The sequence below is a fragment of the Melozone crissalis genome, unplaced genomic scaffold, assembly GCF_028551555.1.
Source record: "Melozone crissalis strain CALT ecotype California unplaced genomic scaffold, PUWL_Pcris_2 ptg000027l_1, whole genome shotgun sequence".
Taxonomy (NCBI): Eukaryota; Metazoa; Chordata; class Aves; order Passeriformes; family Passerellidae; genus Melozone; species Melozone crissalis.
Window position 1 is genome coordinate 37,571,420 of NW_026535805.1, and position 288,358 is coordinate 37,859,777.

General features: G+C 37.9%; 3 protein-coding genes across 6 annotated transcripts; all 3 read left to right on the forward strand.

The window, feature by feature from the left end:
• The first annotated feature begins 134,411 nt into the window (after positions 1 to 134,411).
• RGS17 (regulator of G protein signaling 17) lies at positions 134,412 to 204,855 on the forward strand. 4 transcript variants are annotated; one of them, XM_054279417.1, is made up of 5 exons: positions 134,412 to 134,551; positions 175,584 to 175,727; positions 197,105 to 197,194; positions 199,077 to 199,311; positions 202,374 to 204,855. In XM_054279417.1, the coding sequence occupies exons 2-5, from the start codon at positions 175,609 to 175,611 to the stop codon at positions 202,560 to 202,562; spliced, it is 633 nt and encodes a 210-aa protein (XP_054135392.1). In that variant the 5' UTR covers positions 134,412 to 134,551; positions 175,584 to 175,608; the 3' UTR covers positions 202,563 to 204,855. The 4 variants fall into 4 exon arrangements, with proteins under 4 accessions (XP_054135392.1, XP_054135394.1, XP_054135391.1 ...); XM_054279419.1 differs by having other exon boundaries at positions 134,485 to 134,555; XM_054279416.1 differs by having other exon boundaries at positions 134,499 to 134,555; positions 197,117 to 197,194.
• Positions 204,856 to 208,940: 4,085 nt separating this feature from the next.
• Positions 208,941 to 220,182, forward strand: MTRF1L (mitochondrial translation release factor 1 like). The gene is made up of 7 exons (XM_054279816.1): positions 208,941 to 209,373; positions 210,803 to 210,882; positions 211,996 to 212,179; positions 215,630 to 215,793; positions 216,710 to 216,827; positions 218,625 to 218,761; positions 219,361 to 220,182. The coding sequence occupies exons 1-7, from the start codon at positions 209,091 to 209,093 to the stop codon at positions 219,574 to 219,576; spliced, it is 1,182 nt and encodes a 393-aa protein (XP_054135791.1). The 5' UTR covers positions 208,941 to 209,090; the 3' UTR covers positions 219,577 to 220,182.
• A 3,925-nt stretch (positions 220,183 to 224,107) lies between these two features.
• FBXO5 (F-box protein 5) lies at positions 224,108 to 227,972 on the forward strand. The gene is made up of 4 exons (XM_054280454.1): positions 224,108 to 224,823; positions 225,125 to 225,215; positions 226,393 to 226,554; positions 227,721 to 227,972. Exons 1-4 carry the CDS (start codon positions 224,108 to 224,110, stop codon positions 227,970 to 227,972), a joined length of 1,221 nt encoding a protein of 406 aa, XP_054136429.1.
• Positions 227,973 to 288,358: the final 60,386 nt, after the last annotated feature.

The window sequence follows — 288,358 nt, forward strand, 5'->3', positions numbered from 1 at the left end:
GGGTGGTAACTGGGGGTGAACCAATCTGGGGAGGTCAGGGGAAGGGTTTAACACAACAGACTGGTGAAAAGAACCAATGGATACAGTGTAAAGGAGGGGCCCCGGGACCTCAGCCAATCACTACTCCCATTGTAGGGAACCTTCTAGAAGACAGGGAGTGGTGGGGAGTGATTGACTGGGTCCAGGGAGGAGAGAAAATGATACATATTTGGGAATATGGGGCGGGGGAAGTTACATGACAGGGGGCAACCATGGTAACGAAATAATAGACAGAAACTAGGGAGGGGAAAACTGGGAGGACAGAACCATCATAACAAATGGGGGAGAAACGGAACAAACCAACACACCACAACAGTAGTTTAAGGGAAGTTATTAGTCTATTCCATTCAGTATCTGTACAATTTCATCTGGAGCCTTGTGCTCAGTTTTGGCCCTCCTTATACAAGAGCAAGTCTAAAGAAAGGCCACCAAGATGGGATGCATATGATGTACAAGGAGACCCAGAGACCACTCTGGTTTACACTCTAAAGAGAAATCTAAGAGGGGATCTTCTTATCATTTGGTATTGGGCTACAGACAAGTTCCAGAGAAATCTTTTTTACACTAATGGTGAAAGTATGAGAGGCATTGAACAAAACCTGGAAGAATAGGAAATCAGTAGATATTTTTTCATACCTTGAAGATAGCCCTGGCCTTGCAATTGGTCCTTCATTGGATCAAATTGTTCCCAGACCTACAAACTATTCTATTCTACCTATATTTCTCCCAAATTTAACCCATCATTTTCTTCTGTTAAAAAGAAGTATTTTATGTTTTGGATGGTATTCCTGGTGCTACAAAAAACCCACTTTTTTTTTTTAATATTTTTATCCTTCATGATACATAGGTGCTGTATCATAGAAGAGCTGTATCTTTATTGAGTTCAAATAAGCTCTGATTAATGACATTGAAAAGTTTCAAAACACAGAAAAACAAAAGACATTTGCCCAAAGCACATGGCTAGAAACATTTATTTTAGGAAGTTGGCACATGGGAGAGCGAATATTTCCTGGAATAGGTAGCAACTGATTTTTTTTTCCCCTGAAAACTAGAATAAAAGTTCCCAAAAATGGAATTACCAAATGGCTTCTTGGAAAATATTATCAGAATATGACTGGGTAATTTTTAGAGTACACAGTCAGAGCTAGTTCAGAGTGAAAATAGTGTATAGAATGCTGTACCTTTTTGAAGCAAACATTTCAGCCAATTCTGGAACTCTAAATGGGTGCCTCAAAACACCTTTTCTCGGAGGTAAAAGACTTACAACCTAAGTTTTAGGTTCTGTTCAGGAAATAGTAGATCAGGACTTAACACCAGAGCCTTGGCATTCCCTAAGAGTCATGTGAATGCAAAACACAGATAATACTCAAAATAGGAGTAATATCTCTTGATTATCTTTACTTGTGTGAAATTCAGACTGGCCAATAACTGCTTTCAGTCTTTTTTCACAGGTAATAAATTAACAGCATGAAAATACCTATCATTTCTACTCCTCTTTCCCCCTCTAAGCCCTAGAATCATTTAAGACAAAGAATAAACCACCAATGAAGTTGCATTCACCAGCAAGATGCACATTGAAAATTATCCACCTGAATTCTTGCCACCTGACAGATTTGTGTTTGAGCTAGAAAGGGATGAAAAATGGATTATTCACAGGAGGATATTTTGGGCTGTCTGAATGGGCTCAAGAGTTAATAAACATGCCTGAATGAAAAATTCACTATGGTTGATACTTCCAATGTCCAGACCTCGGTCTTTCTGTACAAAATCATCAGAATTGTTACATACACAGCCTGAAGAAAGCAACATATTGGCATCAAGAAACTCTGAAATACTGTGAAACATTAGCCAATCCCTGCACCAGGATAAAGCAATTAAATTCTAGTGATAGGAGTGTAAAAGGAAGGGTTGTAACACATTTTGCTATAAGTATTCTAAGTAATTTTTCCTAAATATAATGGCAAGACAGAGGGAGGGGTGTGTGGGCGGGTGAAGATTTAACTCCCTCCTCCCAAGAGAGATACAGTTAATAAAAGGAATACTTTTCTTCAGCACTGTTCACAGAAGTTTTATGTCTATCATGCTATGCATAAAAAAGTCAGGGTTTTTTCTTCATATGTTCAAGTCACTTTTAAATAAATAGTAAAAAATATGTCCTCTGGCCAAGGTACATTTCAGCAACTTTTACAAATGTTATGCAGTTGGAAAATCCCTTCATGGCAAAAGGGATCTTCCTTTTTATCATATGTAGGATTTAAAGCAGGAATTTTTATAGAAGGAAGCATGTTCCACTGTTCTGAGCATTTTTAGATTAACTACTCTGCACATTTTATTCCCCAATGCATGAGTATTAGTACTTTGATTCTATAAAATCAAACTTTTGGACAGAAGCGAAAAAAATTATGTTAATATATAACAAATATATAATGAATAAAGGACTGTATTCTCACAGTATTCAGAAACCCAGGACATGCATTCTGTTTTCTGCTTTTTTTTGACCTCTACATTGGTGGGATCAAGCCTTATGCTCTTCACACAGGCAAACTCCCACCCCAGCTCTTGAGAACCTTCCAAAATGTGAGACACAAACAGATGTGGCAGAGATGTCCTTTGCAAGTTTTTTATTTCATAAACCATTCTCCTGTGAAACCACCTGAACCAGTTCTCAGCTCTGTCCAGCCACCACTCTGGGCTCAGTGAGGGTGCTGGACAGTCCTAAAAGGAAGGCAGCAAGTCAGATCAGCAGGAAACATCTCAGCAGGAAACACCTGTGGCTACCACCCCATGCTCCTTCTCCCGAGCTCACGATCCAGCCAGCTGTGTCTGAGGTGGTGTTAGTACAAACTCTGCCTACGTGCCTTCTGCTGCTGCTGGGCTTTATTTCAGCATCCTGGGGACTGAAGCAATGCCTGTCTGGCCCTGCTAATGGCAAAAGTTTTCCCCCTATCTATCCTATCCTCAAGCCAAGTGCCTATCAACCCACACTGTGCTGATTATCACTCCTGAATCACAAATTGCCTGGAACCCATTGTACCATTAACTCTGTGCACTACTGGGCTCATTTCAGACCTTCTGGCTGCTCGGTATACTGGGAGTTGGTGGCAAAGATGCCAATGTAGTAAGACAATTCAAAAGGATTTGAATTTTATTGTCTCAGAGCAAGCACATTGCTGAGAGGAATTAACTGGAATTGACTTGTCAGAATAGTGGCTTCCCCTCTCTTTGTACAACCCAGTCCATATGTGAACCTGTGCATACTGAGTTTAAATCAACAGCTGGAGCATGTGCCTAAAATATGAGAGGTGCTGCATCTATTTATTCTGTCTCCCTTTGTGCTCTCTGGACTTTATTGATTTGAAAGAATTGTAGTATCAGTTCTCATTCTTGTATTCCTCATTCTCATTCCTGTTGACTTTGAAATGAAGCAAATCGATTAAGGTTTTAGTTCCCTTACATCCCACCAGGACCAGGATTTACCATGAAGTTGTAAAAGTGTGAATGACTAGATCAAATTTTCATGGCTTTGCAGCAATAAGATTTCATATAATCCCAAATAATCTTCTTAGAATGAAAGCTGGGATTTCTTACGAAATTTGGAAAAAGTACTAATTTTGTGTTTAAATCCATTAACATCCCCCTCCTTGTCAAAGTCATAAACATTCAGGTCAACCAAAATATTTCAAGATATTTCAGAATATTTCATTCAGACAGGTTTTTTGTATTTTTCTGCTGGTTTCTGAATACTTTTATTAAAATCTCCATTTTAATTACTTGTTTACTGTAATACTAAAGTTCTTACTCAAGTAAAAACTATACAGAATTTTTTCCAAAAGAGAATTAGAAAATAACACTATTTCAAGAAAAAAAAATCAGTTTGAAAAGTTCCTATGCAGCCTTTGTTTTCAATATCTCATTTTTATTTCCCTACTTGTTTAGTGTGGTAAAAATAAGCCATTTTCTTCCAAGTACAGATAAATCCTCTGATATAAGCTTAAAAATGACAATCTGATCTAATTTTTGTTCTCAAAGTACTGACATAATAAACATTTTAATGACATAAGACATTCTGCTATTTATACAATTATCATATATTTACAGAATTATTGATTGCTAAATTTATTTTTAATCAACTATTTTAACATGTAATTTATGAGAAGCACATAGAGGGAAAAATACAACTTTTAAAGAAACATATATTTCCAGCTTTTCTTCCTCACCTTGGTGTCTACAGCTGATAATCTGTTAAGTCTCTACATTATTGTAGCAAAATTAGAGGCACTTTTATTTTTTAGGAAAAGTGACTGAAAAATTAACAGAATTAACAAAGTAAGAGAACATTTGAGGAGAAGGTGCTTCTTTGAAGACAAAGATGTCTGGTTAAATTACTTTTGTAGACATTTTCAAATATTCAGTTATCTTTATTTAAAAGTTTTCTGACCAATTTTTCTTTCTTCTCTTTTGGTTTTTTTGGTCAGAAAGTAAGGCTGGTTGCCTCCATTCATGTTCTCAGACCTGAAGGGTCTCTGCAGTGAGGTTGTTCCAAGCCCATCAGTCTGCCCCTCTGGATGAGCCTGGCTTACAGATACACACCATGACTGTACTGGGTCCTTTAATAGGGATCTCTGCCATAAGCTGGTGCCTCTAGTGTCAAAGACATTCAATTATTGTGACAATAATTTCATAAAGTGGCATTTTGAGATCCCCAAAGAGGTGACTCACAGTAAATACAATATACTGGCAAACATAAAATTAATTACTGCCACACAATAAAATGGGGAATGTAATACAAGAGATTGCTGACTTTTGTTCGTCCAATTCAGAGCACTGAGGTTTTGTAAACATTAGTTTTTGTACCCTTATTCTGAGTAGAAACTGCCTCATTATTTTATTCTGATAGTGTGGTAAACTGTGCATTACAGAGGTAAGATAACATCATTTTGTGAGGATAGGTGTGACCGTGGTCACACGGGTTTTCAGGTGAAGGAAGAGACATGAATTTTGACTCCATGTTCGATATATATATATTACATTATAACTATACTAAAAAGAAAAAGAAGGAAAGATTTCCTCAGAAGCTAGCTAAGCTAAGAATAGAAAAGAATGACAACAAAAGGCAGATCTCTTGGACTCTGCCCAAGATAGCTCCGTCTTGATTGGCCATTAATTATAAACATTCAAGATGGTCCAATCAAAAATCCACCTGTTGCATTCCACAGCAGCAGATAACTATTGTTTACATTCTTTTTCTGGGGCCTCAGCTTTCCAGAAGAGAAAATTCTAAAGAAGGGATTTTTAGTGAAAAAGATGTCTGCGACACATAGGAGCCACTGAAATATTTTCAGAAAAACTTTTGGGTCACACAGCCAAGACATAAGTAGACATTTATAAATTGACACTGATAAACCAAGTAACAATTTCCAAAGGAATCACCAATTCCATTTCAGATTGCCATTAGCAGAATATTAACAGATATGACATATAGATATTTTATATATATATGTATATATAAATTTTGGTGTATAGTCTGACATGTCATGTTTTTTAAAGGTACCCTTCACCTTTAGCAATTTCTTCATATCAAACTTAAAAAAGCCCAGAGAAATCTACCATAAATGGAAGCAAAAGATTTTAAGCAGCTATGTTATAGCACAAAACTACTGTTAAACCTAATGAACACCTGTAAGTCCCCAGAAACAACTGAGGTCACTTGGTCTGTTCAGCTTGATGAAGAGGAGGCTGAGGAGAGACCTCAGAGCTGCTTACAATTTCCTTCTGAGGTGAAGGGGAGGGGCAGGCACTGTTCTCCTCTCTGGTACCAATGGCAGGAGCCGAGGGAATGGCCTGAAGTTGTGTCACGGAGGTTTAGACTGGTACTACAAACAGGTTCTTCACCCAAAAGATGGTTGAGCACAGGAATAGTCTCCCCAGGGACGTGATTGCAGCACCAGCCTGATGGAGCTCAAGGAGTGTTTGAACAATGTTTTCAGGCACATGGTGTGACTCCTGGGGATGCTGCTGTGCAGGGCCAGGAGCTGGACTTGGAGATGCTGATGGGTCCCTTTCAGCTCAGGATATTCTACAATTTTATGATTCTATGAACATTTGAGAGGCAGGAAGGGAATTTCCTAAGATATATTTCCACATGGCAAAACTTAGAGTGTATTTAAAAAGTCCAGTTAGAAAAAGCCCAAACAGAATAGACTTATTTAAAATAAGAAAGCACAGCATTTCTTTGTAATTTTGCAAATGATTAAATTCAGGGACTGATTATGTTACTTCTTTGCAATTCCAGCTGCATCCCTCATTAATGTCTGGATTATGTCTAACTATTAATTGAACAGGAATGAGATGAAAGACCTCTAGACGTCCCTTTTGCTAATTCAGGCAGACATAGTTGTGTTGTTTCTCCCTGTGAAGTGCCTGTGCTTCGCAGAAATTGGAGATTGTCTGTTTCTCAATGAGCTCTTGCAACCTTGAAGAGCTAACAAACTGTAGCTCCAAATTGTCCAGACTCTTAGTTTTCTCTCAGTTTGTTAAAAGTCAAGGAGCAACAAACTGTACCCCAGTAAAAGGCAGCAGTGTCATCAGTGCCATACTGACAAACTTCAGCACTCAGAACTAAAAACCTGGCCCATCACTGAGATCGTGGGACTCATACATACAGCTGAGCTGGGATTGTTTCCTTTGCTAACTCATAGCTCAGTCTCCCTGATTCACATACGTGTAACTTAGTGAAAAAATTAATGTTTTATAGTTATCCTGATGGGTGCTCTGTAGGATACAAGTTATCACAGAATCACAGAATTGTATGTGATGGAAAAGAAATTTAAATTTTCTTCTTGTTCCATATTCTTTGTCATGGTCGGGGCACCTTTCACTAGACCAATGGGGATTGTTAAAATCTCCATTCAGCTGGCACTTGAATGCTAATGTATTCCCTGCTTTTTCCTCCCTGTTTTTCTTTATCTCACTCTACACTGGGAGGGGGCAGGAGCAAATAATGGCTTGTGCATACTTCTTACTTTATAAAATCTTTGATCTTTTGGGAAAGGAGGAACACTTCTGAAAGTTCTTGAGAGCTAGGGAAAAAGCACAGTCTGTCACATTGGTATGAACTTTCAGGAGTTTCACACTTTTTAAAACATACTAGTGTCCCCTGATTTGCCAGTGGCACATTCCACTAGTCTCCTTAGAAAATGTCATTTCTACTTGAAAAAAGAATTATTATGCTGAAACTATTCCCATTTATAGATTTTATATTTCTCATTTAAAAGCAACTACACAAATCCTTTATATTCTCCATATCATCTGTTTGGCAACTAGGAGACCAGATATCACAGTATTTATTAAGTACAAAAAGACTTCCAGAATGATTAGTAAATTACAGGATTGCTAAAATTTAAAAGCACAGAGAGAAGCTGCTATAATTCTGGCTTCTTTTGTGCATCGCTACAATACAAGATAAAGCTTTCTGCCTTTATTTCAGTGTCTACTCTTCTGACTAGGAATTATTCTAGATACTCATGCCATAATTAATAAGCTATATGCACTTTTTCCCCAAGCAAACGTTCTAAAAGAAGTTGGTGAGAAGAAAAATATTTCACTGAACCCTAAGAATCATGAAAAAAATCACATGCCTTTCAGTAATCACTCTAGAAGATTGTATTGGGGAATTGGTTAGGAAGAACCCTGCCTGGGATTTAACATAACCTGGCTCCTCAGTACAGGCATCCTCACCCCTAGTAAGGAGCAGACCCAAACCCACATCTTCAGCATCCACCTGTGTAAATGATATGAGGCTGACTCCTCTCAACACTGAATTTCCCAACCTGTTCCAGTATCCCTGACAGGAAAGATATGAGGAAAGGGTCAGAAGACAGAGTACAAGCAAATACACATGGGCCCTGGGTTTGCATGTCAACTACCACGGAAACCAGGAAAGAAAATGTCTAAATAATAGGAAAATTAAACACAGGAGCATTTAACAAAGTATGTGAGTTTGTCTATTTCATTCTTTATTTTATAAATAGAGATTCAGTGCCTTGCAAACCTGATTCTACTGCAAGCCTTATTCATTACTTTCAACTGCTGATTTATATTTCATTTGCTCAGTATTAAGTTACAAGAGTATCCCCTTCTTTTTCAAAGAAAGCAAAGGTTTATGTATATTTAACAATTTATTAAATTTGTGTTTATTTTCATTTCAATTAATGTCAGTGTCACTGATGATAAACTAGTTTATAACAGAGAAAATCTGAATTAATTCCAAACTATTTCACCAGTTTTTCTTGCCCACGTCTTAAAATCAGTAAATGCAGTACCTCAGCATATGTTGGCCATGGAAAGAAGCCAGACTTACTGTTCTTCAACAGTGAATACATAGGATCATACCTTTTTCCCTCTTATCTTGTGTAGAATCCTATTAGAATAAGAGTAGCAACAGATAAAACAGTGGAAAATATTATGTGGGAGGCATGCAGCACATGATCATGCTTATCAAGATCAATTTTGATCAATAAGTCCTTGTAAAGCTTAGCAATATAAACAGGGCTGGCAAAAATAGTAATATATAGCAATACATATTCCTAATAGAGATTTTTTAGAATCTGACTTAGAACTAAATTTATACTGGTAGGAATAATACCAAGCAAAATGGATGTAAATATTAGATTTGTTTATCAAATACGGAAAAGCTGTCCTCTGTTGTGGAATGTCTAACAGGATTGATAATCTAAATTTTCTAAAATAAATTAAAATTAATTGAAAGAAAGTATAAGTAAAATTGCAGATTATGTGGCTTGATGGAACATCTAAGACAGCTAAAATGTCCATAAATATATGATAAGTATTAATAATAATATAAATCTAACTTGAAAGAGTCAAATGCAAGCCATGAATGCAAAGAATGAAAACATATAGCTTGTGCATCTTATGTAGGAAACCATCCTTGAATGGAAGAACAGAATCTACTTCCTGTTCATCTGAGATGGTGAGAATTAACTGTGGTGAAAATAATTTTGACAACCCTGATTTTTTCCAGACTAAATTGTAGAGGGTAAGTGCTGATTAAGCTTCACTGCAACACAGAACACAGTGAATTTATACTCTCAGAGTCACAGTCTTTTGTTCCTGAGATACAGATGAAAAGAAGAAAGTGTACTTTGAGGCTTCCGCACAAACACAAGTATCTGCTAAGCCTTCCTGTTTAATTATGATGTTTATTTTAGTACTCAGACATATTTTTGTCTTTCCTGCCATCAAAAACAACATGGGCATGTCTTAAGTGAGAAGTAAACCTGAGCAGAAGAAGAAATCTGTCTACAATAGCAAATCAATACTAATTTAGTCTCATTTTGCAGCCGTGCACTCTTCCTTCCAGAGATTTAATTTTATTAGTAAATTTCTGTATAGATTCCAGCATGGTGGCTATCTCTATATTGTAGTGCAGTGATCAGCATAACCACACTAAGAAGAAAATGCAAAATGCAAAAGCAATGGTTACTCTTTTAACTAGGATCCCATTTCATGCTCATGTTTCAGGGTGAATGTAATGGTTTTAGAAATCTCACTATCAGTAGCCTGTGCAGACCATCGTCTTTCATTATTCTGAAACAGAGCTCCTGGTTTATCAAAAAGTCACCAAGTATCTGAAAACAATTGGATGGGATATGTTTTGAAGATATGTAGACTTAAGTAAGCATAAAGTCATACAATTATTTTTTATCTCATTAAACAGTAACAGCTGGGACCATTGAATCCTGTTCATTCAGGAATCTCCTAAAACTCCCAAGTCTTAAAGAATAATAAAAGCATAGTCCTGTGACTGTGGTGCCCAAAGAAATTGGCCCGTTTGGAATATGCTGACCTTTAATCTTGGTTTTGAAGACAAGCTACCTAGACCTGTACTTAGTAACTTATACAGATAGAAAAGCAGCAAAAAGGGACATATGGATACTTCTTTGACCTCAGAAATGCTTTTCAATGCATCCAACACTGCTGAGGCTTGATATTTCATAGTGATAAACAGAGCAAAAGAAAACAGACCTAGTTTTTAATATGGGATCTGGGATGAAAATTCACAGAATGATTTATAAGAGAATAAGTGTTCTACATTAAAATAAAATTTCATATCTAATATATGATTAGATGGAAATGCTGAGAGGCACAGAATTTTATCTGCATCACAGAGGGTAAATGAAATCCTTATAACAGTTTGTGTCAAATTTCAGTATATCACTGTTCAGAGTATGTCTTGACCAGGATATGCAGAAGTGATATTGAATGAGCAAAAAATTAAAGTTTCTGTAATTCACTTTGTTTTCATAAAAATATTCAATATTGAGCTCCAGACAAAAGGAGAACAAAAATAACAAAATAAATATTTATTTCCTTTTGAGACTATTTTTTAATAAAAGCACATTGACTTTTCATTTTGAAATTACTTTGCTTATATATTTCATTTTGGTTTATTTCTTGGAAAACAATTGGAATCAAAGGAACATATGATTTATGATCAAGGAAAACATTTTATTTTGTTAGAGCTCTCATATAGAAAGCTACCCTTAGGATGACATAGCTGGATCTATTTTCAGTAGTTTCAGGTAAGGAGCCTTAGCTGAATAAATAGATTTCCTTCCTCTTATATTTTCTTTCTTATTTTTAATTTTTCTGTCTTATATTTTTAATTCCTTGTCCTGCCTGAACAGAAGTATAGTACAACCATCATGAGAATAATCAATGACTGACAAGCAATGGATGAAACAAAAATAAATGTCTATCATTTACTCTATCAAATGCTTTGAAAAGGGAATATTTAGTTCTTCACTTGCTCAAAATATTAAGAGTTAAAAATGTGTGTGGATTAACTACCTTGATCTCCAGATGCTAAATACCTGTCATAAATTAGAAATCAGACTTATTTTATCTGTCTCTAATTCTATGATATTATCAAGATTAGGTCTGCAAGGCTTTATCTTGAATGCTGCCATTGCTCAGGTAGAGCAGAGAATTGCTGGAGTGCAACTTCTTCTATGATCTTGCCTCTGGCAGTGTTCAGCACTGACAAATTTAGGGCTGGTATTTCAGCTCTGCAAGCTATAAGCTGATTTCCCAATAGCTAGACAATTCTCTGCTGCATATCTCCAGTCTATTTCAGTTCTTTTTTTGTAATTCAGTTTTATCTGATGAATTGGTGACTACAATTTATAACTTCACATATTCCATTGTAATATCTGCAGAGCAGTTTTCACATATTCCATTGTAATATCTGCAGAGCAATTTTTTTGGGTTGGGGATGGACCAGGATTTTTTTCTCATAGTTATCTTAGATTAATAATGTCCTTTGTATTGCAGAGCTTGACTGTTTTCAATACTGCTCTTTCTCAAATATATAAATAAGAATCAACTAATTAATGTTTATTGAGAAGGGAAGGTGTAAGCCCTGTGGCACAGACCACATGATGATGAATGCAGCAGGTTTTTTCCTGATCTACAAGACTTTTGCTTCCTTTAGAAGAAGTAAAGACACTGTTATCTTCCAGCCCCTCTAAAAGTGAACTGAAAAAATTCTCTGGGCTACCATCTTTTAAGTTCTAACATGTCCTTTGATAAGATCAACAATTTCCGTGCTTCCAGGAGAATAGCTGGTGAATTGTCACATTCTCTGGTAAGATATTATCATTTTAATTATATTTTGTGAGAATAACTAAAGGAATCCAAGGTTTCCTCCTGACAGAGAGAAAAATGGGCCACAATCTCTAATGCATCAACAAATGCTTGAAATGGGACCTGCAAACTGCATAGGATCACTTTAAAAAGTGACCCTAAACAGGGATTAATCTCTGACAAAATTCAAGGCAAGTAAGGTCATGTCTTTTGCAAACACATTATCTGTAACCAGCTGCTAATTACCTGGGCAATTACCTGGATCAATGCATTAATTGTGCACTTTGACTTATTTTCAGAGGCCACTTCTACCTAGGAAGTTTGCATAGAGGTTATATCATGCCAGTGTCATGGTTTTCTCAACAGAATTCATGCTGCCAACCTACTAAAGAAATTGTAATTCCCAGTCACCAAGAACCATCAAGAAGCTGTTGAGCTAAACACACAAAAATCCCAGTACTGCTGTAACTGCAGTGCCACTCCATGGATATGAAATTGTTTTCTTGTATTGGGGCCAGTCACTGCTTGGTCCTGTAGCATGGACCAGACTGGACAAAGAGTCCACCAGTCATTTTGCCACCCAGAGAACTGTGCGTCACTAGAGAATACTGCAGAATTCTCTAAGCCCTATGACACCTTTATGTTGTTGGTATCTGAATTGTCTAATTAATTGTCTATTTAATTGTCTATTAAATAAATGTAGACCATCCTGCAGTGGACATTCTTATCCAATTACAGACCTTTCTTAGACCTTTCTCATTCTAGAAAAGGCATAATCTAGGTCTATCCTAGATTTTTTTTTTTCTCTATTCTTTCCAGTGAGAGAGGTAAGTTTTTAATTTTGACATAAAGAGACCACTCAGTGGTGATAAACAGAAAAACCAAAATTAGCTCATTGGATCAGTATTTCCTGTTGAAGAACTAAAGGATCTTTCCAGATCAAAGCCAGTTCTCATTCAGAATGAGTCCAAAGTACCAGATCAAACATAGGTGTCATTAGGAAATGCTTTAGAACACACTGGCAAAGAGAACAACAACAAACTGCCAAGACCAAATCATATTTGCCTAAAAATTACAATAAAATCTAATCCAAAGTTATCATCCTATGACTTGTGCTATGCAACCTCTTTGTCATGTGTATATATATCAGCATGTGAGCAATAGAAGTCACAAAATGTAATGTCATATTCTGTAAAGGACCCCATAAGAAACTGGTCTTGGGTAAGTTTGATTTATAGACCACTCAGACTTTTTTAAACTATGGGAAAGAAGATAATGAATGAATGAAACCATGAAAAGAGCAGAGGGAGATGGTTCTCTTATTCTCATTTGTGTCTCTATTATAAAATTATTTGAAATTTGCAGACATGTAGGAAACTATGGTCCATTCAACACCATAGACTTCCAAAATCCTTTTCCAAAACATTTTAAGGAAACAAGGTTGGTAAGGGATAAGAGAAGCTATTTAAATTAAGTAAAAGCAATAGATTTCTGATGGGGTTTTTCTCTTCTCTCTTTCTCTTTAAAGAAGATTTTTTAAAATTAGGAAAGGCACCAAATAATGAACAAAACATAACTTGGTATCTACAAAAAAAGAGGTCTGTAGAGCTCTCTGGAAAAGCAACAACTGTGAGATATGGTAGCTCTGTATGAAGTCCTGAATGGATGGAAAGTGAGTAATGTGTATTAAGTGAAAGCATTTGACAAGTTTAAACAAGCTGAGTATTTCTTTGCATAATCCATTAACAGAGGTTATTAGGAATAGCAGATGTCAAAATGATAGATGGGATTAAAAAGGAACTAGTAAATTAATGAAAGAAAAGAGATTTTTAATACTGTAAATTCTGGCTTCTAGTCAATGGATTGTCAGACACTAGCTAGGAAAACAGATAAAAAATATCTTAATCCCTTCAGCATCTCCTAGAAGCATGCAAGCACCAAAGACAGGATGTTATGCAAGACAGATATGTGGTCACATACAGTGGACATATTTTGATATCTAGTTCTACAATGAACTCAGAAAACAGGGCAAGAAAATGCATAGTCTTCTGTGGGACAGGTTATTTTGAGAGTTCTTTCTGTAGACAAAGTAATCTTGGTACTCATTACTCATACTATCAGGGTAACAGCTTCTCTATTCTTCATAATTTCCTATTTTCACACAAGAAAAGCAACTGGTAGCAAATATTGCTAGAACTGGGAGAATCATGAAAAACTCATCTCTGAAGTTACTCAGGGAACAAGACTTTCAATTATTTAGTGTCTCCATTTACAGATCTGTGAACCTTCAGATAAGTACTTTTCAGAAAACAGTTTTGAAGTAACATTTTATTCAGAGCAAATATGGGCAGCTGCATTCAAAATACTATAGAATTACTAAAACATTCAGAAAGCCACACAAGATATTTGGCAATGAATCTGACATATTACAGTCATGTAATAAAAATTACTAATATATTTAACAACCACCAATCCCTGTTGGTGTCAGCTGAGGGAAATGTAGCTATACTTAGTTATGATAGCTATGATGTTCTGGATATATATTAAATACAGGAAAATAATTGTCAGGATCTTCAAGTGGTCTGTTGACTTTTGTGTTCCTGTGCTTTCTGAGTGTTTCCTTGCAGTGTCTCTAAAGGGATCCAATTTCAAGAAGAAGCTGAACCCAGTTCTAGGCTTTGGCTTTGAGTCCTGGCTCTAAACTCAGCAGCTTTTGAAAAGTTATGCTTCTCAATTTTACTGTAAAAGATGGGAAATGAGATAAGATTTCCTCTGCTTGTTAACAAAATTTATGCTGTAATTCTAAAAATTTCCACATTTCTCCAACTTAAGCAAATGCTATTCTGCTGGAACTGCTTGTAATTTTACCAAAACACACACCTATTGAGCAGACTACACATTAAAAAGACTAAAAAATAAATCCTGAACACCAAAGACAAGGAACTCTTTCTAATTAATTGTATGAAATTAATTCATAAACACATTTCTCTTAGAAATTAATGAACAAAGAATATTCAGGAGGACTGTAGTCAATAGATCTACATTTTGAATATGATTTTATTTCATTAGAAGTCCTCTTGAGGGCAGTTTGAGGACTAAGACATGACTAATACTAGTTATAGTATCAGTGCAGTCATGTTTCATGAGTAGATGAATAGAATATGATTGAAACAACATGAACAATTTACAGATCACATACATTACTTGCTCCCAGCCAGGTTGCAAAATACCCAAGTAACAGTATTCAGTTACAGAATGGCTGTTATAAAAAGGGCTAATCAGTAAGGGCTGCTGACCTTCCTTTAGATATTTCTTAGCTTTTTGTTTTAAAAAAGAGGCCCCCAAACCAGAAATTCTGTGTCTAGCCTGTTCTGGATTTGTTTAAGTATAATTCAGGTAATATTTAGACAGCAGGAACTTTCCACAAGCAATGCTGTGGTCAAAACCAATTTCCTAAGAAGTAGTGTGATGTAATCCTTTAATTGGCCAGACCTATAGAACTTTCCCTAGAAGGTCTCAGGCAAAATTAGATTCCCAAATGTCATACGGAGTAGGAACATCAGTGTCCATTTCCCACTTCGCAAAACAGTCAAAACAAAATTCTCCGGAAAAGGAACTCAGAGCCTCTGGTATAACAGATCTGCCAAGGATGTCTGCCAAAAAACCAGATGCCCTGGCTGGGAAACAGATATAATTAACAGTAGTTGCCAGTATTTTATGCTTTATTTTCTTTCCACCTAAGGGCGAAGAGTGAGATTTTAAATATTTGCTTGTGTTAGAACAGAAACTTTTCAAATGGTTATAAAAATATTTAGAACATAATGTTTTTTTAAGAGAAAAATATTAGCAGAAATTTATTTTAAAATTCATGTAAGTGGAAAAACACTCAGATGAAAATATTTTGCTAGCAACACCACACATTTCCAGCTAAGTAGCTTTCCTGCACTGTTAAAACTGTGGATAATGGTGTCAAGGACACCTTATTAACAATTAGCAAATCCTTTTTTATTTATATGGACAGCTGCCATAAGGACAAAGATGTTTGTGTTTTCAAAAGAGTGACCTTCTGACCAAACCTCTTGCAAAACTTCAAAAACTACATTTATTTGACTTTCATCCACTAAAACTGACTTGCAAAGCATGGTGATTAAATGTACCACAGGGTCTGTTATGCTTTAATTTTCCTCATTCAAAATTTTCTCTGAGACAAGTCCTGCATGGATATATATTACGTACATTTCTACCCAGGGGAGAATTTTGTTTTACAGGAAAACATGTCTGCATAAAGAATACAGAAACCATTAATATCCACAATGTGTATATTTCCTTTGATACCAGTTTCTTGCATTGCAAATCAAATGCTATTCAAATTAAGAGCCAAAATAATTATGGTAGGCATGGAAATAGAAATTACTCAGTATGTCCAATGTGATAAATTCATACCACTGCTCTAGCAGGAAATACAATTTTGTTGGCAACCCAGTTAATGTTACCATAACAACACAATAGAATAACTTGTGCTATAAAATCAAATGTAATGAATTCGAAAAAAATCCTTCAAGTTTTTGGAAGTCCTGTATAGACTGTGTTTGGTGTACTTTCTCCCCACATGCAGTCAAAACACTTTGACATTTTCCCTGTTAAACCCAGTAAAGATATTTCTCCTTAAAGAAAGACAGTGCAATTTCTAACCCAGGAAAAATGCCAGAAATTGTTTTGTCCCTAGTATATTTCTTAACATTGTCAATAAATAAATAAATGATTCATACTCAGTGGAAAAAAAAAACCTATCTCTCACAAATTGCTTCGTCTCTTCAGAAAAGTAAAAGCTCTTTCTTGTTTTAGAAAGCCTGAGAAACAGGAGTGGTTAATTAAGGAGAATTAAAACCAGTTCCAGTGAAACTGCCAAGAACACAATAATCTTTTAGTCCCAAGTTTGTGTAGGCCATATTTTCTTAAGCCAATCATGTATATTACTGGAAAATTTCTGATAGCCTGTGTGTGTAAGCTTGCTGGGTAAATTGAAATTCTCCCTTAAAATCCCACATCCACCATAAACCTTCTATGGAAGGGGAGAGTGCAGCTGGAGTGGGGGTGTCTCATCACCTTGCTGTCTACAAGGAAGCCCAGCCCCTGGCTTCCTCAAAATCACTGTGCAGCACAAAACTATATGGTGTTATACTTCTGCCTTTAATCGAGTTCATTTCTTTTTTGCAAACAAGCAGCATCTATTGCAGGAGCCTTCAGCACCAAGGGCGTTCACCCCACATAGACTTTCAAGATTTTCCTCCAGGTTGAAGCCAGCAGGCTCAACACCCAGAGCCCGTTTTTGTCTTGCTGGGCAGCAGGACCCCTGGCAGGTGGTTTCCAGTCCCTACAGAGTGGTGGCACAGGTGCACCTCACCAATCTGTGTGTAAGGCTTTTGGGGAAGCCTCTCTCACATGTGCCTGAGGGCTTAAGGTACATGGCAGCCTCTGTGCACATTCTGCTTGTGCCTGAGTAGTGACAAGTGCCTTCACTGATTTCTTTACCAGCACCCCTTCATCCTTACACAAAGCACGAACGCCTTACACTGCTCTTCTGCCATGCAAAAACAGTGCTAAAGACCACAGCAGCAATGGTCTTCAAGGGATGATTAAAGCACTGGCCAGGGAAGAAAAGGAGAAAGAGTTTGCAACAAAATAGTTGACAACAATACCTAAATGATGAAAAATTTTGCACTTAATTGGAGACTCAGCTTGAAAAATATCCTTCAGGTATCCTTTCAAGAACAGCAGTTACCAAGATGTAACCTCTTCCAAGTATTTTTATCTTGTTTTTTTTTAAATTTCAGTAATTATACAAATTTTTCTTAGTCACAAATTGATTACAAAATTATTAAACTCTTTGAAGAAAACACAGTGTTATGAGCAATAGTACAACTGAGCATTTAGGAAGAGCTGGTCTTCTGAAAGTAAAGCAATATGATAATCAGTAAAAACATCTGTTACCACTCAGCCATGCAGGAATTCTGAATTTATTTGAGAATGGGTATATTCTTTGAAACTGAAAGACATCCACACAAGGTACAGACTGTACACAAAAGCAAACGAACCAGGAATTTAATAAGAAAGTCTTACTGTTAAATGCTGCAAAGGAATAAAGAATATTCTTTTGCCCAAGTTTCTAAGCAAAGCACTGTAGGATAACTGTTATTGCTGAGAGAAAAACAACCCCATGGCAAGGAGATTACACTAGAAAAGCTACATTTAAACAGGAAAACAAAAAAATGAATAAGGCTAAAAATCTAATTTGCAGTTGTGATTTCAGCAGTTCTCAAAAGCATTATTGTATCATAACTGAAGAAACATCATAACACTCTGCTTATTTATAGTTTATATCTTTTTTTTTTACTAGAGAGCTACCTAGCAGAAATTTTCCAACTGTTATTCCAAAATGTTATTCTCTCAGTTCATGTTTCAAGCACTGAAAAATGTACCGCCCATTTTAAAGACAGAAAAGACTTCAAAAATATCTCAGATTACAGCCTCAAATACTCTCTCTGATTTCTAAGGTAAATTTTGGCAGTAGTCCTTAAGGAATTGTCTGTTAGAGGTGTCCCTAAATGCCCAGCAATGTCACTCTTTGCCACTGAGGTCAAAGCATGTACCTAGTTCCTGTGACTTAATCTAAGACCTTCAAAGCACCTTGACTTGAGGAAATTCTACTTTTAGATGGGCCTCATGTAGTTGTAATTTCAATAGAAAAGGCCTAGTTGAAATAAATCAAAGTTATAGCATGGACCATTATAGCAATTTTACCTTACAAGATATTGACTTCCTGACTGGAAGAGTTTTCTTAGCATGGTTGGTTTTCAGTCTTTGACCCACAGCTTAACTTTCCTATCTCCTCTGTTTCTTTTAAATTGGACTAAGTGAAGCAGTTTGGTAGGGCAAGTCATTGTGTTTAAACAGCTTTAAATTCTCTCTTAATAGTCATACTTACTTTGAGGAGGTTCTCTGATTTATACAGAGAGAAGGTCATAGCTTTTAGCAGCTAGCTGTTTCTACCAACATTTCCTCATCCTTTGTTGGTCACTAATAGAATAGTGTGGAAATCCTTTAATCTGTGTACTGCATGTTTTGTGCTTTACAACCTGCTGCCTGACAAAGACACTATCTCTTTTGCAAGCTGGAATGAGCAGATAAAATACAATCACGATTTTGATATATTTTAGGGGTAATCTGCTCACTAAGAGTGTTGGCAGGCTTCAGAACAGTCACTGCATTCAGCCCCTTTGCCATGAACAGTTTCATCCTCCAGCACAGTGCACCCCCAACAGGTTCTGGACTCTGAGGAGAGAATGCAAAACCTCAAATATTTCAAGTGCCCTGATATACTCAAGGTATCCACATTCCTCTCCTATTCTATGTGAATGCTATTCAGGGAAAGATCAAAGGTAAAATTTGAACTGCTAAACCAAAATTTCTTCTGGAAGAAACCTTAATGTCCACTGAAGAAGAAACTGCCATTTAGTTTCAGTGTCGAGTTTGAAATCAAGATTTTTTTACTGGGTCAATAAACTCCACATTTTCATTTTGCTAGTTTTACACTACTTGATTTTTTCCCCTCAGTGTCACAAAGTTTACGCATGTTGCTTCAAGAGAAAACTAACTCTATCAAAAAGCATTAATGCCTACATACAAAACAGTACTAGTTTCCTTCTTTTGTCTTCCTTTTTAAGTTTATAGAATCATAAAATCATTTATGTTGGAACAGACCTATGAGATCTTTGAGTCCAACCACTAACCCAGCAGATCTGCATTCCTCACTTAATTCCTGGGGCTCAGCAAGGGAACTGGGCACTGTACAGGGTTCAGCAGGCAGAGAGGCCCATCAGAAAATGAGATAAACACACTGTATAGGAATATCTTTTACATACTTAATGAGATATTGCTGAGAGATTTTTAATAGAACAGCTTTTAACATTGGTACGTATTTAGGTTCTTCATAACTTTCCTCATCAAAAATAGGATAAATTATAAGAATCAATTAAATCCCAATAATTTATTTCAAGTGTGTACTTGCTTTCAAATGTATGCTGGATGAACTGATGAATTTTTGATCAAATAAATTCCACTGTCAAAATTATTTTCAGCATAATTTTTTACTGGAAGGTTCCCTTTGAGTATAAGAACTTTCTGTTAATTGTCTTCATTAGCGGAATGTAATTTTAACTCCAAAACTTTTACTTCTCACCCATAGCTTTAAACAGCTGCTTGCAATTCCAGTGGAACTGGGGTAATTAATCATGTCTAATAATCAATATTTCATATCAGCAGAAATAAAGAACATAACCTATGTATTTAATGATGTGTCAATAATGTAAAAAAATTATTAATGGCTATATGTATTAAATTTTACTAACAACTCAAGTATTCCTCAAAATGTTTTATTGATTTGATTACAGCATCAGTGTAAACATTAAAAACCAAAGGGTTTTTTGAGTACAGCATGGTGTTAAGGGTTGTCTAGACATTTTTGTTGTTCATCTTCCTGTAAAAATATTGCTGTCATAAGGACCAGGATTCAATAATACCAGCTGCTAATATGGCAAAGATCAGGGTAAAAAGTCAATCTCATGCTGTTTGTGACTGCAAAACTTCTTTGGCAAAAGAAATATCTGCTGTTTTCCAGCTGGTGGAATCCAACAGACATTGCTTTGCCCTGGACTGTTGATTTATGAGACAATAATTGAATGACATAGCAGCCTTATATTCTGCACCAGCACTGCCTGCTGTTTTACTTCGTTCTGTGCAGAATGGAAGTTAAAGAGCTGTAATGAACCAAGTTTCAGGATTAGAGGCTATATTTTATTTTCTACCAGGAAAAACAAGTGTAGTTTTCATTATTCCTGACAGCAGCACAGTGGTTTTACTGCTATACACTATGAATAATACCCTCAGTGAATATTTGAAATATATCTACTGCTTAGGGATTTGAAAACTAACCCATATGTGATTCTGAGATTCAGCTGCTGTATTTGGTGCCTTGCATGTCTCTTACATTCATTTGGTGAACATATATAGGGCGTTTAAATAAGTTGAGGCCTGATCCTTCAAAGGTACAACCATGCACTTGTCTTTGAAGGTCTCAAACACATGAGAATATCTATTCTATGCTTAAAGCGTGTCTGTACACACCTTTTAGGCAAAAATTTTTGTACACATTTTAAAGTCATGATATTTTACTCATCATACATTAAGAAGAGCCCATGCGAGTGACGTAACTAGGTTAGCCTAGAGAAAAATATTTTGCCTTGCAACTACTATCCCTAGAAAAAGCCACTTTGATGAAAGCCAGGAATATGTAAATATAAAACTTTGATTGTAAAGGGTTTTTTCTTTTCAAGCAGAAAAGTATCTGAATAGTAGTCATCAACAGCTGAAGAATCTTTCAGAAGATTCCAGTGTGTTAATGCTCACAGTTTGTTCACCTACACCTTATCTTGGTATTTTTCAAACTGCATACAGCACTTCCATGGAACTATTGTTTATATTAGAAATCTTATTTAAAAAAACTTTAAAAAAATCAGTTTATATAAAGAGCTTGTTACTTTTCTCCTAAGTGCTAGTTTGGATCTGTAGAGAGACATTTTGACACAGTCTACTTTTGAGAACTCATTGTAGAGGGCTTTGTTTAATTCTAGGGCAGAATGATAATAGCATATTGCATGGTGTCAGGAAATGAGCTATTCAACCTCTAGTCAAGCTCGTGTCTTTCCACTTTGACTTGTTTAATTCAAATTAAATTATTTTAAATACATATTTACAGGAGAGAAGAAAAATATAACAAATACATCACAAAGTATGGTGTCTTGAACAGCATCATTATGCTGTATTCTGCTTCCTCTATTCATTGCTAATCAAATGTGTTTTACTTCTTTGTGGTATGACCTAAACTAAAATACAATATTAGACCTAAATATCACATTACATCTGGTGACAGCATCTAAGATCTGATCTACCCAAATATTTTCTCAAAGCATGGAAAAGGGTCATTTACTTGTGCATCACAATGCTGAGATCTTAATGTGACCTAATTACAGAAGTTCACATGTACCAGCCAACATGTACTATTATTTCATTATGTTTATTTTCATTTCCTTGATGCTTTAAACGTTTGTCCATGGTCTAGCTCTAACAGCCATCCATATGATTCTCCTAAAATCCTTCCTTGCCTCCAACATCTTTCACTACTTTGTCCTGCTACTTGCCCAGTAACGTCTTTGTTTCAGTCTTAAGAACTAAAACATCTACTTAAGGTAGTTAAAACCTATATTACTTATAAGGAGTATAGGCTTCCACATTTTTTGACACCGCATAAATAATGTCACTGTCTTAGTAAAATAGCCCCAGGAGGGAGTTTTTCCTGAGACTTTGGAAGTATCATACATGTCCCTAACACCTATAAGCACCTGTAAAATAACCCTATCATGTTAAAAACCTAATTTAACATTCAAAAGTATGAGTTTTATCCGTGCTGTGCTGCTCTTTTTAGCTTTACTTATTTTCTTGATTTTTTGTCTTCTGAAGATGCATGACAGTCTTATCTTTAGTTGTGTGTTGGAATAAAAACTTGCAACATCAGAAAATCTGGTGGAATCCTTTTAAAATTTTATATGCTGATGAGTAGTTTAGCTACATAAATCAGATTTGGTTTCAATAGGCTTCTAATATGTGTTAGTTCTAGTTCATTACAGTTTTGAGCATGAAATTTCATTTCCTTCTAATACACATTCTTTTTTTTCTTTAACTACCTGCAATAAGTTTTCCAGAGACATTGAGGTAGATATGATGTTTTCTCACATTTTTCTTGATTATAAGAGCCTGCAGAAAGAAATAATTTAGGAAAAAAATTTTGTAGGTTTTTATGGTTACTGATGGTTTGGCTCCAGTAGGTATTTCCCTTGGTTGTTTACACTTAGAGGCTTTTTCTAAGGTTCTGGTGTGGATAATGCTTTTCAGAACTGGTCTCTCTTCTGTAATTCGCATGCTAAGGGGGTTTTATTTTAAGCACAATAAAACAAGAGTTGACAGGCATGTGTGAAATTATTATTATTAGAATTATCATTCTTAGAAAACTACATTTTAGGATGTCCTCCTAGTGCTGGATAGTGTGATTACTGTCATATTTTGAAGACTGTTGGGTGAGATTTATTCTTTATATTATGGGTACGCAATATTCAACAGTTTAATGAAGCTTAAGTGATTTCTTATGTTAGCATCATTCCCTGAGCAGGGAAGGAATCAGTTATACTTAATACAGGAAACTGTATTTGAATAAACCAAACAAGTTATAAACTCACTAAATTCATTAGTTACTCAAAGTCAATACTAAAAAAAATAGTATTTTTTTAATTTAGGAAAATATTAATAGTGGAAATTATATAATGTTATTTTTGGGAACAGCTTTGAAAAGTCATCTCACTAATATGCATATTCATTACTAATTACATATATACAGTAAATCAAATACATGACTCCCAGTAAACTCAACCTACTCTAGCCCCTTGCTTGCTCTAACTTCATTAATATAGAAGAATTGAATCCTGTGTACTTCACCTTAATGCCAGTGTGTCTTTCTCTGAACTTGAACTTCACTACATCTCATCTATGAAAACATACATCATTTGACTTGCAGCCTACACCCCACAACCTTTGTTTTCTATGATTTCTTACCTTACTTCTTAGTTAAAAGAGGTAATTCACCTTTCCTATTTATTCCTCATAAAAGATATATTTTTGTTTTCCTGATTAAACAACAGTTTGTCATCGCCTCCATTTTCATCAAATCTTCTAAAGAACGGCAAGCAAATGACTCCTTCACAAACAATACTTTATCTCAGAGCTCAATTTGTAGTGACATACACACGCTGCATCACCCTGAGTGACAACTACAATAAAAAAAACTAAAGGTTCCTGAAGAAGGAATGTTGACATTTTGTCTTTCCATATGCCAATACGTGCTCTTTTCATCATAGAATAAGTTTAAACACATTTACTTTGTTACACCATCGTTGTATTGAATTCTAAGTGAAGATGCTCATATTTTCAAAGGAATTTACATCATTAGAGTCACACATTTCAGTAGGGAAAATGTTCTCATCTACTTTAAAAATGACATTTGGGTGACATTTAAAGTTACTGAGTCAATGGTACAGACTTTTTTCTTTTCCTGAGAATGGAACTTCAAAATGAGCCATCTGCAAAAAAAAAAAAAAAAAAAAAACAAAAAAACAAACCAAAAAAACCCCAAAAACAATGAAAGAGAAAAGAAAAAGAAGAATAGGCTTTGTCCAGTCCAGTTGTAAAAATTATGCTAATTTTACTATGGAAAAGGCTTAAGCTTCTTCTGTCTTTATAAAAATTTAGCAGATAATATTTCTGTCAGAATTCCAACCTGACATAATAGGGTAGTACTGTCACACTATCACCAACAAATTTGAATGGTAACACGCCAATGCAATTTTAGTTTGATCTTCTCAGTTTATCTGACATAATACCCAACACATTTTTTAATGAGACTGAGAGAGGAACTGTTTGCTAACTGGTAGTGGGACATAAGTGGCACAAAACTTATTCACCATTCTAAAAGGTCAGGTTTTAACATTTGTGATCACCTGTTGAATTAAATCCTAGCCAGCTGCCTTCTGGGTGCTCAGGTTCATACTTCCAAAAGCTTCCACTTAACATTCCAAGCACTTAACCTGTTAAATTATTTGAACAATAGCAGCTTTTTGCACATACTCAAGGCTCCAACACTTCAAGCACTAGGTTGGCTCTGCTCAGCAGGGAAGAGCCACCCACTGCCTTCTTTCTGGGATGGTAATCCCACTGGGAATCTTCCTGCACACCAGGCTAGGTGAAATCTCAGGGAGCAGGGCTCTTCCTTCTGCCCTACTCTCCATCAGACCTATGGCACTGGAGGACCACCTCATCCCCTCTCCTGGGAAGGACAAAAAGCTGTAGTTTTCAGCCTTTTCAGGAGAGCTTCAACCACAGGGTGTCCTGGCATAGTTTTGCACCTTTTCTTTTAGCCAAATTATTTGAACCTGTTCTTGAAGTACAAATCTTCAGCCCATTGGTCATGGCATACTTTGAAGAGTAAAAGCCTTGTCTTCTTCAAGCCTAGTCTTCTTCAAGAAGAAATAGCAAAGGAAACATGTACAGAGCACTAAATTGGGATCTCTATGCACACAGAATGAACACAGGTATTTTTAAACAGAAAAGAAACTGTAAGGTCCACCAGGTGACAGGATTATAAAGTATATGTTTTCACTTCAAAACATTTTAAGTTTTGTATTATTTGGTATTTGTAAAAGGCCAAAAAGTAAAAAAAAGTAAAAACAACCTACTTACAATTCTACCATATTTTCAAGCTGCAAACAAGCAATTAGGGACAAAGAGCTGTAGACTATGGGCAGGACTGAATGACTTACTCATTGACAAGCAATGTTCTCATTTAAAGACAGATAAAGAAATCAAAATTATATTTAAAAATTATTATGTCCTTTTTTTTATTTTTCTTCCCCCAGAGGAGGGTAAAAATCAATGACAGAGAAGAGGAAGAATGTGGCAGGCCTGGAGAGATTGAAAGAGCAGCTAAAATCTTTGTTGTATTGTGGCCTAAGTGAGAAAAAGAAGAGCAAGATAAGAACCAAATCTGATTCTAACTCCAATCAAGAGCCTTGCTGGATAATTCATCTTTCACAGAATCTCTGAATTGGTAATCACAGAATTTTTGGGGCTGGAAAGGAGCTCTGGGGATCATCCAGTCCAATCCCCTGTCAAGGCAGGGTCACCTACAGCAGGTGACCTAGGAATGTATCCAGGTTTTGAATGTCTCCAAAGAGGAAGACTCCTCTACCTTCCTGGGCAGCCTCTTCCAGTGGTTTGCCACCCTAAATATAATGAAATTTTTCCTTATATTTAGGCAAAACTTGTAGTTTAGTTTATGGCCATTGCTTCTTGTCCTGTCAGTGGGCGTCATTGAAAACAGTCTGGAGCTACACTCTTGGCTCCCGCTTTTGGGATATTTGTATGCATTAACTTTCCAAACTCCATCAAAAGAGCAATACATTTTGCCACCAAGGATCATCATTGATAGATGAGGATGCCAGATGGTGCATTAAACAAACAAAAAAAAGTTTTTAATGTCATTGTTACTATAAATTGGTAAAAATAAAAACTTCATCTGGCAACACCATTGGTCTTGCATAAATAGTGGGCAAGGGAAATTGATCTTTTTTTAGGGCATTTGGGAACAGCTACAGATCTCTTCAACTATATCCCCTTAGATATGTCTAAGCCCATTGCAGGGTTAGTTTCTTCCCACATAACTGATTTCTGATGAACAAAAACCTCTGTACAGAAGACTAAGTTATAGTCCCAATTAAATGAATATTTATCTTTCCTGAGTTTTCCATAAAGATATTGCAGTGGAAAAGAAGGCAGCTTTGTTGGGTTGAGTAATGACAAATTAATGTACTTCCATGTGAGATAAAAGCAGAACAGAGCCCCAGAAATTTACTAAATAATCTCTACCTCAAAGTATTAATCAAAAATTTTAATAGCTTCTAGAAAGAGGGCATAGGAGTAGATGACCACAATAATCCAAAGATAACCTTTAATCATTGCTTATAGCTAGTTACTTAGAAAGACTCCTACTCTCAAATCTAAATGTTTTATTTTTGCAAAGCCTTTTACAATCCTCTCATTGTTACGTATAATACCCTCTGTTGTCTCTGTAACAAAATTTTGGATATTTAGAATTTTTAGAAAAATATGTTTCCTTTCCTGGACTAATTTCTTTGAATTTTCTTCTTATGTCACATATTTTAAAATTTGTGGTTTAGTTTTATCTACAAATATCTTCTTTAGGCAGGTTATGGAATTTACTACTGTGATTTCTAGTGAGCAATGAGGGACAATGAAAGAAATAAAAGTACTGAAGGAGCAGGAAACTCTAAACACAGAAAAAGATGATTAAGGGTTGAGCAGAAGTCCCTGGACATCATCCAAAACAAAAAGTCATTTTTAAGTCTATCACGAAACACACAGATTGATGACCTAAATCTGAAGCATCTTTATAAATTACAGGAAAAATACCAGAACAAAACCAAAAGCCAAAAAAACAACTGAGTGGGGCTACTACCTGGAGGTGTCATTTTGTCTAGAAAAAGGAATTTGAGGCAAAGCTAACACTGAGGAATTCTATCTGATCTTGTAAGGGTTAGCTAACTTGCAGCTAGAGGAAAAAATTATACAAAATGTAATAGTACAAAGTATAGGATCACGGCTATAAGAATAACAATGTCAGTTCTGGTCTTGCTTGCTGGAATTAGATGAATATGAAGTCCTGGGTGACTCGAACAGCCATCAAAAAGAAATGTGATCCTGGGATGTCTCATTGAAATATTTTTAGAAGCAACTGGTAAAATATTAATGCCATTGTATAAAGATATGGTAACGCTGCAGCTGCCTGGGTTTATACAGCACAGCAGCACAGTCCCTGTGGGTGGGCAGCTCCTCAGGTATATCAGTCAAGTGCAGAACTGATCATTCCTACTGCAGTACCCTTTAGTTCCCCCATATGTCTTATGCACGAATGTTAAGTAGTCTCCTAACTCCCTGAGCACATTCCCCTTTTTAAATACTGGTTTTTTACTGCTAAGGGGCAGATATTTTAATTTGTTTCTCCAGCTGCCACAAGAACTCTCCTTCCCAACAGCAGGGGAACAGATGTCAAGGATGAACAAATACATTTGCATATTGGAAATATCATCTTCATTCGAAATTCAAAATATAGGAGAATATTCTGTGACTGCAAGTGTTGGGAAGGTATGCTCAGGTGTAGGATTGTCTCCTTATCCTGAACAACCAAATTATATCCTGTATTTATTCCTGAGGAGATGTAGAAAAGGTAATCTGTATGTAAATTTTAATATGTCTATTAACCTCCTTACTATAAAGGTAAATAGCATCCTTTGTTTCCTGTGTCACTTGATTTGAAATGAGAAAAGTATTAGATATGTGATCTGCAAATACAGTCTTTTTCATAAAATATAGGTTTGTTTTATGCAGTAATGATAAAGTAATTAAGAAATATGGAAAAAAACTTGGTCACAAACTCAGTTTCTTTAAGTCAGATTTAAAAAAAATAATGCAACAACTAGATGTGTTTGGGCCTTGCAGGGTAAACATTCTGCAAAAATAATTGCTCCCTTTCAAGTGGAGCTAAAAACAAGGCAACCAGTAATGTCCATAGTAATTATCAGTGGGTTAGTCATCTGCAAACACCTCTGGCAATCAGAGCTGAAGTTCCTAAGAAACCATTTGAAGCTCCCTTGGCTCCCTCCTTTGAGCAGGGAAAGCAGCTGCTCCAATTGCTCAAACTTGGGAGATGCACTGATAAGTGAATAGGGGCTACTGAAGTTTCCAATACTAGAAAAATTATAGGGACAACTTTATTTTCCCCAAGGATGAACCCAGCAGCTTTGTTTATTCACTCCCAGTCACTACTTGGGAGCAATTCAGCACAGAGCCCCTTCCTGTCTCCACCTGGCTCACCCAGGGCCATTCCCAGCCATGGCCCTGCCTGCCTCCCAAAGGACATATCCTTAGCCCTTAGTTTGAGTTCAGTGACCCTCTAAACCAAGCCCCTTAAAGTTCCTTCTCTGGAATATTGTGTATTCTTGTCTCGAGTTGAAAGTGATTCTTTGTGACAGATTAATAAAACATTTATACTAAGTTGATTACACTCATCTCAGTGCCAAATCCCTACCTCTTACAGCAGCCAAAATTATTCACATATAAAGTACATTCCAGCTACAGCTGCAGAATACCAGAAGAATTGGTATACAAAACAAAGGATGAGAAGACTCATAAATCACAGGAAAATAAACCTCTGGGAAATCATTACTATTTAACCATATGTCACCTTCTTTCTTTTTTATTCTTTTTTTTTTCTGCTAGCAAAGATAAATCCTATACACACAAAAAAGAATCATTTAAATCCTTAAACTGATCTTTCATTTAATGCCATGATGAGGAATAAAGCTTAAACAGCTGATAGAACAGATCAAATCTTTACTTACAGGTTTTACAGTAGAATCAAAACTTACAACAGGGACTGATCCTTTCAAAGTGCTTAATAGGTAAAAATAAAATAAAAATAAACACTTCTTTTAAAAAAAAATTCTTGTGTTACATGCTCACTTAAATATATTCTATTTAAGTATAAAGTGACACATTCTGAAAGATCCATTATGAAGTTTTTTTCAGAAAAGCTATTCCACAGGAAACTTTAGGTACTCTCTCTGTTTTGTAAATGGCTCACAAAATGAAACTTTCACAAGCTCCTCAACTACCACTGGTTCTACCTGCAAGAAACAACAATCACAGCACTTTTCAAACTACTGGTTAACCATTTATGGAAGTAATGGTTTGAAATGTTCAATAAATGCTTTTACCACAATTCATGTGTTTCATAATCTCTGTAAAACATCTTCATTCAGCTGAAGAGTGTTGTAGAAGACAGCGGCACTGACCCCTTGTGATAAGACTATTTTCTGGAAACCTTGACACTGCAGATTCTCAGACTACTGCATCACCCCTTGAGTGGCAGACCAACTGATTCCTCTGTTAGACCTGAACACCTGAGTCCACCTTTGCAAAGGATGTTTTCAAATCCATGGTACATCACTGGAACTTTTGTTCTGAGTATCAAAATGTAAATATCTAATACCTGCTTGTGTTATAATCAGAATTTGAGGTTTTTAAGTTCACCATAAGTCACTGGATCTTCCTTTAAACATCTACATTTTACAGTGGAAAATTAGAATGATAGGAGTAAATAACAGACCTTCTCAAGGGGCCTTCATCTCCACTGTTCCTGGAAAGTCTTCCTGCTCACATCCTAACTCTCCCACAGTTCTCCAAGCCTAACCATTGTTTTTTGCTTTGAGACTGAAAATAACATTTATCTGAAACTGGAATAATCAGTTGTCTTTTGAAAACATTAGATGATTTTTAGCTAAAAATATTTGCCAGATTTCTTAACATGTATAGCTTTATAAAGATATTTGCTTGCTTAGGGGCAGAGAAGGTAGCCCTCATTTTATACAGAAAAATTATTTTTCCTACAATGTTCAAAAAAGATATATGGTCTGAGTTTCATGATAAAGCACAGCTCAGCAAAAAACAATACCAAAACAAAAAAACCTAAAAAAACCAAAAAATCCCACCAAAAAAACCCCATGAAAACAAACAAAAAAACCCAATCGACCAAAAAACCCTCCAAATAAACAAATTAACACCCCCCCCCCCCAAAAAAAAACCAAATCTCAAACACTTAAAAAGATTTTAAATCCACAATATGGGGAAAAAACAAGCAAAAAAATAATCCCTATAGAACTATAGCGGCTTTCTCTGAGATGAATACAACAAAAGAAAGAGGTTACCTTTGTACTTTCCTGCAAGGTACAGAAAACTCATCTTTGTCAGTACTGTGCTCAGGAACAAGGTCAGTGTGGTCAGAAAAACCTGACTCCTGGTGTCTCCTGAGTGGGTGTGGCCTTCTGTGCATGAGTGCCACCAGGATGTGCCAGCTGCAGATATCCTGAGAGCTCACTGCACCCAGCAATAATCATTATCCATCCTATTACTGAGATACTAATTTAGACTCCAGTCCTGGAAAGTGGTTCAAATTACAGTCCTGATGACCACTGGAGCAGCTCTTAAGTTTTCAAGAACGCAAAGTATTTGAAGTACTAAACCTGGATCTTAATGTGAGTTTAATTACATTATGCATCAAAAGTTCATGCAGTTAATTTTCATATATTTTTTCACAGCATGTAGAGAGCGCTAAGACTGCAGGAAATTTCCATCTGTTTTCTCCAAACAGTTTTCCCTCCAACTGTTAATGTTTCCATAGACAAAATATGTTAATCTCTTCTCTGTCATTCACATGAAAACAAGCATTTTCATGAAATCATAGAATCATAAAATAGCCTGTGTTGGAAAGGGCCTTAGGCACCGTCCTATTACGCTTAATCCCATGCCTGCCTGTCATGGGCAGGAGCACTGTCCACTAGACAACGGAATATCCAGACCACATAGCTCACAGCTCCACCCAGCCTGAGCGGGAACACTTCCAGGGATGGGACACTTTGGGCAACATGGTCCCATGCCTTACTACCCTCAGAGTGGAGAATTTCTTCTTACTGTTTTATCCAAATTACTCTCTTTCAGTTTGAAGCCTTGTCCTGTTATTGCATGCCCTTTTAAAACATCCTTCTCCTGATCTCCTGTTGCTTCCTTCCACATACTGGAAAGGTGCAATTTGGTCATTCCGAAGCCTTTATTTCTCCAGGCTGATCAATTTCAATCTTTTCAACATTTCCTCATCCATCCAAACATCTTGGTGACCCTTCTCTGGACTTGCTCCAACAGGTTGAGATCCTCCCTGTGCTGAGGACCTCAGAGCCGAGAGGTGGATGCAGCACTCCAGGTGGAGTCTTTTTTTTCCCAAATGCAAATTTCTTTTTTTTTATTTAGAGCTCCTTTGTAAAATGATTTTTAAAGGTGAAAAAACACGTGATTGAATTATTTTCAGCAGTATATTCAACTCCCTAGCCCAGCAGTGAGCAGCTGTTAGTGAAGCTTAAAATAACCTAAGAAGTTTCTTTTATATACAAAATTATTAAGCATATATATTTCATATCTACAGAAAAAGTAGGTTATGTCTGTCTCCTTCTTTTGAAGATAATTAATATCAAAACAATGCAGGGTTTTTTTTTATTCCCAGCTATTTTTAAAAAGGACAGAAATTCTTATGCAATTTTAAGCAAACCAATGATCTCAAACTAATTACTAGCTCTGGTTCTGGCATTAAATAGCTGAGACAAATTTTGAGTAAAATACTCCTAAGTTATATTAAAAAATAAAGGTTTTTTAATTTAAATCTATGAGGATTTTTTGTTATTTCTTTTAATTCATCTTTTCTGAGTAAAAACACACTTTATTTTCTTTGTTCGGGAATGAAGTGTAGGCCACAGCAAAATGTTTCACAGTTTTAGCCCATGTAGCTCATGTATGGTCTATCTCTATATTTATAGCAAAACACAACAGAATTAATGGATTTCTCATACCTGTTAACTATGTAAACCAGAATTCTTAAATCCTTTCCTTGCCTCTCCTGAAAAAGCTCTTCCTTCAGGAAAGTAGTGCTCTCCTATGCTATCTAACTCAATATTAGAGTCTCCTATTACATTGTTCGTTTTACAAACATATTCTGACACTATACAAATACTTGAGAATAAATGTTCAAATTCTCAAAGTTCCCTCCTGTCTTCTATTGTCAAAAGAGGCTGTCAAAAATTATAATGGGCATAGCAATTCCTTTTTATTTTGTGCTCATGAGATTTTCTTAAGATTCTGAAATTATTATGACTAGTTCTTTATTACCATGTGAGCACTCACCACATGCTAGTGTGTAAGACTAATTTGAATGCCCTGTGTTTTTTGCTGACTTGGTGCATGTATCTCTCAGACAGTATTGATGTTATTGATGTTATTGATGTTATTGATGCTATTGATGTAGAATGTTCTCGTACACACTGTGATAAATCAAATAAACCACAATCAGACCCCAGAGTACTCATCAGTTCAGATTCTATGTAACTTTTTTCAATATGTGCAAGAATTCATACATGAACCAGGGCATAAAACTCCCTGAAATAAACCAAGAATTATATCTAGTAAAATCTGATGGTCTGCTGCTGCTGCTGCAATAACAGTACAATATCATTGAAGTGGCTGTATTACAGTCTCTGTATTTTAACTGGTTTTATTAATAACATTCTTATGTGTGTTACTGATTGCCAGAGGAAAAATAACTTTATAAGCAATTCAATATATTTTGAAACCAAAATGAAAATATTACACTGAATTTTGTTTGGTGGTTGCTGTCACTGGACATCCATCTGTATGCTGTTGTATGAGAAAACAGCATTTGACTTTCTTTCTCTTAAATGCCAGGGACTGAAGAAGAAAGATGTTCATGTAGCATTGTGTGCTGCCTCCCTAGGGCTGCCCTCTGAAATCAGCTCTTTTGAAAATCAGTTGCTAGTTAAGGTTTTTCTGCCTATTGACACAACTCTAACCGGCACTATCAAAATGCACAATAGAAATGCTGAGGGGCTTAGAGCTCCATGGTGCAGCAGATTTTAACTTGCAATTGCTTCTTTTATGTTACCACAGCACCCTGCTCTCATTGCTATGGAAGTTGCCACAAAGCAGACACAGCTATTATACTTGAAACCAATGCCTCAATATGCACATGGAAAGAGGATAATTAGGTTCCATTGTGTAATAGGTGAAGTAAGGCTAGGATATAGCACACATACTGGACCATGTAATTTATTTTCTGAGTCAAAACAGCATGGCATTTCAAAAGCAGATGAAAGTTAATCAAACATCTGTCTTACAGGGCCTAGACAAGAGGCAAATCCTCACCAGCCTGCCATGACTCTCATATTCTAATCTCTCCCAGTTAAACTCTGTTATTGTAATGAGGTTTCCTTTATCAGCGTCAATGTAACTAACAAGAATCCTATTTGCACCATAATTTTACAAATCTAAATTCTTTCCAGAAATGGCCTTCCAACAGAAGGGATGCAGGTGTTGCCTTATTTGAGATGAAGACACATAACACTAGGCAACTGTAATTACAAAAAAATCCCACCCAACACCCCAATATTCCTGCTCTGGAAAGATTCCAAAGGAGATTATAATTTAGACTGACTCCTTGAAATGGGTACAATTTTTTAGAAATCACAGTAAAACAAATACATCCTTGTCCTTTTTCAGTATCACACTCATTCTTCATTGGGTCCTGCTCTGCAATAGGGCAAGTGCCCACTGGTGTGTTTGGGACTCCACCATCACCACCCTGAAACGTGGCTCAAAGACACAGTTCACTCTCTCACATATTAAAAGTGACATCTGTCCCATTTACCCTTTACAAAACTTCCACAATCTCTACTTTAACGAGGGGATCGTTTTTCTATCCCGTAATGTCATGATCCTTGTACCAGGAAGCTGAATCTGCCACTGATCAGCTTCTGTGCTTGTAAAACATTAACTTAATTTGCCTTATTATTTTTCCTAAGACAGAATGCATCACCCTCAGGCGGTGGTCTTCTGGGAGCTGAATAAACAATTACTTTAGTCTAGAACACCCCTCTAAGATTTGTTCTTGAAGAATAGGAGCAAAAAAAACCTTAGTAGGTTGGTCATGTTATTTGAGTTTGGATACTTTAAAACTCTTAAGTAAAATTGACAAAACTAACTCCCTAGTTTTGAGCTTAGTAAATGACAGTAAAGTGATTGGGTTGTTGGTCAAGGAGTGCTAGTGGATTTTTTCTGGCTATCTCCAAATGGAGGTGGAGGCCAGCACTGATTGAATAAACGCCCTGCATAAACACCATGGAAAGAAGTTCTGTTAGAGAAAGGGTGTTTGATCAGGAAAATATAGAGTTACAGAGCTACGCTATTTGTTGAGGAATTGGATACCAAGGAGTTTTTAGTGAACAAAAGTGGAAAAAAACATATGTGGAATATTAAGAAGGGGTAAAGGAAGCTGCTGACTAGTCACTTGTCTCAATGGGTTGAGAAGTACATTTTGTGAAAATCCAAGCAGCACACATCGCTGTGTTCAATGTATTAAAAAATCCATGCTGAAAAAATGGGAGAAAACATACCTGTGTTACATGTGCCTGAGAAATAAATGAGTTGTGGAAGATCCTAACTCTGTTTGCGATCATTGTGCTAAGCTTTGTGCCTGTGAGACATATTAGCACAAAATTTATAAGCTGAAGTAGCTAATGGAGGACAGCTCCGAAAAATAAAATAGAAGACAAAGGGACCCATAATCTACTCATGCACTCTCCACCTTTGCGTAACATTTGTGTGAAGGCTTGTTTACCCAATCTTATTCTTAACTCACATAGTTAGGTAATTTAAAGTTTGAAATAATTTTTCTTTTCTACAATCTGAAGCATGAAAGCAATCTGCCTACAAAAGTTCTTAGATAAAACCTATTACAATGTAATAAATGGCACGTCACTGTATATGGCAGAGTTATCTATGTTTGTAGACAAAACATAATGAAAAAATTGTTGCTAGGTGATTTGTGGTGCTATACAATAAAACACAATGATGGAGGGTAGGGAAGACAGCAATCTACTCATCTACATTGCAAGCCTCTCAGATTTGTGTAGACACAAATGAAAGAGGAATTGGTCCTTGATTACCTGGGCTCAAGAGGTAGGACTTAGAGAAGTGTCATGTGCGAAGGGCAATTACCTAAAGCTACCGAGTTCTAAACATTTTGTAATTTGAGTAGCTCTTCAAGAAACTAGAAAAGCCTGTCTCAACTGCACTTCATGCACACATATCTTTCATCCAGCTGTCACAGCTATCTGTCTAATAAAAGGTCCACCTGGAGCTCTATTGCATTTTTTAATCATACTACTAAAGCAAAAATTCTACACTAAATGGAATATTTCTTTATTACAGTGTCCAAATTACTATCCCAGTCAATCATGTTTCAAACATGTGCCTCCACATTTTTCTCTATCCAGTGCTTGCAGCACTTTCCTGTAACTTGCTGTCATAAAAAATAGCACTCATTCCTTTATATAAGCCATCATTAGGCATTATGTAGTTTAGCTAAATTGAATACATTGTTTCTTATTAACTCCAAGTGTATCTTAAATCAGTATCATCAAGCTAAAAATCTCTTTCTGAATATTACCATACATACCACTGAACTGAAAAATGGCAAAAAGTAGAGATTCTGAGACAGGCCACTCTGACAGCTTAGTGATCAGAGTGAGTAACTAGGGAACACCTCTCCCCATCCCCAAGGTCTTAGCCAGTTGCACAGCCCATAATGTGTTTCAGTCACAGATTTGCTTGTGAATTATTTTAGCATTTTTGAATCACAGTTTTAAAAAAAAATATGAGGAAAAAATATTCTAAGTTGAAACCCAATGCTTCTGTAGCCCTGTGAAAGATGTGGGTTCCTCACTGAAGAACTTTTTCCTTTTTTCTGCATGTGTGTGCAAGTGTCTACATGTGTACACCTCACCCAGGCCTTAGAAGTCTTTAAGCCTTTCGCATTGCTTTGAAGAAGTGGTTTTGCTATTCTTGAAAAAATTCATTAGTAAGCTCTCTTTTATCATGGTGTATAGTCCTCACTTAATAGCCTATATGATTTCAATTTCTCACAAATGATCCTTTTTTATAAGTAAATAAACCTTTTATTAACCATACAATTATCCAAACAATAATTTTCTCAGCTAATTCTTCCCCCATTGATTGAAATTCTGAATTTTCTTTCAGCCAGAATGTCCATTATAACTTAAAACCATTAATTATGACTTATTGTGTTACACTTTTCTTGTGTAAAACTGTATTTTTTGTAGTTTTTTAGAATGTCACCATAATGGAATAAATTAATGAAATTATCATTTAAAAATTAGATTCTAAATTATATGCGAACACATGCAAACACATACACTCAAAAAGGAATAAGAACTCTGTACTGTAAAAATAATACATGCCAGTACTCAGCATTGACAAGTTTGAAAGTGGAGCACTGTAAAACACTCTTTGAAAAATGCACCAAATCCCTGCATTATTCTGCTGTTTTTCAAAAGGTTATTCTGAAAGAAATAAATGGGACAATACTATAGCTTTAGTCCTATTACCTTAAATTTTTCTAGTGCTATCAATGTCAACATTTTTAAAGTTTAGTTAAAGAATGTGTTCTGTGAGTTATTTCCTTTTCTTTCTTTATCCATAAAATAGGTTAGAGATTTTTAAAAATATCCTTTTTATGTCTCAGTTGAGTAAACATTTTTTGCTTGCTGAATTAGAAAAATGTCCCTTTTTTCCTCCTTCCAGAACCACTGGAAGGTAGCATGCTTTGTTTTGAATTCATTATTTTTTGGCAAAGAGTTGTCCTTATTCAGCAAAATGTGGTATATATGGATGCTATAAAATAGCAAAAATTGACACATAATGATGATTTTTCTCTGTTTTTGGTTTCATTGCTATTAATTCCATATGAACTGACTTTTGCACACAAGTAAAATTCCAAGTAAATAGCACTATTTGACTAATCTTAATTAAATGAATCACATTAGATGGTCTGTGCAGTCTCCTGAACAAAGAACTTTTACAAAAACAGAGACATCAGCATTTTGCTTGAAAACACAACTCTAGTTCTGGTAAAGAGAGATGTATGTACCTTACCAGGCTCAGCTCATAACATGCAGAAACACAGTATAATTGTAATTCCCCTTTAAATGGAGTGGCTAGAGTTGGATTCCCAATATCATCTTCTAACCTGAAATTAAACACTTCAAATCAGCAGTTCAGTCAGGATAAAAATGGGAATATCAGGCTTTACTTTGCAATGCCTCTTTCCTTTAAGTTAAGGGATCCTGAGAGAAAGGATTTGCAGTCAGCCCCACTTAAGCAACACTAAGACAGAGTATATGTCGTATCATACCATAAGTCTGCTGAAAACCTTGAAATACAAAGCAGAGCTCCTGAGATCTGCTTTGGCTTTGGCAGCGCTATTAAACAGTAAGAAACATTTCACAAGTGCCAGGTGGAAAACTGGGCCCATTTTGTCATCAAGAGTGTTCCTGGGAATTGTGGATTTGTGTCAGTTATTGGGGTTTAACTATTCTTAACATGTTTGTTTCACAAAGGATTTTCTTCATATTTTTGAATAACCTGACATGTTTTCAAGGAGCAGGTATAGTTTGCTTAGCCATGGCTTTACTTATCCTTAATTCTGTTTTCTGCAGACATTCCCTTGGCAATCGCTTTGTGGTGCTTTAATGACTTATAATTGTCTTCTGTGAACTAATCAGCTGTTCATTCTGTGTTCTTGAACTCCTTCCCAAGTATATTTTTGGCAATCAACTACAGTAGTACTTTCAGATGCCCACCCTCTCAGTTTCTTTTTGCCAAGTCAGTCCAGTCTAGTCACTTGGCCTTATCATTTTTTTTCTTCAGAAACCAGTTAGGGTCATATGTAATCCCCTTCTAAATTAAGCAGCTTGGTTTTCTCACAAAGCTGGCAGACCATAAATTTCTGTTCCTGTTCTTCTGGAGAGTGAAATTCAGTTCCTTGTTTTCTGTAGCTGTCCTTCAGTTTTCCTCCTTCTATGGTTGTATGACTCCTTTAATACAATAGTTGTTTGGTCTGGAATAGAACTAATACTTGATAGATCTGGAATGGAAGTAGTACTCAATAGAATCCATTTCAGCTAAATACCAAGGATATTTTCAAATGATAAAAATAGATGAATAGCTAGTGATTCTCACCAATTTTTTGGAAGCCAGATCTTGCTGTCTAAGAAACGCCTTGAACAGCTGCACTGGATGCCTCAAGATTCTACATGAAAATCATGTTTTTAACTTACTTTTATATGAGTTTCATCAGAAAAATACCTTACAAGAGTTTTAAACAGTTCAGCTAAACATCACTGAAACAAAGGCACGTGTCTGATAGAATCCTGATTTCATAGAATCATAGAATCACTTGGATGGAAAGGGACCTTAAAGATCATCTAGTTCCAATGCCCCTGCCACAGGCAGGGACACCTTCCACTAGAGCAGGTTGTTCAAAGCCCCATCCTACTCCAGGGGGTCTCACCAGAGCAGAGCAGAGGGGCAGAATCCCCTCCCTCGCCCTGCTGGCCGCACTGGTTTTGATGCTAAAGGTTGCCTCTCTGGGCTGCAAGTGCACATTGCTGAGTCTTGCTGAGTTTCTCCTCCTCAAACACCCCCAAGTCCTTCTCAGGGCTGCTCTCAATCCATTCTCTGCCCAGTCTGTATCTGTTGGGATTGCCCTGACCCAGGTGCTGACCTTCTACTCGGCCTTGCTGAGCTTCATGAGGCTCCCACAGTCCCACCTCTGAAGCCTGCCCAGGTCCCTCTGGATGCCATCCCCTCCCTCTGTGTGTCAGCTGCCCCGCACAGCTTTGTGCCATCAGCAAACTTGCTGGGGGTGCCCTCAATCAAAGTGTCAGTGACCCTTTGTCATCGACAAAATACCAATCCTTGCTAAATTCTGGAGACCCTGGGATTTTTATGGCTGTGATTTTGTTGTATTTCTTTCTCATTTCAAGCCTTACTATGGCTTCAGGCATGAAAACATGCTAGATCTCCATTTTGATACTTCCTTATTTTGTGACTTCACATAAAACTGGTTTGATGGAGTATTTTAAATGGAACACATAAATACACATCATAACATTAACATTTTCAGCTGATCACGATTCTAGGCTCAGCTAGCTCTTTAGTTCAGGTCTTTTATAATATATCAATTTATGCCTTATGTAGAGAAAAAGTGAGTCTGTGTTGATGAGAGTTTTTCCAATTTATAGTCAGTGTAGGAAAATTTACATCCTGATTTCCTCATTCAGATCTGCAGTCTCATTGTGGAGGCAAACTGGAATATTCTGGCACAAAAAGTAGGAATCAGTATGCCCTGCCTCAGATCAGATTGCTGAAAGAGAATATTTTTCTACATAGCAATATTTGGGCAGAATATTGTATAGCTGACTAGTGAAGGCATTTTTTTACCTTTTTTTTTTGTCTAAACTGCATCACCTTATACTGAACCACAGATGTTTTATGCTCTACCACGTATTGGTTTATCATAAACAGGATCTGCAACCTCAAATGCCAAAAACATGTTTCTAAGTCTGCTTGTCTCCTGCTGCCACAACTGAACATCATCCTCAGGCTCCCCTGCAGAGCTGTCCAGAGCTACATTCTGACAAAATCTTCAACCCCAAAACAACTCCTTTTCACTCTGATTTCAGCTAAAAACACCCTTTGCAATACACCTTATCCACTCCTCACTTGGAGTGCTGGCATGGGAATGCTTTTTTGTAATTACCTCTTCCAGGACTTTTACAATTAGTGAAGTGTTTGTAGCTGTGTATGGCTGGCAGTGTGAAACTGCATAAAATGAGTGGTTACTCTGAACCAGTGTGGCAAGGTTTATGTTTCTACTGCACTTAGGCCTGTCACATTTCAGCAAATGAGTGGACGTGCAACATGATACATACGTGTTAGGCAAGAATTGCACAGTGCTGAGCTGCTCATAACTGACCAGATTTTCATGGAATGAAGGAAAAAACACAAATCACTTCCAGCAACATGGCAAAGTTGTTTCTAGAGGGATAAGTGAAATTACCATTAATTTTCAAGGTCAGTTCTACACCGATGTGCTTCACAGTAATAGAACACAGGTAATAGCAATAGCATATTTCTATTACTACATTTCTAGTAACAGTAATAGAATATTTCCTTCAAGATAATCCTTAATTCCTTGCTGAATGCATTTAGCTCAATTCTGATATCAAGTACAATGCATTAAAAAAACTTCAATTTAAGGAAGTTATTTCTAATTTCTGCTGTGATACAGAAATTTTGACTCAGAGCTCAGGAAAATTACCAGTTTGCAAATGCACTGTGCCTAATGAAACAATAGCCCACAACTGTTCTCAACACCCTGCTAGAGACAGCCCTTCTCACCAGCTGCCCATTCACATGGCATTAAATAAAATTTTATTAATCTGCTCCATATAAATTGGTTGCATGCCTGGCTGTTCACTGCTGATCTTGTGGGTCATTTTGATGCATCTTAGGGAGTGCCTCCAATGAGTAGCTGGTCTGAGATGAGAGCACACACCTTTAGCAAGCGCAGCTATTACCAAGCTAGGAGACAGAATTACAATTTTAGCATAGTTGCTTCTTTAAATGTTTATGATGCTGATAATAAGTCTGTGGCAGACTCAAAGCACTTGAATTTTTCACTCAACATGTCTAAATATTAATCCATTTCCAGTTGCTAAACAACATCCATGCACCTGATGGGATAGCATGGCATCTTTCCAACTGCACACAGAAGTGCAGTGGGAGAGTAATGAAAAAAATACATGTAGTGCCTCATTTCTGCAAGTTGAACAGAAATGAGGATTCAATTAACCCTGTATCAGATAACCAATAATTAAAAAAAACTGAATTGAAAATCCATTTGTTAGAGATACATATAAAATGAAGAGTAGAGCAGAAAGTCTGGGTGAGTTTCACACAAACCAATATAATACAGGGAGGTTGAATAAAAGGAGCAAAGCCTTGAGATAAAATCAGTACTAATACCGACTCCAAGAAATCAACTTTGTTTTTAACCTCACTATGGAACTTTTCAAAGGGTATGTTTCCTGCCTTTGGTCAAGAGTTGCACTTGTGCAGGCTTTGCACAGCATTTATGTCACACAGCAGATATATATATATATTTCAGAACAATAAGAGAGTTTCATAAGCTCAGAGTCCCTTTAGAGACAGCCAATTTAGTTCCAGTTGCTCACAGAAAGCTCAGAAACACTAAGTCACACGTTCCTTCAGACCTTCTTTTGTTTTCTTAACTTTGCAGCCTCCTGGTGGCATTTCCAAAAGCAAATAAGGTCTCTGGATGTTATATTTGACAGCTGTCAAAAAATCTCACAGGACATCTACTTTAGGTCTTGCTTACCTAAAGCTGTGTTGCGGCTGAGATCTGTGCACAGATGTGGGTTGATCCCTTAGCACCTGATCCTTCCTGTGCTCCTGAGGCTTTCTTACTAGAGATAATGAGCTAGGAAATGTAAAACTTGTCTATGTGAGAACAAATTGCAGTTATTTGACTGCTTTGAGTTTAGACTAAATGGAAGGCTTCAGTTTTGAGGCTGATGTGGGCCTGGAGTTCCTTTATGAAAAATTTCCAAGTTTGCTTTTCTGCTTAGGGTTCCAGTGTCTGTCTTTGCATAATTTTGTAGAACAGATTTGGGCAAAATTCTCATTCTTTGCTTATATTCCCAACCAAAATAATAAAAAGGCAATATATCATGTGAATTTGAAGAATAGTAGAAAAGATGACCACAAAGAATTCATTACATGGAAAGTAAAATATTTGCCCCGATTGCATATGACATTACCTGGGTAAACACAGACGCACATATCTCTGGATTCTCCTTCCTAGTGATACTTTTAAGAATCTTTTTGTTTTGATTATTGAAATAGATTATGCTTTAAGATATCAAATTTTTAACTCTCTAAATTCCACAATCTGGAACACAAATCTGGTAACACAAGAAGAATTTTTAGGACAGTTTTTCTCCTCATGTGACCACTGCACAGGTGAAATCTACAACTTATAGGCAGCGCTGTTGTTATCCTGTAGCCAGTGTTAGTGTTATGGAGCAACTGCACTGTCAGTCTGAGTGCAAGAAATAACAGGGAATGCTTCTGAAATCTTGGCTCCCACCCATGGAGTAATACCTGCTATCCTATCTGGATGAAAGATATGGACATGGACATTACTGCTTACAGTGCACCTGGTATCTAGAGAGTATTCACTGAGAAATATTGAAAGCAAAAGGGAGACTGTGAATGGCATAGCCTGAGAGGAGGGTGTGGGATTGGTTTTCTGGAGTTTGTTTTTTTGGGAGAAACGTTAAGGTTTTGTTGTTTGGGGTTTTTCTTTTTTTTTTTTTCCTTTGGTGATTGTTTTTAATCCTTTTCCCCTTTGCACCACATTCTTGAAAATATTGTGCACTGGTTTTGTTTTTAATAAGAAAAAAAGGTGTCTTGCCTTTTTGTAAGGAAGCAGAAATACAATCCAAAGACAGAAAAGTAATTTTCCATAATCACTATCTCTCATGTCTGAGTATTATGATCTGCATTCCTCAAGAGAAAATATGCTTCATTACAAATTTGCAACCGACCTACCTACACATAAACTGAATGTATATCTGAGATGCATCATGTACTAGCACAACACAGCTGTTAATCCAATGCTGACTGCAACACTGGAAGGCAAAAAATTACAATAAACACAAAATGATAAATCAGACTAAGAGCTGGAGAGAATAGAAGGGGGAGGGGTATATTGTTCCATGCTTAGTTCCTGTGGAAAAAATAATCTCCTCAGTCAGAATGTGATCTGTTTGCTGCAGTGCTGTGTGCTATGCTTGTGCCTTGAGTCACTGAAGATGACCCATTTGTAAGACAATAATACTGACTTTTTAACTTCCTAATATAGCAGTGAATCTACAGTTTTAGAAGCACAGAGCTTAGGTACCGAAGAATGACATCTCTTCATCAAGTCTCTGCATTTCTGGAAGACAGTGGTAAGTCCCTTGCTGATTCCAGTTTTAATCATCAACTACAGAAAAAGTAGCAACTAGAAACACCTGGCTTCTATATCCCTCTAGTAGGGTTCCTTGCCCATATGCTGTTAAAAAAACCCCCTAAAATTTAGAAATATGTTCTTAAGATAAATCGGTCTAAGAACACAGGCTGTGTTTTGGCAAACTAACTCAGTCTGCAAAATGTGCCTGGACTCACTGCTCAAAATAGAAGCTGGACCTGCCTTGGGACAGAGAGCTCTTTGGAAAGCTGATTATGCTGCTTCCAGGCAAGGTTTTGAACAACATTAGCTTTGAATCGCTCTGTTGATGCAGTTGCCTGCTGAAGTAGTTTTCTCTAAGTCTACAAACAGATTGTGCCTCTGACAGAAAATAAAATATTCGAATCTTTGGTTTTTCAGACAATACATGACTGTCAGCTTAAATGCTATGCTTACCCTTAGGCTCAATTCAAATGCCATAAAATTAATTATGTGAGTTGGATGTAGTTACTTTTCAATATACAAATAAGATTTTTCAATTCTAGTTCTGATCTCAGTTGTTGCCATAAAACAACATCCTGTGAGACATGCTTTGGTCTGTAAAAAATGGCAGCTACTATGAGACTATGGCGAGTATTTTGTTATGGAGCTGGAGCTGTCTATATTTTTTATGTGTGAGAAATTGGTTTCAATCTCGTTAAAACCAATGTGAATATTAGGAGAGCCCTGCAGTAGTGAGCTTAGGTCAGAAGTTTCAGTAAAGTGACATTTGATTAAGCCAGAAATGTCAAGCTATCAATGCTTGGAAGAAACAGGGTTAAAGAGGTGAAAGAGAGTACCAGTCCAGTCCTGTGTGGGGCAGGCTATGCATCCATGAGTTTGGATTAAAACTTGGAATTCTGTATGTATTAGAGCTAACAGTGGAAAGTCAGGTGCAGGAACCAGTTAAGATGTGACAAAATTCAAGGTGATGGTCTGTGCTTAGATTTTAGAATATGCATGTTTCTGTTCTGACTTTGATAACTAGATTGACATTATGGCAGTCTAAAACTTTGAGATAAGTGTAAGAGATACCATGTTGGAAAGAGCATTAATAGGCCGTGATGCAGTATGACATAAAAGCTTTGAGAAGTGGGTATTTTTTTTTACTTTTACTCATCAGCACAATTTTGGCTTTTTACAGTTGATTTGTCCTTTTCATAATGTGACATATTTTGAAAAATTGTGCAGGATAGTCTGCAAGTGACAGAAATGGTGATGGGATAGGACAGGATTACTAAAAAGGATACCAATGTCATATTACAAATATGCTGCTCTTCACATATAAATTGAATTTTAAAATACTATTTGAGCAGATAAAATAGATAGACAGTTTCTTATGAGAGTTGTATGTTAGTTTGTGAGGAGTTTTGTTGTTAGAGAAAACAATTAAACAATGATTTTTAGCTAATAGCATTTCTTTAGTCTTGTATCACTGCACATGCAAGATGCTGAAAATAAAAAGCTTAATAAGGCAATGAACTGTAGTGAAGTATATCCCTTATAGGAACAAGGGAGAAAGGGTAAGGAAGTCAAATCTCTCAACATCAGAGGAAAGAAGCAATGTAGGAAACCTACAGAGCTATCATATCTGCTCTTAAGTCAGGACAAGAGTCTGCAATCCATTGCCTCCAGTATAGCATCAAACATGAAGAACCCGGAGTCCTGGGAAGGCAGGATTTCTGGGCACCAGCCAAGACACATCCTCAGTTCTGAGTCCCCCAAGGGGAGGGGGACCAGACTGGCTACAATGGGTCACCAGGCTCTTCCTGTAGTGCTGCTGTCTGGAAAGCAGCTCCCATGGAAATCTTCACACCTAGAGACAATCTGCATCAATGGACAAGGCCTCTATTGGTTTTATGCATGGTATTGTTGCTGATCTCTATTTAGACTGGGCTTTGATACATTAGATCATATTCATCTTGTAATATCTAACTTCCAGAAGCATTGCTTTAAGAGAATGTGATTTACAGGAGCCATTCTGTTTGTTCTGCAAACAGCCAACTCCTGCCCTGGACAGAGAGACGTGAGTTGAATATATGCCAATTTAATGCAAACCAGAAAATTTTCTGCACTTAAAATGCATCTTTCTGGCAAGCTGTGCCAGAGAAGAGAATTATTGTTTGACTCCCCAAATCTTTCTGTCACACACATACTGTTAGAGGAACATTCTACTGAAAGTAACCTGAATCCACACAAACAACTGAAATATAAATATATGTTTCTGATCTACACAGGCTAGGAAGGTACATCTTCCCTTGAAAATTAAGCTCTAAAATTTTGGTTAGAATAATGATTATAATCTGAAGGTTCATGCTTCCTTAATCCAAAATAACAACAATAATTTTGTTATACATTATTTATATAAATACAAGGAAATATAAGAATGATCATTTTAAAATAAGGAGTGAACTGCATGCCTAAAACTATCCTGAGTTCAGTGCTTGAGGCTACATAATTTCTGGCAGAAAAGAATAACTACAGTTTATGCCTTAGATATTCCCTTGGTGTCTTCTGCATTCCAGAACGACAATTTTGGGCATTACTACTTCATTACTTATGCATATTCAGGCCATATACTCCAATTATACCTCCAGATACACTATTTCTGCATATTCCTTAATCATACATTTTGGATAACAGCATTCATTTTCCCTCAGGCATGGCATTTCACCTTGTCTTTTATCCACTGAGTACTACAGGTTGCAGGGTGATTCACCACTTTCTTAAACTCAAGCTGAATTATGAACTCAGGGTCACCCAGGAATGCAATTAACTAGTCAAAATACCAATTATGGTCTTGCTCAGGATCCCATTTGAAATGTAAAAACAAAAAAAAAATCTCAGACCACTGTTTGATTAATAACTTTTTCAAACGGCACTACCTTTATGATGATTTCATGTAGATTGTTTTTCCTTACGTCTCTGAAAACAGTGAGAGCAGTTTCTATAGGCTCTGAAATTTTCCCTTCCATGCACTAGGACAGCTATCCCACCAAAGGAAGATCTTAGTAATTCTGATGTGATTTACTCTGACAACTCCACACTGATTCCTTCTTATCACTTCGCAATCTCTACGGTTTACACCAATTCCTTTATCCATTTTTTTTTCATTATCTGTCTAATGTAATGTCCTCACTTAAGACAAGATCTTTATTTCCCTCCTGCCTGGGGACCTGCCATGTCTTCTTAAATTTCTAAAATTAGCTCCTGAAAAATTGCCTTGGCCAGTGTTTGGTTAAGCAAGGGCGCACCACCATGATCACACCTCCTCTCAAACTCTGTGTTCATGGCCACTGTGGTCACCCAGAAACCAAAACAGGATATCCAACATTTTCATCATGTTCACTTTGCCAGCACAGTGGGTAACAGGATGTTTAAGTCCCAAAGCGAATAAAGCCACATAGATTGATTTTGGCTGAAACTAAGGAGGTAACCCTGGAAACAGGAGAAGAGAAGCACAAATTATTGCGCTGACAAGCACTACATGGCCAGGCTCCCTGGCGTTATTTATCCTGACACTTGATTTAGAACAGAAGTTTCTCTTCTGTGAACTCATAATCTCTGCCTATTGTTTTAATTACTTACCAGATGAAACTTTCCAGCTAAAACTTTTATCTCCCTCATCATGATGCCTCACCCTCATGAAGTTTCCCTCTCTCCTTAGGTGGTGACAAGTGCTTCTGCATTTGAAAGGAGCTATGAAATCTACCACTTAAGGATAAAAAAGCCAACCAACCAACCAACCAACCAACCGAACAACCAAACCTACTGAAAAGTCAAGCTTCTAGAATCAAATTTCTTAGCTACAGGCTTACATTTTTCTTTTATTCTTAATTACGCTGAAGATTGGTGAACAGGCAAACAAGAAAGAAGGGAATAGGGATGCCTCAGCCAGGAGGCTCTCTAGAAATTGCCCCTGGAGGGAATTCTGACTGTGCTTTACAATTAACTAGTCTACAAAATAAATTGATACAATGGCAATTTTTGTAGAAGGAATAATTTGTCCTTCCTAAAACTTCAAACTAATAAAATCAGTCTTTCAAACTTTTTTTAAAAAAACAGAAGAGCAAATAGCTAGCACCAAGGCAGGCAATCATCCCCACTGGATTTTCCCTGATTTTCATTAAAATATATCTCTGTAATTTACCACAGCAAAATGTGTCATCAGCAACTGTACCAAAATATACTATTGTATGGTTGTTTCTTAATTTTTGGGCTCTAGTTTGAAATTTGTGATTCTTGTAACACTTGTAGCTATTGTGAAACCATTGAAAAGCTCCATTAATTCAATCACAATGAGCAAAAGTGGCAGAAAATACTCTGTATCACAGTCAGGGCTTCTGGATATCCTTTATAGTGAAATATGCACTTTAATCACTGCTTCTATGATGCTGAGAATTCAGTGTTCTTGGCTATATATCAAAACCTATGATTTCAGGGCCCACTTGTGGGCAATATTTGTCAGCAGCAAGTCTGGATATGCTCAATGGTGACTTTTCTGTGTATGTTGATCATGGTAGGATAAGGGCCAATACCATAAATATCTTCTTTAACTCAAACTAACTTTCTCTCAATTCATCTAACCACAGAGAAGCAGAATTCAGCAGAAGCAGTTCCTACACCCCAAGTGACTCCAACAAAACCATGGTAGAGCCTATAAGTAACAAAGACAGATGCCCTTGTTGGAGTTTTTATGTCAGAAGCCTTTGCCACAGGGCTCCAAATCCAAATCCCTATCCATAAAGCCTCCTAAAGCAAGCCAACAGCATTTGAGGAAAATATACCTCTTAGGATAATTTTTTTTTTGTACAGAATGAGATTACTATTATTATCTAAAATATCTAAAACCTTGCTGGTTTTAAAATAGATATTTTTATAGTCATCCTTTAAATGGCTAGAAGGTATAAATGAAGAAAAGGAACTCTATCTCAAAAATTTATCAGAAAATACATTTGCTGTGCAGATTGCCATCCTAACTGCTGGATTTCCTTCTTCTTGCTAATAAGGAAAAATTAAAAAAAGAAAAATCCCTTTTTCATATGGTCCCCTGGTTATTTCACCACATGTGTAGCAGTTGCAGTAGTGAGGAGCTTTGTGTAAATAGGTATCTTTCTTCAATATATCTTTCTTATGAATATTTTCCTAAAGCCTCAGTGTTGTACTTTTATTAGAATTGCAATGATAAAGCACAGAATTCAAACTGAGATGGAGTCTTTAAAGTTACAAATCAAGAGCACATGCATTAAGGTAATCTAGTCTCTTCGAATATAGCACCAAAATGGCATTATGCTACTGGATATTGAACATAAGCACTCCTGAAAGATGAAAGGTAGAGCTTTAATGCCTTTTGAATCAAGAGTGGTTATGAATTGTAGTTCTTCAGCACTACACAAGTGCTAAAATCTTTAGTATGTCTGATCAATACAGCTAAATGTTGATCTATATTCTGTGTGCAAGGGGCATAATTTGACAATTTACATTAATACGTAATTTGTCAAAACAGATCTTCCAAAGAGAATCAAATGTGAAACACTTTTGCCTGGAATCTTTGCTGAAGTGCCTCAGAACAGCTCCTGCAAAGAATGATTTACATATTCTTTAGCTTAAATTTCTGGAGCACCTTTTCAGCTGTAATATTTGAACATTATTTTAAGTAAACCAATGACATCCAAATAAAATCTAACAGACTAGTAATTCTTTCAAGAACAGGCAACTCTTACCTTGGCCTAGGGAAATTTTACAGCTCTAATATTTCATGGCTGGGAGATACAAGCACCTTTTTCTCATTTGCTGAAAAGTCCATAAAGAGAGGGTACATATTTTAAGTAAAACAAGGGCATAAGAAATGGTCTACTCTGTGTCTGTCTTAGCATGAGCATCACAAGACCAATTATCCAAATATTTTCTGCAGAAATTTTTTAACTCCCTTCTGCAAATTTTTTTTTCTCTGGCAAGAATTCCACAGTGGCAGGTCTGACTAGGAACTCCAGGAGGTTTACAGTAAGCAGGAGAAGCAGTTGGAGGTCAGAGAACATACCCAAAGGCATTAAAAATGGTCATAAAGACCTAACTTTAATAGTCTAAATCACTTCTGAGGTGTCAATAGATGATTATCTATTTGTACTTCTGTTCTACAACCTTGGGAGAAGTAAGGAAAGTCCATGCAAGTCAGTAAAATGCATCAATAACATCCCTGCATACAGGATTATGCGCGTAATTATGTGTGCCCCTGGGATCATCCTTAATTATTCACTGTGATACGTGTGAGGAATTGCCTTGTAATTGTTTTCTGAGCAGTAATCATTCATTTTCTTATGTTATGCAATGAGCTTGAGCATGATAGCTGAAAAATTTTATAAACCTGTGATAAAATTGTACTTTTAAGCTAGTAATGTCACTTATAGTCAAAAAATCTACTCATTATTACTTCCACGCATTGCTCAAAGGAAAGGAGTATCTTCTGTATATTTAAACTAAATAATATTCTAAAAATTGAATTAGTGATTTTATTCTACTTGATATTCTATACTATCATTTTTAAAATTTTGTATTGTCTCATTTACAAATCCAAAAAAGCAAACCCAATCTGTTTGTGCCTATCAAAAGGGACAGTCTAACTTCCTACTAGGTTGTGTCAGGAAATTAAAATAAGAATTGTTCATCACTAAGTCTTTCTTACTGGCCTCAAGAGAAGCATACAGACTGTGCTCTAGCAGCCTGAGAGGGAATGTGTTTAACAAAAGGATCTCAGTGTCTCATTAAGAGCAATGAAGTTTGCAATATCGATTCAATAGACATTATTAGAAAGATTTTCTTAAATTATTAACTTCCAACCTCAGCAAGGGCTCCAAAGGGAAAAGGAATGCAAGACAAAGAAGCTATTGAAGGATTAAAATAAGTAGCAATTACAAATGCAACGAGTCGAATATTTTGAATAAATGTTATTTTCATATAATTTTAAAGTTCCCAATTTGATCTAATGTTCTTAAAATTGTTTATCAGGTGGTGGCACTTGAGGACTTGAGGACTAAGTTCTTAATAGATGTACTGAAATTTAGTTGCAACAGTGGGCCTGTTTCTTTGAAAAAATAAATGTTTCACCTAGACATGTTGAAGACCAGTGTCCTTGAAAGAAAATCTGGTGCAAAATTGTAGACAGTGATTCAGGAAAACTTTGAGCTATAAGACTGAAGAGAAAACCTCTTAAAAATTGAAATTTTTGCTCAAGTTTGCCCTTTTGGCCTAATGCTTTCCCTCACAAATCAACACTTTCAGGCCATTCAAAAGCTGTACACCTCTTTAAATTCCTTATCACTGTGTAACTAAATACAGATTGTTTTTAATTATATAACACACTACACTATACCTCAGCCTTTTGCATGAATCAGTACGGAAATGTCTGAAAAACGAATGTGCTGATTATTAAATGATCCCCAAACTATTTCAATATGACCTTTGTGGCAAATTTAAAGCTTTGTAAGTTTTTATTATTGTCCACTGCCAATGGAATTTCAACTTCTGCCATCTGCATCTGCCACAATTTCTTTATCTTGCTGTTAAAAGATACTTAATTACATGCAACAAAATTTATTTAAAAGAATATTAAGACACTAAAAGCATATGCACTCAAACTTCTTGGTTGTATTTCCTACATCTATTAGTGCAGTCTCAATTTGACCACTTCATTAAAAAAGCCATTGTTTCGGGCCAAATTTTCTTTTAAAAGATACCCTGGCTCATTTAGGGTAGTTTGAATACCTTTTCATTCTTTCCTTTTGTTCATCATGCAGCCCTACTACTTCTTTCCTGCATGCTACTTAAATACTTCTGTGAATACATAATTATGAATTTAATAATTAGCTTTTCTTAGCAGACCATGCATGCAGCATTTGTTCTTCAAAAATTATTTCAACCTTTCTAGGACATGATTTTGCATGATGTGTTCACATATTCCTGAGAGGGGACTATAGCAAAATAACACTAATACCACAAGGGCACATTAAATTAGAAGGACCAATTTGAGATGCTGCAGGACTAGCTTTTCAGGCAACATTTTATTTTATATGGTCAAATTGCTGCTCTCACTGACTGCATAGACAGGTTTCCAGCTACCCTGTAAATTAGCAACACACGAGTGACATGTCAAGGCCACCCTTCAATAGTGTCATTGACATTTTTTGCTCAACATGACCATCAGATTTGTGTGGCAGAAACCAGTCTTGAAACCAGTTTCAGCATCTAGATGTAAAAACTAAGATATGTCTGGCAAACCTCTATCTCACTGAAAACAGCCCTTCCGTATTCTGCAGCAATCCAGGCAGACTTTCACTGGACAGCAACAACTTTGGGTATAAAGCACTGGCTCCATGTCTAAATACTCACTTCATACATCCTTGGGAACTGGCATGCTAGCTTCTTCTACCTCTTGAAAGTTTGACTTCTCATGTGTTCTAAAAACATAGGAAATAACAGATAAAAGTTCATTAAGCTTCAGTAGAAATTATGACACAAAAAGATGTTTTTTACAGAATTTCTTAAAAATTTTATGATCACACCTCACTTAACAGAATGACTGCCAGCAAATAGGAGTGGGCCTTTCCATGAAATATCAATTCTAGAAGATACAGTAAATTTTGTCTATGGGCTCTGTTCTGTCTTCTGATGGCAAAGTAATATTGAAGTTCAAAAACAGAGATCAGTTGCTATGAGGGATTATGTCACAGGAATTTGCTGGTTTCTTTCATACTGTCTCTCTGCAATTTGGGATCTTTGTGCTCTATCTGGCAGACAAAAGAAAACCAGCTAAAAACCAGAAATTAGGAAGGATGAAAAACAGCAGGAACTATTGAGGAACTTATGACAAACTGTGTTTCTGACAGCATAATGCTCCTTGGTTCACATCACTAATTAAATTCTATGCAGTTTAAGTTTTTTTTTTTCAGAAATATACTTTCTGAAAAAAATTTCTCAGAATTTTACTTTGAATAATTGCTTTATTCATAGCAAGTAAACTATACATTGCTTTGTACATTTTTTTTTCTATTCAGTCCTCTACTTAAATTTTATACTTGAGAGTTAGAGTAGTTTCAGTTTTCTTCCTACTAGCCATTTTTTATTTTTAACAAGAAGCAGAATCTTACTTCAATTAGAGATATGGGTATCTTTATCACAGAGTAGTTATTTTTATAACATACTGTGAAGAGTTGTTAAGTAGTTGTCTGTGGCATGCTGCAGCATTACATTTACTCAGTCAAGATCATGAATTTGCATTTAAAGAATGGTAAGCATACAAATCACAGTATAAAATGAAGTAAAAAATACCCAGAAAATGCAATGAGCATTTCTATTTCAACAGTGCTTTGTAGACTTATATTTGGCAAGAGCAGAGAAAGAGAAACACTGTTTCTGTTTAGCATGGGTATCATGGAAATATTATGATGTAAAAGTATGTATGGTGGGGAGCAGGGGATGGAGTGGGTACTAGATGCCATCTCTTTCCACTGCCACAACCTCTCACCTTCTGCTTTTTCATCCATTATCTTGTCGACTGCTTTGTTTATACATCCATCTTTTCAAAATGCAGGTATTTGCTTTTCTATTCCAGGTTCATTGGCTCAGGCAGGTCTGCAAGCACTGGCTGTTTACCCTGAAGAAGATGCAATAATCACACACCTCATCTGAAAGCACTTGGCACATTATCAGAGGTGCTCAAGGAAAGCTCCACTGCAAGCAGGTCCAGAGGCAGCTTAACCCTCACTGAACTCTGTGCTTTGGGTCTCCCCATGGCAAATTCCATAAATCCTGGAAGATGGGAGCTCCACAATTTGATCTCATTATCCTGAGGAAAAACAGGATGACATCTGAGATACAAACCATTATATCTTACAGTCCATTTGTTTCTCTAAACTACATAAATGCTATTATACATTTAAGTCAGGAATATTTGAGTGTTATTACACACTATGCCTACATAACATTTCTTGTTATGTCTCTAGTCCTTCCCATTAGCCATTAGGAAAATCTCCCATTTTGTCTCTGAGAGAGGTCCAGTGATTGATGTTACTGGCAGCTAAAATTAAATATTTGATTCACCAAAGCACTGGGAACACATTTGAAAATAGATTAGGCATTGATTTTCCTGTATACTCTTTTACTGTGTTATTGACTTTGGTTTTTTACTTTATTCTTAGTGTCTTTGAAGTATTTGTTATCGTCCTGGACACAAAAACTTCAAATACAAATAGTTATCCTCCTTCACACAAAAACAAATAGTTTTGTGGGAAGCTTAGCAGTTTGTTAAGAGAAACCATTGAAAATCTGTTAGCACAAAATTTATTGGTTTTGGAGTTTGATCAGTTTCACCCAAATGCCATGGCCTGCTGGCTGTGCACATCTGCTCTCCTAAGTGCTGTGAATTTGTTGTATTTGTTCTCTCTGGAAGTAAAACCTGTACACTAATACAGATCCTTCAGCAAATTCAACAGTTCACTTGATTTCCACTTGTAATACATCTATCCACAGCACTGCCTTGTTAATATTAATGCCTCTGCATGCAGACAGCTGATATAAATGAGTTGCTAATGGAACAGTTAGTCATCAGATGCCAACTTTTCAATTTAAAGTGTTCACACAAGTTAAATGAGACAATAGCTGTTGTGAAATGCATGAGTTAGGATTAAATCCGTAGCTGAATATTGTCAGAAGTTCTGGTCATCTCAATTTCAAAAAGTGCCAGTGGAAAAGAAAAGTGTATCAAAGCTCAATAAGGATAATCAGAGGTGCAGAATGACTTCTCTACATGACAAGACTGAACAGGTTCTTCATCTAAGAAATTAGATGGAGGGCATAAGATAACAGCATGGAAAACTATAATTCACATGAAGAAGGGATATAAAAAATTACTATTGACCTCAAAGAGCTGAGGGAGTCATATGGTAATACTAGGTGACAGATTTAAGACAATCAGGAAGGAGTATTTTTTTATGATTTGTGTAATCACACAGTAGAATTGATTTTCCCAGGTTGGTTTGGATTTGAAAAGTGTAAATGGATTTGAAAGCTCAGGTAAGTTGAAGCCAAGGAAGAAGTGTCTACTAATGCCCAGTAGTTTGTGACAGCAGCAAAACTAACATTTTTCTGGAGGCCTTCAGCAGCTTACATAGTGGTAGGATCTCAAGGGTCCACAAACAGAGATTTTGGAACCTGAAAATATTTTTGGGGTACTTTAAATAGGTATAATAAGAGAAAATAGTTTTCCATAGTTGCTAACTTAAAGATGAATCAATTGAACAATATCAGCAGAGTTGTGAATATCTTCCATGCTTGAAGGAGGGAAATCTTTCTGCATGTGTAGGCAAGACATATGAATGAGGATGTGATGGAGACACTGACTTGCAACCAGAAAAGACAGCTCCAGCAACTACTTTTGCATTAAAAAAAGATGTAGAGAAGTGTAGTAGGAGTCCTTGTAAAATATATGTATTGTGTTGGGGAGTCGAGGAGCTGTGTGTGTTGTACGAGGCCTTTAAGTCATGGGGTAAAACATGTATTGTGGGGAAATGTATATATTGTACTTTGAATATCTGCATTGTATTTGAATATATCTGTTAGTAACAGAAAAGGGGAAAATGTAGTAGGAGTCCTTGTAAAATATATGTATTGTGTAAGTGGCTGTGTCCCAATCCTAGTTGTTCTAAATGAGCTACAGCTGTGATGTACTTAATTGGGCTGCAGCTGTAGCTAACGAAGATAACTGGGATAAAAGGGGCTGGGCTTTCTGGTCGGGGAGTGCCTTGGAGGAGTCCTGATGAAGCAGGAGGAACAATGCTGCTGAGAAGAACTGCTCATAAGGTACGGGACTCTAGAAATAATACAGCAACAACATGAATACAATCAGTGGTGACCCCGACGTGATAGTTGGTGGAGATAAGACAGCCAAGAGCTGTAGAAGAACATAGCTTTTGAGTTGAGGAGCTGTGACAGCCAAGAGCTGTGAAGAACATGCCCTTCAAGTAAGGAGCTGTGTGTGTGGCCTTTGAGTCATGGGAAAATATATGTATTGTAATGTGGCCTTTGAGTCACAGTGAAATATATGTATTGTGAGGGGAAATGTATATATTGCATTTGAATCTCTGAATTGTATTTGAATATCTGTTAGAAAAGGAGGAAATGTAGTAGGAGTCCTTGTAAAATATATGTATTGTGTAAGTGGCTGTGCTCCAATCCTAGTTGTTTTAAATGAACTACAGCTGTGAAGTCCTTAATTGGGCAGCAGCTGTGGCTTGTGGAGGCAACTGGGATAAAAGGGGCTGGGCTTTCTGGTCAGAGAGAGCCTTGGAGGAGCCCTGACTGTGAAGCAACAACAACACTGCAGAGAAGAACTGCTAATAAGGTACGGACTCTAGAAATAATATAACAACAATATGAATATAATAGAGAAGAAGCTTCTGCCTGGAAATCCTTTTCTGATTTCTTCTGCTGCACATATGGAGCATTAAATCTTAGGCTTTGAGCCCTGGCCTGACTTTGCAAAAAGGAAAAAATCCAACTTCTGGAAAGCAAATCCTAAGTTCCAGGGACAGTTTCACTTGTGAGTACAAAGTGCATTACAGCATCTTTTGAACTTAAAGAGGAGGCTGGGCAGTTCAAGCGGGCATAAACCCAAAATCTTCAAAGCTGTCTTTGCACCATCCAGTTATATCAGCAACACTGAGTATGATGTTCTTTATTTACATATTCTTTTTCTAAATACATATTAGAGTAAATACTTCTTAAAATTATCTGGGTTGCTGCCTCAATTATTGCAATGGCTATTGAAAAACTAGTGCAAATCATCAACCTCTCTTATTCTTCTGCTTTTTTACTGAGAGCTCATGTATATTTCTGGCAATATTGTACCAAGAGAAATTTTACTGAACTTTCTTTTGGCTTAATAGCTCCTCTGAAATTTATCGAACTGTATTGAAAACCTCACCTCTGCCTCAGAAAATCCAGTAAGCCCTCCAAGAGTTTGCACCTGTGGGAGCTGAAGACTTAGTGTCTTGATAGGAGTAATATTATTTAATTTCTACTTTAAAAGTAGAAATACCTGTTTCAGGTGATTCTAAGTAATTTCTGAATATAATTTTCCAAATTATGATATGTTCATTATTTTTCTAGCACATGTAGGTAAGCATGACTACTTAATGTAAAATAATAAACAAGCAGTGGTATTATCAAGAATAACTTCAATAAACATTCACATAGAGGTTAGAAGTAAATAAATTTATTTCTGTTTCAAAATTTGTAACATGAAGAACTGTGCTTTTAATTTGCATGACATATATCTATACCTTGGCCTTATTATCAGCCAAAAGGCCTTTCCACAGGTCCTTTGACTTGTCCTTTGAAAAGTGCTATGTCTTTTAAGTATTATAAACTTCCATGTCATCTGTCTTCTGCTTTCTGTCTTCATTCTATTCCACAAGTCTCGTTGCTCCTAACAAGCCACATGAAGTAATTAAAAATTAATAAACCAATAAAAGTTTCCACAAGGACACAAGAAACAGCTAGTAGCCATCATCAAGCCCTGAAATAACTGTAACAACACACTGAACTGTAACCAACCTATGAGAAAATAAAACATTTGACCAGGAGGCAAAAGTAAGTATTTTATATACAAAATCAGTGTAATAAGGCAAGATTAAGACATAAATCCTGGGGAAGAGAGGGAGGAAGAGCCCCAGTGATCTCTAACTGGGAATTAACCCCAGAACATGTTAGTCAGCTGGACCATAACCTTAAACTTCAGTAACTTTGCAGTTCCAAACTGAGCATCTGTGTACAGCCACCTCACCCTTAAATGGTAAGGTTCTGACTTCTCTTAGTGATGTTTTACCCTTGATATGAGGGCTCCATAGAAAACACTAGTAATTTCATTTTGGTGCCATGCTGTGATCAGCATGGGAAGAAACATTATTTTTCTAGTGGATAATGTGGTTTAGGTGCTTAGATTTTGATTATTACAGTGAAAAAGCTGATCAAGTCTTCAGTGTCATACTGGCACTGGAGGACAGTGAGAACCAAAGAAACAATGTACTCAGAAGTAGATGGATATCTCAGGTTGTCTCATGGAGAAATCATATTTCTCTCTACAGGAAATGCAGGCTGTGATACTTTCCCATTTCATGTCCTGGTATCTTCCATGCAGGAAAGAAGAGGAGATAAAATAAAAATTTTCCTTAATAGTATAATTGAAATAATATTTTTTTTCCCTTTCTAGATTTCTTCATGTCAGTCTTGCAAATACAGGCCTCTTTAATGGGAATGTATCTGATATATTACAATACCAAAATCCAGTATATATCTCTATGATCTAAATAGGCTAGGAATGTCAAACTTTTAAAACTTTTAGATATGGGGAATTTCCATTCATCTGCAGCATTAGAAGGGTGAGTCTTCCATCCCTTATTGTGTAGGTCTTTGGAGATATCCTAATTCACCCAGGAAGTAAAATTAAAACCCAAGACTTCTCCAAAACAAAACTTAGGCCAAGCTACCCTTGCAGGTTTGTAGTACTAGTGAGAGGAAAATCGTATCAACTGGAGAAATGGAAATAAAATATTCTATTCCTTATTTCATATTGGGACCTTCCTTATTTTTTGTTCGCTAACTAAAATCATGGTTTGAACTTCTAAGAATATGCTGAAAATGACAGTTCTATTCCACAAATGGAATTTTGAATGTTAGGTTTATTCAGACTGTTATAAAGCATTTTAAAAATCGTAAACTCTCTGGCTAGACCTGAAGTGTATTAAGATTGATGAGCTTCAGAACCCTGTGCCTACATTTTACTACAGCTTTTTTTATCAGAAAAATTCATGATCTCATACCATACAATACAGGAATTGTTCAAGAAAGCTTTTAAAAATTTACAAATCTATGAAGGTTACTCTTAATTATGTAACATTAATTGCCTTTATTTGTTAATTTTCTTCTGACTGAATCTAAATACTTTACAGATCTTTCACAGGATCGCTATATGAAAAATAAATTACCATATTTGCCTATTTGCTTTTTCAATATTTGCATGATAGTGTTTAGGTTTTCTTTCCAGAGTTCTCATGTTTTTATAATATAGAGTTATCTTTCAAAATTTATACACATGATAGAGAAAACTTTTCCAGATCTTACAGTATCATTAGATGCAATTTCTCTGACACTGTAAATTTAGAAAAATTTCATAATTCCTGTCTCATAGAACATCTAGCTAGTGATATGCTGCCACAAAATTAATGTTGTAAAATATCCGTGCATCATCTTTACAGACTAGGATATGATTCTTCTGCTTTCCTGGAGAAGACAGAAATTTTCAATAGAGAATATAAACATGCACTGTTTAGAAGTTTATGTCTTCTAGAATATCAGTGAAAGTGTTAAGATTTCAGGCCTTTATGTTACATACAAGAAATAACCAGTTTACTTTAAAATGTACATTTTTCTGGTGATACCCCTTAAGAGTTGCTTTGTTGTACTCACTGTGAATATTTTTCTATATTCACAATTTCTTAGGCCTATAAATGAAACAGGAGTCTTTTATTCAAAGAAAGAGCATAAGAGTTGTTACAAACAGCTATACACTAGTAAGCAGCAGATTTTATCTATGTTAGTCAGTAAAATCAATCTTAATAACTTGTAATTGTTCTATTAAACAATTTCTATCTCTCAATGCACATATGAATGGATTAGGCTTTGGCCATCTAAGCCCTGCTGAGAAAGAATTGTCCTTGAGAATGGTTTATATCCACTATTTTCTGATGCTGAGAGAGAAATCTCCATTTACTTGGGGAAAACTTGGACAACGATGTTTTTTAACAAGCTTTAACAAAGAAGTAGGCAATGTTTGGAAGATCTGGCAGACTCTCCAGGGCTCCCTTTCTTCTGCATTTGAGCAGCTCTGTGATGTGCTCAGGTTAGACAGAGCCCTGACCAGAGAACAACTCTATGTCTGCTCCCAAATTTGGGCTCTTTCTGAAGCCATAGTCAAGTCAGCCATATTTAGCTCATCAAAACCATTCCAGGACAACAGTTAAGCAGATTCCTTGAACCCCAAATCTGCGAAACTCTCTATAAGGCACTGAACTAATTTTTTCCTCCTAAACCTTCTGATAGTTGCTCTTCTTTTCATAACTTATGAAAAATAAATGAATTTCAAAATGAGATTACTAATAACCACAGCAGGTCAAAAGGTGGCCAGAGGAAATGTCCCATTTGTACAGGCTATTTACACTAGCTGGCAGTACAGATAAGTACTTCACAGCTAAGAGGCTGTTTTCCATTCCAGAATGAGAAATAATAAACCCCACTCTTTCATCGAATGTTCTCTGAGTCAGATTCTTTCCACTGAGTTCTAATCTTCCCCCTCCTGGAATAATAAATATCAGCCACCTCTCAGTGCTTAGCAAAGGTACTATTTTTAATTTGAAAGGATTTTTTTTTCACTTCCTAACTTTCTTTCTGTTCTCTGCTGATGGAAATTGCTGTATGAATGCAAATTTCATTCATTTATTCAATCATTTATCCAGCTCCAGCTTTTGATAAATATGATAAGACTTGTTTCAGTGACAGCAGAGAGGCTGACTGATTCCATTTGAGATTTAATGGTTACTAAGAGCTTCATGAAAAATTCTGCAGGAGTAAACCCTTCAATAGAAAGGAAACACATCAGTGACAGTTCCAATTATGTTTTAACACTAGACAGTGGTTTTTTTTGCTTCGGTATTTTACAAAAGATTGGATTTTCATTTATGAATCCCAAAAATATGTTTGTTTTACATCTGCAGTGGCATTTGGACAAAAAGAGACCTTTATTTCCATGTCTTTCAATAAATAGCCAAATAGTACTTTTTTCCCATTAAAAAAGCCATTGTCCTTTTCCTGGTCAGTTTTCCTTTTATTTTCAGCATTTTAACATAAAACATTGCAGGAATGTCCATTATATACCTTTAGAAAATGTTCTTGAATGTCTCTATCCTGTTGAACCGTTGTACTAGAGAATTCCTTACTCTGGTTTTGAAAGGTTTACCTTGCATAGTCTCTGAACAAGACATAGGCATCCATAGGTATATGGATGATTTAAGGACAGCAAGACAAAATGCCCTTGCTCTACTCTAATGCAGCAGAAGTGTAAGTGATGTGGTGCTTTCTTTTGGAGGTGCTTCAGACCAAAAAAACACCTCATCCACATTTAAGCAGAAGGACAGCATTGCTGCAGAACTTTCTTTTCATGGGAATGGCCATCAGCTGAAATCAGCATTTCAATTTCCAGGGAGGAAAATAGAAAATATGCAGATTAAAATGACATCAGGATATTTTCAAAGAGTAAGGGTATCCAAATTTTACAACAGTCTAATAAGGAGAAATTTTGAAGTTCTCACTCCAGCACTTGTTTTTCAACAGAACAGGTTGGAAAAACATCTTTGCTGAGCAGGCAAGCATGCCTGACTTTGCCTTTGCACAGACTGTAGGAGGAAAATGAACTTTCAACATCACATCTGCTCATACCTCTTGTGAGTTCTGTGGAAGTGTCAAGATGCTCATTTATTTATGAGCTCAACCACATAACCAAGCACATATTTTAAAATCTTTTTTCAATGCAATGTTTTTTTCAGATATGGTATAAAGCTTCAAAGTTTAAAAGTAAATGAAATATGACACATACCTACCCAGCAGGTTTTTTTGGAAAATGACTAAAAATTAATCTTTTCTTATTTCCCAGCAGGGACATAGATGAATGAATTGAAATATATATATATATGGTAATATTTAGAGGATGTCTCAGCTAAGCACCCAACATTTAAAAAAAAAAATGAAAACAGAAATTTTACCATTTTCACAGAAATCAGCTTTCAGGTTAGTAAAATATGTAGGAACATGAGTCACTTTCTACAGAGCATGGAAGGAAACAATTGTCCCTCTTGGAAGTATAAAAAAGAATTCAGAAGACAGAAGTTCTCTTGATTTATTTTAGTAGCATTTATAAAATGGCATCAAATTAAATCAGCTTAATTTATCTTGCCTATATGAACACTGAAAGTGTACAAGCATAATAAAATAATATGATGTAATGGTCTCTGGAATTCTGGTGTGCTTAGAGAAAACATAAGTATTAAAATAAATGGAAAGTTCTTAGCTCTATTGATTTCAGTTGTTAGTAGGCTCTGCCTGATATCAGCTATCAGTCTGTTCATAACTCAAATATTGAGTCTATTCTAAAACATTATTTTGCATCCACAAAGGAAAAATATTCAAGGAAAATTCTGTCTCTACTCAAATAAAGGGTAAATTGTGTCACTGTGCTCCAAACACACCCAGATGTTTTCAAAGATTACTGATGTTCTGACCTCAGGCTATCACCTATAGGTAAGGCATGTCTCTTTGGAGACATGCCTCCTTACCTATGCCTTAATTTGTCTTGTAGCTCAAGTTTTTCACTTGGCCTTGTCAATGTTTCAATTTTTCTCAGCATCACATCTTAATCTGTTTGAATGTGTTCTGTTTTATTACAAGTTTCCCTCCTATGCTTTAAAAGCTTAGACCAGATAGTATTAGTCTGTTGAAATTACTCATTTTCAGAAAAGTAAAGAGAGCCAGCTTTCCTTATGTCACTTAATAAATATTTAATCATAATCATTCACAAAAGCAATATGCATACCAAAGATGCCTTGAGTAGTGAGGATTTTCTGACTCAAGTCTATTGACTGATTTCTGAGGATGATTAATCAGCTTCCTTTAAGGAACATGATGTTTCTTATGTCTGTTTCACTGAAGTTATGCCTGTCTTTTTATAATTAAAAAGCTATTTCCAGTGTTAATATAATAATTTCTTCACAGAAAGCATCTCTGCATTCATTAGCATCTCTGGGAATCTCTTCCAAGTAGATTTCCAGAACTTTGCTCTAAAGCACTAATTGGTGTTAAAGCTGAGAAAGAAAAAAATTTAAAAGCACAAAATATTCCATTTCAGACATTTCTATTAACCTCATCTAGAACTTTGTATATTCACCTATAAACCTAAAGTATGCTGTAAAGCAAGATCCTGAAACTTAAAGTCTCTGAATAGCAGGTGGGATTTCTAAGTGAGGAAATCAGTTTTCCTTAGTAAGAATATTTCCTAAGTAAGGGAATGCTGCTTTTAAATATTTTTTTTCGCTCCTAGATACCTGTTACTTCCATACATACAGGATTTCCCTGAGTCTTGAAGTTAATGGAAGTCTTTGTTGATCTGCAGGCATGAGGTTCTAACAAAGTACAGCTACAGGGGACAAACAGTAGGAAAGGAAATAGAGGTTTATGAGCTCTTTCTGATTCTACCTCCTGTGCCTGCCTGCACATCACTGCTCAGTTTGAGTGCTGTGATTTTCTCTGTCCTTTCTTCCTATCCTACCTAACAGCTTTTCAGTAAACAACACAGCTTCCCGGTCTACAGATTCATGATGGTTGAATAAAATTTTTTTGTTAAGAGTTACTTTAGATGTATGTATCCATTGTCATAACAGTCACTTGTTTTTCTGCAGTAATTTTTTAAAAATAAATAATGGCATTCAAGGTGAAGTGATATAATCTTACATTTTAGCTCTCCCACTGTGAACTGATCCTCTCTAAAGAGAAGTTTTACAGCTAATATGGATTTTATTTTGCTCTGGTTGTCCTGATGGATTCCCTCCCTGCAAGCCTGGCATTGACAGTGCCCCCAGCAGAAACATGGGGTGTGCTGTAGCCTGCAGTGCCTGCCTGTAAGACCAGCCCTCTCTTTAGCTTGTGCCATCAAGCAAGCTACAAGATTTCAGGTGCTGGAGAGAAGCCTTTGTATCTTGCCTCTCACCAGCAACTGCCAAAACACCAACTTGCCGCTACAAACTACTGAAACTTGTGGTCTAGTCAGCTAAAAAGCTTCATGGAGTGTTTCAGAGCGCTCTGGACTCACCTGCAAACACTGGTAGATCCCACACAGCTTGAGGTCAGGAGCACAGGGCATTGCTGAAGACAGTGCTGGCTGTCCATGGGGCTCTGGTGTGGCAGACACAGCAAGCTCCCCTGAGTGGCACATGCTTCATGGCAGGCTGTGCTCACACGCTCCAGCCAAAGCCCTTGTGTCTGCTCACCCTGCTGCTGGCTGTGGGTGCTGCCAAGCAGTGGGAATGTCCGTGGCTGATCACAGCCTCTTTCTCCTCACACCTCCCAGGACAGCAAACTCCCACAGTGCTTGTGATTCAGCACGTTCATGGAACCAGGTGTGCTGCTATGCAGGGATTCTAGAGGCATTACAAATGCAAAGAACAGACCACAGGCTGTAGTGCCCAACATTAGAAATAATCCGAGTGACTAGTTTTATTTGTCAGCAAGTTTTCCAAGCTTTTCATTTCGTTTCAGTCTACATATTCCTAGCTTTAAATATCTTTCAAGACACTTTTCTGCCTGTCTACCTATCTGAAAGAAAACTTAACATGCAAAGTTTCTTCATTTCCAAAACTCTCCACAAGCATGTCCATGAACAGGAGTTTCTTATTCATTATTGTTACCATGGCATATGCAACACAGAGCAACATGGAATCCTCACAAACTCCCTGCAAAGCAGTAGGGAAACAGTTTAAATTCTCTTTCTCACTACCAGTAGAGCACCTGAAATCTTTGAGAAGCCAATATGGAATATAATACCGTAGTCATAATAAGGAATAAGAGGAAAGAACACACTTTGTGCAAATTAATCTAAAATCACTGAGATGGAACTGTGAGGGATGTTTAAGGACTCACCAGAACGCTGTAGTCACGGAAGGGTTTTATTCTTCATCCTGGTTTCAGTCTAGCTCTACATATGCGAAGTAGGTGTAAAAGTTACTACTCGACAGGAGAACACCTTCTGTGGAAACAAGTCTCACCTGTTATGGCTCAGACAGAAGTTTCAAACGCTTAAGAAGACAGAAAGCAAGCTTCAAAGCTGAACAGCAAATCCATATGGAGGTCAGCCCCCTCCACCTTCACAAGTCCAAAGGTGACACTTCAAAACTTCTGCTATAGCCAACAAAGATACAATCCTCAGAAAAAATATCTTAGGTTCAGAGTTCACAGCTATCATAAGGACAAGAATGGATTCCATTACAAAAAACTGAATTTCTTTCTCGCTTTTTGTCAGACTGAAATATTTTCTTTTTACTATAAACTTTTCCTTCATTTTATCCTCTATTGATTTCAATTAAGTTCTCACCATGTTTGCATCTCCAGCTGAGGAGTTTTTTTCCCTCATTCATCTGGTTTTAGACTGTTCTTTAAGGTTTCAAATTCAATGAAAACCCTAGGGAGTAGCAACAAAAAATGGGCACTGTGCTTGAAAATAATATTTAATTCCTGTAATCTGTCACTGTGAAATTCCTTTAAATTCTCTTTCTTCACAGATGGGCAACAGTGGATCTAAAAAACTAATTAATGATTCTCATTAAATGCTTTATGTTTCTAATTGTTTTGAAGGGTTGTAAAAAAGGTGTTCATCTCTAGGAAGGTGACAGAGGGAAAAATATCAGTTTATTGCTAAGGAACTGTTCTACAATATCAGAGTTGTGTGCATGGCTAACTTTCATGACAGACTTTCTATAAGATTCTGAGCAAAAAACTTCTTGGTCCTTCTCCTATCTGTAAATGTCTGACAAGGCCTGTTCTGTTTCCTGTGGTTTAGTACAAAAAGATTTATTAGGACAATATTGCTGAATACCAGGGAGTGCTGTAAACCACACAATGGTCCAGCTGCGCTCATTTGTATGGTTGTGTTTTCAATAAGCAGGAATATTAATAGCATCAGTAAGTAAAAAATCTTTGCTTATATAATTTATATATACTTTCAAAATTGATCAGGTTGTTTCTTATTTTTGAGTTTGTTTTTATTGTAAAATTACACAATCTGAAGCATTTATCAGAAATGCACCTCAGAAATCTTGAAGAATAGTGATGCTTGACCACAGTTACAGGAGTTAAGATGGGATTTTTTGTAATTATCCCATCTTAATTTCTGTTACTACACCAAGTGCATATTTAACTCCAATAGCTCCTATATCAAATGTTAAAGCTAAATATCCTCTTTAATTGGTAGAAGGAGAGAACTGGGAAGATTACTATTAAAAGCAAGCGCTTTGAACAGCCCTCAGGAGCAGTCAGAGCAGATTACTTGTTTGGTCAGGTAAATTCTGTACAGCTTCAGGTCAGGAGGAGCTGAAGTGTTTGATGCAGAATGACCAATGTGAAACACAATCAGACCTGCATACAGCTGCACATTTTCCTATTTCTCTTATAAAATACAGTCCAGGATATCTGCATATCTTATTCATGACCACCATTAGTATTTACAAATATTAAAATGAGAAATCTTTGTAAATAATTTTTTTTAAAGGTGAAAAAATCAGTTTCTTATATGCACATCTATCTTTCCACTTTATAAAATGTTAGCTTCTGTACAGGTTTTCAGATGCATACCTTTTTAAAATACGAACTGAAAACTTTACTATGGCAACTTAGATCAGTGCAATATTACACTTGAAAACAAGCCTGCAAGAGAAATTTCTTTCCAAAGAAAAATAATTTAAATGTAATGAAAACTCTTAAAAATATTTTTCTCATTCCCTGTAACATGTACTCTCTAAAGGACAAAGTTTTTGCTATTATGAACAACTTTTAATTCATATGTGTGTTCTGCTAGCTGTTGCCCAGGGTGATCATTAGTGTTTTGGTTCTTTTAACTACAGTCTCAAAGGTCTGCACACAGTTTCCTTCTGGCACAAGACTTCAGTGTACAGAATCTCAACTATGGGACTTTGAAAGGCTGCAAAGAATTGGGAAGAAAACAAAAAGACATTAAACTTCAGAGTTACTGCTATCTCAGCAGTATTTTTTGGTTTACCTATGTATAAATCCAAATATTCACAAGTATGCAGGCAAGAAAGCTGCAAAAGAGATTTTCTCTGACACATTCTGAATTTGATGAAACCTGTGCAGTTTATGGCTAACAGCCTGCTAGTGTTTCAAGAATTCTCTCAATTTCCTTTATTCTAGCTATGAGCCACTGACTGATTTACCACATTTACCCCTTGTATAAGTTCAATGTGAAACTGCATAACAGTAATTTCATAATTTTATGAAATATTAATGAAAACAAGAATGGGCAGGCAAGAGCCATTGATTTATAGTCAAAATCTGCTGCAGTTTGCAGAAGTGTTACTGCTGCTTTTGAATCTTGAACATGAGATGAATGCTGAATTACTTAAAGTGTTTCAGTTGCCTGAAAGTGTAGAAAAGACATATGAGCACTAATCTGAAAAATACTATACTTGCACAAAAGTTTCTTTCTACAAAGTACAAAAAAAGACAAATAAATAATGTGAATCTGTGTCCTTTTCAAGTTTAAAATTTTTGGTTCATTTGTAGTTCTGAAATGTTGCATATCTCAAAAGAACCATGAAGTATTGACTGGAAATTCATGGACTGCATTTGTAAGTAGGTCAGATCTGATGGAGCCGATGTTTTCTTGAAGCTAGGAGAATAAGCAGAAAGTAATCACCACAAAGCAAGTTTACAAAGAATCATGTAGAAAAAGTGCACTACCTATCTCAATTACTCACTGAAGTTTTTGAAGGAACTGATTTGATATTTTGCATCTTCTTGATGATTTATAGTTTTTAAATGTGTGAAAAAATACTAGGCATGTTGTCATCCAGCTTTTATAATCAGGATTTTTAAGTGTGGTCAAACTCTGTCATCATCCCTTGATGTATGGGACAAGATTGTTGATAACAAATTATGTCAATGAGTGTCCATACCAGTATTTTTATAAGTATTAAACCCAGTGAAAACATTTCTGTGGAATCATAGAATGATTTGTGTTGAAAAGGAGCTTTGAAGACCTTCTAGTTCCAGATTCCCTGCATAGGCAGGAACATGCTTTACCAAAACTGTTTGCTTAAAGCCCCATCCAGCCTGGCCTTGAAACCTCCAAAAATGGGGGATCCACAACTTCCCTGGGCAACCTGTTCCAGTCCCTCAACACCCTTAAAGTAAGGAAATTTTTTTTATTATTATTATTTTCAGTCTAAATCTATCCTCCTTTGGCTTAAAGCCATTACCCTTTGTTCTCTTACAGGGCCTGGTAAAAAGTCACTCTCCATCTACTTTATAATCCTCCTTTAAGTATTCAAAGGTCTCAATAGGATCTCTCTTATACCCTCTCATGATTTTCCTGGCTCTCCCCTGGATTCATTCCAAAGGGTCCATGGCTTTCTCATGCTTGGGACCTCAGAACTGGATGCAGTACTCCAGCTGGGGTTTTGCCTGAGCAGAGTAGAGAAGAATCTTATATCTTTAAATGCTGGCCACAGTTCTTTTCATATAGCTCAGGATACAATTGTTTCTCTGGGCTGCCAGCACACATTGCCAGGTCACGTTCAAATTTTCATTCATCAATATCCTCAAGCCCTTCTCTGCAGGCAGGAACTCAACGCATTCATTAATCAGTCTGTACTGATACTGTTGATTTCACCAATCATTGGACTTCAAGAGATTCCCACTGACCCACTTCTCAAGCCTGTCGGGGTCCCTCTGGACGGCACTCCTTCTCTCATGGGATGGCTTGGTATGTTCTCTAGACTTGATAATGGCATACTTAATTCCACTGCCTATCTCATTATTAAAGATATCAAACCACTTCCATATGGAAAGTCTTCTCCCTGAGGGACACCACTTGTTACTGATATCCTTTGGACACTGAGCCATTGACTACAACTCTTTGGATGCTGCTATTCATCCAATTCCTAATCCATCCAATACTCCACCCATTAAATCCACACCCCTCCAATTCAGCAACAAGGATTTTCTGTGGAATGGTTTCAAAGGCCTTAAAGAAGTCACAGCAGAGGACACCAGTTTCTCTTCCCTTACCCACCAACCCAGACATTCTACCATAAATCCCCAGATTGGCCAGGCAAGATTTTCCTCTTCGTAAAGCCAATTCTGACTGTCTTTAATCATCTCCCTGTCATCCACATGCCTTGACATATTTTCCAAGAGGATCATCTGCATGATTTTACAGGCACAGAGGTGAGGCTGACTGGTTTGTAGTTTCCAGTTTTGTAAAACTGTCTCCTTCACAAAACTAAAATTCATTATTATGTTGTAACTCTACAACCTCCCAAGCTTCCAGAATCTTACTGAACAGGCACAATTGTTAAGAAATAGTGACAATATTTTGTCGTATCCAGGTCATGACGTGTTGTCATGGAAAAGACAACCCCAGCCCATGTCTTTTTCCTTTGTTGAGTTTCTTTTACATATCTTGGAAGCTGACACACCTTGACACAGACCGCAACATCCTTTCACAAAATAGTGAACTATCTTTTAAAATGTTTCACTTTTTTTCAATGCAATATCTCAAACCATAAATTTCAAAGCTTTAAGGGTTCTCTTGTGCATCCAGGAGATCAAAGTTCTTACAAGCTGGTTGCTAAGAGGAAAAAACAAAAAAGGGCAAGTTAATTTCTGTTGTGAATCACCAGTTACTCTGATAGCCTAATATCTTCAAAAGTAAAGTCTACTGGTTTATATGCTTCTATACATATATATATATATATATATATATATATATACGCGTGTGTGTAACACATAGAAATTTTGACTTAATATTTTTTACCATCACAATTTACTTCAAATAATGGTTCTTATATGAAGTTAGTGTATAGTAGTCAAGAGACTTGTTTAAGCATGTTTTGCATGGAGTGTCTTTATATATATATTTTAAAGCATACCAAAGAATTGCCTAAATACATCAAAATACATGCATTTATTCCTTCAGTTGTAGCCTCAAATGGATGATTATTAAAATGTCATATCTTGTTTTTTTTCCTTCACTATCTGCTTCTCCTTATATGATTTTGATCTCTGCTTCATCAAAGTCAGCATGTTTTGTACACAATAGTCAGTTATATTCTCTGCAAGGATTCCTTCTCTTAGGGCAGTCTGACCTTTAGTGACTGAGAACCAAGAGAGGAATTAATTAACTCAAATGCTGCAAGACCCTTTGTTAAGATTCTGGTAATAAATTGAAAAGTATGCTAGGAAGATCAGCAGAATTTAGTCTTTCTCCAAGCTAAGATGAAACCCTTGGGGACTTGCTGCAGCAGGAACCAACTTCAGTGCTAGAAAATTTTCCAAAAGAGCCACAGTCAAGAAATGGGATTAGATATCTCTACTTCTTCAGCTTCTCACCTGCTACCCAGGCACCTATGCAAATTAAGAGGAGTGTTCTCTGTGTTCTGGAGAAAACAGGAGGGGAACTGGTGGTGGCAGCAGGGTGGGGCAGCCTCCACAGGGGCTGATGCCTATCACTGGAGAGACAGAGGAAAAACGACACTGATTTCCAGAGATGGCACTCATTTTCATCCCAAAAGAGCATCCCCCAGCAATCATCTGCATGGTATAGAATAACCATTCTTCATTTAAGATGTCCAAGCAAAGCTATTTTCTTTCTTAATCTGTTTATTTTCAGTGCAAGTAGAAGAAGGAAAGCATTCAAGTGGAAAAAAGCTTCTCTGCGGAACTGCATTATATTTGACAAATCCAAGAAACAAAAAAATTCGTTTTCCTCTGGCCACTGTTAGGTAGTTACAGAACTTGGGCTCACCTTTGCAAGCTCATATAGCCTGCTCTAAAAGACAGGTGAAAGATGGTATGTGTACTGAGCTTTTTTGGGAAGTATTCATCTGCTTTATATAGCAGACTTGTTGATGTCTGAATGATGAAGTTCAAGTAGTTAGATAGAAGGAGGGAGATTAAACAGTAAAAACATTAGAATGAAATGTATATTTTTCTGCAGCGCTCTTAGCCAAGAGAACCAGTGTCCGCGGAAATAAAAGAAGGAAAATTTGTGTCTGCTAAAATGGTCAGAGGATGCCAAAAGCCCTAAATCTACTGCAGACAGGCAGACATTTTGGGGATAGGCTTGATATTGCTTCTGAAGATCTTTGCCCTGCCCTTAGAAGAAAGTTTTCCAAGGAGAGTCCATGGCATTTCAGTTGCCAATGTATCACGCTGTAACCCCAGCTGGCAGCTAGGCACTATGCAGCCACTCATTCCCTACCTGCCCAGATGGGACAGGGGGCAGAAGCAGGGGGAAAACCCCAATAGACTCATGGGTCCAGATAAAAACACTGTAATAATTGAAGAAAAAAACCCTCATAAAATAATAATATAAAAAGGAGAGTAGGAGAAACAGAGAAAAAAACACAGGAACAGCAAGTTATGCACAACACCATTGCTCATCACACACTGACAGATACCAACCCAGTCCCTGAGCCACGATCAGACCCAGTTCTGAGTAACTGCTGCCAGTTTATATGTGTGACATGACACTCTGTGGTGTGGAATATCCCTTGGGGCCATGCTCTGTCCCAGCTTCCTGTGCACCTGCTCACTGGAAGAGCAAGGGAAACAGAAAAGTCCTTGGCTTGGGGTAAGCACTACTGAGCAACAACGAAAACATCAGTGTGTCATCAATATTATCTCATATTGAATCCAAAACAGAGCACTGTGCCACCAATTGAGAAGACAACAAACTCTATCCCAGCTGAAACCAGTACACAGGGTCAAGGCTGAACTCTTCTCCGCTCCAACAACAGAGATCAGAGAGGAGAATGAAGATGTCCTTTGGTGGTGTACAGTGACAGTGTCTTCTCTTCATTCTGCACTCCTCCGTGGCACAGGTTTCTTCTAAATAAACCAAACTTGTCAAAATGTCACCATAAATCAAGAAAACACTGCCATTTGTTCTGTTTGAAACTGAGCAGCATGCCTGCTTTCAAACAAAACAAATAAAGACTTTGGAGTTTCACCCACTAGAGTGTAAGGGTCATTCTGAGATGCCATGGTTTTTGTGTTACATTACAATAAAAGCATGGTTACAGGAATATAGAAAATGATGAATGGTTGGCATAAGGGGCTGCTGTGTGAGAGCTGAGATAGCAGCCCTGCTCATACTGTAACACAAATGAAAACCTGCATTTCAGCAAGGGAAGTTGCCTGCTGCTATGGTTTTCACACAAGCTCTTTGTGTTTCAGTATTTAGATCTCATTTGCATCTGCAAACAAACCCCACACAAATTAAATTATTCTAAAGAACACAAGAATTCAGTTAAGAAGTCTGCTTTGTGCTTACAACCCTGTGCTATTGCACTTTGTAAGTTCAAATTCCAAGAAAAACATTCAAGACCTCATCATATTTTGTCTGATTCTTAATGTCATTAAAATGAGAATGACACAGTTCTACAATATAAACTCCAGCCTTGCTGGCTGGTTTGGTTTCTGCATTAATTATAATTTTGGGCAGGGAGTTGTCCTCTGTAACAGTAACAATGTCCTCAAGGTGTTCTGGAACAGAATTAGGGAAATTTCTAAGTTTTGGGATATATGTGGCGGTGGTCAGAGTCAGTAAAAACAGCCTTTAAAAGAATTGACATTTCATATTTTCCCTTGACTCCCCAATAGACTGGAACAAGAAAATCAATGGACAAACTCTTGTGAAAAAGAGCAAGACAAAAAGACCATCTTAATTCTGAAAAGATTTTATAACTTCAATCCAGTCCCAAAAAGCACAGATGTCCTATTTCATGTTGGCCTAGAATGGATCTTTCTGGTCATTTGCACCAAATCACAAACCTCAGGAGCACAAATCAAAGCAATTCACTGGCAAGATTCTTTCAACTATGGCAAAATAAGGTAATTTTATTTGACAGAATCATTTTGCACCCCTTGAAGAGGAGAACCAAATAGACTTAGCATAAAAAATGTTCTAAAGTAATGCTATCCAGTTATATACAAGACAGGGAAAAACAAAACAGAAAAGCCCAAAGCAATTACTTTGTTTTGAAGCTGATCCACTGTATTTTAATAAGAACCTTCGCAATTACATAATGTGTCTTCATGGTTAGCAGAAAATAGTGTTGTCTTAATTATATAAAATTTAGTTCATTTCTCCAGAACTGCCCACACCTCTTGAGATAAAGACCTGCAGCATGATAAAGCATGCATGACAATTATAAATGGGTAATCAAAGTGCACAGCAGAGCTGGCAGAGTTTTCCCTGCAGAGTACATTTTACTAGAGCAGTTCTTAAACCACTTATGTCAAATGTGTTATTAATGAGCACTCAAGTTCACACAGAAATACAAGCTGCAGGACACAGCCCAAGGCACCCACAGACTTAGATGGCTTGGAGAGTGGTGACAAAGGAGATAGCTTGGTCTCCATCTTCTCATTATCTTCAGTTTCTCCACACCATCAGCAGTGGATGCAGTTTTTTCCAGCTCCTTCAGATGATATGTTGGGTCTGGCTGACAGAGGCATCAAGAGAAAGCAGACATGCCACAGGAGCAGTGCCATGTGAGGGTGTACCTGGCCTAATGCAACCACACAACACCCCCTTCTTCTGTGGTTTCTGTTAAAATATGGGGGAGAGGAAGACCTCACTTCTCCATACCCCTGCCATTTGCTGTGAGCCTGCACTTACCCCAGTGTGGGCTTTTCCTTCTCATCCCTGCAGGAGCCTGTCTTGTGTCCAGCAGTAGGTGTGTGTTGGCTCCACACCAGCTGATCCTCATGCCTGTTGCCATCAAGGTGTGAAGCCAGAGCTAATGAGCCCCCAGTGTGATTGCACATATTAGCTCTGGGTGCTCTGGGTGCCATCACTGTGCAGACCCTCCCAGAAAGGTCTTGAGACACCTCCTCCCACAGGAGGGGTCTCTGCCTAGAACAGCCACACGGGACCTCAAAACAAGTGAGGTAAATCCCTTGGCATTTAAAAATCCAGCCAGTTTCAAGAGAGATATCATACCGTGGCACTTGTTTCTCACAAGTCTAGCAAGAGAGCAAATAGAGAGTTCCTACCTAATTTCCTCCATTTTCTCTTGCAAACTCCTCTCCTCTCCTCTTTGTTCACTCAGCTAACAAAGAAGTGTGTTATCACTTCTCCTGAAAAAAAGACGCTGGTATTTGAAGTGGGCGCTTACCATTACTTCTAGATAAATAGCTTTCTATCAAAAAGTCCTTAATCTCCTTTCAGATGCAGTTATCCAAAACACAGCTTCTATGCAGTGGCATTTGCCTACAACCCTTCGCCTCCATAATCACTTGATAAACATAAAAACAAGTACTGCTGATCAGTTTGCCACCAGCTCAAATTAGACTTTCATTTATAGTCATGAAGTTTAAGCTATCAATTCCCTTTTACCTAATTTCACTTCTTTTTCCCTCACCTCCTCACTAACAGCTGGAAAACTGAAAATCATTGCAGGAACTTCTGAGTTTTTAATAGATGTTTCATTGCCTCATAGTGCCCATTACTCAGCCTTAGGAGCTGCTTTGTCCAATTGTTTTCTATCCTGATAAAAACAACTGTTTCAATCATTTGAACAGAGAAGGCAATACATCTAATTGCACCCTGCAGCTCCTACAGTTTGCTCTGAGTGATGCAGATCTGGGCTTCACTATGAAGTAAAATGTCTAAACCCTGCCTTCTAGAAGAACTGTCTGCAGCTATTTTATTTAGCAGAATAATCTAGTGCTCTTGGAGGAAAGTGTTCGGCAAAAGAATAGTTTTCCTCTTCTGTTTCATTCTTTATATATCAGCACTTTCTATAATATATATAGTATATGTATAATAAGCTTGGTTATAATGAAATGCAGAACTAAACCAAAATACTAGTGTTCCTTCACAGAGCTATAATGCTCTTGCTAGTCCTGTTGTCTGTTTTTCTTATTTCAATGGCAAGTTTCTGGAAGAAATCTGGATACTCTATGAACCTCAAAGTAGTTTTCAGGCCCTACTGTTTCCATGTGCATGACAGTTGCACTTGCAATATATGAAAGTCAAACCTGAACTCAGGCTAATCTTTCTTATCCTTCCATTTGTCATAATTTTTTCTTATCCTTATTCATAATTCTTATCCTTCCATTTTCATATTTTTTTCTTTACAAAGTTTTTTGAAAGAGTTTTCCTGTGAGGAAGCAATTCATCCTACAATTTGAAGTCTTATGTCTACTCTGACAAAGTAGAACTTACTATGGCTCCCTCCTAGAGCAGACAGCAAGGAATCTACTGCAGTATTCAAAGTTACAGGGTTTATAACTATGCTCTTAAACTCAGGGTAACTCAGGATAGCTCAAGCTCAGTCTTACAATTTCTCTAATCCTTAAGCACAATTCCTCACCAGCAACAATTCAGAAGCACTTGAAGAAAATAAACTCTTTCATTCACTTGGGAAACAATGTATTTTCCTGTTGAATTTATTATTTACTGAAGTGACAGTACATTCCCAAATCCCTTACACTTACCCTGAACACATATTTTCTATCTATCCTTTCCTTGCAAGTGTTTTTCACATAGAAACTCAGCAAGCCCAGATTACAGATAAGAGAAGTAATTCAAGGATGGCAAGAATCACGATGGTCGTCCATCTAAGAGTGCAGTAATGCTCTCATAGCTCTATGTACAAAAAAGAAAAATAGTGCTAATGCACCTGTGGCTTTCCTAAACAATGTACTTGTGCTTCAAAATTAAACTGTCTCCATAGCAACTGTGAGGCATTCAGGAAGAGAGAAGGACAGTATTTTGCAAAAGACATGGAGTGGATTTAAACTTTATTGTATGTCAGGACTGAAAGCTCAGTTTAAAAGTAGCTCCTGAGCAAAGGCAGGACAGGCATTTCCTGAAATGGCCTGACAGCTTCATTATGGAAGCTGGCCTTGAGCCCAGGCAGTGAAAGCCTGTGCAGGAGAGGGAATGTCCTCAGGGCCCTCACAGTGTCCACTTATAAAGCCTAGGAAAGATTATCTGCAGCTACTTAAGTCTTATGAGGGCTCGGGGAGAGATTGCAACATTTTGTACCTTCGAAAGGAATGTGTGGTCCCAGCCTGCCCACTGGGGACAGGCAGCGCTGATGGCTCACAAGCAGTGTGATGCCATCTGCTTCAGGGAGGCCACACTTGCTCCTCTGCTGTTGTTTTTGCATGCCCCAAAATGCCACTTCATCTGAAAGTCCATGGTTTTTTATACATATGGAAAAAACAAGTAATAGAAATAATGGCAGATGTTTCTAAATGAGACATAATGTCTTTAATAAAATCATTCTAATAGAAACTGTATTTCTCGCCACAATGTCTACTAGACTGTGCTTTACTCTCCTAAGCAGGAAAGATGGAGTCTAACCCTCTAACTACCCTAAAGACCAGTTTTGTTTCATAACATACTCTGGAATCCCTCTGTGACCCCTCTGCAGCCCACATGCACATGGAGAAGGTGTATCCTTCTCCACAGAAAGCAGTACACTGTAGGGAGGCTCCTTCCCTAAGGTGGAGTTGAGAACTACTAATTCATCCAGATCACACTGTTCCCATTTCCCAATGAATATGCAAGGTGTAAATAACTTCTTATTAGAGAAACAGATGACAAATTTTCTGTAGCAGAAGAGCGGGGCTTTGATAAAATTACCTTTGATGCAGTTAGAATTAGTTTATTATGTGTGTCACTTGGGAATGAATATTAATCCAGTGTAACACTCTTGTATTGATGAATAAGTCACCTTCAAATCATACTAACTACTTTGTTTCTTATAACTTCAGTATTTTCTCCTTTTAATTCCCCTTATTCTTAACAATTAAAGATCCACAGGTCAGCCTAATGAAAACAGAGTTAATACTACACAATCTGCTCATTTGAAGGCAGCACTGAACCAGTGTTTCAGCTTTCTTTTGGGGATAACTCTTCATTGGTAAGGTTAGTAGTCCTTTTCCCTGAGTTATTTTTTGTCTATTCCTGAAATTCAAAAGTTTCTTCTGAGTGAGTGGACTAATATTCCAGACACGAGGAAAGAACAAGGAATTCTCAGAAAAGAAAAAACTGCAGCTGTTACAAAAGTGAACAACTTGTTATTGTGCTGCTTCTTTTTATCTACTACAGTTCAGAACAGGACAAGTGCGTTTGGCAGTGTCACTGCCATTGCATACAGATTCAGGTGATGTTGCCTGCTGCTTAGGAGAAAGGGACTGGAGCTCTTTTCTGCTCCTAATTTCTTGGTCTGTTTTGAAGTTTGACACAATAACTCCTTCTTCACCTCTGCAAAAGAAAGCAATGGTAACATGTGGAAGCACTGAAGGGTTTTGGTTATAAGGTGGTATATAATTGCATCAGGTGTTTGAAAAATACTTTCAAGCAAGAGATGGTTCTCTGCACGTATGTAAAATATTTTCAGTCAAAGAGGAATAGCCTATACTTTGGTACTCAATTTTACTACAGCTCTGCCACATCCAATTTTGTATTTGAAGATGACATTTCATGCTTATATAATCCTTTACATCTCTCATACAGGACTTGGTTTTGTGTTTTACCATAATGATCTGATATTTTTGGTGACTTTATTCCCTCTGGACTGAAAAGAAAAAGGTTTTTTTGGTATATTTTTGTCAAGGCAAAAATAAAAAGCTTATAATTTTTTTTCTCTGACAGGCCTTTTTTTCTAGCTATTCATTATCATCAATGTAATACATCCAGCAGTTTCAAACAGATATCAGAATCTTTTGGAGTCTGAATATGACCCAGTATTTTGTTCTTCTCTTTACTCTCGTCCTTGGTAACCTTATACAATTCTTATGTATAAGGTTACCAAGGAGGAGAGTAAAGAGTAGAACAAATTAGTACAAATTTGAATTAGACTTCAGAACTGGAAGAACACAATATTTGCCTTTCAGCACAGAAGGACCTGCTGTGGCATGAGTGAAGCAAAGTGGCTGTGCCAGGGGAGCTTGAGCAGTGGTTCTTAGCAAGCAGGAGCTTTTAGGTCTGACCTCTGTGATAACCCACACAGGAAAAGACAGGCTGGATCTCCATTATTTCTCACACTCTTTATCCTTCCCCACTTCTGTCTGCAAATAGGGAAAGACAAAAAAGGCCAACATGCGGTCAAAGCAGTGGGTGTGTGCCAATGGGAACAGGAGCCAGTAGTATCTGCAGCTGGAAAATGGGAGTACAGAGGCACAGAGAACAAAAAAATACATCTGGAAAAATAAACCCTGCAGGAGAGTGTCAGGGGGAATTTTTATTTCTCTTCAGGTGAATAAGAAAAAATAACCCACCTTCCTGAGCTAGGAGTACCAGGGCAAACAAAGTGTGGTAGGGGAAGAAAACAAACATCAAAGCTGACTATGGCAGAAACACCTTATTTCTGCAGGAAAGGGAGAGAATACTGAGAATGCTGAAATCACAGGACCATCCAGCTAAAGTTCTCATATTCATATGTCTGCCTTGATGTGCTTTGAATACCACAGAACAGCATTTGCTGCCGTTGTTTTTCTCTGAATTACTGTAACTGACAATATCAGGACAATAATTTCCTACTGAATAAAACAAAAGCAGGCATTAGGATTAAATGTCCCTTGATAGTTTCCATGTGGTATTAGTGTTAGATTTACTGAAGAAAAAAAAATTATTCAAACTGAAAAATACTGTGCAATATTTCAGGCTGTTACGCAAAGCTAGAGAAGCACAGAAAAACCTGAAAAATAAGCCCCTGCACATTTTATGACTACATTTCACACTCACTTTGCACTGCTAGACAGAGACTTTTCCACTAGCTGGCACCAAATCTGGGGAACAGCAGCCTTGAAAACATGCTCAAGCAATCTCAAGATATCTACTCTCCATTTTATCATTTATATTTCCTACCACAGGACTACAAATATTCCACCAGTTTTTCTTTCCATGATGTGGGTATTGCTGCTTCTTCAGGCAGTTTGCAAGTGGGCTGTGCTGCCCTGAACAATGGGTGTGATGGTAAGTGTTCAGAAATAGGGGTGAACAATGAAAGACAGGCGTTATTATTCAGCACACCTGCATCTTCATTTCTTTAACAGCTGATCCAGAAGGACATAGACAGAGAAAGAAATGCATTTACCTTCAAGTGTAGTGGGAAAGATGAGCTTCAAGCTCATCTTCAGGGTGAGCTTGAAGCAGAGGTTGAGCATTGTTTCTTGCTGCTTTTTAGAAGGGGTTAAAAACAAGCCCATCCTGACAGCACAGGAAGGTGCAGTTTGATTATTACTAATCATTTATCTCAGCCTGGTCAGTGTATGGTGTAGGCTTTCAATATGAAGAAGAGTCTCAGCTAATGCCTTTTCTGATTTATCTCTTTGTTAATTTATTGTTTTTACCTGGAATAAATATTACAGCATATAAAAAAAGTAGAAACACTATGACTTTCAAAATCACTCATGTGAGTGTCAGACATTCTCATGTAAAATGGCACTCACTTTCTCTTTCTAAAATGCTGTTAGTTCTTGTCTCTGACAGTCCATCAGATTTTCAGCTTGAAGAAATGGCTTTTTTCTGCTCTGTCTACTCTGGTCGTTATAGATATCTGAACAGATATCTCCCCTCTCCAAAGAAATCTTTCAGGATCAAGACAACACATACTTTCATTTGGAATCATGGGGAAGCTTTTACCTCTCACAAATTATAATTTTCTGAAGACGACAGGACTGGCCCTCAGAAGAGAAAGCACTAAATCCAACCTGGGCTATGGGAAAATTTGAAAGCAGATATAAGCCTTTTATCTCCCAGTTGGTGTTCCCAGTCTCAAAACCATATGCTATTCTAGTATCCTGCAGGGATAGATTCACAATTTCCAGGCTTAAAGTGAGCCAGTTTTCTACAATTCTGTGCTACTGGTGTTACTGAATAAATACCTATCACAAATAAAAGAGCAAAAAAAGACACTCATAACCACTAAAATCAGTTTTGCAGTCCTTTTTTTTCTTTGAAGAGGGGAAAAGGCAATGTGAGAAATTATAGAATAATTCCTCTTGGTCTTCACTTATTGAAGCAATGAGGGAAAATTCGAGAGTGGGCAGAGGGTCAGTAGCAATAAAAGCAGGAAGAGCCTCCTCCTTTGTCATGGTCATGCAGGCTGTTCAGAAAGGTTAAAAGGGTAGAAGAGTCTTCCACAAATACTTTGAACAGTTATATCAAACTGTTTACATCTAGTGAGATAACACTGAAATATCCTTTCAATATCTATTGTAAGGTAAAGAATGTCAGAAGGACTAATTCAATTTTCAGTTTCAGAAGTATGAGTTGTCTCATTTTTGTTGAACATTTTTGATATTTCAACCTGCAAGGAAAAAGAGCTCAGGAAGGAGAGAGGAAAACAAAAGGGGCACACATATACTGCACATAGAACAGCCAGGTAATCTGGACAGGTCAAAGATTTGTCCGTATGGGTTTCTTCCCACTCAGCTTATTCTGTCATTCTGTGATTTTCCACCATGAGGCTGATGTGAAAAAGCACCAACTGAACACAAAGACCAAAGTATACTCATGGAGCAATTCTACCTTTCTCTCCTTCAGCCTCTTTTTCACCCTTCTCCATTCTCCATGGCACAATTTACCCTTCTCAGTCCATTTTGGCATCTTTGTTATCAGATAAAGCTGACATCTCAAACTCTAATCCTGGACAGAGTGAGTTTGAGGGTAATACCAAAAGTTTCAGGTTTGTCTGAAAACTACAGAAACACAATCAGAAGACTGCTCTTATCCAGCTTTGGACTCCCTTCACTTCCCAGTTACAGATAAAAATACTTGACAATTGATAGGATAAAGAAAATATGTTTCTCCCAGCAATGCAGAGATTGCTTTCTGTTCTTTTATGTTACTAACACATTCACAAGATCTAGAAATGTTGGAGACAGCTGACTTAGTTGTTTGCTTCCCTTCTATCTTTTTGTTCTGATGTTGCTCTTTGATAAGCACTGCTACAGACCATAGGCGCTTTGTTACCCAGTTTTCCAGTCTAGGACACAATACATAAGCATACACCCATGAGAAAAACAAATTCATATAGTAAAATGCAGTTCAGCATCATTTTAAAGGATAAGATAATACAAAGTTTTGAAACAAAACTCAAATTAAATAAACACTTCAATCCAATAAAAAATCTTTTCTGCAGCACAGTTTCAGTTTCCTAAAAACTCAAGACAATGTATATTTAGGCATGTCACTGTATTGTTGATTGAGATCTTTAAACCTTTAAGCAGTAAAGAAGGTATTAAACAAAATTTTTACTTGAAGATAAATAAAATATATTATAATACCGAAGTCTTTGAAATATTATATAGATAAAATTCTCTGCCCCTCATTAAATAATATTTGACTTTGAATATGATTTCCTGTCTCTGGCCTCTTTACACGTCCTGAAAGAATCAGTATTTGAAAACAGTTGTGACTACAGCAAAATGTGTGGGCACAACAGCTTCTCTATAGCTACACACACACACGTTCACATCCCTCCAATTTTGCAAAGACAGAAGACGTTCAAAACTGTATGCATGCCAAAATGTTTAGGTATTATTTTTGTTGCATGCTAAATTTAGGTATTATTTTTCTTCCTATTCTTTGATAGAAGGATACAAAATCTAGGAAAAAATTAAAAGGCTATTTTGTCCTTTCCTTACAATTACAATATAAACAGCAAAAATCTACTTTGACAAGTGTTACACAAGCTAGCTTTAGTGATATGACATTGTTACCAATACATAAAATAGTCAGGAAAACACAGTTCATATGTAATAATAATGAAGTAAGTTGCACTATGTTTGTATAGGCAGTGCTGGCAAATGGGCAAAGCTTTTTTTTGATAACCATTTTGACTTGTCATGAGTGTCTAGATGGAATTTACTTGTTTTTTATTTTCTTGATAATTTAGGATTTTGGAGGTTTCAGATGGATGATCTTGTTTTATAAGGATCATCACCCAAACACTTCACATATCTTCAATGACTTTGTTTATGAGAGTCTTGTGGCTGGAATCAATATCTGCCTGTGTATTTGACTAAATGTGCAGATGCAGGCTTCTAATTAACTGTAGTGTTTACCAGACATTCATGCAGCCAAGTCCTCCTCTGAAAAATATAATTTGATAATTATGACTTGGGCTTCGCTTTGGCATAGAACAAAGCATTGCTGTGTACTTTTTAAGGCATGGCTCATCTGTGAAACACAGCCCTCTCTGTTAGGAACACAGTTTCTCCCAGCCCATGTACCTCTAAATCTGTACTCTTCTTCTCCTCTTCCTTCCCTTAAACTAAATTGCCGAAGTAAAAACGTGTTTCTTAAAATGCTTGATCACTCTTTTTCTGTCTCCTTCACCCAGGAAGAAAATGTCCTATTGACTTTGCCAGTGCTGTTGCTAAAGAACATTTGAAGAAATATATGAAGTCAACACATGATAAAAAAGTGGTCTGCATTTCAGTTTCTCTGTTGCTGTGGTTACATTGGACTCAAGAGACCGGTGTGGCAAGCAGGTCTGACTTCACTCCTTACATATGATGCATCTTGTTCAGTGACTTCCCTACTGACCACTTTTAGGAGTAACAAAAAGCCTCTAACTTACCTTTCACTTCCCAAGGACCTCTCACAGTGACACTCATTTACCAGGCTGCTGGCATGTAGTGAGCCCCTGAGACCACATTTGCTGGCTCCTTGCAAGGCTGTGCTCCCACTGATCCTTTTTGAGAGGCAGGATGGAGGAAGGGAGCTCAGCCATGCCTGGGTTTCCTGCTGCTGTGGTGCCCATGGCACCTTGGCTACAGGACCTTGGAAGTGGTAATGCATCCTGAACAGTCAAACAGAGATTATCCTTGCTTCCCTTTTTTTTTTCTCATGATACAGGAATTCAAATGAGTCTCATTTTGCATGTGAAGTACCTGATTAGAATTTTATTCCAAAATGCTACTACACTGTGCCAAGAACCCTCTGTGTGGCGATTCACAGGAAAAAGACCTATGTGATTTCCTCTTCTCAGGAACAATTAATTCAGTCATTTGAAATTAACAGCTGTGTAAAATTAGGAAGGGCTATAATGTCGGTGAAAAGCAGGGCCTTCTTGCTGTTCTTGACTTTTTAGTGATCATCATGCCATGAAACTTAAAATAAAAGATTTCATTAATAACTACCACAGCTATGACCCAGAGAAAATTGAGCTACTCTGTTTTCTCAACAACTGGGTCTCAGAATCAGCAGCAGGAGAAAAGTAATTCAATGAAATAATGGAATGCATACGGTTTCTTAGGAAAAAAATGCTGCTCTCTGACAAAAATAAATCCATTTATCAATCAAGAAATCAGGATGTTCTTCAGGAAGCAATTGTAACTCCTTTACTAACAACAATGAACCATGGAAGAAAGGGACCATTAGCTCCCACTTGTGAAGACATTAAGACAAAAAATTGCATCAATAGATAGATCCCTCCCCTGGGCTTCCACACAGCCCTCTGTATTCATCAATTATCAGCAGCTAATTGAGACTTGTATCCCTCTGTTGCCTAAAAAAACTTTTTAACAGTTCCATCAAACCTCTTCCCTGATGCTAGAGCTCAGATGGCCCCCTGTGACTAAACATGTTGCCTTGGAGAAGTGGTGTTTTGGAAAGGACCTAGCACTTACATTATCACAATTGCAATTACATGTTCCCTATCTACATATTGCCAGGATAAGTACTTTAACTAGACTGTAATTATCTACGTATCTGCCAAACTTCTACATCTGAGTCCCTGCAAGTTGGAGTAAATAAGTATGAAAAAAAGCAAATCATAATTTTCCAGATCACATGCCCTGCAGCAGGGAACTACTGTAACTTCTTGTCTCAGCAAACCTTAGCTCATTTCCCTTGCTACAAAAGAAGCTGTGAAATGCAGAAAGATGAACCAGGAGATGTTAAAATATCAGTAGTTAAAATAATTATTGCAAAGCTAAACATCAGCAACTACTCACAGAGCTGTTCTAGAAAAATTTGCAGAAAATGCTGAAGATTTGGGCAACTTACCTTGTATGAAGTTCGATGAGTACCTTCTTTCTGAAAAGGACAGTTTACCCCCATTAATGTATTGTAAGGGCTAATGAAGAAATTTTTAAAATTTATTTTAGGTTATATTAGTTTGTTTACTTTGCTAGAACCTTTTTCTAATGTTCTAAGCCTCAACGTGAATTCATACATAGTTTATGAATCTGTTATTTCAGCATTCTTCTTCAGATTAAATATCCTTTTCCTGCTGTTGTGTCCTCCTTTACTCTTCATCCCCAATTTTTCTCCTTGAAATAGCTCCTGAAACAACATTGGCAATTGAACCTCAGCTTCTGTTTCCCTGGGAAAAACCCCATAAACTTAAAACTGCTGTTATTAACAGCTATTCTGTTCTCTTCTTCATTTTTGTGGATCTTACGTGCTTCTGACACAGTACCAATTTAATTTTTGTCATATCTTAACAGGATAGAATCCATTTTTACCTTTTTCCTGCACAACTCATACTAAGCTTGTTTAAAACAGTGCCAAATGTCTTTTGGCATTTATTTTCCTTTGTGTCTTTCAGGGCTCTCTTGGTGGATGGCATTTGAACTGACATCACTATTCTTACTCTTAGCAGCTGTTTCACTTCCATATTCCAACTGGCATTCTTGTTCCTCCCAAAGCATAAGTCTTGTAGATTTCATTACTGAATGCATTACTTTTATTTTACTCCATTTCTAATAGCTCTACAATGCTCCCTTCATGTCATGTACTGATGATATCTTCCACATTTGCATCATCATAGTTCACCTTTCTGATTTTAATAGATTAAAGACAACATCTACTATTAGGTAGCTCATTTAGGTTAGTTCGCTTTTTCTCTCTTCCTGGGTTAAGTTATTCTCACTCTTCACCTCAAATGATACTCTACATGGAGTGATTCTACTGCTGGAAAAAAATGCCGGGAAAGGAATGATCCATCTTCATTAATGGATAGATTTCTCTCCTAAGTTTTATAAGAGACCAGGATTTACAGTCATGCTCAGAAGTGAGCAAAGAATTGGAATTGGACTGGGTTGATTTTTTTGGTTTTTTTTTGGAAAGGGAGTCCTTTTTCTTTTCTAATTCTATTTGCTTCAGGGGAAGTAAATTTGTAAATTTACTTTTTCAAGGAAAAGAAAATTTAGGGGTTTTTCATATTGAAGCTCCTCTGCCCTCTCAGTAAATTTGGAAATTCCTCCCAAAGTTTAAACTCCTATGAAAATATATCAAACTTTTCTCCATTGCAGTAATTGTAGAAAAAGCAAAGACCCTGTGCTTTAAGATAAAAGTGACACAGGTGTCTGCTGAAATGAGTACACTATCCACTGAGAATGCAAAGCAAAATCTTGGAAACTCAGACCCCAGAAGGATTAATCCTAAACAATGACTTGCAAGCTGAGCAGTTTAATTATTAACAGGGCCAGAAATTTGCATTCTAATCAAAATGCACGCATTTTCACTCATCTAGACCTTATCATAAGGCACACTGGATCAATGTTACAATCCATTCCTTCTAATTTCAGCTCATCAGACAAGAGGTCCAAGAGCTCATTTTAAAGAATGACCTCAATACATTTTTATTATATCCTCTCCTTTAAACTCAATAGTTGGAGCAAATAGCAGTACAACCTTTTGCTACAGGACCAGGAATATCCAGATAAAAGCCAGTATGATGGAGGGAGGCAGGTTATCTTTTAATTGGCCTCTACTGTTTCATCAGCGTGCCTAAAGCCATGAAGTACATCAGACTACATAGTTGTGCTGAGCAAGTTCATCAGACTAATTGGCTCCACTCTGTGAAAAATCTAAGATGGCATTGGCTTTAAAAAGACATTTTAGCATAAATTGATATATTTGGGAAGAGCACTCCACATACCTATAGTTTTCAGGCATTTGTTTTGTATAATTTAGATTGCTTTGGGGATTTTACGTCGTTACCTTTTTTTCCCCCCAGATATATGGGCAGATACACATGGACAAAAGACAGCCACAGAAAATATTGCTCCAAAATCACATAGCTTGACAAAAATCTTGACAGGAGGAAAGTTTGAATAAAAGGGGGGGGAAAAAAACAAGATTAAAAAACCTGCTTTTCATTAGATTTGGGGAAATGTTTTGGGTTTGGGTTTTGTCAATGTTTTAAATCAATTCAACTAAGAGCCGACTTACTGCTAGTTTGAAATTGGGAGCATGGAGCATACTCGACCCTTTTCAACCTGTCATTACCTAACCACTGAGGGTTCTTCACATGCCATCAAAGGAGAACTAACATTTGATCTACTCCTTAGCTCTTTGAGTCTCCAGGGTTACATTTTACCATTAACTGTTGTGTTTGAATTGTCTTTCTTCATTTGTCAGTTATAGTTTTGCCTCTCTCTAGTTCTTGTCTGTGGCATGCTTTAAAATAATCTGCTTATTTTCCAATACTTACTGCAGAAGTTATACAGAGTTCAGCATTGTGGGAAAAGTATTGATGTTCAGTATGTATTTGCATTCATGAAATTGAGCTACTTTCTGGGAAGGGAAGGGAAGGGAAGGGAAGGGAAGGGAAGGGAAGGGAAGGGAAGGGAAGGGAAGGGAAGGGAAGGGAAGGGAAGGGAAGGGAGGAAGGGGGGAAGGAAGGAAGGAAGGAAGGAAGGAAGGAAGGAAGGAAGGAAGGAAGGAAGGAAGGAAGGAAGGAAGGAAGGAAGGAAGGAAGGAAGGAAGGAAGGAAGGAAGGAAGGAAGGAAATTATTGAAACTGGAAACTTGTAGCGGGATAATCTGAAATTCTTATGAATAACGCCTGGCTGTGTAACTGAGCTAACAGTGCTAGGAATCATGTTTTTTCTAGTCAGTGATTAAATGTACTCTTACACAAATGTGCCATATGTCCTGACCCAAGAAATGCAAGTTACATGTTTCAATTCTAGAATATTGTCAATTCAACGTGAAGATGTCCAGACATTCTGTCTTTGCAAATAAAAAAACACAGTAAGGGAAGGAGACTGACTTGAAAAGGAAATTTCAAATAATTCAACTAGTTTCACCTTCCTTCCCTGATTAATTCTGCATTCAAAATAAACGTAAGGCATTGTGTGGAAATTCACGAAAGTACAACAAGCTTGCCTTCTGTTGCAGCAAGGTGTAGGAAAATGATCAGAAAAAGTTCTCTGCATTTTTTTCTGTGCCTTGGCCACAGAAAAAACTGTAAGAATCATCAGCCAAACTCAGAGCACAAGACATAGCTCAGTAGCATGACAGATATACTGGTACACACTGGTGATTTCCTCCTTCATGGAAAACACCAAAAAAAAGCACTGGAATAATCATTGCAATGCTCTTACTCCTGCACATCTCAAGGCTTAGCAGCCTCTCCTCTACAGAATTTACAAAACAAAAATAAAAATTAAGATCACCTTTGTTCTCTCATTCCAAATTCAAGATTAGTAGTAAAGGAGAATCAGACAGAGGAAGGTACTCACCATAGCTTCTTCTCTTGAGTATCAGGAATCTCCTGGTATTAAAGAGTTGTCTGGGAGATAAAGGGTTTGGGTGTTCAATATATTGTCACCATTCTCTAAATAAATGCATGTTGCCTGCTGCAAGTCAGCAGTACCTTAGCACTGACTTCCAAATGAAATCTCATGGATATGAGATCAGTTCTAAGTCAGTAACCAAGTAACCACCACACAGTTTGATTAGTTACCATTGTATATATTTTTGTGATTTATTATACAGAATGTATTTCTTCTGAATGCAGCCATTGTGATCTGCCCTTGGTTCCTAATTGCAGACCATTTTTCTCTATGCTTCACACAGGAGAATGTTTCAAAGTGATAAGGAATTCTTAATATCAAATCTAAAGTTTATTTATCTTTAAATTAATATTAAACCCATTAAAAATTTATCTTTTCCTTTATCACATATTTTTAGCATTTTTTGTAATATCTATAATAAATGGTTGTTTCCCAGGTTTAACAACTGTACAGGGCCCCTTCCAAAAAATACTTTATTTCTCATGGCTTTCTGTGTCAATTTTTAATGTCATATCTTTATGGTTTCTACCTTTCTTTCACTTATTTTGTTGTTGATTTTTTTTTAACTGAAAGAGTAGGCCTTTGATATTGTTCTGCATTTTTACAGTCTTGTCAAACTAACACAGGTCTTTGATACTCTGTACTATGTTCTGACTCAAATGCCTTTTTTTACATACATAGCTCCACAGGAAAGTCCTTTCAGGGCAGAATATCTACATATATTTGTGACAGGTTTCACATATGTGATGGTTGCTCTTTGTACATCATTGCATTTAAACCTCTTTTGGTATTTTTTTACTCATCATAGGATCTGTCTTGAACAGCTGTCCAGGGTTGGCTGCAGTTGCATGAAAATGAGAAGAGAAAGGTCACTATTTATAGTGAAATTGAAGGTGAAAAATGTAAAGAAATCCATGGGGCTTTATGTCCAAAGGTGCTAAATCTTATAAAATGCCTTGAGGACAGCTGGTACCACACCAGCTTGGTAACATTTACACTGTCTACAGAAAACCATGAAGAAAAATATTTCAGAGTCAATTATGATTTACTCAGCTGTTGCTAAAGTCTAATTTTAAAACAGCAAACTTTCATAAATTATCTTTGCAACAATTGTCCCTACTTTTAATCTACCAAAGCATCTCCAGAAACTCTCAGAGGCTGAGCAAATTCCATTGCATTGGACACTACAAAAAAGGTACTGCCTTTCTCTGGAACTGAAGATGTACCCTGTTGGAGTCTTCAGAGTCTTTGAGCAAGCCAAAACCAGGTTAGTGAAAAGGAAGGTGGAAAGATCCCACTTTTGGGAGTAATGAATCAGAAGAAGAAAAAAGTATTTTAAGTTTTATTCTTTATTCTTAGCATTTCTTCAGTCTCTTCAATAGGATATGCAGTCTCAGTGGAAAAGGGCAAAGTAAGGCACCTTCCCAGTATAATCAAAAAACTCCACTGACAGAGAATGCAAGGAAAAAACCAAAACTAGTGAAGAGATTTGAAGTTAAGGGCCTCTACAACGGCATTTTTAGGATAAGGATAAAAAGGAACTTTTGGACTGGAGCAGTACAAGAGTGATGCTGTATTTTCCTAAGCATACAAGAGTTTATATATTAATACTCAAAAATGAGAACTGGATATTAATGAGGGGCAGGAAAGAAAATAATATTTTTCACAGTTTAATTTCCATTAAAAAATGAAGGATTAGTGGATAGACATAGCAATGCCCAAGAGCAATCATGTCACTTTGAAGAACATATGACATTACATAAGAGCATTCATGAAGTCAGAAGCAAGAAAATGGATGACAAATTGTGACAAAAGCAGGTGAGCCCCCAGATTCACCTTTTATGGGTATCCCAGTTTTGATGCATGGAACAGTGCACTGAGCTGGAAACCACAATGGTCAACAGACTCACAAACTCATCAGAAGCTTATGGCTAGCTTAATAAATACATGGTGTTTTTACTTGGACACCTTTTCTCTTTTTAAAATGGTCTTAATTTATTGACATCCATCAACCTTTTATTTTTTCTTGTTGCGATTTCTTGCTATGGGAAATTTTAAAAACCAGACCCCAAGTTTTCAGTCTTTTTTGTTCTTAACATCCATGATACTTCTTGGAATAGTAATAATTCTGGTAACATTTACAGACATCCATGTGTATAAATGATTGCAATGTCAATGTCTAAATATGAAAACAAAGCATGCATATCAATGCAGTGTGGCTCCATAAAAGCCAAATTTTCTTTATATCTGGCAGCTCTGTGCTGATATCTTGAGTATCCAAAGATGCTGTATTGGTTTTGGCTGGGATAGAGGTAATTTTTTTTCATAATAGCTAGCATGAGACTATGTTTTGGGTTTGTGCTGAAAATAGAGTGGATAACAAAGGGAGTTTTTGTCATTGCTGAGCAGTGCTTAAGCCCATTTTTTGCAAGAGTCTGATTTATTTCCATTAGTTAATAACTGAGGTGTTTTGTTATTCACCACTTATAAATTCAAATTTTAGTTCAGAGCAGTCATCCATGGAATATCTAAAACATGGTTTCATTTTGTTTTGTTAAACTAACAAACAAGAATAACAAAACTAAACAAAGCATAAAATAGTTTTAGAAAAAAAACATTCACAGAAAAATATTTTTACCTTCATTCACATTTTTAAAGCTTCATTTAAGATACCAACTTCCAATTTTCCACAGTTATTCACATTCTATCAGGAGCTAGAGTAGCATTGCTATGTATTTTTTCAGATTACCGTTAACATCAGCAGCTGCAGCCTTTGTGCCCTTATAGTTCACAGCAGTTTGTGTTAATGATTTTGTTCTTCCTCAGGCTTCAAATCTTCACACACTGATAAATTATGCATTTCTTTTCATTTCATATTTTGGATGCTGTAGCTGGTAATCGACATCTTTGTAATAAAATTGGCACTTTCTCCATGGGCACAATCTCCATTGCAGAGATAAGTGAGATGCTGTCAGGCTACAGAGGATAAAAGGAGGATGCACACACTTTTAGACAGAGCAGCAGTTTCAAAACAGAAGCTATGCAAATAAGAGTTTGTATTGAGCTTCCTGAAGCTGGACTTTCCTCACCTTTGGCTGCATGAACTTGCTTTGCACACTGTTTGTTGCTGGGTGTAGGGATGTGCCCTACTGTCAGATCATAAGCAAGTGACGTCTTCTGTAAGTGATAAATTTAAGCCCAAATACCAGATAAATTTGAACTTCAAGAATAAGAGAAAGGTGGTCCCTAAAACCATCTTTGCATTTATCTAAATCTTCTGATACAGCATGAAAGCCACACCTATTGTCTAAGAGCAAAAATAACCCCTTTCTTTAAAGAACAGAACTGTAGCCAGCTGATTCCATTCCAAACTTGCCCTCAAAGGCTAAACATTTATGGATGTCTTAATGAGAGTGCTTCATCACTCCATGTTTCAGAGTCACTTTATATCAAATCATTTTACAGCTGAAATATAACAAGACTACACAATTAATCATAATAGCAGCACAAAATAGGTTAAAGGTGAGCCATCCAAAACATGCATCCTGTACTCCGATTGTGACAAGGGAGGAAGAGCCCTGATTTGCCTTGTTCTTCTCGTTCTCTCTGTATGGGCAGGAAAAATAATTGCCACTGAAGCTGCACTCCCCCTGTAAATGGTGTTACAGTTTGGTTTTATGAAGTAAAGGGGGGTAATAAAGAAAGAATGGATATGTTAACAGCTCTGCACAAACCACCAGGGCTGTTCCTTCATTTTGTTTTCATATCAAGGTTACAGTGACTCATGAATTCTGCTTGACCCTAGTATCACTTGACATCTCCCTGTCTCTCATGTAGTACTTTACATTAAGTGTAGAGAGCTTACATTAAGTATAGAGAGAGAGTTCTAAAAGGGGGTGTGCTGCCTTTGTTCAATATACTGAATTTTTCAAACAGGGAAGACTAAAGAGTTTTTTCCACCCACCTTATTGCACACTGAGAAATAGAACACGAAAGGAACTTAAACAACCCTCCATTACAGTGAGTCAGTGAGCACAAAGTTTCTTGGTGTCACTCCACACAAAGTATTTCTCTTTCTGTAATGAAAAGCGTCACTGCTGACTTTTGAATGACTTTCAAAAATACTGTTATGTATCTGTCAAGCATTTATCAAAAAACAGAACTGAAGAGAAGACTCTATTTGTAGGTCAGAAGTTCAGCCCCTGCCTCTGTAGGAGATGACAAAGCCCCAGGTTCAAATGAATATTTGTACATTGAGTTTAGAAAGAATCTTAACACTAAATTTGAATTTTCAGTGCTCAAATCTCTCATACATCTGGTATCTCTGCTCTGTAATGCCAGTGCTAAAGTTGCCAGGCACCTTAAGATCTGTACCTTTTGTGACTAAAGTGCAGTCTTCTCTTGGCAGCTTTTCAACCCCTCAGTCCCACCAAGAACCATGATGCTCTTCACTATATTTCCACAGAATTCAGGTTGAAGTCAGCACTCTCGAGGAACATCTCATGGGTCAAGTACAATACACAGCAGCATCTTTCTTTTGCTGCAGCACTTCATGGACTGACAGAAGGGCCATGAGGGAGACTGGCTTTCAACCTGGTTTGCAGCTTCAAGGTGACTCTCACTGCCAAGGAGATAACTTAATGGTGCATTTATTTGATTGTTTGTGGGGTGGGAAATTCCATCCAAATGTTTCTTCAAATATATAGCATCGGGCCATCACACAATGAAGTAATGGACCACTGGAGTCCCAAAGAGCTTCAAATGACATGTTTGAGGTGAGTGGCTGGCATTTTTTCTAATTACTAAAGAGTAAATTACAGACCAGTCCTTGTGGAATTTTAATGGGAGATAGGCCTCAGTCAAGCTGCAAGGGTAGCTGAGCCAAGTGAACCCCAAACTCCCTCATGTTTGAAAACAGAAGGACTGTCCCTCTCCCTCATGTATACTGAATTTGGGCTCTTGGGATTGGGTGGGGTTTTTCTGAATGAAAGGATCAGGCCTACAAGTGGTCTGAAAAGTGTGTGTAAACCTGAGGACAGGATTGATATCCACCCCTTCTCCCCAAGGTAGCTGCTGGTTCATTTAGCAACTCCCCCTGGAGGCTTTCTGGATTCCCTGCAGGATTTTGTCCCTGGGTTGCTCGGCAGGGAGAGGGTGGTGAAGCAGAACATTCCATTTCACTGAGGGAGCCCAGGCCTCCTCTGGTCACATCTGGCAGCACCTGATGGGGAGGCATCACTTTCACCATGCTGTTGATGTAGGTCAGAAAGCTGTCCAGCACCACACCCCCAGTGAGATTAAGCATCAAGAGGGAGGCCACTTGCAGCTTCTGAAATGCCAAGTATCAAGCTTGGGTTTTTAGAGGCATAGGCACAGACATCTGGCATCTGCCCACTCACAAAAAACAAACAAACAAAAAAAGCAGATCCCTGAGAGAGAGGGGCCACAGGACAAAACATGCAGGATGATTGAACGTGCAGCCTGACATTTTATTTCATCTATGACTGTTTCTATGAAAAACTGTAGGAAATTCGTGGTGACATTGGTTTCAAAAGGATTATCAACCTGATTATACTGACTAGAGAATTAATTAATCACTGACATTTGTCAAAAAAGTAATTGAAATTCTATTACTTCATTATTAGCATAATGAAGAGATTGTGTTTGCCCTCTCTGGCAATCAATCAAGCATCTGGGATGCACTTCAGTGTCAAGAAACTAAATGCAAAGCCAGAAAGTATTTGATTTGAAAAGGGGTTATTTTGCTTGTTTGATGGATGCCACACACTATTTTTCAACAATTAAGTATTTATTTTTGTCTTTCAGATGATAACTGTTAAAAGTCAGAGATCGCAGATGGCAAACTGAAATGGTTTACCTAAATTAAGGGAGTAATTTGAACTAGAGATATATAGGGTAAAACTAGTAATTTCCTCCATGACTTTCTATCAGTAGATCTCAGGGTGTTTTATTACAGAGATCAGTATCTTCCCCGTTTATCACTGGTAAAAGTGACAAGAGAAGTGAAATGATGTGCCCTTAGATAAATAAAAAATCAAGACCTGAAGTCAACACTCCTGAGTTCACTGCTCTGTCATCCTGGTAAAGAGGGTTAATGTCATTTTCAAAACAAAGGGATGATTTTGTCCCTTACTCATTACTGAAGCAAAAAAGTATTACTTTATCACAGCATACAGTAACATAAGCATAGAAACCAGTATCTCATAAATGTGATGTTTGGCTGCCAGCTAAGCTAAATACCTTCAGTCAGAAGCAAGGCAGAATCATCAGGGTAATTTGTTCTCTTGTTGTCTGGATGCACTCACAGCTACCATCTGCTGCTAACCCTCTACTTGAATCACGATGCCACATGTACTTAAGGCACAGACAGGCAGCAAATCCTGCAACTCGAGGTCAGGAGTTGCTTCGTCTGCTGAATAGCAAAGACCCAAATGAACCTGTTCAACAGCATTCTCTGAACATTCAATTGAAACTCTTTTCCAAATATCAAGACTTCAGCAGAACCTTGTAGTTTTTCACATAGCACTGAGATATAATTTATTTTTCTGGTCTCTCAGACACATGGAAAGTCAGTGAAAACTTCAACAGAAAACAGCAGCTGGAGCTCCTTTACAAGGAGTCTCTGGGTAAGTGCAACCACATGTACTAGTTTCAGGGCTGCTGGTTTTTTTCTCAATCTATACTGACTATAATGGCAGCAAAGATTTATAGTTTGTATATCTTTTTGCTTCAACGGTTGTATTGAGGTATAATTTAGGTGGTGGACAGGGTGATAAAACTCAGCTTGCCAATAAAGGAGGATAAAAAAGATTAAATTTTAGACTTGGCTCAATTTTGGCTTAAAATCAGATAATTTATGACTCAGCATGACTAAAAATGACAAACTCTCAGATTTCTTTTAGGGCGTAAGAGTAACCATCTTCTAGTACTGACATGGTCCACAGGGTTCAAACTTAAATTTTGAGATCTTTATCTATATCGAGATAGATAGATAGATAGATAGATAGATATAGATTGATAGATTAGATAGATATAGATGGATAGATAGACAGATAGATAGATAGATAGATAGATGGATATAGATTGATAGATTAGATAGATATAGATGGATAGATAGATAGATGGATATAGATTGATAGATTAGATAGATATAGATGGATAGATAGATAGATAGATAGATAGATAGATATAGATAGATTGATAGATTAGATACGTAGATATAGATGGATAGATAGATAGATAGATACAGATATAGATAGATAGATAGATAGATAGATAGATAGAATGTGGGGGGAGTGGGTGTGTGTGTATACACTCTATGTAAGACAAAAAGAAAAAGCATAGTTACATCATTAAGAAAATTTTGTTCTTTTCTTCCTAAGAAATATTTAAACCTATAGATAAATATATGGAGATAGAGTCTTCTCGTAAGACTTGTGCAAAGATTTCTGGGGATTTTGAATGTAGCAAAAATACCCATGGCCTTCTGGATGACTTTGAACAAATTTCATTTTTTTTTTTTTTTTAGTTCCGTTATTCCATTTTAAAATGGGGGAAATAATACTGTCTCTGTTTGGAAAGTGTATATGCGTGGGTGTGTGTGTGTGTGTGGGTGTGTGTGTGTGTGTGTACATCCACTAAGGTGGAAGGTATTTGTACCACTGGGATAACCACTTTGCTGAGCCATAGCCTTACCAGCTCTGGGTAACACAGCTGTTGCTATCTCCCACTGGCAGAGGCCTATCACATTGTGATAAAAGTACAGAACAAAAGTTTGCAGGAAGAGATTATGCCAATTACATGGCTGAGCAGGAAACACTGGAACAAATCCTGCACGATGACCACATAAGTGCTCAGGCAGAAACAGAAGCCAGACAGCAATCCTGGGGATTTCAAGGTCCATTTCAGCAGCTCCTGGTAGCAAAGATCTTGAGGCAGCTTGGATGGATGCTGGAGCTGGTTCTCTCTGAGGAGGGGTCGCAGCTGCGACAGCACCCATAGCTGAGCACAGCCCTGCAGTAGGGCCTTGGCCAGCTGGTACAGCAGCTGGTGTGGCTTGTCCCAGAGCAAGACTTGCAGTTCAGGGCAGACTGGCAAATTATGGCTGTCAGTGGGATGTTTGCTACTGCAGAGAGATGTGCTGGATACTGACCAGTCCTCATTTACTTGTGTAGCCTCTCTGCTGGCTCTCACTCGTGCTCATTCTGCCTCTTGGCATGATATCTGATGCAGGTTGTCCCCTCACCTTATGATCGTTTTGTCTTTCTCTTATTAGCACAGGCAGGGCTTAACCTTTGACTGAGTTTTGCAGGTGGCTTTAGTGTGGTTTTCACTTCTGCAATTTGATGACAAACATAGGTCCCTGTTTCTAAACCTTTATTTTGCCTTTTGATCACTCAAAAAGTTGCAGATTCTCAAAACTGCTACTCAGTAAGTTATGCTCTTTTGCTTCCTTCAGCTTTTCTTTTTCTTTATGGCTAGTGGGCTTATTCGCACCTTTATAGAGTTTTAAAAATTAACCTAGACCCCATTCCATGCTCTTAAATCTGAGACAAGCATAGTTAATTTTGTATCAAGGCAGCTATTTTATTTGCTCTTAAAATCTGAGCTTCTCTCTGGAAAAATTTAGGCACCAACCCTGTGAAAGAAAGATTTGCCAAAAATGAACATTTACTTACATATTTGATTTTTTTTTCTTTTTTCTATATACTCTAAAGGATCATTTTAAAGTCACTGTATACCTCCAAATTAGTCTTTACTAAATGAGACATTGGTTTTCAAATCTAATTCTTTGATGTATCAGTGACATTTAGTCTTTTTTCATATAAATGATATTCGAAGTCTGTAATTCAGAAAATTATCTGCAGTTCTAGAGATAAATAGGGGTCATTTAATCCAACTCTAAATTCTTATCTCTATTTTTTGCTATATGTTTTCTCCCATTGCTAGACACAGATAAGATCCTTTGACCTTTTTTTACTGAGAAGAAAAAAAGTAAAGGTTATTTTTAGGCCAGGAGTACATTTGGCATTTTCCCTAATTTTCTTATATCAGGAAGTTGAGTGCTCAGCTCTTTCCAGGGTACATATTTCCCCCAGAAATCACAGAATTATAGAATCATTTAGAATCAAAAAACTTCTAAGGCCATTTGGTCCTACTGCTGACCCAGCCCTGCTGAGTCCACTGCTAAAGCCATGTCTGTAAGTGTGACACCTACACACCTTTTAAATGCCTTCAGGGATGGGGGCTCCACCGCTTCTCTGGACAGCCTGTTGCAGTGCTTGACTGCCCTTTTCAAGAAGAACCTTTTCCTAACAGCCAGTCTAAGCCTCCTCTGGTACAACTTGAGGCCATTTTCTCCTGCCCTATTGCTGTTTGTAGCAAGAAGAGAACAATTCCAGCCTGGCTGTACCCTCCTTTCAGGCAGTTGTAGAGAACAATAAGGTGTCCCTGAGCCTCCTTCCCTCCAGGCTAAACAACCCCAGCTCCCTTAGCTGCTCCTCATGAGACTTGTGCTCCAGACCCTTCACCAGCTCTGTTGCCCTTCTCTGGACGTGCTGCAGCACCTCAATTTCTGTCTGGAATGAGAGGCCTAGAACTGAACACAGGATCCAAGATGCAGAGTAAAAGCAGAGTGCTGAGTACGGGATATGATCACTGCTCTGATCCTGCTGGTCACACTGCTTCTGACAAAATGCAGGATGCCAATTTTTGACCACACTGATGGCTTTTTTCCCATCAAGCAGCTTTTCAGATCCTCTGCCCCAAGCCTGGAGCACTGCCTGCTGTTCTGATGACCCAAGAGGACCCAGCACTTTGTCTTGTTGAAACTCATTAAATTTGCTTCAGCCGCTTAAAGGGATCTGGACATGCCATCCAGCATGTCCAGATCCCTTTGAAGAGCCTTTCTGCTTCCCACCCATCTTGGTGTCATCTGCAAACTGACTGAGGGCACTCAACCTCCCCATTCATAAATATGTTCTAAAGATCTACAAAGAACCCCTCACTGATAAAGCTGTTAAACAGGACTGGCCAAACCACTGAGCTCTGGGAAACAATACCAATGACTGGATACCAGCTGGATATAACTCCATTCACCACCACTCCCTGGGCTCAGCCATCCAGGCAATTTTTTACCTAGCAAGCAGTACACCTGTCCAAGCCATGAGCAGCCAGTAGAGTGCTGTGAGAGACAGTGACAAGGGCTTTTCTAAAGTCTAGGTATCAGAAAATGCTGAAGAAATTCATGTCTGTGGGAGCAAGAGAACCAAAGTGATGTTTATGACCCACATACAGAAGTTGTTGGGAAGTCTTTATTATGTATATTTCTACTTTTCAGATATTTTGGGAAAGGTCATAACAAAAGCCTGATTTCCATCTACCACAGGACAAAAAGATCTCATGACTCTTAAAAAAAGAAAACTCTCAAAAAAAATAGAAAATATTTTTTTTTAATTTTTTTATCAACCAAAACAGAGAGGTAAGAGATACAACACAGCAGCACTCCTAAGTGATGTGCCTTGGCAAGGCTGCTTTGACATGTTGCAACTGTCTGCAAAGTCTCCATCAGCTCAGCACAGACACACCTGGGACTTCTGACTCTGTCTGTCAGATAGCTGTGTCTGAGGGCTGGGCTTTGGGAAATCACATTGATTTATCTGATTGTTTTATCAGTTTGTGGAGAGGCTTGGACATCCCAAATCTCCATTATCCTCTCTGCTGTATTCAATGAGAGATAAAGCTTCTTTCAACAAGAATCATTTTACGTTCCTTTTCTTTTTGAAGAATCCAGTGCATTATTGAATGCTATAGAAACTATAGCAGACCATCCACTTAGAGATATTATTTTCTTCTTAGCTGCTTGCTAAACTTGTAGAGCAATCATGTCTCTGAAGATTATTGTCTGGAATTGAAATACTTCTCAGTAATTTTGGTCTGGACAGGTCCTGATTTTGTTAGACTCTTTTGTTTCAAGTTTCTAAATTATCACCTCTCCAGGCTCTATACAGTTATTTTATTTGCTTGATTTATTATAGGGAGGGAATTCACACTTAATTCAGGCTGAGAACAAATTTTTCTACAAATGTAATTTCATATTTAATTTAATCTTCTACTTTATCTCTTCCATTTTTCACTGTGTTTTTTTAGAAAAGAGCTTGCAAGCTCGCCAGTAGTCACTCAATGAAATCTTAAGCCTTTTTTTTCTGTCAGAAGTCTGCTGCTGAGACTCAGCTTAAGCACTGCCTTTTGCTGCACAGATGAAAGGCAAGAATCGGAACTTAAAAATAGAACTCAAAGACAATGCAAACACCAGTAATCTTTATAAAAGTTAAAGGGAATAAAAAAAACAAAAATAGACATATTTGTAAAACAATAAAGATATGCTATGGATTTAAACTTGGTCTATCCCTTAAAGACAGAAGTCTCTGCAAATTACAACAAAGGCTTTATTTCTCAGTCACTCAGTGAAGGAATATCCATTTAAAGATGGAGTTTATTAACTCTCCAGTCATAGCCAAGTGACACATCCAGTTTGTCAGAGAAGGTGTAGAGCTTGACAGCACAAAGAGGTTCTATTTTGTAGGTATTTTTCTCCATAGCCCTGTGTGGGCAACTAAACCAGAATTAAAATACAAACAAACAAATAAAAAGTTATTTTATTTGCTGGTAAAGATTTCTAGAACACAATGAAACATGGCCTTTTTTCTTTATAGTGTTTGGATCCTTTTATATTTATAATTTATAGTTGTATATTTATTAAGAGCCTTTTGGGCTTTACAGTTTTTAGAGAAGGAAAGTTGGGGGTATTCCTCAGTTGCTGGTCTGACTGAAAAAAAGCTGGCATTTGTTGAACACCAAGAAGAGCTTCATCAGGCATTAAAGTTTTCAAGTCCAAAATGTGTCCTTGTCAATTAAAATATATTTCATAGCCTCAATTTTCTTTTTTTTTTGTCTTTTTCAATAGATCTATTAATCCATTTACCCATTCTAATTACAGAACTCTCATTTCTATTCCTATTGATTTGAGCAGTAATTTTCCCATCAGATTTAATGGTGCAGTACAAGACTACAGATTCTCATCAGAATTAAGTCCCCTGATGCAACAGCTTTTATAAATTTATATGGGTCAAGTATGGCAGGCACAACACATTGAAGTTACTATGGTCACAGATTCTCTTTCAAATGAAGCTGCATATTTTGTGTTCTTCTGCTCAAAATTGTTCTACGCATCTGATTCACACAGTTTTGCTGTGAATATTTTGTGCCATCTTTTCAGGTCCTGAATTACTTTAGAAACAAAAAAATAAAGTTACAAAAAGAGGTTTTTTCAAAATCTTCAATATGCAAATTGTAGCACTTAAAACATACCTAAGCATCAAATAATTGGGTGGGGGCCAGTGAACAATTGTTTTAAATGTGTTTAGTGTGAAATATATATTCCTTCAAGCATTCTATATACGTTATTCTATATACCTTTCCACTCTATAGCTTAGTATTTGGGCTTGGTATACAACATTGTTTAATTAAGTCTATCACTTGCATTATATCACTATGCTGATGGCACCATTGCTTTTCAAAGAAAATCAAAATTGAAATTGAAATTATATATCTTAACCATATAGATTTATATATGTAAATGATCTTGATTATTTTTGATGCCTGTTTATGATAATCTTGTACATCTTCAGGTATTTTTAACTTCTTCCTTTTAGTCTGAGAAATTAAGTTGTCACATGTCCATTCATGTCTAGTTTTGTAGATATTATCACTATGTTCCTTATGATTATTCTCTAACTCAACAGAAGGCAAAGAAGCAGCAGATATGACAGGCCCACATCATCCAGAAAACATGTACATACCTAGTGGTATCTAAAAGACACAGTGGATTAAGTAATTTGCTTCACGAATTCAGTGTTCAGTAGCTAAGGGGCTGCAACTCTGATTTTGCTAAAACCTAAAGGCAATTCATTAAAAAACCCGAACACTAAAAACTTACAAAACAATCCTTGAAAGAGAAAAAAAGTTTCTAGGCTGTTTGAAATTAAAGAAAAAAAAAAAAAAAAGGAAAACAAAATTGAAAAAAAATCCCACACAGAAAATATTTTGAGAAAGAAACCCTTGGTATCTTATGCTAGTATGGAAAATTAGTAATTGATAATTGGCATCAATCTGTCATTGTCTGTAATCTGGATAAAAATTGCCAGGGAGCAAATTTCTCTGTAGTGAAACAGAAGAATATATTGTCTCCTGTCTCCTTGAGCAGCACATACTGGAAACCTTCAGAAATAAAGATGGGTGGATCAGGCTGATTCAGTATCATAGTTTCTGAGCCAGTATCAGAATTGCAGCTTGATCTCTGATAGTGCAGTTTACAGAATAAGTTGACTTTGGCAACTTAAGTAGGTTCTGTCCTTCCCCTCCTTCTCCCAGTCTTTGATGTCTTGTCCTTACTCCCATTCAACACCTGTATTGAACAATTGATTTTGCAGGCCATTCAAAAAACACACAATTTATACTTGATTTTTTTAGAGGACTGCGCAAAAATAATTTCTGAATCCAAAGTAGCTTTTCAAATTTATAGAATAGCTTATAGTTGAAACTATGGATTTCATCTTGTCCAATTCCCTACCCATATAAATTATTCTGGCAGAATTCATGCTGCCACACATTTTCTGGAGAGATGTTGGACTTAGAGCTCCTATCTCTTTGAAAAATTTTCCCTGTCAAGTTCATGTGGTGCATCACCTTTTCTTGAAGAGGTGATGCAGAAAGAACATTAGTCTGAAAAACTTCCAACATGTTCAGAGAATTTCTTGTGTTTCTAAAGTCAGAGCTCTGTGAGCAAATTTCCTTCAAAAGTTTTTGCCACTTGTACTGAGCACACTAGATAGAGAATAAGATTAATTTCATCCCCTCATGCATTGAGCACTGGCATGGTAGCAAGGCCAAGTCAGATTTGACATATTTCCTCTTTCTTCTGAAGAAATTAGCAGGTGCTTGTCCCATGCTTAGATATCTGAGGTATTTTCTGCAAGCTTGTCAGCTTAAATTAGGTTGCTTTGATGGGAATCTCATTAGCACCTGCTGCCCTTTGAAGTGCTAGCACTTAGAATTATGGCCATCACAGCAATACAGAACCACTCTTTCCCCACTGTTTTGCATCCCATATGTATCAGACTAAAGTAAATGCAATATGAAATCAAATGCTATCACTGGTTTCATCCCCTTAAGCTCATCCAGATAGATTGCTGTGCTTCATCCCGCTGTGCCCCTTCTTGATTTATGGGGAGCATAACACTGTAAGACTTTGACCAAAAATGTTCTTGCTGGATAAATAAGTATCTCAAGGCTACACTCTCATACTGTTTATGTAAATAGAAATCCAAAATTATCCTGTAAATGTGAGATTGATATATACTTCTTCTTTGCTTCACTTTCTTCAGTGTATTTAATTCTAAAAATATACAATAAAAGAATCACTCTGCTCCATACCATTGCTTCGATTTTCATGGCCATAGATGTTTTTTCCTTTTGATCAGATTATCCAACTACTTGCCGATTTCACCAAGGAAGGTGGCCCAGGGCCAGCTGCCTGCAGCTGGGCTTTTCTCATTGATGTGCATAGAAAACCTGCACTCCCAAACACAGCAGCACACTGAGGGATGCTTGCACAAATGTAAATGAGAACTAAATGCATGATGCACTGAATAATAGCTTAAACAACACTTTATTCTTTGCTGTTAGCTTGTGCAGTGTGTCTGTCTAGAAGAACATCGTAGCAAATGCCTGTTAGACTGATGGATGAAGAACTGTAGTGTTTTAGTGCCTTCTTGTGCTGATGCCTAGAAGTGCAGGTAGGTGAAACAATGAATTTCGTTCTGCTCAGACATAATAAAGGAACAAACTGCTGCTGCATTTTTCAGGTCTTTGCTGACCTGAAATTTCTCAGATAAATAGCCTTTTTTCTTCAGTGGCAGAAAAGTATTTTAACTCAGGCAGCAGCCACTGTAACAGTTGGTTCAAAGAACCCAGAAAAAACAATTTTATACTAAAAAGGCCGGTGATGAAAAAAGTGTTGCCTGGAAAGGTGTGATGCTACAGGAATTGCTCTTAGTCCTTCAGACCCCACAAGTGTCTTGCTCAGAGTTGTACCCAGACAAAGTCAGTCACATGGAAAAGCTTCCCTTTTCTGTGAGCTGGATATTCAGGTCAATGATGTTCATGAATAGAATTTAGGCAAACTTCATACCCACTTAATCATGTGAGGGGAAAGAGCTGGCAGTGATTTTGAAGGACTAAGGAAAAGGGAGCTCAAGTGGATGCACAGTATCATCCCATTGCTCCTGAAATAGCAAAGGGCAGCACCATCTCCCTCAGTAGGCTCAGGATGCAGCACTTCATCCTCTGCTTTGGGCATAACCATGACAACTCCCAGCCTGGCTCCCTGCTTCCAGAGAAAGAGCACAAACATCCAAATCCCTCTAGCTTCACCTTCTTTTTGCCTGTCCAGATAACTGGGAAGTGCAGAGAAGTTTTGCAGGCTCATGCTTTCTTTGTAATGTGAGAGCAAATCACTCCTTCCCTCAAATCCCTACCTTCCATCTGGGCTCAGTATCCATTCAGGTTCCACTTAAGGCTACAGTCAAAAGGCTTAAGAAACAGACAGCAAGTAAGATTAACAAATCCATTCTCTGTAACTTATTTGGAAATTTTCGGGCTATGCATCAACAATGTCAAGAGTGTCACTGTTTGAGAATTGTTTATAGTCTGCAGAAGTATGTTTCTGCCTTTCTTATTATGGAATTTTCCATTTTCTCCTGAAATATGTTGCAGGGAGAAACTGTGGTACTATGATAACATATCTTCCTGAGTATAAGTCTGCTACATGCTGCATAAAATATAATGAACTGAATTATAGAAAAGAAAATACATACAGAGTCTGGAAACATAGATCTAATGCATGGTCTGTTAATCTCTGGAACTTGCTCAGAAAAAATCCCAGAGGAAATTCCAGCTCTTGTATCATTCTGAATGCAGTGGAATTTCAAAAAGCAGCTTGGTAACATGTTGAAGATTGCTGAGGCTCAATTACTTCACAGGCCTATGTGTTCAAGATGTCCCTGACAGCTGTCAGCCCTGAACACTCAGCCTGAGAGCTAAGGTACAGGCTTGATTATTTCCACTTTGCACATTGTCACCAGCAATAAAAACTGTCCCATGTGAATTATGTCCCCAGAGATTCCTATGTCAGTTCTGCAGCTTTGCATAGGGCAGTTGATGGAGGCATTGGAGATCTTTCTTCTACTGAGCCATGAGACTTCATGAAAACATTTATCTTTTCATAAAAAAAACAGTAAAAGCAATGAACTGCATTTCTGTATGGTAAAATGAAACTATTTTTACAGAGCCACCAAAAAATACTCTAAATTAAATATCCGGAAATTTTCCTGCACAGGAAAGAGTAATTTTTTCACAGAAGGTAGACATAAAAGACTTAATGCACATTTCTAAATTTTATTACTGTTAAGTTCTCTACCAGTTTAGGATGTATTTCAGAAGATGTTTATAAAACCCCTCATTTTTAAAGGCTGTACTTATTTCATTGAGAGTATTCTGTCACTAGTTTTCCATCAGGCCTCCAGCAAGCTAATCAATTAAATCCTCTTTGGAACAACAACAAAAAGTACCAATCCATTTGGGTCACTGTGTGAAATAAAAATGTCATTACTGTGGGAGTGCCTTTGTTCAAATGCAGAAATATGCTTCAGCCTGGAGCCAGTTTTCCGCAGGTCGAGACATCAGCTGATGTTGGTTTTAAGCAAGTCATGTTATTTTGCAGTAAAATGGAAAGAGGAGATGCCAGTCCTCTTAACAGAACGATTCTCCTCTTGGTCCAAATAAAGGCCCAGCTACTAGCAATGCATTTCACCACTAATATTCTAAGCATTTTCTTCAGCTCTGCTTTTCACCACTATAAGAAGTGGTTTCAAAAACAGGCCTCAATCAACCACATTTTAACAAATTTCAATGGAAGAAGCCCCTTTGCAGATTTGATTCTCAACATGTTTACACTACTTTGAGGGTAACAAAGATAAATTATGAACTTATCATTTCAGATGCATCTTCACACAAGATTATGGAAAAATTCAGAATAGAAATAACATGTTGTCTACTATTGACCAAGATCATTCATAGAAAAGTCTGCAGTAGTTTGTGCATCTTATTTATATAAACATATATATTTATAGAAAGGACTAGCAATTAACCAGGTATGAGCACTCTGTTAAATCTCACATTCCAACCCAGTAGAGGGCATTGTAAGTATATGCTCAAAAGCTATTCTATTATGCAAAGCCAGAGATTTCCTACCTCATCATCATTTGAGCTGCTAATTATTTACAAAGAACAAGTAATATTCTCCCTTCTATGGAAGAAAGAGGCAGGCTATGGAGAAGAAGGGCATGCACCATTCTCCCTGTGTGTTGTAATTAGAGCAATAACGATTGGGTGCAGATAAGAGCAAAGAGCAAATCATTCTTAAGCATAAGAAAATATCTTCTAAGTGCAAGGACAGTTCAGCATCAGAGTAGACTACCTGAATGTGGGATGTTTATCACTGGAGGTCTTTAAGAACTGATTAGGCAGTTATCTGTAAGAAAAGGGTTAGGGATTCACCTAAGAACAGCCTGGAATAAGCAAGCTCTTGAGATTCCTTACAGCCATGTTTCCTATGACTGATTCCAGTACTGAGTGGCTTCTCAACCGTACTGTAAACATTTCTTAAACATGCTGTCAAAATTAGGGTACAAGAGCCCAAAATAACCTCTACTCTTGGTTTTGGAAGAGGAATGCTGCCACTTAATAACAGAATGAATATAACATTAGAGAGACATCCCTATATAGGTGAAGGAACATCCTGTTTCAGAAATGGCATTTGATCTTTGTGCACACTTAGGTCAATAGGATGACATTAAGTTTATGGTTACGTGTGACAATCAAGAAATGATTGCTAAGGAAAAGAGAAAAGTACACAGCTAGGAAATGTATTAAATTGCTTTCATCAAAGGTTTTCTTGTTTAATCCTTTTTTTTGCAAAGTTAAAATTTTACCTGTTTGATAAAAATTTTCAAAAAGAGACAGGGAAAATAATGTCTTATTATTTCTTTCAACTTATGCTTGTCTGTGGGATTGCCCCGACTGAAGTGAAGGACCTTGCAAATCTGAAAAAAAATAAAGTTTTTCTGTGCAGAATAATCTTAAAGAATCTTCTGGAAGCATCACAGTCAAACATCCAACACCAAAACTTAGCATAGTGGAATGGTAATCAAAAGAGATATAAAACTGTATATCTTATACTTTAATAATTGAATGAGTTGACACTCCCAAAGCAGAATTGGAAACAATAGAGGACAAATATATTTTGCATTTACACCTGGGTAAAGTCTGTTCTTTGATTTTTGTTCTTTTCTGCTTGTTGATATTCAGAGAGCTACAAATGCAGGCACAGTGGCAAAACAGGAGGAGACCTGAAGTTGGTAGCAAGAGAAATTGAACAAGTGGATAGGAGAAAGCAAAGGGAAAATGAAGAAAACAGTAGGAGATAGAAAGCACAGGAAAGTATCTGGGCTCACTTTAATTTACACCATTCTAGAAGGTGTTCAAGCCCCTGAGGGAAACAGTAAAAGGGATTCATTATAAGAGGTATAGCTTATTAATCTAGCCTTGAAGAAAAATTGATTTTTCTTAAAGAGGAAGGAAAAAGTGATTTACAGAAATATATCTCCATGGAATACAATTCACTCAATAAAATTAGTGCTGCAGGCTATTCCATTGGAAAACTGTGCAGGGGAAAAAAAAAGTTCTGTTAAAAAGATCAGCTTTGAAGCTTAGTCTGGTATAGACAACACTGGGATAGTTACCTGTGGTTTTATTCATACTGTGAAGTATGAAATAATTATCAGCTATGTTTTTGAAGAAAATTATACATCATGTGACACAATTATGTACAAAATATTTGTGTTTCACCTATCTGGAGTATTTCTCCACCAAGGGAAGAGAATAGCAGGCTTAGAGGAACCTGGAACAGGAGTAGCAGTAAAGCCTTTGCAAATTTTTTCTTTGTTTATCGTTGAATCATAGAATGTTCCGCACTGGGGAGACCTAGAAGTTACAACCCCTTCCCATGGGCAGCAACACCCTCTGCTGGACTATGCCCAAAGCCCCGTGCAGCCTCACCAGGAATATTTCCAGGGATGGGACATTGACAGCTTCTCTGGGCAGCCTGCTCCAGTATCTGCGGACCTGTATTGCAGAAAGTGTTGCTCATCATGTATGAATAGTTTAGTTATTTGGGTGTGACCCTTCACTGTTCAGGCCATTCAGTGCAGTTAGGTCCCCTGTTTTTAAACACAAATATGTAGGAGCCTAGTCTGAATTAGTTTTGGTATTCACACCAGTCCAGGGAAGGAGATAGCAAGATGCTCATTCAGTCCTAAAACTGGTGGCTAAAATACAAGCAATGCCTTTCAGGAGATGCTCTAATTTCTCCAAAGACTGCAGGGAGAGCTATAAGTGTTGTAGATCAGATAATTAACTTTCAGGCAGTTCTAGAATCACAGAATCAAAGAATGGGCAAGGTTGGAAGGGATCACAATGGGTCATCTTGTGCAGCTTCCCTACTAAACAGGATGACCCCTAAGCAGGGTCATCCTAGAACACATGGCACAGGATTGCGTCCAGATGGCTCCTGAGTATCTCCAGCAGGGAAGACTCCACACACTCTCTGGAAAATCTGTACCAGTGCTCAGTCATCCACACAGTAAAATTCTTCCTCATGTTGCCTATTTTCCCATTGCTTGCCACCACCAAGAGGAGCCTAGAAACATCCTGTTGACACCATTCTTTCAGATATTGATACACATTGGTGAATTCTTCTCTCAGTTGTCTCTTCCCCAGGCTGAACAGGTCCAGTTCCCTCACACTTTCCTTGGAAGACAGGTACTCTGATCCTTTCATCATCTTCATTGCTCTCTCCTGGTGCCTGAGGTTATTCTTCCCAAGGGGTGGAACCCTGCATTTGTGCTTGCTGGACTTCAAACAATTCTTCTCTGTTCTCTCTCCACCCTGTTGAGGTGCTTCTGAAGGGCTGCATAGCCCTCTGGGCTATCAGCTACTCCTGACAGCTTTGTGTCATCAGCAAACTCTCCAAGGATGCATCTGTCCCTTTTATCGAGTCATTGATATTCATTGAAATCAAGTTTTCAATGCTGTACCCAGTAAGGAGCATTGTGGGACACCACTATTGACAGGCCTCCAACTGGACCCTGTGCCACAGATTGTGACCCTCTGGAACCAGCTGTGCTTCCACTTAAGTCTTAATTCACTCCACTGACCACTCAGTCAGTCCACACCTCATGAGTCAGGATATTGTGAGAGACAGCATTGCTGAAGTCAAGGCAGACAATGTCCACTGGTCTCCTTTCATCCACCAAGGTAGTTGTTCCAGTGTAGAAGGAAATCATGTTCATTAAGCATGATTTACATTTAGTGAATACATACTGACTGCTCCTGATCACCTCCTTGTTCTTCAAGTGGTTAGAGACAGCCTCCAGAATGAGTCACTCCATCATGTTTCCAGGGATTGAGGTGAGGCTGATTGACAGTAATTTTCTGGGTCCTCCTCCTTGCTCTCTCTGATGACCAGGGTGACAATTGCCTTCTTCCATTCCTCAGGCACCTCTCCTGACTGCCACAACCTTTCAAAGATGATCATGTGGCCTCAGTCTACCAACTCTCTCAACACTTGTGGATGCATCTCATCAGGGCCCACAGACTTGTGGATATCAGGTTTGGCTAGGTGTTCTCTAATCCAATCCTCTTGGACCAAAGCAATCTCCCTTCTGACATTCCTTTACCCTGGTTGTCTGGGTCAGTTTCCTGAGAGCTGGTATGGTCCATGAAGAACAATGGAAAGAAAGTCCCTCCATAAGTCTGCCTTCCCTGCATCCTCTGTCACCAGGGTCCCCCTCCCTTTAGCAGTGGGTCCATGAAATCCGTTGTTTTCCTCTTGTTATTGATGTATTTGAAAAGGCTCTTCTTCTCGTCCTTGACATTCTTGGCCCATTTTAAATCCAGAGGGGCCTTGGCCTTTGTTGTCTCATTTCTACTCAGTCTGACAGCCTTTCTGTATTCCTTCCAAGTGGCCTGACCCTGCTCCCACCTCCTGTGTGCCCTTTGCTTATGGCTGGGTAATGACAGGAGTTCTTTATTCATCTTGTCCCCTTTGCCTGAGTTCTTGCTCATCAGGATTCAACATTCTTGAGCCTAAAGGAAGTGATTCTTGGATATCAACATACTCTCTTGGACCCTTCTTCCTTGCAGAACCTGTTCCCATAGGATTCTTTCAGGACAAAATTAAATAATTAAATTCAATTAAATTAGATCTCCAATTAAATGAAGATTAATCACTCCTTCAGGATAACATCCTCCTTAGCCACTGAATTCAATTTGATATATTTATGATAATATACAATGCTATGTATCCATACTTGAAATAACATACATGCAGCTATACTATATATATATATATATATATATATATATATATATATATGTATACACTTTATAGTAGCTCCATTAAGAGAGAGCTCTAACTCTAGCCCAGTGACCTTTCATATACTGACTGTATAAAAATCAGGGAGGTTCAGGTGTTGAGGCTGAAGAAGCTACTTCAAGTGGCTGTGCATGTGTGCACCAACACCCACTCAAGTTCTACGCAGAAGGCAAGGTAACCTTGACTTCACTGCTTTCCTTGAAAGGATACTTAGTTGAAGACAGTTGTTTCTTGATTTTTACCATTACTCTAACAGTGTGGTAATCCAAATTAATACCAAATTAATATGGGAAAGGAATGTTGGGGCATCTACAATTCATGTCATGACAATGACAAAGGGATGACTTGTCCGTGGTGATAAGTCCTAACGCGTGTGGCAGCTGAGGCCAATACAATAGACTTGGTACTTGCAGAAGTTGATCATGCTTCTGCCTGATTCTGAGTTCCTAAAAGTGATTGTGCAACACTTTGTTGCATCTGTGAGCACACCTATCTAATAATAATGATAACAATAATCAGCCCGACTGCCCTTTTAAAAGAGCGAAATCCCATTTGTCAAAGCATGTAAGAAATTCACTGAAGATGCATTCAACTAATGCTTCTGAAATGTTCCTGACATTCTACAGATGTTAGATGACCCCTACTCCATTCCCTTCTGAACACAGCATCCAATAGGAATACTTAATCACAAAAGGAAGAGGGATGTAAAAAGAGGAGAGAGGGAAAAATTTGAAATTAAGCTCTGTCACAATTTGAATATACATCTGTCCCTGGACTAAAACTGGTCATTTATTAAAAAAAAATAAAAATCAAAAATCAAAAACCTTATCAAGCAGAATAACCATTTTAACTATACCTCAGTTTCTCTCAGGTGAATAAGAAATATCACATTGACTGAAATCTTTCACTCTGTTTCAAGGATAACACCCACAGGAATAATTCACTCATTTTTAGTTAATTAACCAAAGTCCACTGAGGACCAGAAACAAAAAAAAAACAAAAAAAAAAAAAAAAAAAAAAAAAAAATTCTTTGAAATCTTCTAGGAATTTGATTTTGCTCATTTTGTATGAAAGGCAACAAAGCACCATGAGAACAGCAGCATGTAACAGTGCATTACACCATAAGGAAAGGGGTTAATATATGAGCAGAATGAGAGCCTAAGTGTTTTCAGCTGAGCCTACTTACTGATCCACTAAAAAAAAATAGCTTTTAATGCTTTTTGAGTTAATTTTCACTCAGCTTTAGTTGTAGCTTTGCTCAGCTTTGTAAGACACTTGAACAATTAGAGATAAATTTCATAAAAATATGCTTGCCTTCCTTGGAAAAATGCTGCTGTTGTTACTTGAAAGAACCTCTACACACCTAACTCCTCTTGAAAATCCCAGTGGGTGCATATCTGCATATTTTCATACTCAGATACTTGTGTGAACTTACATCATAATCGAATTTTCCAAAGCTGAAGGAACTTTTCTTAAAGGGAGAGAGTATGAGTATCAAGTGCTCAGCTTGAATAATTGATTATTATTTGCTATTTTGTCCAGATCCTCCCATTCTTTTCTGCCTTCTGATTTAATATTTAAAAATTGTTAAGAAATTATTGTTGATTTATAAGAAAACAGGCTTGTACAATAGTCATGTTCCTTGGAAGATTTCATCCTACTGCTCCACATGTACTTATTTCTATAAATGAGAGTTATACACAGGCAAATTTTAAGCCCCTACCATAGCATCTCATTTGACCCAAAAGAAAACCAGTTGTCATTTTGGAAATGACAACTACTGATTCGGGAGCCAAACAAGCATGTCATACTTGGTGAAATAAGCTAATTTTCATGGTCTTAATATCTAGGGAGCTCTTCTGTGTGACCCATTAGAAAAACTTTCCCAATATTTAAGAGCATCAGAGGGAGACCATGTCAAGAGCACTTAGAAATCTTGATGCACCACTGTAAGGTTACCAGGGCTGGATTTCAAGAGCATCTTCATTGTGTTTATATCTGAGGACTTGCTGAGATCTTCAGAGTACTGTATACCATGCATACGCCATGGTGTTGTTTTATGGCATGATAAACACTCTATAAAATATTTTTAATAAACATATTCCTTTACTTCAACATACTCAGTTAGAAGTGATCGTGTTGTAACTTCTAAGAGACATTTTCCAACCAGACAACTCTTTTCAGCATTGCTAAAAATGCAATGTACAGATGATCTTGTCTGCCTCAATTTTGGCTAAGAAACTGTAGCTTTAGCCTGAAATATTTTCTTTTTAGATGGCAATAAACTAGGAAGGCTTATTTTTCTGTGGCAATTGTTAATGACTGTGAATATGTTGTGTTAAACAGTTTAGTGTTAAGTTGGGCATGAGTTTTATTAAATATATGAGTTAATATCTCAGTTTTGATTTTCTTTCCTAAAATGTTTATTTGAGATTTTTATTGCTTTTTAACAGATAAATTTTCACTTCTTTCTGTGACTAAATGCTTCATGTATTGAAATATGCAGTCATTTTCATAATTCTCGTAGCAGTAACATCACTACTTTAGGCAGTAAATTTGAGAAAGCAGCTTGAAAGAGATGACTTTCCACTAAGCAATTATTTTTCTAGAATTTTGCAATAAATTTATTGCAAGAATTTATCTTCTTGTCTGATGATAGCATTTAAGTCAATATGAGTCACATAGGGAAAAACAGTTTACAATTCTTAAGAATAATGACCTGAAACCCCGGAGAGAGACATTTTCTCACTTAGCATGGAATTGTAATATGGTATAATAGTAGGCTTAAAATTCCTTACAGATCTGGCCCAGAACTTTGATAATTATAGGAGTTGATTTTTTATTAGGTCTTAGAAAAAAGCCAACTCCAAAGATTAGGAAGAAAAACAACATTGTTACAATAACTGGGAAGTGAAATTATCTGCTTAGTGATGGGCCTTTCAGTCTGATTTTGTTCATGAAAACAAAATGGAACTGTTCAATCTGGACTCAGTTAATAAAAAAGATCAGCACATCAATGTGGTTCATTTAAAAAAAATTTGCAAGTTTTTATTATACCAGTTAATTTCCAAGAAAAGGGATCAGAACTAGAAATCTTATCTCTGTATTTAGTAGTGATGTGGTTGAAATACACTTGCTCTCCTCAGGTTTTGACAGTTTCACTGCAAGGAAATAATATTGCCACATTGGGAGAAACTTATAAAAGATCTATAAAGATAGAGGGTGACTGTGAAACAAACATTTTCACCAAGGATTAAGAAAAGATGGAGTTAGTAGAGAGAATATTATCCCAGAATAAAATTACCTATAGGAATTTAATAATACCGTCTTAAAATAACTTGGAATAAATAACTGTAATAGCAGAATGAGATGCAGCAAAGCTTGGTGACTTGGTGAAGAGGAAGCTAAAGAAAGTCACAAAAAATAAGGCATCAAAAAATGCAATAAAGAAGCATCGAAAAACCTCTGAGCAATTGCATTCTATTATTCATCATGTTAATTTATGCATAAAAGAAATCTGTTATGGTTAAAAATATGTTAGTTACAGTATATACATTGATTTTATCTCATGAAAGGCAGCCCCATACTGTGGCTTTATCAACTAAGTCAACAAAAGTTCCAAAGTATCTCAGCTGGTGTTGGGTAGGGTCTACCCAGAAAGTAAACTCTGTATTTGCATACGGAAGGAGGGAACTAAATAAAAGGTATTTCACTTTCTCATTTATGTAACACACTTCTATCCTAACTTCTGTCTTACACTCTCCATCTGTATGATAATAGTTTGCGCTTGCACAGTACTTGACACAAAAGCACTGATGCTTTTGCCCCATTTAGACCACTAAACCCTCCCCTGAAGGTAGTAGGTGACTGTCTAATCTATTGAATAACTGATTTGGCCCAACAGATTGATTTTATTGATAAACCACCCACTTGCACAATAGCCATCATTATGCTGAAGTCATAGGACAATTCACCACTTTATAGCTTCTATAAATGTATAAATAAATGTATCTTTATTCTAAATGTATTTGTGTGTTATTCTTATCATTGCAGGAGACACCAATTCAGAAGGTTAAATTCTATTTTCAAAAGTCCTTTACATTTTTAAACTCAAAGAAACTTAAATCTCTAAGAGTCTAATATGACATAGATATCATGCAGTAAATATCACTAGTTACTAAATGAAACATCATACATCACTGTTGAAAATACAACCAGGCCACCTGAATGACTCAGAGAACATAAAGTATGTAGAAACCGTGATACTAAATTCTGGTTTTCGACATAAAAGTGAATGTTTACTAATGAAGTGCATGATTCCCCAGTAACAGTAACTTGTCTTTAAGCTATTCTTCAAACTGTAGAAATGTTTAGAATTCTATAAAGTTCATGACTTTTTTTCACTAAAACTTAAGGATTTGATTCAGGTCAACATAACAAACAAATTTCTGTGTGATGTCATGAAGAACCATATCTGGTTCTTTTTTACATATCTGTAACAAACCAGTGTTTGTAATTATCAAGTACCCTACTGGACAGATGTGCAGTGTACATTCTCAGTGCTGCCATGTAGGAATTATGCTCACTTCTGAGTAACTTGCCGCTCTTCTCAGTCCCACTTCTCAAACAGCAAAGGCAATACTCTGATGTCCCTATCATTAGATTTGCATTTTAACTATACTTGATAGCACTGCAGAGAAAGTGCCTGAGGATCATAGAAGAGTCATTGTCATTGATAAACTCATTAGGCCTAGCATTAAAAGATATATTGATTATCTTCAAGAAAAAATAAAGGAACAAAGAAAAGAAGTACTGGTACTGTCGATTGGATTACTATCATAATGAGAAATACTTTCACAGGCAGAAGAACACTTCCTCAAGAAAGTTTCACTGCTGATTTTCCATCTATGGGTACACGCTGTTAGCACCGAGGGCATGAGAGTCACCTGGAGCCTTTCTCTGCTAAAGCAATCTTCCAGAGAGCACAACAGAGAGTAAATTGTTGTTCCTGTAAAATTGGGCAGAGCTCCACTGAAAGGAGGAAGTCAGCCTGCTCAGGTAACCTGGCAGCTCTCCTGCCCTCCATGAACTTCCATTCAGGCCTTTGGAGTGAGAGTCTGTAGGGAGGCATTCGGTCCTGCAGCGCTGCTTCGGCCTGATGGGATTAATGGTAATGGGGGTCTGGGAGTGAGAGCTCCCTTGCTACAAAGTTTTTGAAGCTTCATAAGTTTTGTGCATATCACATCTACATGATAGTAAAGCCTTCAGAATATTTACAAAAAAATAAAAAATCATAGTGATGACTCCATTTATGACCAAAATGCTCCTCTTTTTTGTACAAGTTTTCTGCTTTCCTCTGGGAACAGACTAGAGACTATATGCTGAATTACAAAGGAGTTTTCCCTTGAATATGTTACCAAAACCAGTGTCTTTAAAGATTTTTTTTTTCTGCAGAACAGTGTTTAATGATAAAAAATAACATTTTTTGAAGGTGTCTTGCCTGTTTGCTTAATGAATTAGCCAATAGTCCAAGGTACTTGGATAGCACAGAGCCCTAGATATGACATGACTCTAATTAGCTAAATCATAAAAATGTATGTAGGATTTGGCTGCAAGATTATGTTTTTAATGAGGTAAAACAATATCAAATACATTTATCTTTTTGGATAACCAGTAGCATTCAAGACTGTCTTGCAATTAATTTCCAAAGTTCTCAGTGGTAAAACCCTTAAATGAGATGCCTCAACTCTGTTTGGAGACACTTGATTAGAGCAATTCGATTTTTGATGTGTTTCTTTTTCCTCATCTGATTCCTTAAAGTAGTCTGCTTTGGTTGGAAGTGACTGACAAACACAAATGAACTGGGTTTGAGGCTGTCATGACTTAATCCTAGATGGCAACTAAAAACTATGCAGTTGCTTACTCACACACTCCCCAGGTGGGATGGGGAGGACAATTTGAAAAAAAAAAAGTAAAACCCATGGGTTGAGAGAACAGCAGTTTAAGAACTGAAAAAAAATAAAATAAAAAATAAAACAAAACAAAACAAAATAAGATAATGATAGTAATTATAATACGAGTGAGTAATCAAACTCAGGTCATACTCATATTCAAAATTAACAAACAGTCTCAGATTCTTGAAAATATGTAGCAATATATGTATAGTAATTTGCAGTAATATTTTGGTAAAGAGGTCACATTCAATTTAAAAGGAAGACATTTGAAAATATATTCAAGTTGCTTTTGTCAGAAGAAGTCAACCTGCAGGAAAGTTGGATCTTTCAGCAAGAAGAAAACTTGCTCTTCTGCACTCACAGAAATCAAATTAATGCCTATTGTTTCTTTCTCCCATCCTATGTTTCATTGCCACAATCTTTTCTACTGCACTGGTAAAATCTTTCTAGTAAACTGATAATTTTCCATGCTATTCTGAACAAATATAAAAGAATGTGTGATCAACCTTTGTACTGAATTTATCAGAAATTCATAATACAAATAATTGGATTTTAATTAGTTCTTTCAATAGTCTATTTCTGAAATTTGCTACAGATAATCAGCCACTATACTAATGTAGACTAGCAATAATTAACATTCAGCTTTCTGGCACTAATCTCCGGAACCATGGCTTGCTTCCTAGTATTTAGGGCAGTCCTTGAACATAATGTGATAAAGCACTCAAGAACATTCAACCAATTAGTGTGCTTGGATGAGTGAGCTTTCCAAGCCATCTGATTTTAAAAGTGGGTGCCTCATGCTGTGGAATATTGTCTCTGCTGAATTTCCAAAAGACTGTTCCATTAAATAATGGGGCTGGAGAAGAAAACTGGATGCAGAATATATTAACCTGAAATGAAACTCTGCTAGCTGGTGAGAGAAAATGGATGCCACTCACAAAAAAAAAAAAAAAAGAAAAAAGAAAAGAAAGAAAAAAAAAAAGGAAAGAAGAAAAAAAAAAAGAAAAAGAAGTGTGTGGCAAAAAAGGATAAAAAGGATCTAGCTGTTCTTGTGGGTTTTTTTTTTCATCCCATTCCAAAAGCCAGATTTGCATTATGATAGCAGGCATATAATGGGTAGGTACACTATGGTCATGTTACTATGAGAATTCACCTTTTAGAATCTTTTGTGGAATCAAGAGGGTTACTCTCTGCTTTGCTTATGATTTAAGATGTTCAGCAGTCTCCAAATGCCATGCCCTTCTCAACATTTATTAAAAAGATTCACATTTAATTGAAAAAAAATTCTATAAGTTTCAGGAAAAACCCCAACATGTTCTCAAGATCAAAAAACAGGTGAAATTCCTTTTGATTAATACATGCCATTAAATAAACAAATTAACTGTGTTTTCTGTGTCAGCTAAATTTGCATGCAGCACTCTGAAAAGTCTATCTGTTATGCAAAGCCATGCTGTTAATCAAAACCTGCAAATTATGACCTGTTTATACTCAGGTAGTTTTTATCTAATGTACTAGCAAAGTGTCTGATCCAGACATTTGGTTTTGCCAAGTCTATAATCTACTAATTACATAGTACTTAGCTAGAAAAATCCTAATTAAAATACAATTTTAGAACTTTTTCCTAAAGTGCCTGAAAATTGTTAATCTATGCTTTAATAGGAGGAAATGAGATATAGAGTATATTATTAGAAAAAATTGAGCAATTTAAATCTAGATGATAGAAAAATTCATTTATGTCTTTGTTTTCTATGTTACATCTAAATAAGCTGTTTGCACCTGTGAGCTGCATTAAGTCTCACCCATACCCACATGCCCTCTTTTTCATGTAAAGAAAATGTAAGTAAATGCTATGGGAGTGGAGCCACTGCAGAACACCCTGAAAATTACATTTGAGCAGTAGGCCCATCCATGGAGAGGAATATTTTTTTCCCCAATATGCTTGCTCCATTTTCAGTGTTGCTCTAACCAGCAGTCTTTCTTTCAGTCTTTCTGCCCCTAATATGACATCTGAATTTCAAGAACTGTCTTTAAAGTTGTGCAAGAGGCAACTTTACTGTTAGACTGGCTTCATCTTGTGGGAATTGTACCATAAGAAAACCCAGAATGCCTAAGCTGTATTCCCTGAATACATACACAAAGCTGAGTACTGATAGCTCTCACTATGACTGTTTTATCCACCACTGAATTGAATTAGCTGCACATTTTCCTTAAAAAATAAAATAAACCCAAACAAGCAAACAAACAAAAAACAAAACAAACAAAAACCAAAGCTTCCAAAAATACACAAAGAAAAAAAAGGTGCTAAAATTGTTTGGGAGAAATGACTGTGAGGAGCTAGCATGTGAGATGCCTACACAGAGTTCTTTCAATAGATTTTGTCTTTCAGAAATGGGGAAGGTAACTTTTATCTTCTAAAAACCTCAATAGCTACTGTGAAAAATAACAGAGATTAAAATTTCAAGGAACTCCCGGAGATGTAGGAGATCAAGGAAAATTTCCTGAACATTTCCCATGTCCTGAAGACTAAATCTCACATAAAGATAACACACAACAAATGGTAGGCAGCAATGTGGAGAAACATTAAAAAAAAACCCCAAACCCAGCAAATCAACCAGCCAATCAACCAAATGAAGAAACAAACAAACAAAAAAAGAAACAAACAAAAAATAATCTACTTCCAAGAACTATAGAAAAAAAACACATTAGGAGATGTGAAAAGCTAAAGCTTTCTGCAGTAGTTCTAGCTTCCTGGAATATGCTGATTTGTCACATTTCCTCATCAAAGGAATCCAAACCAAGATTTCTACCTGGAGGTACTAGTCCAGTCCTCCTGCCTTCATTCTGATCCATGTGGCAAAGATTTTTCTGCATTTGAAAATGGAATTGAATGGTTTAAGATGTGCATGCTGTTTCCTGAGCCCTTTTTGTGCTCACAGTCCTGCAGACCAAGGAGGGGGAGGTGGTATGATGCTTCCTCAGCTCCTAACATAGTTCTCATTCATTTCTGTCCCTGGCATGCACTTTTGAAAAAGAGAAACACATGGGTCTCCTTTCCTGCTTTAATCATCCCAATCAAGTCACTCCTTTGATCAACATCACAAATCACAGTACATTGCATATTCTAGAGCAAATAGGAGAAAGGTGTGTTGTAGATTGCTATTCAAATGGCACATAAAAGACCTGGAGCACAGATCAAAGAGGAGAATGTTGCGTTTGGGCTTGTCAGTTGTGTTTTACTGTATTACTTATGTCTTTGGTTAACAAGGGTTCTGAAAACAGGCTGACTCAATGAGCTTCTAGGGGAAAACTCATTTTCTGTTGTCTATTCAAAGAGTTATCATGCCAAAGTTATTATTGACTCTGTTTTATAATTTGATTACAAAACAGCTAAAGAGGCATGAAAATACATATCCACACCAGCAATATTTAAAATATTTACTGTGCTTTGGGTCACACAACATCATTTTTCAGCCCAGTAAGTCTTTATATATGGCTCCTATTTTCATTGTACTTATATATGGCTTTCATTATCGTGCTCTCTCGGGTGAGACATGAAAGTTCTGCTGTCCCCTTCACAGATGGAAGACTTGGGTATCTAAAGTTTAAGATCAACACTGAGCTTCCTTTGCCCAATTCTCTCTGCAAGATATGCCCTACAAGCACCTCACATCAGCTCCCATTCTGCACTCTGAACACACACATCAGTAAGTCTGTTCCTATCAGATGGTTGTCAGTTAGCAATTAGTCCTTTTTTATCTTTCTGAAAATTAATAGCACTGCCCTATTGTTCAGTTCTGTTCCTTCCAAAGCATTTGAAGTCTTATTTTATGTGAATACTGAGGTTTTTTGAGTTTGTTTTATTTTTAATTATTACTGTTGTTGTGGCAAGTGTGACTTAACCATTATTTTGGTTTGTTTTTCCTTAGGAAACAGAATCACAGAATGGGTCAGACTGAAAGGGACCACAGTGGGTCATCTTGTTCAGCCTAGGGAGGGTCATCCTAGAACACATGGCACAGGATTGTGTCCAGATGGCTCCTGAGTATCTCCAGCAGGGAAGACTCCACACATTCTCTGGACGATCTGTTCCAGTGCTCAGTCACCCACACAGGAAAGTTCTTCCTCCTATTCAGGTGGAACTTCTTGTGCACCAGCTTCTCTCTGTTTCTTCTCATCCTTTTGCTTGCCACCACCTAGAGGAGCCTAGAAACATCCTGTTGACACCATTCTTTCAGATATTGATACACATTGGTGAATTCTTCTCTCAGTTGTCTCTTCCCCAGGCTGAACAGGTCCAGTTCCCTCACACTTTCCTTGGAAGACAGGTACTCCAGTCCCTTCATCATCTTCATTGTCCTCTGCTGGACCTGCCACAAGGGCTCCATGTCTCCCTTGTGCTGAGGAGCCCAGAACTGGGCACAGCTCTCCAGATGAGGCCTCACCAGGGCTGAGCAGAGGGGCAGCATCACCTCCCTCAGCCTGCTGGAAATGTTCCTCCTAAAGCACCCCAGGATGCCATTGGCCTTTTTTGGTCATCAGGACCCACTGCTGGCTCATGGATAGCTTGTTGTGTACCAGGATCTCCAGGTCCTTCTCTGCAGAGCTGCTTCCCACTAGGTCAGCCTGCTTTCTGTCCTGGTGCCTGAGGTTATTCTTCCCAAGGGGCGGAACCCTGCATTTGTGCTTGCTGGACTTCAAACAATTCTTCTCTGTTCTCTCTTCACCCTGTTGAGGTGCTTCTGAAGGGCTGCATAGCCCTCTGGGCTATCAGCCACTCCTGACAGCTTTGTGTCATCAGCAAACTCTCCAAGGATGCATCTGTCCCTTTGTCCAAGTCACTGATGAATAAGTTAAACAGTCATGTGCACAGTATTGAATTTTGGGGACCACCTCTAGTGACAAGCTTCCAACTGGACCTTGCGCCACCGATTGTGACCCTCTGAGATTTGCTCTTTTATTTCTCAGAAATTGTGTGCTTTCTTCCTCTTTTTTTATATTTTAGAATTTCCTTGCACAGATTGCCCATTGATGTATGTAAAATTAACCAATGAAATAGCCTATTTGCCTAAAAGGAAACATGCACAGCTGTTTGCAGAACCATGGCTTCAGTGTGCACACCATGAATCCAGAGAGGGCTGCCTGTGGCTCTGGCTGGGGAGCTATACAAATGACTGGCAAATAAGGAGCCATCAGACACTTCTCTTTCCTTGCTTTTTAGGAGTGGTCCACATCTCAGGGCACATACCCATTCAGTAAAAGAGAAACACAGCCACTTCTTCCTGTGCTTCTGTTTCTCAGATTGAGGTTTGGGCACACTTACAGTGGGACAAGTAACTTATGCCAAGTCACAGTGGTTATTTGCACTGTGATCATCAGGGTGCAAGGCAGGACTGGATGGTGATTCTCAGAATTAAATACTCTCCTTTTCTTGGAGTACTCAGTAAAGAATGAATAGCTAATTAGTAATTTGCCTTGGTGTTGTACTGTCAATGTAACAACCCTTGGATTTGTCATTTCACTCAGTTGGCAAATAATGGGCAGAAAAGTCTTGGGGTTTTTTTGGTTTTTGGGTTTTTTTTCTTCCCTAATCCATTTCAAAGCCTTGAGCTCTTACATGGAGCCTTTTGGCATTTCTGAATGCCTTTGTCTGGTTAGCTGTCAGAGAATGATTTCATGGGGGCATCCTTTCTACTGAAATTCACAGAGATTTCATATACTGGTAACAAAATGTGTCCTTATTGAGCTTTGTATCTGCTGATGATTAAGTAAATGCTTGTGAAGGTGTGATACCAGCATGCTCATCACCTTTTACTGGCATATTTCCATATTTCACCAAGGCTTTGTAAGTACTTAGTACAGAAACAACTCTGTTTATTGGAGGTGCTTGTTCCCCAGCCTCCTGGGACTGTGCCCAGTTGCAATCACAGCAGTGTTATAGCAGTTCCTTCCTGTCCCTTTGATGTAGCACTTGCTTTTTAAATCCCTGCTGCTTTCACTCATTTTTCTCAGTCTGCTTTTTGGCTTGATTTCTGAAGGTACTGGGGCTCTTTCAGGGACAGAACTTTAAAAGGGAGCGCATGTTTCTCCCACCTCACTGTTTTTTTAAATCATAGCATTAAAGCTTGAGCTATTTCATAGCTCAAACAACCTCTACAAGGACTGCAGAGAACTGCAAGTATTACATCAAATACAGCATCTACTACATAATGCTTAGGAGAAGTCCGCTCAAATAGCCAAGAAACTGAACCCTGTTTATTTCCCAGTTTCTCTCCTTACCCCCTCAAATTACTGCAGGGATTTAAAGAGTTTAAGGCTCTGGAGGAGGCACTTGGTACTTGCAGGATGAAACTATTAGAATTCAATTGCCTTGCAGCAAAAAGTGTAAGAACATTACTATTAGAAAAACTGAATGGACTCTTGTATTCACTTTCATTGCCCCAGAAGATTAAGGTGCAGATGGCAAATCTGACATTAACATCAAATCTAACTAGGTTAGAAAACGTTTTGATTTAGACTGTCCAAGGGGTTTCATATGGTTACAAAGCTTGCTTTTACAATTTTTTGTCATAAAATTGGCAAAGGTTTTATAGCTCAACACATGGAAATTAGAGAACAACTGGCATTTTTTCTCCGTATACAGAAGGAAAATGAAGATATAAAACCCAAACTGAAAGCAGAAGGCATTGAATCTATTATTTTTCCCCTAAATTTAGTGTGGCTAAATTCCAGCAAAATATGTACAACAAGCATACCTGGTATACTTGGAGTGATTTATTTTCCTTTACACAATTCTTTTAAACCAACCTATTTCCTTTTTTTACAAACATGACATGCGAGAGTTCAGGATTTCACAAACAAATCTGCTGTGAATTAACAGTGGGATTAAAATAAAATGTAAATATTGTTCGATGGACTCAGCACTCTTGTTCATTATGTGAGCAGTGTTATCTCCTCATTCTTGGTTAAGAAACTTACCTTAATGTTTTTAAAATGGAAACAACACTCATTTCCTTTCAACACATACCACCTTCATGGGATCAAGGTCACAGTCCTACTCCAATAAAGTCTAGGAGGAGGAGAATCCAAGTTAATTTTAGAAACTGTCAGACAAATTTTGCCCTCAGTTGGACCCTATGGATTTCTGTGGGATTAAGAGGGTGGCGCAGGGAGTAGAACTACTCTGTTGTCCTTTCCTATTCATACTGTGCCAATCATCACAGCATCTGAACACTTTCCCAAATTAAGACTAAACAAAGAAGAATAATGTCTGTGGTGGGAAATTTCCTCTCTGTTCCTCCCCCACAGAGAAAAGTTCTGTGAATGCTGTGTAGGAGGGATGTTGTGATGATCACGTAAACAAAAGAGGTAAATGTATATTATAAAAAATAAAGGGAAAAAACAGCAGACGTGATTATTTACTGCCTGTGGGGAAAGAAAAGCTTACATAAATGAGCTTTATAATTGAACTAGAAAGGCTTCTACTTTGTTGACATACTGTTCTCTGAAACAGATTTTCAAATTCCAGACCTCACTGTAAACTTTCAGTAATGAACACTGGGGTCAAGACGGAAAGTCTGTGAATGTGGACCTAACAGTAAATATCATTACTATACACTGAATAGAAAAATATAAATTTAAAGGACATCTTCTAATAATTTGAGTTATTCACTAAAATGTATAATGATAATGTTTGTATTTGTTTAGTAAATTACAAAAGATAATCAATGATCCATAGGACAGGGAAACCCTGCAGCATCAGTTCATTTTGGGGGCCACAAATATCAGTGCAGATAAAAATCTTGTCAGTTATATTTCAAGCCATCCATCCCAATATTTGGACCTACACAACCTTAGTTCCAAATCTTCTGCTGATGTTAATTAACCCTGTGTTAATTAATCCTATGATTTCAATATCCCTGTGAATCCATTGACTGTTATCATGGGTGCATAGAGATTTGCAGGCATTTGATTTGCAGGCTAGCAGAAATTTTGTGGGTTCAAGGGCCAGCATCCCACAATAAGGAGAAGACAGTGCAGAGCCTGGGACATACTCCAGGCCAATACACATTACCAATCAGATCACCTTACTGCTTCACTAAACATGGAAAATGCTGGAACATTTAAATAGAATCTAGGCTAACATCTAATCACACTGAAATAGCATTGTCTTAGCTAGGCAGAAAGCAGGGATGTTACAAAGTTCCTAGAGAGAATTAAAACAGCCCTTTTCCTAGGTATAAACTCTGCACTCTGCCTGGTTTCTGTGGCCACATTTACCACTGAACTGATCAGTGCTGGATGCCCTAATTTCAGCAATAACAGCTCTTTCTCCACAAGAGGAGCACTGATGTGCACAGCTGTCAGTCCTGATGGTCTCTGCTGGTTGCTTCTTTGCTGGTTTCAGATGGGATAATTTTCTTCATAGCGTGATTTGGACTTTTGCTGAACACAGACTGTTAATAATGTGGAGATGTTTTAGTTATGGCTGGGTAGAGTTTACACAGAGCCAAGACCTTTTCTGCTTTTTATACTGCCTCGTTGGTGAGGAAGTTGGGGGTGCCAGTGAGGTTGGAAGGAGACACAGCAGGGATAGGCTACCCCAAGTGACCACAGGGATATTCCAGACTGTATTACATCACCCTCAGAATATAAAGAGGGACGAAAGAGGAAGGATGGGACCCTTGGAGTGATGGCATTTGTCTTCCCAAGTCACCATTATGCATGATGTGTCCCTCTCTCCCAGAGATGTCTGATCACCTGCCTGCCCATGGAAGCAGGGAATTAATGCCTTGTTTTGCTCTGCTTGTGTGAGTGGCTTTGGTTTTCCCTATTAAACTGTCTCTATTTCAACATATGAATTTGGTAGCTTTTACCCCCCTGATTCTCTCCCTGATACTGCTGGTGGGAGACTGAGTGAGGGGCTGCCTGGGGCTTGGCTCCTGGCTGGGCTTAAACCTTGACAGTCCTTTATAGAGAAATGTTGAGCTCTCTGCCATCAGCAAAGCTTGGTCCTCGGATTTTTTCCTCTCTCTTTTTCCCACCTCATCAGCAAAATTATCCCACTCTTACAATTGTATTTCTTGTGTGTTGATCAGGTTGTTATTCTTTTAAATTGGATGTTCTCAACCCTTGCCTTTTTACTTACTTTGAAAAGCAAACTTCATTACCAATTCCAACACAATAGTTCTACAGAAAAACCCAGGGGATCTTTGAGTGGGTAGGAATAAAACACCAGATTCACTTTAGATATATATATTTTATAAAGAAATCACATACAATGGCCTTTGGTTTCACAGTCAGGATTTTTTTGTATTTTCCTACATTTAGACTTGCTCTGTCTCTGGAGTTGTTCAAGGCCAGGTTCCATGGGGCTCTAACAACCCAGTCTAGTGAAAAGTGCCATTGCCCATGGCAAGGGAGTTGGAATTAGAAGATCTTTAAGTTCCCTTCCAGCTTATGATTCTAGGATTTGACTCACAGAAAATTGACAGATGGGGCCAGGGATTGAGATTTTGGTAATTAAATTACTTCACTGACATTTTCTGTATGCACAAAGAGATCACATGAGGATGCAGAGATTCTTACAAATTATAGTCCAGGTTCTTACAAATTTTAGTCCAGCTATCAGCATCACCAGAAAAATCAGACACCTTTCCATGTATTAAGTTTCATAAAAGGATATGATCTAAAAACCTCTAAAATATGCTGTTGAAGAAATTGCTTCCAAGCCTGGTTGGAGCTGGGGAGGTGGGGCTTTTAGTAAATTAGATGAGGTTTGGGAAGAACATGTGAGCAAATCCCAGACACAAAAGCAGGCTTATAAAAGCAGTTTTTTCATTCCTATGTAACTGAACTGCATCTTCATCTACTGGGCTGTGAAACAGAATCGAATTTGGCAATTGACTCCCAGACTGAGCTTTTATAAATGAAAGGACAACTTTACCCAAGATCTGAATTTATAAAGGGCTATTAAAAGAATGGCCTCAATAGTTGCTTGAGTAATTTTTTTCATCAAAATGTTTTCACAGAAAGCCCACAGCACCAAAGGCATTGTGCCTGTGCATGCATGTGCAATACCATTTGTATTATATTCTCCCACAGACAGTGATTATGTATTTCTCTCAGAGCTTGCTACTGCATGCAAGACTGTGACAAACAGGGCAGAAATCATTTTAAAAATACACAGGCACTGCTTATACTCCTTTCTTACTCTTGTTGCTGCTTATTGGCAATATCAATCCTCTACTAAAAAAATGGGATTTATAGTTAATTGTTGGTTTTATTGTTCTGTTTTGGTTTGTTTTTTAAGGTTGTATACCAAAGGGCCCTTTCTTGCCTTATGTTCTTATCCATTAGGGATTTATATGAAAAAGAAATATTTTCATATTACTGGCTATGGGACAAAATGTCCTGTGAACTTCATCTTGATCTAAATAAAAATAGCACCACTGTTCAATGAATTCTACAAAATATGGTGGTGTTGTTTTTTAATTAAGATCAGACTATGACCATGGCTTTTATAAAATAGTATGTGAATTAGAGGAACCAATTTAAGATGTTTCTAGAAGGTCAGTATTATAGAAACTCAAGGGCAAACAGTGCTTCTTTCCTGTCCTCTCTCTAAAAATGAGAGGCTTTAGGGTGTCTCAGGTTTTTGAGACAAAATAATTAATAATTTCTGAACTATGATTATTTTTAATGTTGGCAACTCTATCTACCTGCTTTTGACAACACATCAGCCATGAGAAATACCTGGATCTCATAAATAACAGTTGGTTAGTATAAAAAAGGGCCTAGAGTTTAAAGTGCTTTGATGTTATTTCATTTTATGTCCTTTGATATGATTCATAAAGTGGTGGTTAGGAATTCTTTGTAGTATTCCTTAGCTCAACTATATTTCCAGATGCTTTCCCTCCACTATAGCTCTGATTATATCTTGGGAACAGTCCTTTTTGACTATTTTAAACAGTCAAAACAGTTTTAAACATCCATTTTTCAAGTATAATTTGCTGTTCAGGTTCTGGTCTGTTGCCTTCTGGGCTCTGACAAAAATTGGTCTCCAAAAAAAAAAAAACAACAACCAAAAAAACCTCAAAAAGGCTTTCTTTTCTCTCGTTTCTTGTGTCTAAAGTATTTAATTGGGCAATATCAGCCACATGTAATTTTTTTTTAATTGTTAGACTCCAGAGAGACTTACCAAAAAAAGGATTGATCTTAAAAAGCTTGATTTTTATACTTGCAAACAGTGATGCTATCCACAGCATGTATATAGTTTTAGCTTCTTAGTTTTGAGACAAACCAGAGTTGTAAAGAGGTTGGTTTTCATTGTGGGGAAGAAGAAGAAACTTCTTTGACCACATACAAATTTCCCAGAGTTCATCAATTATCTATTATTGTAGAAGAAATAATGAAACCTAATTTACCACACTATCATTCTGGATTGTGTTAAATTAAACAGTTTCTAAAGATTTACAGTAGTATATCCTAAATTAGATTCTACAATTTCAAAAGGGAGAGAAGGTTCTGGCTGATTTCATTTTAGAAGCTTGCAGTGACTTTTCCTGGAAAAAAAAAAAGAGTGTGAATTCACATTCCTCTGTACAATGTTATTGTGTCATGTTTATAGATTAGGTTCATCAAACTGCACAATATTAAACAACTGATATAATAGCAAGCTCTTACCCTTTTATAAAGTGCTGTAGGCATATATGTTAGAAAATAAAGATGGAGTCTTGCTTAAGAGAAATGGCATGTGACTTCAAAACAGAGGTGACAGAAGAAGAAAATAAGTACAGGAAATTTTTGAGGGAGGGAGGCTAAAAATGAAATAATGAGGTGATGTGGCTGTCTGGTTTTAACTTCAGAATTGCTTTATCATTTTTAAATAAATAAAGACCTGTCTAAAAGTCTTTAAATAAACAAAGACTAATCCAGGGGTCTACTTAGGGAAGTGAGTTTTGACAGATACATAACAGCCACATATGAGAAATAAATATATATGAGACTGACTTCATGAAGCCTTCTGATTTCCAGTTAGGTGCTCAGCTCATTGAAACACAATGATAAATTTGGGTGACAAATTTACAAGTCTTCTTATAATTTGGATTTATATTGTAATATTCAAATATAAATGCTTTCAGTTCTGCAAGTAAGGCAAATATCTTTCTCCTTTACCCTTTAAATGAACAATAAGTTTAGGACATAAAATACTACTTTAAAAATTAAGAATTAGGTCTTCAGGTCTTTGTATCATTAAAAATTATACATAGCTGAAATAAAGGTCCACTTCCTTTTCTTGTTAGTGAGAGTGCAGTTTCCATTCTTCCAGAGTCATAAAGCTAGAGGTCCATAAGATTGCAAGAGTAATAACGAAAACAAAAATCTAAACAAGTCCAAATGGAGCCATAAAAATGCCACTTTGCACAAACCAGCATATTTTGAAATTAATTCTTTACAAATCACTGGATTTACACCCATTCCCCATTTTTCACCTGCAAATTTCCAAAAGCATTAGGATGCTGTTAGTGCAAACCTGATGCAGTTAGCAACAGTGATGCTGGGCAAGGAAAGCTTGGTAAAAGTCACTACTTATCAGCTTGGGATTGCCACACAAAGTGACTCTGGGAAAAGAAGAAATGGAACACATCCTACATACCCTAACACCTGCAATCGAGAGAAGAAACTAAATTGGGGAAAGCAAACTATATAAAAGCGTTCAGAATTTATGCTAATTTTGGGCTGAGTGCAGCAAAACTGCACAGGCATTGGGATGTTTCAAAAAATTTTAAATGGCCTTTAATAGGAAAGTTTGAGAAGCACAATTCTCTGATCAGCTGCGTATGTCACTTGCAGGTCAACACTATTCCATTGTTCTGTGAGAAGGACGTTGAGGTAAAAAATGTCCTGATCTCTCAGCCTTTGGATTAAGCCATGTCTTTGCAGGCTAAACAGTAAATTTATTATGGAAGAAAATGCATCAAGAAGACTGTCTCTTGATTCTCAGCAGAGTATTTCAGAAGGCAGGAAATTGCCACTAAGTTTACACTATCCTGCAGAAGACTTAAATTGTAAGAAAAAAAAAAAGTTATTTTAGTGGAGATTTGACAAAAGCTCCTTTGTACTGGCCTTACTACCAATTATTCTCAGTCAAAGCAAAAAGAAGAAAAAAATGGGTGAGGAGGAACAAACACCAAAAAAATACAGGTCAAAATTTTTGCCTGATAACTGCAATGAAAGCCACAGTGCTTTCACATGGTATTTCCCTTCTGTGAGGGGGATTAAACTTACTGAAAGTATTCTTGCTCAAGTAGCTGGAAAGCCAATTTCTGTTCTACCTGTGACCTCTCACCAGGTCCAATCCATGGCCATCTACAAAGTCTGTTGTTGGCTAGCTAACCTGTGGGCTGTATCTAAAGGTCAATGAAGTCATTGATTTTTAAGGACTGATGGAGTTTGCTTTTATAACTTTTATTAGAAGGTTGTTCTCAAATAGAAAGAATTAGGTTTTTTGCTATGCAAACTCCAAGTTTTCTGGCTAGGACTGTAGCCAGCTCATTGTTCTTGCATCATATACAAATTTTGACAGTGTTTTTCAAATATTCAGACAAGGGATCAGAGACAGCCAAAAGCAATTAGTTAAGAAAATGACACAAGAAGAGCTTCAAATTTTCTTGTGGCAGTCAGATTAAATAAACCCTTGCAGTACACTTTGAGGATTGTTCTGGTTTTATAAAAATGTTCCAATCACTTTTGTCACTCTTTATAACAAGCTCTTAAAATGCACTACATTATCTGAAAGTATTTGCATAAAGTGCTTACAAGACAGAGGATTAAGTTCATATTTCCATCTATTATTGCCTTGAAGAGGGCATACTTCAAAAGGATATGTTACAGAATACATGAGGCATGCTCCACAAGGACAATTTAAGGATATTTGCCTACTCTCTTGGCTACATATGCTAACATTACTGACCCAAGTCACCCTGTGGGGACTCTCTGTGGATGTGTACCATGTTACTTTAGAAAAGTTTCACCTTATACAGCACAAAGAGGAAAAAGCCAGCACTAACCAGAGAGCAGCATCTTCATGGTTGTTTGTGTGCAAAAAGAAATGCCATTAGAAAGATCTGACATCATCTAAAGAGGGGGGTTAGAAGTAATCTACTGTGTTGAATCATAGAATTAAATTATTTGCCCCCACATGAAGGGCTCTAAGTGCTCAGGTAGAGCACAGTGGCCAGGGCCCAGAGAGGGAGAGCTCTGCCTCCATCTCTTGGTGATCGAGAGGAAGGGCAGCCAGAGGAGACTTTTTCATCTTCTCATCATTCTTTATTGACCCCAAAGCCAGATGAACAGATGCTTGAAGGGAGAGGACAGCTGTGCTGTGACACTCAGGGAAGCACAAGCAGAGGTTAATTCCTATAAGTTTATCTCCCAAGGTCTTCCACCACTGCTGGGGGACCCACCATAACTGCAAACAGAGGTTGTGGTGCCAATCCAAGGAAGAAGGAAGGAGGCACCTAGTTTGTGGCAAGGAATCTTTTCAAATTACTATCAGATGCTGATTCCCAGCCATTAAAACCCATATGGACTTGGCAGATTCTTTGATATGCAGTGACAAAGAGGGAATCAAGAACAGAGAAATGCCTTTGCAATGGGATATGGCACTTACTGCTGAAGGCAACAAGGACCAAAGCAGAAGGACCAAAGCTGAATCCTGGTTGCAGCACTGAGGGGTGCAGCAGCAGATGATAAGCACAGCTTATCACCTTGGTTCCAGCTGCCTGGAACCAAGGCTACTCCATGTGTCTGGAGATGGTGGGAACACACAAACTCCTGGCACCCATCTGTGACTGGCACCAGAGCCAGGTGGGAAAGTTGCCTCTCTGATGCCTCTCGTTGTTTCTCATTGGCTCTGGGCTGAGTTAAAAAACTTCTGTCAACCTAATGGGGATGACTGAGAGAGTGATAAGCCATCCATAACACAGGAAGCTGCTCACTCTTTTCCTTTGAGTGTATAATAAAACTTGAGAACTGTAAAACCTGCCTTACAGAGTGCTGAGAAAAGTCTCAGCCACAGATCAGGCCCTCAGAACCTCACCACCAGCTCCCTAGCATAGGCAGAAATATACAGGATTAAAACCACATAAACTTCAAAAGCTTCATATTAAACAACTTTTAAAGATATACATATGGTGACCCTTTATTTCCATAACATAAATCATTGCTATGGCATATCATGGTTTTTCTCCTTGAAAAAAAGTTCTTGGTTCTCTCAGAAACTCCAGATGGTCACCTATATGTGCTCCCAATCCCATGTCTTGCTGCTACCAACTTTGCAAAAGGAATTAAATACATTTCAAAATTCTTATTAAAAAATAAGAAATGGGCTCACTTCATTAACAGACATAAAATTCATTTCTTCACATTATACTGAGCACATTGCCTGTACTTAGAGAAGAGACACCACCCAAACTCACAAATAAGATAACCAATTTTATTGCAACACATCTACCTTGTTCTATATTTAGTTACAATTCTCCACCTGAAATATTTGCCTCTTTTAAAAGGTGGGCTTATATTCACCCGTACTCTGTGGTTTCAAATGCTCAGAGGTTTTAAGTCAAACCATACCATAGTGAATTTCATCAGTATAAGCTTCTATAGGCACTCTTGTGCTATGAGGTGCAGAGGATTTGGGACTTTTTAACTACCATTATTTAGATTTTGATCTATAGCTTCAGCTTAACTAAGATTTCCATACAAATATGAAGTAGACCAATTAAGTAAAAAAATTTATAAAGCACAAGTCCTTGCAATTTCATTTTACCTTCAGAAAAATATATGACATTATAAACTAGGTTAAACACAAAGAAAATTACAAACTTCTACTTGAGAAAGCAATCAATGTGCTATTTTTACAAAACTTCTTAAGTATGAAATTACCACTAAATCTCTACATAAATCTCATTTACTGAGAATAAGCATGTGCTCAAAGGCTTTCTTGACTCAGGATCAATTTTTAAAAGTAATTATTTACTGATAAAAAACAAAGTTTTAGGGATATCACATTACAATAAACCCATGACTTATAAGGGTAGGGATGATACCATAGATATCAACATTAAAAAGAAACATTAAAGAGTTTGTGGATCAGCAAGCTAAGTGAAAACTAGCATGTCATTGTTTAGCCTTTATCTTGATAATTTATTGTGAATTTGTCACGATTTATAACCTTGGGATTATCCATCAGTAGAAACAGATATGTTCCAAATACTTCATGCTAAATGTCATTTTTTGAGAGGTCCAAGTGGGGTTTATGACTCCTAGTCTTCAAATCTTACTATTGGTCCTTTCTGTTCAGTGCTGCTTAAAGAAATGTTTTGCTGCAGAGTGCAAAGATCAGCTGGTTACTGAAGCAAATCTCCATCTCCTGCTTCTGTGCAATGAAACATTTTAAAATCTATTCACTCTTAGCTGTTGAAGGAGAGGAATGAAATACATTTAGCTGTATGAATGGCGCTAGGCATCTTTGCCTAGCTTGCAATGAAAGAATATATTTGGTGAAATGATAAAATGATACCACTTCACTACTGAGCTGTGATGAAGAGACCACCGGGGCAGCCCAAGCCCATATGAAAGCATCTCAAGCAGTAGAGCTATAGCTCAGTTTGGTTTAGTAGCAGTGACATTTTTCTTCTGAGTCAACAGACTTTTGTTTTTGGTGGCTTTTGGCACATAATACCAGCCTTTGAAACACTGATTGCTCAGCCAAAGTTAACAGAAACAGCTGCAAAACAAGATGCCATTATCTCTGGGTCCTGCTCTGAGTAAGCTACAAGAGCACTGCCATCTGTAAAGAGCAGTTCATTAATAAGGGACTTCTGAAGCTTTTGTTTCTGCATACAAACAAGCCAAATTATAAACGTCACTTGGGGAAATCTGAAAGCGGACTGTCGGAGACAGACTCTGTGTTTGCTCAATTTGCTGCTACTGGAAAAAAATATCTCCCTACTACTGAGATGCTGTAGCTCTAATCACAATTAAAAGGGAGCTTTCCATCCAAAGAACCAACTGAAGATGATGATTTCTTCAACAATTTGCTTTGGGACAAAGAAGAGTTAGATGTTGGGATCGGTGGTTGTTCGGGTTTTTTCATTTTCATGGTTTTATGTGTAGCAGCATAACAGAAAGGTCTATTTAGTTCTTTAAATGCATCTTAATAGTGTCAAATAGCTTTAGATAGTTCTAAAAAAACTCCACAGCTGAAAAAGAACCATGGTATTGCACAGACATAACTAAGAAGGATTCAAGATTCATTTTTTTTCATGAAGTAGACCATAAATTCACATAAATACATCTCTGTAACTGCAGGACATTTTTCTGACCCATTTACCAGCTGATACTACAACTATAGGTGTTTTTAAGCTACTATAGTACTGCTGCTTACAGAGAAAAAATATGTATATGATCTGTGTTTCAAACACATTTTAAATATTTCATTTTGTATCACATTGAAGTCATGCTGGGGCCATAAAAGAAGATCATGGCTTTATGATCAATATTAGGTCTTCAGCTATTGAGTTGTTTTAATGTTAGCCTTTGATTTCTTTTATGTTGAAGATACACAGATACTATTAACTGACTGTCATCTTGAAGAGTTCATGACCATGACAAGTTTTAAATGCCTGGATTTCTACAGGTAAAATATGAAGCTGACTGAAATTATAAAGTCAACTAACAGTAGTGTAGACTTAATACTGGAAAATGAGGAACCTAGCTTCATGTCCATTAAATTCAATAGGAATTTTACAGACATTTAACCTCACAATGTTGTAGCAAAATGATTGTATTTGATTTATTTGGACTCTTTGTTCCAGAAGACCTTCTCAAGTACATGTTATAGATTTTCACATGTTCTTTTATAATACATTTCTCCATTTCTCCATTTTTTCTTTTTCTCAAAAGACAGTGAAAATTCTTTGGAAAAACAATGCAAATAGGTTTTAATTAATAAAAACAAAAAGAAAAAAAGAATAAATGGTAATAAGGAAACCATTTGGATTAAGAAATGCAAAGAAGCATGGAACAAAACCCATAAACCAGGGAGAGAGGATTGAAAGGCCTGGAAGAAAAAGTCATTGAGAGCAATGGCAGGGCTCTAAAACAGGCACAAGGATTAGGCAGTGGCCAGAACAGAGCAGCTGAACAGCTATTGAAAGGAAGTGGGTTGATAAACAGGAGTTCAAGCAACAACAAGGAATGGCTTCAGTGCAGGAAAATATGGTAAATAGGAATGGCTGGGCTTGTTCAGAGCTGTGGGAAACATTAAGAGAGTAATAAAAAGCAGAACTCTTTTATTCATTTAAAATTTTAAGCATAGCATTTTCAAACTTGTAGTATTTGGTATTTTTCTGATATCTGGATAAAATTATTTTCCTTCAATCCTACCCATTATTCAGTTTCCCAAACTGTCTCCCTTTTAAATTGAACATTTCAGTGTAGATACTAAATCTATAGAAGACGCTTGCTTTGATTGGTTTCATAGTTTTTTACAGAGTGGAGCTGTCTTCCTAATATTAAGCGGGTATAAAGGCTCACATTCTTTACTGTGAAGTCATTAAGCTTCAACATGCGAGTTTAGAGTTAAAAACTCTTGAAATTATTTCCTAAATATGGAGGTTTTTCTTAATCGAGGCCTTAGAATACCACTGGTGCTCCTTAAAGCAGTGGAAAGATAGTCAAGATTGTAAGCATTGCAATTAACTAAGAATAAAACATTGTTAAGCTTCAGAGATACATTTTATCCTTTACAATACTCTTTTGAGCACTGTTTCTAGTGATAGGGAATATAACTTAGATTTCCATAAAGACAACCAAATTGCCATGCCAATAACTTTTGGGAATCAGACTGAATTGTGGCTCAAGTTGAAGGACTTTTTCTTCACAAGCATTAAGATCAGAAGAAAAGAGAAGTCGTGGTTTTATGGGGAGAGACTTTCAGGGAGATTAACACTGACTTTAGTCCTTGTGAGATTCAGAATCTGAAGCTTCTATCCCAGAAGACAAAAAGTAAACCAGACAACCATGGCTGCTACTGTCACATTTTAAATTAGTTGTGTTTTGAGTACAGATTCCCAAGAGCCGAGCTTGTTTTGATGTGCCTACGCTCTTACAGCTCTCATGGAAGCTACCCTTCTGGACTGCTTTAAATCCTTTTAATTTCAGCCCTACTAACATGCACGTGATTTTGGCTAAAGTTTTTGCAGCACTCCACTTTGGGCTCTAGATGAAATACAAAGCTGTATTGACCACTTCTGCAAAGAGAATTGGTACACATTGATGGCAAGCCACAGAACCACCTTAATGCAGCCTTGTGCCTTTAGTACCACCTTGACAGGCTGTTTTAGCGAAGTGGTAAATGTAGTAATGTGTCCTCTCCTGAGTTATTAACATTTCTGGGTTCATGGCATGATTTGACAGGATCCAGATGCCAAACATGTATTTTTCCAGTGCTGTTACCTGGAGGCGTATCAGGCTCAGATTTCTAAGGTGCAGAAGGAAAGCTAAACGACGTTCTCTATTGAGCCAAAATTTAGAAACTGGAGTTTGGAAAGATGGGACAAACTAACTGGCAAAACCTGTCAGGATTCCGGATTCACAGTCAGATTTTCAGAGCATCCTGATCTTGATTCTCGTGGTTGACACCAACAGATCCATGCAGATCCACTCTGGTTCTTTATTCCCAAACTGTGCTTCAGGTGCTCACCATCAAAAAGTTACTTGGCCACTAAATCCCTGCCTCTCCCTTGGCTTTAGAGGAGAATAAAGTGTCAGATAGCTGTTTATGGACTTTTAATTTTTTAAAATCTATTCGGACGTACCGATGTGGGGACCAAAATAAAACCGAAACCGCAGCCTGGCACCTCTAGCGCTTCAGTGCTGAGCACGGCGGCGTGCCGCTCCCGCCGCCGCCCGCTGACAGCCCACCAGCGGGGATGCTGCCGCTCCGCCGGCGGAGTCCCCTGGCCCTGCCTGCCGGGAAGTGTCCCTGAGGCCGAGCGGGCCGGGCCGGGCCGGGGCGGTTGGGGCGGGCCGTGCCGGGGCGGGCCGTGCCCCCCTCACCGGGCCGGGCCGCGCCGAGCGGGGAACTCCCGGCGCCGGCGGCAGAGCGCATGTGCGGGGACTCCCGCTCCGCGCCGCTCCTCGCACCCTCCCGCCCGCCCTTCCTCTCCGCCGCCCTCCCTCCCTCCCAACCTCTCCGTCTCTCTCGCTCTCTCTCGCTGCCTGCCCCCCTCCCTCCCTCCCTCCCTGCCCGCCCGCCTGCCGCCGCCTCCCGCCCTCTCCCTGCCGGCTGGGTGCTGAAGTTGGGCGGATGGCAGCGGAGCAGCCGCGCTAGGGGACGAGCCGCAGCAGCCCTTCCCGGGATCGCTCAGCGCCAACTGCACGCAGCCGGGCGGGGGTGGGTAAGGCGCTCCGCGCTTGTTTCAGCCTGAACCGTGATAAACGGCACCAAAATGTCTGCTTTATAGTGATGCAAAGGATGTGTGTGTGGGGGGAAAACCACACCGACCAAAGGGAGGGATGTAGGGGGGGGAGAGGAAAAGGAAGGAGAGAGACCATAGGGAGGATGGATGGATGGATGGATGGATGGATGGATGGATGGATGGCGAGCGGTAGAGTGCAAGAGAAAATGTATTCTCGGGGTGACAGGGTGTGTGTAAGCGTGCCTCTGTGTATGTGTGTAACAACGGGCGGCTTCGGCGCCGAGGTTGCAAGGTGGAGCGTGTGTGTATGTGTGTGTGTGTGTGTGTGTGTGTGTGTGTGTGTGTCGTGCCCGCGATGCACAAAGGGGTGGGGAGAGGTGTCGCCGGGCTCTACCCGCGCCCCCCATCTCCGCCGCACCCCAGTTTGTGTTGGGGATGCCGCGGGGCATTCGCCGCGCCGGGAGCTGCTGCCCAGCCCGGGCAGGGGGAGGGATTGGGCCGCCCCCGGGGAAGCCGGGGACACGGGCTGGCGGTGTGACATCCGCCAGATCGGAGGCGAGGCAGCGCTCCTCCCGTCTTTCCTCTTGACCTTCCCCTGCCTGTAACGTGGGTCTGCTCCGCGCGAGGAGAGGTGGTGTAATTTTTATTAGTATTATTGTTGTTGTTATTTCAATCCGAGGAGCCGGCGGAAGGTGAGGGTGAACGAGCGAGTGGTTGCTCTAAGATCGGGAGTTGCTTTCCCATCCCTCCCTCCCTCTGCCCCTTTCTCGGCTGCCCCCCTGGCCGGGCCGGGCCGGGGCCGGGGAAGCCGCGGGGGCAGCGGCCGCGGAGCCCCGGGCGGCACCAGCCTCCCCCGCCCGCCGTGCCCTGCGGCACCGCCATCCTCTGCCCCGGCCTCCTTCCCGCCCCTCCCCGGGAAATGCCGGCGGGCGGCGGGCGGGGGCCGCGGCAGGAGCAGGTGGCGGGCGCGGCGGCGGGCGGGGATGCTCCCGGTGCGGAGCGGGGCTCCCCGCGCTGCCGGGAACACCCGCCGGTGCGGCGGGGATATGGTGCCGCTGCCCGCCCCGCCGTGTGCTGCTCCTGCGGGGCTGCGCCTCTCCTGGGGATGGAACCGCCCGCAATTAAGAATGCCGAGGTGTCCTCGCTTGCTCGGCTGCCAGCCTAACGTTCATCTCTATCTCTTCTTGTTGATGTAGAAGGAAACCTTATGGGGCTGCCAGGCTTAGAAACAGCAGGGCTGAAATTTATGGTTTTCGGTATTCGGTTTCTTCGTTTCTGTATCTGGATTTTCACCAACGTGTGTCATAGGTTTGCAGCCAGATGCTTTTGCAAAATGGATGAAATCTGAAATACCCTTCTAGGTAAATATGTGTAAGTTACATATTGTCTGGCAATACTATTGTGGGTAACAGGTGAAGAATAGCTTCCTACAAATGTAATGTTCATGCATTACAAATGTTGGGAGTTCTATAAAGGAAGTTGATTCTTTTTCACATCAGTTGATGCTAGTGTCATCATCCTTACATATAAATCGCTAGGAAATTTACCTGTGGCACAAGCCATTTAGGCAAACAAACTATTTAACCTTTATAGAAAAACAGTGTTGCACTCTGTTATCTCTGTTATCAAATACATATTTCTATTCTAGCTCATACCCAGAAAAAGCAAAGTCCTATTAAAAGATGAGTGAGCCCCACCCCAGTAAGTTTATGGCCTAAAACGCAAATGCTATGATACACTCATGTACTTGCCTCCCTGAAATAACATGAGCATTAAAGCATTTAAATGCTTAGATCCTTTTAAGTAGCCAAAATAAGAACATAATTTAATTAAAAGAATACGATCAAATAAATTGCTATAGTGAGTTGAACATCTAGTCCAATATCCTGGCTCTGACTACAGTCATTAGCGGATGCTGAAGGAGAAAAACGTAAGAAACAGGACTGGCATACAGGGAATCTTTTTCTGGCATATCCTTTCAAGTTTCAGTAATACATAGAACATGGATTTCTTAAACTGGAGGTTGCTCTCAGACCATCATATATGATAAACTTTGAGTTTCCCTACTCCCTTTTAAAAAATCTGTTTATGCTTTGGTCTCAACCCTGTTCTGTGGAAATGAGCACCAAAATTTAATTATGATTTGTGTGAAAAACTACTTCCTTTTGTTTGCTATGAACCTGCTGCCTGGTAATTTCACCCAGTGCTCCCTAGCTGACAGGGAGCTCATATTGTATCTATGTAAGGTGCCAGGACTGTCCTCTGAAACCAGAGCAGGTACAGCACTGGCAGGTCAGGTCCCTTCATTTTACCTATCACCAAGCTGAGAGGCCTGCCCAGGAGTGTAAAGCTGTGCTCAGCCCTTGGTCTTTATCTTGAAATCTACACATAAGAATAGTTCTTCTTCTTCTTGTTATGCAACATGGACACTTATGTACAAAGAATTGCCCTGAACCCTTGAACTTGGTTTCAAGAAGGCTGCTGAAAAGGTGTCTGTTGAAAAATACTCCCTGCACTATTGATTTGAATTGAAATCTGACTGACAGCTTGGTGAAAAATTCCCTATACCAATGCAGTTTTCTACCTACCCTGAAAAGAAGATAAAATATTTTATTCCTAACTGCAATTCTTATTTTTTTAACAACTAAATTAAATACAAAATGCAGGCTTTATGTCAAGGCATATATATATTTATATATATATATATATATATATATATATGAACTCTGTACATTTGAAGTAGCATCATTTTCTAATTGTTCTGTGTAATGTTCATTATAAGGATGTGCATCAACATGCACAGTTTCAAAGGGAAATTTTAAATGTGCCATAAAATGTAGCTGATTTGTAAGGAACTATAACACAAATTCTTCTTCAGAAGAGTGCTCCTGAGTTCAGTCCTGCTTGAGGAGGTATTGATCAGATCAACCTTGCAGAATACTTCCCTGATCTCAGTGGTAGCCCCTCTTTGGTTTTGTCATAAGAGTAATAAAGGAATAGGAGACCAGAGAACTACAAAAGCACAACCCAGACCCAAAGACACAGAAGTTCTCACAGTTTTAATTTGGCAGCAGACACAACTTGGAGCCACACATTCACAGCAGAACGTGATACAGTAGAGAGGGGTAGAAACCCATGAACTGTGAAATTCTTCACAAAAAATAAAATGCTGGAAACCTCAAATGTGTTAATCCCCATCTCCCAAAAGACTAAGAGGAGGAGAGGCTGAGTGGCATTGTTATAGGAAAGGATAGGAGGAATGTCAGTCTCAGGCATGATTTTCTACTTACAAGTGGTGTATATGTAGCAAAACACATATATATGTAGATGTATATATATATGGTATATACACTTTTGTTCACTAAAAATACATTACCCTAAATAAATGTTACAATCCTAGTACTTTTAAATAGCACTCTCTTACTTGTATGCTTCACATGCATGCCTTTAATTATGAACATATGGAGATTCTTAGGAATACACCAGAAGTGTACTGAGTGAAACAGTATTAGCTCTTGCAGAGATGTTCATCACTGTTCCATTAGCTCCCTCCTGATCATGGCTCATGATGCCAGGGATTTATTTTGCACTCATACCAAGATTTCAGCTTTTACAGTGAAAAATATATGCCTACCATACTAGTAGTGCTTTTTCTGTGAATACAGGATGAGTTTTCTAAGAACATAAAATTCATGTGCTAATTGGCTTGAGCTAAAGTTCATTGAAAATAAATCCTTCACAAAACTTAGCATTTCTGTTGACATACTCTTTTCCTCTAAGTATTTTTTATAGTTAAAAATGCAGTCAAACTTTCCATACCATTAGTTAATTAAAGGCTTGTGCATAGGGTATAAAAACAAGTGAATAGATTAAGTTGTAATTAAGTTTATCTATTGGTGGTTATAGCTAATGGCTATGGCTCTACAGGCTGTAAGTAGAGTTGTGTGAATAGCTTTGCTGCTGGACTCCTCCAAAGAATCCCAGCACTTCAGCTTGGCACTTCTGCAGGTCTTGGCTGCAGAGGGTCTGAGGAAGTGAGCTGCATGTGTGTGTCACTCTGGTTCTCTGGAAAGTTAACCATTTCAGGGAGCTCCTTTCTACGGAGATTTTGTGTCTCTACTTGAAGTCGGATATTTGCTCTCAGCAGGTTTTCCCTGGCATGGCTGCTCTCTCTAGCACACACAGGGGAAGCAGCCAAGTGATGTGATGGTGGCAGGGACCTTGGGGAATGCTTGAAGCACACAAACAGATGAACTGGGGGTCTGCTCTGCTCCTCCTGCCCAGCCACCATGAAACCTGTGCCTCGACCAGACCAACATAAGGGCTCGATTCCCTAGTGTGCTTTCTCTCATTTGCACTGCTCCAGTGATGCAAAATAGATGTAAACTCAATTTAAATGACTCGTATGCTTTGAAAAGCTTTTGTTGTTCTGGTATATTAATGAATCTGGACTTAAATAAGAGTATTTTAATCAATTTAAGGTTGATTCTGTCATAGCATCATAAAATTTTTGAATCATAGCTTTGTCTTTAAATTCTTCGCTTATAAAATACAAATGAAATGCATCTTAACTTCCATACAATAGAAATATTCATACATTATTTACTTGGTAAGTAAATAGCAGCAAGTTCTTAGAAATCAGTAAATATCTAAATAGAATGTATGTGGGAAATTACAGGTAGGGAGATAGAGCAGAAATAAAATTTAATAAAATCTTAAATCCAGCAGCCAAGCATTAAAAACATGCACACACCTTAAACACTACATCTGTGCTGCATAATCTTTCTCCAAACAAAATCAGTATATATCTGGCCTAGGTTTTTCAGTGAGAAAGGGGTAAATTAGACAGTGAGGCATTAACACAGCTCTGTAGCCTCTGCTACCAGAGCAGCTTCATTTGGCTGCTCTCTCCAGTGATGCCAGCTCTGTGCTTGCTGGAATATGAGAGATCACAAGCTGAACCACTGCATATAGCCAGCCCATCTCTGTGCATACAGACTGGCAGAGAGAATGTCACAGTAGCACTGCCTTTAAAGGACACAGCCACTCTGTCTCAGATCCCTGATTAATTGATTATGCCACCTTGCTTATTATGTATTATGTTTTTGCTGTATTCTGTTTTGCTGTGCTATGGTATGCTGTAACAATGTCTTCATTTATCAGCAGCTCATGTAAGTTAAAGTAAAATAATCCTGTGAGAGAAAGCAATTAAAGCCCAGGAAGCGTGGATGGAGGGTCTCATGGTATCCTTAGCACAGCACTTTTATACCTGCTTCCAAGGCCGAGTTTGACATGGCTTTGAGCAGCCTGGCAGGGGAGTGGAACTTGGTGATATTTAAGGTCTATTCCAACCCAAACCACTCAGTGATTGTGTGGTTCTCTGATTCTGTAGTTCAGACAGCTTTCAAGAGAGACTTCAGAACAGCGAGCACCCTTAGAGCAGCAGCGTGTCCTAGGCACGTCGCAGCTGTGGCAAGGAGCTGCAGGGAGCCCTGACATTTCTCACAGCACCACTGCCTGATTAGTATCAGTATATATGCTGCTCTCATAGAAACTTAAATTAGAGGGAAGTCATAGAATGTGTGGGCTGGAAGGGCCCCTACATAGATTTCAGTTGCAGTTCCCCTTGCCATGGACCAGGACAATTTCCACTAGACTGAGTTGCTCAAAGACCCACCCAACCTGGCTTTGAACACTTCCAAGGATGGGGCATCCCCAGCTTTTCAGGGCAACATGTTCCAGTGCCTCACTGGCCTCATAGTGAAGAAATGTATAGTAAATTTTTAATACCATTGTTAATGTTTATGGTTTGCTTAATGGGAACAACCTTCTGAAGTAAGGAATTTCTTATCAATTTTGCTTTATTTTGACAGTACTGCAGACAGCACATGCTCTCTGATATTCACATTGCACCAGGCCTTTGGGTAGTGTAGATTCTGCTCTCAATGATTTGCATCATATGAAAATTGAGAACAGTGAATAATAACTTCCTGTACAAGAGCTTCACAAGTAGCCTTGATTTAATGAATGTAGGTGGAAAGTGTCATCCTAATTAGTCAGTGTCCAAAAGGTACTTTTATTTCCAAGTCTTATTATCTTCAGAAATTACAAGTCCTAAAATATTAATCAGATGCTTCATAGCTTTCAAGATGGGTTTGGGAAGAGTGAGATGTAAAAGTTTTTTTTTTTATCATTCATGTAGAATGGTTTAAAAATATATCTACTGTGTTGTAATGCAGTTGTCTTATAATGGTCTGATAATCTAATGGATACAGTTTGATATATCTGATAACCTGGTAACTGGAATCTCATGTGTAGAATTTTTTCACTATTATATGTAATAATGTAATAATAATATGTATTACATATTTCACTATTATATGTATTGTCCAAGTATTTTTATAAACACTTACTGACCCTCACAATTTAAAAACCCCCAGATGATAATAAACAGAATCTCAGCTGTATAGTAAACATTGTGCTGACCAGAATAGACAAGGCTGCTTTCAAATTTTTGATTATTTGATATGTAAAATTAAGTCACAGAGTAACCACAAAAGAAATAAGTACTTGTGTGGTAAGAATCTTGTAAGGATAGAGGGAATACCTATAACCAGTGCAGCTACTTCATAACCTATCAAGTTATGAAGGCAGCAGCTTTGAGCTGAGACTGAGCATTGGTCAGTGATTCAGAACACAGAAATCTGACTGTTTATTGGATTTGTCCTCAGCTCTCTCTGCAGAAGGACCATCCCATATCCAGCATCTGTCTCAAAGCCTATGCCTACACTGCTAATTGCAGACTAGGATAGAGATAGCTGACAAAGTTCAGACACTTGAAAAATCTAATAAAAGCAGAACTAACAAGAAAGTTACCTTATTTTACCTCTATTATCTATCATCTTGCATCCTGCAGTACAAACTACTCAGAAGCTGTGAAATGCACTCCTAAATTTTTTCTATTTTTAACCTAAATAGCTCATGAACACATTTACCACCAAATACATTCCATAATCCTTCAACCATTGTCTTAGCTCTTCTTAACCTGCTTCAATTGATCAGTAACCATCCAAGGAAATCACAGCTGTTGTTTCAATAGCAGTCAATGCTAAAATATAGCAGTAACATGGTGTTCGTGTGGCTGTCTAGGATTCTGGCTTTATGTAGTAGCCAAGGTAGCACAACTCCTGTGGGTGCAGGATTGCACTGAGCACTTCTTTTAGTTGCCAAGACTCTCAGTTTTTGTTAAGAGTCCCAGATTTTTTTCTCTGCAAACTAACAGAAGCCTGAGCTTTTGCACCAGAACTTGATTGTCTGTGTACTGAGTTCTTAGGATGGTCCCAGACCTAACTGGAAAGTTACCACATTCCAGGGATCATTCCCAATAAAATGCTAATATGAGACGGTCCTGTTATGCAGAGCAGGTGACTCTAATTGTACGAATGAAAGTGAATTGGCCATTCAGCCTCAGAGCCAGAGAACCAGCCCAGGAACTGTATCTTTACAGTACAGGCCCATCACATCTCTCTGCCTCTGGCCTGAATTCTTCCTTCTCAGGAATATGGTATTGACCAAAGGATACAGTGTTTGCTGAGATTTTTTAGTTTGTGTTGTTCCCTTGATATTCACCTACTACAAACAAGAGCACTGCAGATTTTTATAGTTCCTTCTGTTTTGTTCACAACAGAGGGGTACGTTGTCAGTTGTACAAATGAATATATGCTTGAAGGATCCAGTTAGTAACAAACCTGCTTAATAGTTGTTCCCCATGTTTAATTTCAGATCAAAATTTATCAGCTTTTAATACATTTAATGTTTATCATGTTGACTTTTACCATGTTTATTCTAGAATCACAATGTTATATTCAGTAACAGAAGTCAACATATTTATATTGGCTATACCATAAATTTGGAAATCTGATATATAAAATATTAATATCAACATCTCATACTCATCTCAAATATATATGGTTTTAAAAGTTACATTTAGCATAACTCATATTGAATGGCTTTAACTATACTGAGTTCCCTCAAGTCCTTCATGTATTTATTACTATTAATATTCTATCAAACCTGTGGGACAGGGAGGTCATGATTTATGTTCAATATTAATTTTTTTCATACATAACAGGAGAGAGAATTGTTTGAACATATTTTTAAAGAAATTTTAAAGTTTAGGAAAGGTGAGTTGCTCATATCTGTATGAGATATGAGCATGAGGTAATAGGAAAGTTATATATCTTGTATGACCTTACTTCTGCTGAGCATTTTTCTTGGTCAGGCATATAATGCTGTGGTAGATGCAGTGTCCTGGTTTCATACAATGTGATATTTCAGGAACTTTTAAGAAAATAGAAAATCCAGAAAGATGAAAATAGTAAAAGAGGAGGTGACTGCTCATCATATTATTATTATTCTGAGAATCTAGCAATTTAGCAAGCACTAAGAATGAATAAAGAACACATCATGAAAAGACTATTTCTGTCCTTCCAGATTTTGGCAATTTAGACCTAATAAGTGCTTTTTAATCATTCCATCATGCTGTCTTTTTTACAAGCTCACCTTTCAAACAACCACTAAATTACCTTTGCATGCTAAGACAGCAGCACTGCTTTTCACAGAACAGAAATGCAGCTACATGTCAATTAAACAATTAGAGGATCACACAGTAAAATGGTGGCAGATGCAGAACTTAAAAATACAGGGCAAAATTCTTGTTGATTTCAAGGGTTAAAATCTAACATTAAGAATCTTGTCTCCTACTCCAGCTTCCTTATTACCAAAGTAATGCTCATATATAGAAATCAGAGAGAGCTTAAGATCCAGAAAATCTTCATATGCAGACAATTTCCAGGACAAAACTGGGAATTTGCAGCTGAATGAGAAGTTAGTCTTTCTGATCAAGTATTCTTACTGATTTGAAGATGACCAGGGTAAAACCTCTCCAGTTTGTTCCTTTGAATATGTAATCTGAGTATCAACATGAAAAATATTAATTAGGGCCATGTTAAAAAAAAATTGCTCAGTAAGCAAAACACTACAAAACCAGGAAGACTTTGGATGGTTGAGCAATGTAAACCTGAATTTAAAAAATGAAAAAGAGAGAATGGAAGCATATGGCAAATAGCACGAGATACCTTCTGCATATACATATCCTATAACTTTCAGCTCATCAGTTCTTTAAAAAGATATGGGATTTTGGGGATCCATTAAACTGCTACCTGTCATCCTCATAAAAGGACTTAACTCCAGTAGAGTTAACTCAGTCCTGTTCATGACAGAATAACACCTGTCCTAGCTTTTCCAAATTATGCATTAAAAAAAAATCTATGCACATTTCTTTTAGCTTGATTGTTTTCATGACATAAGTTCCTGTAATATCACAGCTATAGCACAATAAAATATTTTTACAGGTAACAAAAGGGAGTAGACTAATTAGTCAATGGAGACCTAATTCTAATAATGAAGGCAGCATACGATTTCTCAGCCCAAATTACTCTGAATTTTAGCAACCCTTCAGTCTTGATGCAATCAGAACTAGGGGAGATTATTTACTCAGTCCATATCAGCATATACTTTATATATGCTTATATATATATTCATATGTAATTTAGCCTCAGAAATTTTTAATTGATTGCCTTCTGGTTATCGCTGTGAGAGGACAAACCCATGAGCTGTGGCATGAGCTACCACTGATCAGCTTCTCCAGTAAATTTCCTGTGAAGCAGGCTGATGGCCCAAGTAAATGCAATTTAGTTTATTTTGTAAAGAAAAGAAGTAAGTTACTGTATGTCCCTTGAAAGATGGGGGAGAGGTCTCCTTGAATTTTAAGAAAATATGATCTGAAAGAGCTTTAATGTATGAAGACTAAATTTATCAGAAAGCACAATTTATTGCAGGTCCAGCTGCAGATGGGATACAGTTCTTAGAGGTTTTAAGACTCCAAATAATTGAATCGCTATTAATGTTCAAGACATTTTTCCATTAAATTGAGTGGACTTCTATGGCAGAAACTATTCTTACAAGTAATGCTAATCATCATTCACATTTTAAACATAGGATTGTAAGTCTCTGTTAAGTAGAAATTGTTCTGGTGGGCAGTGAGATCATCCCAGAGAATGCCAGAGACACCTTGATTTTGACTGCTTAATATTTGGTGAGGTACTAGGTAGAATAACCTAAAGAGAGTATTTTATGTTTTAAAACTAAGTTGGGTACTATTCATACAGCAGACTGGCTTTTTTTGTTGGTTTGTTTCTACATTAGACCCTGAGCTGTTTAGGTGAGATACTGTTTAAAATTGTGCTGAAGTCCTGTCCTCTGAGGCAGAGAGTGTGTCCAGCGGGGTGCCAAGGAAATGAGCTGCTATTGAACCAGGCAGGCAGTGCGTGCTCAGCAGCACTCCAGGTTAGGCTCGGTTCAGTAGCGTGGCTGATTCCAGCAGGTGCCACAGTAGCAACTTTAGGAACACTGGAAAATAGGAAAGTATGCTGAGGGAAAAACCCTAGCTAATTTAATCCCAAACTCTGTCTGTTTCCCTCAGTCAGTTCTTACTTTTTCTTTCCTTCTCTTGACCAAGTTGATATTAGGAGCAGGAAATGTTTTTTTGTTTTGTTTTGTTGCTGGTTTGGGTTTGTGGGGGTTTTTGGGAGGGAGAGGGGAGAAGGTTGTTTGTGTTTTCTTATTTCATTTGGTTTGGTGGATGTTTTTGTTTGGTTGGTTGGGTTTTTTTTACATTTATTCTTACCCAGAGGCTGTTCCAGATCTCCCGTTGAAAACCTTTTTCTCATTTCCAGCCACATTCACTCAAAGACTGCTTATTCTTCATTTGCTCTTGTGCAATGATCCATATTAAATTTTTCTTCCTCCCTTCCATTTGTTCACCTGACACATTCATATCCCCCCCCCTTTAAACATTTGTCCCAGAAACTCTCTTTAGATCAAGCAGACTTGAAAAAATGAAGAGAACACTCAGAATGCAGAATCCGTATGTTGTGAAACAAGGGGGCACAAATGTCCTGGCCACAGCTCTCCTCCCAATCACAAAACCTCTCCTCCAGCCTTTTCCCTTCATAACTCATCTGTGGAGCTCCTTGGAACAGGAAGACAATAAAGCCTGTGTGACTGCTCCATGAGCATTCTCTCCTGATTATGTAAGGGGGATCCCTTGATAAGGAATATTCAAGGTGCAGCTCACACCTGAAGCAATTTTAGAAGTGTGCTGCTTGAATTTCAGTGCTGTGTGACCCAGTGGTATCCTCACTGTGAATAGTGGCAGCAAAAGACATAAGGTCATGTGTATAAGAGAAGATGCACCTGCATACCTGAACTTTGGGGTAACCTAAAGGGTCTTTTTTTTTTTCCGGTCCATTGTCAAAATACATTTCCATGTTGATTTGGATACAAAATAGCTAATATTATTAGCAAATTATACTATAACAACATTATATAACAACAAAAATTATACTATAACAACAACAAAATTATACTAATATACAATATTAGTATAATTTCTCTTCTCAGACAAAATAACTCCTTCAGGAAACTCTTCTGTGTGTTACTTAAAAGTGCTTCTCAATCCTGGTATCCTGTGGAACTGGATATAGATGTAACATTTTAGTACAGACGTGTCTAGAAGAGAAGGGTTCCAGCAGTAGCAACTGTGTTGCAAATGCACTGGTTCACCTACATGAGATTGCACAGGACAAACAAAAATGTCACCATTTTGATTTGTTGTGCATGACTCACCTTCTAAAGAAAAGTTAGATCACAAGAGAAAATTAAACATTTGTCAAGGAAATGAAGAATCCGGGCCATTAAGATGAATTGGTGATTGTTGATGATTGTTCTCAGACTTCAGTTCTGTTATGTTGACCCACTTGCAGACTTGAATGGAAACTGATCATTCTTCTTTATAAGGGTTTCAGAGTCATACCTAAAAAGTTGCTTTTAGAGCCAAGGAGAGATTTGAAATTACAATAACCACACCGTGTCCTTTATTCCACTTGTTGACATCCTACCTGTTACTATGCACTGAGAAAAAGAACGCTATCTCAGGACAGGCACTTAACTAGAAAAAAAAATTGGCTGCACCCAAGCCTTTGGTGGCTGAATAAGGATCAAACATTTAATGTGATCAGCAGGCAGCTCTGCCTCCCACAGTCTCCTGCAATTATAATGTTCAGTTTAGTTTTCTGTTTAAAAATAATTTTATTGTTCGAATAAAAATAAAACCATTCAGAAAATGTCTAAATTTGGCTTTCAAACTCAGATTTTGAATGTCTGGTCACTGCTTCTGAGTGATGTGTAATGGAAATGGAAAGGTCAGCGCTGTTAGCACATGGAAAACATCTTCATCCACATCTCCTTCCTGAGAAGTGGCATGGATGAAATACCAGCAGGCAGTGAGTGTCACACGTATTATCTGTGTGTGTTCCCTGATCAGAAGGAGCAGCAACTGCAAGATTGTAGGTAATGTACATACTGTTTATTAAAGACAGTATGGAGCTCAGAAACTCCCAACAAGCATATTGGGACACTGAGATGGCCTGGCTGCCCAAAATTAGCCCTTTTCTTTTCAGCATCCAGTGGATGGTCCTCCATCAGGCACTGCACATCCCACCCACATGCCTGGGCCTCCCGGGTCCAGCTGCTGTTGTGATGTCCCACACAGGCACAGGTGATCTTGTCATCTTCTTCTCCAGAGAGCAAAGGGTTCCTCAGCACGTGCTTATTCTTGCTCGGACTCTAATCTGCAACTCCCCAAAAAGAAAATTTCAGGTGTGTTTTTAAACAGAATACTGTTGGCAAGGATATCTAACCTGTCATAGCAGGTATGTCATACCATCATCCAGAAGTCATGGGTCATACCACAATTAAGGCAATAAGGCTGTAACTTAAAGTGAAGCCAGAGGAAGAAACTTCCAGGAGTTTTGAGATATTAAATTGTCCTTGAGAAACATTTAAAAATTAAAGTATCACTTGCCTACAGGTCTGCCCCAGTGAAAAAACATGTTAGTCCAAATCAGTAATTGTAGGGCAAAATTCCTTCTTACGTTTCCCCACAACGAAACAATAAATGTGAACACAGGCATTCACTCTAGCAGAAAAATCTGCAAAATTTTTTTTTGCAGATTTTTCTGCTAGAACTTACTCTGTGATCAGACATGCAGGTGGTTCAATTTAATTCTTACTAATTCTTTCCACAAAGCTAAAAAAATTCCCTGAAGGAAGAAGTGCTTGAGTCAGCTCCACAGAGAACAGAAGTTTATCCTATTCACTAACTGGGATGAATCTTCTATTGAGATGCTAAGTGTTGTTTCATTGCTTTCCATACAGCCTTTCCATAAGATCTGAAGAACTTTTTATGCCACATTTGTATTCATTGTGAGATTTTTGCCCCTGGCTCTCCAGCTGTTTCCTTGCTTACATCCTGAGGCAAGAACTGCTGAACTTGGGGAGCAGGCAGACTGAATTATTGAGAGGGACAGAAAATTTCAGAATTGGTTATCCAGATGTTCCAGGCGAAGGGACAAATCTCAGGAGTGGAAGTAATAACCAGCACAGACTGAGAGAACACAGAGAAGTTGAAAAGGACCTGTAAAATCTGAAGGGGCAAGAAACAGGCATAATAGACAGTGAGACTGAAATCTCAGTAGATAGCAGTCAATGGTACTGAACGTAACATGAATCTGGATGCTAGTTAATGAAGAAAGAAGGAAATTCGTAATGAACAGGTGAATTACAAGGCTACAGTGATAAAGTCTGGAAGTATGGAATAGCAGAGATGGACAGTGAAAAATAAGTGTGTTAGAGCCACTTCTTAAAATATAAGCTGATTTCTAATAGCTTTTGATAATTAGAAGATGTTTGCAGCATTTTAGGAATTCAGTCTTATAAGAATTTTGTTCAGCCAGATTAAGAATCTGCCTTAAAAAAAGTGTTGAAAATTAATACCTGCCTTTAAAAAAGTTTTAAAAATTAAAACCATTCCTTTATATGCAATAAATAATGGCATATGGGCAACAACAAAAACAAAAAACCCACACTAAACCTAGATTGTTTTCTTTTCCTATCTGCAACTAGAATTTGCTCCTGAAACACTCAAAACTGTGTGCTGTTCAGCTAAGTTTCCTTGATCTAGAGACAGCAGGAGATAGGAGCCAACAATTACATGATGATTCTATCCCTGCTCCGCCTTTCTGATCCTATACCATAGGATCAGAATAAGTAAAATGCCTCTGGCTAAGCAAGAGCAGATGATCTTGAAAAGAAAGGAGATCAGCTTTCCCAAAGATATGTGTTCATTGGATCTGGAGATCTGCACGTGAAGAGGAAAGAAGGCAGACAACTTTTGATGGCAATGAAAGGTCACACTATTTGCTGCATGTGGCAGATCTACTGGAGGCCTTTCTTACCTGCAGCACACTTTCTAGTACAAGACTATGGTCCTAATGAAGAAGGTACTGAGTCAACTGCAAGTCTTCAAAAGATTTTATTGCTGTTACAGATAACTTAAAATTTCATTCTGTCCTGTACCCTTAGCATTTAAAAACTAATTTTGTTTAATTTTTTTTGTCTTTTTTAAAAAAGAGGCAATTTTCTACTATCCCAAGTTTCCCTAAAATTATTTTCAGCAATTCTGTTTATGGAAGAGGCATAAATATTAGAGTAGCATACTTATTGGCACCACTGGTGCCAAAAAAAAACCCCAAAAACCCACAAAAACCACTCTGGTAAACAGAAAGCGGCCATTTCAGAAATGCCATAAATATACATTCAGGGCTTAATCTAAGAACTCCATAATTCAGAAGATACAGGCATTTCTAATAGCCATCTTCTTGAGGAAAGCACTGGGCTTAGATGACAATCTAAAAATGCCATTAACATTTTTTTTCTTAATTTAAACATTTTCTGTAGCTCCTTATTCCATGCAGCCTTCCAGGGTGAGGGATTTCTGCACAGGTGGAACTGGCCTAGCACAGAGATGGACAAGGAGAAATTTATCTTCTTTACTGGGCTGACAGTAGCTGCTGTGTGCACCTCCACCCCAAACTGCTATATATACTAGGCATCCAAACTGGGACTTAGTTGGCTTTCGGTCCTCTAAGAGGACTCTGGGTTTTTAAGAACATACAAAGTCCCATTCCCCTCCCACCCTTAGGTACCCAAATTTCCCCAGTTAAGTGCATTGAGTGCCTATTACTCATGCTTGAAACTACATCCTGCTAACTAGGTCACAACCAGCTCTCAGCAGCACGTGTTGTCTGCCAGAGATCTCAGAGGAGCTTGGTCCAGAAGGCACACTGAGAGTGTGCCTCTCATTTTCTAAAAGAGCTGAACTCATCACAAAACACTGGACACAAATGAACTATCAGTCCAAAATAGCCAGAAAAGGGGGCTGATCAGGTCTGGGGTTACTTCACCCCTCCTGCCCTCACCAAAACTCTTGTCATTTTCTCAATTTTTCTTTCATAAAGGAGGAGGGACAGGTTCAGCCAGGATGTGATACACCTGGGTTCATCCAGTGTGGAGCTGAGGGAATTCAGACCTTCCCCTTCCCACCACAAAAATTCTGCTCTAATCACCAGTTTTGAAGATACTCAAAGGCAGAAACAGTCTCCATTGTTAGCATTGACACTGTGCTGTTTTGCCAAGAAACCTACCCAAAACCCCATCAAAAAATTAAAGAGAAATTAGCCAGGGAGAAAGCAGTGCATCCACCATTACAATGTTCACTGGGGAGCAGGATCACTTTGATTTCTGCCTTTTTCTAAGTGCTGAAGAGTGTGGATGCCACATTATTTAATCTTTGCAATATTGAATAAAAGCAAGAAAGCACATCCACTATGTCATTTTACAAAGCATGTTCTAATCCATAATGTGGTTTTTTTTTTGAGGAATGACTCAGGGTCATATCTTACAAAAAATATGATCATATGCAATAGGACTAACTTATAATAAATAACTGAATCAAAAGCTAACAACTTACCAAATAAATAGAAAAATGTAATTAGGGCACACATTAAAACCAGCACAGGTGCCTACATGGGACAAAGACTAAACCTACAGTAAATGTTGCTTAGAACAGATTGCCTGCCAAGTTCTCTTCAAAGAACTAGACATCCTAAAAGGTTTTTATCCTTGCATAGAAGTTTGGCAGCTGTGTGATTATCCTACACCTGTTATCCCATAGCTTATTTCTCTCTTCTGTTTACTAGTTATGCTATAATCAAGTCTCCTTAAACTTCACCTGGGTGAAAATACTCACCAAACCTGGATGCTGGGGCAACTGAAGGCAGACTTTTTCTTAGCATTTCATCTAACACAGCTTTTGGTCAAGGCAAAGAAGAACTCTTCTGGGAATTGTGTCAGACAATTTTGAAATAGTTTCTTTCTGTAAAAAAAGTGCCTTTTTAATCTTTCAAGTGCCATGAGAACATCAAACAAAACCGTAAGGAAATCACTTCCTGGGGTCGAGACCCATGCTGATGCAAGTAGAGTGTGGATGGATTGAGAAAACTCCATTTAGCATTTCTGAATTATCTGTCAGTCCCTGGTTCCAGAGACCCATGGAAGAGAAAAGAGAATGTTCCCCTAGTCCATGAAATTATCAGTATGACGGGTGTCATATGTGGGAGATAAAAGCTGTTGTTTAAAAATTATTGTAGGACTGAAACAAATAATGTACATCAGTTTTGGTAATTCCAGACAGGGCTCCCTTAATACAGGCAAGTACCTCCCACACAGAAGCTTAGAGAAATGCTAACAGTAAATTTATACAAGTTAAAGTTGTTATCTTACCATTTACATTTCTTTTGTATCTGTCATTATTATCTTGTCCAAGTGCTTCAGAATCTAAAAGATCTTCTGCTCAAGTCCAAGCTCAACTTTTTGACTATCTAATCAAAAAGAAAATCTCCTTTCTCCTCACTCTCAGTCACTGATTCTTCCACCTGGTTTTAGAAAGCAAGGTTCATGGTGAGCAGAAAAGGTACTTACACCTGCATCTCTTGCATCCCCTGTTAGCTTTTGAATCTGCTAACAGCTACATCCCATTTGATGCAACCTACACACAAGGGAGATGTCTGGAGACACTCACTTCAAACCTGGAAAGATTTTTAAATCATGTATATGTTTCATTAAAAGGAAAAAATTAAATTTTGTGAGAATACCTGAAATACATGATCTAACAAACTCTAGTGTCCAAATCCAATTGAAAGAAGTAGCTTACCAAAAGACAATAATCAACAATTTAGTCAGGTTTTTTAAATTCTAAAATAGTCGTCAGCTACTGGATCATCTTTCCTCTCCAGTTTGTTGACTATCTCTGCTCAATGTGCTGTGGGCACAAGTGTTACTTCCTTTGTTAGCTATCTATTAAAGTTGTGAATGGCCAGCTGTTCCAGAAAGTTTGACGCTTCTGTTCTTTAGGGGAATCTGAACACTTGCTCTTAGAGTGCCTCTGGCTTATCTACTGAGACACTGTCACATGTGAAGGGTTGCAAAAACTGAGAAAGTGTTCACATCTCCATAAACAGATTTTCTAGTTAGTTAATATAAACATTAACTCAATGCTGTTGGATACTTTTCTTCCTTGAAGTAATGTCCTGCTTATACACTGACAAATTTTAGGATATGAGAGAGCAGTGAACATGAACACTGTAAGACAAATCAAATAAAGATCTGTGTGGTCTGTTAGGGGAATGCAACAGCAGAGAACACTGATAAAACCAAAGTGCAATAAGTGAGAGGGGGTTTTATGCTAAATTTAACTTTAATTATAAGGATTGCACCAGGAGCTCAGAACTTACGTCTTCAGTTAAAAAGCATGCAGTAATCTTTGTGTGATTCTAAGAAGCAGACTGACCAATTTTTTGAAGGCTCTCATGGAAGTGACACAAATGGACAGAAATGGGAATAAATAAATAAATGGGGAAGCAGTATTTCTCTCCATTGCTACAATAACTTAGATGGAAAAGGCCACACCATTAAAAGAGAAAGCGTGATAAAAGCATATCACTAGACCACTAAGTTTGCCTTGCACTTTGTTGTAAAAGCTGAGGATTGTCGGATTTGGGGCTGTTTAGATGGTCTGGAAAAAGCCCAAAGATGGCCTTGGGCCGCCCGGGTTCGAAAGGACGAGAAGAAACTTCAGATCTGTTCTTGGTCTCGGTGTTTATTAATTGCTTATCTAAAAGATTTTCTCTTGGCCTGACAGAGTTCTGCTCAGCAGTCAGCCATGGGCACACACTGAGAGCCCCTGGGGCGGTCACCTATCTTTATACTTGGAGTTACGTATACAATATTTATCATTTTTCTCCAATACCCTCTACCCTTATTAACCAGTGTTCCCCTAGTAAGGTCCAATCCCGGAGTGCCAACATCACCACAGAAGATGGAGGCCTAGAGGAAGAAGAAGAAGGAGAAGGGCACGCCCCAATTCCTCCATCTTACTCTCTAGACCCCCCTGTACAGAAATCTTAAACCCTTTATCTCACAGTCCAATTACCTTATCCCTTCACCATTCACCCCAGTGGAATCCTCCTATCCTCATACTGATGTCATCTCCCCTGTGGGATCAAAGTCCAGCCACCAGACATTTCTGGCAGCATTCCAGGACTCCCGAGCCCCCCAGGGGTGGTCTTGTTCACTCTGCCCCTCAGCCCTGAGAGGCTGAGATCCCACAGGGGATCATCAGTCTGAGTGTTCTGAAAGCTTCTCCATTCATCAGGACTCAAAAAAGCAGTTCCTGCATTTTGTTATGAGTCAAGCCAGCAAAATGTTTTTAATGGGCTTTCAGGCTTGATTTTGGAATTGTCATAGTGTCACTTATGGTAAAACTAGAAGAAATAATAGCATCTGTCTTGAATATAGCCATCTCAGCCCCATTACACCATAGCAATGCCATTAGAAGCAAACTGGTTGTCTTGTCTCCTCTGTCTATTAAATTATCTTCCAAAGTGATAGCATTCTTGCCAGGAAAATTTGCTAAGCATGTCTAAAGAATGATTAACTGTTTTGTATCACTTCAATTTCTCCATCTATTGCAGTTTCTGGTTTCCTTTTGTTTATGTCTTGAACATCACATCTAAAAAGTATTTTGTTGCCCCCATTTGATAAAAAATACCCTCTGTATCTGAAAGAAACCAGTGTTCAGCTTGCATCAAGGTTATTATAAGATACTTGGGAGATTATGGATTAGCAACTCCAAATTTAAAGAAATCCATCTTTTCAAGAAACTGTGGTATGTGAAGTATGTTGCTGGACTTGGGGTTGGGGTTTTGGTGCTAGGGTTTATTTTCAACATCATCCTTCAGCCTTTCCCAAAGGAAGCATACTGAAGTAACCCATGTAAACTGCAAGTATGCCCACAGGGTAACTAATGTCAGCTGTCACTGGAGAAAATGTTCAAGTGTGCAATGGTGTAGACCATTTAGCATGGGATGGAAAACTCTGAATTTCATTCATATCATTTTGGGGACCAAATATGGCGTGATGCTGAAAAACAAAATATTGTTCTCTTGAATTGAGTATTGCTCTCTGCAGCTCATCCTTCACAAACCGACTTGAACTAGTGGACTTTGATAGCCAAACTACCAGACAGGCATAGCTTCAGCAGGACTCCAGACTGAGATTGTTCCTGGAATCTGAGGTCAGTCTGTTGTAACCACATGGCTGCTGAACCTCACTGACTCAGATCAGTTTCCTGGCATGGTGAAGCATAAACCATCTTTCTTTTTGCCAAATGGCTGTGAGCTGCTCACCAGAGCCTCACAGGAGATCTCTCTGCGACTGAAGCATAAGCACTCGCTGGATAACAAGGGAGGATAGAGAACAGAGAAAGGGACCTGGAAAAGCTGACACAGATGGCAGAACTGCTTTTGTAAAGGAAAACAAGGGGAGCACTGCAAACCCCTGCATCATGGCACATGTCATTCTCTTGAGCAAGAGTGGGGAGTAAACTTCCTCTGCACTTGACTGCACTAAGTAAAAAATCTGAGTCCTATATCATTCCCTCATTCTTTGTAGGAGTAAAAAATGCAAGCAAAAAAATCCATTCTGGTTTAATAACCCTCATTCCTCTGACCATAAAAAGAGAAGAAAAGAGGAGAAAGAACCCCCAAAATTTTAATTGTATCTAATTGTATCTAGTATGAAATATATTCAGTTCTCTCTGGGAAACATTGGGTCATTCAAGAAAACTTTGTGTTCTGTAACTCGTAGTTGGTGATTTATTGTATAACTCTGCAAAATATCCTGCCAAAGCCTTATGCACTTGCTTTTATGTTTAGATGAACAGTTACAGGAAACTAAAACACCCCTTCCTTCTAGGGTTATTTGGGAACCTGGTGTATATCCCATGTGTTTGGAATCTGATGGAAACTCTATACAAATGCATAAAGCTGCTTTCTTACCGAAGTGTGTCTTTGCAATGGCTAAGATGGAGTTAAACCAGAAATACATCTGGGCAGCTTTATTGGGTCACTGGCTGAAATGATTATTCTTTGATCTACCCTACAGCTGCTCTTTAAATTATGCTTCTTCTCCAACCACTCATGTAAAGCTTTTGCTCACTGTTCACTTTCTTATTTTAAAATACCAGTTTATGTAGCTTTTCCAGTTTATAAGTAAAGGGATGGTAAATGGTGCCTAATAATTTCCAGATGTATTTATGATTCAGCAACACTAGAAAACAGCTATGCAAATAACAGATACCTGCCTTGTGAAAGAAATACCGGGGTAATTTCATAATCTTTGAAGCAGAACTTTTTAGACACCAGTCACTTTGTATCACTCAGTTTTGCATCCATGATCCATTCAGTTGCCCAGAGAAAAAACCTTTCACCCAGTTCAAGTGCTGCGGTGCAGTTAGGACAAAATATCTTGTCATAACATGCAGTAAATGTGATTGTGGTCATTCTATTGCTTTATTAATGAAGAGGAGTGATTTTTATTATCACATATAAGATTTCTTTTTGCACAGGTTTACCATAAACATCAGATATTATAATTATTATATCAGGTATTATATTAATATAATATTATATTTCTCCACATACTTCTTAGCTATTTGATGCTGCCTGACTGTGTGAAGCTCTAGCTTTTCCTCTCCATTATGCCCCAAGTGTCCCATGCCTTCAGCTCAATCATCTACTTGTCTACTGGTGCACTCAAAAGGAATTGAGCTAATTAGCAGAGGTAAACCTAGATGTCCGTAACAGAAGAGATTACATTGTCAAAAAGTTATAAATACTGTCTTTTTTGTTCTTATTGTTCTTATTTTGTTCTTATCTTATTCTGAGATACTCAGAATAACCAATTTGCTTCTAGCTGCCATTATTTGCCTTTGTACATACTACTGCCATTCAAGTATAATTGTTTTATTAAGTGGAAAAGCTTTGGTAATCTAAAAACCTTTCATTAGTATTCATTCTAAGCTAAATACTAAGCTTGCTATGGGGAAACACTTTTCTCCTCTAAAATAGCCAGGTATACCCAACTGAATCAGTAGCAATCAGTTGATTAGAGACAAAATTAAAGGCATTTATTTACATCATAGAAAGCGAGCAAATATGGTTTGGGTACAATAAGAATTCTCAATGTGTTCACTAAGTATTGGTTTGGCTTTTTCTCTTAACCAAGAATTTATGAGTTCTATAGCTTGAGCTCTGCTTTCTCCTCTGCATTGTTCACCCATTTTTAGCTACACTGCAGCCATTTTCACTATTCACGTGGAAGCACTCAGGGTGTTTTCAGCACAACTGCTTGAAAACACAAGAAATTGGATTCCAGGGGAGAATGAAACTTTTGAATCTAGAAAATTAGTGGTTTATAGGCAAGTAGGAAATGGATGTTATCATAAACATTTTGTATTCTACTTTTCACTTGCCGGCTTCCCTAGGAATGTGTTGACACAGAGTCCTGAACAATTTCAGTCTAGAGCCAGAAAGATTTGGTGTGTCCCATGAGCATATTAATATTTTCAAAACTGTTTCTGCCCCAAATAGTGAAAAAAAGTCTTAAACATAAAAACTCTTCGTACATGGGAAAATGTGTGTATTTGATTGGACTTATTAAAACAAGGTTTTGTTATTTCATTACTTCAATTCACAATGTAAATGGATTAATTTTGAACCAAAGATTTCTTTAAATTAAAAACTGTTTTTTTATTGATACAAAACAAAACTAACTAAACCATTACAGTGAGACATTTTGGGAACTTCCAAACTTGCTGTAAAAGATTTTTTTTAAGACAACATCTGTAAAAAACAATTCCTTCAGCAGTCAGTTTTGATTTTGACAATTGTGGGTTTTTTCTAATAAATATTATTTGAAAAATTCCTGACCATACCTCTCCCCATATCTGATTGATATGGGAGTTGGCTAGAAATTGGCACTGTGCAAGGGGAACATGATAGTTGTGTAACTCAAGGAAGAAAAGGAAGCTAGGGAGTGAGGGCATAAAAATTAAGGTGATGTTATCTCAGGCAAATTCTTTCCCAGAAAAATCTCATAGTGAACAGAAAGCATTACAGATTTAATTTGCTGTGACTGCAAGTGGAAGTAGCATGATCATACTGGGATTGCTTAATGCCCTGGCTATTTCCCTGCCCTGGAAAGCATCTGCACATCTCTGCAGGACATAGTATATCAACATGCACAGTGCCAGGAGTTAAAAGTTGAAATTTCACAGAAGACTGGCATCATCAGTATATATTTTTGATGAAAAAAGATTAAAATCTAGATTTTCCTTTACTCCATGGCATAGCCTTTGTGACAGCCATGCCCAACAAAAAGTTTATGTTCTGCTAATTGCAGGGCTACAGAAAACTCTGTACATGAACAGAGTTGCAAAGCTTCCTGCTGCTCTTGATATACCTTAATATAATAATTACCTTGGCAATTACAAAATAGCCCTGCTTATAAAGCTCCCCCCGTTTTTGGGCTGAATTTTCAAGGGAAAAAATGGGGTTGTTCTTGTGTGCTGTTGCACCTCCCACCAGATTTATCAGTGCTGCCTGAGCAGAGGTGGTGGTGAGGGGCCCTGCCACAGACAGCAGTGGCACTGACAGCAGCAGTTGCACCAGTGGAGGTGGAAAAAGTGCAATCATAAGAACAGTATCAAAAGAGTTGAGTACATGTAGGATGAGTTGGAATTCCTGCATTCCTAGGAAGAAGAAATTAGATGCTGTAGAGATTTTAAACCTTTTTATTCCTCCACATCAAATCCTCTTTTTTTTTTTTTTCTTCTTTGTTCTTCTAGAGTACAGGAGGAGAATAGTGATTACAGTCTCCCTGTGCAATTCCATCTTTCTAGCCGCAGACATTTGGGGGGCAGATATAATTAATCTTTTTCTTGTGCACTTGAGAATGCCTTGGGATATTCTCCAAGTCTCATCTTCAGCAGACACCTTTGTTCCTCAGGGGGAATTTATTCTCTGCCACGAATCACTCACTTTGAACATCCTAATCGATATGTTTCAAGAGAGTTTGAATAAATTCTGCTGGGGATCTCTGGTGAATAATTCTTCATCTAAAAGAAAACAAACTCTCCTTGAGAAGGTGTGCATCATGTGTAATTTCAGAGGACAACTGAAAAAAAGTGACCAGAGATACCTGGATAGCTGATTCACTACAGCAGCTACTCCTCAGTGCAAATTTTAGGCAACAATAAATCAAAAAGATAGAAGATATTCAGGGTTTTAGTGTAATGGCTGAGGTTGTTCTTTCAACCATAACAGCAAAAGTAGTCTCATTTGCATAGGCCTTGCTGACTTTACAGCCCTGGATGTACCAAGAGTGTAACAGATCACTTTCTCAGCCTCAATAGGAAGTGAAACAAAGTCTGCAGTCTTGAACTGCTGAATGAGAAGTAGGTGGAGACAGAGATGGAATCATTAGAAGTGCCAAAGTGGCTGGCATTCCTGATTAGTGCAAGAACACCCAGGCTCACCACACCTCTGCAAAGGAAGAACATCTACAATAGACTCAACAGAGTAGTTGCATTTACCACAAAACAAGAAGATCAGAATTTGGCCTTTTGTCACTAAAATGTCAATTCATTAATACAAATAATAGTTTCAATACAGGCAATTAAAATAATGAGTAATGAGAACAGGCAAATTCTCATCACTCCATAAAAATTATTCTTCTGGATTAATTTGAATTTGAAAAGACCACAAAGCTGATAGAAGTGACAATGGACTTTTTGAGCATGTTTTCTGGCTCTATAACATAAATTAACTTGCACAAAAATTAGAATTTCAATCCAATGGTAATCTGCCTTACTTAAATATTTGTGTTCATTTCAAATGATTGAAATAACTCTGCAAAGTTTCTGAGCTTTAATTATAACAGCTCCAGTCAAAGTATTTTAGGCATTACTTGCAGAGTAGCACCTTTCCATTGCACCAAGATCTTCTCTACCTGCTGTTTCCTACCAGGCACTTCCAGTAATGGGACTTCAGTGATACATTGTGGGTTTAGTCAGTGAGGGAAAAGCAGTACATCAGAGAAGATAAATCTAGCAAATGCTCCCAGCATTTGGGAAATTGATGAATCATGGCATCAGTGGCAGAAGCAGTCTAATGTTGAACTGAACAACAGTGGGGGAGAGTTCCCCCATCCAGAAACTTAGAACATTACTAGCAAAATCTTTCCAACACTACCACACCACTGTAAACCTTTAGTGTTGCAAAAATTCTGTTTTCCAGCAGCCATAGGGAAACTTTGATTTGTCCTTGGGAGAACAATATTAGATGTTGTTCGGTAATTTGCAGCAAGACACAACTCTTGGCTTCTGCAGAATCTTTTGTGTTTTTTGAACTATATAACTCAAACATCTCTCAAAAATTTTGCCTAATATCTGCTAAGAGCAGCAACACCTAATTTGAGTTTTTTTGGGAAAAATGTGCCATCATAGTTGTGAATATCATTATTGAGTAATTCACAAGTGTTTCAGGATAGAGAAGGTTATTTTGTAGTTTTGTTTATGGATAAATAAATCACAAGTAAGATACCTCGTGGGTTCACAAGAACCCGAGCAAGAATGTCCAGCAACAGCATCTGAATAATTTTTCATAAGCCATATTTGGTTCAGCTGATTTTGCTTTCCTGTCAGAGTGCATGTTACTAATGGAGTACACAACTTCCAGGTTCTCATCATTTTCATTAACTAGATTCAGATTATCTGTAGTGATTAGTCAGCTTGAAAAAGAACTGCCAGCAGCCTGCCTTTAACCAGCAGTGGTCTTGACACAGAAGGGGAGGGTGGCAGATAAATCTACATAAAAATAGGGAAAAAAATCTCCCTCATGTTTTCAGGTTCCTGCCTCCTGCAGTAAGAATTGCTCATGGAGTTGTCTTAGCCCATTCTAGGGGACCTTATTCCTGCAGTTCCCTCTGTGGAGCAGCACCCTTCTGTGGGCTAGAAGCAGAGATGGAGCCACAGGTTGGGTTTGGAGGAGGGAGGGCACGGAGGGACCTGCAAGGGATGGTGACCTCAGCCAGGCACCGGTCCAGAGATGACAAAACAGTAATGGAAACTGTCACCCCAGCCTTAGGGGAAGAAAGGAGCAGGTCATCCTCCCCTGAGAGCTGGAAGTCTGGGGATAGGAAAGGCTAATAGAGAAGTTTTAGAAATTCTTTTATTTTGACAGGAGTCAGTGCTATTTGAAAAGGAAGGTGGGCAGGAGCATTATGTTTCCAAAAGTAGATGGTACCAAAGAATCTGTTGCTTTTGTTATTTTTAACAACTCAAGTAAAGGTGGCTAATGACCTATGGTATGCTCAGACCAGGAGCAATGCACAAAAAGGAGCCCCAGAAACAACAAATTTTATAACAAGATATTGCATGCAACTAAAAATGGAGTTAAGGACTGGTCTAGATCTCAAAGGTAATTTGGGGAAGGTGAATTTAGATGCAAAACCCCATGAGGACTGCAATTTGAGACAAATCCCTTGACTTACTGAAAGATCCATAAATTGATTCTTATCAATAAATTTGATAGGCAAAGGAGGGGAATCTGCCTGAAGTTTTGAATAATAAACAGGACTTTGAATTCTGAGTGCAATTCTACTTCAGTTCTATTTCTAAATTTATGCCCTCATTTTCCACAATGTCAAAGTCCACCATGGGCAGCACCCCACAAATAACATAAGTACACTTGGCCAGTGTAGAAACACCGAAGGAACTGTGTTGGATTTTCCCATTAGGATGACTCTGCAAATTTTAGGAAATTTGATGAGCAGAAGACTGCTTTGTTACAGTCCAAGAGAGCCCTGAAATAAAAGATGGATTATTAACTGCAGCTATATGGAGCACTCCGTTATCCAATGTTGAATGCTGCTGCACAGTAAGTGCTGACAGTATTTCAGAGAGAAAATCAGTAGATTGTAACAAGTAAGCAGAATCAGAGTTGTCCAGGTGACTTTTCCCCCACAAGAGGACAGCTAGACAGCAAACAGAAGAGGTAACTAAAACCTGCAGTACTGCTGGGGGAAGCATTCCTGTTAGGGTTTATAGCTTTTATACCTGTTACATCTTTTCTTTTGGTCTGTGAGCTGTTCCCCTTCAGAAGAGGCTTCAGGTGGCCTCCAGTGGAATGGCGGTCCAGACACCTCTGCCCCCCATGTTCTGTGGGTGTCACGTGTGCCTCTCACATCAGCCTCATTTCTTCCACATCTGTGAGCTCCTCTCCAAAGAACAGGGCAGTTTTTCTCCATCAGTTGTCTCCAAGCATAACCGAGTAGTTCCACTGGGATTTTTTTTGTTCTCCTTGTCTGTAATGTGAAATGAAGCCACTCCAAGAGAGGTGTATTAGAACTAGCAAGGACTGGCAGAGGGACATTAGGCATTCTGACCTGTGTCAAGTGTGCTGGGAAGAAATGCTGAGTTTGGCTGTTTCAGTTGTGCATTCACTGAATGTACTAAAACTTTGCAAGAGGCATGAGTCAAATATAAAACATAACAGGGAAGAACAATTTTGTTTAGAGCTCTTGAAACAAAGCAGTGGTCTCTTTACTGAGAAATATTATGTTTAATGTCCCTCTCTGAAGCCTCTGTTCATACTTGTCATTGCAGTTGCACACCATTCAGATATCACCAAGGAAAGACAAAGTAGAACTCTGAGGCTGCACAGTTGTGTTAAATATTCATCTTTTGTCTCAAAGGACAAGGATTTATTTAGCTTTATCAAATATAGTGGTTTTTGCTTCATGAAAAACTACAATGTCAGAGGAATCTCTGCTCCAAATCATGAAACCTTAGAAACCACTACTATGAAACAACTTTATGTCTAACACTTAAAACACTGATAGCTTTGCAGTGAATAAAATTAATTTCTTGCAGTTTTCTGTGATTTATGGGGTTATTTTAGGTTCTTTTTCTAAAATATTTTATACCTAAAGTTTTTAGAGTATCTTCAGAAATGTCACCTTCTTCATAGTGACAGCCTTGTCTTCACTTTGCTTCAAATTAGAGAATTTTTTAAGAACTGATTCAGTTCAGAAAGTACTAGAATAATATGGATGGTTTTAAAAGTCCTATAATACAGAACATATTGTATTTTTCATAAGAGGAAAGATATGTCTTCGTCCATAACAAGATCTGCTTGCTACAGTGCCCTAATTTCCAGCTTGTTCACTCAACAAAAGCTTCATTATTCTTTTATTCTAAAGGGGTTTAGAGGAAAATATACTAGAAATTGCTATAGTAGATTTTAAGGCAACTGATTCCATATTGCGTATAAATATAGAACATACTCTACCTTTTGACTCAAAAGAATCAGCTGAGGCAAATTAAAACAGAACATAAGAATTTGGACCTGAAATGAGCGCTGGATCAGGCCCTTAAGATGGAAAACTTCAAATTTTTATGTCTTATGTGACTAAAAAAAATAAAGAAACATTTTTTCTCATTTTTGCCTTTTCAAAAAAAGAGAGATAAGTAGTTTGTAATATTGAACTTTCTCCTTAGCCTGCTGCAAAGCTTGGTAGCTTTAGCCATCTTTTCCAGTTTTATTTCATAGCTTGTTTCTCCTCCCCAAAGCACAAAATGATGAAACTGCACAATTGGCAGGATTGAATCCAGCCTAAATACTCCTGACACAGGGAAATAAAACCACAGAGGGGTCTAGCTCTGCTAAACTTTTTAGCTAGGCTAGGAAGCGAGCACTATTCTCCTTCCACACCCTTTTCCAGCAACAACATTCCTTCTTTGCCTGGATGACTGAAGGCAGCTCCTGAATCAGGGTTGTGGCTGGAAAAATAGAAATCGATTATTCGGTGGGGGGCTAGCCAGAGCTCAAAGCTCTTCACCATTCATCTCATTTCTGACTTTTCCTGTTGGTTTCCCAACAGATGATCCTTGCTCTGTCTGCCTTTCTCTCTCCACTGATTTCTTGTATGTCATTCAGTTTCAGCCAAACAATAGGTCACACTTTCAAAGACAACCTCAAAGGCAGAAGATTAAGCCAAGAGAAGCCTGAAAAAAATCAAACAACCAAGTAAAGGAGAGAGGTTCACTAAAGGTTTTGTGGAGAGAATCCCAGCTGAGTATCTGGGAGAGGGCAAATTGTGAGGAAGGAGGAGTTGCAGATGGCTGGATGGGCCAGATCTGCCACGCCCATAGTACTTTTTAATCCACTTAATGCTGGGCTTAAACATGCATTCAGCAGGCTTCCCCAAACTCTTCTTGTCCTGTTCTTTTATATTAAGACATTACCTTGTCCTCTTATCATTATAGTCATAAGTTTTCTAAAATTCAGCAAAATCCCCCTACCTAAGTATATTTCACTGCCTAGAGGATGTATATCTCTTTCTGCAAAGCTCTGTAATTTTTTGTGTTCTTTACATTACAAAACATTGGATAAAAGGATGCCTCTGAACTTCCCTCACAGAATCTGAAACAAGGACATCAGGCCATACTGCCAGTGAGCAGAGCTTTTTTGGGAGGAGGGGTGCTAGACCAGACATTCACATCCAGCTCCACTCAGTCCCATGGCAGCAGTGTTTCAAGAGGACTCATCTGCTGATCTTCAAAAATCTATTTTTTTAAGTTAAGTCAATTCACTTTATCTCATTGCACACTCTGGTGGAAGAGCTCCTTTAACGCCTTGCCGTGCAGTAACACAGGTCGTGATTGCAGTCTGTGCTAATGCTCAGCATAAGAGCAGAGAGACTGTAAATGTATGAATGTGACTATAAAAGTGAAACTTTCATACAAAATTTACATGTTCCCAGAGATTTTGAAGCTTTTAGGTTTTCACAGCATGTTCTCACTCCCTTGCAGTTTAGATTTTTTTTTTTTTTACATTGGTATAATATAAAGATAATGAAAAATCATGAACTTCATATTATGGAAGAATAGTTTTAAGTTACAGCCTTTAAACTTTACAAAAACAAAGTGTTAAAGTGTTAAAGATCTTTCATGTAAGACTCTTTCGTAATTCACTTATAAGTGGTATTCAGAAGGTTTTCTGTGTTTGGATGTATTTTTCTCTTTTCTGGTCATCAAATGATTTGCAATTCTTTTTCTCTTCTTAAGCTTTGAAAAAATGCAGTAGCACCACAACCTTCCCTAGGCAGATATTGCTTCAAGTAAACATCATAGAAAGAAATGGGGGGGAAAAATTAAATTCTGGAATATCACTTACTGTTGTTGTTTGTCCTCCAAATTAAAATATCCTTTCTGAAAAGAAAAAATAATGTATTCTTTCTATCAAAATTTTTATTTAGCATTTGTAGGAATTATAAAAAAATAACTCACATGCTTGGTAGGGTAAAAAATATGAGAAAGAAAAAAAAAGGAAATAAAGCCTCCTACATTGTTTTTTAATATTAAGTTTTCCATGCAGCAATAACTGTCAGATTCTGCAGGAAGACATAATTTTTCATTACTGTTGGTGCATATGAAAATACATGCACAGCTTGCCATAAAAAATTTGTTTACTAGGATGGTTGGCATTTTGTATTTTCAAACTGACACATTAAATAATGACCATGGAAAGAGAAAAGAGAGGAGAAGAAATAATTGGTTTTGTTTTATTTCTGTGAACCTTCATACATCCCCTCCAACACACAACATGCTAAATAGTTTTCCACAGCAGTAGTTTCAGAACATCTTAAGCTCTCTGCCTCAGTGTGTTACTTAGGAAATTTCTGTGAACTGAGATACCACATAACCTGCTAGGTATTTTGTGTATAATTTAGACTTTATGTCTTTTTACTTCACACTTGCTCCATACCTCTGTGTTTAGGGGAGGGAGGCTGTGCTCCAAGTGTTTACCAGTGAGTGTCTCTGGAGAAACCCGTTCTTCCAGGCAAGCTAACAAACAAGACACTAGTGAGGATTCAGGCAGCTGAGGCAGATGCTCAGGTGGTGAGGTGCACAAAGGAGGCTGCAGCTTTCTGCAAGGGAATCCTTCCAGCCAGAGAAGGGATAAAATGAGGACAAGAGAAAGGAAACTTGCTTTCTCTCACTGAAAAGACAGTAAGTTCTCAAATGCTCTTATAATGGCAAGGGGATTTAACCTGGAAGTCTGAATTTGGTTTTTTCTCCACAAATCTGCTTTTATTTTCTGTGCTGCCTAGCGGGTTGTAGCGAGTCTTGCTGCAGCAGCATTACACAGGCATCCGCCTGCTATATTGCTCTGCAGGTTATCAGTTTCACAGCAGAGCTGGCGGACATCTTAACCAGGTAAAGAACGTGACCTCAGAAGAGGGATGGAGGCCATGGAAAAGAACAGGCTTGAGTGCATATTGTGCCATATTGTGCTATAGTACTATTGCATATTGTATATTATAGTACCATATTGCATATTGCACTATTGGCTGAGTGCAGCCTGTACCACTGCCCTGGGTTGTTGCAGGTGAGTACAAGTCAAAGCTTGAAGAGCACAGTGTGGTAATTTTAAAAAGACCTGTGGTGGGGTTTTTTCTGCTGTCAGAGAACCTTAGATTGCAAACAGCTTCAGGGCCTTGACTGGTGGCTTCCATCACACAGAGATGTGTTGGGCTTGGGGCATGGCTTGTCTTTTCCATGAGATCTAGGCAGAGGTTTTATATATTTGACCACATAAATGTTGTTGCTGAAATGTTCACTCTGTTAACATATAAACATAGTTCAGAACACAAAGTAGCTGAAAGCTGTGTGCCTGATCTTCTATATATTAAAAAAGCCTCCCATTATAAGTTTGGTTTTTCAAGCCATATAGTTTGTGTTGTCTCAGACATCCACTCTAATTTCTAGCTCCAAAATGGTTCTAACCCAATATTTAGTCAGGTAAATTCATGGGTTTTGTCTTCCATCCTTATTTTTTCATTGTCTTCCCATTTTCCTACTCTGGTCAGCTGTTGGTTTTATTTCATGCCAGTTTTTCCTGGTAACTTGCAGAATGGAAGAAAGTTATAAAAGAGCCCCTGATAACTCCTCCTGACTGTCCTGTGCTGGTGGCTGGATCAGTCTCCCAATTCCCTCTGCACTGGTGAAGCCCCAGCCATGTCTCAAAACCAGCTGTAAGGGACACAGAGCCTGGGGAAGGGAGAGCACCAATTAGAGTATGTAACAAAGCCTTGAGGACCTCTGTGTCCACAGTGCCCACTCCAGCACATCCATACATCCATGAACCATTCTGCTACTAAAGAAAAGAGCCACATTATTTTTATAAGTGGGAAACCCTCAGATGTGACTGACCATGAAGGATGTGATGCTTAGTATCAGCAGATGGAGAAATGAGTTGCTATGTGCAACATGCAGGTGAACAAAGTAGCATTAAACACAGAACAAGCAAGTACAGTGAAAGATTCAGACAGTAGAAATACAGGACTTCAGACAAAAAAACCTTCTCCAAGCATGGTGACAGTATCTGGTTCTAATATCATGTGCCAGTGTGGTAGAAAAGAGCACGTCCCTCACACAGAATAGAACTGCTCTTCTCTCTCTTCCTCAGACCAGCAAGCATCAGCACTGTCTACAAAAGTACCAGGAGCTTGCTATGAGTTTAACAGAAGTAGCACAGCTTGTGGGAGAGAAGTGGAGATTCATTACAGATGGATGTGCACCAGCCTGGCCACTCTCTGCCAAGGGCAAATATTTCTTTAGTTCTATAGCCATGAATTTCATAAAAACTGTACCGTGAGCGGAACATGGCACCTTGACGAGCCTGTCTGAGTGTAGTGCTTGCATTCACCTTCTCCCACTGTTCCAAGCCATCAGAAAAACTTTAGGCTGTTGCTACTTCCTTCCACCTTCTCCTCTCCCTCTGTCATACCATATTAACCAAATACCTTCTCTACACCATACTATTCTCTTACTTTTGTTTATACTTATTATTGTATTTTATATTTTTTTCCTTTTGAGGGTGGCTGAGGAAAAGAGGACTGGAACACACAGAGATAATGTCAGAAGATATCTCAAAAGTCAGTCAGTGTAACTAAAATCAGTATGACTACCAAATATTGAGTTATTTCAAAAAGCCTATAGTCAGGAAGCCTTTTTGAAGCTCCTTCTGTTTAAATTTGAGTCTTTCATTTTGAAAAGGAAATTGAAAAAATAAAGGGCCTTTGAAGTAGAGGATGCAAGTCTTCATCTTACAGTGAAAATATGGATTCTGTCATTTCAGAGACTAGAACCATGTCCAATGTGCTTTCAGAAAAGCTCTTCTCACGTTAAAACAATTTTCCTAATCCTTTCCTTTGTCTTTCAACCCTTAGTAGCATGCGCACCATAAACAAAATTTATGTGCACTTATTTGATTAAAAGTTGCCATTTCTGCAGATGAAAATTTTCCAGAATGGTCTTATCTGCAGAAAAATAGTTCACCAAAAATAAAGCTTGTTTGACACTTGGATCACACCTGCAAATCTGTTTAGCCTATGTTGGCTACAAATTCTTGTGCTGTGTCTATGAATTTTTTCTTAAATTTCTGCAGAAATTTGTGCAGAATCTTTGCAGTTCACAAAACCCCCAGATGACAGCTGGCTTTTTATACAGAGAAAAGGCTTTGAGCACAAGAAAACTTATTTAGAAATTACAATGCCAATGCATAAAATAAAGCTCTCTGGGTTCTCAAGTGTCTTCTTAGTGTCCTCTTTATGAGAAATGTCAGAGACTTTAACAAAGCACTTATTTTCAGCAATATGTCAAGGTTTGTATTTCCCCACTGTAAGGAAATTATCTTCTCAGCTTTCTAAAATGTTATGTGTGTAAGTCAGTGGAAGCCATGCTAGCTATAATGAATAGGAATATAGATGTCATGTAAACAGGATTCTTAGATGTTTTTCAAACACAAATATGAATAAAAACAATGCACTTAAAAATAAATAAAAGGCTTCCTGATGAGTTTCATATTTTGCTTTTTATAAAATGTTCCCGAAGACTGTAAAGTGCTTTTAATCATAATTTTAGTGCAGCTTCTTAAAAATCACATGCAGCCATCTCAAACTTTTCAATAATGCATTACTGTCAGGTTTAATGTTTTGTTGCTGAACAGTAATGTTTGATTCAGAAGCACAAATGCATATTTACTTGATGATGCGAAGATTTAAGCAAGGTTTCTTCATGATACCATGTTCCCATAACATAATAAAAAGAAATCTCAGACATCTTTTATGAGTACAGAAGGCGTCTGGGAAAGTCATAAAAAGAATATTACTGTAAAAAAGACAAGGATTTCATAGTGTTCAGCCAAATTGCACAGTTTCAATTTAAATGAATATTTGTATAGGAGTGATCTACCCTAAATAAAACATTTAATGTCTGAACACTTTTTGTCAGTTTTCCACTAGATTTTATTTTCTTTTTATCCTATCCTATAATGGATAGAATTTCCACTTTATGACCTTCTCAGGGCTTGCTGCAGAAGACTTTAGAAAGAGCCCTATATCTCCAAGTCAGAAGACCTGACAGGAGAAAGGTGTCTGTATGGCAGTAATAAATCATGTGCCTTGAAATTTTTTTGTTGAGCTTCAGTAACTAATAGAAGAGCAAGATATTTTGCTGTAGACATTCGAGTCCTCAGTTCTCCAAAAGCAAAAGTCACCAGGTGCAATAACTTGTTGTCTGAGCCAGCAGCTGTTCAAAACTTATGATGTCAAAAGTTCAAGATAACTCAGTTGCACTTCTGGTAGATTTCATCTTTTCCATCCATTACTTTGTATGAATTTATTTGTGAAGTACTGACTGACTTTCAGGATTTATTAAAGAAACGATGTTGAGGTTTCTCTTGTGCAGAGCGAATAGCATGAATGCCATTGCTGTATGATGGCTGTTAAGTGGTCAGCAGCACCCAAAAGGATGCCTATAGTACTGCTGTCTTGATTTTGTGCTCACTCAGCATTGCAATGGGAGTATGGAAATCTTTTTGTACCTCGGAGACGTCTGTTAAAATCTTGTGGTCTGTCTTCATTTAGCTTGAGGTACCTTTTAAACATTCCTCCAGATGAATGAAGACAGCACAAATAAAAAATCGATGTTGTGTTAGGGCTGTCTTTGCATTGCAAGTGCAGCACATGCATCAGTGATATTATTTAACTGGCAGCTGTATTCAGACTGTGTTGCATGGTTCTGTTACTCTAGGATGTCTGTTCTTAAAAAGCACTATGTATTTCAAACAGATAGTATATCATACTGCCTTTAAAACAAATAGCACATCACAGATCATTAGATGTGCCCCATTGTAGCATTCTCTGAAGGTTTTTGTTTAGTGTTTCAGGTTAAAAAGTGGTCTGTACATTGAAAATTGACTGACTACTGAAAAAAACCCTGACTATTTGAGAAAACTAAAAAGCAACAGTATTTCAGGGTTATCTTTGTCACTCTCTTGCTGACTCTTTTACTCAAACCCAAGCAACCAATCAAACCAATCAAAATCTTATAAAGGTCATCCAATTATCCCCAAACAACTAATTAAAAAGATTTAATAAAGTGTTAATGTAACTCTATTCTAATAAACATTGAGATTTTCCAAATATATGGAATATATTCTAAAGTTGTAGTTTGAAGTCTTGAATCCACAGGATACAAAGCCTTCCTCAGTGTACATTTTAGTTCTTATGGTGAAACCTGGATGGGGTCTTAAACGGATATTGTCTACCTTAATACTTAGGTTTTAAAGGCTTTCAAAACCCCTAAACTTAAAAACAATCCTTGTTAGGAATTGAGTGAATGCCAGTAAACACAGTGAAAACAAGTATGGTTAAGAGATCGATAGAATCATATCTGGGTTTGAAATAAACTAGTATAAAGTACGAATTTGAACTACACAGTTGAGGTTTTGGCCCTTTATTTTCAAAGTCAAAAGAAGAAAAGCAATGCGGGAGTACTGATGTGACAGATCACAAAAAAAGAGATATTTTAAGGGCTAAGTTTCTTGCCTGCAGAGTAAATCACCCTCTGTATCCTTAAGTCATCTACTGCACCTTTCTTTTGCAAGGTGATCTTTCTTGCCTATTGCAAAGTTTGAAAAAGGACAGATTGCTCTAGCTGATTCTGCACCAATTCTGCCCCAAAATCTCAGCCATTATGTGTTCTACCTGCAACAAAAGACAAAATGCCACTTCTTTGCTGTACAAAATGGTACGTGTTTATCCTCATCCTTATATGATCTTTCTCTTCCAAAATAGCTGTTAGACAATGGTTCCAGAAGACAGGAAAGGATAGAAACTCTTCTCAAACCCCTGTGGAGTTACAAGATTTTTCTCTGATTCATAGCTCAGGAGCTTCTCCAGGGAATGCCTTCACAATGCTAAGAGGGGGACAGAAAATATTGCAGGGGGGTCACATGCAAGGGAAGGCTCCAAAACAAGCAAAGAGGGCCAGATGGGACAGTGCCAAAAGTTCAGAAAATTCAGTACTGTAATGACAGCCTTTTGAGGAAAGGGGGGAAAAAAAGAAATAAAAAACTTTTCATCGGAAGAGAGACATCAAATTAAATGATTGAAATGGTGCAACTTGTGTTTTTTGCCATGTCCAGTACCTTGGGAATTGCTGGGAAAAACACTTTAAAACCTATCTAAAAGTTAGCACAAATCCTACAGGATGTAGAGAGTGAGGGAAGTGCAACAATTGGGAAATTGCCTTTTTTTCATTTTCTAGAGTTACTCTGTGGAATTTGAAGGGACTGTAGTCAATATTCAATAGGGCTTCCCAGGTAAAAATGTAATAAACCAAATAATTCTTCCATCAGTTATTTCTTTTGAGCAGTCTTCCCAAGACAGTGCTCTGCACACAAGGGGTTTTCTGTAATAATTACTCCTGGGAACCCAGTGAAATAAGTGGTAATTACACTATCTAAACACAGAAATAGATCCTTGTGCTATTGGTTCCAAATTTCTAAGGGTTTTTTAATATTCATAATCTTCCAGCACTGGAAGCTTGAAGGCTTTCACAGACTTCCTTACTCTGCAGTTTGTAATAGGTATCTGTCTCATAACTGGTATAAAAAACAGTTGCTGTACCCTTAAGCTCCTCTCCTCAGCTACAGAGTAGGGCCAGCAGATATTATGCAAAATGAAGTCCTCCATGATTGTGGGATTGTTCAAAGGGCCATAATACCAACCCACCCCCAAGAGAATGAGTCAGTCCAACCCGCTCAAATACTATTCCTATTTCCTATCAGTACAAACAGAAATCATAACACAGTCAGTAAACCATGCCACCAAATGGAGGCAAAGAGCCAGATGCAAAACCAGCAGAAGAAATTGATACCTGATAGTCTGAGACATCATGTGTAGTATACCAAGGAGAAAAACTGTTCCATTGGACAAAAGGCTCACCTTCACCAACTGCTCACTACTTTTGCCAAGCTAGAGGGTCTCAGGAAGAGTGAAAGTGGTGAAAAAGCTAAAAGGTAAACTGAGATCTTGGAGACAGTGTGTATTATTTGAACTGTTATTCTAGAAGGTCTACTCAGAATCACTGTATAACATTCTAGTCCTTCATAATTATGTACTAACTTTCACACTCCAGAAAAATTGTTCATCTCATTGGAGTCACTTGCTGAATCAAAGATTCTAAATTTCTTTTTATGCCTTGGACCAAGGCACCAAAAATAAACCCTCTGTCTGCTCAGTCTCTAAATATAGCCAAGAATTAAGATATTCCTGCTTCTGCTTCCTAAATAATCTAATGGAATCAATTACTGTTTTGCGTAGATGACATCTGGTATTTGCAAATAAAACATGAAACATGAAATCCAACCAAAATAAGCATGAAACTAAAGTTTACAGCCATCCAACTACATCCTCAGTAAATGTAATAGGTTTGCCTCACAGGGTGGGTTTTTCATATTATAAATTTCAGCTTAAATCTCTCTGAGAGAAAGTAACACAAGCAGAAGAACAGGGCTGAAGACTTTGACTTCAGTCACTGGTTGAGCCAGTGAACACTTCATGTGTTTACTGAGAACACTGTCCCATTGCTTGGAGTTTCAGCCTCCTGCTTTTATTGGTCAGAACACCAGTCATGCCAAGCAAAATCACTTTTTTTGTATCATGAGACACAGCAAGGTTCAGACTGAACACCAATGTCAGCTGTTGAAAGGAGAGAATCTGAATTGGATTAAATACAACTTTTTCCCACTGTGGCAGTAAGATCTTTCCCCATTATATTTGGCAGCTAAGGATAGTCCCACTATATAATATCCATGTTTACAACCCATTTCAGAATGTATCCCATCGTAGCACTTCACTGGCATTGCAATTAATGCTTTATTCCGCTAGAGCCGGAATCTCCTTGGATGTACATACAGGACTGGGGGGTGTTGCTTGCTCTTTCTTCCTTTCTTCCTTCCTTAGGAAAAGAATTCTTTACTGTGAGAGCAGTGAGGCACTGGAAAAAGTTTCCAAGAGAAATTGTGGCTGCCCCATCCATCCCTGGCAGCGTTCAAGGTCAGGTTGGATGGGGCATTGAGAAACCTGGCCTAGTGGAAGGTGTCCCTGCCCATGGCAGGGAGATTGGAGCCAGATGATCTTTCAGGTCCCTTCCAACCCATTCTATGATTCTGACTCTATGATTCTTTTCTTTTATCTGTTTCTTTTTATTTTTCCAATACAGCCTAAATAGATAAATGTAACTTTACCTGCAATCAAGGACTGCCCTCTTCCTTCACCAAGTAATGCATGGCCAGAAAGGGGATGGATTATGTGCTCCCCATACTCAGAGCTGTTATAACATAGCAAACAAGCAGTTCTGCTCTAAAGACTGGCTAGACTGGCTCTGAGCAACCTTGGAGGAAGTAATTTCTCCTGAAATGCTCTACAATGGAGAGCCATATTTCCTCACAATTCTGTGTCCTACCAAACTTGCAAACCTCTGAAACAGTTGGCCATGGTAGTTAATACCAAAAGATGAATGCTGGAGACTTTTCAGTGGTTGAGGTTGCTGGTCAGGGTCAAAGGTGTGAAACATTCTTGTGAAACCCCACTTCTGACTGTCTCTCTCTGCCATATTCTGTGTGTTGGGAGCTGCAGTTGCAGATTTTACCTTTCTGCAGCTGCATAATTCCCACCCATTTCACCATCACTTGCTGACAGTGTGAGCAGGAATGGAAGAAAGTGGTCCCCACATTCTTTTTGCTGCCTGATGTTCAGTTTTCTCCCCTGCTCTGTCCAAGTTCTCACATCTTCCCGAGGTAAATGAGAAAGTCACTTGAAGCAAGTTAAATCTATTTTTTTTTCTTCTCCCTCTAGATTAAATTTCGGTCGTGGCTATTCTTTTATCGAATTCACCTGGTCCCTGTACAAATGCTGCTTCCAACACAGAGAAGGGAATGAGTGACTGTGAGCTGTGCAGGAGAAAAGGGAGAGGGTTATTTATTTTAGTGGCAGCAGCATCTTGTGGTGTGGTAAAGTTTTTGTGAAACTATATCATAGTCACCAGTGGTCATCATCATGTCTGAATGGATAACCTTCATCCTGTCCCCTGTATTTATAGTGCCACATATTCTATCCATAGTACATGTTTTATATATATATATAAATATATATATATAAAAAATGAAAAAATGCTTGACTTCAGGTACACAGGTGGAATGAATGGGATTATAGCCAAACAATCTTTAAATATGGATAACTTACTGGCTTCTGAAACTAATACATTTTGTTTGGATTTTTGTTGTTGTTGTTGTGTAAATATTTCTAGAATCACTATCTTACTTAAAAGAAACAAACATTCCATTTGCAAATATCTGGCTTTAATTCCTTTAACCACAGTCATTGCACTTGCTGAAAAAAATACCAATTCACAGCATGACACAGCTATCTATGAAATAATTTAAATGCATCATGCACAGTCAGCAGAAGTTCTGCATTGTAATTTGGAGAAAAAGACTTCATACTGTCACTTATTCCCTGAGCTACATATTATGCTTCAACAATTTCCCTTCCTTCCCATCTATTGAAACAATAGAGGCAGTTATCCAGTTATACCAGAGCATCCCTTTCTAATCCCAGTGGTTTGCATTTGACATGAAAAAAAAAAAAAAAGGTGTGGTTTTTGTTTGCATGTCATCTTAGTTTTCAAGAGCAGCTATAAACCATAAGTCATATCAATGGCATAAGCAGGTGCAACTACCAGTGATAGTTGCATGGCTTTTCATTGTTTGATTTGACCAAACACTACAGAAATTACTTGATTCTACTCAGTGACAGTGTACATGGAAAAGGTAGCTATGCAAGAAGCCAAAATAACCACCAACCTTGAGTTTCTTGAGTTTTAGAGCATGGGTTTGAGTTCTGAAGCTTAGTATCCTTGCTGTGTGTGGTTGTGTGTAAGCTGTCTAGAAGGACACTATTGCAGAATAAAAGCCTTGGGAGTTTTAGCAACCATGTAAATGATAACTCTCACAGCTGCTGCTTGAGTGCATGTAGAAGTGGCATGTCTCTTATTTGTCTGTGCATGGTGTACCCAGGTGGCAAATCAGTCAGATTTTGCCTTTCCCCAGCACCCCTGGTTGTAGCTGGATGCCCTGGGAGTGTGGAGCACAGTGCATGCTGCTCACACCAGGCCATCTCTACCTGCTTCTGTTTTAAACCAAGCTCCTCCCCACAGTAATCTGTTAGCACTTTTGCAAAGGCAAAGGTACCAAATTTTACTCTAATTTATATGTTTGTATTTGCTATTACTCTGGGAAACTTAAAGTTGTTGTAGAAAGATGTGAGTTATTAGAAGGACCCTGACATCTAAACCTTCCTAATGAATGTAATTTATCAGTAAATGTTTAACTTCTTTGGAAGACTAGATAATGCATGGTATACTACTTCCAGCTGCATATTTTAAGGAAAAAAATCTTGGCCTAGTAAAATCTAGGAAAAACTGGCAATGAGCAAAGATCTGTGACTTTGAGAAAAGATCTTTTGAGAAAAGATCTTTGAGAAAATAGTCTCAAAGTTGGAAAAGTATTTTATAAATACATATTTACTATTAATTTTATTTACCAATAATAACTCTTAAGTAACAAGCCTCTCTGTTATGTCATATAAAAATCTTGGCCCTTACCAGACAGCTGCCCTCAATATAAGATCACGTACATCAATTTCATTGGTCCAGTATAGACTAAAGTCAAAAGTAAAAAAAAATCAGTTTCCAACTCATGTTGAAGATGAATAACCATCCCGCTGTATTTTTAGCTGTATATTTAGCAGAATGGAAACAGCTGTGATAGTCCTATGGTGAGGAACAAGGCAGTCTCTCCCAAGTGCTACAAAAGCTGTATGGCTTGCTGTTAAAAACACTGATAATAAAGAGCTCTTTGAGTGCAGCCTAAGCAGTAAGGATGAGCACTATTCAGCAGCCCAGGAGCATAAGAGTGCCACTGAGATGTGCTCTTCTGGAAACTGCTTTCAACACACTGGAGCTATTCCTTGGCTGGCTCAGGTGATGGTCCCATGCTTTTGTTGCCATCTGCTGTGAGAAGCAGTTGCATCAGGCGTTGCTGTAGAAATGTGAATGTAATTTATGACGGTCTGTAGTAATTCTGTACATCTCTTATGTCTGTGTTCTTATAGCCACTTGGGCACTGAAGTAGCTGACATGAGAAAGAGGCAGCAGTCACAAAATGAAGGAACATCAGCTGTGTCTCAAGCACCTGGAAACCAAAGGCCCAACAACACATGTTGCTTTTGTTGGTGCTGTTGCTGCAGCTGTTCATGGTATGTCCTGTAGTATTTTTGCTTCCATATCTGCCACAGGTAAACAATGAGAATGGAAAGCACTGGGAACCTGTTAACTTCTGGGAGAGGAGACACAGTTTAACTTTTCACTTAAAAATTTGATTTAAATATTCCCTGATTTGGTTGGACATCTTGTGATGGGGAAGAGGAAAGGATAGTAAATTCAAGCTATATTTATCCTACTTAAGCCATAACTAAATGAGAAAATTTCGGTTGTAAAACATGTATTTGTGAGTGAGAGACTCAATAATGAATATTTTATAGCTTGGATTCAAAACAGTTTTTTCTGCTTGTACTTCTGATAGTGCAGTTCTCTGCATTCAGGAGAATAAAAGGGAGATGGTAATAAATGTGTATATGTGGTATCCTGTTATATTACTAATATAAATAATATAAATTTATAATTTATATCATTATAAATTATAAATAATTTATAATAATATAAATTATGTAAATCTGAAAACATGAGCCTTAAATTCCACTTTTAAATGAAGTGGCATAATTTTAGTGGCTGCTTGTCCCTTCCTCAACAAAGTGTTCACTTGTAAGTCAAAGATTTAAAGTCAGTTCCAAAAATAGCTTTAAATTCTCAGTGTCTTGAGATGCATCAGATCTTTATTTCTTATTTTTATGAACACAGTATTGAAATATAAGGTAAATGACATTCAGTAGTGTTCAGAGCCTGTGCATCCTATTAACCCGACAGTTCAGTGTTTTGAAGTCACCATTCCTCTGTGTATCTGCGTTATTTTCACTTCAATCACCCATCTGGCCCCAATCTAAAACCTGAGGCTATTTGCTTCAGTATATTTAAAAATACTTACCAGTATATATGCACTAGGGATAGGTTTTTTCCAAGATACTGCCACATCCGGGAGGCAGCAGCAGGGGGGACCTGCCTTGGCTGTTATTTCCAGTTTCACCTGAAGGCAGAATGTATTGGGAGCAAGGATGAGCCAGAGCTCATGTTTTACCAAGAAACTTTGCAATATGTTCAATCCATATTGAGAAATAGGTGGAAATGTATTAAACAGGAAGCAAAGAGAGGGTGTTTTGTCAGTTTTCTTTCTGCTCTGGGACAAGGGCACAATGTCAGCTATGCTCTTACAGTCCAGGGATTCATTTACCTGTGTCCTATTTCAGGAAGTGATCTTTATCAGATACCACAAGATAACGATAAAACAAGTAGATATGCACCTCCTCAAACTACCCACAGTAAAACATCTCACAACTACTATCAATCTGCAATTTAGGAATTTCCTGGCCCAGAGTTCCTTTTTGTGTGGTTTATAGACCTTGATGGAATTTTCTTTCCTTAATTTGGCAAAACATTTTCTGAAGCGACTTCCTAAACTCATCTAAAATTTTGGCACCCAGGGTTTCCTCTAGCAATAAATTCTAAAAAGGGCCTGTGTACTCCCTTTTATTTGTGTTAACGTACTAGAAATTAATTTCATTTGATGCTTCCTTTTTCTTATGTGAAGAACAGTGACTAATCATTCCCAGGATGGTCAAGATTTTACAGAGCTCTCTCATATCTTCCTTCACCTTTTTTGTCTTCCACAGTCTTCTCTGTTTTAATCTCTGTGATACAGAAACTGACCCAGACCATGATTTATCCTCATCTGTCCTATTTGCTCATCTACCTTGTGCTCACTATATACCTTCTTATTCTATACTATTTCCTGTCTGAGATGTGTGACTAGATCTGTGTTGTTGAGACATGGATGCACCATGTTTTGTGTTTGCTCTTGAGTTTTGTTACTAATTCCTAGCACTCTGCTTATTTTTTAACAGCCCCAGAGATGATGTTTTCATGGAATTATCCACCCTGAATACAACATCTCTTTCCTGAATGAAAATAAAGCCCATCATTGTGCATGTACAGCTAGGGTTGGCTTTTGCCTTGCATGCTAGAATATTAATAATATTCATATAATGTCAATAGTATTCAATAAAATATCCCTCTAATTTCTATAACTTAATGACAACTGATTTCATTTTTAAAGCATGCTGCAACTCAAGAAATCTTAAATTTGACATTAATACTCTAGTTTGAAGCCTTGTGACCCTTGGAGTGCCTCCAGTCCTTAGAAGGCAATACCATTATATATGTAAATAGCTTATGCACATTAAACTTACATAGAGTAATTATTGATTAAAAACATAGGATGTACCTTCAGCTGCTCTATTAATTGTTTTTATTGTCTTTCAGGGTTTTTCGGGGCTTGAGGTTGGGATTTTTCTTTGCAAAGTAAATTAGATAGAGCATGGAGAAATCCTGTTAGCTAGTTTTCAAGATTAAGTAAAATAAGTGATCAAAGGAACAGTTACATCACTCATGTTGCTAAAATCAAAAAGAGAGAAAATGTGATGCAATAAGTATTTTCCAGCTTTAACTTCTAAGTTTCTGTGGTAGAAACTCCATTGGAGGAAAGATGGGACAAAACTTTGAAAAATGCAGTATGAAATGTTTCAGAACCTCAGTTAAAATTAAGCCATTGATTGTGATGCCAAATTTAATAATAACTTTTAAAAAGTAACTAACTTCATTATTCTCTCATATATAGGGGGTTCTAGCTAATTAATTCTCTAGGGTAGTTCTCTGTAATGGAAAAGCCTAATCAACAATTGTAACAAGTTCTCTGGACCTAATGTAATTACATTCTTTCCCTAGTTCCACAGGTCTTTGTATTTGAGTAACATTAATTTCTCAAGAGACACCTGTCTGGAAATGTTGCTAGATTCATTAATTGGGAAGGCAATGTTAGAATTTTCTTCAGTTTTTCCATCTGTATGTGACTGCTGATAGCTCTTACATCTCTAACCACTTATTGCCTCAACTTGTTCACCATTCACAGAAGTGGTAGAAGTATGTGCAGATTTTATTAAAAAATGTTCCCTTCCTCCTGTTCAAAGAGCTAGTTCAGTAGTTCCTATATTCAAATAAATCATTAGAATTCTGAAAATATCTTTTGTGAATCCTGTGGGACTTGTTTTTTTCTGTTCTACCCCATGTTAAAATCAGAATAGTCATTAAGTCTTCTGTTTACACAACAGCATAGGCAAATATTCATACCTTTGTTTGGGGAAATATAATCTTGCTTAACAGACGCTTGTCAAGAGCAAAAAATTTGAGAAATTAGTTGGTACATCTTATTAAAACCCTTTTAAAAATTATTTTTCTCTAATATCTTTCTTAAAGATAACTATTTGAAGGACTTCTCTACTGTTATGGGATAATCCTTGTAGGTAGCTCAGCCCCAGGCAGATGCTTACTCAGCAGCAGGATGGAGAAGAGAATCAGAAAAGTGAAAGTGGCAAAACTTCCATTGAGATAAGGAGTTTAATTGATAAAGCAAAGTTGTGTGCACAAGTAAAACAAAACAAAAAATTCATTCACAGCTTCCCATCAGTTCAGCCATGTCCTGGAAAGCCATGGTCCATCACATCTTACAGTGACTTGAGGAAACAGATGCTAAAAATCTCAACCTCCATCCTTCCTTTTTCTTCTGCAGCTTTTATTGCTGATCCCAATGTCATATTGTAGGGAATATCCCTTTGGTGAGTTGTGGTCCCAGGTGTGTCTCCTCACAACTTCTTGTGCACCCCCAGCCAGCCCACTGACCGGACAGTGTGAGAAACAGAGAAATCCTTGATACTGTTCAGTGACTGCTCAGCAGCAGCTATAACATTAATGTGTTATCAACACTGTTTTGGTCAAAAATCCAAAACACAGCACCACAAGGATCGCTGTGAAGAAAATTAACTCCATCCCAGCCAGACTCAGTACAGCTATTGGCACTGATAATTATCAGGACAGTAAATTGCTCGGTTTACAGGGACAAAGCAAGACTTATTACCAAGTTTTGCTCAGATTGAAAAACAGTGGAGATTAACAGGACTATTAAGATGGCTATTTTATTTTAATAGGTATGCTCATGAGGTTGCCCAACTAGTTTGAGCTCTGAACTTGTTTCTGAGTACAAGTAGTGAAGGGAACACTCAGTGTTCCTCCTCAGTGGGAAAAAAATAAAGCACTTCTGAAGCTCCCAACAGGAAATGCTTGTCCCCTTTCAGCAGAAAAAGAAGATACATCCATGTGAAGATCTTCTATAGACCTTCTTCTCTTCACTGACCAGACATAGACCTTAGGCACTCATTTTAGGAAGACTTCCTAATTAAAGTAGCTAACAGACAAGTACCAGTCATGTACCTATGGTCCTGGACTGAATCACCCCCTGTTTTAGCTTCTGCAAAGATCCATTTCAATAGAGGACAGAAGAATGTGCTTCTTTATGAAGCATCATTTCAATGACTTGGGCAGCCTGAGACTTGGAAAATTTGCAGTAAGTCTTCTGACATGACATTCCATAATTTCCTCAATTACACTTTCTCCAGAGACTTGCCCATTTAGTACTTAGAGCTGTGACTTTATAGTTTTGAGCTCAGTTTGACAAGGTTAGAGGAGTAAGCCTGCCATTTCATCTCCTCAACCTTATTTAGAATCCATTTTTCCATCTTCCTGAGCAGACATGAACTAGTCTAGGCACTAGCACAGGGAGGTTGGCTTTTCTGCCAGTTTTATTTTGCTTTCTCCTTTGTCTCCTACCCAGAGCAGGAGTCATATCTTTTTATTCCCCCTTTCATAAGGTGCTTTGTGAATTTGAAAACTGTGGGACACTAATGCCCAATAATCTGTCTCCTTTTACTGCACACAGAAGGCTCAGAAGGGGTTTGACATCTGCCCTGCAGAGACTTTAGCAGTATGGCAGTCTGGGAGACGTGGAAAGGCTTCCAGGGGATAAGGGAAGATGATCACTTAGCTTCACCCGTAGCTCGATTGAAGTGAGTGAGCTGAAGGGCCTTTACCCAAAAATGTAACCATTAAAACTGCTGAAGACTTGTGGAAGAGAGTTTCCCACACACAAGAGATCCCAGGGAAGATAGGGTATTTGCCATCTTGGCAGTAAACAAGAGTTGCTCTTGGCAAGAAGCCTCTCTCCTCAGTTCTTATAACTTGTCTATGACTGCTGTGAGCTACTCTGAAATTTCTTCCTGATGATGTTGCTACACAAATATTTTTCTTTATTAAAGGGAACATTTTCCTTGCAAGAGTTTCACAGTTTACTTGGGCCTGCAAGAAAATATTTCTGTCACTTGTGCAATGAATATGAAATGGCAGGCACAGTTCTAAGAACAATTTGAAATTGCATTAATACCCATTCTTTATGGGGTTCAGTGTTATCCTCTTAATAAACAGTGTGCTCTAAATGTGATAAAAAACAAACAAACAAAAAAAACCAACTTTTTTTCTTTATTTTTTTCTCTTTGCATTTCCCACCTCTCTAGTACTTTGAGAAGAATAACATTTTCCTGGCATATTCAATCTTAGTTTGTTATCAAAAAATTGTGTCAAGGCTTTGCATGAGTCCGTACAAGATTATTTCTGGGGGCTACAGTCATGGCTGCTTTATTTCATTTAACTGTAGCAGAAAGTTTGAAGGACAAAGAAGCAAAAAAAGGATGGAAACAAAAAAAAAAAATTAATGCAATGCATTACAGCCACATGTTCATAAGTATGTGGAAAACAAAACCCATATCCTTTCTCCCATGCCTGTCTGTAGCAGAACTTTTTTACGAGGAGCAGACTAGAGTTGGACTGGTACAAAAAAGTCACCCAGGCTCCAGGATTTTGTTAAAGCTTCTGGCAAGAAAAGAAAGTCTTTATCTTTGAAACAAAAGCACTGATTTTGAAAAATGTATTTTGGCTTTTAATTTTGTTTTTAATTCTTCTTTTCCTCCCTGAACACATAGGACAACACATCTGAAACTCAATTCTCTATGCTTTACCTTTTCAAAACATCACATCTGTAAAAAAAGCCAATATGGAAAAGTGCATCAGGAATTTTTTTAGTCTAGTGCAGAAGACAGAAGTGCAGGCTAGTGTACTCTATTTTACTGAAATAGAAGGTGATATTTTTAAAAATATTTAATGGGAAAAGATGTTCCAATCTGAGCCCTTTTATACTTTAAAATATCGCAGAACACCGTTACATTTTTACCACTTGCTATTGCAGAGGTCAAAGATGAAAACATTCCATCTCTTTCCCAGAGAATACTTTATTCTGAGGGTGAGAAGGCTTAGGGACTTGTGCTTTGTGCAACTATGGGACAGTATCATCAGATTATCAGAGTGCAATGGGCAGTACTGGTGCTTTCTTAGGAAAGTAGCACCAGTTCTTTGATGGGTAGTATTTAAAGCTGGATAAAATCCATTATCTGTCTTGTCACACAAGCTACTGAACATGATATTTATGAAAATCAGTCTTAAATCACATTGTCTTTAAATCCACATATCCTCAGTGCTGAACCCATGAGAGAAAGCTGGCAGACATTCCTGTTGTTGATGGAATGCACCATGGGGTGAGTGTGGACTGAGGATTTAAATATCTGGTCTTCAGAAATGGGCCTCCCAAAGTTCCCTGAGATACTTAAAATAAAAGAATTAAATTCTCAGCATTTGTAAAAATAATCAGAATACACACTGAAAATAAATAGCTTGTCAAGTTGGTTTTTTTCATACTTCTGTAAGTTAACAGTGCTTATTAAATACTGCCCAAGAAAAGCATTTCTCTTCCCTTTAAAGCAAAAGAAAAGGATGATCTCTAAACTGAAGGAAAAAAAAAAATCAGAGCAGGGAAGCATGTCTTCCTAATAAGTATGAAATTTTATAAGCTCTTTTTCCTTTATAATTAAGACAGGGGAAGTGATTTTGCTGGAAATTTATGGATGTTAGGTCCTCAGGGCAGGCTGGAGACAGGTGGCTGTGTGCATGCTTGCTTACACAACTGTCCTAGGGCAACACAGCCTGACTTGCCAGCCTCTGGGCTTGCACCCTTCTGTGACACTGGTCCAGATTGTCAGTGTCAGCCTAATAATTCCTAGAAGCCTGCTCTCTCCTTGAGCCAGACCACAAATTTGCCTCATATGGGATTCAATACACAGCTTATCTCAAAGCTCTAGAGCTGGCAAGTAAAGGCAGGTTTGACCACTTCTTGCACCTCCCTGTGAAGCAGATGTGAAATGCTGCCTTTTCAAAAGAGGGGGGCACATTTCTTTGCCACAAGCTGTAAAGGTAGGTAGGTTCACAGTTATGCTAACTGCTCCTAACTAGTAGTCTATCATTTCTTCCTGCATCTGCTTCTAGAGAGTAAGATGTGAATGCAGAAAACCAGGTTTACTGACAAACCAAAAGGACTTCAGAAATAAGATTTATAGAAAACAAAAACTTCATGTAAAAACAACTAAAGGAAGCTTAAAGTTAACCTATTCAACATCATGAGAAGCTGCCTTGATCACTATGGATCCCTCTTCTGAATCAATCAAGTATATCTCACCTCCTCTCATAAAAAAGCATCTAAGAAATCCCTTAATCCAAGCTAATGCACCACCTTTTGTCTTCTTCCTTTCTTCTTCTCAGCATCTTGCCACATACCTCCAAATTCCTGTTGGAGCACAAGCTCTTGCACAGCCTTGGAGTAGGGGTGAGGACAGTGAGCCACCAGCTCCCACAGCAGAAAGGCATTTTCACAGGAAATTTGCCAAGAAGTATATTTGATGCAGGCCATTGCTTTCTGGGACATGTAAAGTAAATTAAAATCATGTCCTTCTCTGGGAGAAAGCTGTAAGCTACACACTGTATTTATTTTGGCAAGTGGTGCAAAGGGGTAATCACTAAGATGCTGCCAGTCTACCATGAAATCATGGTGGAAGCACAAAGATACACAGGACATTACACAGATGTTCAGCATATATAAATAATTCTGAATTTGTTTCCAGCCAAGAACCCTGGTTTGAAAAAATATTTAACACTGTAAACTAAGTCCATGCAAACTGATAAATGTTTCTATTTTCAAAGGTATGAGGAAAACATGTTTCTCCCCATAATAAAATAATAAAAATAGAAGGCTAATGCGAAGAGTGGAGCAACAGCTTCTTCTGCAGCTGGTCTGTTAACTTTCATCACAAGCCAGTAGTAGAATCCTCATTAACATCAAAATCAGCCCTGGGCTTTCTGTGCCAAGATTTCCTTGTATCAGGATTTTAGTCTTTATAATTTAAACTTTGAAAGTTCATTTCATTTTGAGGAACAAATGGAGACTCATGTGTTTACTGATATTTTTCCCCATCTGTGATAACACAACCAGGTTAGAAAATGAGTAGACTGTAAACATAATAGACTAGGAAATTTTAAATAAATGTTTTTGAAGATTCACAAATAAAATGCAGATTCCTTTGTGTATAGTACCACTAAGATACAAACCCCTGATCAGTCTAACTGCAGAAAATAGTCCTATTTCAAGCAAACATTTCTGTAAAGAAAATTACAGTGAAAAAAAAAAAACAAAACAACAGAACTGCAGTTCTTCTAAATTGAATAATAAATACATGCTGAGAAGGGATTTGGGATTACACAAGGCTCATTCTAATTCAGTGGTGCAAAAGATACCAACAGTAGCTCCTTAGAAAGAGAGAGCAGACTAAATCTTGTTAACTTTAGAACATGATCTTGATTCTGTCCTGGCACAGCACTCAAGAGTGTATTCAGGGACAGCTGCTCTTGAGGAGACTGGAGGGAGAGAAAGCAGTGGCAGAATCACTTCCACTGGCAAAAAGCAGCTTGAAGCCTCCTCTGAGGCTGTTTAAGAGATAGATTACTTCAGAGCATCAGTGTCTTGGCTCTCCCTCACCCCTCATACCCATTTCCCACCTGCCTGTGCCAAAATGCTGTTCAGCTTGGTGTCTGTCAACACTGGCTGGAGGAAGATTCGTAATGTCATGACAGATTTTCTGTCACCAGAGCACAGCTTGACTGTTGCTGTGAAGAAAATAAAAAAAGCATAAAGAGTGCTGAGAATGCCTGAGTCCAGCTTATGCTGTGAATTACAGATATTAGGAGTTTGGAGCCTTTGAAATCTCCCCTGACAGGGTTTGGGCTGCTTTTGGTTTTCTTATGACAAATTTGCAATTAGATATTTACTCAAAGATGCATTAACTCAGAAATCCATGGAAAACCACATAAGCAGAGAAGTACATGAAAGGTCACAATGGGTCTGAGATCAAAATATTACCTGAAGTAAGGCATGTTGATAGATGGTGACATTTTAAAGGTGACAAAGTCCCCTTGCAGACCATCTGAACTTTATTCATTGTAGAATAATAAAAACTTTAATATTCAACATGCAAAAACAATAACAAAACACCCTTATCCAAGTTAAACACACTGACAGTGCCTATACCACTAAGTAAACTAAGCAGGGCCAGGGTCTAATGGGCTACAGTCAGCCTGTACAGTAAATTATTAGCAAGTGTTAACTCCCTGGCAGAGATTTGACCAGTGCCAAAGTGCATTCCCAACCAATGGCCTGTGGTAGAAACCCTGTTTTGGGCATGGGCTTTAGTGGACTGGGGCTATGTGGTGCCAGTCAACCTCAGGACCCTCCCAGAACATTTTATCTGCAAGAATAAATGCAGCCTGTAGTTCCAAACCAAAATGGAAAAAAATTAGGCTGCTAAAATCTGTCAGCAGCAGAATTTCTATCTTGCATACATTTATTTTTTAACTGTGCATAATTCCAAATCGGTTTAAGATGCCAGTTAAAACAGGAATAAATGTCTAGCACTTTAAAGAGAAAAAATGAGAATATTTAATGGAAATAGTCTGGACCTCTGTTAGGAAGCACTTATTAGATGGAGATCCTCTCACTGGAAAAGTAGGTCAGACATTCATTATGTGAGTCAGAAAGGCAAAAGAGATCTGAGTCTTGTCTAGTCACCCTTAATAATTCCATAGCACATGCATTTGTCTAGATGGCAGCTCTGGTTCTTCTGAAATACCTGGTTGAAGGCCAGGTTACTGGCAGATGCTGAGCACCCATTATGAAGGAATGGGTAATTTCAGTTCTTGTTGACATCCATGCTGAAAGTGCTTCTCAGCTGAGGGCCTTGTCTTAAAAAATTTGGAAACCAGCACCAACAAAACAAATGTCTGTAAGATACACAGACTGGCACAGAGGGTCTCAATCCTGTTTGTTATCTGGAAGAATTTAAAGCAAATCCCCCATTTTACTTGACTGTGATCTGGATAAGCATCAACTAGTTTAGTCAAGGCTAATTTCACAAAATATGGTGTTGCTCCTACTTTAATACCTGAAAACCAAGAATAATAAAGAAAAAGTCATTGCAGAAAGTGCGACTAGGCTCATTTATCAGAATTAGTTGAGACCATTAGGTTTGCTTGCTAGTGATTTGGAGGGCTTTTATTCATCTAGCTACCCTTTGAAGGGATACAATCTCCATTTATTTGAACAGTACAGAACTATCACTTTTAATTGTCTCACATATATGAAGGAATTGCTTGCAAAATAGCTGTAGCCAGGAGTAAGGATGCTGCAGATTGTCTAGTAATTAAATGTATCCATCATACAAGATGGAATATGAATGGTAATATTCTGAAGGAAGGAATGAAGCCAGACTAGCAATCTCTTGGGTGACCTGACAAGAGAAATACATCTTTGAGTTGGATATTGCCTAAAGCAGAAACCATCTCTAAACTAATGGAAGAAAGCTAGAGTAACTCCACTAGAAATCAATTTTGCTAAGAAAACTTTGGCAACCCTTGGGTTTCTTACCTGTACAAAAATTACATTCCACGTATGAGAATAAAAATCTCAAAAAATATCCTAGAAAGGACTAACAGTTTAACAAAAGTTGTAATTACTTCTGTTGTGGCTATCATTATGTAAAAGTAATATAATCTCTTTAAGGTAAAATCCAGCAGAAAGTATATTTTCTTACAGATTTTCAGGAGAACAAAACATTGTAAGTAAAAAAGAGTTTAGGAAATCAGATTGCTTTAAATCACTAGTCCTTTCCTCTCTTGCACAGTTACATATTTTGCTCTGTGTTAGTCTAAGTTTGAGGGAGATATTGTCCTTTATTTCAGGAGTTCAAGTGCAGTGCACATTGGTAGTTTCCATCTGCCTTTGAGCTCCTGCTGAGCTGCAATATCTGCAGGTAGGAAGATTAAATAAGTCGACAAGAGCAGAGGAAGAAAACAACACGTTCAGCAAGGCTGTCCATTAAAAGGGCCAGTCTTATTTCACATAACATTTAACCAGCTTTGACATTGAGAACAGTTCTCTCCTATATTCTGAAGTCATCCTGAAATGTAAATATAATTGCTTTTTTTTTTTTTAAGTAGCCCCCCAGAATATTCCTCAATTAGAATATCTTTTAAAATATGTTTTTTGTGGCACTACTGGCCATGCCTAGAGCACTATATCCAATTCTGGGCTCTTCAATGCAAGAGCCCTGGGTATACTGGAGATTCCAGCAAAGGGCCTCTAAAATGATTAAAGGACCGGAGCTCCTCTCCTGTGAGGAAAGGCTGAGAGACCTGACATGGTTCCACCCAGAGAAGAGAAAGCTCAGTATGTATAAAGGCTTTAAGTGAGTGAACAAAAAAGGAGGAAGGAGCCAGGGTGTTTTCAGTGGTGCCCACTGACAAGACACCAGAGGCAAGGAAAACAAGCTGTAACAGAGGAGGTTCCATCTCAACATCAGAAAACACTGAACTCAGTGCCCTGAACTCAGTTTTAAGACTAAAATTCAGATCTTAAATTTTTGCAAAACATTTCTGAGGGTCTTTCAGAGTATTTTAGGAAAATATCCCTTTTATCAAGGATTTTCCAGCAGGTTAGTTTTTCCATTACCAATACATTTCAGAACATTTTCTAAAAGACAAAAGAATCAATATGAAAACTACATCAAATATCACATTGCAAATATGAATCTATGATGGAAGAAGTATTGACATGTGGATTTTTAATTCTACAAGGCTTTTCTTTCAAATTTGTCATGGGGTCCAAAAGGAGAAGGTAGTTTGGACAAATCTGATGATTTTCTGCCAAACATACACTAATTTCAACTTTGATGGAAAATACAGAAGGAAAATATAACTTCTGTCTCTATAAAGAGACTGTTAATCTGACTGTCCCTTAAGAAGAGAAAAGGTTACCAGATTTTATGTCTATTCCATTTAAAAATATTAAATATACAGGAAAGGGAAGAGAGTGAAATACTGCAACTTTGCTAAAACCTTTTAAGTACTTGCTTTACAGAGCACATCCCTCTATGACTTACTTTACTTTAGCGCTCATATTTCAGTAAGGATGATCTACCTTCACTGTGCCATGTGGGATGCAATTTAATAACCTTATATAATGATCTTACATAAACTCCATCTTGGCCAAGATTTCCCATTTACAAAGGGATGATTATCCTCTTAAGCAGTAGATCATTTGGGTTCAATTCTGCTTCTACTCAAGCTGAGAAATAGCGCAACATAATACTATCAGGACAGATCTAAATGTCTTAACAGACTAGACCTTGATAGCCTGAGGTGCTCCAGATATCTTAAACTGTGATTTCCACCAATCTCCTTTTTCTTTTATGGTTTATAGTTAAATCTATATTGACTTTTGACCAATTAGGCTGAATGCTGCACAGTATTAAGAAAGCACAGAAATTGAAAACCAGTAAGAAATCAAAAATCATTCTCCCCCAAATTCCAAGTATGACAGAGAGATACAATCTCAAATGAACTGAGAAGTTTCTTATTTTTCATGGAAAACTTACAGCTCTCAACAAAGATGATCTGGCCTTATCATATACCTTTGAACAAAAGAACTCACAGAATTTAGTCCATGTTTGCACAAGGAAGAAATGTAGGATTCTATCCATCTGCAGTATTTTAAAGTGTATTTCCTTCTGAACTCTTCAACATCTCACAGGACTAAAAGCTATTCCTTCACACAGAAAAGTTGAAATAGCACAGCAATAGCAGCACTAAAGAACAAACACAGGAGAATGGGCAATGATTCTTTCAGTCACCATGGATTGCTGCTACAGCATTGGTGTCAGAAATAAGACAGTTAATGGGCCAAGATACTCATCTGTAGGCACAAGGGGTTTTCACTATATCTCTGTTCCTGTGTCCACACCCTCCACAGCCCTACTGTCAATGCTACTCTTCTAGAAATCTCAAGACTATTTTAGGGAAACAAGGATACTTCAAACACAAGTGACAAATGCAATTTTTTGCTGTGCTTTGGTATTTTAATGCTGTAAGGCATTGTTCTTCACACTTCTCTCCATAGCTGTTAGTATAAACATGATTCTGAGTGAAAAATGGAGATGCTCTTTGCAGCACTTTGGGAGATGAGGCTTTAACAAACACTCCATGTATCATGAAGTTAAGAGTTATAGCTGCTGGATTTCCTGATGAGCTGTTTCCTTAATAGAAAATCACTTGTCTCGTAATCAGAAAGCCTACTGGAAAAGAAATCTGCTGTGACAGAATGTATTTTTTCTAAAGATCTTCTTAAATTTAAGCACAATATTTCATTTAAATCTATTATTTTACTACATTAACTAGAATTACTCACAAAGGAGTAGTAAGAATAATGCTAACAATGAATAAAACCAAGACAACTGATTATTTCATTTTAAAATGTAATGATAATTATTTTTAGAAATATCAAAAGGAGTTATGAAATGTCATTAAACATTCCCACAAACAATATTTTGTGGGAAACTCAATTCAGAAGTAAATTAATTTTAGCTGTCAAATCTGTGCAAAACACAAACAGTTCCATTCAGCTGCATTCTCCATTAAACCCTGGTGGAAGGGCCTGTGAAACAGCTTCTGTATCCATCCTAGGTAGGAAAAATCAGACCAGAAAGTTTACACCTTGTGTTCCTGCTTGGCCCACAAGATTTATGGTATGCAGAAATGTGCATGTGGGAGCCAGAAGTCTGCCTGCATTTAATATTACTGGTTCCTGAGCAGAGGATCCTAAGCTTTTTCAAGGAAAGCACATTCATGGCACATAGAAGTGCCCAACCCTCTTTTACAGACTATTTCTCAGCTCTGTGATCTTCAAACAGAGATAAAAAAGGGGAAAAATATGAACTACAACACTACACACACTACATCATAAACGGAATCAAGGGGGGAAATATAACAAAGAACAACTGGAAAAGTTGTAGGCTTTCTAGCCATTGGAAAAGACAAAGCATTGGAAGAGACAAACAACTTAGTTCATTTTATCTTACTTTTGTGACCTATGAGAAAAAAAGCCAGGCCAGTTATTCGTGCAGCCCTTGTAGTTAAAGGCTAAACCAATGAGACTACACTGTAAGCTGAACAAAGAGCTGGGAGGTTTGTGCCTCCACATTCCTCACCTGATGCTTTGAAATACTGGGGGTATTTTAGCTGTAATACAAAATCTCTAGGATGGTTAACTTGCAAATACTTGTATTATTAAAAAACAAAAAAATGTTTGGGGTTTTAGTTACATGAGGTAAGACTCACAGAAGCAGATGTCAAGTTTATAAATTCAAGCTGGAGTCTATGCTGGATTGCTTTTTTTCTTTTAAAAACAATCTGGATCATACTTGCCTCTTGCACCATCTTATCACCTAAGGCAAATGTAACTCTGGCACTGAAAAGACTCAGCACCACAGGTACCTGGACTTTTTGAAAGGAGTTTATAGTTTCAGTGGACAATGCCAAGTGGGCTGATTATAGCCTTATGGTAATTGTTGGCTTTGCCCCAACAGACTGCTTTCCTATGTCAGTCTGCTAAACACAATCTCATTATTTAGTTTTAAGCACAGGACAAGTAATTTTTTACTCAGGAAAAAAAATGTAGCTATTTTTCATTAAATTTCTAACTTGTTTTCAATATAAAATTTTACATCCTACATTTCTTTATTGAATTCAGTGAAGAGCTGTAAATCATTGTCTTGCTAAAGAACTGAGATTGACACTAATGGCAAAAAAACCCTTCACTTTTTATTTATCTGTTTCTTATTTCTAAAAAAAAAATTATGTTCTGCTGACTGAGTTAAGACCATATTCTGTTCAGTCTAAACAAATGATTCCATAGGATTTTGACTACCATTTCCCTTCAAAGTCTCTCACAGACTACCAAGGCAGACATATGGGAATAACAAAATTACTACACATCACTTATGTTTGCCTTGCAGACCTCCAGACATCCATGTAAGCCTCCACTCTCAAGTTCATTCATTGACACAAATTTAGTTGACATTTTGAACATACTGGTGTTATTGGAAGAGTTGTAGAGCTTTAGTCTTTCTTGCTATTCTTACGAACTTATAAACATTCTTATAAACTCAAGGTCAGATAAGAGATGGGTCCCCTTTCTCTCTAATACAGCCAGGGACTTGAATGATATAATGCAAGTTTATCTGAGCCTATGAAAATGTCTAGTACATTATCATAAAAATAATTATTCTAGATCTAGTTTTTCTCAGAATAATGATTCTGGATATTATTCACTTACTGCAACAAAAAAGTGAGTTCTTTCCTTAACTTTAATAGAAACAAGTTTTTTACCCTTTACCTCAGCTTTAAAAAAAAGAGCAATCATTGGATAATATTGTTCATGTAACATTTCATTCTCATCCTAATTTTGTGACATTAAAAGGGAGATAGAAGATAGTGATTTGAGATTAACATAGCTGTATTGTTCTTTATGAATGGGTCGCAATAATATTGCAATTATTTTTCATTATTGTTGCTTTGCAAAGTGTAGCAAAATCATCATTCTCCTCTGTACATAAACAAACACAGTCTTGACTAGAATTCAGTGACATCAAGCTAAAATATTCCAGGTGTCAGAAAAAAATGAGGTGACAAAATGATTTTGAGTCATAAGTTAAATCAAGTTTTATAAAAGAAATTGAAGAATCTCAGTATACTTGTCTTTTCCATTATCACATAGTATATGAGATATTGGGACTACATCTATCTCTGACATCTAATAGAGCACACCTCAGCATTTAGGAGTGAACTTCTGAACACAATTGTGTGAACAATTGATTTTTCGGTGACTGACTGTTGAACCGCAGTATTGAAGACAGTTTGATCAGGTTGAACTGCAATCAGAAATTAAAAAGATACTAGCATGCAGTTTTTTTGCATCTGAAATAAAACCAGAAAAAAATATATTTGTTCATATGGCATGATTTAAGCTAAACACTTGTAATAAAAGGAAAGGAATCAGAGAGCAGGGAGAGCAGCAGGAGCACCCATTTTGAATTGAAGAGTGAAGGTATTTACCCAGCTGGCAAAAGATTGAGACAAAGATGGGCACCAACACTAAGAGTTTTCAAAATCACCTTCCCCTCATTTCAGGAAAATGCACTAAACATATGTTCTTGTTTTCATGTGCAGTAATTTGTTTGTTTAAAGGCCTTTCCTTTTCCAATCAGAAAAGAAATGATATTTCCTATCTGAATCTATTTGGTAAATTTGGTAAATTGTGTTTTTCAAGACTTTTGGGGAATGGTCATTTTACATCATCTGCCACTGTAATTTTAAAATCATAATTAAATCTTGATATAATGAGGTCTTTTGTGGGGAGAGAGTTGTTGGGGATTTTTTAGAAAGCTAAAAATATTATGTCTCTTGATCTGATGATAATAAAAAATTCTAGGAGTAGCATAGGGTGAAGTGCAATGCCAGTGAGATATCGTCTTTCAAAGGGTCGATCAGTGAAGGAAACCTGTCAGCACATCCGTTATCCCCAGAATCTTATCTGTATATTGATTTTCATGTGAAAACAAAATTGGGCCTTCAGATTATGTATGGACAATTGACTTAATGTGACCTTTGGTCTGGAATAAAGAAGATTTTTCTGTTACATTTGTGGCTTGAGGGCTCATGGCCCTACTGCGTGACATAAGCACACCCAGCCTAAAGCACAGTCACTGCCCAGCAGACAACAAATTTCAGCCAAAAATTAGAAACTGAGCACAGATCTCCTAAACAGCCAACCCAATAGCCATTCACAGTGTCCCTGTTTGATTTCTACTCCTTATCTGCATGGCAGTACAAAAAAATGCCATTAAGGCAAGAGGTTTTAATAGTTTTAATTATCTTCAGTGCCAGACATAATCACAAAATACTGTGAGGATATATTGCATATGAGGCACATAACAGAAGATACCTGAACAAATGGTACCTAGTCAGCCATGCAGAGGCAGAATATTAATCTTGGCACATCTCACAATGGCATGGTTTTCTTGCCATAATGAAAACAGTAATTTCACTGATTTACCAGATTTAGGCTACTGATACATGAGAAAGTGACTCTTGGGAACCAATTAAATACCATTTATTTACTGGGCATGCAGAGAATAAAAGATTAAGTGCAAACTCTAAATTACCTTCAGTTTCTTAAAGGCAGTAGAAGGTAAGTGCAGCAACAGGGATGCAACTTACAAAAAGGCTAAAACCATCAGCTGGAAACATCTGGAGGAAGAGTCCGTGAGATATTTGCTCTTAAATTAGTTCAACTCTTGATGATTCTATGCAATTAACTTGGCTTTTTAATCTTCTCATGCAATAGGGTGCTTCAATACAGATTTAGCTATGTAATTACTCAACAGAATAATTACTTAATTGCTTAACTTGAATATTAACAGCCAAGTATAAATAGCTAAATAAATAAATAAATATCAGTTTTCTAAATTCCAGCAGTACCCCCAAAAACACATTAGCTAGAAATCTGGACAGACTTACCCTTATTTGTGGTCATTTGTTCAATATGTATGCTTCTTCAAGTAGTCCCCGATCATTAACTTTTTTATTTATAAAGCATGTGAAGTTGCAAAATAGAAATACCTTCACTCCAAGCAGAAATTTCTCATAATAATACTGTTGCAGTAGTTCAAGAAACTTATTGGTTTGTAGCAGTCAGAAACCCAAGATATATTAGAAAGGTACATCAAGTTCTGGCCACTGAAGTATTTTTTACTGTACTCTCCAGAGCAATAAAATCAGCATAGAAGTGGGCAGAAGAAACCTTCCATACAAAGAGAGAACAAACTCATACTAGTGTTTTTCATTTAAACTCTGCCTTTAGACATCCCGAACTCCCTTTTTAAGGCATTAGTAGTTTTGTTGCACTTTTATCATGGGTAATCTGCATCTCTAAATTTTAAAGATATATGATGGGTGTATTCCAATTAATAAATAATATCGAAGATGTTAATAACACCAAAGATGTTCATTTGCATCAGATGTCTTTCTAGTGCACCTCCCTTTCATTTAACTACTTTTTGGTGAGATGTATCAGCAATTTCCTTTTCTTAAATCCTTAACTAAGATTATTTTCTTAATCTTTAGCCTGTTACTTTTAGTCTGTTTAGTATTACGCTGTACAGCAAAATCCTTCTGACACAAACAGCTAGCTTCAATGATGGATTAATATATCAAGGGCATCAGCTCAGGTATGCAGAACACCTTTGCTGCTGTAGACTGCTTGAATTCCATAGAGAAACGTGAACAGATAGGGTGTTTCCAGCTGAATATAGTAACATAGGAAAGAGCAGTGCAGTGTTTTCATTTCAAGTTAAAAGGTAACAATCTCTTATTGTGATTAGTTACTTAAAGGCTGCTTTCAAGCTAGCTTTGCAGTCAAAAATGCTTAAATATTTAATTCTTTTTCTAAGAGATCATGAACCAGTTCCTTGAGTGAAAACAAGCATACCTGAATTAAGTGTACTTGAGTATAAAAATGATGGTTTCCTTTACAGGAAAAACATATTAAAAGTAACATATCTGATGGAACTGTAGTCTTGACAGATGTAGATAAATAAAAGTTGAAATTTAGTGCTAGTTTTGTCACATGTAACATAATGCAGAATATAGGCCAAGATGCATTGCAAAAGTACCACAGTTTTAAATGCAATACCCAAACATGTTCCAACCCAGTGTGAGGCTTCTGTCTTTGGAGTGTTCCCTGTTTTGCAGCCCTGACTAACTTCAGCCATTAAACTCCAGTTATGAGTGGTGAGATGATGGAATCAGGGCCAAGTGTGTACCTTGCATTGTTGCTATGGTATACATACCATAAAACTGCACACTATGTTCCAGGCCCACAATCTGAACTTTTAATTGTTTTGTTGTTGTTGTTGTTTGGGGTTTTTTTTTTAAGAAAATAAAATGTATACTGTGCATACTGTCTATTAGTTATTCCTTTGATAAACAAACATTGCAATGAAGTCAACATGGCCTTCTTGCTCCTATTCCTATTTCTCTTTTTCACCACTCACTACTTCACTATCACTGTTTCCCCTTCATCAACCCATGATGGTTTTGCCAAGTCTAGCAGAGATTTTGCATGAGCAAAGCAAACAGTATTTGATCCCAGACAACAAATTAAATTAGTAGTGTATACTAACTGCTCTCACATGAGTCACTTTCTACTTCCAGTAAGACTCTGCATCCAAACCTTGAATGTTTAGTGCCTGACAAGTAAATTATCTGAGCACAGCTTAGTTGCTGTTCATGTGATGGAGGAAGGAAAACAGGCAGCTTCATTCGCTTTTAGGCAGACTCAACACCTTATTGCATTCACAACGTACACAAGCTGTTTCCTCCCTCCATGGTGTTATTCTTCCATGGAACCAAAGGACACTCTGCTTTCTGCACCCACAGAGAAGACAAATACTGCTCTACCTATGGACTGCAAAGGAGGGAAGGAGGGAGGGAGGGAGGGAGAGCTTTGTGCCTTCCCTGCTTCTCCCTCACTCCAACTTTGTGCTCTGGCCAGATGCAAGGTGACTCTAAGCAGTTACATGTGTGGACTTAAAGATTACAAGACAGAAAGAAAGTGGATGGTCCCCTTTTTTTCCTCCTCCTGTATATGGAACTCCTTTCTGTCTTTCCTGGGTGCTCCCTCTGTAGACTGATGATCAACAGGTCAGAGGAGACAGAAAGGCTTTTTACCTGCCAACCCCAGAGTTCAGGATGTGTTGTTTCTCCTGCAGCAGTTGATGACACCCTAACAACCTTAGCAGCACTGGAGCTGCATTCCTACGCTGTAACAGGGGAAGCAGGACCAAGGGCCTGAACTAAGGTCTTGGCAGGTAAGTGAAGGAGCAACCAGTATCAAAGAGCTTCGTTTGCAAGTGTACGTCTCTGTAATGTTTAAGTCTTAATATGTGCTCTGCTTTACCTGGGAGCTTAAACTTCCAGTTTTCAGAAGAGTATTTGAGAATACCTATTAGCTCTGCCAAATGCTTGAAAAAAATGTTGAAGACACTCATAAATGCAGAGAACCTATAAAGGAAGATTATTTGCACTAAAGATGTCTCAGAGCTGGGATTTCTTCTTAGAGCTGAGCAGGAGTTATTTAGATTAGTGGGGGAGGGAGAAGCTTTATGCTACAAACATATTTTTGTAGCAACACTTACAGCGACTGAGACCATCATTGTATGGTGAATACTTAATATTCAAAATATGAGCTCTTGAGATTGGAAGGGGGATTTTTGGCTTGGTTGCTTGTTTTCTCTCAACCGGACACATGGGGAACACCTGATGAAAGGAAATTTCCATCTCCTTACTACATTCCACTTCTTAAGCTTAATTATCAGAACCAGGTTTTCCACATGAATATCTATGTCACTCAAAACATACTTTATTTCAGTAGTTATCAGGAATTGTGGGTTTGCTGGCAATATCCTATTCCAGAAGATTCACAGAGAACACACACAGAGGAAGACTTTACCACTACAGCAAATCTGATTTAAAAGATATTTGCAAAAAAAAAAGTGAATCTAGTTAAAGAAGCAAAAAACCATGAAAAACATCCTTGTATAAAGGAAGCCTTTCTTTTCCTTGCTTGTGGTAATATGAGGGTAATGGATGCCTTTCTGCTCAGAGGCCAGTATGTTTTACTTTTTGGAATGGAAAACAAATTTAGGTCAGAAGAGGAAATCATAAGGAGCTGCCACATGCTAAGTTCTGAATCTGAGCCATCTACTGCCACTGTATCTTGGAGAGAGAAAAGGGAACATTCATAAAGCCTGAAAAACTATCCAGAACTGGTGGGGCATCAAAGCCCCATCAATATCCAGTTCAGATATTCATATCCCCCCTACTCATACTGTTCCTAGTATTCTCAGTTAACTAAGTGAAATCACTCCAAAAGTGACCTCTAAGTATTTGCCCATCTTTCAGTGGATAAACTGTGAGCTTCTAAAACACTGCATGTGCTAATAGCAACTGTAAATTAATATTCATCATAGTTCAGGGGAAAAGTCATTATAAAAACTTTTCTCCAAAATTTTAGACACAAGAGTTAAAAATGATACCCTATATTGGTCTATATATTTTAAAAGTTTGCATTACTGTAGTCATTGTTTTAAATTAACTTTCTCTAGACAAAATAAAGTGTTGTACTACATTGCAGCCTCACTGTTAGGAATGAAGATAGAGGAGACAATGCAGGAAGGCCAACACATACGACCAAATTGGAGAGTATCCAGGTCATAGAAGAATGGTAAGTTGGTCAAACTGTTATCTAATAAGTGTTTTGTCCTTAACTAACATCAAGAATTGTCTTGGGTTTAATTCTTTGGGAATGCCCTTTTCATTGCTTTTCCACAAAAAAATTCTATACAAAAGGAAGCAAAATCTGTCCTGACAATGAAATGACAGCAGAGACATTCACAAGTCAGGTTTATTTACAATTTCTTATTTGTGAGGAAGAACCATGGGGAGAAATGGAAGATGCATAGACAGTTCCATATGTAGGTCTCTATAAGAATCCTCTGCTGCCTGTGAGAGCACTTTTTCCTGTCTCTCCAGACAAGAAGAAAAAATAATAGTCACAAGTGTACTTCATGACCAGATTTTTAATGTGGCTACCTTTCATAAAGCATCTTGAACTATGGTTTCACTGGAATTTAAAAAAAGCCACATACCTTGCAAACTAGGTTAAACACACAAAGTCTGAGCTTCTACTTCTGTCTAAAGCTTGGGCCCATGTTTATTATGTGGGGAAAAATGGTAATCTGTCAGGGGACCTGAGTTCTCTAATCACATAAGAAGAAAATTCAAACTTTAAAGGACATATATGATGAAAAAAACAAAAAACAAACAACTCATTGCCTTTATTGCTAATCATCTTCTTTTATGAGAAGACAATATCGTAGATTTCTACAAAATACGATAGTGAAGAGCTTCCCAACAGACAATAAGGGAGCCCAGGTTGTTTGTCAGCCCCATTCAGCTCAGCAGGTTCTTTGAACTGTCCTCAGCGGAGAGCGCAAAGTCCTGAGAGGACTGTTCACCTTAAAATCTGTGTTTAAACTTTTTCATTCAGTTTACAATTACTTTACAATTAAACAATTTGTGATTTATCACTAATAGCTTCCCATCATCCAGTCTACCTTGCATATAGAGTAGGAGTTGATAAATTGACTTGAACAGAAATTATATAGACAAATGTCACTTATTGTGCATCATGATAACACAAACAGTAATGACAACAGCTAGTAAAGCTCTTGTGTTGGATCGGGAAGGAGAGGGCAAGTGCTCAAAATTAAGTTTGAAGATATATTAAATTGTTGCTAAGTAATCTGGAGCATTACGTTCTTAAGCTGTTCATTGGTACATTAATTGATGCCAGTAAGTCTTCTGATCACTTACCCAGTGCATCCGCTGGTAAAAGTAAGGAAATAGTTTCCTTCAGGAAATCGAAATAAGGACTTTTCCCCATTTCTTCTCTTTCCTGTTTTTCCAGCAAAATCCATCACATCTCATGCCAAAAGATCATCATTCAGGTCAATAGCATGAAACAGAGGGAAGCTTAGCAACCCTTATGCACAAGCACAGAAATATGCTAATTTAAAATCTCTCTGAATTACTACTTTGTTTGGCCTCATTAGTATGCTTTTGGCTGCCAAGAGCTTTTTGTTTTTCTTGTTCCTCCTAAACCAAATCGTGTACAGTCACCATCAGAGGCAGGCAGGGACATCAGGTGTCATCTAAACTCTTCACGAAAGAGAGTCTGTTTCCACCTTCCTGGAATCTCCTTTAACTCCAGAGGCAAGAATTCAGTGCTGTTGTAGGATTTTGTCTTTGAGCCACTTGGCTAAGAACACCAGCAGAAAACTCATAAAAAGTCAAGTGCATGTCTCATAACATTAAATACATTTAGTGGGCTATTGGGATAATGAATGCACAAGTGAAGAGCAAACAAATTTCCCCTGTTATTGCTGAAGTTTTTTTGCTACCAGGTTTTTTTTGCTTTCCAGTTTTTTCAGTCCAAGGTGAAAACCTTGGACTAAAGTGCAGTCAAAAGGAGAATTTTTGGATGAATATATGAAAACACTGTTACAAAAATAGAAGCATATTTGTAATGATATTTTCTTTTGCAGCCAAAACCCTACTGCAGATGAAATTTTGTCTTGGGCTCAGAATTTTGACAAGATGATGAAAACACCAGCTGGGAGGAACCTTTTCAGAGAGTTTCTTAGAACAGAGTATAGTGAGGAGAACCTGCTTTTCTGGCTTGCATGTGAAGATCTAAAGAAGGAACAGAACAAGAAAGTTATTGAAGAAAAAGCAAGACTTATATATGAAGATTACATTTCTATACTATCACCAAAAGAGGTAAAGCTGTAAATGCTGCATTTGCAATTTCTGTTATCCCAGCAGGAATGTTATACACTGATCTGCCTGGTGAGGGTCTGAAAGTCTGTCAGATGAAAGTCTTAGTATGAGCATTAAATCAGGAAAGGAAGGGATAGAGACAGTAGAGATGCAGGCACTGGGCCATTTAGCATTACCAGCCACAGCACACCCAAGTTCTCTATAAGGCTCAAGAAAGTCCAGTAAGAGAAAGCTGAGAAATGGGTTTGCCTCTTTAGTAATGCCACATGTTGGACAGAGAGAGGAAATAAGTAATGCAAATGCAAATTGATTTCTGGAGAAAAAGCACCAAACTGAAGGAATTTAAATCAGAATCTTTATAGATTTATCTGCTGCTGCAATTGTCTGGGAGAAAATCTGAATTTCCACTGGTTATTCCTATGTGAGGGTCCAAGAATGAAGATGACATGTTTTATCTAATGAAATGTATAATATCTAGGGAATTTTATAAAATTTTATTCAACCCTTTAACTGAAATAGAAAAAATTTAAAATTATCTTCACCTGTAGTAAAGAAAAAGCATCCCTATCAAACCATGTTTTATAGTACAAAGAAATACATAAATATATAAGCACTATAGAGTTTTTCTTAGGCCACATAATGTACTTTTCCTTGCCTTGTCTTTGTGCATTGCATTTGAATTTCTACTCAATGGCATTATGCTAATTTATGCTCACTGTGGAACTTCCTTTCTACATTTTACTTTTTCACTACATTCAGTAATAATTTGCAACTTCATTCATATGAATGAAGCCAAAAGTGAATTATAGCTCCATTATCTTCTCTTGTGCCATAGTATCTACTTTTACTTTGGAGTGAAATACAATTGCCAATACAACAAGCTAATAATAAGTTTTTACTCTAATATTCTTCTATATTATTTTTACCAGATAGGTATGTGATGAATGCTCATTTGTCTTTTTAAGCTAAGGCAAATCAGCATTTAAAATTCAAACACTAACCAAGCATTGTTTAACAGAGCTACTCACAAATTTGGTGCACTGGATGCATACAAATCAATCCGGTTGCTCCTGCCCATACTGGAAATCTTAGGAAGCAAAAAAGAACTGTTTGCAATGCATTAGAACAGCATGGGAACTGAAAAATTCTTGTTCATCCAAGCATCCCTTTCCAGATGTTACCTTTTGGCAGAAGAGCTGATATATTTAGCATGACTGGTACAGTAAAGAACTTATTGAGGCAGAAGGTCTTAGTGTTCTAAACAGATACTTGGTATTCATCTGTTTAGCAAAAAAATACCTTTAGTAATTACAACTAGTTTTGCCATCTGGCTTTAGTGAGTCACTGAAAAAATACAATGCAAATTAACAGTTCCATAATTAATTTTGGGTTTTGCATTCTCTGAGTGCAATTAACTTTTATTATGCTCAGTGGCTCAAAACCCCACTATCCTGCCAAATTTGAGGGGTTTTTATCCCAGCTATTATGTTTGATATTGAAGAACCAATTAGCTGCACAAACTGTTTTTGTTGATATAAATGTGTGTGCCTGGGTGTCAGAGGGCGAATTGCTTAAATCTTAGTGTCCTTTCTGTGCTGTAGAGATGCAATGGTTTGGGCTTGAAATCTGCTCAAACACATTCTGAAGGCACATGGTTGCAACACTGCCACTCAAAACTGCCTTAGTACTGTACTCCTGCCTACACTCACTGGCTGAGCAGCACCACTGGTCTCTCATAGTTGTGCCTTGTGACTGACAACCAAGTGACAGCAAATATTAGAGGAGAAAGCTTGTCTGCTCTGTCAGTAGCATACTCCAGTACACTAACAAAACAACAGTGCCAGATTCTACAGCTGGTAGAATCTGAAGACAGAATGAAAATGTATATTTACTTCTCAATGCTGTACCATACTATATGACAACACATCAGCATTTTTCAAAGACTTTGTTTCACCATGTATGAAAGCACAGGCTCACAAATCCAAACATATTCTGAGTTTTCATCTTGGTTACCATCCTTTGTGTATCAAGGTTGAAGTCAACCCTTCAGACAGTATGAGTATCTTTGTACAGTTGCAGAGCCGTAGAGTCAGATTGCACCTTGGTGTAAATCACAGTTTCTTAACTGATCTCTTCTTGACATTTATCTACTCAGGATTTTAGCCCTTTTCTTCTTAGCTGAGTAAACCTTTGCTGTCCCAGTGGGCCTTGCTGCTACTGCCATTTCATTTAATCCAGAACGCATTAATTTACTAGGTTTTATAGCATTTTGTGGATAAACTGTACATTCACTCAAATTTCTAAAGGATATTCTAAAATCATCTGGGCATTCATCCGAAACATAATATGGCCTTTTCTGCCTGCCTAAGCACAGGAGTTCATCACAAATGGTAAGTAAATGAGAAGCTAAAACTGGAACTTGCTAACAACTTCAATATGGACATATGATCTCCTGAAAGTATGAATTACCAGATGTTAAAGAGTTCTGACAAGAAGAAAAAAATCTGATAGAAATAGTTAATAACAATGGGGAGATTAACACAATAAAAATTATAAAAATCTCTGGGTAATTTGTAAGGAACAAATGTAGTGCCTGAAAAAGAAACAGAAAAAAAAAAAAATCTCTAGGGCAGCCAGATAAGAATGATGAGTAGAAATCTTCAAAAAGTTTAACCATAAATGCTCAGAAAAAAACCTACAGCTCTCTGAATGAGGGTAACTCAACATTCATTTCAGAGAAACATTTTTAAATGCATACACATTCTTTTTTAAGGTAAAACAATATGTTTTGGAAAACTGCGGTTGCACTGCATTTAATCTGCTGTACAGCTGCATTTCATTGCACAGATCTTAAGAGGGATGCAAAGACCAAGTCAAAACTGAAATAGAGGTGATGGTCTCAGTGCATTACCCAGTAACTGTGTGATGGTTCTGAAAGAAGCACAGAGCACTATTGAGTAACTGGTAAACTCAGCATGTTCAATGGAGCCCTGAGAAATAAAGAGACATATTACTGCTTTTCCAATGTTATGGTTTCATTATTCTGTGCTCATCTTCTTCAGGTTAGTCTTGATTCCCGGGTGAGAGAAGTGATCAACAGAAACTTGTTGGATCCCAGCCCTCACATGTATGAAGATGCCCAGCTCCAGATATACACCTTGATGCACAGAGACTCTTTTCCAAGGTTTTTGAACTCTCAGATTTATAAGTCTCTTGTTGAAAGTATTACAGGCTCTACTTCTGAAACTTAGTTTTAATTTTCAAACAAAATAACTTGATTTTTTTTTGGGTGGGTGGGATGGAAGAAAATTAGTTTAATAACATCTGGAGCTGGGTTCCTGGAGAACTACAGTTTAGCACTACTCAGGCTACTGTGAAGAAAAAAAAATACATATTATGGTCTCTGTCTACATTTTTACCAAGGTCCTCCTTGCTCAAGATGGCGTGGGAGGGGATCAATGGATTTGCCAAAATACATTTGTTTCACACTCCTTTCGCCCTACTGCAGTCAAGATTGCAATGATGTATTTGTAGTTTTATGAACAATCTCCTTGTGTATCCTCACACTGCATGTGCAAGGTAAAACTGCTTCACTTACCACTTAGTTGTTGCAATATTTAATCCAATAATATAAATTATAGCTGTATTTAAAAACTTTTTTTTTGTGCAATACAGTCCTATGGTACATAGAAACAATTACAGCAAACCAGAAAGAGGCTTGCATTTTTTAACATCACTAACTAAAAAGCCAATTTTTAAGGTGTAGCATTATTCTACATGCTCTACTGAGTACAATACACTGACTTTTTGAAGCCAATATTTCTGTACAGAGAAAAAGAGCTATTTATCACTGTTTATTTAAAATAAATCAAGCGGAGGATTCCTCTGGTTGTTCACTGCCAAAACTGTGGCATTTTCATTACAGAGTTTGCAATGTCAAAGAAAAAGAAAAATAAAAGGAGAAAAAAAAAAGCACAAATCACTTAAAGGGATCCATTTCTGGGTGACACAATCTATGCGCTGATATTGTTTAATTGTTAAAAGAACAAAGATTTTCAATGTACATTTCAGATGTCAGATACTGTAATTGATTTATTAAAGACTGGCTATCCAGTTCTAACACTGTTGTATAATGTTATGTACTTCAGAAAAAAAAAAAAGAAACAAGAAACAACACAAAAAGCTTGATAATTTAGTTTTTTGAATAAAGAAATTTAATAAAAGATTGCCTACATGTAGCATTTTAGAGCATTTTAGAACATTTTGATGAACTGCATCTGTTCTGTAAGATATTTTTTTTTGAAAGCTAAATCCGGTAAAAAATGTTTTTAAATGAAGTAACGTTTTACGAGGTGGCGGGTTAAAGAAGACTTAGCTTCTAGCCTCATTGATTTTGAACAACTCCTTGAAAACAAGGGGTTTGGAGAGTAATATAAACAAAACTTCAAGGGCTTCTAAACCCACAGATCTTACCCAAGCAAAATGCCTAGAGAAACACAATGGGTATCTTTCCTGGGTAAAGATTCCTGTACTGAGCCCTTAATCATAGCTAAGGCAGCACAGTACTCCCATCACTAGGCTGCCATGGTGTTTTTAATAGGTGTTTGCTTGGCCTTTTTATCAAAGAATGTCCAGTTTCAGGACACATTTTGATGTTTAAAGAGACAGTGACTTGGAACTTAAAAAAACCCTATCTTCATACCCACCATACACAAGCAAAATGAGTGTTAGCATCCCTCATAAACTGCTAAAGATACAGCAAGAAATTGCTCTGAATACTTGTTAAATAAATATATATATATATAATGTTTGTGTGCGTATATATATATATTTAATACTGACAACCATGCTAAGACTTCAGAGGCAAGGTTCTTCTCACTTGCGTAGGACTGAACACGGCACGAGCCCATCGCTTCCGATTGGCCTGCAGGGTCTGCAGTTGTGTCCTCGAGTGGAATCTGGCCTGAGCGCAGTTGGCTCCCAGCCCTCAGTTACTCCCCGCGGGCAGCCTCCGGTGCCGGCTTTGGCGGGAGCTGCTGCCGCCGAGGCACGTCTGCTGTGGCACCATAACTGGGAGCATGCAGGTCTTAGTTTATCTTCTGGGGCTTATTTTTTTCCCTTTGTTTTACTACCTCTCATTTTCTTAATTTATTGAACATGCTTCAGATAGCAGGTTTGGGGAATTTTTTAGTCATTCTTTTTACTTGAAACCTGTGTGCTTTTTTTGGATATATATATATGAACAATTTAACAAACTGTTTCTTAAACTGATTTGGTTTTGTAATTTATATAGAATTCAGGAGATGATTAAAAGGGCTATTCTCTATTCCCTATGCAAATATTTTAACTGTTGTAGTGTTTGACAAAATGGGATCTAAAACAAAAATCCGCAAAGTGGAAAAACAAATCTGTTTACAGTGGCATTGCTGACTATCCTACCATATTCAGCACTTTTAAATATTGTTATTTATGAAAATGTAGTTTAAAATGCAAGACAAAATATTTATAAATGTTTCTTTTAATAAATACCTGTTTTGTCTGAAAGTGCTACCGTGTTATGACAACTTTATTCATGTTGGTTAGCTACTTACCATTATGAATAAAATATTCAATTATGATACTGATCGAATACGAGCTATGATGTTTACAAATCCTGAGGGGGGAAATTCAGTGAGAAAGGACTGCCTCCTTCTACTGTGAAATGCTGTTAGGAAAAAAATAATTTTTCTTGCTTTTTTCTTAATTGGAATTTAACTATGGTCCTACATATGTCTAGTATCATTTGACTAGTTATATTTACTTGGTACTAAACATATACAGCATCATATATGTATATATTTACATAGTGTAATTTCAAGTTGTTGGTGTTTGAGGCACAACACATTTAGTGCACACATCTAAGCAATGTGTAAGAGACAAAACTGCATGCATAAGTCTTGAAAAATGTAGACTTGAATATTCTTAATGTTACTATTTGATGGTGACCTGCTAGTCATAAGCTATCTTTATAAGATATTTCACACAGGTAGAACTTCTTGTCAACACAGACAAGTCATCCTTTCAAGACAGGTTTAAAGCTAGATGTGCAGGCCCTAAAATATTACCTTGATTTCTAGCATAAGGTTCCAAAATCTGTATTTGGAAACTGTGACATAATTTTGAAAAATATTACACCAATCTTCAGTGTAATACTGCAATGAAATCACGTTTAAAAGTTTATTGTCTAAAATCCTCTGTTGAGAAGGATTTAAAAATTTAACATAGCATGTAAAGTTTCTTTCTTGGAGCAAGTGCTCGCATTAAAACATTTAATATACATTTCATTTATTGGTTTGGATTTCCCAAATTTTTTTATGACAAAAATGGATGTGGTCCAAATGGACAATAAGTAACATGATCTCATTGCCTATCATGCAGTTCTTTGAACACAAACTGTAAAAAAGTCAAGCTATTAAACTGATTTATTGTGCATGCAGTGTACAATACACTTTGAAAAACTGCCTAAATACACTTATTCTATAGCTTGGAATAAAATAAGTATGTATTTAACTTGTATTTCAGTTTTTCATGAGAATGTATATAGCAAGTGCACTACAGAAAGTGAGCTATGTTTTTTGTCACTTTTGCCTGGTGTTTTAAATTCCTGTCAGATAGAATCTAATGCCAGAGAGATAAAAATAAGCAGAATACTTCTGAACCTTCCTGTCATTTAGGCTGAAAAGAAACTCAATCTATACTGTGTTACACATGTGTTCAACTTAGCTGTTTACAGCCAGCTTTCACATAAATGAGCTTAAAGTAGTTTGGGACACCCAGAATGAAGCAAAACTCACAGACAGTATCATGAGCATTCAGATTAGCCTGAAGGCACATGTTGTGTGGAGGAGACTCAAGGTTTGATGCAGAAAAGACAGGTTGGTGACAGGTTGGTGACACAGGTGGCTGGGCTGCAGGTTAAACAGCTACGGCACGGTACTACGGGAATGCGGTCACAGCACCTCCAGGTCCACAGCCAGCCCATAACTCAGTTGAGTACCTGTGGAGTCCACTAGTTCATTTGCAGGACAACAGAACGTGGATACAAACCACACTTCAGCTAGCAACAGCTACTTTTTAAATTAAAGCATGCTGAAGTGCTGCTAGGCTATGGCCTAAACCGAGCAAATGAAGGAGAACTACAGTCTAGCTTCAACAGCCAGGGTTTAAGAGGTCATCTCACGCTAAACTTGATTCCCTGGGCAGCAAACTCAATGGCAAGGAGCCAGTATCTAAAATCAGGTGGGGATTTTTCAGTAAGAGCAGCTTGCTGGACTGACCATGCTGTGAGCCTGGTTAGGAACCCACAACTTCCATATTCAGGAAGTGGTTGCAAAAGCCATTTAGCAGAAGTTCCATAACACCAATTCAAGAGCAGTCAAAGCTGATCCAAGAAAGTCTCTAATTTTAGCAACTCTCTACACCACAAGGAGCAAAGTCTGTATTTCCATAATGTCGAAGCTCGCTCCTGGCATTGTTGACCCAGTCAATAGAGCCTGAGCCCTTAAATCGAAGAAAGCAATAAATTAAGGTTGCACATAGGCAGATAGCTGCAATGTCTCCTCCAAGTTGATCTGAGTCATGTCTGTCAACTTCCAAATAGGGATTTTCTCAGCCTATAATGCTGTTACTTTTTAAGGGACCCAAGAGTAGCACTGTAGCACATCCTGGGACTTGGACACAGCAACAAAAGTCCCATCCTGTTCACCAATATTCTGAGTACATTTGCAGTGACAAAGCATCAGCCCTGTTCGAACATGTCCTGCATACTTCTGCCAATAGTACAAGTGATGTTGGTGGGGTGAAAGAATAAAGCAATGATAGTGCCAAAATCAGTTGGACAAAGACTTGACAGAAACAGTGGCTGCATATTATTTTAACTTTACACCAAAAGCCTGATTTTGCCCCTTCCTTTACCCAAGAACTCATCCAGTGGAAATCCATCCTTCTCATTTAAAACAGGGATATGATTCAGGTGATTCAAAGGCTGACCATCAGTCATTGACTCAGATTACTTTTTTTTTTTCTCAAAAGCTTTATCTTAAATTACCCCTTACTCTAAGTTTTCTGAGTTTTCCATAGGTCTCTTCACAAGCTGGGCTCACACAGCAGTTAGATGCTTATTTGATGTTATAGAACATCAAAATATTTTGTCTGCTAAAGCATAAATTGGATCATTTTTCCTTTATGCTTCTGGAAGAAGACTTCAAGGAGCTTCATGGGCAGGCAGTAGGAAAGGGTGCAAAGGAAGCTTTTGGTGGGTGAGATTTCATAAGTGATGGCTGGGGGTTTTTAACAGTGCCAGACAACTCACACATACTGTACATTCTCCACAAAGATCTTTCAGTGTGATTTTTACTTTAAATGCATGCTACACTGTATTTTGCCAATACACCTGTCCAAAGCTGTGTGCTTAAAATCATAGGAAAACATTTTTATCTAACCATTCATTTTAATGTCTAATATTTTGAATAACAAACTTGCACACTAGCCTTTGGATTTCCATCATAGAACAAAAACTTCCCCATTTTCTTTTCTGACAACCAGAACTACTTAGGTTTTCAAGGATTACTCTTGCTTTTGATACTGCATTTGTGAAAATAACAATTTACTAATGTTTCATAAGGAAGTAACTGTTATTTCAACACTGTAATTTAGTTGTAAGATATGACAGCCTGGTTCTGGTAAGATATGAACAAGGACAGAAGGAAGGCAAGGACAGAACTCTGACTCCTCCAATGATTGTAATACAAAATACTGCCTAATGAAATTTTATGGATAGTTGCACATTTTTTATAATAAAATATAATCTTGAAACTGTTTTGAGTTTAGCCAAGAATCTCACTAATGATGTTATCTAAAACAAGGTAATATGCACTCGGTCTGCATTTCAGAAGGGATTTGCCCAGATCACCCCAGAACACATAGTTCCTAAATGGCTGCATCCTCGCTGATTTCCCACTGGAAACTTACATGCAAAACACTGTACTCAGATCTGTATTGTGTAAATGGGCTGTCGTTTAGTCTTACCCCTAATTTCTGATGTGAAGGCACTTAGAATTTCCCTTTCTGCTTCCTCTGACAATTCATTTCTTTTTCTCTAAATGCTTAATTTTGCACCTGCTTTCAGTACGGGGACATCCTTCCACAATTTTTGCACGGTCCTCCCCAGCATACTTTAATTCTGAAGATTTCTTCTGGAGGGAGAAGGTCTGTAAGAGTAACCCAGATATCTAAAGCTGCAGCTCACACTCCTCATCAACCCCACCTTTACCTATGCAGACTTTAAACCGCTCCAGTAGAAACCTCAGTACCCCCGGGGCTCTTGTTCAGAACTCCGGCTATAAGCCGGGTTACGGAGGATTTGATGGGGTTCGTAGTTTTTTGGGGGTTTTTTTGGTTTTTTTTTTTTGGTTCAGAATGACTAACACGCCATCCCGGGGCCTGCAGAGGGCGCTCGGGGCGCCCAGCCGGGCCATGAGGGAGAGCCCCGCCCAGCCAGCGTTGGCCAATCAGAGTCCGCCCCACGGCGGGACTGCGCGAGCCGAGGGAAGCCGAACCCCTTCGGCCATTTCCGCCACCGGAGACCCGATGATTTCCGACTGCGCCCAAAGCCAGCGCCGAGTCTCTTCGGCAACTTCCGGAAATCCGGAAGGGAGGCCGCCAAGCGCGTTCGGGCGTGTCCGGAACGGCAGTGACGCCCGGACGACGGGAGGGCGGCCACGCTCCGGCCGCAGCCAGACATGCGGCTGCTCTCGCGGGCTCTCCGCGCGGCGCAAGGCTACCGAGCAGCCGCGCTGCCCCCTCGGAGCCTCCGGGCGGCGCCGGTGGGATGGCAGCTGCCGGCGCGGCGCGGGCTGAGCGCACGGCCCGGCCTGGAGGAGCTGTTCGCCGCGCCCTCCCTGCGCCGCCTGCTGGAGGCGCGCGCGCGGGGCGAGGGCGGGGCGGCGCCGCAGCTGGCGGCGCGCGTGCAGCGGCTGCGCGACAAGGAGCGGGAGCTGCGCGACACGCGGGAGCTGGCGCAAGGTGCGGGACGCGGCGCGCGGCCGGCTGGGTCCGCGAGCGTGACGCCACTACGTCACCGGGGAGCGGCCCCGAGCGGCGGGCAGAGGGCGGGGGTTCATTTGCATGCGCTGACGCCATTGGGCGAGCGGGCCTTGGGTGGGGCGGAGTCCGGCGCGTGGCGCGGCGCACCTGCCGGGCGGGGTGGCGGGAGCGCGGCGCGCGTGTCCCCGGGCGGGGCGGGGCCGGTGACACCGCACGTGTCACCCCCGGGAGCACGGGGCGCCCCCCGAGGGCAGAGGAAACAGCCCGGGCAGAGATCGTCAGTGCCAGTGAGCGGGGAAAGTACCTCCCCCGGCGTGGGAAGTGCTGATGCTGGAACCTATTTCATAAATAACAAAGATAACTAATCGGGGATAGAAAACTTCCTAAGTTTTCGTGCAGTTTTTTTTTTTATCTTCCCCTTGCTGCCAAGACAGCCCAGTCCACCTGCCTGTCTCCGTTTTGGCAGTCGTAGAAGTCAGCACCTGGATCTGCCGTCTCCACACCGTGATTTGACTTTGTTATGTGTCAGAAGCTGCGCACATTTAGTTCTGCCAAATAATGGGCTGCTTTTTTTTACTGAGAATCAAACTTCGTTTTGATAACAGTTAGAAAACTAAAATGTAGAAATGGACTATTTTAGCATCAATAAACATTCGTTAGATGATTAAGTATTCCCTAGAACTAGTATTCCCCAGTATTCCCTAGAACTGTAGTATTCAGATTTTTACATACAGTGATAGGAGTATTAGTCCTTTTAACAAGGAGTGGCAATTTTGGAGCCTCTATGCCCTTTAAATCCTTTATGTTCTTGCCACACTGAAATACAGAAAATACTTTTTTAGAGCCACAGAATGGCTGGTGTGGGAAGGACCTGTGGATGTCACCAGTCCACCCTCCTGCTCAAGCAAGGTCACCCACAAGTTGCTCAGGATTTCACCTGTTAGGTTTTGAGTATCTCCAAGTTTCACAAGGATGAAAATTCACAACCAATCTGTGCAACCTCTGTGTGCTATTGTTTGACCACCGGCGCAGTAATTGTCATTTTTTATGGTTGGCTTGGATTTTAGTTTTGGATGTTTTAGCAGAAATTCTTTTATTTCAGATTTTTCTCATGTCTTATACCTGCACAGGATTAGAAAACACTTAATAGGTACTTAGAATCTTCTTTACAGACCATATTAGTAATTTGATTTTCTAACAGATTTAGTGTTTTGGGGGAGGGAGGGAGGGAGGGAGAGAGGGGTTGTGTGGTAATATGGTTTTGGTTTGGGTGTTATTTTTTTTTTGGTAAATTAAGTTATTCATGTGGTTATTTATTTAAAATAACCACATGTTAGAAAAAAACCACAGGTTTTGTTAGAATGGCACTGATATATGTCTGAGGATTAACCATACTCAAATATTTCAGATGAGAATAAAGATTTCCGGAAGCTTGCAGAAACAGAGATTGCTTCCTGTGAAGAAGAGATAGCTGAACTGAAACAACAGGTTAGATCCCCTTATGAAGCCCTTGTTTCCTTGCCATTTTTAAATTAACAAAGCCAAATTGTCTTCTTGGGGGTGTTGGAACTAGGTGATATTTAAGGCCTCTTCCGACCCAAACCATTCTATGATTCTCATCAAGATATATGTGATAAATTCTTCTTCCTCCCCACTGTGCTAGTTATAGTCCCCAAACAGTGTCTGTTAGCCAAGGAAAATTTTAAAAAATCAGGTTCTATAAAGACATCCTGTAAGCAAGTGTCTGTTTGTACCTGAAAACATTTCAATCAAAGTATCTTTTTAAATAGGTGCTATAGTTTGTCTTGTCTGGGTGTATCTTTATGGATGTTCAACTCTTTAGCCCTTGGAAACGTTAAACTTACATAGTGTCACTCACTGGTGGGTTTGAAAAAAAATGTAGTACTATGTAACTATGTTAGGCTGCTACTTTATATAAATTTTACAGAGTATCTATTTTATTTAACAAAAAAAAAATCCTTAGGTAAACAGACTGTTTCAACTTAACTGTAGAAGCTGCTGTGGTTGTATTCTTTATTCCTCCAACAACAATACAACAGTCACTTTATAAATATTTTTTGTAAATATCTATGATTCTGCCAAAAGAAGTCATCATCTGTGGAAAGAAACATCACCCAATGCTAGTAAAGGATGAGGATTTAAAAGCATTTGCAAATCATCCAGAATTTTGATTCAGCATGCAAAATTTTGATCATTTTTATGTTTTGGTATATCTTTCTTCTGCAAATGAGGCTCTTTTTTAAAAAATAAATAAACAAATAATACATTTGTGTTGTTGTTGAAGGACTGTGCTCATGAACATCCTTCTTAGCTCTGCAGCTGAGGTAGAATTAAGGGGGGCTCTGATTCAGTTGTGTTACAAGAACAGGCATGTATCCTGTGGCTCAAGAGAGGCCTGTGTAGCTCCTGTGACCCTGAACAGAATCAGGGAGCCTTCCTGCAATGCAGCATCACCCTTGCACACCTTTGCCTGGCTGAATCCTGTCCTCAGGGTGGGAGAGCACAGCCTGGATCAGTTACAGATGGGTGTGGACAGCACTGTCAGAGAGGAGTCTTAGCTGGGTGCTTTTGTATTCACAGATAGTGTTGCTTTTGATTCCTTCAGAAGAAACAGATGAGAGTGATCTTGTCATGGAAGTAACTGCTGGAGTTGGAGGGCAGGAAGCCATGCTGTTCACCTCGGAGATATTTGATATGTATCAACGATATGCTGCTTATAAAAAGTGGAAATTTGAAGTATTAGAATACTTTCCCAGTGAACTAGGTCAGTAATGAAAAAACTGTAACTTCCTAATTCCAGTTGAAACACTCATTCATATGATATTTTAATTTCCAAAGTAAAGGAAACTAATTTGCACTATCTTAATTTTAGAAGTGTAATATTTTTCAAATGTCTGATTACAGTTCTCTTCAGCTTCTGTATTTGGGCACGAAACTCCATTTCAGAAAAACTATTAAAATACAAAAGTGCTACAAAGAAAATTTGTCTTTCAGTAATTTCATTTCTACATTTTAAAACTATTGAAAGACAAGTGCTTGGCAGAAAGGGAAATTTAGAAAGTGATACAGATATGTTGGTTTAGGTTTTTTTTAATAAAGATTATGTAAATTTTATTTGACTGCAGTGTTTTACTTAGGTATCTAATTTTTTGGTATCTAGTTTTATTGTTTATAGATTAGGTTGATGGAAGATTGAAAAATCTGGTTTTTATTGTGGATCTATTGGCATAGAGGAATCAATTTTATTAAAAAAATTCTTGAAGTTTAATCTAAAACATTTTAAATTTATTTGTAATAGTATCTCATCTATAATATAAGGGAATGGGATATTTGGATATAGCTTATCTGTAACAGCTGTTAAAATCTTTATTAGAATTTAGTTTCAAAAGTGTTATATTTGTAAACTGTTTTAATATCTTTCTTTAGAGTTCTTAGCAATTATCTTATTTCAAGTTCATGAACATGAATTCAGGCTCCCTTCTAGAGTGCCTGCTAATAATTCAATTAATATACTTTAAAAAATTTATGACACTTGAATTACTTATTTTCTATTATCTAGATTTGTTAATATTAATAAACTTCTTGTATTGTCAAGAGCTCATGTGCCAAGTAAACTTATGCAGTTCACTTGGTGATAGGGATGAGAAGCTTCATGTTAGAGTGCATCGTGTTGCTGAAGGAACAAAATCATATTCATCCCCACTCATGAGCAGGCAAACGTTTTGCTAGGAGCTGAACCAGTTCAGCCTTCAAAGCCAACAGAAATCTGTTTATTTCTTTTTTTCTTAGGTAAATGGAATAAACATTGTACACATTAAATGGGTGTAAACAGAAAAGAGGAAGGGTCTGGGTCTTTTTTTTTCACATACTAGGGGGAGAGGAGAGTTGCCTTTCCATTGAGGCAAGACTTGGATTGGGTAAACCTTAGCAGTCTCACACACTTCACCTTCAGAGCAAGTTTCAGTCAGCTTAAGCAAAGTCTGTCTCATCTTCCAGCCAGCTGTATGTTTTTTCTTTCTCATCTCTAGCAGTTTTGAGGCCACTGTGCTAATTGGATCAGTCCACTGATTTGGCTGAAAATTCCCAGTTATGGAATAGTTGTAAGTCAGATCTGACTCAGCTTACAGTCCTATGATTAGAAGAAAAAGGGAGTTGGGCTTGGCTGCCCTTTTGGTGAAAGCTCAATCCTTGGACAAGGAGCCCACACCCTCAGAGATATTCTCATTAATGCCTTAAATGGGAAATGGAACTAATATGTGAACCTGGTATAAATCTATCCATATTTTCTCTTGTAAAGGGCTAGTTTTTAAATGGTTATATGTTTACTTTAAAGTCTGTTTTGCTAAGGGTTTGTTTATGTACCTTAATTAACATTTAGGATGTAAATCTTGGGAAAACTAAAGGCAGTCCTAGCTTTTGTCAGCCACTTGCAGGTTATTTTTTGATTTTGTGTAACCACATATTATCTAAACAGATGCTGGAGATAAATTGGGAGGTAGGGGCACTATACATGGCATGGCCAATGAAATGGATATTTGAACCCTCAGGTTCAAAGTGTCTGTGCTGTGCTGAGTAAGCGTGGAGCTAAGTATGCTGGTGACACTAGGCTGTTACATCCTACTCACATTCCATTTTTATTGGTCACATGAGTAAAAGCAAGGTCCTGTGTTAAAATGTCAGTCTCCCTTATTTCAGAGAACTCCTGAGTTTGAAATCTGCAGGTGAGCATGTTAAATAAAGCTGCCATAAAACACAGATGTTCCAGTCCACTCTTAAATGACTATTGACCTACCCCGTGGGATACCACTATGCAAAAATAGCATGTTGAAGATTCAGCACACGTGTTGAAGCACAAATCATGTCATTATTTATCTACTGCTTCTCACCCTGCAGTGGCAGGCAGAGACAAAGATGTGGAACTTTTCCCTGATCTAAGATGCCACATAACAAACGAGTGCAAATTCATACCCTTGTTCTGAGTAAATCAGACATCAGGATAGATTGGGACATTTTGTTTAAAAGGGGCAAACACATAGTTATCAAGAGTTAACTACATTTAACAGGTCTACGACTTGTCTGCCAGCATAAAAGGTCTGTCAAACTTTCATTAGATTTCGCTGCAGTTCTTAATAAATCTATGTTGATAGTAGTCAGTTTGAAGTAGTATGACCTAAATACCTGTCATGTGAACCAGTTTCTTGGTCATCTTGTTCTAAGCATGTAGGCACACATGCCACTACAAATACTAAAAGCAGAAGGATAAAAATGATGTGAAATTGAAAGCCAAATTGCCTCTTCCAATCTTTCACCAACAGGACTGTAAAACAATATATATTTTAATAAAGTTATGAGTGAACGAACATGTCCATGGAGGTGAACGATGTGGCCTGTGACTGGCAGGTGACTTTTTCCTGCTCCACAGGGCAATTTCAGATTCCATATTGTCTTCATTTTACTTTTATAAAAAGCTGTTGTCTTGTTCCTGTGGTTGAGTTCCTTAGTCTGAGAGATAGCTTAAACCAGTATTTCTGAGAAGCATGTGCCTCTTCTTCTCCTCAGCTATGCTTTCATATTGCAAGGCTTGAAGAGCAATACTCTTTCAAGGCCACCTGTGCCTTCAGTCATTCCCTTGGCACACTATCCACTGTGCTGAGAATGGGATTTGGGAATTGTGTTGCATTGAAGACAAAAATGGGTGAAAAGTTATGTTCATTTATAGTGCCATCACATCTCTGATCCTTCACTCGTACTGCACACCAACAAACAAGAAAGATCAAGAATATCATAGAGTAGTAGAAACACAAACTCTCTCCCAAGGCCATGATTGCTATGGGCTTGACTTCCAAGTTCCAAGCTGTTCAGTGCTGGTAGGCTGCTGCTGTCAAGTGTTTGCCTGGAGGTATTGGTAAGAGGTGCAAGAACCTGTGTTCTGTTTGCTCCAGAAAAAATTATATATGTGTATATAAAAAATTAAATTGCACACTACAAAACAGACGTTGACAGTCCTTTCCTTTTTTAGGTAGTGTGTGAGTAAATATGTAGGGCTTTAAGGTTATTCTTGCATTTTTGGCATAATTTTGCCCAAGTGTTTAAATTGTAAAATCATCATTTTAAGAGCCGAATGCCGGTGGTGTGTAAATACACTGTTTGAAGTATAACAGCATAGTATCAGCAGTTCTTAAAGGTTTACAAGTGTTTTTCTTCTCTATTTAAGGTGGCCTAAGACATGCAGTAGCCAGTATTGCAGGTGTTGAGGCTTACAAATACATGAAGTTTGAAGGAGGAGTGCATCGTGTTCAGCGGGTACCAAAGACAGAAAAACAAGGACGCATTCACACCAGCACAATGACTGTTGCAATATTACCCCAACCCACTGAGGTAATATTTATCTTTCAGTATAACAGAATTTACCAGGAGCAGTGTTTGATACCAAGTGTTTTCTACCTCTCTTGATATTCTCACATTATGACTTTTAATGTTAATTTTAAATCAGGTCATATTTGTTATTTTATTTTTATCACAGGGATGGAGTAAAGAATTTCTGTCTTTTCTCATAATCCTAATTTCAGTAAAGTCACTGAGAGTTTACTTAACTATGACTTGAAAATTCCCTGTGATGGTCTTGCATGCTTTGTGGAAAACCACATTTTCTGAAAAGTAACAAAAGACTGAATCATTTTACCAAGCTCATAGATTACGTCTTTTAGCACTTCCTCTTTCCCATTTTTGTAGTGTCCTCACTTGCCTGTTCTAAAATGTATGATAATTCAGTTTTGCTATATTTGCTTGCTTAAAAGCAATGGGCTAAGAAAGCTTTGTTTTGATCTTAGTTTCATGTTGACATAGCAGATTGACAAAGATGTTACTCCTTCCTGAACTTCCTTCAAATTGTCTTGCTCCTTCCTCACAGAGGCTATTGCTCTACTCCAAAGCCAAAAAAGGGAATGTCTTCCATTTCATTTAAAAACCATCCAGTCAAGCTCAAATATTGGTTAACTCTGCTGGAAGAGAATGCAGAGCTCTCAGAAGAGAGGAAAATTAGTGTTAAGCAATGATTATGTATTAAGTTACTATTTGGCTGATTTCTGGGTCTCCATCATGATGCATTCCGGTCTGATTACCAAGATTTCTTAATATATTTATAAGTGGATTTGAATTAGTACCCGTAAGCATTCAGAAGTTTGATCTTGCATGAATGTGCCTTCTAAAATAAACTGACTGTGCATATTTGATATCTGTCTAGATAAAAACAACATAAAATACTTTTTTTCTCTTGTTCTGTCTCCCATGACAGATGAGGCTGCAAATTAGTCCAAAAGATCTACGGATAGAAACAAAGCGAGCTAGTGGAGCTGGAGGCCAGCACGTCAATACCACCGATAGTGCTGTGCGGATAGTTCACATTCCAACAGGTGCTGCTTCATCCTTTCCTTAGTAAAAGATTTACATTCCAAAACTGCTGCCAGAATTTCTTCTGAAACAATGGTTTTATTTCCGAACCTGGGCAACAGTAGAGCAGAGGTTTAACACAGTTTTCATGTCTGTTCATACTAGTCTAAATGCATCATCTTGTGCCCACTCCAGTTTTTAGCAGTGAAGACTACTGGCTTCAGTAGGTAAGCTATAATTTTGCTATTAAACATGACACTCTAAAAGGAGTCAGATCAGTTTCTATGAAAAAATTATATTTAAGCTTTCAAATATTGAAAATTACACCGAAAAATGGAGTAGCTTGAAATCTAATTATCTGAATTTTCTTGACTGAAGTCTCCAAAAGAGAGTTGTGCTATTTTCATATTAAAACATTACTTTTAATTGCAGAGTCTACTCAGAATGCCAGCTCCCATTTGTCTGCTGGCTCCCTTCCCGTAGATGACACACATAACTAAGAGGCCCATCCCTCTGGCTCAGGTTAGGAAACATAGCAAGGATAAGATACACCCTCAAATACTACCTGATTTTAGCTGTTGTATGGGGGCTTTTTATTGCCATTCCTAAGCCTTTTACTTCCATTTGAGCAATTCACAACAGCCTTCTTGACTTTCATTGCATTTTAACTTTTCCTCTTCTCTACCACAAACATTCATCAGGCTTTACATGGTTTCAGGGTAATCCCAAGCCTTCTTTATCTTCATGTATCCAGATTTTTGCCACCCATTTTGTTGTATCTGTTTAAAACATCGATCCATTCTGCACTTTTTGCATCACTCTAGTAAAACAGAAGGCAAGCAGTGGGAGGTTAAAATTCTGTTCACTATATGGTGACAAAAAGAGTCCCCAGATAAAAAATGTTTTGCATTGCCTGTATGTTTGGATAAAAACACAGCAAACTAACAACCAGATCTTCGTTTTTGCTGATGGCAGTTATTAGGGTGTGTTATAGAAATCTTAAAGTGTATTGCAATTTTTTTGCACTTATACACAGTTAACAGGGGAGTTTATACCTCACATTAGCTCCAGAGTTTTTCCTCTTCCATCTTTCCCTTTTTCATTTCTCTGATCTCTCTTCCCTTAAAATTGTCCTGTTGCTTCTTCTACTTCTCTCATCCTAAATCTTTTTATAAACTTTCACTGTGATCCAAAATGTTGTTTATAAATAAGTCTTTCAGAAAGTAATACTATGTGATCTTATAAAATCATCCTCTAATATTACCAGAGCTACTTAATAAGTCCAAATAACAACTTAGCTTGTACTGTATTTCTTCTTCCTGCTCCTTTTTTGGGCTTTTCATTTCTTACCTTTGATTGTGTGTCTTGAGATAAGAAAGCACACCCTACTAATTTTTTAAATAAAAAAGTGCCCACTTTTTTATATTCTGATCATATGCTAAGGCACTCACTATCTTATGTATTTTACTGTTCCTTAAATTCTACATTTCCTGGAACTGTGGCCAAAATTTACAAGTAATGAAGGTGTCTTTTATAAGTCAGATCACATCACATATCTTTTATTTCATTATCCATCTATTGTCCAAGTGAAATAAATTTCCACTGAATTAAATTTCTTGTCTTATGGCTTAAAGCACCTGTACAACTCAGCCTACATGTGTCTCCCAAAATGTATCATTACTCATTAATAAACCTGGACTTCTGCATTCCCAGTCCAAATGTAACAGCCTAATATAACATATAAAAAATCTTCCAGAAATTGCAGAGCTCTTTTAGTATGTGTTAATCTTAAATGCTAAATGTCACGATATTTTTGACAGGGATTGTGGCTGAATGTCAGCAAGAAAGATCCCAAATTAGAAACAAAGAGAAGGCTATGCAAATGCTATGTGCTAAACTGTACAATGCCAAACTAGAAGAAGAAACCAAAAAGAGAAACTATGCTCGAAAGATTCAAGTAAGTTTCATTTAGTTGTGATCTAATTCTGTACAAGCATATGTCTTTGAGGTAACACCTTTGTTGAACAGCAAGTAGTAAATGGAAATACAGAGCAGCAGCAGCCCAGGAAGGACTTACATGAGGCAAAAAAAAGTCAGAGAATCACAGAATGGTTTGGATTGGCAGGGACCGTAAAAACAGTCTAGCTCCAGCCTTCCTACCATGGGAAGGGATGCCTTCCACTTGGCCACTCTGGAGAACAAAATTTCTGGAGTCCCCAAGCTCTCTGAACAACAGCATTGCCTTTTACTGCAGCAGTAAAGGCCGTATATTAGCCAGACTTAAAATTTCAGTAGTAGGGAAATCCTAGAGATCCAGTGAAACAAACTGGATTGCAGCATGAAGAACCAGAATAGTATTAGAAAATGATGCAGTAAAATTGTTCTTTTACATGTTTGAGAACAATTACTGCAGCTGTAGAAGTGATCTGAGTACTATGTAACTATAACAAATTTTGTATAGTCATGTGAGGAAGAGAAACCTTTTGCTTTGTATGTCTAATCACTATTTCACCATTTTTTTAAGATGATGATAAACTGATTCTTCTTGTTTAACAGATTGGGACTAAAGGAAGATCAGAGAAGATCAGAACATACAACTTTCCACAGGACCGGATTACAGACCACAGAATAAGCAGATCAGTGCATCATGTTGAGTCTTTCATGCTAGGGGAAGAAATGCTTGATGAAATGATACAAACTCTGAGAGAATATGCTGATTATGAATCTCTAATGGAAATTATTTCAGAAAATGATAAAAATAATTCTTCCTGAACGTGGTTCTTTCTCAGGCCATTACAACAGATGTAGACCTTGGTCTGCAAAGAAGCTTCTCAGAGCACCACCCAGAAAATGGAACTTGTTTTCAGATCATGAAAAACATCACAACTTGTGCCCTCATGAATATTAAACATTTTTCTTACCTGCTGGATAGAGGACTTTATTATCTTCAAATGAGACATTATTGGTGCAGTAGTCCTTGTGAAAAGTTTATTTGACTGCACCAAAAATAACAGCAGTTTTTAAATTCTACTGAGAACTGATTAAAAAGGTATGCATGCATTAAAAAAGGAATTATTTCTAGTTCCTGTTTTCATTTAAACTATGGCTTAACCATCACACAGCAGTGTGAAATAGCTTACTTGGGAGAACAAAAAAAATTCCTATTTTGTTTGAGTGATTGGAAAAAAGTGATAAATAAATGATCCCACTCTATCTATCCACATATTTATTAATCATTTACATGTATCCTGGGAAAGGGAGTCAAAGTGTATCGCTGTCATGTTTTCAAGTCCTTCTGGCCCTTATTTATAAACACAAAACAAGTTTAGGAATATCCCTTGTTGGAGGAAAAAAAAGCCATGGAAGCCAAGTGAGGAATCATATGAATTGGTTTTGGAACAAATGTTTCTGTTCTCAAGTCAAAAATAAAAGTAATTGTTACAATTACTTTTGTTTGACTGATATTTTAGTATCCAGTTGACTTCAGTGTCTCCTTTATGGTTTTAATGGAATGTCCAAGTTATTGATCTTCTGAAAGTTATGTGCTATGACCAGCACTTACTGGTTTTGTCTGTATTTAACAGCATTTTACAACATTTGATGCATTTGATTTGATTTGATTATCTTCTTTTTTTCTAGCAAACACTGCATGGTAACTATGATTAAGTTCCAAGTATTTTAAATTAAGATGCATTCATTAACTTCAGATGAAGGAATGTCTGTGTGCATAAGATGAGGCATACATATTTTCTTCTGATAAGCATGAGTACTAAGTCTGTATTTCCTAGCAGTTTTATAACTCCAAACTGGCACACAAAAAAAGTAAAACTGACTCAATTTTTGTGTAAAATAATTAGATGCCTGTGGAAGGGGCTAACAGCGGGCCTGTTAGCTAAAGGAGCGAGAAATAAGAAGAACCAAGGAGATCAAGAGAAGAAAGATAAGAGCATTCTGCAGCTGAATGGGAAACAACTGGGAAGTGTATAAAAGATCAGCCATTTTCACTAATAAAGTGTTGCGAACAGTTGAAAACGGTTGACAACGGAGACTGAGACTGCTTGTGGTCTCTGCTTTAATGTCATGACTGTTGTGACTGTCGTGAAACTGGGACTGAAGTCTTCATTCTAACCAGATCAGTAGTGTAAATGGATCACTGGAGAGTACTTGTGGCAGTCCTATGGATGTGACTTAAAGCCAGGCCTTCTTATGCCAAGTGACAAATGGAGTTTGCTGTTCAGTTTCGTATTCTTCCCAACAAATAAGGGCCATTGGCCAGGTCTGCACACAGGACTTCTGCATGAGACTTAGGTAATTGTTTAGATCTTTGTCACCCTAGACCTTTCCTGATCTTTGGGCCTGTAACCTATCTGGCCAGATCCCGTCTCTGTATTCTCATCTAGCTCTTGAACAAACACTGAATATATTGTTGCCTTGCGAGTGCCAAGGCTCTGAGCATAGTGAGAAAAAACAGACATCACATAGCTCTGGCAGGAGGCTGACAGAGGCATTCCAAACCTGGTGAACATAGTGCTGTACATAGGGGGATTTCACTGTCCTTGGCCTGTCATGTCAAGCTGTACTATGTAAAGACTTGAAGTCCCTCGCTTGCTCTGTATTAATTTTAATGCAAGGGATGTTGTGTCTGCAAATGCAATCTCCTTGAGCTGTGAGCAGATTGCTTTTCCAGCAGTGGTGGGGATTCCTGCACTGGTGTCTAGTCAGCCTAGCTCCCAGCAGTGCTCCTGCTGGCTCTCAACCACTGGTAGCGTTGGTCATATAAAATAAATTCTTTTCTGGTGGGTAGCCCAGATCCTCTGCCAGACTTGAATCACAGAATGAGTCACGTTGGAAGGGACCACAGTGGGTCATGCAGTCCAACATCCCTCCTTAAGCCTGGTCATCCTAGAGCACATGGCACAGGATTGCATCCGGGCAGTCCTTGAATATCTCCACTGTGGGAGAGAATCCTTTCCCGGCAGAGGAGCTTTGCGCGTTCGGGGCGACGTGGAGATCCCGGGTGCGTCCATTTAAACAAGCAGACGCAGACGTAGCTGGGCGCCAGGCTGCGCTCGGGCCCGTGTCGGAGCAGGGACGCGGCAGCCGCGGGCTCCTCCGGCACCGGGAGCGGTGCGGAGCCGAGCGCGGGAGGAAGGGGCGGGCGGCAGCGGCCAGCGCGGGAGCCGCGGCCGCGCCACTTGCGTCCCTCCCTGGCGCCGCGGAGGGAAAGGAGAGGCGGGCCCGGCCCCGCCCGCCGCGCCGCCCATTGGCCCCCGCCCTCTGCCCGCCGCCCATTGGTCGCGGCCGGCGCCTCGGCGCCTCGCCATTGGCTGCCGCGGTTTTGGACACCAAATTTAAAGTTTTTAAAAAGCGGCCGGCGCGAGCGGGACTCACTCCCTGCCCGCGGCGGCGCCGGTGCAACCCTGCAGGTGAGCGCGGGGCGCGAGCCGAGCTCCGCCGCGATCCGAGCTCCGCCGGGAGCCGCTCCGGGGCTTCGGGGCTCCACGGCCGGGGCGCCGCTCTGGGGGCGGCTCGGGGGCGGCGGGGCTCCGCGGTCAGGGCTCTTGGGATGGGGTGGCGGGAGCTGCTGGCGTACGTGCTGGCGGGACCGTGCGGATGCTAGCGGCGCTGCGGCGGGGATTGGACTGGGGATGGGGATTCCTGGCCGCCGCCCGGTCTCACTGCTCTCCTAGCCTAGCCCCGCAGCTATCCCGCCGGCGGGACGGGATGGGACGGGACGGTGGCGCCTTGGCGGACAGGGAGCGCCCCGATCCCGCCAAGGAGCCGCGTGTGGGGTGGTCCCGGCGGCTCCCCGCGCTGGCGGGGCCGGGAACGGCCGGGATGCGGATCGCAGCCCGGCTCCCGCCGGCGGGCAGCGGCGGGCGGGGAAGCGCCGCTCTGGCTCCCGCCCGCTGGCCACGCCGTCGGAAGAGCATCCCCCCGGCGCGGTCCTGCTCGCCCCGCCACCACCGTGTTAGGGGGAATCCTCCATTGTGGGGGAAATCCTCCATTGCAGGAGGCGCCCGAAGGAGCGGGGTGAAGTTCCTGGGGCACGGCGGAGCCGGGACCCGGTCTACCTGCACCGACCCGGCCGGGCCATCTTGAGCGCTGGCGGGAGAAGCCTGACAGTGCCGCGGGGCCCCGCGGCTGAGCCCGCTCCTCCGGGGGTCGGGGCAGGCCCTGTGCACCGAAATGTGATTTTGGAACATTTTCCAATCAATCAGGATTTCAGCCCAAAAGCCTCTCTGGCCTCTCGCATGGACGAAGGGAAGGGGAGGAGGGGGAGGCTTAGGAGGGGCTTGCATTTCTTCCCCAACTCACACGATACAAAGCCATAAGCCTGTTTGCACCTTTCTCACACCAAACCTAGGTACAAAGAGGGAACTTACTCTCTAAGTCGTTCACGAAACTCATTTTTCTCGTTTTCTTTACAAAACTGCTGGAAGTGCTTAAATCCTTTAAAATGCTTACTCAAATCGAGGATCTTCTATTTCCTACGGATTGCAAAGCATCTTAAAATTTATTTTCCCTTTAAATTTAACTGGGGAGAGATGACCTCCTTCTCCCCTTCAGCTCCCGCCCATCCCCCCGCAATTGTTAATATAGATAGCACCACATTTCGCGGGGGAGGGGAATGGAACAGGGCAAGAAAAGGGCGTATCAATTCTCCTATGATATCTATCGACCTCCCATCCTCCTTAAGTCATGCTCAAACCTTTATTTCACTGATCATTGTTTAGGTATGGCTGCTTCCTTTGTATTTTGCTCACACATGTGAGCACTCAAGCCTTTCCTGTGCCCCCCAGCCTCCTCCCTTCTCAAAAATGCCAGATATCTGGCTACAGCAGCAGCAGCATTGCTTCTGGTCTTGAATGCAAGCTTCAGGCTTCTCTGGCCTGCACAGGCCTGCAGTCACTCAGGGACCCTCTGCCACTCGTGTCCCTTGCAGGGACCTCAAGTGTCTTGACTGTGTTGCTGCCCTTATGGTAGGAAGTGGAAACACTGATGTGTGTCTCATCTATGTTGGTGAAATGGTGGCCAAGTAAATCACTCAGTCGGTTTTCTTTCTTTAGTTACATGCAGCATAAAACTGATTTTTGGAAAGATCTTACGTAGGTATAATCAGTGGCTGTTCAAATCCATAGTTCCATTAGTTGTATTTTAGATACTAAAGGGTGAGTCAGATAAAAAGGGCGAGTCAGAAGGGAAGCATGGTAGAGTCTTCATAAGAGAAAGAATTTGTGATCTAGTTTATGCTGTGTTTTCATTCTGCCCTTGTTGTATCTTGCAGAATACAAACAACAAAATGAAATCGAACCTTAACCGCTCTTGCAAAATGAAACGTGATTTTGATTCTCTCCGTGCTGGGCTTGCACCATTGAAATGTGCTGTGGAGAAAACAAAATTGGAAAAATCCTGCCCCTTGAATTATGAGGAAGGCTTTTGTAAAAGCTGTGCAGAAGAACATCAGAAAATACTCCTTAGTGACTCATACCATGCAGCCACCAGAAATCTAGATATTGAAGATGGAGAAAGACCCATACATAACAAAGAAAACAACCAAGTAACCCAGAGACTTGATGAAGGTATCTGTGAAATGGAGGCAATGGAAAGCAGTAAACTTAATGAGGACAGTGGTTATTCCTCTATGTTAAGCACTCACTATGCTGATGCAATAGAACATGAGGATAGTTTACCTTTGGCTGGGAACCTCTGTGGTACACCAAAGCATTGTCTCATGAAGAACCAAAAACAAGAACAGTTTTCAAAGAAGACACTGTTGCCAGTAGTCCATTACGAAGAAGTGGTTTGCTCAACTTTGAAAAAAAGTGGTAAAAGAAATCTCAAGTCTTGGGCTGCTGTAGATAGAATTGTTTCTATGGGAAAATTTGAACTTTGTAACTTAATTGGAAAGAAAATGGGGCTGGATAGAATAGACATTCTTGCTGAACTCTTCCAAAAGAACCTGAGGCATATATTAGCAAACATTTTAAGGCATCTCAGCAAGATGGATTTAGTAAAGTAAGTATGTTCATGTCATTGCATTTCACTAGAAAGGAAACAACCTAATCGCATGCCTTGTAGTTTTAGATATGGGGCATGTGACATTTACTCAATGTTTAGTATTGTGTGTTAATATATTAAAATACGATGTGACAATGTAAACTGTGATACATATGGAGAATGTCTTTTCCCTAAAAGGCAAATTAAAGACTATAACTGTGAACATATTCTATGCTTATGTAAAAGAAAAAGGTTGTTCTTGCTATTTAATAAATCCCTTTCCTAGGAGGCAACTGATGTGTTTGTATTGTTGTTGCAGTTTTGCCAAAGTCAGCACAACATGGCAGAAGATTCTACAAGAAGAAAAATGGATTTTCCAAATCCATAGCAGAGCTGTGAAAAACCTTTCTGTAAGTTTCTGCACTGAACCATCAGTGTTTTTCTGCTATTTGAAGGTCTCCTCCTAAGCTTAAGAGATCACAGATAAGTTTCTTAGATTGAAAACTGTCCCTGGAGTGGTTTTTTGTTGTTTTTTGGGGGTTTTTTTGTCCTGTTAGGATGCCTTGCCTCAAGCATTGCTAGTTACCTGAGGGGCTTTGGGGACCCCAAGGAAGGTTGACTGAGAAGGTGACCCAAGGAGAGATGCAGATGTTTTTAAGAGCTTCCGCAAGTCCTGTGTTACAGAGAAAGGCAGGAAGGAGAGAGTCATTGCCAGCACAGCTGGGAGACTCTAGCCCACAGCTAGAGTCTCCCAGCAGGGACTTGCTTGCTTCAGCATCCCCACTGATCCAGAAGTGAGGAATACTGAGATAAATCTCTCAGGTGGCCCTGTGAATCAGGGTCTCTGTTTATAGCAGGAGTTTCTGAAGTCCACCATGCCTGCTACGGAAAATTGAAAATCTTTTTGCACAATTCCTAATGCCTCTGTCCTGTGAAATAAAAATACTTGATCCATCCACACTAGGCTAGTGCTTTATCAAGTCAGGACTCTTAAAACTAAGTTTTTTTCCTTCTTGAGAGATGGAGAGACAGAACAAACAAAGGTTTAGGATCTGCCACAGGATAAGGCTGTTGAACAATTTAAATGTTATGTAGTATTTTACAGTGCTGTCAGGGTGAAACATTTGTACTGAATATTCATCCCATAAAGTTTGATTTCTTCCATGCTATTGTATGCTTTTTTGTTTAACTGGAAACTTGGAAAACTAGTGGGCGGAGTTTATTTCTCACAAAGAAAGCCTCAAGCATTCCTGTTCACCATAAAGAATTGAAAGTACTGATTTTTGCTTTAAAAAATATGATGAATAGGTCACATCCTCTGCCTAATTAACTGTGTTACTTTGAAAGTAGGATTACATGAGAGAAGATGGCTGGGTATTGACTAGGAACTAGGGAGCTGTTCTATGCATTTATAACAGAAGTAACTGAAAGTTATGGTAAAATCAGTAGCACTCCTTGGTGTGATGCTTTATTATTGGAAACCAGGAGGAAGAATCTAAAATTACTTAATGACTTCTATTAAACAAAAAACTCTGTATTGTGTAAGTTCTCTTCCCAAATTTAAGTCTTTGCTGTTCTTTTCATTAGAATGTCACTAAGGCACCAGAGCGTGATGCAACGAGAGAGTACGTTCTCTACAGAGTGTCCTTAGCTTCCATTCAGAAAGCAACCCCACCAAAACACTTGAACAAAAAAAGCAACAAATCCAAAGCATCTAGGAATCACAGCAGGCTCACAGAGTTTTCTGAGGTAAGTGGTGATTTCCACTCATTTTTAATTTCTCTCATTCTGTCTGGCAAGCAAGCACTTAGTAAAGTGTATTTTTGAAAGTAACATCTCCAGTTTCAAGTGTTTGTAATTCTTATTATTATGGCTGCCTGGGATGTTCTACATCCTTTTTTTTCCTTAATAGTTTCACTTAGTGATTTTTTTTTGCATAAAGTTTGTCTTCTCAGATATGAAGAAATTTAGTGATTTCCTGTCATTTCCCATGGTTTTATAATGAATCACATATTTTCCAGATAAGCAATATCACAAAAACTGTCAACTTTGCTTCAAAACTGATGGACTATTAGGAAGAAAATAGAAAAATACTGAAAGACTTAATAGTTCTTAGTTTTAATTTTTAGAAAAATTAGCACTGCATATTTCTTTTAATCATTCTGTGGGGTATTTTGTGAACCTGTCATTAAAATTACTTTAACTAATTACTTATAATGTGTCACACATTTGTCAATAACTGCCAATAGCCTGTTTCCCCTTCACCTTTCTTAAGCTGGGGTTTTTTTCCCCACATACTTGCAATGTAGACCTGCACCTGTATCTTATAAGACTTTTAAAAATGCTTATTGAAAGTTATTGCTTTTTTCTAAACAAAATATTTTTCTAACTAGAAAAAGGTTTTATGCTCCAGTCTTATTCTTCAAATTTATGCAATAACAAAAGATGAAAGGTCACTGGAAAGTTTAATCAAGATGCTATAATACTACTATACAAGACTTTGTAGCATTAGGAATGTAAAAGAACAACTGTTCAGTAGCAGTCTTAAAATTCAATTCCTAATATACGCATCTATATACAACTACATCACCATCCTTGAATGAGGTTTGGAAGATTCAGGAAGGCCACTATCCTTACTGCTCTTGATTTAGCCTGTCCTTTAACTTTTAAATTTTAAGAATTTTAAATTGGCTACCTCTATTCCAGTTCAAAATACCTGCAATTGCATCCCAATTATTCCTGTTCTGAACTCCATCAGAATTTGATGCAACAAGAATTAGGCTAAGTTTTTAGTTTGTCTCCTTACATTAGGACGCGTTATAATATGTTTTGTGGCACTAAGACAATATCATGAAGTGTTTGGGGAGTGTATTTACTCACTACTCACAATTTTCTGTGTGTACTTTTTCCGACAGGCTGCCAGGAACTTGAAGAACACAGAAAGCCTTAAAGCCTGCCATCGCTGTGGCTCACCTGCCAAGTATGACTCCTACCTCCAAAGAGCAACGTGCAATCGTGAGAGCTGTGGCTTTGACTTCTGCACCAAGTGCATGTGCAGCTACCACAGCTCCATTGACTGTGTCAGCAGCAAACCAGTGAAACACAGCTCCACACCAGGGCCGCTTCCTGGGACTAGGAAAAGCAAACAGAATCTAAAGAGATTGTGATCCATCCTCCCCCAGAACAAATTGGAAAACGTCCCATAGAAGTTTTTTTTTAGTCATCCATAAGGGAATGCTTTCTGCTATTCCATATTGATAGAAATGGTTAATTCTGTTATTCCTCTGTACTATTTAATCATCCTGCTCAGAAAGGTTTTAAAAGCATTTCTCGTGCTGTTGAGTGAGGTGAGTGAAGCCCCTTTTAATGTGAAAATATGAGAGAGACTAGATTTTATGGTTTTTCAAAGCTTTGCCTTTGATTTTAAAATGTGGACATTCATAATACTATATTCTCTGATGCCTTCTCTTCTGTGAATCTGAAATTTCTCTTCATTTCTTTCATTTCTTGAACCTTTTCTAAGTTCAAAAAAAAAGTACTGTATGTTGGCTATACTGCTAAAAAATACTTTGACTTTTTTTTGAATTCACAAGCTAATTTTAATATTTGTATATATTTGTAAATATTATTCATATTTGTCTTGTAAATATAAAAATAAATGATTATTCTCAACAACTTGGTTGGTAAATCTGGCCTTCCTATTTATCATCCTAAGTGGTTCTCATCCTCTTTTTGCAGGTTTTCTAGTATGTGCTTCTTTAAATTGTTGATTCAACAAGGAGCAAGTCCTCTTGGATTTGTGTAAAGCAGTGTAGTGAATCCATTGTCATGCTGTATTCCTGCATCTTCCCTAAAGGCTCTTATCAGCAATTGTTTATAGTGTCAATAGTGCCAGCACTTCCTTTTCATTTCAATGGAAATTTTTCTTTTGTCTGGATTTATGCTGCTGTTGCCAAACTAGCTCACTGTCAGCAAAATATTCCTGATCCCACAGTAAAGAAAGGCAAGCTTTCAAGAAATAAGACTAATAATTTTGTAGAATTATCTGGGATGGTTTTTTCCCTCTTAGGTAAGTAAATAACAGACTGGGAGCACTGCACTGTAGTCCTTCTTGAACTTTATTATGTGTAGTGACAGAACAGGTGGGAATGGCTTCAAAGTTAGGAGAAAGTAGGATTAGATTAAATATTAGGGAAAAATTCTTTACTGTGGGAGTGGTGAGACACTGAAACAGGTTTCCTAGAGAAACTGGATGCCCAACTTTGGAAGTGTTTATGGAGCTCTGAACAACCTGGTCTAATGAAAGGTGTCCCTGTCTGCAGCAGGGGAGTTGAAGCTAGATGATCTTTAAGGTCCTTTCCAACCCACACCATTCTATGAACCTGTAATCCTATTATCCTTTATTCTGGTATTTGAACGTTACCATCTTGATACATACATAACATACAATCTTGATACCACAGCAAGTCTTGGGCTGAGCACACACAGATGAGAAGTCTTACAAGCAAAATTTGTTAAAATTTTCATCTGTGGCTGAAATTCCTGTGACCTGAAGAATGCAGATAACGTGATGCAAACAGAAATGCTATTTCCCATTGTAGTTTCAAGAAATATGGCACAGGTATTCACTCTTAGACTGGTGTTGCACTGTAGGATACATCTTGAATTAAAATTGTGTGTTTTCAAACTGAATGTGGTAAATCAAGTTTACCTTTTCATATTTTTGAGCTTTTTAAAGGAAAAATGCACTTTCTAGCAGGCCTAACAATTTGTACACTGAGTAAAGTAGAGCTGCTCTTTTTCTTCCTTTTATTTTTTCATTTTTAGCTGTAGAAATTTATCTGTTCATGAAGAATTTTGAGAAAAATTCCTTGTTATCTCCAGATAAGAAATGAACGTTTTTCACTAACTTCTAAGTGATAAGAAGCAACTACCTTATACCTGAAACCTTGTTGGATGGAAAGGTCAAATTATTTTACTTAATGAAGCTTTGGCTGAAATGTAATGCATCTGCTGCAAACCATTGTGGCTGTTTTCACTTGCCCAACACTTTTTGATTTATGTGATCTTCAGATCCTTGCTTACCAGCTTTAGTTTTAATCAGAATAGACATTCAAGATTGCAGCCTTCAACAGGCGAGTGACATCTTCAGAACCTTGATCTGTAATCAACACTTACAATTTTCTTAAGCATAGGATCTGTTAGGGTGGCACAGCTATTTCTTTATCATAATCCTGTCCAGCATTTCAAACCTTGCCCAATAACACTGAGCATGGGGCCTGAATAAAACCATGCATCTTCCTGGAAGTCGCAGGATGTTTGGTCTCCTCGTAAATAGTTTCAGTGAATGGTGAGCTGCAGAAAAAGAAGGTGGACAATCAGTCCCCACCCAGGCATGCTGGCATCTGCATGAGGGAGAAAGCAGAACCTCAGAGGGTGAGGATGATGGGTGTCACTACTAGTAGGTGCCCCAAGGAGTAGTGACGAGAGTGATTTGTGTGCCGAAGGTGTGAAAGTCGTAGATGCAGATTGCTGTGGATGTCTCTGCTGAGCTATCTCGGACCTGCCTTTGATATGCAATCGCTGTGAGTCATCCCGGGGCAGGAGCGCGGCCATTGCCATATGGAGATCAGCGCTCCTCAGGTACTGCGGCTGCTGTCAAAAAGCGCTTTCAAACTCAGCGGTTGGCAGCCCCAGTGACTTTGCAGGAATGCGATAAGCTGCTTACCCACACTGCATGCGCCTTTCAGATCTACAGAGGGTGATAAATACCTGCAGGCTGCCAGAGCCTCCTGGTGCAAGTACAGATTTCTTCCAGTTCCTCACTTATCTTTGGCAATGGCTCTGCATGGTGAGGAAGGGTGGGACGTTCCTCTGCTGTGTAAATTGCTGCGTCTAGCAGCTGTTTCCCCCAGCTTGAACAGCTGTGAAGACAGATTATTCCTTCATACTAATGCTAGCTGGGAGACATACAAAGGTAGACATTTAGGACTTTCTGAAATCAATATTTAATATCTGCATTTTTAAGCTCTTCTCTCTTGCACTTATGATGCTGTCCTGGAAAACCCAAGGAGCCGCTAGTCATTAAAGGCAATTTCAGCTCACATCACAGCAAGGAGAAAAGCTGAAGAGAAGTACCTGATAGTGATGATAGAGTTACTTGGATAAACAGGGACAAGTTTGGATGCACTTATCAGTTTAATGTATCCTCCAGCAGAAGCTTTTGTTCTCTGAGGACTGTGGGACATGTAAGAATCAAAATAAGAGAAAAAAACAACTCTCAACTCTGCAACTATTGGCACCTTAGCCCAGGTGGTCACCTTGGAGCCTGATTTCTAATGTGTGGCAAAACTGCAACATGTGCCAGATATGTTCTCCCTAGCTAAAGCTTTCACTGCAAGTAAGCAAAAAATGCTGTATATTTAGCCCTAAAATATAAAGTCTCCCCCGCCTTAGAAACTTTAAAAAGAAGGAATCTAGATTAAGATTCGAAATAAGAATTCTTTTCCCACCTCCCTAAGCCAAGGACTTTCCTTTTGAGGAAATTATGCCGTAGTATAGAGATTTTTTCAAAATGAAATCTGTTCTGGAAAGGGAAAACCACGAGATGGTGCTCTTGACTCACTCACTGCCTGAAGCTGGATTCACTGAATTCCTTTTGCTGTGTTCACAGAGAGTGTATTCCCCCCTCCTCTAATAACTGTTGCTGTAGATCTAGTTACTACAGTCATGGGGAATCAAATTAAATCTGCAACCAGAAGAACAAAATCCAAACCTTGAATTCCATTACTGATTCTAACATTTGTTTCAAACATATTTGTGTAGGACATGAACACATTTGCTAAACTTAAAAATACACAGAAGCCTTTCATGAAAGCTTTGTTGTGCTGCAAAAATGCAGATGCCTTCTTCAAGGAGTGATTAACTGCCCTAAACATGAAGTTTCCTTTGCCCACCTTGTGTCATCATGGTGACGACTGGAAAGCAAAGTCACCACTCCCAAGCAGTGGGTGCAAGCTGTCCTATGAAGCCATCAGTGCAGGTGTGGAGGAAGCAGCAAACCGAGCTTTGCCTGGGATTGGCCGTAGTGCTCCTGCCTATGGAGGTTTGGTGAACACCTCAACAGCCCAACAGCTGTGCTGTCACCTTGACTTGTCTTCTGGCAGGAGCTAATGCTGCCAACTTGCGAATTATCTGACAGTCACAGCATGCTTATGTCACTTCTTGTAGGGTGCCTCCACTGTGCTTAGGAGGGGCTGGCATCTGGAGCTGACATGTAAGCTGAATGCAAGGATGGACCACGCCATTACTGTGATAGATGCTTGATTTTTGAAGACACTTGCCATGATGAAAAGATCGCCATTCTAATATATTTGAAATATGGAGTAGAAGATGAGGAGTTAGAGAGATGGACAGCTCCTGGATTTTGAGTCTTCACCAAAGGATGTACAAATTGTCAGGGCTCCTCGCTTTTAGTATAGCCTTGTCAGAATGGTTTCATCTCTGAAGTAGTCCATGGGAACCTAAGGATAAAGGTCAAAACATTGTGCTGATGTTCCCAACATAAAATAAAAGCAACTAGGCTCTGTGAGCCTGCTGGCACAGGCAGAAATATTTGCAGGACTTAAATGATGGAACAGACATTGTTGTAGTGGCCATTGAGATGGTTCAGCAGCAGCTGAGGTTTTGTCTCTTAAGGTTTCATATTGTTCTGCTTTTTGCACTCAGAGCTGCCCTCACAGTACCTCAGTCCAGCACTCAAACCAGCCCTCTGCAGCCCTCAGGCAGCTGCAGTGTCAGGGCCATGGCCTGAGAACAGCCCTGAGGATGTCACTGGCCATGCAATGCATGTCTGGGAAGAGGGAGGGAACCCTGCCCCTCCACTGCCCCATTTCCCACCTCACAAGTGCTGGGCTAACTTTTGGGATGTGCCAGTAGTGCTGTTGCCTTTGGCTGGTGTAAATGTGCCAGGCCGGGGCTGGAAAGCCAAGGCCTCTGGGCATTTGATGTTTCCTGGTAGCCAGACCAAGGCAGCAATGATTTGTGTTAAAAAGCCTCTCTGCCCTCATCAGGCCCTCAAGTCAGACTCACACTGAAAGGTTCAGAGTGTCTGTAACCTAAAGTACTTGCTGTGGGCACATAAAGGTCAGGCAGCCCCCGGCTGCTGTGCAGAGGGACTGGGCTCAGGAGACACTCCCGTGTGTTTCAGGAGGAGGTCCAGCTCTTCCAGGGCTAACCCATGGCAGCCACAGCTTCACACGAGGCACTTGGGGTGGGCACAGCTGTGGTGGCCACCAGCTCCCAAAACTGCCCCCTGCCTCCTGCCCGTTCCTGCTCCGTGCCCAGCAGAGAGCGCAGTGCCCCTGCTCAGCCGGCATGGAAGCTGCTCCCAGAGGCTCCGCCGGAGCCGGCTGATGCATGAATCATTGTGCAAACATGATGACACAAGAGCTCTGAGACTTACCTCTTGTGTTTAGTGTCATTTTCTGAGGGTCTACCTTGGCTCAGTTAATCACATTGTACCACAGATTTTTGTTAGTCATATGTAGATCTAATTTTCAAGATTGTCCCTCGGTACCAAATTAGCAGAGAAAACATCAACTGCAATTTGCTTACAAACATACTTTAAACACCAGCTGCTTGTAAAAATGCATATGATGTTTTTAAATTAAAAACCTCTGTGTTGCCTTAAAAATACTTGCAACAGGGAGCATAACATTTACTCTCTGCAACAAGTTTACTTATGTAACAACAATAAAAAATCTGTGTGCCAGTAGGAAATCCAGAAAGTTTGAATTGTTTCACGTCCCTTTCTTTCTTTCTTTGTGGCCCATCATAGTTGTGCAAAAAATTGTGATGCTAGACTGTAGTAGTAAGAGCCCTCTGAAGCAGGGTAAAAATCATGTTGGCTGTCATATGTTTAAGTAAATCAGTAGGAATACCACAGGATTTCTAATCTTCAGCAATGGTTTTTGGCAAAATAAGCACTTCACATTTCTTCGGACCTCCTCACCTCTGTTAAATAGCAGTTATAGTCTTAGTATTTGTACTTGATATACAAATGGAAAATATATAGAATAAGATATCTCAATGCCTTACACCACTACCACAGCCCCACCACTCTGGTTAATTCACTGCCATGAACTAACCATGCAGTAGATAACAAGTACACTTTTAAGTATTTCTATTTGTAACCTCAACGTGGTAATACTCATGTAGTTATTCTCTTCAGTACTGATAATCTTCACTCTTCTCAACACTCTTGTAAATAGCTTATATCCTGAAGGCTGACTTTCTTAAAAAGATTAAGACAACTCTTTTACTGCTTAACATATCAGAACAGAAGACATATTCTTTACCTGTAGTTATAATCAAGAGAAAGATTTTCACTGTTCATACAGAACCCTTTATCCTCACTGTACCACTGTTTTCACAAAGTTTCTCATGTAGATGGTAATTCAGTATATTGCATTATGTTTACATGCCAGTCTCAAATATGATTAAAATTCTCTCAGATTTCCTGTCTATACACACTGACACTGAAGTAAATTAAATTCCTTCTTTTTACTTACTTTACTGCATATCAATTTCTTAAATTCTGGTCACCGAAACCAAAGGTACTGGTTGTGCGTGTCTTAGTAAAATTTTATTTTGTGTTACCTGGTGCTCAAACAAGTAATGAAACTTCGGGGAATGTGAGGGGTTGTCCACAAAAGAAAGATTACTGGCTTAATTAATTAAGTTTTGAAATTTGGTTACTTTATTGATGAAATAATATATATATAGATACAGCTATAGATATGAAAAAGAGAGTGTATGAAATGATAAAAAATCAGGCTCAGCTCATTTAAGGCCAAGTGAAGACCAGAGGTAGCAAATATCTTTATTTTTCTTTCTCTTACGAAATTCACCTTTTGAAGCAACTTCTTAATGCAGAAAAGTGATGTTCACTTGCACAGCCCTCCTAAATCTACAGCACTTAAATCTACTACTTATGCAGCTGATAAAACCAGAAGTTTATTCTCCTGTATAGAACCAGGATAAATATTTATCACTGCTGAAATAGTTGCCATTCCAAGTGAAAACACATGTAACTTGACCAGTGGATTAGGCTTCCAAAGTTTAATAGATGTTAATTATAGAGAAGATGGTAGAGGGTAAATATTGCTTTTCCTTTGCTATCTTTCCTGAATAAATTAAGTATACGATTTAATATAGGCTTACAAGGACTATAAGCTAAAAAAGAAAAGCCATGAGCTAAATTACTATTTATTTCTGTTCCTTTGATCTTAAATTAGTAGATTCTCATTCAGAGAAATCATTAAATATAATTGTAAAGTTCAAAAATATTTCTGAATGTTTTCATTGCATATGAACAGAAATTATTTCTTATGAACCAACTAAATTTTTTTTCAGGGAATATGGTTCTCCTATTCCAGAGTTGTCTGTATACTTAATGCCAGTTCACAGAAAATCTACTCAATTTGAAAACAAAATACGTTACACATAGAAATTAGAAAGTCTGTAAACTATTGTGCTAGGGCTTAGTTGCAAGTAGGGACATTATACAATGTATTTTTTAAGTGCTGAGTTTAGTTTTAATTTGCAGAATTTAACCTTATATTTTTGACTCATTTTCATGATGTAAAATGTGTTTTATTAAAGTATTTTTTAAATTTATAAGCTTATTAAAATATAAAAAGAACATGAAGTATAACTGCAGTTATATATTTTTATCTGATAAGCTGAATTTTTGAATGGGGTTTTAGCCCCTTTTTTTGCTTCTTCATTACCTCAGATTCTTTCAGAGAAAGGGAAAGAAAAACATTATGCCAGCTCTGTTCAATCTGTCTTTCACTTTTATTAGTATTTAGCAGAAATTTCCGTGGTAACTGTGCTGAAAAGACATCAGTTGTATAAACTTGTGAAGAGGAAATCATGAAAGTATGAAAAATAAAATATGCATGCCATATCTTTGTTTCTACTGAATAACAAGCTAGAAATAATGTGATTTGCCTTTCAGTTTGTGATCCAGCTTCCTAGGGTTACAGGGGAAATACATGGTTTTTATTTACTACACAGCTTAGAATTGTTGGGGAAATATTTAATGCAGTATGATAAGAGGTATTGGCTTTAAGAAATTAGATTTTAAACTGGTGTATAGGTGAGAATGTTCCCTTTCAGCCCACCACAAGTATCACAGTTTGCTGGTAGTGGGCCGTACACCTGGTAGAAAAAGTTTGAAGGATTAGAAATTAAAAGAAGTCAGCAAATATTTTGGCTACCATCTCCAAGGCTTGTTTAAAGCCAGCAAGAAAGCACATCATTTTAAAAATTAACATGGAGGGAAACGTGATCCAAAAGGTTTTTCCTTAAGCTTGCCCTTAAGGGCATGAAAGGAGCTCAATACAGGATTGTGATACACAGCCTATGGGCAAGAAATTGATCCATAAATCTTTGTAAATTAAGCCAGTATTTGTGTTACTGAAAAATGGATTTCATTTGCTGGTGAACTCAGAACACTCATAGGCACGATATATTCTCTGTAAGAGCTCAGTTTAGAGACATTGCTATATTGTATTAGAAGCTGCTACAAAATTGCCACAAAAACCCCTTCTGTATGTATTTTCAATGTCATTCTAGTCTTGGAGTGTTTTGTAGGTAATAAATGTGAACTCTGAGGAGGCTGAAAAATCATCACGATAATTTTTGTATTAAACCTCAGTTGGCATGACTTAAATTCAGAGTAATTAGTAGCATGTAGGTTTGCTTTATTTATATTAAAATGTAAACACCATGAAAAGCATCAAGAATATATAATTAAGGAGACCTGAGAGATCCTAGAATTTAGTCCAGAGAGTACAGGACATCTCTATAACAAAACTTTATTGTCTTCTTTATATGTGTCGTGTAATTTCAAATTTGTTGATTTAAAAGATTGTGCAATTTTAAAATAGTTGACTGCTTAATATTTCTTTATTTTCATCACATTATTCTTGCAATGCTGATGACAAATTTCAATACTTTTGGGGAATATTTTGCTATCTTTCAAGCTAAGACTTTCTGAGTCAACAGACTCAAACTTTCACAAGGTCATCTTACACAATAACCACTGGGCACAAACTCCAAAAGAAAAACACTTATTTCCAATGGCATAAAAAAAAATTCAGTAAAACTTTCTGAATCCCAGAAAATTCAGAAATGGAGCAAAAGTTGCCATATTGAAGTTTGGTATTTGTTACTTGGAGTCCACCTGTGTACTGTCCACATTGTGAACATAGAACATGGTATGACTTGAAGGGAGCCTGAGTTGAAGCTGGGTCTGTCCTTAATTAGTAAGTGCTCATCCAAGAGATTCTTTTTGCATATAAAACTAGTCTTCAGATATCTATTTTGCCTCCAGTATGAGTATGTAATGAGGGTGTGCCTGCAAAGCCTTTCTCTTTTTATTTTTCCAGACTTGTGAATTCTCTGCCTATGCTCTTAACAAGCAGGTAGCATGACAAGTTCTATTCAAAACCAGACATGCAACTGAGTTAGCACCATCCTGAATGCAGCCTAGGGAGTCCAGGATTGCCCCTCAGCTTTGCTCTTTACACTGGTATGACATGGACATGGGTATCACATGCACTCCATTTCTCTCGTGTCCATCATTCACACATGCAGGTGCTGCACACACAACTCCTGCTCTCAGCTTCCAGCACTCTACCATGCAAGGCTCACAGCAGGAACACTGAAAATCATTTAATGTTATTTTAACCAAAGACAGGGTTGTAGAAGACTTGGTTCTTCTCTTGCATGTTCTGAGCAAGCAAAGGCTGAGTTTTTAAAGAAAATTTTAAGTACTTTTGTACTCCCCCATTTCTGGTCAGCCAGAGGCAGGTAGGAGCAGGCTGGCAGGGAGTGGTGCTGTTTTCCAGCACTGTATAAACATTCCCACAGCAGTGCCTCACTGCTTGGGCCACTTCCTCCCTAGCAGCATAGGAAGTGCAACCACCCACCTTCACACCATTGGAGTCACGGTGTCCACCCCATCTCCTGAAGTAGCTGGAGATTACAGTTTTTAATTTGAAAATACTTGGTATGGATAACATCTTTAAAGACAAAACAAAACAAAAAAAACCCCAAAACAGTCAGTGCTTTAACATTAGAACGGAGAAGACAGAAACATCTTCTTACCTGCTTTCTGAGTGGATGTAAAACTAGCAGGTGAAAGCACATGCACGTGTAATTCTTGATCTTTGCCAGAGCAAAGATACAAACTTACAGAAATCATTAATTAATGCAGTGATACTTTCTTTCCTGTTGCAAGGTTGGCTATGAAAACTGCAGGAGCTCATGCCATCAGTGCCACTCTACATCCTTGGTACTAAACTTGGCCATGATTTCAAGTTTGCTATCATGTTAATCCTTCTCTGATGCCAACAACCCTACCAGTACCCACACATTCCTCCAAAGTAAGTCCTCTGCAAAAAAGGAGGAAGGCAAAGAAAAGTGCAAAAGGCAAAATAAAATGTGTACCGAAGAGTTTTTTCTTTCATTAGATATTTGTCATGCATAATATTTTTGAATCCTATTTTTCCATGAATTAAAGCACAGCATTCCTACATTTTTGATTATCATTAATTTCCAAAAGTAATGTCAGAAAAATATCAGAGTTCAATGTAAGATAATATAATTGAATTTATCTGTTTATTGATGCATTTATGAGTGTTGTTTAGAGCACACATATTTCTCGAATTACTACCTTGTTTTATAGTCAATCCTGTTTGGTTTTAAATTCTACCTCACTGAAGTTATTTCTAATTCTTTCAGTTCTTAGTGCTTCCTATCTTATTAAGAATGTAAAGCCATCTCTCTGTATACAGACTTGCAGGCATGATGAGGTGGATTCAAAGTTAATGAATCTTCCACTTAATTTTAACCCCTGAGTACGGCCATGACCTTCTCCTCCTACATTGTTGAATTATAATGAGGTTGGGGGTGGTTTAATCTATTGATCCTGTTGTCCATGACAGCACTGCTATATTATTAATTGCAGACACAGACTACATGCGCATTCTTATCCCTCACTTCAAGAAGAGATACTTTGCAATCTTTATGTAACAGAGCCATGCTCGGCATCTAATTATCCCAGCTTAGGCTTTCTAACTAGAGTATGTTCTTAATTTGCTGTGGAATGCTAGTCACCATAAGAGCAATATATACTACAGCACAAGGCATTCATAACATAGCTGATTTCCAGGCATCAAATGGATGATGAGTATGTTACAGAAGTTTAAGAACCAGTTCTGAGTGTAATAACAGTTCCAGGACTCAGACCTGGTTTTCAAGATGCATTTTAGTTTAAAGGCTATCCAGTGGTGTTCAGGATAATTTTTTATGCTTTGCAATATGAGTGAGTTTAGAGCATACCTACAGCTACAAGCTGGTAAAATAAAAGTGTTCAGAAATGTTTACAGTAACTGAGGCTAACTGGTACAGAACAGCCCATGCCTGTGCTAGTGAATCCCCAGTGCCTCCAAAGGAGGAGGTTGACTATGTGCATGTGACCTCTTTGTGGCAATGTCCATTCAGTGTTAACTTTTGAAAAGTACCCAGGAATTATTTGGGAAAAAGTTAGTTGGTACATGCTAATAGCACAACTCTAGCACTGGAAGACTGTAATTTTCTTGCATCAAGACAGCCCCGGTGGACCAGCTAAGCTGCTGTAACATAATCAGCTGAGGTTTTAGAATACGGAATGATCTTTGCTGAAACTATGTCATTTAAAAAGTGATTGGAATTTGCCCCAAATTCTTAATTATATTTCTGACAGTGAGATAATTTGTTGGGTAACAATCAGTTCACATCCAGATGTCAAACCAAAGGGGTAAAGTTTAGGGAAATCTCTGGAACCTAAGCTGGTCAATGGAGAAAATACCAGGTTGAAGTGTTCAGACATCTCCTGGCAGTCTGTGTCACACTGCCTCATCTTATTCCTGTTTCCAGTGACTGAATCCTGTTTTAAGAGACAAGTAAAAATGCACTGATGTTGTAGGAAATATGTGCAGTTTCTGTTGTTTCCCAAAGGATAGCACACCAGATAGATAGATAGATAGATAGATATAGATGGACTGTAGGAACTTAAAAACTAATTATAGTAAATAAATTACCGTGCTTGTATAGATCTGATCCCCTCTTAGAAAAGATGCAGATGCCTGACAGTGCCATGGAAGAAAAGTGCAAGAATGATACACATCCTCAGACAACTGAGCTGAATTGAAGGGATTCTGTTCTGTTTCACCCTGGGCACATAGAAAGGATGTGTTTTGTCCTGTCCTGGAAGGTCTAAACAGAGAGATAAAGAGGGTTGTGTATGATGATAGAAGGGCAGGGAGAAAAGACTTCCAATCTGAGCAATGTCAAGAAAATGGAAAGAAAGTATATTTTTTTTCTGAAATTCCTGCTGCAAGTTAGGAAGAAGAGGTGGCTAAGAGCCGAAAGTATGACTTAACTTCCTGACTTTCTTGCCCTAGCTATGCCTGAGTATCACTTGCAGTATTCAGCTGCAAGTTAAGATTTTAGCTGGTAATACCCAGACTCTGCATGTGAAAACAGCACATAGATTCCATGTCAGCCAAAGATTCCCAGGGATTTACCTCTCAGATGAAGCCTGTAATTTATGTTTGGTGAGACAGATCTTTCAGCTGTTCTAAATCAAAACACCTACATGATTCACAGCATATGAGGCTCTAGTCCAAATTGTGTATAGATAATTTCTGTTATACTGTAAGGATTATGGGGCTGGTTTTTCTTGCAAATTCTGTAAGCATAATTTTGGAATAACTGCAGTGAATGTAAAAGTTTTTCTTCATTGAATGAGAAGTGAATTAGCTCCAAAATGTGTGTTGCAAATATATAAATGACAGATCGTGTTGTGTTGTCATTGTCAAGTTTAAACCCCAGCAGGCGTATATTTAACTCCATTGATAAATGTGTTAAATTGAGCACATCGTCATGTTAAATACACTATAAATTTGTGGCTAAATCATAATAAATTTAGTCAATTCTTTCTTTTTAGTACTCTTCCAGAGAAAAAGACACTGATTATTCAGTTCTATTGATGCTGCTAAAATACCGAGAATATTGAGACAAACAAGCTTTTTCCAAGCAGAAAAGCAAAGCAAGAAAACTATGTCATACTCTTGAAAATGTGCTGAGAGGTTATAGTTTTGAACAATTCAGCAAGGAGTTGTCAGATCTGTGAAAGATTTTTGTGAGATGTTTCCTTAATAACAGTGTAAGAGTTGGTCCCCTGTGGAGTATCTTTTGGAGCCATTGTACTGCTAACAGCTACTCTTTCTCTCTGTGCAAGGAGAAAAAATTTCTAGAGTGGCACAGTCCAGCTGAATATTTACAGCTAAATTCATCTAAAATTGATTTAGACTCCAGGATACTTCTGCCTGGCTCTTCAACCTCTTCTCAAAGGGATGGCTCTTCAAGTAATGCAGGTAGTCCTAGAGACACATCCAAAAATCTCCAAGCACAGCAAGGCAAGAGGGCAAGACTGTCACTGTGGGAGAGCAGATGGAAAGGGGAGCAGGTATTGTCCTGCACCCCCATGTGCCCTACATTTAGATTTGCTTCTGGAGCAAGCCAGCCCAGAGACACATCTCTCATCTGGAATACAGCCCCAGTGCTGACAGATTCCAGGCTACTGCCTGAAATGTAATTATCTCTGATATGTATAACTGAAAGTCTGGAAGAAGACACTTTGAATGCTGCTTTCCAAGATGCTTGTGAAGTGCTGGCATGAGAAATTGGACCCAATAAAATGAGAGGAGAAGGCTAAAATAGAAGTGATAGACATTTATTAGCCATTTGTGGAAAGTGTTGGTCATCATGCATGCTAAGTGGCGATAATGATGCGCTGTGATTGTGTGGTGACTCAGAGCTGACTCCAGAAGGCTGCAGCAGCTGCTCTGCTTCCAGCCACCCTCTTCCCTGCTGCTATGGGGAACTGTGCTGGTGGAGAAGCAGTGGCTTTGCCCATTCTGCCCAAGATAGAAGCCTGGAGGCTGGGGAGAAAAACCTGGTAGGTTGTCATGACTGCCTTCTTTTTGTATTCCCCTTTTACTCTCATGGCAGTAACTCCCTCCAGTGACTGGAGGAACAAACACAGCTGAGACATTTCTACAGGAGGTCTACACTGGCATACGGGTCTCACCTGGAGCACCTGCAAGAAGTTGCTATCCTTTCCTTTACTTGTGACTCAACAGCTGGTGATTTGGCTGGGTCACTCAACCTTCTACCACAGGCAAGCTGAGGAGCTCTAAGTAGCCTCAGGGGTTCAGGGAAAGCAGAAAGATTTGGTGCCCCAGAATTTTATTAGATGCGGTTATTCACTGTAAGGTGGGGTCTGCTTTAAACATGACAGGCAGCTCTTTCAAAACAGCTGGAGGTGGAGAGGAAGGTGGAGGAGTACAGGATGAGCTTCTTTCTTCAACTAGAGAGAGGGAGTGGGGAGGTGCATGACACTGAATCATATCTACACTCTTTTGTATTGAAAAATAGACTGAGGAGAGGCTCTGCTACTGACACAGGCCTTCAGCCAGCAGGTGCCTATGGATGTTCAGAGCCCATGAAACCATCTAGGGTGACTTACTGCCATTAGGAGCCTCTCATGAAGCACTTCTTGCTAGGTATGTCTGTCTTATGCTTTTTTTCCTTATTTCAGGTTTAGGAATTGAGGCCAGAGAAGAGAAGCTGCACTTTAATAGGCCTGAGGTATGCAGGGCTGTTTCACCATTTTGGCACATGGCACCTCAGTATTGCAGAGTTTCTAGAGCAGGGCTTTTTCTGATTTGGTCATTTGATTTGGAAATTTTCTATCCTTCATATTTAATTTTTGTAGAAATAATTACAAACCAACACAACATTAAACATAACTTTGCTAAGTGGCTGTTGCAGGTGCAGAGCAGTTCATTTCTGTCTTCATCATCCCATCCCAACCTTATCCCACGCTTTGCTGCAGCTGCTGCTGCAGGAGCTGGGGAGAACATTAACACCCTGCTGTAAGTCGTTTTTGATGGTAAAACTGATGCATTGTTGAAAGGAGAGATGGCTGAGGTCAATCACCAAGCCACGTTGATTGAGGGTGTTGTGCTCATATTTTGTTACAACATGTTGATAAATAGTTTTTGGCCTTTGGAAGGACACACTTAGGAAGGAAGTTTTTCTGTTGACAATACTTAGCTCTAGGCTGAAGTTTTCATTATCATCATCTCATCTCAGGGAAGTCTTTACATTTACTAAGCTAATAATTTAACATAAGAATCTTCAATGAATAAAGTCCAAAACAATCCCAAAGCAAACTTTTTCTGTATTGTGGTCTAATGTAACCTCATAGACCAAAAATGATCTTTCAGAGGGAAGTGTTGCAGTCACTAGCTAGGGCATCATGATAAATTATACACTTAAAATACATGTGAATTGTATAGTGATTTTCTGAGAAAACATCTCTCGCTTTAACCCTTGGATGCTGCCTATTAAACTTCTCTAATTGTCTTGGGAAAACTTAGGGCACTTGATTCCTTTCCAAGGCCTAATCCAAGGGGTGCAGCAAGGGACCAGAATGGATCAGCATGGCTCCAAATGGTGCTCTGGTTGATGTGGACATGGATAGCCTAAAAGCGGTAGGGTCAAGAGGACACATTACGCTACTGAAATCACAACAGATATTTTACCTGATGAGCTCTGCACTGGAAGGAATGAAATCATTAATGCTACCCAGATACTTCACTTCCTAGGCCTTGCATTATAATTATCTTTCTTACAACATTTCTTACACTTGCTTTACTGACCTCTGCTTCAGGTTTCCTAAGAAAAGTTTTATTCATTACATACACCAAAAGTTCAAGTAAACAGTTTTTGTGGAGGGAGATGAAGGTTAGAGAAAGCTTGTTTATATCTTTATTACAAGGGAACTAGAATGCTGGATTTGTGAAGATAGAAAAGTCATCCAGTTATTTAAAATCAAACAGCTTTTGTTCAAGGTGAGAAAATGTAATTTCTCTATTTTTTTTCCACAGTAGTATTCTGCAGACTTCAGTGGAATTATTCTAGTTTATGGTTACCTAGAATTGGAAAGAAAAAGACATCCCTTTTTAATTCTTCATTCTTTCTTTTCTAGCACTTGATTCTCACACTGTTTTTCAGTGTATACCGAGGATGAAGGAGATCTGTTGTAGTATGTAACAAATTCTCTGCAACCTCTGCTGTTTGTCTGAAAGCTTGCTGAATACAGCTCTGCAATGTCAAATGTCTTTGATTTGATTTGGACTGGACCAGATGTCAACAAATTGGAATTTAATGTTGTTGAGACAGAGGACAATGTAGGAAGCATAAAGGGTTTCATTACAAATTACAATTAAAGAAGACATTCAGATGCTGTTGTGCAATTTTTATATACCGCAACTTGAAGCAATTAGGAAAAAAATCAGAAATTCTGTTTTTCTCTCATTCCTTATGAAGAAGTGAATGGGAATTCAGGACTTGTATGATAAAACATGGTTTTTTTGTTTTCATCATAACTTTTATTTTTAAAATAAAAATTTGTGGTATATAAGGTGACATTCTTCTTTAGCCCTTTGAAATTATGCATGATTTGTTTATCTGGTGGAATATTAGACAGAAACTCAACAAAAGGCCAGTATTAAGGAGCAAAAACCAGCCTTTATTATAGTTTCAGACTAATCTGCAGTACTATGCATAAAGCTGACAATGATCTTTGCTTTCTTCGTGCTGCCAGCAGCAAATATACAATGTAATTTTTCATGCAGAGGTGATTGCAAAGCAAGTTCTAAAAGTCAGAAATGCACAGAAATGAACTGTTTAGACTGCCTGTGTGAGCATTTGCCAGATGCTGATTGCCTGTTGCTTGAATATGTGCTAGAAAATACAGAACAACGAAGAGGGAGAACTTCCACTGCAACATAGCATCTGCCTCTCTGCAGGAGAAAGCTCCTTTTCTCCAGAAAAGGAGAAACAAGGTGGAACAATCGTTTCTTTTTCTAGTTCTGACTTACCTGTGGTACATCTACCTGGGACCTCAGAGACACTTTTCTTCTGCCCACCAGATGTGCCTTCACATTTTCATTAGGAGAGCAGATGGCTTTCAGGAAAATGGTTGTAGTGGGATGTGGTATTGACTGGTAAACCTCAGGAAATTTGAAGGAGTCAGGAAGGGACTGGGACCAGTTTTCTTCAATCCTGAACACACATATCTCCTTCCTGGTGCAGGCAGCGTGGTGGGAATGGAGAAAGAAAAATCTCCAGAGAATGGTTTCATATGCAACTGTATAAATATTCCCAGAGGGGTTTTATGTTGGTTTTAATTTGATTTTCTTGCTTGTTTGTTTCTTTGGGGGGTGGGGGGTGGGGGTGCTGGGTTTGGTTTTTTGTTAGTTTGGTTTTGGTTTTTGTTTTCTTTATTTCTGCAAAACTGTATATACTTCAGATTGCATTAGTTCTGGACACTGTGTTAGATGCCTTGAGGTTCAATGTCTATTTTTGCTGAATGTAGACCTGAACCTTTCTGGAGTCTAAGCTTAAAAAATCAGAAATTCATCAGATGATCTATGTTGCACCCCATTGATGTTGAGGGAGGCTATAAGAAATATTGTTCATTGGTTTGTGGAGATCTCCATGGAGATACTTCCTGGTATGTCTTGAAGAAAATTATTTTACTGGAAGAACACTTAACTCTTCACTTTTTTTCTTTTAGATGACTGAAAAAAGATATTGGCCAATTGCAATTTTGAGATTTGTGCACCTTCCAATTGTAACCAAATGCTGCAAAGAAGTTGATAAATCCTTTAAGAGCTTTGTCAAGCAAAAGTATGTCTAAAAGTGGTTTTCATCAAATTTTTATGTGAAGTAAAGGATAAGTAAGATTATTTAATAAGTACAAATCTTCATGATTTCCATAAAATGCTCATTTACCAAGAGTAGTTTTTTCCCTACCAGCATTATAGTCTAGTTCTTCTGTTTTCTAGAAATCCAAATCTGGCCTAAGAATGATCTTAAAAGTTGACTAGAATAGTAATTGCACCAATTAAATGTCTCTGGTCTGGTAGAATCCAGTGTAGATTGACTTCATATCAGACATAAGTGTTAAAATCTACATTTTTGAGATTAAACCTCTTGAAGTGCGTGACTTTATTCAGCGAGTGATCCTGAACCTAGGAGATGAAATGCTTGATTTTGCAAGAAAGAACAGTTCTTCTGATGATCCACAGCTAATTTTCTTCCTCCTCATTTTTTTGTTATTATGTTAAATATAACCAAAATGTCTATCTTGATGTAACTAATTTTATAGGCAATTTTGAATTATTTAAAGCATATTCTCTCAGTACCAAGGTACAATTTTTCTTACCAATTAAAACCAAAGCTTTAATTCTGTCTTTCAGACTGCCTTTTTTTCTTTACTACCCTTTATCACATCTCCAATGTTTTAGAGTAAAATAAGAAGCAGGTTCTTTATTATTGTTATGATTATTATGATTATTATTTATCGCAGGTACATAGAGGAGTAAGCAGGACAGAAAATACTAGAAAGATAATGCAAATAGAGACAGAAATCTATAAATGAGGCTTCATATATAATTCAGAAGAGTGAATGGTTAAGAGACATCATTCTAAAGGAAGAACACATGGCAATGGAGTCTGTTGCTACAATTTAATGTTCCTCCTTCTCATGATTGAAGCAAAGGGCAGATTATTCCCTACCTTTTTGCAAGGGTCTCACAAGTCTGCTCCTCTTTATCGATGCCAGGATGATTTCTCTGCTTTGGTGAAAGCAAAATATTAGTAACTCATGTTAGCTGTTATCTTTTCTACTCTTCAGCTTCTTTTCTGAGAATGGATAGAATCACAAGATAAGTTCATCAGGAAGGGACATTGAGAAATGGGTGTTCAGCCCAACCTCCTGCTCAAGGCAGGGTCAGCTGTTTGTGTTCACCAGGTTGCTCAGTCTTATCTCTGCCCATTAAGTCTCACCCTCCTGATGCAAAGAGCCTTAATCCATCCTCTCACTTATTTTTCCAGAGGTGCAGGGGAGCTACAGAAAAGAATCCCAAAAAGGAAAGGAACCACCTCTGCTGCAGGCTGAACCAGCCTTGCTTTCTCAGTTCGTCCTCACAGGGTGAGTGCTCTAATCCCTGACCATCTTGGTGGCCCTTCACTAAATCCACCCTAGTTTATTTATGTCTTTCCTGTGTTGGGAAGCACAAAATTGAATGCAATACTGTAGAAACAGCACAAGGAATGCTGTGTAAAGGGAGATTATTACTTTGCTCCATCTCTTCTAGTCACACAGCTGAGAATATTGTTGTTCCTCTTTGCTGCAAGGCACACTGCTGGCTCCTGCTCACTCTGTGTCTGCCAGCACACCTTACATCTTGGCAGCAGTGCTGCTCTCCTCAGTCAAGCCCAACTGGCATAACTGCAAGGAGTTCTTTCTTCCCAGGTGAAGGACCTTGCACTTGTCCTGTTGTCTCCATCTTTAGCTTGTGCTTAATTCCAGGGTGTTTATAAAACATACCTGCACAATTTAGAAAGAAATCCTCACTGTAAATGCAGAGTCTGGGTAGAAATATTCTATAAGGAGCAAAAGCCTATCACAGTGTTTAGAGAAAGAGAAGAACACCTTCAGTGAGCTGGGCATGTATCTCTCAATTAGTAGAGCAAATCTTTCTCTTTCAGTTATCTTTCTCAGAACAAAATCTACGGGCCAGTCAATATATTCAAAGAAAAAAATTAATCTTAGAAACAGAAACATAGAATCATATAATATGCTGAGTTGGAAGGGACTTGCACAGTACAGTTCTCAAGTGAGATAAGCTTTTTGTTCTGTGATTTATTTAAAAACGTTATGCTAATACTTCCTGGGTAACAGATTACAATGCTGGATTATGCACACTCCAAATATGAGGATTGTCTGCAATCACATCCAAGAAATCAGATCTTGCAAAAAAACCCAGGACAAACCCACACGAGCATCTTTCCTTCTGTTGTAGGAGTCATCATTGACTCTATAGGAGAAGAGAATGTTACCTGAAGACCCCACAGCAGCCACCCATTATCTGAAGGGGGCCTTCAAGGAAGCTGGAGAAGGACACTTCATCAGGAACTGTAGCGATAGGACAATGGGGAATGGCTTAAACTGAAAAGCAGTAGGCTTAGATTGGATGTTAGGAAGGAATTCTTTACTCTGAAGGTGGTAAGGCACTGGAAGACACTGGAACAGGTTGTTCAGATGAGTTGTGGATGCTCCAGCTCTGGATGTGTCAAGGCCAAGCTGGATGGGGTTTTGAGAGCCCTGGTCTAATGGAGGGTGTCCCAGACCATGGCAGGGCTGCTGGAACTTGATGGTCTTTAAGATCCCTTCAGACCAAACCATTCTATGATTCCATGTTTCTAGTACTCTATGACTCCAAATTGCTATGCAAGCCTACAGTGCTTTATTGATGTGTAAATTCAGTTCTGGGACGGATGCATGGTTTACTTAATAGCACCTTGAAATTATTCTCAGACTAGCAGATATGTTGTGATAACATGAACTTCTCCCAGAAAATTCCTCTTTGTCCCTTTGTGTCTACAGCTCTGCTGAGATTTGGAAGTTGAAATTTACTGAATTGTCTAGTTTCTTAATCTCTTTGTACCATGCTCATCACCATGGTTTGAACATTTGTTTGATTACTAAAGCTTTATTGTGTCTCACCAGTGTTTGATAGGGAGAATACAAGTTATTTCCTATCATCCAAGCTTTAATCTTCAAACAGGATGCTAAAACAAGCTATCTGCCTGTTGCCCATCATCTCAAGCCATGAGTACTATATAATGACACTTCAGATCTCACACCTTTGTGCAGTGCAATTATAATTATATTACTGGAACCCACACAAATGCATTCTAACTTGTCCAAGACAACAAAAGCTTTGATCTCCAGTTATTACTTCCTGTGCTTGTTGCCTTCACGTTTCTTCTGCAGAGTACATTGGATTGTCCCAGTATGAAATTAATCTCTTGAAGAAGATAAATGACTTTTTCCTTTCTATTTAAAATATATTCTTGCTTTTCTATTCATAAACATCTTATTTTAATGAGGTATGTTTTTGTAGAATGACTGCAAGGCTTGAATGTTTTCAAACAGCTGCCTTTTACACAGATGTGTTGGATTAAACATGCTTTCACTGGCCTTCTTTAAGTAAGAAATTGGAGAATTTGAGCTCCCTTCTAATCTAAACAATTATGTGGCTAGTCTGCACATCCTTGTTGTAGGATATATAATTGTATTTTCAGCTTCAAGAGATATAATAAATCTTTTCTATAGTACAGGAATAATTTGGATTATGAAATCTCTAGATCAGCTCATTATTAAATTTTAAATTCCTGAAGTCCTCAAGAGTCTTTCAAAATTTGCAGAAAATATTGGAAAACATTTGAAAGGGGAGATACAAAAAATTGATCCTAGCAGTTGCAATTTCTTTTTTGACTTAATGTTTTCAAAACTATAACTTCAGATTTAGAAATTGTTTCTTCTGACTGATAAAAAACATGAGTATCTAGGGATACAAACCTTCACACTTGTTTGTTTGTGGAATATTTAACTTTTCATTTGTTTCATGTGGGTTTTTCCAAGCAGGATGAGGTGATTATGGATAAAACCCAACACCCAGACAGTTTTTTAGTCATAGTCATAGTCTTGTTGTTAATCAGAAGTATAATCATTAACAGTTCCAAAAGCTAAGGAGCTAAGTGAGAACTGCTTCTGCTCTTATTCTGGAAGTTACAGAAATCCAAAAGCTATTATGATCAAGATATTCCTGTTAATAAAAATGGCTTTATGAAAAGAAAAATGGTTTGTAGTCTCTGTGGCTAGCTTCTGGGAAAAAACAGATTTTTAAATTTTGATTTAAAATGCAAGAGAAAGATAAAACATTAATATTTAATGTTAGTGGGTTAAATTTGTGCTAACCTTAGTAGGGAGTGACCTATAAGTTCAAATGTTATTATAACAAAAAGTAAAGAAATTTTTTTGTTATTTGTCTTCCCTCTTTCATTTTACCTCATCTCACCCCCAACTAGGAGACAGAATAGGATTCTGAATACTGATAGGTATAGCAGTTCATAAGGTAAATGCTTGCCTACAAAATTTTTTCAACATTTTTTTCTTATTTTCTGTACATATTATGTGGTTTCTTTAGCATATTCCTATTAATCCTCAAAAAATTAGCAGTGATTTTATAATTTTAAAATATGTTCAACAACCATGTCTTTTCTAATGGTCTATTGTGCCACAAAAATATGGCAGAAAGGAAATTATAAGCACTAAAACCTATGCTGGAAGTGCCACAGAAGTTGGGAAAATCATATCCAAATTGTTGTTAAACAGAGCTGGTCACTGTTTGAAGTATAACATGTTACATGGTTTCAGAGGAGGTGCAATAGCATGATTTCACCATATGTTATACATATGGCAAGAGGAATCAGGCAGCATTTTATAGCTCCATGCTTACATTGAACACTAGGAGCTCCATTCATTTGTGTGGACCCAAGTGTTAGTTCTGCTTATGAGATTCTAGGATATCTCACCCAGGGCCTTGAGGAGACACAAGTGCTTCTCTTGCAGCAGCTGGAGGGCTGTGAGGATGTACAAGGCCATGCCCAGTGGTACCACCTGCCCCTCTGGGGTCACTGCATGTGCTGTGCTGGCTCTCAGCCTATTCCTTGCAGGCTGTTGTCTCTAAGATATCATCAATATGCCAGGTGTGCATGGAACTGACAGATCCATGGGAAATACATGTCATTCTGTAGCAGCAGTCAGGAAGCAAGTCAAGTGTTGCTGAGTAGCTGAAAAGACACTAAATTACCAAGTCTGAACAGCTGGATCCTGCCTCATGGCACGTGCAGACAAATAAAACCTACTCATTAATTCAAACCGTTCTTTAATGGAGGAAAAAATGCCTATTCACATTGATTATACCTCTGCCTTAACTTAGGATTGCCATTAACTAATTTTGTTTCTGAGAATCCAGAGGATTTTTGACAATGACTTTACGCAGTGTGGAATTAAAAATTAACAGCAACTGAAATTCACCTGGTTTATTTCCATGTCCACTAAGCAGACACACCTGCACCTAAATTCCTCCTGATGGACATTTGTTGTAAAACTTCAAATGACAGAAATGCCATAGGATATCTTTCTATTAAAAAGCTACATTTCTCTTGCTACAATTTAAAACATTACTTATCATCATATTATTCAGAGCAAATTTTAAAAAAACAGAACTTTTTTTAAAAATTTTCTTTGAAACAATAGTCTAAATATTTGAAAAATTTCTTGCTAAATGGCATCTTCCAGATGTTTTACTTTCTTCATCTGGTCACATCTTTCAATGAAGCAAACCATACACTGCACAAAAAAAAAGAATTTTAAGAAACATTATGCAGAAATGCAGCCTGATATAGTTCCTTTATTTGCCGGCCGAGACTTCAACCTCAAAAGTCATGAGTTATGTCAAACTCCAATATGTACTTTTCTGTTAAAATAGAAAATCTTTGATCTGTGAAAAATGTAAAAAGAAAAACCAGGGGTGATAGTGTACTTTCCTGCATCAAAATAGGAAATTCTTCCCTGATATCCTATCCCACTAAAAAACGACCTTTATGATGGTGACGGTAAGCATTGAACCAGAGACCATCTCCATTTGAGGAACATGCTATTTCTCTGCCTTTGTTTTTGAGGGACATTCACTGAGATTAAATTCTGAGACCTTCAAACTTTTCACAGCAATAATTTGTAGTGAGTTGTGCCGGACTTGCATGAGAGGCCATCTTTTTCCTCAGGTAATAATGAGGCAGTATGGGTTTTGCCTGTGTTTTAACAAGGACTAGAAGTCTTTTTTTGTTTGAAACTGTTAGTTGTGAAGGTGCTCTCAGTTTGTAGTGAAGTGAGGGAGCAGCAGACTGAAGCACAAGACCCTTCTAAATGCTAAGTATATGACCAACAATTTACTAGGTTTAACCTGACTATCTTCAGTATATATAAAAGTTAACTTACTTGCCTATACTGCTGTTGGACAAAAAATAAATTAGGAATTTAATAAAAAAACCTTTCCAATTAAATAAAGAACTACTGATGCACCACCTACAGAAACGCATGGCAGCTGGGGAGCTTGAAAGTCAAATGCTAAGGCATTTTATCATATCCTGCAGAAAGTTCTTCTCTTTGAGCTTCCCTGGTAGCAGGCAGAAGAACTTTGGCATGGGTGAGTCTCAGTAATGTGTCATAGCTTCATCTGGACAGAGACTGGGTCAGACACTCAGTAATGGAATGAGTTTCCCTGGCTGGGGGGACCAATCAAACTGGCCAACTGCCTGCTGCTCCATGCTCAAACCTGAGGAAACCATTTTGAGGAAGTCTACACAAACCTTTCAAAGTTACTATTTTCCCCCCATTCTTTCTTGCTTTTTCAGTCTCAGGAGCTTAACATAGAGAGTAGAAGACAAGAGTAGTAGAATGTCACTATAGGACAAACTGGGGGGATCTTGGCTGCAGGGGTATGTCTGTCACTGCTTTTAAAGTGATCAGATTTCGTCATGACTAAACGTGATGGGTTTGGATATAGAGCATCACTTTAAAGCTAAAGTGTAGTTAGTGATCGGATGAAGTATTGAGTTAATTTGGTGAGCCTGGAATATATAAATCACACAGAAAATAGACACTTAAAAATAGTTTGTCAAATTATGGATGAAGATCAGATGAAAGAAATAAAAAATAGAAACAGAACAGCCTTTGGGACGTCAGTGGGATCCATCAAAGTCGAATCATTATACAGCTCTGGCATTTAGCTTCAGTGTAGGGGGTCCCCCAAGCACTTCTGGTTGGTGGCTTGCTGAGTAAATGTCAGTTCAATGCTGTTTTCCCGTTTTCGTGGAAAACTCCTGTAGGGTCTCTCATCAGCTAACCAGATAGATTATGTCCCCAATGCCTCTAGTCAAGCATAAATGTTAGTTCTAAAAGTAGCTGCTTTCTTACCTTGTTTCTATTTCACTCAGTGACATCAGGTTTTTTAGCCATCAAAGGTCCAAGACCAGCTATTTTTGAACTATGAGCAAGTGGTGGCTTCTTGCAAATCACATTCCTGGGTACATGTCATTGAATTTGACATGCACACCATTATGACAGTTAAAACAATTATACATAGATGATGTAGCCCACTGAACACATAGGAGACAGGTTCAGCTCTGCTTCTTTGTCATAGGCACCAACAAATAGAAAAGCTTGTGTCTGTGCTTGTGTTACACATGGTATGGGGAGAGAGACCCTTCTCACTTTTCTGCTTGCAGGGTATGTGTCTGATCATGATCGCATGCTACATCTCTTAATTTAAAAGTGCTTCGCACAAAACAGGGAGAAAATATTTTTGTTAGTATTAGTTAACTTAGAAAAGTGTCATCACCTAATAATGAACGTAATGCAATCTCTTACTGTGTTCTAAACCCTGCAAGCATCCACAGTAATTTACAGTTACAAAACCCACAAAAATTACAAAAACCATAATCCCTGCATCAGCAGGACATCACAGTCTACAGGCATACTGAGCAGGCACAGTGTAGTGACCTTTCCTTGCATATACACCTAATTACCAACATATGTGTTATATTAAAAAAAGAAATAGAAGAATTAATGACATTATAGATGGGCAAAACCAGGGAAGAGGGCTCATTTATTGACCTTCTGTTATAATTCCGATTTAATTTGAGGTCAGAGTGGGAACTTTTTCACAGGGCTGAGCAGTCTTCTCTGACAGAGAGCACTGAGTGGAGAGAGTTTCAGTAATGCTGCCAGACCTGGTAGTTTACAGCCTAACCTCTTTCATGTTTTGAAGTCCCCTGCTAAGGCAAGACACAGGCACGGCCATGCTTTGGCTGACCTGACTTCTGTGCATAGCTCCCTGTGAAAGGCTGGACTGTAAACCTTGGGACTGCGTCCATCTGCGAGTCATGGTGGGAGCAGAAGCTCTGCATTTACACAAATACCAGGTTAGGAATTTTTGTTTTCATAGAACATCAGTTCACAGAGTTCTGTTAGTAGTGAACAGAAGCTGAGGTGAAGTTGCCATAAAATCTCTCCCTTTGCCAAAGAGTGAATCTGCGATAAAGCAACAAAGCAGCCATGTTTAAATTTGCAGTCTGATAACTCACCTGCTAATATTATTTCCTTAGCATCAGGGAGTAAATTTTTAAAAGATGAGAAAGCATCATTACTTTGAATAACTTTGATTTAATTACAGTCAGAGTTTTATAATTTTTTTATGCTGGATTTTTTTACATAAAATATAAATGAAAGCAGCTATTAAGATTCCGCCTTTTTACTGCATCATAAAGTGCTGCTATTTTTAAATAATCGCCCCTTTATGTATCACATGCTTCATTTTCATTAAATAAACATTTGAAATGTGTAAAAGTAATATTCATTAGTATTTTTTAAAATACAAGCTACTGGAAATGCCTCTCTATGAATACATGATATTTTATCTGCTGTTTCATAAAAAGAATTAGTTATATTAAAATAAGAGGGGGAGGGGCTCCTCTTTTTTTTTTTTTCTTCTTCTCTTTTAATCTTCCACATATGCTAAAGTAATTCCATCACACTTAGTATTTGTCCCATTCTCTCTGTTTCCTCTTGGCTCTAGGGCTCCAGCTCCAAAGAGCTGAGAAGTTGCAACCATCTGTACAAACCATACTTGACACCACACTGCACTGCATATTCCATTTACAGCTTTGCCCATTTCCCATCCTCTGCATTCTTTTTTTTCTTTATGGTACCAGAACCCATCAAACCCAGGTTTCTTGTGGCTTTTAAGCCACATGCCCTGGGTGTGGGCCAGATGCCAGTGTAGCTGCTGGAAAGGCAATGGGAGTTGCATGGAACCCCTCCATAATAATTTTCTGGCCAATGGGCTATGCTTATCAAATGATAGTCTCCACAACCTCCCTGGACATCACAAGGAAGGGTGGAAGTAATTTTGCTTCTACTCTTAAAAGTGTGGCTTATCCCTTCTGCTTTGGGAAGTCCTGGAGCAGATTGGAGTGTGTGAATTAGGGGAATTCTAGTAAAATAGTCGTTGTACTGGGATGTGGCTCAGCAGGGAGGAGCAGGTCTGTACTCAGAGCATCCCTCTGTTTACTTCCTTAGCATGGGATGAAAGCTCCTGGGACACCACCAACTCTCTAGTGATGTTGCTGTCATTGAAAAGCAGAGATTTGTAAAGAGAAGTGGAAAATCCCAACAGCAGCCCAGCAGCCTCTGCTAAGTCCTTGTTCAAAAATATTTAATAGGTGCTCCTAGTGAGTTCATGGACAAAGAACAAGAAAGACACAAGGACAGGATGTCCTTGAAAAGTTGAAACAAATAAGGCAATGTGCCTGTAGTCTATCAGTTAGACAAAAAATATTCTTGATTTCCATTTACTTGAAAAACTGAAATTTTTTCAACTATTGCAGCTGGTCAAATGGCGAAGAAATACAATGTAAACAGATCAAAGGCAAGTTCTCTAATGAAAAAAGAATCAAAAGTTACAAATGTTCTGATTTATTTTGTTCTTGCCATAGTACCATCTTTTCAGGCTTTTGGGAAGCTTAATTATTGACTAAAAAAAAAAGTAATTACTATATTTAATAGTAGAGTAAATCAGAGACTGAATTTTGGCTACTTCTGAATAATTATGCAACTGATACACATGTGTATTTTCACATACTCTTTTTCCAGTAGACATATTCAAAGTACCATGATGTCCTAAATAATAAGAAGATAATTGTGTGATCACATCTGCCAGGGATTTAAAAACCCAGTTGTAGTCTGGACTTTGCAGATTGCTTGCAAGGAATTTGCTAGAGTAGCAGGTAACAAAGCAGTCATGGAGACTAGGAAAGCTTCAGTTCACAAGTAGTGCATTGGAGCAACAGAGAACGCATTCTTCAGGGTTAAGGGTGGTTTGGAGTAACAAAACCGTTGGTTAGAAACTAAACATGATGAGAATGTTTTTCATAGCCATAGATATGGTAAATTTTTGTATAAGCCAATAGTAAAACCTGAGGAAAAAGGAACTGCAGTAGACAGCGGTTATGGTTTGTGCATGAAAGGATAACACTTGGGTTCACTCAGTGTGTACACGTGGCCAATAAATCATTTCCTCTGAATTCCCTCTAAGTTCTCTGCATGATGTTTTCAAGGACAGCAGACATTACGCTGAGTAGATCATTAATGGTTTTTTTTGGTTTGAGTTTGGTTAGGTTTTGGTTCTTGACTTAACCCTAGAATTGTACCATCTTCTTTTTCCTCTTCAAATTTACTTCCATTGTGTTTATGAGATTTTTGAAACTCATGCTTTTTTTCCTTCCATTTCTGGGGACAGAGAGACACTTACCTAAATCTCTCTGAAATGAGAACAGTGACTCTCAATGGAAGAGTGACTGGGAATTAGACTAGGAGATTAGAAGCCCTGGGCTCTAAGATTACTTGTTTTCTAATTTTTATGAGGCTTTGAGTGACTTATCTATATTCTAATTTTTCCATCAAGTGAATATTTGTTCCATTAACCATTAAAACAATTACACTTCCTCCTATAAGGGCAATGGTTATAATAAATGAGCTATGACTAGTTCTTATGGCCATTTTCCTTTGCATAATTGTAACTACTTTGTACAAGTGAATGCACAGTAATGAAAATCCCTCATATTTTGTACTACTGAAATTGAGAAAAAAACAAGAAATACAAACAAACAGTTGCTTCTGACCCCACTCAAAATGCTCACAAAATGCTCTTTATGGAAATGTGAAAAACTCTGAAAAAACAAATTTTTCCATTTCATAGAAACATTTTTTAAATGACTTTGTTTTGAAAGCTGTTGTATTAGCACAAAAATAAAGATGATTCTGCATGGAACACCTATGATGTAGAAATCATTTCTTCTTGCTATTAGGAACACCTTTGTAGATCTGTGTAGCTTTCCTGCTGTTCTCCCTCTTGAGTTCTTCCCTTGTGTATTGATTGCTGACTGATGAGCACACTGCTTCTCATGCTCCTGAGCAAATCTAAATCTTAATTTTTTATTTCTTCAGCTAGGTGTTTCTCAGAAATGTTTCCTTATGCCTTGTTATAGCTTGTTGGAGGTTTTTAAAGTTAATTGACTAGATTTGATGCTTTTACCTTCCCTCTTTTTATAGATTCAATATTGACATTGAGAGAGATTCAAATCCCAGAGGTTGTCACGAAGATGTGTTTAGAACAGGTATGTCCTGCATGTTCACTCTAATTCTCTCTGGTTAAGGTTAGTTGTGGTGCCCAGTTACCATGATCTACTTCTGGCTTATGTTTTAACATTGTTTGTGTAATTTTAAAAAAGTCTTTCAGGCTTCTCAGTGTTAAAGAAAACAAATATGAAAACAGACACAAAAAATGAGAGAAGTTAAGGTTTGTGTTCAACACTAGTCTCTGAAATTGAGGAAACAGGGAATAAAGGAGGAAACTTCTCAACAGTTGTTTCTGCTCTGTTTTCCATAGTCAATAATCTGTTAGTATTGTTAATAATCTTGACAAACCTCCCCAGGAAAGTGGTCCCAGCACCAAGCCTGACAGAGTCCAAGAAGTTTGGTGTCATTCATGTGGTATCCTGTGCTGATCCAGGAGTTGGACTTGATGACCCTGATGAGTCCCTTCCCACTCAGCATATGCTATGACTATATGAGTCCAAGTCCAGACTATAAATCTATATAAAATATCCATTGCTCAACACCACAGGACTCTACAATGGTTTCTACTGCAAAAGGAAATAAAGCAGAGTTGCATGCTTGTGCAGATTTGTTGAATTGATTTTTATTTCCATGCACAGATCCCAAGTGGCCCTGTCATGAATCTGGAACACTTAATTTGACTGCAGAAATCAGCCAGCTGTATCAAATGTCTGCTCTGGGTCAATTTTAAATGGAGACTGAATATTCAGCAGACAGTGAAATCCCCTGTAGTATGATAGAAATACTTTCTCTGTATATAAACATGGTCTATCTGATCATTTGGTACTTATTGACTAAGTAATAAATGTCTGTTCTATCTTTGCAGCATTCATTCTTTTAGAAAAGTGGGCAAATTTAATTTAGTTGTATTAATTTCATTATATTTTTAATCTTTTTACTACAAAGGCAGGCATATGAAAAAGAAACCTAAACATGTTAGTAAGCTTGATTGTTCAGTTAATGCTTCTGTTAATGACCAATTTTGAATTACAGTATTAAATTTACAAAGAACAGACAAAGATATTAACATTCCATTTTTTATTTTTATACTTTAAAGGGAATATTTGCTCATAACATGGACATTAATGATCAGGACAAAGTGATGGTAATAACACAGTGGTTTTTTGATCATTTGCTTATTTTGATTTTTCTATTAAAAAATGGTTCAAGAAAACCATCTCAATTATCTTCTTCCATTGTTTCACCTGTAAGCAGAGCATGTTTCAACTGACTTTATTTAAAAGTTAGAGAGCTAATTTGAGCTGTTCATTTAGTTAAAGCTTAAGTTATACATCTAGCCAACCTTCTTTAACAAAAAAGAAATTAAGATTGCTTGAGGACCAAATTCATATACTAATGGAATCAGAGTCAAGTAGGGTACATCTTTTTGTTCAATATGCATGTGTCTCTTCATTGACAATAGAATTTATTGTCAATTGGCTTACCTTAGCACTTAAATTTTATGTGGCTAAAATAAGAAAAAAAAAACACTCTAAGATTCTGTCTATCATCTGGGATTTTGGATTATATCCCTGACTATTTTACAATTTAAATTCTTCCCCCTCTCTCATTTCTGGGGCACTTTTCCTCTTCCCTGCTTTGTAGGGCTCCATCTTCTTAATCTCTCTGTTATTTTTCATGCAGCTCAAAGACAAGACTGTGGGTTTTAGTATTAGCCATAAAGAAATCCAATAATACCTCAAATAATAGATCTCAAAATCTAAGTTTACCTGATTTCTGAAATTGGAAGCTCTAAAATGTTTCTCCAGAAAATGTCCAGTAGTATAACCTGGTCTCCTGTTTCAAATAATCTCTTCTAGAGAGTATGTTTTGCTCACATTTAGAGTTAAAAAGTAAGTTATCTGGTGATTTCTTCAGTTGCTGAAAGTGAACATTTAGTTAATATAAGGTAAAGGAATTATGTATATTAAAATTTATCATATACTGTATCATATGAGTAATGCTTCATTTTAGATTGACTGATTTTAGTATGCTGTGATGAATAACACTGGGCTATTTTAGTTACGTGTTTCTACTCTTAACTATATGTAGTTAAGTCATCCACCTTACATATTTTTTCTCTGTGTTTATTTCTCTTTTCTTTTCTTTTCTTTTCTTTTCTTTTCTTTTCTTTTCTTTTCTTTTCTTCTCTTTTTCTACTGTATTTTGATTAATTTCTTTCATAAACACGCAGAGAGTCTTTAGGGTGAAATTTCATGAAAATTAGGAATGATGATAAGGGTCCTTCTTCCTTTCTAACTTTCACTAAGGTAAAAAAGTTATAAAAACTTTGAGAGGGAGAAAGAGGAGAAAGTGAAAAACTGTATTTTTCCTATTGCGGAGATCCATCTTGGTTAGAAGTGCTTTGTACAAAGCTGGTAAAAGTTACAAAAATATTATCTTGCCTTTGGGAAGCATCTCTGTCAAGACAAGCAGGTACTCTACATCTGGCTGTCTCCTTTCATGTTTTTACTTGGCACTGCTCACAGTGAAACTGGACAGTACAATGTTGCTCATGTTTTCTCTGAAACCCCGTGTACATGGTCTGCTCATGCTGCTTACAGGGACCGCTGGAGCTGATGAGAGCATTTATCTTCAAGAGAGGGCAGCCAGCTCTCTGGTAAGGCTGCTGACAGAAGGAATTGATTTCATAATTAGAGCTAAATGGCACCTCCCTGGCAACAGACACGTTGAGTCACATCTGCTATACACGTACCTCTAGGCTGTTCTCTTGGAAACTGTCCTGTATGGGATCAGCCTGCCTCTCAAAACCAGGGAAAAAATGACCTTTTTGAACAGTTCATTTCAGCCAGGTTTTCCAGCTACTGAGTGTTTACAGCACCTATTGCACCACTTATTTTTCACAGTTTCCAGATATTCTGTTTTAAGGCAGGTGTCTTCACTGAGTCCCCTAGGCTGAATGGGATGTCATAAACCATTATAAACTCCACAATATAAATAAATTTACAACAAGAACCCGATACAGCTTCCTATACAGCTTTGTGATTAACTAGAGATAAGTGATTTCCCCAAATTTATGAAATTATATTGTCTGATCAAGATACCGCTTGTACAAGGTAAGGCAATAGCTGCTTTCAAAATTTAATACATACAGGCTCATAAAAAAGGTGGAAATTATCCAGCCAACAAGACTGAAACAGCAATTAGCTAAGGTGAATCTTATGAACTGACCTGAACAGGCAAATCGACCTTCACATGGGTCTCCTTCATGAAAGGAGAAGTCACTGAAATTTTGTCACTTAATATGATTCCTCCTCTGCACAGGAGGTAATTAATCATCCCCTTGCCCTTTATTAGGTAGATGGAGCTGTGATTGAAATTATGCATTCATTAGAGTAATCAGACCTCAAAAAACACTTGACTTAATAAATTACATAGATCAATACATAGCTTCACTTTTCAGTAACAAAATGACACATAATATAAGAAATTGCAGAGTAATTAGGACCTGTATTTTCTTTCCCTTCACTCAGTAATTCCACTTTTTGTCTTTTCTCTGTTTTCTTCATGTAATGAAGGTTCTCTGATCTTCCTAAAGAAATCTGTCAAATTGTTTCATTTTCAGCTTTTGAAAAAAATGTCAAATTATTTTTCCCAGGAGTATAAACAGTGATACTAAAGGAAAAGAAAAAAACCCCAAACATCAAAAGACATAGCCCTCCAGAATTTTTAGTGATGAACAGTAACAAGTGACTTCATTTATTAAAAGGTAGATTCCAAGTTGTGCGGGAAATTATTTGGTGGTTTTAAACGGCAGTGCAGAATTTCCTGTTATTCATGTATTATTTCCTCTCTCCTTCAAATGTAATATTAGTTAAATGATAGCTTGTTTTTTCATTATATTCAGGAAATATGATTCAACATTTCTGCAATGTTTCTTGTAAATGGAAGCAAGTATACTTCTAGAAATTATAGTGTTTGATATTAATCCTTGTAGACAACATTTCACTTGGAAAAGTAAACATAAATGTAAATGGAAAATACTTCCAGCTGATTAGACAAAATGTGAAATCAAAAGTGCTTCTAAATACAGTGCTGTGATTGCTCCAACAGAGCATTGAGTATAAAGAAAAATAATTTTCTGTGAAAGAAACCAAGAGCTCATATTGATGTTAAGTACAACACAATCCATAAATATTATTCCATTTTTTTGTTGAGATCAGTCATTTGTTTACAAAATCACACCTTTGAAATATATTTAGATGTTGAAAGATGAAAATAAAAGTAATTTTGGCTAGTAAATCTCACTGTTTAAAATATGTTCTTTATTTCTGCTTTGACTTTGATAATCTCAGAACAGGTCCAGTGAAAGCAAATTGCTCAGGGCTCCATTCAGCTGAGTCTGGTCTGAATATCTTCAAACCAATTCTGAGCTTATCCAAGGACAAAGAATTCACACCTTCACTGGGCAACCTGTTTCAGGGCTTGATCATGCCCAAAGCCTCATGGTGTCGAAAGCCTCTTCAAAACATTTTGAAAATATTCTATTAAAAGATATTTCAGATTGCTTGAGAAGCATTTCTTGCACACAGAATAATTGTGAACAATTTCTGGTGCTATAGAGGATTTTTCAGAGATGAGAGTAGAAATCTTCTTCATTGCAATTCTTAGGATACTACCATTCCATGAATAGTAAAGAGATAACTGTGTTATAAAAATCCCTAATGACAAAATTTGTTTTTGAAAAGAATAGACTGAGCTAAATAGATTGTACTTGAGAGTCACCATGAACCTTATATATCTTATATATCTTAATATAAAATTACTTTGGTATCAATTTTCAATGCGCTTATGCTGCCTTCCCAGAATTGATAAAAATAATTTCCATTGATTACATAAACATATCTCTGTAAAATTATCAACGACCAGGACCTTATTAGGCATTATAAAGTGGAAAACCTTTCTCTGCATAACCATATATGTTTTTGTGAAGGAAAACCAAGACCTTTCATAAAGGGTCAAGAACTTGGAAAGTTGAAGAAAAGAACAGGTTTGGAATTTAATGAAATTTCCTGAATTTAATGAAACTTCTTAAATTTTTCTGGATATAAAAAATTATCTTATAATTATTAGGGATGCTGTCTACCTATAAATTAAGGCAAGATCTGGAGACAAAAAGTTTCTTTTATATTTTTCTCCTCAGTGTCTTTTTCCACAAAAAAAAGGCATATTAACGCTACTCAGACAGACGGTCCTGCTTCATCTAGAGCATGTTCCTGAGTGAAAGAAGGCAAATATAAAGTTTAACTTTTTGAAAGGCAGGGGAGAGACTGGAAATTACGAACCAGTTATCTTAACTTCAGTTTATACAATAATAGCAATATGAAAGGATAAATTTCTGTAAACACCCCAAAAACAGAGTGAGAATGGGTAACAACGAATGTAAATTTGACAGGAACATATCATAACCTCTGAATTTCCTTCTCTGTTGATAGGAATTTCTGAATATGCAGAATGGGATATATTGTATATCTTGATCTCACCACTGTCTTTTGTTTTGTGTGACATTTTCACAAAATGGAGAAGATCTTCATGAAATTGCTATGAGGCAGACACATGTTTAGGAAACCATGTTTAGTAGTCATTAATGGTTCTTTGTTTTCTAGCATTACGTATGGAGCAGTGTTCTGCAGAGATCAGTCTTGTGCCCGGTTCTTATCAATGTTCTCATTAGTGACTTGAGTCATTGAGTAAGTAGTCAATGATTAAATAGTGTAGTGTGCTTATTAAATTTCCAATGACATCAAGCTTTGAGGGTCTGTAAACATATATGAGGACAGACTTAAAAAGATCTTGAAAAATTAGGAAAATCATTTAAATAAATCGGATGCAATTCAGTAACAAGAAATGCAGAACACTAAGTTTAAATGATCAAAAATTTCAAGATAAGTCATGATACATGAAAAAGTAATTTTGCAGATTAGAATCTGAGGCAGACTGAGTTGATTTTTTCCTTAAGATTAGCTATCAAAATGTTCCAGACATCCATGTCTGATGTATTTATTTTATTATCCGTTCAGACATTGGGAAGAAATACCTTTTCATGGAACCTTACTTGTTCTAAAAATCTGTTTAAGATTCCTTAGAAATGTTTCTATGTCTCCAAGCATTATTAAAGAAGCCCAGATATAGATATAGATATATAGATATATAGATATCAGATATATAGATGTCCATGTTGTTGAAAGACAAAAAACATATTAGGCTTTAGAGACAGATAATTTTCTCTTAAACTAAATGAGAAAAATCCTCTTTATTTGAAGCAATTATAAAGGATTCAAAGTGAGTTAAAGAACAGGAAGTCCTATATGTAGGTTTACCAGACATAATGAGGGAGCACCACTGGTTCCTACAACTCATTAGCCAGCTTCTCTTCACCTACTCCCTGCCAAAATCATACCACAATCACACCAAAATCTCACTATTCAGGAAAAAAAAAATATTTGAAGAGCAGATGTTCAAAACATTGAGTCAACAAGTCAAACAATGCAAAGTTGGTGCCACTCCTCTGAAGTCTGGCCCAATACACCAAAGCACTTCATACTTCTCCATCTAGATCTTGTGGCTGACTGCTAGAAATCACTGTGATCACTCAGGTCCCTTGAGTCATGCAAGTGTCCATCCTGGCTGCTGGCTTTGACAAAATGTCTTGAAAGGCCTATCCAAATACTGCCAATAAGCAGCAAGAGCCCAGCTGCTTGAACAGATGCAACCCAGATTTTATTTAAAATGGGTTCAGTTCTTGTTCTGATCCATATAATTATTTCAATTACCTTCCACCAAGACCTAATGGATTATCATAATGAACAAGAGCTAGTGATAGCTGTATGCTAAAGACTTTTTGCATGTTATTGACAAACACTAACCAGGTGTTCAACAATCTGCTAAAAGATATGGATGACCTTCCTCTCTAGTGTTAGGATTTTGGGGTCACTTACATTGGCTTATGGACCATGGATTTGTAAACTGACAAACCTAAAAATAGAGAACCTGGGAATAGCTGATAAAACACTGAGTCTCTAGCTACCCATTACATGCAACCAGGCTAATTTCAGTTGACTGAAAATGCTTTTCTTCTGCTGCTGAAGAGCTTTGTGGGAAGAATGTGACAGCCACTTCTGGCTCCCAGCAGGCAGGTTTTTTTTAACACAATGTCAAAGGAATTTTTTTGGAACTTAGAGAAATCTTTATATAGAGTCCCAGGACTCAAAGTATTGGGTAGAACCCAGAAGTCCCAGTGACAGTTTGTTTCTCACAAAAGTTTCAGTCTTCACTCTTTCATCCAGAATAAAATTGGGAATGTGTTACTCTACTACTGAAATTCCCACATCTTCCATGTTTCTTTCCACAATATCACAGGAGTTAGACAGATAGAATCTATCACCAGGAGTTTGCATATACTATTTAGTCCCAGCAATAAATTGTTTTAAAAGAGAAAATGCAGACTTAACCAAAATGAACAGTGAAAGCAGCAAAACTCACAGGATTTCTTTCTTTAATCTGTTAGTATTTCGCTTGTGAGGATTTGAGCTTGCACTAAGCAGTCATATGGACCATATAAGTCAAGTCTGATACCTGCTGTCACTGTCTGCGTCAATCAAGTGACAGTGTTATTTCCATTGAATTTATTAGAGTTTTATGTCCCTGGACACTGGCTCTGACAGCTGAACAGCCAGGAGCCTAAACCGGGAGAAGTTCAGTGACATTTGGATGAGAATGATTCAGTGCCTGTTTCTTTTTGAGGAAGGGGATAGGAACAAATAGGTTTACGCATGCAAGGAGCTCTGTGTTCAAGGTCTGTAAACAATGAGAGTCACTATTTCATAAGTGTTCTGTGACACTTTTGTTATGAAGAGCGCAAGGATGTCCATAAATCGATAGACATAGACAAGGGGAAAATGTGTTGTGACCAGCAATGAGCAGAAAGGCAAACACCTTGTGCCCTGTCACAGCCAAAGCAGGTCTCGGCCTGCCACTGTGAGACTGGTTTCTTCCTTTTGTCCTCCCTCTTCCTCATGTCCTAACACCTCCTGGGACCTCGTCCCTGTCACCTTGGATGTCTTTTCTGCACTCTCCAGTTGCAGTTCTCGTGCCCGTTGTGCCCCCTCAGCCCACAGCTAAGTGCTGCTAATGCCCTTCTGCTTTGACTTTTCTTGATGGACTTGTTTTCGTCCTAGAGTGAATTTTCACCTGCTAGCTCTCACTCTTTCTCAGTTTCTTGGAAATAGTTTGTTAAAGCTTTAGAGCATGATAAAGTGGTGGAAGCATGGATTTTGCTGACCTCAGTAAGGATTGCTGTGAGAGTTTTGGCAAATGATCTTTGTAAATGATAAAAACTCTTTGAAAATATGTATACAAACTGCCAGTGGAATACATTTTGACACATGTCTTTTCAACTCAAAGAAAATTTTTAGTTTTGATAGCATCAAGCTGTTCTATTCTAAGTTTGATTTTTTATGCCCACAAGCCCAAATAAAAATCAGAACTGCTTTCCAGAAGAAAAAGGGAGAGTATTTTACGTAAGGAGTTCAATGCCAAAAAGTGGATTGGCATGAACACCTGGGCAGCTAACTTGGTGATCAAATTTGAGGTCACAAAAATGAAAGAAAACACAACACTTGTAAAAGAGCATGAGAAATACCCATAGAGGTGAATAAATCCTCACTGTCTCTGCCTTAAAATGGCAATTTACTGCATTGTTATCTGAAAAAAGCTGTCTAGACTGTGGAAATTCTTATGCTTATGGAAGATTCTCAGAATGGGACATAAGCAAGCTCTTAATCTGCCCAGGTTATATCCTGACAGGCTGAAAGGGTATAAAATCACTAATAGTCTGCTTTGCTATGTATTTTCCTCTTTGGAAATATTTGCATTTGTATATGACAAACAGTGTCTTTAGAGTTCTTTTGTAGCTTTCCTTTGCAGTGAAAAACATATTTAAAAACTTCCTTTGTATCTGACTGATACTGTCATTACTTTGTAATGACATCCATCCTGAGAAGCCTAACTGCCCAATTTCTGTGTGCAGTCCTTATTTTCTCATTGTCCTAGGGTGACTTTTATAACACTTGTATCCCCAATTGAGAGGTTCCATTGTTTAATATTATTAATTTTTCCATGTTTGTGAGTATTTTGCTTGTTAAATAAACAGTTTTCTCCACTTGTCTCATAGGAGGTTTATGTCTCCCAAACTAGTGGAGGGAGGGGCTGCTTGAATTTACTTTCTAGAGGGACCCCATTCGGAGGTTTTCTCCCAAATTTGGCCTAAACCAGGGCACTTATGCATCTCCAGCCTTATACCTCCATTTCTCTGTGGAAAATTATTTCATGCAACCTTAGGTCTCAGTACTACAAGTAAAATGTACTCTGATTCCTCAGTGAGGATCCTCTCCTGCATCACAGCCATTTACTCTAGCTTAACATTCTCTAGTGTTTTGCACAGATGCAGCATAAATATGCCCTCAGAAGAGAACCATTACAGCTCAGGCCCTTGATCTCAGATCCTCATTATGCAGTCCACCCTCTAATTCACTTGAGGACTTCCTTGATGTTAATTTGCATAATACTTCATTTTGTTAGTTGAATGCACAGTGTATTTCCTATCATGAAGGCATATACATGAAGCAAGGTTTTCTGTGGAAAGAACCTTTACTTAAATAAGAATATGAACTTACAAACCAAAGGCTAAGTTAAAATTATGTCCGTTTCTCTGTGGGAGCAAATATAGTGCTGATTAGGGTATACAGGAATCTCACTTTTGTTGGAATTTGGATAAGTATTAAGATCAGAAAATTTTAAGTGTCCAACACTTAAACACACATTCCAGACTTTGGAAAATCATCCTCAACATCAAAACACGATTTTTCAAGGGTCCTAAAATATTGCTCTTTGATAAAGGAACAAATTGTTCCAAAGGAACAAATTTATTCCAAAGTTAGGAGCCTTAATGGAGGGTACTTAATTGATGGAGTAAAACCACCCTGCTTCTTATAGACCTGAAAGGGTTCTTCCATGACATAGTCCTTAATAAAATATGACAAAGCTGTAGATAAGATATGGACCTCTTATCTTTATCAATCTAATTGTTAAACTATTACATGAAGAAATAGCCTATTTTTTTATCACCAGAGCTTTCAGAATGAACCTAAATATATAAAAGTGCTAGACTGCATGACCATACTGTATTTACAGTGTTCACATTTCCAGTATGATGGTTGATAGATTTTTTTTTTTATACTTTCAGTCTTAATATGAAAACACATATTGCACTCACATTGGAAAAAAAGAAATATCAAGATATATTTGCATCTTTTGTAAGGGACATAATGAAAACTAATGTTTTATTATATATTTTATATGTTACAACATAACTTAGTTTATAGAAGACATGTTATATTTTTTTTCCCTAAATGGGTCCCCTTCCTTGAGACTTGTGGCTGTTGGCAACTGACTGGCAATAAATTTACACTGATATTACATAAAATCAGCTGCTGTCATCAGTGATAGTTCAGCATACTAAGTGCTGAACTTCTGGTTTCTCAGTACATTCATTTTACATAGCAGTGTGTTGTGTATTCTGGTATGCACTGACAAACTTGCCCACATTTGCAGGATGGGACTGAGGAGCTGCCACTCTCCATCCCTGAGCTGCTCCCTCCTTGACATACTTTTTAAGAAATGTCTCTATCTGAGTTCAGTTGTAACATGGACACATTTTTCAATATAAATATGTAGTCATTTACACATGGACTAGCTATTTCACTGAAAAAATCCATCTTAGAAACATTGAATGGCCACATTTTCCCGTCAGGCTTTCTTTGCTCACAGTGGATTACTAAACAAAGAGGTCTGAGATATATCAAAACTTTGCATTGGATTAAATGCTGTTACAGGAAATAATAAACTCAGTTTTCTCTCAACTTGTCATTGTCCTATTTTTTTTTTCCCTACCTCATTCACTTAGCAGCCCTCGTACACTTGTGTCTTTCCGCTGTGGATTACGTCAGGCAGCACGTTGGTGCTCGCTGAGATGCTGGGCAGAGGTCTCTGAGGGAATGAATGCTGCTCCCGCCTCCAGCTGGCAGGAGCAAAAGAAGCTCTGCATCACAACACTGCTGTACCCCAAGACAGAGAAAAAAACCCCAAGCATTTTCTAATAGCCATAAACGGATGATATCGAATGATTTTCCAGGCCTCTGTCCTATTAGCTTGTGGGTCAGATGTGAAGTGGCTTTTCCTTTGTTTTATTCTGCACACCGTGCAGTGGCTCTGTAGACAGCAAGCATTTTCTTTGGAAAGATTTTAAGCAGTGCAGCCAGAAGCTTGTCATCTATCTTTAATACTACAAGGATATGACATTAATCAATTTCCAGTAAATCTCTGTTTCATGTCTGAGCATGCAGGTTTTATTCTTCCTGGTAGTTGTTCTAATTGCCCTGCTAAATGCAGCAAATCTGTACCTCTGGGAGCAGTAACACTCCAACGCTCTTTCCACCGCCCTGAAATCAGTCAGTGGTAGAACATACTAACTTCAGATGGCCAGATACTCATTTTCTCAGTGATTTTAGCCTGACTTCTTAAGAAAATCAGATATATGTCATATAGAACATTGTTTCACTGGCATTCAGCCCTGCTTTTTCCCAAGTAACTTCTAAATATATTTTTGGGCATTTTCAGGTGTACTTGACAATGCCTAGATAACTCAAATCTATTTAATTCTGTTGACTTTTGTGAAAGTAGGTGGATGTAAATCAATTTTACCCCTTCAGTCTGACTTCCTAGCTGCAAAGAAAGAGAGACCCTAAAGCCAGACAGTAACTCATACAAGACAACCAGTCAATCTCCACCACAGCAAATTTTGCTGATGCCCCTCTGACAGATCATGTATGGACAGAAAATTCAGGAGGCTGTGGGTGGTTTGAGAGAGCCCTAGTTAGAAGTGGAAAAGTTTCAGTGATGACTGCAGCTGAAAAATTTTAGAACACAGAGAAAATTGAACATGTTTGTGAAAAAAACAAGGCTAGTTCTTGAACAGGTAGAGAAATTCCAGGGACAATGTAGAGACTCTAGGCTAATACACTTACTCCTGTGGAAGACATGCAACACATTAATATATTTGAGGAAGAAAACATGGACCAGAGGAGGCACCTACATCCCTAGATTAATTGCTTTATTGGTCCTGTAGCTTACAAAAAAATACAAATACCTGCTTTTGTTTACTGCAGTGTAAAAGATTTGAAACAACTCCAAGAAGGTACTTTGCAAAATTCAGTATGAGTGATTTTTATCTTCAGCTATGGAAATTTGTGTCACTTTTTATAGATCAGAAAGTTTCCTAAGTTGAAAAATCAAATGCATTTTATTTGCTCTTGTATCATCCTGAAAGTGAAGGTTGGATTCTTTTCTGTGTTCTGTCAGAAAAAAATAACAAATTAAACTCCTAGAGCTATATGAGCATATCATTCCTAAACTGATCTGCCCTCATGTTGCTTTCCTTCAGTTTTGTTCGTATATTTACCTTTCAAACTAAAAATAAAACACTCGTTGAGTTCTGATCAGAGAAATGATCATTCTAATATACCAATTTTAAAAATTCTCTGGTCATTTGAAAACACAAATGACATAATAAATCAAAATACCAAACTATTCTTTTCCTCTTACTACTTGTTATGTTCTCTTTAATTTCTCTAGTTTCTGCTGTTTTATTTAGGAGAGAGAGGGGTTTTCTTAATTTTGCATTACTGTCATAAACTTGATTGAGGACTATGGAGACTTAATCAGAGACTCAAATAAGAGCCTTTACAGATGACTGTATTTAGTCATTGAAACTTCTCTTCTGAACTGCCTAGTTATGAAATATTGCTTTTGATTTACAATTGAAACAATAATCATTCATTTGGGATTTTCTTCAGTAACTATTTCCCCAAACAGCACACAGTAAAGACTTTATTCTTTTTAAAACAAAATACTACATGTAATTTGGAGATTTTTGATCCAAATTAATTTATTAAACTTGTTCATATTTAAAAAGAAAATAAATTAATATTTAGTGGCTTTATTTACTGTATTTATCAATATTTATCCAAAATATTTTTTTCCTTAATCCAAACTCTTCCCTAATTTCAACATAGGATTTTCAAATATTTTTTATTCTCCCAGAGGTATACCTTTTGATAGACTACATTAAGAAAAATCATCATAATTTTTTAAATGAATATTTAAATTTTATCTCTCAAACATCATTAAGTTGAGATATAATATTACTCTATCTTTTGTTCTTTTATAAGTGGAACACCATAAATGTATCAGTTTAGGATGTTGTCACACATGCTGCAGAGATAAAAAGCAATCACTTTTCACAAGCCTAATTTCCAAGTTGTTCTAAGTTGTCTGCCATTTCCCTGCTTGCTACCAATGGCTGCAGTTTTGTGCCATAGTGTTATTCAGGTTACCTGTATAAGAAATCTTTCTGTTCTGTGAGCAATCAATTCGAATCCAGCAGTAGAAAGTAGATGAGTGGGAAATCCAAAATCTACCCTGTCCCTCCTCCAGGGCTGTGCAAAGAGACAGTGCATCATTGAGGAGCCATCATTCCTGGAAAACAAAAAGTAAAAAGGGATTTTAAAAGCCCCATATAATTTATTCTTTACATTCAGTTTTAAGGAAGGGGGGGTCTTTGTGTAAGCTGTTGCTACTTTCTAGAGTTTGCTTCCTTGTGCTTCCCTTTGTCCGTGTCAGTGTCTGAGGCCCAGCTGCTCTCCGTGGGCAGGTGAGCCAAAAGCTGGGCAAGCAGAGATCTCACCATGGGGACTAGCCTGAAGACCCCAAACTCAAGGAGAAAAGCTGAGAACGGTGGTCCTTTGAGAGCTCCAAGGAGGGGACCAGCAAGGAGATGAAATGGAGTCTGTGCCAGGCAGGATCTCCAGCCCTGGGAATGGTGCCAGAGAAAGGGCAGGAGACAAGGGCAGATCTCACTTGTCCAAGGGGGACCTCCATGAACCCGCTCATGGAGGGGTGTGAGGCCAAGGCTCATCCAGCAGGCAGGGCCAGAGGCAGGGTTGGAGACCTGACAGATTTCAGCTGGGCCGAAATCTTGAAATTTGCTGAGGAGTTTGTCTCATCAGCAAGGCCATTAATTAAAAACATTGGTGGGTGTTTGCTCTCTGAGGGATACTCTCTGTAACCAGCTGTCAGCTGGTTTTGTGCTGCTGATCACCACCCTGGAGACCAGCTAACTTTCCACCCACCTCATAGTCCGTGTTTCAGTCCGTATCTCACCGATCTGGATACAGGAACACAGTGGGCGAGGCCTGGCTAAAGTCACAGAGAACAGCTTTCCTCACCACCTCCACTGGCACAGCCCTGTCAGTACAGAGGGCAAACTCTTTATGACAGAAACTGCCACAAGGTTGCAAAACAACTTAATTATTTATTTGGTCTGACCATTATTTCACTAGGAGCTAAATCAGGACTCTGGCGAAGCAAAATCTTGTCTTCTTTTTCTTGTAACATAGTGGCGTTTTTCTTTCACACCAGCTACCTGCCTTACAGAAAATGTTTGTATTATACACTTAATATGCTGCATAAATAATATCAAGGTTGCCTTCTCCAGGTTTTTCAGTCATCAGCTTTCAGTTATTGTCAGTAATTTGCTGAGTTTATTGTCTTGAAAATTCTCTGCAAGAACCAGCTATGACATTCACTGATTTCTCTTTGTTAGCTTAAATGCAGAAAAACAATGTTATGACTGTATTTTCATACATAGTTCGCTACCTTTAAAAATATTTCTTTTATTTTGTTAATAGTTTCTTCTTCCCTGGTTGATTACCTTTGAGATATGATATGATTTCTACTTCCTCTTTTCATAACTGAAAATAATATCAAGGAAAAAAAAGCTGAAGAAGGAGCACTTTACTTGCATGAGCTCTCACATGAAAATGTCAGAGTACAGTTTTATGCAGGAAACCTTTCTGAGCTTCTGCAAATCAAGTGATAACACAATGTTTGTAAAATACTCATGCTGCAGGTGACATACTCGTGACAGAGTTCTGGGTTTGCACATTTCTAATTCAAATAACCACATTATGATACTGTATACTTATTAAGCGGTTCAAACAAGTTGACTCATATTCTGCAACAAAAATTTAAAAATGTTTATGCCTGTGTGTCAAAGGAAAGAGTTTCAGTCAATTTCCTTTGCTTTCCCTTGTCTTCCCATCCCTTCCTTTCTCCAGATGGTTGATTTTGTCTATCCGCTAGTGGATCCTTGTGATGTGTGCACAGCATGCAGTTTTGTGGCGTTCTAATGAAGTCTAAAGCCATGGAACAGCCATAAGAGGTATCTACTGGGGTCACCCAAAGAACTAGCATGAAGTTTTGAACCAGAAAAGACCTCTTTTGTCAATTATATTTTGATGTCTCAGCAGCCATATGAAACACGGGGAATCTCAAAATACTCAAAATTGCAGAAATGGAGTGAAGCAAGCAATTTTGAGAACTTAATTGCCTAGATGATGATAGAGGACTTTGCATTTTGAAAGAAGAATGCTTTAAATATTTTTATTGTGTTACTTTTTTTTTTCCTGATTCTTCTCATGTGAGTAAAGGTTAATTTTTGTTTCAAATAAATAGCTGAATTAAAGCCAAACATTTTGACCCCAGGTCACATCTAGTCAGATGTCTTTTCAGCTTACCTTCAGTTTCAAGTGTTTTGGCCCAGAAGCCAAAATATGAGTCTAATTAAGAGATTCTGTTTGGCAATTGTTTCTTTTGTAGTTAGATTTGAAAATAGATTAAATTTATTACCTTAGCTATTTTCTCATTTACTTCAGAAGTGCCCCAATCGCTCTTCTAATCTTATCTCCAATCGCTTTTCAAGCACTATCTCAACAATTAATATTGATCCTTTTTGGTGATCATTTAGATATTCAACATACTTCAAAAATCCAAGTTTGATTTTAATAGTACTTCCATGAAGCTGACAAAGAGTTAACATGAAATAAGATTAAATTAGTGTCATTTGTTCTTTAATAGTCAGTAAAATGTAAATCTGAACCTAAGATTGTTCCAGCTTTCTTTCCATAATATATATTTGTATTCATATAATAAACCTTGTTTAAATATCAGGTTCTAGCCACAGTTTTAAAGACTACTGAGCTAAAAACTTACAAGAAAGTAAATTATAAGCTTAGGGAGCTGGGGATTTTGGTGCCATTTTAGCAGTCCCAGAGACTGAGAGTAGGTGGATTGAGTACAATTTCAACTTTCTCTGATTATGCAGGAATGATTTGCTGGTACTGCAGATAATTCTTCTTTCTTAAAGAATATTCCTATGTTCTTTAAGGAATTTCTAAATTCACCTTCAGCTAAATACGTCCACTGTATTACGTCTTACTAAAACTTATACTACACACCCTACTGTATCTAGTTCTATGAGTTAATTTAAAAAAAAAGGAAAAAATATAACATTTTAAGGTTAAATTTAAAATTAAAAATACCCCAAACAACAACAACAACAACAACAAAAGGTACTTTGCAATATCCAAAACATCCAAAATAAGCCATTTTTTTTCAAAAAGCATTTTCACAAAGTGACGTCTTGCATCCAGAACAAAAATTTGCCAACTGAAATAGCTCCAAATCAGGATTCAATGAGGAGTTTGCATTCACTGTTAATAGCCTGAGCCCAATTTTTAAGATCAGCTTATGCTATTTGATTGCATAGGGTAATATATTTGCTTTAAAGTGCTATTTGCATGCTTATGCTATTTTCGTCTATGTATTTTATCATGTTTTTATTGCTTTTGTATAAAATCATATACTTAACTAATTAGTAATCCTTGCCAGTGTTCTTGTGGCTCATAACAACAATGTGAATGAGTAGCTCTATTTCTCTAAAGGGCATCCAGCCAGTCCTAAGACCTACACCCCTGGTTGTACGGATAAGTAAAACTAGAGTTGGATTAACCTTGGACTGTTTCCCATACATTGTTATTTCCCCCTCATCTTTCCTTTCTTTGCAGCTAGGAGAAATCTGTATCAAAATGTCACCTATGGAAAACTGTCACTATGAAGCCATGAGCTGGTTTTCCAAATAGTTCCTACATTTGGTTATTTGACAACTGTCATGCTCAGTAAAACTTGGAGTTCTTTTAATCAACATTTTCTAACAGAGGGATATTCTAGATGTTTCAGTAGAATAATCAACCCCCATATATTAAGTTTCATCATGTTATTTATTATTCGTGAGGTATTAGTTTGAGCCCCAAAGCATGTTTTAATATTTCTTCCAGAATATATTTTTAGCAACAACATTTGTAATTCTGGAATTTTTTCTCTCTGTGTAAATGTGCAATTTCTCTTTACCTCTCACTATTATTTTTTTTCCTTCAGTGCTTCCTTGGGCAATAAGTCATGCAGACCAATTACTGGTATCTTGAGAATGTATTCACTTTTATTGGTTTTGAATATGCTACCTGTTAATTTCATGGTGTAATTCTCTGGGGGTGTTTTTTGTTACAGTTCAGGATGAACAGTAATTTCCAAGAGAAACTTTTTATAGCATGCTGTATCTTATAGTTTTACACAAATAATTTAAGCTAATTAATATAGTCCTCAAGTACTACTTAAATTAAATTTGTTTGAACCTTTCCCTCTCCTTTTCAGCTTGCTGAACTGACTTGGAGACAAAAGTTACAAAATAAGTGGTAGGCTATTTTGTACAGACATGTTGCTGCAAGATTTTCTAGTTCTGGAAAGATAAAAAATCAGAAACTCTTAATAAAAAATATTCAATCAATGGATATCTGGTTAAACACTAGGCTTGGTCCAGACCATTGTAAGAGTAAACAAATTATTTTTATTTCACTAAGTTTCAAAGAAACCAGAATGGGCCCCTTGTGAAAGTTGCCCGTTAGTGATTTGCAGCAGCATGATTGTAGGCAACCCCTGTTACTATTCACTTTTTCTTGACTTTGTTTTCACAACCTAAGATAGAGTCCTACATGCCCTTGCCAAATAGAGCACTTAGAGATTAGATAATTTTATGAACTAAAGACCCTTTTGTTCACTGTTCTGGCTGACTGATGAGTTGTTTGTCCTATTTTTTATGACGACATTTAAAAATACACCTGTAGTACAATCCATGTCCCTAAGGAGCATTTTAAGAAGTTTGTGGATAGAAAGTACCATATGTGCAAACCACTGCAATGAGTTAAGATTCTTATTGAGGATTCAGTTGGGTCTTTTGAACTGAAAAAATATTTGTGGGGTTTGTTCTGAAACTTACTAAATTGCTTTCATTATATTTCTGCAGCTAAAACAGATGTCTTTTGATATTGTGCTATTCATCTTTTATTAATTATCTACTTGGACATATGAACCAACCATTTGAAAACTACAAGCATTAGCAAGCTGAACTCTTCTGTATTAGATACACTCAAAATTTTCCTCTTAACTAAAATGTCCCTCATTAAAGGAAAATAGTTAGGTATTGAGACAATATCCGCTGTATTCACAAGCCTATAGTTGAACTTAATAACTAACTTATTTTCTAATGGAAATCTATGTGTGTGTTGCTTGCATATATTGATGTTGCCAACTTGTCTTTCAGGGAGAAATTAATTGACTGCTCTAACAAGCAGGAAAATCATGTATATAACATTCTATACATAGAGCAAGATAGATCTCAACCTGGCATTTTTTTTACCTTAGGTGAGTTCTTAGACATTGGATTGGACACATTACATCAATAAATCTCTACAACATGCAGATTTTATAAAATATTTTGGGAGCCTTGCAGTGCAATTTAACAGGCCCAATAAGCATTTGAATTCATGGTGCTTTCACTTCTTTGAAACTGCTGAAGATCATCAATAAAACTTCTGCAATGCCCATGTACTTACTGGTAGGAACAAAAATGAGAAAAAACCCAATATTCTTCAGAAGGAGAGTAGTGTCTCTCTATACTGGGTTTGGCTGTCAAATTGGGGTTAAATTTCTTCATGGTAGCTCATGAGATGCTGTGTTTTAGATTTTTGACCAAGCCTATGTTGATAACAGAGGGCTGTTTTAGCTCTTGCTGAGCTGTGCTTGCACGGTGCCAAGGTCTTTTCTGTTTTTCACCCTGTTTCATCAGCAAGCAGGCTGCAGTGCACAAGATTTGGGAGGGAGTACAGCTGGGAGAGCTGACCCTAGCTGACCCAAGGAATATCCCATACTGCATGACACTCTCTCAGGAGAGAAGCTGGGGGAAAGAGGCGGAAGGGAAGGTGGAATTTTGAAGTTATGCCACCTGTGTTCCCTCATCACCATTACCTACCAGGCCCTGCTTTCCTGGATGTGGCTGCACACCAGCCTGCCAATGGGTAAAAGGGAAAGAACTCCTTGTTTTGCTTTACTTCTGTGTGGGGCTTTTGCATTACCTACTAAACTGCATTTATTTCAGCTCAAGAGTTTCCTCACTTTTTCTTCCTTCCAGTTCTCTCCCAGGTCCCGCTGTGAAGCTGGGAGGGACTGAACTGGCTCAACACAGCACTCTTGGGAGCAGCACCTTAAACATGCTGTAATATACATTCAGTACAGAAAGTATTCTGTCAGTCATTGCTTTTTAGATTGTCATTTCTGATTCTCTAACTGCAGGTCCCTGCTCCATAAAAAACAAGCAATTTCTTTGTCTGAAATTCCTTCCTCAGAGATAATCCTTAAAATATATTTTGATATGGAAGAAGAGGTGTAAAGCTAGTGAAAAAGGTGATACCTTTAGAGGTGATACCTTTAAATCATGTGGGCCTGCACAAGTAAACAAAATATGTATGAGAGAAAATTGGGGGTGCATATTATTTTTTGCAAATAAGAGAGATTTAAGTTGGTGGGTTGATTCATATCTTTTTAAAAACAGAAAATTATTTTTATTTAAATAGACCCCATTTAATTCTTCCTGCTTGCTCACTAAGCCATTGTCCAACACCACTGATTATCATAACAAAACATCAGATTCAATTATGAGCCTTAAAAAAACCTGGTACACAAAACTCACTAAATTCACTTTTTTGTGGCCTCTGGGTCTCAGAGTACTTTTATAGTTGGGGTTTTTTTTCAATCAGCACTACTTGCAATAAAGAAAACTCAACCAACCAAATACAGGACTTCCAAAATTTGGGTTTCTAAGGAAGAAAAAACTGAATATTTCATATTGTGAGAAAATAAAGTGTGCCCATGCAGAGTTAGATCAAAGGTCCACCTTTCTCTGACTCTAGATTTAAGAACTTTGTAAATTTTAAGACCAGGGTCACCTGCAGTGATCATTCTCCAAACTGTTTCCTTTTCTCTAAAGACTTGCGTTGATGCTTTTGCATTTCACAGTCTTGATAGATTTATTCCATGAATTTGGACATGGAATTTTTGGACATGTAAGATTTTGCCTCAAAGTATCCCATGGGAAAGACTTTGACATGTTTCTTGCGCAGTGTTTAAAAAATTCTCTTTCTTACTGCTTGGAATTGTCATTCCCATGGTTGTCTGGCAAATTCATAATAATTGGAAATGTAACACTTGTGCAAACAAGACTGGTGAATTAACATGAAGTGGTGCTGCGATTTCCTGTGGCAGGTGACACCAGATAAAATTATTAAATGGGACAGTTGCTCAGATCTTGGCAATACGAAGAGGGAGGCGAAGAGCCCCAGTGCCACTTTGTGTGGCCGAAGTTACTGGGGAAAATCTTCTGGCTCACCAAAAAGACCAGATGAGCTTGTGGTGAGTTGGTTGCAGAGGGCACAAGGTGAGAAAACTGACAAGGAGAGAGAGCAAAAGCACTTCAAATACCTCACATGTCACTGAAGCTATCACAAACCAGCAGTAGTCCACAAAGGTCTGTTGATAAATATTTCTTCTGATGAGGACAAAATGTATGAATGATGCAATTGAAGTTCCTTATAACTTAGGAGGACAGGCCTGCAAAAGTGAAAGACTGAAGCAATTAAACACTGACTAAGGGTCCAGAGGAAACAAGATAGTAGGAGCTCGACATGGAATAAAGTTAAGGCATAAGGAGAGCATAGGATGAACGTAGAAAGAAAAAAGAGAAAATATACAATAAAGATAGAATCAAGTGAATCCATTTATGATATAATTTCAAATATTTCCTCCCACATGTCCATCCAGAAGAATCCACAAATCTGAGGGTTTCTTCTGCCCCTTAATTGATAAATCCATCTTTTTCAGTGGAATTCTTTCATCAGTCTGTGTATGCAATAGTAACCCATGTGACCCTATTTATGCAAAAGCAGATAATGTGACTTTGTTTGATGTGCCAATAAGGATTTGGGAACATTGAGGTGAATTTCTTGATGTTTTTTACAACTGGACTACACAGCATTTCACAGCACTTGGTTAATTAGAGCACTTCTTTACAATCAGATGTATAGCAAAGTGTTCAGGAGATGCTACTCCTTGCTTGCAAACACTCCAGTTTTCATATCTATCAGTCCTTGATGAACTGCAACCCCATCTTTGGAGTACTACTACTTCAATCAATGTCTTTTCTTAACTTCATGGCTACAGCTTTCCTCTCAGGGCCACTCCTGCTTCAAATTAGGAAGCCAAAGAACACTCCTTATAAACCAGTTGAAGGTAACCACCTGCCTCTTCCTCAAATTCTCTTATTTGGTCATTAAAAGGGGCCCCAGTCTCTTCCTTTTGTTGTGTATTCTGCTGCCATCCTGTGGCTATTTCTTTTCATTCACATCAAGATTTAACAAAATACTTGGGTTTGCACATCATGCTAGTTGTATGTTCCAACCTCTGTCCTCAAATTTCTTCAAAACTTGTCTCTAAGAAATAAACTCCTTAATTTCAGATTTTTTGATAAAGGACACATCTGGCCAACACTTGCAGAATAAGTATTTCAGAGGTTTGCAGCTGGATCGTGAAAGTAATTAGCTAAAAATACAGATAATTTTCCACAATGAAGAGAAAAAGTGAGTGCACATATCATTTTGCAGTTCAGTGAAAAACTGAAACTTTTCTCATATGATACTTTCCAGTAAGATGACATAAAGGTAATTGTTCATAATGGCACCTTGAGTTGTCTCAGACAAATTCTATTTTTTTCCATATACTGGGTTTGACTTTGGTGTGCAATCATTGAAGAAGCCCTCTGATTTTTTTTTTGTCTTGAATTATGCATTTAGACACAGGAAATTTTTTTTTCTCTTAGCCTTTTTCTTCTGGTTTTAGTCTTGAAGGTCTTGTATGAAAGTGAAGATGGTTTGATGGTGAACATGTTGTGGGTCTAGGTTGACAATTTGACCTGATACTCTTAAATGTATTTTCCAAACTTTATGATTCTATAATTGCAGGGTGTAATCAGGGTGGAAAACTCTTCCTGGCCTCTAAGATAGATCATGTAGATTGTAGCATCATCAGTCTTCCTGCGTTTCACAAAACTACTTTAATAGCCTAAGGGTTTTGGTTTTATTTGGAATCCTCTTTCTGGGGAAAGAATAGGCTTCTAATCTGACCCATGTAAACTGGAAATAAAAGAACATCATGAACTGCAGTGGACAGATTCTTAAGGTGTTGACAAAGTCTGCCTGATAATGCTTCTCATCATACACATATGCATGTGAAGCACAGGCAGCCTTGTGTTATTTAGAATGTGCAGACACCGTCCCATCAAGTCTGCTTTGTCTATGATCCCTTTTACAAGCACTGCTTTGTGTCTCTTTGATGGTGTCTGACCATTGCCCCCTCATCAGGCCACACACATACTCTGAAAATCTGTATGGAGGATCAGTATGTGTCTTCTTTGTGGATAATGGACTTCCATATCTTAGTTCTGTTTAAAGAGGTGGAGGGTATAGGGGATATTTTCTATCCTTCTCTAGTTGTCAGATTTTTGCCTTAAGCACCAAATGCAATTTTGTGTTACCAAACTCTTTCTGAAACAAGAACATATTATGTAACATGTCAGTTTTAAAGAGATAAGTGATAGTGTTTTAAGCAAATATTAAGATACATATGGCTGTTAAGAACAATATTCCATGCTAAAAGAATTAATAGAAATTCCATCTTCTTAGATATATTGTAGCGCCTAAGTTTTAATTTATCAATATGCATAAATGCTAAAAATTCTGCTGTTCTTTCTGCCTAAAAGCATTGCCATCTTGCTGAAGTTGAGCACTGCAGCACCTACTTCATGCCTAACACATCTGGGAATTACAAATTGCCTGACACTCCCCAAGAGCATTTAATGCAGTACAGATCCAGAGGGGAAAGGATGCTTTTCTAATATGGCAAGCAGAACTTTATAATCCTTACACGTTTGCAGTTCCTAAATTAAGATATAATTGCCTGTTGCTTTACTCCATCTGACATCTCTGAAGTGGCAAGAAAAAGGAGTGCTGCAGCTTAAAGATGAGATGCCTATTTCTGCAGTTGCAATGCAACTGTTTTCCTCCCATTTGCTTATAACTGTGCCACATTCCTTAGGGGCACCTTTATGTTGGTTTAGGTGGGAAATGGTTTTAAAAGTTTAATCTCACACACTTTTCTGTCTCTATTTATTGTGCATGAGCCACATAAAGGAAGAAGATTTGTCTGTTTATCATCAGTCAGAAACTGCAAGGCAACATCTGAACTAAATTTTGACAAACTAGCATTTTTGTAGTATCAGCTTGGAATCTAAAGTTGAGCATGAGGGACAAAAGTTAAGCTGGTTGAATATTAAAAATATATGCATATATAGCAGGATTTTTTCCATAATACTTGGGAATAACAGCATAACACTCAATGACACAGGAGAATTTTAAGGTTTTCTGCTCATTTTAAAATGACTGCAAGTATTGGCTACTTTGGGAAATATTTTAACTTCTAAGATCTTAGCTTTGGAGCAGAGAGTAAACAGGAGCAAGAAAAGGGAAAAAACATGCTTCCAAAGTCTGAATTGCTTCCAATAAAATTTAGACACACTCAGTAATACTTGTAAAATGTAGCAATTGTCCCATCATTTTATTACCGTGATACTGAACTTGGACACAATGGCCTGTTCTTTAGCAAAACAAGACAGATTTGTGAGGACAGCAAAAGTTTTCAGAGTCTGATCAAGCCTTTTGTTTGGTTATCTGTTTATTTTGTCCCAGAAAAACCAAACTCTTGTGCTTGTCCAGAACATGTTTACGCTAGAAAAAAATGATACAAGAAGCCAACATGTCAGACACTGGTTATAAAAGACGTGGACAACACTACAAGGAGAGGGGAATGAAGCTGCTGGTTTTTCAAACATCTGTTTTGGAACAGATATCTTCAATCATTAATAGTTTTTATCCAGTTTTGCTTTGCTTGCATGTGCATAATTTGCAGTGATGAATCTCTTAATAGTTGGAATCAACCAGTCAAAGAAAATGTTATCTTAGCATCCTGAAAATCACTGAAATTTGATTTATATGGAAGGATGAGAAGCAATCAACTTGCTTGACATGGTACTTATTGAAAAGAAAGCTAAAAAAGCACATGTAATTTTGAGTTGTGTAAATTATTTAACTTTCTACTAGGAATTAAATTGAAGGAGCAATAAGAGGATGGAAATTTTCCAGTCAGCAGCTCTTTATAATCACTATGTCTTGATAGGTCACACACAGATTGTGTAACAACTTAACTGTGGTATATTAATTTTCTAGAAAGATACCAACACAGGCAACATAGTATTGTGATGTTTTTCTGTCTTGATCATTACTCCTGGGTCAAATTTCTTTCCAGGATATTGCATAAAATCATATAACTTTTCTTTCTACTGATAATGTGAAGATGAAGGCTAATGTGAAGATGAAAATGTTCTCATTATTATAGCTGGAGTTAAACAGGAAAGAACTCAAAATTCTTTTAAAACAAAATAAGAATGGAAATTGAACTGGGAAGTATTACTGTATTTCATCACAGAAACAGTAATTCTTATTACAGTAGTAAAGATATTCAAAAACTCGTTAGAAAAAATATTTGTCGAAATTTAGAATCTGTTTGTAAAGAGCTGTGTACAGCAGGGGGAAGGCAGCATGCCTAATCCTCAGAAACTCATCTTTACCTCATTGGCTGAGGCATTGAATTATAGGGTAGGAGATTGAGGGAATTTCTCCAATGAAGAATAGTTTTGCAGAGGAGAACATGAGTTTTACCAAATTATTTACTGTGGAGAAAAGTTTAAATATTAATTGAGATAGACTGCAACACTGCTTTGCCTTAGCTCCTGATGTCTTCACTCAAAGATAAGGAAAATGAAGCAGAGGGAGCCAGGCTGCCTCACTTTAGCAAGACTTGGAGAATCTCAGAATTATGTCACATCAGTCCAAGTGTCTGTGTGTGCCCAAGGTCCCACCACAGCCAGTGCCTGACCAGTCTATGACAGGTGGAGCATGGAAAGATATCCAGCTGGCCCCCAGGTGAACAGCTTAGTGCAGGATGTATCACTCCACATGCTCCTTTCTGTGGTGTGACCAGGGGCAGAATGCGTTTGCCTAAATGCTGTCTGCCATTTTATACTCTCTCATAATGACACCTCTGCGCTTTTAACAGATGATGAGCTGTAGCATCAGGCTACTCAGTAATTCTGAATCCTGAGTGCTGAGCTTTTGAGTTTTGAATTGTTGAGTCCTCGACACAAAACTATCCATACCTGCTGTATTCAGTTTGGGTTTAAATAATTATTTATCCACAAAAAATGAAAAATTTGGTTTTTTCTCCTCCGTATGTACCAGGAAAAGAGGTATTATGAAAACATTATGACCAAATATCCATAGGGTCTGTAAATGTGAAATTTAAAGAGAGTTTCATAAGATTACTAGACCTATTCCTGTCTGCGCAGGCAAGAAAGCCAGCCCTGTGTGTCTGAGGCAGCACACTGTCTCTGCAGACACTTGTGAAACCCTCTTCTTTGTGCAGTGTGCTGGAAACCCACGAGAAAAACCTGTCCTCATTGCACTCTTTGCAGAGTTCTCAAAGTTCACATTGCGGATGATGAGCCACCACTTATGAATTAGCATATTATATAAATCATGCTTGATTATAAGGGTATATTCCCACTCCTTCACCAGCACAATGAAAATAGAACAGGAAAAAAGAACTGTATGACTGTTTTATTTACGTAAAGACATGTCATTAAAATTCTTTTGATTTTCCTGAAGGCAATTTTTTACATTAGTAGGAATACAGATCTGGCCTAATTTCCTATCTGCAAATTAATGAGGATTGGAGATATTTAAATTACAGTCAGTGAACTCAGATATTTAGAAAAGGGAATATCTCTGGTGAAAGAGATGTGTGAGGAAAAATACTGCAATGAAGTTGGAAAAGAGAACTTTTTGTGGATTGGGTATATGACAATCTTCAATATATTGTGTTTTTTATTTGGAGTAGCAACTTAAAATAGGTATTGCAATAGAAACATAAATGGATGCTTGCCAAAGCTAGGCAGAGTTGGATTTTTTTCTTGAAAATAAGAAGCTATTCTGCTTTTTCTCTTCTTTTGCCCTCATTGCTGTATGCACTTTTCAGTTGGGGTCACATATCTGCCCTAATCTGAACTGCCACTGATATCAAATCACAGACTTTAATTCCCCAGTAGGGTACTGGACCTGATGTGGCAGAGCTGCACAGAGGAAAGCCAAGCTGGCTCCTGGAGGCATGTGCAGGTCACAGTAGGAGCTGGTGGGCAGTTGCTGAGCTGGTGTAACAGCTGGACCAAGCGCAGCCTCATGCAGATATAGCCCCCTTCCCCAATAACATCAATGTCTACAAATTCTCTGTGCTCCGTGGGGAGTCATGGAGCGCACGTGCTGCACAAGCACACTTGTATATTGTGCTGACTGCATCCTTTTTCCTTACAACACATTCTTGTACTTACTGGAATCGCACAATTTTTTTTCATTTTTAAAAATTAAAATTATTTCATTTTTTCCCTTTTTTTCTTTACTGTTGTTTCCTGAAATATTTGGGGTGGCATGCCTGCTGAAACACTGCTAATTTAAAGCCTACAAATATTTGAAGTTAGAAATCTGTGATTTTTTTTTATGTTACAAATTTTCAATTTGATAAGTTTAAACCTTTGACCAAAAAAAAAATAGGCTTTAATATTGATTTTGATTATTTCTTTCAGTTGGTAATCATATTTATTTAATTTATAGATATATCTACTGAGTATGCACCTTTTCTTGACATTTTTGTCTCTAATGTTTCAGAGCAGTATCTTGTTGACAGCCCACTTCACACTGTTCAATGTTCTACTATTACACCCATCATGCAAAATAATTACTCCATTCTTGGAAACTGGCTGCAAAGAAATGATTGAACAAGTGAAACTTGAGGACTGGGCTGGAAAGCAGAGGGATGATGACAGGAGAAGGAAGTGGATAAAATAATCTTTTATTGCACATGAAAAAAATAAACTTTTTTGAAGTTTTTCCAACTCTGAGTTTCTGCCCAAGGGCCTTGCTGATGGCTGACCCCATTTCCTGCAGTACTCTGGCCTGTCAGGCAGTTCCTCAAACAGCCACTTACTGCACAATGGCAAAGTTGAATAAACTGAACTGGAAACCTAAAACCCCTGTGGGCCAAAAGAGGCAAATCTCTCACAAGAAATAAAAGATCCTTCCAGCTCATCTCCTAAGGATTCAAGGAAGTTTTGCTGTGGACAGCAAGGCATGTGTGGCCATTTACTGCCCATACAGACTGAATTAGTGCCTTCTGTCAAAGACAGTTCCCCCAAAGAAGTGTTAGTTACAATCTCTGTGCAGGTATGATCCAGTGCACAGGTCTGGAGTAGATGCTCTCCTGGAGCATCTAGAGGTCTAAATTTTTCTTATCAAATATACTGTTTGTGTCTGTACACATTTTGTTCACCTGACTACTAAAAAATTGTAGTACAGCATCTGCACATTGGCAGGTGAGAAGAGGTTTTTATTGAGTCATGCAAGAAAGCTGACAGTTTTCTTCAGTCTTTGGGAGTGAACTCTCACTAATTAACTGTGGCCTTTGTTGCTGTTGACAAGCGGCAGAAAGGTTATGTGTACATTTTAAGATCAGCAGAAGGACTGGTTGGCAAAGATTTTCTGACCAATTTGTGCTCAACTTGTCGATTTCAACCGACCAGCACCCAAAGAAAATGAAAATGAACCCTAGAAAACGTCTTCCCTTTTCAAACTTGGTCTTAATCCAAATGGTTCTTATAATCCTCCCCATGAGTCAAACTGGTGTTATTCTCTTTCCTGGCATCCTCTATTAGAGGATGAATTTGAAAACTACTGTAGTAACAATACTCTGTAGTTACTGCATGCAACAAGTGTTAATGTAAGGTAAAAAGTAATTAAATAAATTAGATCTGTATGATTGAGCTTGATACTTTTGTCACTTCTAGCTTTGAAAACTCAAACTAATTTTTTTATTAAGGCTTGATAGTGTTAAGCCAGTAACAGAGCATGGAAAATGGGTAAGGGGAAATTAATGCAAAAATGCTCTGTTGCATTCATAAAGATTTCACCATGAAGATCTTAAATTTTCTCTAGAGATAAGTTGAACTGGCAAGCATGCTTTTACAGCGGAAATATCTTTTTAAATATTTCAGGAAAAAAGTCTTCCTCAAAATCCATATATATTTAAGAAATGAAAACCAAATGCTGAGAAGTTGACTAAGATTTGGGGAACAATCTTTTAGTTGTCTATTTAGATGACCTCTGGCAATAAAATAACCACTGTTGTAGTCACAGTTCCCAGACATTGAATTATCTATATATATTTATTTCATTTTAAAAATAATCATTCATGATACCATGGAGTCCCTAAAAGGTTTAAAGTCATGTTTACGTCCATCTTTACCTGGAAATCCAGTTACAGTCACTTGTAATGTATCAGTTTATCTTGGTGACAGAGCATCATTAATTGTTTGCAAAAAGCAAAAACTGACTTTCAGGTGTCATAGGAAATTAAAATATATTAAACTGGAAATAGTGGTAAGTGGAGATTATAACAAATATAGAGGATTCAAGAGGAATCCTAGAGAGCTACTTGAAATAAATCCCGTGAGGAGATGGCCCAGGAGCTACATGTCCTCCTGCCCAAGCAGGAGCTGCCCACAGAGCTCAGAGGGGCTGCTGCCATCCCTGTTCTAAGTCACTTGAGAGAAGTGTGCTTGGGAAGTGTCACTTTACAGTATCATGACAAATAAAATTGCAAGTTCAATGCATCTTGTTAACCTTGGGTTTCAGTCTTCCAGCTTTTCTGTCTCATAGCAGACCCTTTCTCTGTAAATGTAGGCAGCAGAAAATGGGACAGTGCCTATCAGTTGGGCAGTGCCTGCCAGTTATCAACTGGATGGATCCTAACAGAGTTTCAGAATATGTATTTGAGGATACTGGTCTTTTTTCAAACTTAATTCCTCCAGTGTAAAATTGGATGGATAGTAAAACCTACTTCGGAAAAGCTAAGAAACTGATGCTTTGTTTTTAGATATAATTCCTACTGTTCTTAAAGGAGTTTACTGTAGTAGGTTGACTAATACTTAATATTTGTAGCTGTTGAACCACTAAGTGAGGTCAATGGTAGTTAGATCTTGGGGGATCATTCTTCACCAGCAGCTGATCTCCCTTACCAGCTCATATTTCATACCAAATTGTAGTCCCCTGTGTTTCACTAAAAGTAGTTGCAGTTTATATCCAACATTTACCTCATGTCCTGTTAGTCAGCTTGCTGTGACACTGCACAAACTGAGGGTAAGGGAAGCAGCTGTTATATCTGTGCTCCTCAATGCAGGCAATATATCTGCAAGCAATTACTTTTCAGCATCTTTTCTGAGTTCATGTTCTCTCTGCTCATCAGAGAAGACAAATTAATTAATATAGTGAGCAGATTAATGTAATAAGGAACAAAGCACCTTTGAAAACCAGGGGTCAGTTTTGGGGTCCTTTGTTTTGTTTTCCCAAATAAAAAATAGCTTTAAAATTACTTCTCTCTCTTTTTATTTTTCCCTATTTTTTTTTTCTTTAAGAAGGAATTCCCATATAAGCTGCCTTTTGGTTTTGTTTCTTTTTATTTCTAAAACATGGAAGGCCAATTGTCCATTCTGGGACAGAAGACACCACTCACCTAATCATGAAATCATCACGAAAGCAAGCATAAATCTGTTTACCCAGAATTTACGACTTCCTTTTACAATTAGTTCTTAATTTCATAAGGTCTTCCTAAAAAAGTTATGGCAGGTTTTCTCTTTCTTGCCTTGTCATCTTACCAGCTGGGCCTTGCCATGCTGGGAAAGAGAGGATCTGAAAGGGGGACAGGAGACTCTGTGGTTTTCCACACAGAGAAAGTAAATCAGATACTCATCTGACATAGAGTAATATACCTTCACCGACTTTGAATTCATATTTTGTCTCAAAGAAATGAAAAGGAGCACTCCAAAATCTCTCAGGTTGCAGCAATGTATAGTTAGGGGCATCAAGACTGGTCTGTAGCATTTTTTTCCTTTCCTGTGGCAACTGACTTCTTTATTATCTGCTAGGAGTTTAGGTATAATACTGTTAACCTGAAAAAAGACCAGACAGACTACATCTGCCAAGGCAAATTTTAAAGTAAAATAATAGGTCTGGGACTTAGATGAGATATACAAACACGGAAAACTCCTGACTAGCACTTTCCTGGGTTGGCTGTCCAGTCCATCTTAGGATGATCAGGTGTCACAAGGTGCCTTGTAATTCCAATTCAATCAACTTTAAATTTTTAGTTGTAGTTGATTCCTTATAATCCCACCATGCTATGGATGCACCCCTTGTCATCTGCCTTCTTGATGATCATTTAGCTGTTACAATTTGTTACACTATTTCTATGTAATCTAATTACAAACTCTACAACCCAAGAAAACTCATCCTTCCATGTCTTGTTTCGTGTTCTAACAGAAAAAAGTAGCATGTAGATGTTTGTGCAGGCATGTAATTTTTCTACAGTGTCTCTGAGCAGCAAGATTTGACACCTAGAACAGAAAATCATGACAATATTCTAAGGTTTGGTCTTTGATTTATACTCCCGCCATTACATCTTTGTGCTGTGTTAGGTCAGTCCTGAGGGTAGCTGCAGATGAAGGCTGTAAGAAAGACACAGTAGGAATTTGCCAGCTTTGGACTAGTTTCTCTCACAATTAATGTCAATGCTCTT

Coding starts and splice junctions, on each gene's coding strand:
- FBXO5 (XM_054280454.1), top strand. CDS start 224,108: ATGAAATCGAACCTTAACCGCTCTTGCAAAATGAAACGTGATTTTGAT. Junction 224,824..225,124: donor AGCAAGATGGATTTAGTAAA/GTAAGTATGTTC, acceptor TTGTTGTTGCAG/TTTTGCCAAAGTCAGCACAA. Junction 226,555..227,720: donor GGCTCACAGAGTTTTCTGAG/GTAAGTGGTGAT, acceptor TTTTTCCGACAG/GCTGCCAGGAACTTGAAGAA.
- MTRF1L (XM_054279816.1), top strand. CDS start 209,091: ATGCGGCTGCTCTCGCGGGCTCTCCGCGCGGCGCAAGGCTACCGAGCA. Junction 209,374..210,802: donor CACGCGGGAGCTGGCGCAAG/GTGCGGGACGCG, acceptor CAAATATTTCAG/ATGAGAATAAAGATTTCCGG. Junction 210,883..211,995: donor TAGCTGAACTGAAACAACAG/GTTAGATCCCCT, acceptor TTGTATTCACAG/ATAGTGTTGCTTTTGATTCC.
- RGS17 (XM_054279417.1), top strand. CDS start 175,609: ATGAGAAAGAGGCAGCAGTCACAAAATGAAGGAACATCAGCTGTGTCT. Junction 175,728..197,104: donor TGTTGCTGCAGCTGTTCATG/GTATGTCCTGTA, acceptor ACTACATTGCAG/CCTCACTGTTAGGAATGAAG. Junction 199,312..202,373: donor CTATACTATCACCAAAAGAG/GTAAAGCTGTAA, acceptor CATCTTCTTCAG/GTTAGTCTTGATTCCCGGGT.